This window comes from Perca flavescens, chromosome 8 (assembly GCF_004354835.1).
Source record: "Perca flavescens isolate YP-PL-M2 chromosome 8, PFLA_1.0, whole genome shotgun sequence".
Taxonomy (NCBI): domain Eukaryota; kingdom Metazoa; phylum Chordata; class Actinopteri; order Perciformes; family Percidae; genus Perca; species Perca flavescens.
Genome location: NC_041338.1, coordinates 22,524,476 through 22,808,275, shown reverse-complemented (window position 1 = coordinate 22,808,275; position 283,800 = coordinate 22,524,476). Strand labels below are relative to the sequence as shown.

At 40.3% G+C, this 283,800-nt stretch overlaps 22 protein-coding genes and 2 long non-coding RNA genes across 35 annotated transcripts in view; 12 read left to right on the top strand and 12 right to left on the bottom strand.

The window, feature by feature from the left end:
- otud7a (OTU deubiquitinase 7A) overlaps positions 1-41,747 on the top strand; it is a 42,144-nt gene extending 397 nt beyond the window's left edge. The window contains exons 1-13 of one of the 2 annotated variants that reach the window (XM_028586450.1): positions 1,302-1,366; positions 17,756-17,873; positions 21,527-21,680; positions 26,631-26,816; positions 26,917-27,135; positions 28,541-28,642; positions 29,131-29,258; positions 29,865-29,977; positions 31,138-31,265; positions 31,346-31,495; positions 37,517-37,631; positions 38,252-38,336; positions 38,642-41,747. In XM_028586450.1, coding sequence (XP_028442251.1) covers positions 21,596-21,680; positions 26,631-26,816; positions 26,917-27,135; positions 28,541-28,642; positions 29,131-29,258; positions 29,865-29,977; positions 31,138-31,265; positions 31,346-31,495; positions 37,517-37,631; positions 38,252-38,336; positions 38,642-40,192 — 2,862 coding nt within the window. In that variant the 5' untranslated portion in view covers positions 1,302-1,366; positions 17,756-17,873; positions 21,527-21,595 and the 3' untranslated portion in view covers positions 40,193-41,747. Of the gene's footprint in view, positions 1-1,301; positions 1,367-17,755; positions 17,874-21,526; positions 21,681-26,630; positions 26,817-26,916; positions 27,136-28,540; positions 28,643-29,130; positions 29,259-29,864; positions 29,978-31,137; positions 31,266-31,345; positions 31,496-37,516; positions 37,632-38,251; positions 38,337-38,641 lie in introns of those variants that run through there. The other variant, XM_028586449.1, reaches the window with a different exon arrangement.
- Positions 41,748-47,710: 5,963 nt separating this feature from the next.
- klf13 (Kruppel like factor 13) lies at positions 47,711-66,480 on the bottom strand. Its single transcript, XM_028584733.1, has 2 exons — positions 65,634-66,480; positions 47,711-54,364 (listed from the first exon to the last, which is right to left on the bottom strand). The coding sequence occupies exons 1-2, from the start codon at positions 66,106-66,108 to the stop codon at positions 54,054-54,056; spliced, it is 786 nt and encodes a 261-aa protein (XP_028440534.1). The 5' UTR covers positions 66,109-66,480; the 3' UTR covers positions 47,711-54,053.
- Positions 66,481-93,593: 27,113 nt separating this feature from the next.
- Positions 93,594-95,188, top strand: LOC114559958 (transient receptor potential cation channel subfamily M member 1-like). The gene is given in 5 exon segments (XM_028585024.1): positions 93,594-93,673; positions 93,771-93,984; positions 94,296-94,420; positions 94,510-94,700; positions 94,936-95,188. Coding segments are annotated over 5 exon segments (786 nt in total). The 5' UTR covers positions 93,594-93,670.
- Positions 95,189-98,252: 3,064 nt separating this feature from the next.
- Positions 98,253-104,215, top strand: LOC114560073 (transient receptor potential cation channel subfamily M member 1-like). Its single transcript, XM_028585228.1, has 16 exons — positions 98,253-98,417; positions 98,517-98,651; positions 98,780-98,830; positions 98,939-99,079; positions 99,176-99,205; positions 99,302-99,594; positions 99,730-99,958; positions 100,082-100,213; positions 100,328-100,459; positions 100,559-100,687; positions 100,789-101,040; positions 101,163-101,315; positions 101,956-102,137; positions 102,236-102,441; positions 102,624-102,756; positions 102,859-104,215. The coding sequence occupies exons 1-16, from the start codon at positions 98,253-98,255 to the stop codon at positions 104,213-104,215; spliced, it is 3,720 nt and encodes a 1,239-aa protein (XP_028441029.1).
- A 134-nt stretch (positions 104,216-104,349) lies between these two features.
- On the bottom strand, positions 104,350-110,899 carry LOC114559959 (ras-related protein Rab-8B). Its single transcript, XM_028585025.1, has 9 exons — positions 110,693-110,899; positions 107,629-109,235; positions 106,985-107,045; positions 106,840-106,900; positions 106,689-106,766; positions 106,461-106,550; positions 106,289-106,354; positions 106,144-106,194; positions 104,350-105,535 (listed from the first exon to the last, which is right to left on the bottom strand). The coding sequence occupies exons 2-9, from the start codon at positions 107,750-107,752 to the stop codon at positions 105,443-105,445; spliced, it is 624 nt and encodes a 207-aa protein (XP_028440826.1). The 5' UTR covers positions 107,753-109,235; positions 110,693-110,899; the 3' UTR covers positions 104,350-105,442.
- On the top strand, positions 110,010-113,659 carry rps27l (ribosomal protein S27 like). 2 transcript variants are annotated; one of them, XM_028585026.1, is made up of 4 exons: positions 110,010-110,143; positions 110,829-110,937; positions 111,223-111,333; positions 113,412-113,659. In XM_028585026.1, exons 1-4 carry the CDS (start codon positions 110,138-110,140, stop codon positions 113,438-113,440), a joined length of 255 nt encoding a protein of 84 aa, XP_028440827.1. In that variant the 5' UTR covers positions 110,010-110,137; the 3' UTR covers positions 113,441-113,659. The 2 variants fall into 2 exon arrangements, with proteins under 2 accessions (XP_028440827.1, XP_028440828.1); XM_028585027.1 differs by lacking the exon at positions 110,010-110,143 and adding an exon at positions 110,352-110,441.
- On the bottom strand, positions 113,649-117,415 carry dnaja (DnaJ heat shock protein family (Hsp40) member A). Its single transcript, XM_028585023.1, has 8 exons — positions 117,250-117,415; positions 116,735-116,877; positions 115,644-115,818; positions 115,456-115,560; positions 115,131-115,358; positions 114,587-114,817; positions 114,379-114,479; positions 113,649-114,263 (listed from the first exon to the last, which is right to left on the bottom strand). Exons 2-8 carry the CDS (start codon positions 116,864-116,866, stop codon positions 114,048-114,050), a joined length of 1,188 nt encoding a protein of 395 aa, XP_028440824.1. The 5' UTR covers positions 116,867-116,877; positions 117,250-117,415; the 3' UTR covers positions 113,649-114,047.
- Positions 117,416-120,851: 3,436 nt separating this feature from the next.
- Positions 120,852-124,755, top strand: acsbg1 (acyl-CoA synthetase bubblegum family member 1). The gene is given in 13 exon segments (XM_028585227.1): positions 120,852-120,876; positions 120,958-121,226; positions 121,336-121,424; positions 121,557-121,677; positions 121,758-121,838; positions 121,923-122,072; positions 122,154-122,330; positions 122,618-122,825; positions 122,923-123,154; positions 123,244-123,458; positions 123,625-123,764; positions 123,920-124,166; positions 124,679-124,755. Coding segments are annotated over 13 exon segments (2,031 nt in total).
- Positions 124,756-125,068: 313 nt separating this feature from the next.
- Positions 125,069-130,337, bottom strand: idh3a (isocitrate dehydrogenase (NAD(+)) 3 catalytic subunit alpha). Of its 2 annotated transcripts, XM_028585014.1 has the most exons (12): positions 130,230-130,337; positions 129,776-129,841; positions 129,200-129,262; positions 128,972-129,055; positions 128,693-128,807; positions 127,740-127,927; positions 127,339-127,472; positions 127,136-127,238; positions 126,933-126,997; positions 126,326-126,410; positions 125,978-126,130; positions 125,069-125,885 (listed from the first exon to the last, which is right to left on the bottom strand). In XM_028585014.1, the coding sequence occupies exons 1-12, from the start codon at positions 130,254-130,256 to the stop codon at positions 125,802-125,804; spliced, it is 1,167 nt and encodes a 388-aa protein (XP_028440815.1). In that variant the 5' UTR covers positions 130,257-130,337; the 3' UTR covers positions 125,069-125,801. The 2 variants fall into 2 exon arrangements, with proteins under 2 accessions (XP_028440815.1, XP_028440816.1); XM_028585015.1 differs by lacking the exon at positions 129,776-129,841.
- A 1,018-nt stretch (positions 130,338-131,355) lies between these two features.
- Positions 131,356-143,538, top strand: cib2 (calcium and integrin binding family member 2). 3 transcript variants are annotated; one of them, XM_028585021.1, is made up of 7 exons: positions 134,300-134,554; positions 135,895-136,156; positions 137,647-137,681; positions 140,753-140,864; positions 142,025-142,172; positions 142,271-142,466; positions 142,835-143,538. In XM_028585021.1, the coding sequence occupies exons 2-7, from the start codon at positions 136,106-136,108 to the stop codon at positions 142,854-142,856; spliced, it is 564 nt and encodes a 187-aa protein (XP_028440822.1). In that variant the 5' UTR covers positions 134,300-134,554; positions 135,895-136,105; the 3' UTR covers positions 142,857-143,538. The 3 variants fall into 3 exon arrangements, with proteins under 3 accessions (XP_028440823.1, XP_028440822.1, XP_028440821.1); XM_028585020.1 differs by having other exon boundaries at positions 134,300-134,575; XM_028585022.1 differs by lacking the exons at positions 134,300-134,554; positions 135,895-136,156 and adding an exon at positions 131,356-131,393.
- On the bottom strand, positions 131,479-135,813 carry lrrc61 (leucine rich repeat containing 61). 3 transcript variants are annotated; one of them, XM_028585018.1, is made up of 9 exons: positions 135,741-135,813; positions 133,655-133,750; positions 133,379-133,525; positions 133,215-133,275; positions 132,935-133,020; positions 132,783-132,848; positions 132,624-132,692; positions 132,277-132,402; positions 131,479-132,090 (listed from the first exon to the last, which is right to left on the bottom strand). In XM_028585018.1, exons 3-9 carry the CDS (start codon positions 133,491-133,493, stop codon positions 131,984-131,986), a joined length of 630 nt encoding a protein of 209 aa, XP_028440819.1. In that variant the 5' UTR covers positions 133,494-133,525; positions 133,655-133,750; positions 135,741-135,813; the 3' UTR covers positions 131,479-131,983. The 3 variants fall into 3 exon arrangements, with proteins under 3 accessions (XP_028440819.1, XP_028440817.1, XP_028440818.1); XM_028585016.1 differs by lacking the exon at positions 135,741-135,813 and adding an exon at positions 134,720-135,037; XM_028585017.1 differs by lacking the exon at positions 135,741-135,813 and adding an exon at positions 134,493-134,701.
- Positions 143,539-146,136: 2,598 nt separating the features above from the next.
- On the bottom strand, positions 146,137-152,457 carry LOC114559828 (SH2 domain-containing protein 7). The gene is made up of 9 exons (XM_028584776.1): positions 151,886-152,457; positions 149,869-149,986; positions 149,649-149,770; positions 148,998-149,164; positions 148,245-148,334; positions 147,590-147,755; positions 147,357-147,509; positions 146,544-147,239; positions 146,137-146,442 (listed from the first exon to the last, which is right to left on the bottom strand). The coding sequence occupies exons 2-9, from the start codon at positions 149,903-149,905 to the stop codon at positions 146,395-146,397; spliced, it is 1,479 nt and encodes a 492-aa protein (XP_028440577.1). The 5' UTR covers positions 149,906-149,986; positions 151,886-152,457; the 3' UTR covers positions 146,137-146,394.
- Positions 151,977-166,941, top strand: tbc1d2b (TBC1 domain family, member 2B). The gene is made up of 13 exons (XM_028584773.1): positions 151,977-152,441; positions 153,228-153,378; positions 156,584-156,758; positions 158,086-158,240; positions 158,436-158,677; positions 160,293-160,715; positions 160,794-160,904; positions 161,091-161,287; positions 162,208-162,702; positions 162,790-162,907; positions 163,176-163,361; positions 163,971-164,092; positions 164,477-166,941. The coding sequence occupies exons 1-13, from the start codon at positions 152,100-152,102 to the stop codon at positions 164,670-164,672; spliced, it is 2,913 nt and encodes a 970-aa protein (XP_028440574.1). The 5' UTR covers positions 151,977-152,099; the 3' UTR covers positions 164,673-166,941.
- A 96-nt stretch (positions 166,942-167,037) lies between these two features.
- dapk2b (death-associated protein kinase 2b) lies at positions 167,038-180,653 on the top strand. Of its 2 annotated transcripts, XM_028584775.1 has the most exons (12): positions 167,038-167,263; positions 167,855-168,003; positions 173,311-173,532; positions 174,200-174,338; positions 175,209-175,338; positions 175,445-175,493; positions 175,588-175,614; positions 175,710-175,862; positions 176,352-176,397; positions 179,121-179,210; positions 179,307-179,387; positions 179,808-180,653. In XM_028584775.1, the coding sequence occupies exons 2-12, from the start codon at positions 167,927-167,929 to the stop codon at positions 179,883-179,885; spliced, it is 1,092 nt and encodes a 363-aa protein (XP_028440576.1). In that variant the 5' UTR covers positions 167,038-167,263; positions 167,855-167,926; the 3' UTR covers positions 179,886-180,653. The 2 variants fall into 2 exon arrangements, with proteins under 2 accessions (XP_028440576.1, XP_028440575.1); XM_028584774.1 differs by lacking the exons at positions 179,121-179,210; positions 179,307-179,387; positions 179,808-180,653 and adding an exon at positions 176,982-177,962.
- Positions 180,654-187,743: 7,090 nt separating this feature from the next.
- On the bottom strand, positions 187,744-196,609 carry ciartb (circadian associated repressor of transcription b). The gene is made up of 6 exons (XM_028585537.1): positions 196,384-196,609; positions 193,586-194,045; positions 193,170-193,245; positions 192,443-192,521; positions 190,490-190,616; positions 187,744-189,360 (listed from the first exon to the last, which is right to left on the bottom strand). The coding sequence occupies exons 2-6, from the start codon at positions 194,003-194,005 to the stop codon at positions 188,974-188,976; spliced, it is 1,089 nt and encodes a 362-aa protein (XP_028441338.1). The 5' UTR covers positions 194,006-194,045; positions 196,384-196,609; the 3' UTR covers positions 187,744-188,973.
- Positions 196,610-196,702: 93 nt separating this feature from the next.
- Positions 196,703-198,582, top strand: LOC114560268 (uncharacterized). 2 transcript variants are annotated; one of them, XR_003693167.1, is made up of 4 exons: positions 196,703-196,759; positions 197,592-197,684; positions 198,024-198,182; positions 198,275-198,582. It is a non-coding gene; the product is annotated as an uncharacterized LOC114560268 (long non-coding RNA). The 2 variants fall into 2 exon arrangements; XR_003693166.1 differs by having other exon boundaries at positions 197,592-198,182.
- Positions 198,583-215,933: 17,351 nt separating this feature from the next.
- fbxl22 (F-box and leucine-rich repeat protein 22) lies at positions 215,934-222,308 on the bottom strand. Its single transcript, XM_028584991.1, has 2 exons — positions 221,713-222,308; positions 215,934-217,165 (listed from the first exon to the last, which is right to left on the bottom strand). The coding sequence occupies exons 1-2, from the start codon at positions 222,162-222,164 to the stop codon at positions 216,817-216,819; spliced, it is 801 nt and encodes a 266-aa protein (XP_028440792.1). The 5' UTR covers positions 222,165-222,308; the 3' UTR covers positions 215,934-216,816.
- Positions 220,477-224,535, top strand: LOC114559937 (uncharacterized). The gene is made up of 3 exons (XR_003693147.1): positions 220,477-220,516; positions 221,820-221,964; positions 223,095-224,535. It is a non-coding gene; the product is annotated as an uncharacterized LOC114559937 (long non-coding RNA).
- Positions 223,768-235,957, bottom strand: usp3 (ubiquitin specific peptidase 3). Its single transcript, XM_028584990.1, has 15 exons — positions 235,341-235,957; positions 234,864-234,924; positions 233,677-233,814; positions 232,721-232,804; positions 231,863-231,944; positions 231,615-231,694; positions 230,752-230,865; positions 230,017-230,130; positions 229,578-229,727; positions 228,984-229,090; positions 228,737-228,817; positions 228,499-228,617; positions 228,246-228,359; positions 226,862-226,929; positions 223,768-225,761 (listed from the first exon to the last, which is right to left on the bottom strand). The coding sequence occupies exons 1-15, from the start codon at positions 235,429-235,431 to the stop codon at positions 225,290-225,292; spliced, it is 1,875 nt and encodes a 624-aa protein (XP_028440791.1). The 5' UTR covers positions 235,432-235,957; the 3' UTR covers positions 223,768-225,289.
- Positions 235,958-242,726: 6,769 nt separating this feature from the next.
- si:dkeyp-73b11.8 (kunitz-type serine protease inhibitor bitisilin-3) lies at positions 242,727-247,701 on the bottom strand. The gene is made up of 7 exons (XM_028586268.1): positions 247,669-247,701; positions 246,703-246,865; positions 245,416-245,607; positions 244,625-244,801; positions 244,424-244,468; positions 244,150-244,228; positions 242,727-244,033 (listed from the first exon to the last, which is right to left on the bottom strand). The coding sequence occupies exons 2-7, from the start codon at positions 246,764-246,766 to the stop codon at positions 243,943-243,945; spliced, it is 648 nt and encodes a 215-aa protein (XP_028442069.1). The 5' UTR covers positions 246,767-246,865; positions 247,669-247,701; the 3' UTR covers positions 242,727-243,942.
- A 369-nt stretch (positions 247,702-248,070) lies between these two features.
- Positions 248,071-257,650, top strand: ca12 (carbonic anhydrase XII). Its single transcript, XM_028586265.1, has 9 exons — positions 248,071-248,529; positions 248,843-248,863; positions 251,715-251,894; positions 252,992-253,134; positions 254,926-255,021; positions 255,090-255,153; positions 255,365-255,522; positions 255,651-255,777; positions 256,397-257,650. The coding sequence occupies exons 1-9, from the start codon at positions 248,466-248,468 to the stop codon at positions 257,047-257,049; spliced, it is 1,506 nt and encodes a 501-aa protein (XP_028442066.1). The 5' UTR covers positions 248,071-248,465; the 3' UTR covers positions 257,050-257,650.
- Positions 257,651-264,747: 7,097 nt separating this feature from the next.
- man2c1 (mannosidase, alpha, class 2C, member 1) lies at positions 264,748-272,589 on the top strand. 2 transcript variants are annotated; one of them, XM_028586264.1, is made up of 26 exons: positions 264,748-264,929; positions 265,255-265,380; positions 265,476-265,599; positions 265,688-265,758; positions 265,847-266,024; positions 266,112-266,301; positions 266,664-266,770; positions 266,861-266,971; positions 267,115-267,207; positions 267,322-267,438; positions 267,525-267,620; positions 267,718-267,863; positions 268,209-268,332; positions 268,807-268,928; positions 269,012-269,097; positions 269,185-269,331; positions 269,419-269,498; positions 269,630-269,724; positions 269,825-269,929; positions 270,036-270,192; positions 270,328-270,471; positions 270,791-270,900; positions 271,006-271,085; positions 271,164-271,306; positions 271,393-271,496; positions 271,763-272,589. In XM_028586264.1, the coding sequence occupies exons 1-26, from the start codon at positions 264,829-264,831 to the stop codon at positions 271,875-271,877; spliced, it is 3,072 nt and encodes a 1,023-aa protein (XP_028442065.1). In that variant the 5' UTR covers positions 264,748-264,828; the 3' UTR covers positions 271,878-272,589. The 2 variants fall into 2 exon arrangements, with proteins under 2 accessions (XP_028442065.1, XP_028442064.1); XM_028586263.1 differs by having other exon boundaries at positions 269,185-269,498.
- neil1 (nei-like DNA glycosylase 1) lies at positions 271,995-277,931 on the bottom strand. 2 transcript variants are annotated; one of them, XM_028586266.1, is made up of 10 exons: positions 277,532-277,931; positions 276,359-276,836; positions 276,157-276,276; positions 273,284-273,392; positions 273,089-273,182; positions 272,877-272,998; positions 272,762-272,789; positions 272,602-272,672; positions 272,290-272,503; positions 271,995-272,174 (listed from the first exon to the last, which is right to left on the bottom strand). In XM_028586266.1, exons 2-10 carry the CDS (start codon positions 276,811-276,813, stop codon positions 272,128-272,130), a joined length of 1,260 nt encoding a protein of 419 aa, XP_028442067.1. In that variant the 5' UTR covers positions 276,814-276,836; positions 277,532-277,931; the 3' UTR covers positions 271,995-272,127. The 2 variants fall into 2 exon arrangements, with proteins under 2 accessions (XP_028442067.1, XP_028442068.1); XM_028586267.1 differs by having other exon boundaries at positions 273,284-273,362.
- Positions 277,932-278,237: 306 nt separating this feature from the next.
- commd4 (COMM domain containing 4) lies at positions 278,238-281,066 on the bottom strand. The gene is made up of 8 exons (XM_028586270.1): positions 280,958-281,066; positions 280,576-280,647; positions 280,415-280,480; positions 280,285-280,324; positions 279,622-279,741; positions 278,731-278,811; positions 278,429-278,605; positions 278,238-278,320 (listed from the first exon to the last, which is right to left on the bottom strand). Exons 1-8 carry the CDS (start codon positions 280,958-280,960, stop codon positions 278,280-278,282), a joined length of 600 nt encoding a protein of 199 aa, XP_028442071.1. The 5' UTR covers positions 280,961-281,066; the 3' UTR covers positions 278,238-278,279.
- Positions 281,067-283,800: the final 2,734 nt, after the last annotated feature.

Here is a 283,800-nt window from a genome sequence, read left to right as displayed (position 1 = left end):
CACAGACCTTTTGTGATGTAGGAACATACAGTAGCAATGTAATATATATCTGAGACAGCTGAGTGTATTTTGTGATGGTGGCTTATCCTAAAACAAATAGCATATTAGCCTATTGAGGCTATAAAGCCTTGAAGGCTTTGGTTCCTTTTTACAGATGGAATATTAATCATCACAGTGTATTTTGGGCCAGATGGCTTAACATGTAAATAGTGTTGAAATAGCCTTCAGAACAGATATAGTAAATCACAGCATTTTCACTGTCCATTAAACATAGGAAGCCTTACAATAACTGCAAATACCACTGTCTGGTTTAATTCTGATGCCCATGTACGTTCAATGTATTGTTGGCCTGGTTCAATATCTACCAACTACGCCTGCCTGTAAAAATGGTGAGGACAATTCATTGCTTTGGTATTAAAAGCATATGCATGTCCCCTGACAAAGACCTAGGCTACATAATAAAACCTTTAATCTATCATTAATATCAGATTATATTTGAGCTGCATGGGTACACTAGTGAAATTAACTCTTTCCTCCTGGTCATTTGGCAGACGATGATTTACATCAAACCAACTTGTTGTTTGCTGTCTTACCATTACAACTTATTCTGCCACCTATTAACCCTGTCCGAATGCTTCACTTGGGCATGCGAGACGGGCCTCTGACAGTGGTCTATCTGATTTGGAGACAGCTTGAATAGACGGGGTAGAGATACAAAGCAGGGCCCGTAGCTACCAGGCCAAGCCAAGCCAGGCCATGCCAGCTCCACAGAGGGCTTCGGTGCAGCAGGGCACTGGGGAGAGGGCGCTTGGCACCTGATCAGTTACCACAGTGAATTCTGTTCCTGTCACTGGCATTTAGCTCCAGAACAGCAGAGCAGAGATGACGGTTGTTGTTGAACCTAGTTGGGCTTTCATGTCACTGTGGCAGTGCCGCTTTATCAAAGTGCTTCTCGACTGATACAAAATGACATTCCTTTGCAAACATCTGTGCCAGTTGCCCACTACCTACTTAAAAAACTAAGACAAAAACATTAGCCTACACTCACTAGCTATCAAGGAGAAAAAAACACTGGTTGCATTATAGGAAGTGTTTTTCCGCTGGTATCATTAGGTAGGAATCTAAAAGAACAATCAAAATAAATCATCTTGTGGACCCTGAAAAGCACCTGCAAAGAATTCCATGTCTCCATGCCTGATTCCCCTAAAGGTTAGTCCTTCAGTGGACATGAAATGAGTCAAGTGCCCATGGTAATAATGGCCCAATCACTGCAGGGCTTTGAAGTGGGACCTGTTCTTCAGACATCTCTACAGGTGGGGTAGCAATGTTAAGGCAGAGGGAGGTCAGCTAGAGGCCACGGAGAGAGGTACAGGGGCTCTTCACACACATCAAAATTGGGGGGGGTGTGGGGGTCCAGAGTCACTGCACTGTGGTCATACATGAGTCTTGATATTGGACAGATCCTTTTGGGGAAATTTGTCTCCAAGCCTGTCTCAAAGATTTTTGTGAATATGTGGCAACATGAAATATACCTCCAAATCACAGACACATTAAGTTGTAAGCCTTCTGCCATAAAGCTGTAATAAATCCTTACACCAGTATATCCTGCCATGCTGTGGTAAATGTTTCAACCACAGAAGTGTTGTAATACATTTACTGCAGAAACCGTTCTACCAGGATTTATGAACTTTCTATAATAAATTTAGATTTGGCAATGTTTGCAAGGTCAGAGCTTGTGTTTTACATTTGTTTGTTTTTGATGTCTAAATTGCTGAAGAGGTATCCTACATGTCTTGTAACCATAATCAAAGGGACCTAATAGGATTCTGAAAGGATGTTTGAATGCCTGGACTTTAGGTACTGGAGACAAAAAAATCCTAATTTGAGCCACAATGAGGAAATCTGGATTGGGTATAGTTTTTTTTTTTAAGATTATTGTTTTGGGGCTTTTCCCTTTATTGTGTAGAGACAGTGTATAAACATGAAAGGGGGAGAGAGATGGGGGATGAAACGCAGCAAAGGGCAGCAGGTCGGATTTGAACCCGTGCCGCTGCAGGACTCAGCCGACATGGGGCGAATGCTCTTACTGGGTGAACTAGAGGACGCCCCATGAACACTTATTTTAAACCATGAAAAAAAGTGACATTAGCTATTAAGGCACAATCCTCTTTTGAATACAATATATTTATATATTATAATATAGAATTAGGAGTCTTTCCAGTGAATCATTTAATGAAGTTTTCCTTAATCTAACTAATAGTCATTAGAGGAAGTCTGTTTAAAGGCACTTTTAAGGTACATTGGCATCAGAATTCAATCATAATGGCCACTGTTTGATTTCTAAAATTGGGAATGAACCTTTCAGAGCATAATCTTTTTTTATCTGAAACTTCCAGATTCTGAAACCAAAACCTACCTGTTGAATACACAAGTCACTAAACAAAATGCTGTTTGATACATATAACTTACATTTAATCAATTATTTTGCTGCTTCAAGAAGATTATGCTTCACCATTAGAGCTCCATGAACTCTCACCACCTTTTGAAGTGTGTTCATATGGTGTAACACTTTCAAACATTTTGGTCACTGATCCTTGCCAAGTACTTGGATTATTTTGCATACTGCTTGGTTTTTTAGCTATACACCTATCATATGTTTTTAGGTGCTGGTACAGGTTGGTAGTGTTGCCCCGTGAAGTAGCAACTGTAACAAGGCAGGTTTTGCACAATACCTGACAGTGGGCAACATCTTTTTTAAAGCCAAAATAGTCCCACACGACTGATGTACTGTTCCTCTTTGACACTAACAGTGTACTAACAGTACTACCCCTGAAGACACCATGTAGCATGTGTGATTATGGCTATTATGGTGTAACAGACATAGTGATGGCTGAGGTTTCAGTTAAAAATACAATTAAAAGTTTTGCAATAGATGATGTTTCTGTTGAACATTTTTATGGCAACCACAGTTTGGTGATTTGAGTTGATTTGGCATACACATTTTTTTACAGTTGCACACATTGTCTGAGATTGAACTGTCATCACCGATGACAAGGTGTTGTCATCAAGACTGAGAGAGTGACACCCTCTAACAGAAACACAGGTTGTGTGTTTATGTGTGACAGACAGAGCTTTTTCTCAGTCTTTATCCAAATGTGACACAGGCAGCAACAGGGGTTGAATGTTGTGTTTTGCCAAGAAGATATCCTCTGTGACAGACATAGCTTGTGTATGCGTGTGTCTGCGCCTCGTTCAGCTAATTGCATTTGTGTTGCTTCACTTGTCTGGTGCTGAGTCTGGGAGCAAGCTGGCTGCTGGAGACGTCTGTCATTCTAACATTCTCCCCACAAGGCCCAATGGGCACAGCCATCCCCTGCCCTGCCTTTGAATCAGCAAGGGAGCAGTTTCTAAATCAAACAGAATGCTGTTGCACAGGATACCCTTGGTGACTCAATTTAGATTCATGCAGGCCCACAGCGTAGGTAATTTTCATTCATTCAGAAAAAGAAGTCAGGCCTCTCTGTAAAACCCCGCTGCATTTGTTGGAAACTCAGTGTATCTCCATTTTGTCTCACAGTTTATTTCCGCTGAAGGAGATATTAAAAGTGAAATGCAGGTTACGCGCCACCCTGAGAAGAGCAGTAGTGCACTTGTTCAGCTTGCGTCATTCATTTTCTTAAGTAGATAAAACAAATGCTGTCTGTCACTGCCCTTTCTTTCATCGCCATAAGATGCAGCACATCTCAACACACGTTTAACAAAACTCATTCACAGAATGTTGGGGAGAAAATTTGCCGCTGTAGTAATATTTTGCCCATTATTTGTGAGAGGATGAAGAAGAGATCTGAGATGACTTAAGAGGGTCAGGCTTATGTTTTTGTACAATATAGTTATAATATATCTTAATTATAGTTATAGTTAGTTTTTTAAAAACTTATTTTGATGTCAAATACAAATACTGTACATGCATTCAGAGTTGTATTAATTTCACAAGAATATGTGGCAGAGGTCTGCTCAGATTATTTACCCTGTAACTACTTTCCTCCCACTGCTTTTTGAATGCCTCTGCCACGCACTCTCATAAGCTTATCGGCCATCCCCCCACCCACATACTGTAATTTCTCAACTGTGGGGTCTGGACCCCGTGTTAGGTCACTTGACATGTAGATTGTGTTATTGGAAACTTCCAAGTTTGATTCTGGTTTGGTCTAAAGTGGCCAACGTAAAAGTTTATATAAAAGAGTTTGTGGATTATCCACATTAACTGTTGAACTATGCTCTAATCAAGTATCATCGACAGGCACAGTTTGGTTATCAGATATAATTGACTATTGCAGTAAGTAAGTAGTAGATTAGGTAGAGTAAGAAGTGCATTCAATCCTGTTCCTCTGCTTGGTAAAAGTATGTTAATATTGTAGCACAGTGCTAAAAACATCGTTTGAATTCCAGTCTGTCTGTTTGAGCAAAGTTTTATTTACTGGCTAGATTGTTTGAGTCTTAACAATTTTTTAGCTTCAGAGCATTTTTCTATTACCTCTGATGAGAATACAGTGGCCAGTGGCCATGGTTAGATTTAAATTATGTGTTGTAATTCAGATTCAGAATATTTTTTCTGTCAGCAACAAGGACTATTATATAAGTATATATTATAGTGCTGTCAAACAATTAAAATATTTAATTGCGATTAATTGCATTAATGTCATAGTTAACTCGCAATTAATCACACATTTTTATCTATTCTAAATGTCCCTTGATTTCTTTTTGTCCCATTATTTTTTCTCATTTTAATGCTCTTATCAATATGGAAAAGTGGATCGGCTTGCTTTGTGCTTTTGTCGCCTGGCTTTGACGAGGTGGCGGAGAATTTGCATCAGCTGTGTGCTTGGCCATCAAGTAGTATTTCAGACTGGACATGCTGCGATGATAGCTCAGTTCACAACGACAAAACACACAGACCACGTTGGTCTTGTCAGTGGAACCATTTGGCAACTTTTTAAAAGTAAACTTTCTATTCAGAATCTTATTGGCATCCATTTCGGCGTCTCATGCTCGCCATCCACTCAAAACGTAACGTTAGCCTACTAGCTACCCTTTGGCCAGCTCGCAAGCCCAAACAAGTGTGTGTGGCGTGCCTGTTGTTTTGTTTCCGGTCTAGCTAGATCCGTTGTGGTGTTGTAGTTTTTCTAACGTTACTTGTTGCAACAGCATGTGAAAAAAAACTACAAAGTTTGCTAGGACAGAAAGAACGTTAATCTCACGATAAAAAAAATGTACGCCATTAAAATGGGTTTGCGTTAACGGCATTAATAACGTGTTTAACTGACAGCACTAATTATATTTATAGGTTGTACCAGAAAAGGTTTATGTGGTTTAATTTTCAGAAAACACCATATATTTGTTGTACTGCACACTGCTGCAGCTCATCTTTTGATGTGTGTTGAGCTCTCTGTTTTAGCTTCAGATTGACTCACTTCTGTACTGTCTTTGTTGGGAGTCGCACATGCGCAGTAAGTACTGCTAGCTAGTCAGTTGCAGAGCATGAGGGAGTGCCGTAACTTTTGTTTAAAAGTATTGAAATTAATATCGATATTGCAATATTCATAATCACATTTTGTCAATATCGTGCAACCCTAGCTAGCAGCTAGGCGAGCATTATAACGTGTGTTACAAAGTGACGCACGTTCGTCACGGAAGTAAAGGCTGGACTACAATAGAGCAATTTGAGTTTGGAGCAATTTGTGAACAGTGTTTTCTGTTGGAGATGGTAAGTCCCTTTAGGGTGGACTTTGGGCTTTTTCACTTTGTAAACCTGTACGTGCACAAAAAGATATATAACACAATAAAGAAAAGGGGAAAAGCCAAAAAGCATAATATGAGCACTTTAAAATGCGGAAAAATGTTGATCAGTGTTCCCCAAAGCCCAAGATGACGTCCCAAAGAAAAATACGATAGTATGTAATGATTCATTGACATTGTACATAAAACAAAGAATGGCTGAAAGTGGTCTCTCTCATACACTTTGAGCCCCCCACTAAAGTGACTAATGAAATCACAAATAGTCAAGTTCCAGTTAGGAAAATATATTGCCAAAAGGTGGCTTGACAGGGTGAATACAAGCAATGCCTTTTTGCATGTATTTCTTTGTGTATGTGAGTTGTGTGTGGTTTAATTCAATGGATGCACGCAACAGTCAAAAACAAAGGCAGTAACACCCGTATTAGAACCTAATTGGCCTCAATACTGGAATTCAGAAATTGAATAGCATCTTCATGAAGTACACTGGTGGGACGAAATATCAATATAATTAATAATTTACCTTACCTTAAAGTGACTGCACCCAACTACAAACTGCACCAGAGGTGTTGCCTTCCCCTTTTGCTATGTAGATCTCTAGTGGGCAGTGGTGGAAGAAGTATTTGGATCCTTTACTTAAGTAAAGTAATAATACCACACTGTAAAAATACTCTGTTACAAGTAAAAGTCCTGCATTGAAAATAATCAAAACATCAACTAAGTGTTTAATCGTATATTTAATTCAGCTGTACTTGTAGGCCTATATATTGTTGGGTTGTTTAATTTATGATAAAACATATTTTATAAACTACATGTGTTTTATGTGCAAACATCTTAATTTGTTAAGTAACTAGTAACTAAAGCTGTCAGATTAATGTGTTGGAATAAAAAGTATAATATTTCCCTCTGAATTGTAGTGGAGTAGAAGTAGAAAGTGTCATGAAAAGAAAAGACTCAAGTAAAGTACAAGTACCTCAAATGTGTACTTAAGTACAGTACTTGAGTAAATGTACTTAGTTACATTCCACCACTGCTAGTGGCTTTATGTATCTTGCTGAAAGACAAACCAAAAGCAGTTGCAGACTGAAGGAACAGCTACACAGCTAGTATTTGTTTTACAGTTTTTTTCGATTGATAAACAACAGTGGGCACAACTGGAGTCACATGTTCAAAACTATAACTACAGTCTGCACACCAGCAGTTCATGTGGACCAAACTCTAGTTCGTTTTTCATTGCTTGAACACAGTTTTCAAAACTCTACACACTTATCCCATGACTTTAACCACAACGTGCACAACACTGTAGATTTACAGCACTTTGTTCAAATGCTAACACACTGCTGTCAAAACTGTAAACCACACATTCAAAACAGAATAGATTTCAGTCTGGTGCCTATCAAACACTGCTGATTGCAGTTTTAGCTGAAAGCCTAAGCAAGTGTCTTATTTTAGACTAGTTAGTGAACATATATGGTATTTATACAGAGAAAGCTCAGAAAGTATTTTTTTGTATACAAACACCAAATAAGAATGAAACAATTCTACACTGTACCGTTTGAGAGAAACGGGTAAAAGATCAGAGATACCAATATGTCCAGGTAAGATGTCTGAGGTTATGTACACAGCTATAAAAAAGTGAAAAACACTATATCTTTACAATAGTAAAACTGCGTTCTTACTGTTTTTCAGAAAGTAATGGAGGTGAAAGCAATAGAAACACCACATTCATTTTTATTTAGAGATGATGCAGGCATCCAATGTGATGAAGAAAACCTGCCACATGATGCTGGAGAGAGGCAGGATTAGTCACACTATTCTTTGTTACTGTTACGTATGTACCTTTAGTTTTTTTGCCCAGTAATTCCATAAATTACTAGAGATAAAATACTATATTGAAGAAAACTGCTGATTTTCATTTCTTCTTGTTTACCTTATGTAAAAATTGGTATATTATACAATCTATATTTTTACCTTAAATAAACTGTTGAGTAGTGTCAAGTCACTCAAATTGTTCAAACTGTAAAGATGAAAAAGTTTGTAATTTGTGTATTGGTGTTTGACGCTAGTGTTTTTACCTTCAGTGTGTTCTGAGTTCCAGTGTGTGTTATCTCAGTGAGGCTTGTGCATAGTGTTTGGCTGCACTGAGCCTGTTTTGAGACGTGTGTTAAGAGTTGTGTTGCTTTGAATGAGTTTTGCGGGTGATGTGAACTGTTTAGCTCAGGTGACTGTTGGTAGTGCAGACTGTAGTTTGAGTTTTGCACATGTGACTCCAGTTGTGCTCACTGTCGTTTAGCAATCGGAAAAAACTGTAATTGGTAACTAACTGGTGAAAGATCACCACAGCATTTTTGTGGTAAAGCCAGAAAACTCCTTTTTCTATTCAGGAACCTACGGGTTTATGGGTTTTCATGTCTTTTTCTTCAGATACTAAATTAAGAACAAGGTTATGTGATATTGCCCTCACCGCCTACTAGAGTATACCCACGCACACACTTAATCCAACACTGAACTATACAGGTATTGTGAGACGTAGAGCCGAGATATAACAGGTGTCAAAACAATCTCTTCCAGCGTTTCCTTTCTTATTGGATCTGTGGAGATAATAAAATTCTTATATTTGGGGGTCATTGTAGTGCATCGTAGTCGCCCTATGATTGAAGCAGAGTTTCAGCTGAATACAATTAGTCCCCTGATATTTCTGTTCATCTCAGATGCTTGTTTAAAAAAAGCTACTAAGTGTTCTAGCCATCCTGACATTGTGCTCTGCTTTGCAGTAAATGCTGTTTTACAGTTGTGTTTTTTTTCATGGTACCAAGATGAAATAATCAGGTTGACAAGAGAACATGAGGTACTGTACAGCTGCTTAGCCAAGCTATATGTGGCTGTGTGTGTGTGTGTGTGTGTGTGTGTGTGTGTGTGGATTCCGAAGAGGCATCATTATAACCTCTGTACATATCCTTTGGGCTTGAATGTAAAAACAATATACTGCACACACGCCTAATTATCACTGACCTGACAATTTTGTCAGATAGTGCCTATCAAGCTTGTTCTGCTTTGTTGTCCTTGTTTTTAGCCGTATGTCTTTTTCTGTTTATGTACATTTAGAGCAACAAAAAGCTGGACTCAAATTCCTTGTATGTGTTCAAACTTACTTGGCCATTAAAGCCAAGTGCCATGATTCTGATTGAATCTACTATCTTCAAGCTTCATGTACATAGGTCTTTGAGCTAGCGGGCGAGGACGGTGGAAGGCGAAGTAAGCAAGCAAAAGATTTGTGTGTGTTCAATACTTGAGAGGACACCCTCCCTTAGCACAAACTCAGATAGGAAACACCGGCTGGCTTTAGCCAGTTGGTCGGTTTATTTTAATTTGGAAAGCAAGCAGTTCTTCATGTTTCTTCTGTGTATATGCAACATCCCAGCTTCCATGCTTTTATTCCCCTTTTTATCTTATCATTAATACACCTAACACTGTGTATTGTAATTGTGTAATTTAGCACACACAGACATCATGCTTTTTTACTTTTCTTCTCAAATCAACAGAAAGGCTGAAACCTTTTTCTTTGGTGAGCCTTTGGTCTCTAGTCACAGCTGTCTGCTTGTGGCATTCTGTTGAAAAGGGCCCAGTCTGGAAAAGAGGTATTGGCCGCTGTGGTAGGGAGGCTGGAGGGACTGACATTTTAAGGGGTTACGATCTTGTTCTGTGCCCCTCCGCAACCATCTCTTTGTTTGGGTGCACGCTGCACACACAGCTGTGCTGCAGCTCTGTTAGAACTGAAGGTTTGAGGTCAGACAGAAAAATTATAAGTTGCTCTGTTACATGGATGTATTGCTTGTATTGTAAATACTAAATAATGCTTTTTAGGAAATATGATGTGCATCCTGTTGTTTTTGAACCTGAAATAATCAAACACAGATGAAGCTGTAATATATGTCATTTTGATGGCAAATTAATTCCCTGAGCTGAAACTGAAAGGTTTGTGTCCCTTAGGTAGTTACACAGTGCAGTGCTCATGCTGGCCACTGCAGCATTAATTGAAATTTACCTCAAATATTAATGCGATGATGCATTTAGTGCCAATTGACAACAGCTCTTCCCTCCATGCATATGCTGTGCTGGCAGTGTGCAGCGCAGCAATGAAATGCAAAGTGACATTATTGCTTCCAGCAGCATCTTTCTTGCAGCATGTGAGGGGGGGTGCTGCCCAGACGTCTGGCTTTCTTTAAGTTCAGAGAAGGATTAAGAAAGAAGGTTTCTCTGCAGTTATCACACACACTGTCTAGAGGTCAAGAGTTTAGGGTGGTACATTCTCCTGCTTCGTGTCAAAGGGTGGTTAGTGTTTGACTGACATGCAACTGTGTCTGTTCCACCATCTTTTTGGCTTTCTTGTTGTTTGCTTCTCAATCTTATTGCCACTGGAAGGTGGGGCTCAGCAGTTGATTTCTCAGGGTGTCACGGCAAATAAATGCTGTCTGTGGGTCCTGAAGGCAGGGGAAGTCCCACTAGTAATGGAGCATAATGCATGCATAAGGAGGGACTGGGCACACTCCCAGGTGGTGACTGGAGAGAAAGACAGACACGTAGATGGAGCTCTCAAAAATCAAAATGGCTTAACTTGATGAGCCAGTGCAAGGTGAAGAGCCCTCGCTTGAATACATCGTCCCAAGCACTGATTAAAACACGTCATACATTCCACATGGCTGCCTATAATATCATCTATATGGCGGCTTATAAACATGTACACGCACACATATGCTGCCCTGAGCACTGTAGTGAGGCACATACACAACCACCACAAGTACAAGCTTGCCGTTGTGGCTGCAGGAGGACGAGGAGGGACAGAGATTGAGGTTGACTGACTGATATGAAGGCTGAATAGCAAGTGGTGCTTCCAGTCTGCATTGAAATTCACTGATTGAATCTTGTGCTCTCAAGCAAGGACTGAGAAATAGAGAGGAAGTGCTTCGTTTGTAGTTTGGTGAGACATTGTAATATCCCATTACATGAATTTTCCATGCCACTTACGTGCACGTTGTTATGAAGCACGCTAATGTATTGTGTTGATTAGTCAGTACTGATGCACATTCACACACATTTGTGTACTCACACACTCATGCACTCCAGAGAGGGAGATCATAGGGTGTTTTATCTATCAGTGTTGAGCACAGCAGTTTTAGACTGTTGGTGCTTGGCCCTGCTAACTGCAGCTCAGCTCACACACTGGTGATGAAGCCATAGTTGGCCCGACAGAGCTGTGTGTACGAGCCAGAACGTAAGATTTTGTTCCCTGCCTGCCTTGAAGAATCCAAAATATTCTGTCCAGCAGAGGATGGATCAGACTCACTTGAGGTTTGAGTAACTTAGTTTGTGTTTAACCAACAAGCCAGCATCTTATGTCCGACCCTTGCTGGACAAGTCCCTTGCCACTATTTTGTAAATTGGGCTCAGGTTTCAGGTTTTTCAGAAGCTGGAGTGAGCTAGTCCTCCACAAGGAGAATGCATTGAATCGGTCACTCAGATCAACTGTATCTTTCATAAATGTTTTCTTTTGTTTTGATATTGTTCCTTTTTTCTCAACCACATTCTGTGGTCATTTTTTATTTACAACAAGCTGACAAATGTGCTGTTTCTGTATGAAGCCTTTATTAGAGATCATCATGTGTCATCTGTGGGTTTTCTTTTTTAGGATACATCATACAATCAGCAATCGGCAAATTATTTCATCTGAAGATAAAACGTTTGATGTATTTAATATCAACAAATTGCTTAGATCAGATCATATAGCACAATCAATCCAAGACATAGGGCTAGAAGAATTACTGATTAACATCCAAACCAATTAAAACAAACAAAAATAGGTCAAAAGACTATACATATACAGTATATTACAGTTTTTTCCGATTGCTAAACAACAGTGGGCACAACTGGAGTCACGTGCAAAACTCAAACTACAGTCTGCACTACCAACAGTCACATGAGCTAAACAGTTCACATCACCTGCAAAACAGGCTCAGTGCAGCCAAACACTATGCACAAGCCTCACTGAGATAACACACACTGTCACTCAGAACACATCAGGGTAAAAACACTAGCGTCAAACACCAATAAAGAAATTACAAACTTTTTCATCTTTACAGTTTGAACAATTTGAGTGACTTTTACACTACTCAATAGTTTATTTAAGGACAAAATATAGATTGTATAGCATACCAATTTTTACATAAGGTAAAAAAGAAGGAATGAAAATCAGCAGTTTTCTTCAATATAGTATTTTGTCTCTAGTAATTTATGGAATTACTGGGGAAAAAAAACTAAAAGGTACATACGTAACAGTACCAAAGAATAGTGTGACTAATCCTGCCTCGCTCCAGCATCATGTGGCAGGTTTTCTTCATCACATTGGATGTCTGCATCATCTCTAAATACTAATGAATGTGGTGTTTCTATTGCTTTCACCTCCATTACTTTCTGAAAAACAGTAAGAACGCAGTTTTACTATTGTAAAGATATAGTGTTTTTCACTTTTTTATAGCTGTGTACATAACCTCAGACATCTTACCTGGACATATTGGTATCTTTGATCTTTTACCTGTTTCTCTCAAACGGTACAGTGTATAATTGTTTCATTCTTATTTCGTATTTGTATACAAAAAAAGGCTTTCTGAGCTTTCTCTGTATAAATACCGTATATGTTCACTAACTAGTCTAAAATAAGACACCTACTTAGGCTTTCAGCTAAAACTGCAATCAGCAGTGTTTGATAGGCACCAGACTGAAATCTAGGCTATTCTGTTTTTAATGTGTGGTTTACAGTTTTGACAGCAGTGTGTTAGCATTTGAACAAAGTGCTGTAAATCTACAGTGTTGTGCACGTTGTGGTTAAAGTCATGGGATAAGTGTGTAGAGTTCTGAAAACTGTGTTCAAGCAATGAAAAACAAACTAGAGTTTGGTCCACATGAATTGCTGCTGTGCCGACTGTAGTTAGAGTTTTGCACATGTGACTCCAGTTGTGCCCACTGTCGTTTAGCAATCGAAAAAAACTGTAAAGAATGCCTATTACTAGCTCCCTATGCCCTAGCCTAAGTGATGTCTTCAAAACCCAAACATATCCAATTTTTTTGGATTTGTATTTATTATAAGGATCCCTAGTAGCTGACATCTAGACGACCAGCTAGTCTTCCTGGGGTCCAAAACAACATTTAATCAGACAATATTAAAGCATTTCATGACACATACAGAAAATAAAATAAACATAACAATATCTGCGTGTAAAACTAAATAACAAGTAAGCAACCAAAATTTAAAAAATTTAAAAAATTTTAATTATATAAGAGAAAGAAAGAGAGAAAGCAGAGCATATTTGTTGTAGATCAATTTTCTGTCAATCAACTAATCATTTTTATACACATAGGCCTATTTAAGAATGATACAGTCTGGAGAACCCTCCTGGAGGTGGGTCACAGTCTGACACCAGATGTTCTGCCACTGGCAGGTTCAGCAGCAGCTCGTCAATGTGTGACATCCAGCCTTTATAAAAAGGTACAGTTCATCTTCTATCATCACACTAACAAGTGAAGTCAAGCTGGTCTTGCAGCAGGAGAGGGTGTGATGACAGGATTCACTTTGTGTTCATGCCATTTTGTTTGTTTTTTACGAACTAATAGAAATTTGCAAATATTTTGTTAAGCTAACTTGTTTAAGCAGGTTTATGGAAAGAAAAAAACCCATAAATTATAAGACTTTTGTAATGCAATGAACATCATTTTTCCTTACAGCATCAGTATTTCGTGCTGTGACATACAGTCCACTTGGGGCACTCAGTCTACTCTGACATCTAAATAAACTCACATTTGCAAAATATAATAGCTGTAAAATAGAAGCTGCCATTTAAAAAGCTTGTAACATTGGTGTGCATGTATAGGATTTGCTGCCGGACCATATTCCAGGTACAGAGGATATTGCAGTGCAAAGAGTGGTATCTAAGTGTTTGTACTGTATGTTCACCTCCCACCTGCTGTGTGTATCTGCCTTGCATGTGGGCGATCACAGGTCACTATGGAGACAATTATCTCATCCTATGATCTGATATCTGATCCTATTATTGTAAAATAACTACGTATATACACTCACATCATGGAAAAATAACCTGTTGCGCTTTCGCATGCAATGATGGACGTTATGGAATAGAAAATCTGTATTATGACAAATAAGCTTGTGACGATGGAAAGAAATTGTGCATAATTTTTCCTGTGATCATCTGTTTTTGCACTCTAAAGTATTCACATACACCAAGTTTTCCTTGTTGAGTTCTGTAGATCCACTCACAGTAAGTCTTGTCACACATTCAAATCAGCCAACTGGTTTACTTGTGGTTTCAAGTTGTGAGACTTTAAATAGTGTTAAACCTAAAAAAGGAAGTAGTAGTTGGGGTGCTGTTGTACAGCATCATTCAGCATGCATAGAATATTTTTTTGTTGCATTTAATTATTTTTGAGTCAAAACGGTAAGCTTTTTGTATTGTTTCACAAGAGATTTCTGACAAAAGGTTAATTAAATTTAAACACCCTGCAGCTGAAGAATTCACACAGGTAAGTTTATTGTCTTGTGTTGTAAAGTGTACTTATAAAATTTGATTGACAGTTGCTAATGATTGATTGAGTAAAGTGGTAATAGTTGTTAAATATACACATGGCACGGATACTACATTTTAAATGTCACTTAATAAAAAAGCAGCTTGTCTTTCGATCCTTAAATTAAAAACCTCAGCAGCGTACAGCTCGCAGCAGGGTACATCCAACCAGGGGGGCTCATTTATAAAAGTTGGCTCTGCTTTAGTGCTTGCATCCAAATTATAGCTGTAATTTATGAAAAAACTCATTTGAACTTGCATGTATTAAGTACTTTGTAGGTGTTTCGTTTATGCCATGATGCTAAAGGCTACATCTGATTGTATAGTGTCTGTGGACCAACGCAGTTGTGTAAACTGATGCCGGAGGAGAATTCCGTGGCCCATCCTCTTGTGTTTGACCAGGGAGTTGATTAAGAAACCATCATCTTTTTTTCAATTGTCTACAAACGGGCCCTTGTGAATACGAAGGGCCTGCGAGCAGGTCCATAGGAGGCAAATGATGCAGTGTGTGTAAGTGCTTTTTGTGAATACAATAAGGAGAATACACAACTTGACTCTGCTCTGTTACTAATACGTCTGCTGCTCAGAAGCTGAGGGGAAATGAGGCAGTAGCTGGTTGCAATGCAAGGCCACACGTTTTCCTCCGTGGTCTTAAAGCTTAAGTGTTTGTATTGACAGCACAAGATCAATAGATTTATACTCTTCATATGAAACTCACAAATCTAAATGCCTAATCCTCTGCAGAGATCTAAGAAGATCCATTACTGTAAAGTTTCTAAAAATATGCATTGGCAGTTATGAAACAAAGAACCTTCTCACAAATTGAGCATTGTGTTTTCAATTGTTTTGCTGTGGTGTGTAATGATGTGTATAGTGTTTACATTTTTGAAAGCTTCGAGCTGCTCTTTTGGTGTGAAAGTTTGAGTTTTGAAGTGAGAAGGTGTGGTTGTGTTTATGTAGCTTTAGAAAAGGGTGTTGTGTTTAGACATTGGGGAACATGGAGGAAACGTTTGTAAAATGTGTTTTAGCATTTGAGAAAAACTGTAACAATCAATCCATCAAACTCCATATAATTCATGGTCAAGAGTTTTCAAATTTACACTACAGTTTGCAAGACTTGCTGGCATTTTAAGTGAGTAGTTGCTCTGGTTTCAAAATGAACCCATAGTGCTTTGGTTAAAGTTCAAATAAACAGAGGACACACACAGTATATTAATATTTTTACTGTTCATGTGAATTATGCATGACACTGAAGGATATTTCAGTCCCACTTAGGAGGGCTTGGAGGCACTTGCCAGTGTTCAGCTGAAAGGGTGGAGAGAGGCGTCGGCCGATGTGATCCACCGGGGACAGTTGCAGAATATCCTCTGAGTTTCCGCTGTTGCTCTGTGTGGCTGCTCTCACACTCTTCTCTCACTGTTTCCATGTGTGTTTGTCTCTCTGCCTGCTGTAACACGCAGCATCATCCTAGAACACAACAACTCCAGCAGTGACCTTCTCCGCCTTTACCGGCATCAGCATGTTTGCGTTTGGTTACATAAAAACAAAGATTGTGAGGCTAGCGCTGCACTTTCTTTATCACGTCAGTGTTGGTGTCACATAAACACCTGCATCTTAGTGTGAAAAACTGAAAATGTGATTACGCCTTCAGAAGGTGGGGTCTTTCAAAAAAAATGGTGCTGCTTTTGGTGATTTCTTTTTTTGTTTTTGTTTATTTGTTTGTTTTTGTTTTCTCGAGACCGCAGAGGGTGGGGGGTGGGAGAGGGTTGTTGTTCTTGTTCAGTTGTATTTGTCTGTTCTGTTCTGTATGTTCAAAAAAAATATAAAAATTAAAAAAAGTTGATCTTAAAAAAAACTTTTAAAGGTGCACTATGAGTTCCTGCATGGTTTCAGCGCAATTTAATTTTTGTCTCAAATCTTAGGCATTTCTCCTTGATCCGCCAGCTGCCTCCCCCTGAATACACTGTGAAAAAGCCAGGTCTCTGGGAGACAACACAGGGGTCGTAAACGTCAAACAAATGCTAGGGGCACAGGCTGTGCACCAAAATACAACAAACCACGTTCCAGCCAATCACCAACAAGATGGTTGGGGGAGGGGGTGGGGGTTAGTGACAGTTAAGGTGTAGACACATATAGCCGACGGCCGACCGTTGACAGAAAACCCCGTCGATATGATCAGTCGCGTCCCCGAGGTCCAAAAAACTGCCACAGAACAGACCAAAAAGACGAGAGGAGACGAGACGTAATACATCTCTATAACAGCAGGCGGCGCTAATCTGTAATGTTGCCCAATAAATGAAAACCGACAGCAGATTGGACGAACGCGTCACATGGGTTTGTTTTCTCCGGAAATCCAAAGCCAGACTGTCATGGCGGCCGTTCGGAATACGATCTCATATTGTACTAAAATAGTTCACTGAAACATGTTTCTGAAAACATTTTAAGCGAGAAATAGGCCATGCAGTTGCTGAATCTGTCTTCATTTCAGCTCAACAAAGGTCAGTTTAAAAGATTTTCGTCAGATTTTGAGAGACTCTAATCACCTCATCCCACTCATCATTTCCGGGTGAGTCCCGACGGCCCTGCCGCCGACCAAACATGTCAGGTTGGCAACAATGAACGCCGACAGCCCCCCAGACTGACGACGACACGGGACACACCGAACAGATTCGAGTCACTGACCTCGCCAGACTGTCCTACGGCCGATAATCGGCCTGATGTGTCCCGGCCCTAAGTCAGTTAGTCATGACAGTTACGGAAACATGGGGGAGGGGCAAGCTTGCTCTGTTTTGTTTGGAATTTACTTGGAACGTCAACAGAAGTGACCATGCAGGAACTCATAGTGCACCTTTAAGTGCTGCTGATACCTAAACTTTAGGCTTTTTGAGCTGTTTAGGGAAATGTTTATGAAAAAATGAAGCAGCTTTATACAGTAGCTGACAGTTGTAGTCACACACATTACAAGGCAGATTAAAACCCTGCTCTAAGCATGTCATCAAGTGAGGTAATTTCACATTTTAGTGAAGATTATGTGAAATTAAGAAATGAGTCTTTAATTTTCAATCAGTAATTTAATGTTGGCTGTTCAAGAGCAATACTATCTGTCACTTCTATGAGTAGTCAGTAGACCAAATGGTTTCTAAATGACACATGATGAAAGTAATAGCTTGAAGGGTAATTTATGAATTTGCATATTAACCCTGATGCAGTCCCAGGTGTCTGTCGGTTAGGCGTGTTACAGCAGCTTCAAATTGAACTCAGTCAATCAGAACTGAGGGCCATAACTTTCTGTTTCAGGGTGATAACTTTTAATATGTATGTATGTGTTTCAGGGTTCTCTGCATCCTCTCCTCTACTGCCTCTGAAGCCATGGACTAGAGCTGCATCTGGTCCTGACAGTCCCGTGGTCATCAGATGGCTTCTCAACAACCCTCAGCGAAAATACAGAAAGTATGTGTGATAACTAACAGAAGGAAGTTGAATCACAGCCATCCACATTTTCACTGGCAGCTGCTAAATAACATTAAAAGGATAAGGCTGGAGGTATTCTATATTTTTCTGACAAACAGCAAATCACATAAAAAGGCCAAAACAAAAAATGCATTGATTTGATAATTAAGTGTTGCTTGTGTAGGCAAAGACTTTGTGCCATGGACCTCCATTCTTTTCCAAACGCTATTAAAAATACACAAATGAGCCACACAGCTGCACTGGGTAACATGTCGATTTACAATGATGGAACATGTCCTGAGTCAATCCCACATACATCCTGGTCAGATTATTTGCTGAAGTGAATGTAGCAATACAAAAGTGCAAAAATACTCCATTACTGTCTTACATTCATAATTGTACAGAAGCACTGAAAATCCACTGAAAGTATCAAAAGTATGTGTTATGCAGACAAACGTCTCCTGTGATCGGTATACTATACAGTATCATATTATTGGGTCATTGTTACTGATGCATTAATATGGTATATAGGATCTTACGTATCCTAATAGTTGGTCAAACTAGAGGTAATTTAAAATACATTATCTACGGTTTGGTTGTTTCATTTGTCACAATGTGTCATATTTTATAAGCTGACTGTATATTGTGCATATAAAATCCTAATCAGCAAAGTAACTATAGCTGTAAAATAACTGTATTGCATTTACAGTACAATATTTACCTCTAAAATATAGTGTAGCAAAAGTAAAGAGTAACATAAAATGACACTCAAGTAAAGTACAAGTAGCTCTGTACGTAATTACAGTTCTTGAGTATATGTACTTAGTTACAATCCACCACTGCTTCTGGTGCCATAAATATTCACTGGTACATATGCTGGATATTGTTTAAGCATCCTTATCAAATTTGCGTTTATCCGAATGGGGAAGGCATGACATGCCCTGCTGTGCTTCTGATGGGCTAGTACTCGTTGCCTTCGTTAGTTGGATTGGTTATGTTTAGGCACGAGGAGTGAGATTGGTTAGGGTTCAGTTAAGAATACCAGAATGAGCCAATCAGAGGCAGAGTACTGTTGGGCTGATCATGCCTTCGTCATCCTAGGAAAAGAAATATTGCGCACCTTTAAAGTGATACCAATACCAAAAGAGTACTACATCTGATACCTTTTTTTTCTACTTTGTGTGAAGCGAAGCGTTAAGGTAAGTAAGCTGTGGGCCAATCACATGCTATTGTGATATGCACATTGCAGTGATTGCCTGGGTGATGCCTGCAAGCAAAGCCATACATATAGTCATATTTTTCTAGATCTGGGTACAAAAAAGAAATCAAATGCACCGTATTGTATGACTGGAGAAGTTTCAATACATCTCGGCACTGGGTTATTTTTGTCTATAACTTAAAGATACAGTATTGAGTACCGATACCCTACCCAGCTCTACTAGTACACTGAATGTGTGTTTATCTGAGATTGAGGATAGTCCCTATTTACTCCAGTTTGAGTAACATTTGCGGAAAACTACATTGCCCACTTGTTTTAGGAGATGACTTTGCCATTTGTAAAAAATAAACTATATAGTATTGAGCCATTTTAAAAAGATTTATATTTAGTTGGAACAAATAGACTGGGGACTGAGAGAAGCTGACATCACATGGGAGTCGGAAAGTTTTCATACATAGACTAAGGCATTGTTGGTTCTGGTCTTTTCATGGTATTTGTTAAAAATAAGAAAAAATATAGAAACACGTCAGCCTTGTCTTTTAAAGTAGATCTTTTTTTAGTTCACTGTGCTGCTATAATGGCTTCATATTTTGCCATGTACATGATGCGTTTGACAAATGTGCAAATTTACGTTATGACTAAAGGGAAGCTGTACAGTTCCAAGCTTTATGTCAGATAGAAAAACATGTATTAGGGTGTTTCTGAGTCATAACTACCTCCCACAGGGAAAGCGATCTGAAAAAACGTCTTAAGGGAAAAAGACAAGGTCATGACTTATAATAATCAGCTATTTCTGTTTCTCGCTCTATACCACTTCACGACTCAAGGCTTTTTGCCCTGCAAAGCAATACTGTGATTCTAACTTGATGGGCAGCCTATTATTCTGTATCGAGTTAAGTGTCTACCTCTATATGTTTAATTATGCACACATATGTTGTCTCTTTATACCTCACAGACAAACTTTCAAGCCTTTTAAATTTCCTGTAAGTAGTGTTCTAGAATTGAAATAAGAAAGCTCGCCTTTTGATATATAAATATTTAGTTGATATCTGAAGTGGCAGTAAAGAAAAAAACAATCTTCTCCAGCTATACATTTTGGGTCATCTTTGATCTGAACATAATATGCATCAACCATACTCTCGTGATCTTTGACAAACCTTTGGTTGTTACTGCTCCAGCTGACCACCCTGTTTTCTGTAATTTACGTACATGTGCTTAGATTGTTACAGTACAATAATGCTCATGCAACACAATGCAAATGGCTGACAGTAAGTAGGTCAGCTAAACTACAGCTTAAGTGCAGCTTTGACTCATTAATAATGCATACGATAAAGACTAAATTTGCTGGGTCTTGAACAAAGATATTTTTCTCTCTGATGCCAACAATCAAGCAGTGCTCAGCTGCCTATTTTTTGTTGTGAGCTTTTAGATGATAATACTGACTGGGAGGACATTTCTGAGCTCATTCCATCATGGTCATGAAAAGATATGCCATGATGTCCTATCCACTTATATTCCTCCGCTTTAAAAGCAAGAAACAACAGCATTTGTTTAGCTTTAGCTTTATCTACAGATCAGAGTGTCTGTTAGTTCACAACACAGAGCCAAAACCTGATAGACGCTCATGTCATGTGGCACACACTGAGAGTTGGAGCCTCTGCTTTCTGCTCAGAGGCGTGGGCAGAGTATCTGAATGTCTCCAGCATGTGCTCACTCCTCTTTAGGTCCTCTTTTCGGATCTCCCGTCCGCGCACAGGGGCCCGGTGTTAGAGCTGCATACCTGTGGGTGTTTGTTTCTTCACTGACAATGCTCTGAACTCCGTTCCTCTGTCACCCACACAGCCTCAAGTGGAATGAAGCTATGCATGGGCTCATTCATTCCATGGGCCGAGGGAGGGAACACTTGTGCATCTTAGATCAAGTGTTGTTTATGACCTAACAAGGCAGCCCTTGTTGATCATTAGAGCCCTGATGCTAACATGTTCCGAGCTAGGATCGTACTAAATAACATGACACTGAATCACTCCACAAACAGTTGCATTCTTCCTTGCTGTCCAGCTCAGAGTCCTGGTGTGGTTTAAGATACTGGATCACACTCTGGTTGACATTCAGTGGCAGGAAGAGGGTTAGTATTGTTATGATCATGGGCAGTGGGCCAAAGGCTTTGGAGACAGGCAGGTGTGTCCTGGATACGACCCCATCTGTGCTGCTGGATAATATGTTATGTTATGACTGTTAGCTAGAGCTGGGAGGAGCGCTGGGAGTGGAGTGCTGGTCACAGTACCATGAACTATCAGCTCTATGAAGCATTGCACATCAGTACATGCAGGTTGAGACTGCTGGCTGGGATTAGAATAAGAGAGAGGTCAGTGAGTGATGGGTTTTTAAAAGTGTGTCTGATATGGATTTACTGTAAAATATTGTGTTTTTCCAGATGAGAACGTGAAGGCTGGCGTCCACCAAGGCCACCGCTGCACCTTGGGCAGCGCACACACATGATCACATGACTCTGGACATGGACGCGGTCCTGTCAGACTTTGTTCGGTCCACAGGGGCAGAACCGGGTCTGGCAAGAGACCTGCTGGAAGGTAAGAGACCAACACTGTCCTGGACCTCTGAAATTAGAGGCTATCACCCAAACTGTTATATATATAGAGGACTCAATATGTGGGAAGTTGTGTTTTGATCACCTCCCTGTTGTGCTGCGGTTGCACTCAAGCGAGCAGAGGACAGGAAAGAACAGAAGAAGAGAGGAAATGAGGGGAAAAGAAAAGAAAGGAAACAAAGGAGGGGAGGAGAGAAGTGGGGCCTGCAACAGTGAGCCAGCTTGCTGATTTAGAGGCTAGTGTGACGGTTTTACGAGTGCACTCCCCAGGGAGAGCTTTGTGCCCATTCATCGGAACTCATTGAGGGGCAGAGTGCTACTGGCACTTGTATAGCTTACATACAGGGCCACTTGGGGGGGTGTGCACATGGCAACAGAAAGCTGGTTGATGGTCAGTTTAATTGGCTTTGATATCTAGAGACAGTAAAAGTGTTTGTGTTTTTTTTCTTCTTTTTCACATTGCATTCCAACATCTGCTCAAACTGCAGTAAAGAAATGCTGAACTCTAAATGCAGATTTAGTTTTGTCTACTTTACAGGAATAAAAGCATGCTCCACACAAAAAAGACTTCCATTAACAGATGAACTCCTTGTCAAGTGTGTCCTGGAAATGTTTTTTGTTGCTGCGTGTGTATTATGCAGCCGGTGTCTAGTCTAATAAAATAATTAGTGCTGTCTCCCCCTCAGTCATTTTTTTCTCCTGTGATTCTGCTTTGGCACAAAGCCACAGGGGCATTCTTGTTACACCAAACAAGACACTGCACTCAGACAAGACAGACGTGGGCCTGGATGTCCTATTTCAGTGAAATGCCTGCTGCTTCTTTCTGGTGTTAGCTTAGCTTTCCAGACCTGCATCAATCCGTTCTCCTAATACATCCATGGCATCAATCAGGGGCTCTGTGACCCTCTGGTCTGACTCAGGATGGTGTGAGGAGCAGATATATGACAGTGCCACATGTGGTGCTTCCCCCTAGAGGCCGGTTTATGTACTGAAGAATTTGTTTTGACCTATGTGGTCACATTAATTTGGAACCAGGACAAGTTCTGGGTTTAGGGTTTTACATTTTCACTGAAAAGGAAATGAGGTTAATAACCTAATTTTAGTGATTTTTTTTTTTTTTAATTAAAGGAATCAGTTGGAAAAAAAAAAAAAATCCTGCACACACTTGTCACCTCTGCATTGGTTTATTTGGTTGGTTGACATTTCGGTCACAAGGACCTTTCTCCAGACATGTAGTAGTGAAATCCTCCTATCCACCTGGTTTAATTCAAAGTCCTTTTATTTAAAAAGGTAAAGCTGCTGTGTTTTAATAGATCGGGATAATGCATGTTCATACTGCAGCTGAATTTATGAGTGTTCCTTTTGCTGACGACAACCATTAAAAATGAGGGAGCTGAAACAATGCCTTTCATGCTACAGTATTAATAGGCTGATGTAGAAGCATTTAAAGGCCATGCATTAGGTGCTGAGTGGCTATGTTGCTGGACCTTAAGTTGTGTTCCTGGATTTGTGCAGCTCAATAAAGTAGAATCAGTTTTGCATTGATCGCCGTGAGAGACAGCGATTAGTGGTGCCAGGTTTCATGTTCAGACTGCCGAGAATCATCATGTCTGAAAGTCAGGAAGAGGACAACTTCCTCCAGGTCTCTTAACACAGGGAGTCCATTAATTGACCCTGTCTGAGCAAACCGGTTAGATCTGGTGGGGCTTACCTCTACGCACAATCTCGGTTCTGGAACCATACTCCTGGAAAGGGGTTGGACTCTTTTCTTCTCCGGAGTTGCCCAGGGTGTGAGGCGCCGGGCGGGATACTCACAAGCCCCGGCTGAGCGCCGCTGCGTTGGAGTTTACCCCGGTGGACGAGAGGGTCGCCTCCCTACGCCTGCGGGTTGTGGGGGGGAAAACTCTGACTGTTGTTTGTGCATATGCACCAAACAGGAGTTCGGAGTATTCGGCCTTCTTGGAGACCTTGACTGGAGTCCTGCATGGGGCTCCAGTGGGGGACTCCAGTGGGGGACTCCATTGTTCTGCTGGGGGACTTCAACGCGCACGTGGGCAATGATGGAGACACATGGAGAGGCGTGATTGGGAGGAACATACACCCTGATCTAAACCAGAGTGTATGTTATCCCAGAGGACTCCGGAGGCGGTTGCAGGGTACCGAAGGGCCCGAAGGGCTGCAGCCTCTGCCGTGAAAGAGGCAAAGCAGCGGGTGTGGGAGAAGTTTTGAGAAGACATGGAGAAGGACTTTCGGTCGGCACCAAGGTGCTTCTGGAAAACTGTTCGCCACCTCAGGAGGGGGAAGCGGGGAACCATCCAAGCTGTGTACAGTAAGGATGGGACATTGACCTCAACTGAGGAGGTAATAGGGCGGTGGAAGGAGCACTTTGAGGAACTCCTGAATCCGACTAATACGCCCTCTATGTTAGAGGCAGAGCTGGAGGATGATGGGGGATCATTGTCAATTTCCCAGGTGGAAGTCACTGATGTAGTCAAACAACTCCACAGTGGCAAAGCCCCTGGGATTGATGAGATCCGTCCAGAAATGCTCAAGGCTCTGGGTGTGGAGGGGCTGTCCTGGTTGACACGGCTCTTCAACATTGCGTGGAAGTCTGGGACAGTGCCAAAGGAGTGGCAGACTGGGGTGGTGGTTCCCCTTTTTAAAAAGGGGGACCAGAGGGTGTGTGCCAATTACAGGGGTATCACACTTCTCAGCCTCCCTGGTAAAGTCTATTCCAAGGTGCTGGAAAGGAGGGTTCGGCCGATAGTCGAACCTCAGATTGAAGAGGAACAATGCAGATTCCGTCCTGGTCATGGAACAACGGACCAGCTCTTCACTCTCGCAAGGATCCTGGAGGGAGCCTGGGAGTATGCCCAACCAGTCTACATGTGTTTTGTGGATCTGGAAAAGGCGTATGACCGGGTCCCCCGGGAGATACTGTGGGAGGTGCTGCGGGAGTATGGGGTGAGGGGGTCTCTTCTCAGGGCCATCCAATCTCTGTACGACCAAAGTGAGGGTTGGCCTCCGCCAGGGCTGCGCTTTGTCACCAATCCTGTTTGTAGCATTTATGGACAGGATATCGAGGCGTAGTCGGGGTGGGGAGGGGTTGCGGTTGGGGATCTCATCGCTGCTCTTTGCAGATGATGTGGTCCTGATGGCATCATCGGCCTGCGACCTTCAGCACTCACTGGATTGGTTCGCAGCCGAGTGTGAAGCGGTTGGGATGAGGATAAGCACCTCTAAATCTGAGGCCATGGTTCTCAGCAGGAAACCGATGGAGTGCCTACTCTAGGTAGGGAATGAGTCCTTACCCCAAGTGAAGGAGTTCAAGTACCTTGGGGTTTTGTTCGCGAGTGAGGGGACAATGGAGCGGGAGATTGGTCGGAGAATCGGCGCAGCGGGTGCGGTATTACATTCAATTTATCGCACCGCCAGACGAAAAAGAGAGCTGAGCCAGAAGGCAAAGCTATCGATCTACCGGTCAGTTTTCGTTCCTACCCTCACCTATGGTCATGAAGGCTGGGTCATGACCGAAAGAACGAGATCCAGGGTACAAGCGGCCGAAATGGGTTTCCTCAGGAGGGTGGCTGGCGTCTCCCTTAGAGATAGGGTGAGAAGCTCAGTCATCCGTGAGGAGCTCGGAGTAGAGCCGCTGCTCCTTCGCGTCGAAAGGAGCCAGTTGAGGTGGTTCGGGCATCTGGTAAGGATGCCCTCTGGGCGCCTCCCTAGGGAGGTGTTCCAGGCACGTCCAGCTGGGAGGAGGCCTCGGGGAAGACCCAGGACTAGATGGAGGGATTATATCTCCAACCTGGCCTGGGAACGCCTCGGGATCCCCCAGTCGGAGCTGGTTAATGTTGCTCGGGAAAGGGAAGTTTGGGGTCCCCTGCTGGAGCTGCTCCCCCCGCGACCCGACACCGGATAAGCGGATGGATGGATGGATGGATGAGCAAACATGCTCAGATCACATGCAGGCACTGATGTGAGTTTTATAAAGACTGTTTTGCAGACAGTTCCTGTGGCATCAGGAGAAGGCACTGAGTTATAAGAAGACTGAGGCTTGACTTGTGTCTCTTGTGTTATCAGTGTGTGGGTCCCTCCTGCACATCAGGATATTGCTTTCACTCTGCTAAAGACAAACACACATATGGGCAGTATAAACCATTATTGTTGGGGCTCATTATTTAAAGTTCTTAAAGCTGGGAATTTATCAGTATTTAAAACAAGACAGTAATCCATAAATCTGCATGCAAAGATCTTTTGCATTTTACCCCCATTTTCCTCTTCCCTTTTTCCTATTGGTAGCATATTGTGTGTTATTCACCATGAGAGTCTATATTGACTTTCATTTATGGGATTCTTCCGCTGCCGCCGGAGGTTGCGCCAGATGTCTCTCATTTTCAGCCTGATGTCCGTCACTTTTCGCTTTCTTTGTGTTGATTTATTTTCTGTTGCACGACTAAAACAACTTTTGAACGTACACGTTCCACCAAAACAAGTTCCTTCCTGAGGCTATTTTGCAGCGGCACTGTGGCCCCGTGGGGAGCTTAGCGTCACCCATGACGATTGTGATTGATTTAAAGAAATGCCGATAAACCAGAGCGTGTTTTTTTGTACCAGAATGTTGTGTGGACTAGCCAGACCCTCCTCCGCAGCTCTGTGGAGATAGGTCTGGCAATGCAAGACTAGCCATGAGATAAACCTGTTTACTGTGAACTGCAGTAAACAGTGTCCTGTTGCATCTGAAAAACAACATTTTGATGTGTGGGAGCATATTATTTGGTGAACCACTCTTAATTGTTCAGACATTTTGGAATTTTAATGAAAATCTGAAAAAAATTAAGGCAATTATCGTACACTGTGAGCAACATTTATACTTGTGTTGATAATCAGTGTTGATGTATAATCAACCAGACCCTTTGTTTGTGTCCCGCAGGTAAAAATTGGGACCTCAGTGCTGCTCTAAATGATTACGAGGAGCTCAGGCAGGTCCACACTGCCAACCTGCCGCAGGTCTTCAACGAGGGCCGCTACTACAAGCATCCAGAGACACGTGAGACGCCCAATCATGTCAGCAAGATTGATAAGCCGTGTGCACAGAAGCAGGAGGACAATGCACAAGGTACGAGTACCACCTCAACATCATATTGACCTCACTAGCTGTGTCTTTCTTTACTTTCTTCCCACTCATCCATTCAATTCTCGCTTCTTTTTTCCTCTAGAGAAGCGTCTGTCCCGCGGCATCTCCCACGCCAGCTCTGCTATCGTCTCCCTGGCGCGGCTGCAGGTGGCCAATGACTGTACCAGCGAGCAGTTCCCTCTTGACATGCCCATCTACACATTCCAGCTACCAGACCTCAGCGTGTACAGCGAGGATTTTAGGTGCTTCATAGAGAGAGACCTGATCGAGCAGTCCACCATGATGGCTCTGGAGCAGGCTGGTGAGTACTACAGAATGTAATATAATATGATACATTCTCTTTTAGTGCTTCTGCTACTACAGATATGAGATATGTAAAAGGAATCCTATGCATTTCAGTGTATTCTTTATTTACATTATTCTGAAATGCAGGAGGTCCACAATGTAGCACCAATTTCGTATTGGTGCTGCCAGTAAAAGTCAGTAATGTAGACAGAGACTTGGAGGGTGAGACTGAGGGTGGAGAGACAGAGCAGATCAGAGAAGCAGCATCATCTGGAAGCAAGACGACAACATCTAATTTAAAGCATCCAGGACCCCAAAGGATTCATCTCCCAGCTGAAGCTTTGAATTAACGGAGAGAAACTAGTTAGTGAAGTTTCAAATTCCTTCCTGCAGATTTTCCCACACAGAGATCGTAAAGATATTCTCACCTCATTCTGTTCAACAGTCATCAAAGAACAAACATTTCTAACAGCGACTTAACCAACCAGAAGATGGTATCTGTTCTCAAGTGATAAGTGAAGGATTTATCCTCCACTTTATTGGTGATTAAATCTCCACCAGCATATTAATCATTCTTGGATATAACATTATAATATCATAAATATAAATATATATTATAACACCATTAAACAAACTGAAATGTAGTAGTCCATGGCATGATTCCAGAAAATTACCTTTGATATCTAACGTGTAAAAAAAAAATAATGCAAAAACATCTGCATTTTGAGCCCATCCACACTGAGGGCTAAATCATTCAGAGCCCCCTCTGTGTTTACTGTTGTTTAATAAATGATGCAGTCAGATCACCCCAAGCTCAGAGCAGTGAGGCTGCCTGCAGTAAAGCAGTATGCTATGCTCAGGGCTGTGAAGCAGTCGTCTCTCCCTCAGGGACACTGGCAGGGCGGTGATGGAGCAGAAACTGGAGATACTCTAAAAGTCAGCCTGAGGAGGAAGATATTCAGAGTGGGTTTTTTTTTTCTGAAAGACTGCTGGGTATTTGAGGATGTGTGCAAAGCATATGGCCTGCACTAATCATTGCCTTCAAAGTGTAGCTATTGAGGCAAATTATGCTTGTTGGCTAATTGTTCTCAATGGGCCGTCACTGGTACCTGCTACAGTACTGTGAGACTGAAAGACATTAAGCTATATTTGAATCGAGGTAACAAACACTTCAGACGCACAATTGAAGGCTCCTGTAAATGTCTGTCGTGTGAGTAGTCGTGGCATTTTTTGACACAGATGTGTCTTGATTTAACACCACCAATAATGGAATGTTTGATAAATAAATTGAATGTGTCTCAATTTGAGTAAATTGAGAAAATATTGAATTGAAAATGGATTGAAACTAAATGTGTTTGCTCCAATCTGTTTCTCAGTTTTGCACAGAATTCATGGTCTTATAATATTGTACATGTGTGCAGGTCGTCTGAACTGGTGGTCTACCATGTGCACCAGCTGTAAGAAGCTGCTTCCTCTGGCCACCACAGGGGACGGGAACTGCCTTCTGCATGCTGCCTCTTTAGGTGAGCTACTCATGTACACTACAGTATATCTAACATACGATATGACCATATCATCCATAACAACTGTGCAAGTCGGTGTGTATTAACAGTGTCAGTGCTGCGCCACAGCTGCTGAATCCAGAGGAGGGAGTGAGTGAGAGAGCGAAGGAAGCAAGGAAGGGGAGATAACTGACCTATACATTGCAGTCAGCTGCAGGATTCAGGGACAGCGTATTCAGGTCCGTGCCGAAGGAGATTGTTGACTCCCCAGTGCGAGGACTGCTGGAGCAGGAGCTGTCAGGGTTAGAGGCACCAGAGCTAATGTAATCTACACTGACAGTCAGACAGCTAGGGCCCTTTGATGAGTGATGAAAGACATTCTGAGACAGGAAGTTAAAAAGTTGAGGTTATCTCAGAATGATTATATAGTTTGGTGCAATGGCTTTGTTGCTGTTTTATGTCCTCAATCTTAACATGCAGTAACAGTGTCGTGCGTCTGTGTTGATCAGGGATGTGGGGCTTCCATGACAGAGACCTGATGCTGAGGAAATCCCTGTATACCATGATGAAGAGCGGAGCGGAGAGAGACGCTCTGAAGAGGAGGTGGAGGTGGCAGCAAACCCAACAGAACAAGGAGGTTGGGAGAGTAAATGCATCACATCCTCTTTCACAAATGACACATTAACAAATCCATAAGAGCAAGCGAGGTGCTGATTTTAGCTTCCTTGCTGGATCGCACATTTGGATTTTTGCTGGGATGAAATTAGTCTTTCTATATGATACCAAGTGTGCATAAGTAGCCGTGTTAATACTGTCAAATCCTCTGCACTTCCTCTCCCTTTTCCCTTGATGTTCATGGATTAAAGTATTTGCCAATCTATTAGAAAAATTGTGTCACCAAAGATAGCTCAGGCAAAGAAGTAGTCCAGATGCTCATGTTTTAAAAATGCCTGGGGCGTCCTGGTGGCCCAGTGATCTAAGACACATCCCATGTAAACGCAGCGTCCTGGTTTGTTGCATGTCATCCACCTTTCTCTAATCACCCATAATGCCTGTCTGCCTCTTTTAACCATCCATCCATTAACAGCAGAACATGGGAAAAAAAACTGTAGATGCACAAAGCTTCAGGAGATAACCTTGAAGATTCGGATGAAAATTGTGAAAATGTATAATAATAAGGATTGTGTGGGTGAGCATAAGCACGTGCTTGACAGAATTTCCATTTGTGTGTGTGTTTGTGCAGTCAGGACTGGTGTACACTGAGAAGGAGTGGGAGAGAGAGTGGAACGAACTGCTGAAGTTGGCCTCCAGTGAGCCTCGCACTCACCTCAGCAAAAACGGCAACACCAGTGGAGGGTAAGCTGTTTGACTCACATTTATTCCCTCCTCCCCCCCCTCCCCTCCCTCCACCCCCTATCGTGTGTGAGACTATGCCATCTACTGGTTGCCATTAGTATTAATCATTTCTGAAACAACATCTCTTGACTAAGCTGTGGGTTGCTTTTAGCTGCAGCACCCGCCCCCCCCCTGCCCCCCGTCCAAACCCGCCCTCCCTGTTGCATAAACAAGCGTTGGTGGGTTTATCTCAGGCTACAGAGGCAGTTTGGAAACTAACTCTGGTTTCCTCCTCCTACGCACAAAACCTTGTGGTTTGTCTCTTGTTTCCATTTTGAAAATAAACATACATACTTTCACATGTACAGTCATCTGGTGGAGAAAAAACAACAACTATGATGAACAGAAAAAAAAAACTCATTGAGGCTTCTGCTTGAAATTTCATTTAATTACATAAAATGTGGTTGCCTGCACTCAGCGCTGATTAAAAGATAAATGCAAAAAACTCATAACAAATCATGCAAAGACAGCAGTGTTTGACAGCAGCAACTGAAAACAACCCATGTCTCTGCATCGTTGTTTTACATTAATTTGCCAGCGTTGACTCGTCCAGTACGAAAGCCCTCTATCACTGAAAATATCCCATTAAAGAGCATCATTTACTTATTCACTCTGGTAATTTTAACCCTCTCATTGAGTTTGACTGTAATACAGTAATCAAGTTAGGGATGTTTGATGGTCCTAGTGTGAGATGAGCCCCTAAATAGGATGAGTGGGATTCACATATTAAGAGGCTCTTTATTAGACAGAATTTGGCAGCGTAGCAGCTTGTGTGGCTGACAACTTAATTGTTGCACATCCTCTGGTTCCCTGGTGGTTGCATGCCTGAGAGCTCTGCCTCTGCTTTTTCTCTCCGTCTCACCCTCTCTCCCTCTTTCTCTCTCCTCCCCTCCTCTTTCATTCAAACACATGTACAAACAGATGGATCTTTGTAAATGTCTGTTAAAGGTAGTCAGAGGGCAATATGGATCCAAATGGGTCAGATTAGATTATGTAGGCACATTATTAGCACGACCATTTACTGTTTTGGCAGATGTTTTTGCATCGGTCAATACCAATTCAGGAAATTGTCATAGTATCCCATAATCCCACTGTTTTACATGGTTGTGGTTTTTTTGCAGGGTGGATAACTCTGAGGATCCGGTCTATGAGAGTCTGGAGGAGTTCCATGTGTTTGTGCTGGCCCACGTGTTACGCAGGCCAATTGTAGTGGTGGCTGACACGATGCTCAGAGACTCAGGAGGAGAAGGTAGGCTGACTGCATCTTGCCTTGATCTTCTACAAAAAAGTTGGATAAGCAATGGACTGACACTAGATATGGTGTTCCAGCGTTTGCCCCCATCCCGTTTGGAGGGCTCTATCTGCCTCTGGAGGTGCCCCCGAGCCGCTGTCACTGCTCCCCTCTGGTCTTAGCCTACGATCAGGCTCACTTCTCCGCACTGGTGTCCATGGAGCAGAGAGACCAGCAGCGAGAGCAAGGTAAGCAACCTGTGCATCATCACAAAACCACTTAGATATTCTGGAAAGAAAATCTGGTGGCATCCGCAGATTGAGATGTGGGACATCAACCTTTTCTTGACCTCCTGTTCTTAAAAATCCAAGTGTCGCCTGCTGTAATGTGCATTAATTAAGTTAGGAAATAGTTAGGCAGTCTTTGCTTTAACTTTAAGAGTGTAGATTGCGAGAATGAGGGCGAGTGGTCTGCCTGTCCTGCAAGAGGTGAATAATGTATGAGACAGCAGTCTAATTACCTGTGATCCATTATTAAAACAGGCCAGTTGGCAGCAGGATCCAGGGAGTGGCCAACATGCAGGGAAAGTGGACAGCAGGCCCCTTTAGCTGACTTACTGAGCATTGAAATCATTCAAGCCTATATGTTATTGTGTGTCTACATTTCTCACTCTGAAGTCACTGTTTGAATTTAGTTTGTTACAGTAGGTGTGTCTGTTTATGCGTTTGCCTCTTTCACAGGAATCTGTGATATGGTGCTGTAGGGAGCATATTGATCGTGTTATGTTCTGGCGAGGGAGTGTTGATTTTCTGTTTAGTTTGGGTGTCTCTTGTTTTTGTCTTGTTTTGCCCGTTCAGATGCCAGTTCTCCCACTCCGGATGTGTTGCTTATTTTTGAGGTCAGAGTAATCCTCACATGGAGTTCCTTTAATTGACAAATAGAGTGGATCTCCTTGACAACCAGTCTTAGTAGTCACGGCACTCTTCTGTATTTGACTCAGTGGGTGGAACTCACTTGTCATTTGCGTGGGCTACCGGCCAACTCTATCTCTCTGCCTCGTTTTCTCACTCTCTAACACAGATACACTTACGCAAACTGTTTCTTTCTTCCTCTCTGTCTTCCTCTTCTCTGCCTCTTTTTCTCACACTCAAACACAGATCCACTTACGCAAACTGTTTCATTTTTCCTCTCTCCATCTTCCTCCTACTCTTCTGCTTTTCTGAGCATGTAAGTTTCCTATTCTCGGCATGTAAACACCATCCTAGTTATTAAGTCTGGGTACGACCACTGCAGACTAGCAGACAGACATGATTACTAACCTGCAATCACTGCCCTGAAGTCATTCCCTTTAATGACAGCAGCACATCAAAGCCAGCCTACTCCACAGCACGTAACTATTCAGCACTCCCACTTTTATTTGGGTGTTTTAGTGTGGCAGAGCATGGAGGGGGGTTCTCTTTTTGTCCACCAGATGGTGCATATGCCCAAAGAACGCGCTGTATCACAACACCACTGCATGACTCAACTTTTTCATTCTGGTACACTGTGTCCTGTGATAGGATCAGTCTGCAGTCTCTCTCTCCAGGATGTTATGAAAACACTTGTACACTTAGCTTGGTGCATACAGTATGTATGTCATGCGATGAATCATATAACACAGCAATGATACAAATATGTGCTGCTCCTGTTATGTTTTCTTTATTGTTATGTATGTAAGAGGTATAGTTTTATGTTTTTGTATGATTTTATAAGTAATGGGTGTTTGCATTTTCTTATCTTTTAGTTTAAAGAAATGGTACAGTGCAGCCACACTATATCTCTGAACAGATGCCAGACAGACAGGCAGAGGGGTCAGACAGACAGGTAGACCTAATTTTCTACTGCCAATTAGGGCAGAATAGCCCTAGCCGGCCCCTAAGCCCTCACCACATCACCACATATGGGCTGGGTCCCGGGCTGAGGCCCCAACAAACCAATCCTCTCTCCTGATAGTCAAGCCCCCAGTAACCCGATTCTAACTCACACTGACACATCACGCTACTGACCCTTCTATGGCTGCTGGGGCTCTATTGATGGTGTATAGTGAAAAACAACAAGGGAGGGGTGTCTGACATCAGACGTTACTGCTAAGGATCAAAACTTTCTTTACTAGGTAAGGTAGTCAGGTGCACATAGGTATATTTTCTGTCAGCTCACTGCTGCACACCTTCTGTGTGATAATGATTGGCTCCTCACTAGACGCCGTTGGCCATGTCTTTTATCAGCTTGTTTGTGCTCCTGTGGTTAAACTATGTATGAGTGGAACTAGCCCTTTAAAAAAAACTCTGGAGCTATTTCAAGCTCTGGTCCCAGTACCAAAACACTTCCAGGTTTTCTTTGGCATCCCATCATCAACCCCCTAACACCCATTTGAATAAAGTAAATGGTCGTATTTCACACAAAGACCACCTACATAACGTGCGGTGTAACCATCCAGCTCTGGCCAGGTTTCACTTCTCTATCTATTAAAGACACCCAGTGTATTACTCCCCATGCACTCAGCGTAATTACATCAATATGGCAGTCCAAGTTAAAATGCCATTTGTTGTGGTTTATGTGTTACTTCAAATGTTATGCTCTTGTAATTACCACAATACTAGGTTCTGCTGTTAAAATATGTGGCAAAAAGCTCAGGCTTGTTTATATGCATGACTGCTGTTTACTCTCGTGAAATGAGCCCTTTAAATCTGCAGCTGTGCAGAGTGACCAAAGTCAGGAATTCAAATTTGTGCAGTTTCCAGACAGTACAAATTGTTCTTGAATCGCAAACAGAGGAAACATTGGCTCAGTGTTCCTGCTGTGAATCAAAGCTTGTAATGGGTGACTTTGTCCACTGAAGGGGGTGAAAGAGGAGAGAGGATCCTCTCTTTTTCTGCTCTCATGATATGCTTGACGTGTTCACTTTGCACAAACTAAAAAAAGACAAAGCAAAGATATATAGGTCCAAATAAATCATGTGATTACATGCTTAGAAAGGTTATCTACCTCATTTCCAACAGCTGTTTCCTCACAGGTTACACCCAAGTTTCCTCCTCCTTCTGCCTGTATCCCCCCACTCACAGAATCAAAGATGCAAACTGAGCAAGGCGAGGCAGGCTACCAGCTATGTTGCTGAGTACACAGCTTGCATACCATGGAGGGCTATGATGTCATCCATACATAAGCTATGGGACTCAGTCATTCAAGGACAACAAAACAAGGCTGCCAAAAGGGAGAGTAAATACATTACAGCACACTTTAGTCCCCCAGAGCTCAATTGGCAGTGTTGAATCTCTGAATCTGGACCGGGCCCAAGAGGGAACAACAACACACACAGCACTTTGGAATGGCGAGAAAGGAGGACAGCTGCATGGTGGGAGCCAGGACGCCACCTCACAGACCTCCGCTGCCTGCTGCATGACCCGAGTGGGAACTGAGGGAGCTAGTTTGCTGCCTTCTGTCTATGTGTGTTTGTGATTATGACAGAATATTTCTGGGCAAGAGTGTTCGAGGAAAGACCCTTCTTCTCTTTTTTCCTCCCAGTTTTCAGGGCTGCCAGAACACTTCTCTCATTACTGTTTGTCTCTCTGGCTACAGGCATTAGTCATGCCTCTTCTTTTTTTTAGATAGACATGCATTGCAATTTGCAGGTATGACGCAAAGGCAACCTTGACATTTTAGGACAGTTCTCTGGACAAGCCTAGTTTGTCAGCAGTGCTATTAGTGATGTGTTTGCTTAGCGACTAATGGTGTCAGATACAAATAAGTGATCATGTTCGCAGTGGTAAATGTGCTAGCATGGGTGTAGCCGCACTAATTCTGTTTCAAGAACTTAAGGCATCATCACTATACATGTACCACCACCACTATTTTGACACTTATCATGATTTAATAGTGTACTTTGCACCTACGCATAGGCACTCAGAAAGAGACACAAGGGGGAAAGAGTGAGTATTTGACCTGCAGTTTCATCAGGGACACAGGAGGGGCCGTTGCTGCTGTTGGTGTCTGTGTCTCTATGAAGCCTGCAGAGCAGAGCAGCCCATTGGAAGTGGAAGAATTGATGAGGGAGGGAGGAGACTGTATCTTCCATCTGGGGCTGACAGTGAATGCTGGAATGTCCTCGGCCTGAACAGCCTGTCTCTCTCTGCTGACATGTGGACAACAGCCCCTGCACTAGGTAGCCTGAGGAGAGCTGTCATGTGGGCCAGTGGTCTAGCTAGTCCTCCTCACACTCTTGTTTTGAAATGCAGCCATGCACTCACACACAAACACGAACACGCCCGCACTGTGCACATACTGTAAGCACACCTCCCACGAGAGGAAGCCCAGGTGGGTGTCTGTTTTATGTGCTCCGTCCAGTGATTAGTGTTGAAAACCTCTTCCTGTTTGTAAGTAGCTGATCCTATCAGCGGGATATGAATGAAATTATTTCGGCGCTCCTTCTCTTTTCTGTACTCCTGTGTCTGATTGCACTCTATTACTAAACTAAATTATCTTACACAGCCCTGATCAACTGTGGAGCTACTCAGTTGTAAGATGTAAATCATCATGCCAAGTTCAGGCCACCATTTGCTCTAGTATTAGCTAAGGGATGGTTCCAGTTTGTCACAATCTGGGTCCTATTTTCGTAGTTTTGGCCATCATTCCTACTGGTGGTAATGGTAACACTGTACTCCGTGACAGCAGAGGTCTGTGATAGCTAAAAAAATAAGTCATGGAACAGACACCCAGGTTGGCCAAACTTATCTGGAAGATATTGACCTAACATACTTCCCATAGTTGTGCACACACAGTATTTCTGTTAATTAAAGCTTTAGTGCGTAACTTTTTGATATTAATGAACGTCCGTTACATTCAAGCCATTGCCAAATGAGTTGCTACAAAGCTAATTAAGACTATCAGCTCCACAAAACTCTCTCTGTATTTCTCAGTATGGCTATGTTCAGAAGATTGTGTCGTCCGGTGACTTTCATGCGCAGAAACTCAAGTGAAGGTAATTACCTCTTCTGAAGAGTCCATCATGTTTTTTTAATCCTCCGTGTCCTCCTTGGCTATTAGCAACTGCGTGGAGGAGGTTTGAGGGCAGTGGGCGATCACGTAAGGCTTGTATCATGTGGACGCGCCGACAGTGTTGTTGTCATTACTTAGAATTCCTCATGGGTGCGACAGAAACTACACACTATAGCGCTAAGGGATCATTAGATAATCATATTAATATATAATAATAATAATAATAATAATAATAATAATAATAATAATAATAATAATAATAATAAAAAAGGTTTAGATAATCTGGTTAAACTGTTGGCTTGTTTACAACCTGTCGGATCATTTAAATGATCGTTTTTCTTTCCCCATTGGACTTTGCTGTAGCAATATCCCAGATCTCAGTAATATCTCTGGTGAGTGTAGTATTATTGCTGATAGTAAAGATGGCCATGAGAATAAGACCCAATTTGAGAATTAATCATTGACCTTGGAAACAGTACTTGTCAAAACAGGACTTTAAGGACATCTCATTTATGTTTAAAAGTTAGGATTGAAAGTTCTTTCTAGACCTTGGAAACAAAACAGTCTCATCAAAAGGTCCATTTAGTAGCCATTCTTTAGCTTTCAATTTTATCACACTGTCTTCCTCAGTGGATGGAGTTGTCAAAGAATTGTATGTTCATCCATGTTGGTTCAAAAGTTAGGATTTAAACAAAACAAGCAAAATCTTGGAACATGGTCCATTTATTAGCTGTTTTGGAGCTTTTGCATGTACCATATGATATAAATTAAAAGCTCCAGAACAGCTACAATGCAAGTTATAATAAACCTGATTATTCCTTTAATTTTCGTCCTCATGGAAAAGGTAGATAGCGTGGTTGCACTAGACGAGATAGACTAGTACAGTAACTCAGAGAACCAGAATAGGGACTAGTCTGTGTTATAAGAGGAGCAACCAAGTTAAAGCCGCCAACTGAGGCCCTTCTCTGTCTGGATGAGTCAACGTGAGTGACACTCACTGGTCACGGTCACTTCTCTGTCTAAAAAATGGATGGCAGATAGAATGCACCCACAGTATACTTTACCCCACGCTGATAGGCATCAGGGATAATTAACCAGGCATTATTCTAGTGTGTCATTATGGTGTCACTTAGCTTTGACACCACCGGTGGCCTTGTGAGAAAATGGGTGGGGTGCAACGTTGTCTCCAATGGTAAAGCTAGAAAAAACTAACCACCTGATAATCTCATCTCTTCCAGCTGTTATCCCTCTGACTGACTCGGAGCACAAGCTGCTGGCACTCCATTTTGCTGTGGACCCTGGCAGGGACTGGGAGTGGGGGAGGGACGACAACGATAATACCAAGCTGGCCAAGTAAGTCCTGTATAGTATATCACAGGGTGTTGATGCTTATCAACAGAGCACACAGAGGCGCTGACTACGAAAGCAGTCCCATGAAGGTTGAGAGAGTAAAAACTGCAGGCCAAGGCAGTTCTGGTGGTCTACCTAAGTCTGTATGTGGGGGATTTAACTCTGATTATGGGCTCTGGGTTCAGGTCACTTCAAAGAGTGAGCAGAGAGAGAACAAATTGTGAGTCACGTCAGTCATACACAGGGTTTCCCAGGAATGGCCTCACTAAAGCAGCAACACCCTCTCTGAGTTTAGCGAAGAGTTTATGTAAGGGTTTCTGTTTCACATTCCTGCCGGTCAGGGGGTTAGCTTATCTTTAACAAGCTGCAGTGTGAACAGTGCATATATACAGAAAGAGGATGCTCAAGCCACTGCCTAATACCACCTCTTTATATTACCCTTAATGCATTGCAGGCATTAAAAATAGATATTTTTAAGTCAAAAGGTTCTTATAAATGTCAGACCCATAGATAAGCTATACAGTATATAAGCCATATGTTCTAGTAAAAATATATATGTCAACTGTGTTGTACCACTGCTTTTTGTTCATTGTGAATACATGTAAATACATGTTCTCCCACAGTCTCATCTTGTCTCTGGAGGCCAAACTCAACCTGCTGCACAACTACATGAATGTAACATGGATCCGAATTCCATCTGAAACAAGGGTAACTTCTTCTCACACATGTTTCTGGTTTGTCATGGTTAATTTTGCCTTAGAGAGACTCCACCATTCCAGAGGTTCTTCTAGTTCAATCTGTTTTATTTACTGTCAGAATGCAATAATCCTAGGCATGTGTTTGTACAGATTATGAATCACCAAAATCAGGCAACAGTTCTTTTTTAATATTTTTTAGGAGTAATTTGTCTGGATTACATTGGGAGTCCCTGAGAAATGTCCCTGGGACACAATTGCTTGTGTTATATTATTGTTTCTTCATTGTTGTATGTGTTTGTGTGTATCTCTGTGCAGGCTCCCCTGGCTCAGCCAGAGTCTCCCACTGCCTCTGCAGGTGAGGACGTCCAGTCTCTAGCTGAGTCCATGGACTCTGACCGCGAATCTGTCGGCAGCAACTCTAACGTAAACAACGGCAAGCCCAGCAAGGAGAAGGACAAAGACAAGCAGCGCAAGGACAAAGACAAGAGCCGGGCTGATTCTGTAGCCAACAAACTAGGTAGCTTCAGCAAAACCTTGGGAATCAAGCTGAAAAAGAACATGGGTGGTCTGGGTGGCCTTGTGCACGGCAAAATGAACAAATCTAACTCTGGCTCAGGTCGTAGTGGGGACAACGGAGGGGAAAAGGCAAAGAAGAAGGAGTCTAAAACCAAGGGAAGCAAGGAGGAGTCGGGCCAGTCTGCCAGCTCGACATCTTCTGAGAAGGCCACTAGTCCATCCCCTACAGACAGAGACAGACCCTCCAGCTCTTCCCCCACCGAGAGACAGGACAGTGCAGGAAGAGACAAGACCCTGGAAAACTGGAAATACAGCACCGATGTCAAGCTCAGCCTCAACATCCTGCGGGCTGCCATGCAGGGGGAGCGCAAGTTCATTTTTGCAGGCCTCCTGCTCACCAGCCATCGACACCAGTTCCACGAGGAGATGATCAACTACTACCTGACCAATGCCCAGGAGCGCTTCAGCCAGGAGCAGGAGCAGAAGAGGAAGGAGGCCGAGAAGAAGCCCCCTGCCACTAATGATGTGGCCGCGAAGAAGCCTGAGCATGAGAGTGTCTTCCAGAGGGAGAGATCGGACAGCTCGCCTCCGGAGAGCTGCTCTCCCATCCTGCCCCACCACACCCACACCTACAATCACAACTCACAGCCCCCGCTGGGTGTCAAGATGCAGGGCAGGAACAGTCCCACTCCTGCAGCCCCTCTTGTCCCAGTCCCGCCTCTCACCCCGCCAATTGCCTCCCACCATGTCTCCCACCCAGCCCCAGCCCCTGCGCCTTACTCCTCCCCCAGTATTGGTGCTAAGAGACCTGGGCCTGTTCCTGTGTCTGCCCACTACAGCCATACACCGCCCATCCAGCGGCACAGTGTGATTCACTTACAAGATGTCAACATGCAATCCTCCATCTTCCAAGATGACCCATATAAGCCTGTGGTGGGCACCCTAAAGACATGCGCCACCTACCCCCAGCAGAACCGCACACTCTCATCCCAGAGTTACAGCCCTGCTCGCCTGTCAGGGGTCCGCACTGTTAACACCATAGAGACCCTGTCCTACAACATGCCCGGCGAACACAAGTCCCACACCTACACCAATGGATTCGATGCGGGAGACATTCAGGACTGCCTGGAGTTTGCTGATGAGGACAACTCGTCTCACACCTGGCTCAACCAAGACAAAACCAAAGGGCGGAGCTCTGGAAGCCCTTTGTACTGCTTTCAGCAGCGCCGCTGCAAGAGGGAGAACTGCTCCTTCTACGGCAGGCCAGAGACAGAGAACTACTGCTCCTACTGCTACAGAGAGGAGCTGAAACGCAGGGAGAGGGAGAGCAAAGTGCAGAGGCCTGCATAGCCATCACAGCCACTTCAGCCACTTGTCAGCAAGGCCACAGGAGACTTGAGGGAACAACACCATTCGCACTCTGCATTTAGAATAACATGATGGCAAACATTTTCCTATTTTGTTGAAGAATGCTCTTGTATTCCTGTCACCCTTCCCTTGTTAGTAAAGAGCATTACTTTATGATGGGGGAAGCAGAACTTGAAACAGTGAGCAGCTTTGGCCAGAAATTGTGCTGTTTTGTTTTTTTTCTGTCTCATTGAAGTTAGTCTTTTACTTGTTTTAGAGTAAAAGTCATCTCTCTGTGATGTAACTTTCTGTATGTGAAGGAAAGTTCTTTATTTTTTAAAGTACAAACAATTTGCATCTCATCATGAGGGAACATTTTAGCTCTTTTAATCAGTTTGAATGCAATACCTCTGCTTGGTTCTTCAAAATCTCTGTGGAATATTTGTAGTTGTTTTGCAATCAAAAGAAATTGAATGGGAGACTAATATTAGACTTTAAAGCAATAAATTGGTGATTTTTGCTACACCCTCTCCCAATTTTGTCTATGCACCAATAATATAGTTACTGTAGGTTAACTGTGTCTTGTAAATTGTAAGGATTGTCACGTTGTGCTTTTGTAAACAAATTTGAATTACAGGAATTAAAATGTGTAAGCATTATAGATTGTAATGTCGGATTAGGATGACAATGTAAAACTATCTCATTTGTTAAGTGTACCTTTGTCCTTACCACGGTGCAAGGGTTTCCTGTGTCAGAATTGGACTCAAAATAATGTGTAAGATATCATATCACATTTTTGCCCGTAGTTGACCTTCTAAAGACCACAAGCACTGCCAAACTGGCTTCCTTTAAAAAAATAAAAAATACAATTCAAATTTCCCAAATGTTTGCTTTGGCAAACACCAAACAATGTGCATAGGATGCATTGCTTCTCAAATATGCAGTGTTTATGGTGTGTCGCCTGTTAACTACACTATTCGGTCAATGTGTTAGATGAGAAGAATTGTGGGTAGTGAGAGCAGGCCGATGCATATCTGTTTGAAGTGTGATTACATGTCTCTTCCCCTCTAAACACAAAACACAATGTACAATCATGCTATTAGCACTATGTGGTGACCTGCAGTGTAGATGTGTCACCGGTCCAGTGTGAGATTGTCTGTTCTTCTTCCATATCTAGAGGCCGTTAAAAGAAGCACCTGCTGCTAAGAGCACCTCAAGCCTTTGTGATCATCAGTGCTTTAACCAATCAGTGGGTTTGTAAAACCCCGGGCCTCCAAGTGCTTTCTGCTCATTCGACATGACTACTGTAAAGACGCAGTGTTTGTGTTGCTGTTTGTTCTGGTGATGCTTGGATAATGTACCATGCTGTCCTTAACTAAGTGTGTCCTGGCCAAGGATGTCCACTGCTCCCTGGGTTCGCTTCTGTCTCTCCTGTACACACTGCAGTGTTGCTCCTCTTTGTTTCTATGTGACAGGTTCATGGACTTTCACCATGTTAGGACTGTAAGATATGATTTTGTATTAATTTAAGAGTTTTACACTACTTTAAATTATTAATTTGCACATTAGGTACAGATGTAAATATGAAAAAAATAGTTTATTGTTACAAACATGGTGTGTCTGCGTCATTTTTGTTTTTCTTCAAGGAGGTGATCATGAGAAACGTAGAGATTGTAGATTGAGTTTTTAGGTTGAGGATCTTTTTAATCAATACAATCTTCTGACAGTTTTGAGTTATTTTATAAGAAACGATGGACGATGATCCACATACACTACAATACAATTTGTACTATCCGTTTGCTTTCATCTTCTTTTCTGTTTTCTAGTGAGGCCTAAAAGCAGACGATAACAGGTTGAAATTACTGTATTAGTGTACTTAAACGAATCAATAATGTATATGGTTATGATGTTTCACACAACAAACTGAGGACGGTTATTTGAAGTGCCACTTTTTCCTGCAGTGTAATTGGCGATCAGAAGAGTTTAGTAGCATCCTTAAAGGGGTACTCTTACATTACATCACATCAAGATGACGTCACCAGGGTTAATTTCTCAGACTTGACAAAGCTTCTTCAGAGCCTCAGGAGACATTATATAAGGTGCTTCTCACTTCCCTTATTTAAGAGCTCCTCGGTCCTCGGCTGAACCGGAAGTTGTTCTGTCCCTCCTTTCGTGAAGGCCGTCTCAAAGCTCATATTTCTATAAGCGAGGATACACGAGAGCAGCCTTCCCAGAAGCCTTGCCGCTGAAAGCCGTTGCTAACTCCGCCCATACAGTTGACCAATTCATGTGACGCTTCCGAGGAAAGGACGTCTCATCCCTCTAAAACACCATTCCTCGTTTCCTCTCTCCCATGATTTCCTTGCTCCTCTCCTGTGCTTCCTTGGTGGGACAGACTAAGACGCGAGGAAAGGAGGCAAGTGGAGGAGCCGCGGATGCAATATAAGGGAAGTGAGATGTACCTACTGTACTCCCCATGAACTGCTCGTCATGTGTAAAATCAGTGCAATGCTCCAAGAGGTTGTTTGAGATTTCTAGAATAGGCTCTTTAGATGGTTATTTAAAAGACTCAGCATTAATGGAAAAAGGTAATTAATCTTGTGTCTGCTTTTGGAATGAGTCAAACTAAACAGAATGAGGTGAACATTTCCACCAAAATCATTCTGAGGTTACAGAGTTGAGATTCTTGGGAGTGAACTGCCAAGAAGGGCAGCATTCCAGACTGAGAGCTGTAACTGCCATATTCCTCCAGAGATGCCACGCGGCGAAACAGGCCTTTGAAAAGCAGCAGAAAATCTGCAAGTGCATTCATGCGAGAGTGTCCTCCAACCCTGCCATGGTTAAATCTGGTGAGACAATCATGCTGTAAGCATGTGAGCATAAGTCACATAGCAATACAAATGGTATCAAACACTACGTAAGAATGACTCAGAGGAAATTCAAAGAGATGGTTGATCATTTATGTGTCATTGTAGATATGTAAGAATACATTTAATTAGAGCCTAATTTAATCTTCAAATGAAGAGAAAAGCAGCTTGTGAGAATGACAGTAAAAAGGGTTTCATTCTAGCATGTTAAACAGTGTTACCAAAGACTTCCAGTCAGATTATCATTATTGGATTTACACAAGCCGTAATGATTAAGAAAATATATAATGTCTTTGTTTTTTACATTTTAAACTATGCAGCGTGGCTCTAGTCTCGTCAATGTTAGTCAGCCGATCAGTTGGTCCACCACTTTGGTCCATACTTAAATATCTCAAATTTGTCTTAGAATTTTGGACAGACATTTATGGTTCCCGGAGGATGAATCCTAATAACTGTAGTGATCATTCGACTTTACATCTAGCGCTACTAGCTGGTCAAAGATTTTGTAAGAGAACATTTTGTACAAACATTTGGCAATCCTCTGACTTCTCCTGTAGCCACAAGATACACATTGTGGTTCTGAGTGAAATGTCTCGACAACAATTGGATGGATTGACCTTAGATTTGATAAATCCCCTCAGGATGAGTTGTAATAACTTTGGTGTTTCCTCTAATGTTATAATCAGGTCAAAATATGAATTTGTCCGAAACTTTGGTTTATGACTAAATAACTAAAGCAAAACTAATGACATTCACATCAGCGTCACCTGTACTAGTGTTCAGTGCTAATTAGCCAATATTAGCATGCTAACACGCTAACATTTCGTGAGCTTAGAATTTTAAGGTTCTATCTCTTTTTACATCCCAACTGGCGAAACTGTTATGTAGTATGATCTACTATAAATAACTAACTAACTAAATATTTTTTTTACAAAAATAACCCCACACAGGCATTAATAAACACCGAATGGATCAGATGTCAAAAACTCAATTTCGACCAAAAGTGGAGATAGAACCTTATAATTCTAAGCTCACGATTTAGCTAATGAACATTTTAAATGTTTTAGCATGTTAGCATCATTAAACTCAAAGCAACAATGTGCCAAAGTACTGCCTCACAGAGCTGCCAGCATGGCTGAGGACTCGAAGGTCTTGATAAACTATTATGCACCTATAGATTTTAAAATGTGAGGAGAGCAACAATGCCCTGTACAGTAAACACAAGTGTAAACAGATCAAGCCCCCAAATCCCCTGTCTGTCAGAACTCTAAAAAAATCACAAAACTCATGAGGGTTTAAAAAAAGGTAAAATTAGCCTTTGCTTTTTTTCGAGAAGCCACAGTCTGTCCAGTAGAAGCTGGCTGAGTTGGTGGAGTGAGAGTGAGGACAAGGTTGCTTCGTGGGCAGCAGCCTGTCCTGTGTGGGATGAATTGCATACTTTTGACTGTGAGTATAGTCTCGTGACTAGAGACTACAATGTGGGTTAGACTGACTTCTCCAACTGTTACCCCACACTTCAAGTCACGTCAGTGGACTGCGGCTGCTAATAATATGGAATGACTTGTTAAGTTTTGAAGATGAATTACATCTCCACGTGATGTCTAATGTTTGTCACACAATGGCACAAGAGGGCCCCTTTCTTCCCAGCAATGTATCCAAGCTCTTAAATCCTGCATCCTCCATAATAAGTACTGAATGAGACAGAGTGTATTGTCTTCTTTCTTGGATCCCCGTTTCTCAGAATTTCCTTTGAATTTGCATGAGGGACCTCCCTTTGCTCAGGCATACAGCAGTCTTTGGCAGGCCTCTCATCCTCTCAACACAGGCTCCATGTCGTCACATTCACTCAACTGGTTTTAAACCAAGACTAATGCAAAACAAAACACCAGGCTACAGTATTTTTTTATTTATTTATTATTTTCCTTTCAGATGCATCTGTCTCCTTCCTCACATAATAAGAAACCATTAGAGGCCTTAACACAACACAATAGTTCATAAATATTGATTTTGATGGTAAGCAGTTGTCTCATTAAGATGGTGAAATTAAAATGTTGGACGATTATGCATATTCACGGGTAAATGAATTGAATATTTAGTTCCTCTTACACTATTTTCGTTTGGAAGGCACTCTACCTGACAGTATTTAAAGTGCTGTTGTGTTTTAAGCAGGTTGGTGCCTTTGATGTCTCTGCTGCAGTGATGCCCCCACCTCCCTTAGCTAAGCCTTGTTCTCAGCTGGTGCCAGCCTCCAATATCTGAGCTCATCCCACCCGCTCTGCAGGATCTAGCGCCAGCCCTGCCATGCACTGCACTCAAGAGTGGGTGGCATCACGTGGCCCTTCAGCCTGCCTTCTGGGGCTTGGCATAGAGGAAGAGGGACACACACACACACACACACACACACACACACACACACACACACACACACACACACACAGGCCTCTGTGTGATTAAGACCACTGCTGCTGCTACTGCTGCTGATGCTGACCACATCTCTCCCTCTTTTTCTGTGGATTTATTCCACTGAGTCTCAAAGTCAGTGATGCCCACACACCCCAGTGGAGCATAGACCCTTTCCAGCCCACAAAGCCTCCCACGCTCTCGACTTTGAGTGTGTCTAGGTTGGGTGCACCAATCAGCAGCGGGTATCACCACCCACCTATCCCCTCATCCTCATCTTCAATCTCTCTCACACAAGTTACTGTACTTTCGCTCAGACAATGCATTCTAAATAACTCATGGTTGAGGTTCTCACCACACTGTAAATTTACCTGAGTTTATTCTGCGTGCAATTTCACCTTGCTCAGGAGCTGATAATCCAAAGAAAAGGTGTGACTGAAGAGATGAATCAGTCAAACCAAAACCACCTCCTCCGCCCCCACATCCTGTATGCAGGGTGATACCAGTAAAGATGTGCACTCACTGCTCATGTAACTCTCTGTACTTTGCCCCGCATCTGCAGCAATATAATTCACTACAGAGGAGAAAATGTGTCATCCTGAGTATAAACACGTGATTGAAAGACGTGCAACCCAGAGAGAATATGTGCCTCGCCCACACAACCAGCAAAAACAGATATTTCTTGAAATACGACGAGATATGTGTGAATAAGCTTGGTCAGTGGTCTGCAGAGGGACACTACTGAGACTCTGCTGTTGCATGACCAATCCACTATCCACTATCATGCCGAGGAAAGACACAGGATTTGTATATTTAGGATCCCAATGTTCAGCCCTCTGCCAACATTCAAAGCATAATCAAAAAAAATTGTTAAATATAAACACATGAAAAAGAACTATGCAGAAGTCCCTCATGTTGCCACACAAATATGAAAAAACAAGCTCTGGGAACATGCCGGCTGTGATGGCACACCAAGTTGTGTGGTGGTGCCAGGGGTGGCAGCTTGTCTGTTTGTGTAGCATGGTGTGCTGGTAGCTCCAACCTGCCTGGAGACAGGAGGTGTACAGATTGAGCAGGGAGAACACCATCAAGAATTGTAATTGCTCCGTTCTTTATTTGTCTTCCTTCCTTTCTCACTCCACATTGCATGATTCATTGTGAAGCAGGAGATTGCTGCTGGTGTTGGTGGGCACACTCAGCTTAAGAGAGGAATAAAGGCATGTTGGCGGTGATTTTGCAGAACAGCACATGCAGATGGAGTGAGAAACTCTGCTTTTGTGTGTCACATGGAGTTAAAAGTAAACTTTGCTCAGGGGGTGGCTGCAGTCTGTAGTGAATCATCTGTTCTTCTGAAGTTGCAAGTACACTGGGTATATACAGGAAACTTCACACAATTTATCAGTCTATTCGGCCTGAAATACAATAAGGAAGGAAGGAGTCCCCAGCATTCGGTGCTCCACCCATTGTTGATACCCCAGCAGTTACTGTAAATATTTGCATGGGTGAAATGAGGGAACAAGGTGTACTTCCTGTTACAAGAATAGTACTGAAGCACATGATTGTCAGGAAAGGCTGTCTAACTGAGGAATATCACGTCACCCATTTATACTGTTCTCAGCTGGAATTCTGCATTAATGTTTAAAATACTTTACAATCATAAACGAGGAACTTTCCTATAGAGGACTGATACAAATCAGACATTAAAGAGACTGTGTAACTTTGAAAAACAACAGAAAAACACACTCTTTGTCTTAAAATTAAAATGTTAAATGTATCAATAAAACACTCTACAGCTTAATTTGGTACGACCATTTGCTTATGGTGGCTAATGTTGCAATTGACATTACTGAGTCAGTTTTCTGACATAAAGGAATCGCTTGGCACTTTTGGATTTGTTTTCTTGCCGAAATTTAGATGAGAACATTGATACCACTCTCACGTCTGTACGGTACCTATAACTTTAAGGCTACAGCTGGCAGCTGATTAGCTTAGCTTAGCATAAAGACTGGAAACGGGGAAACAGCTAGCATAGCTCTGTCCAAAGCTGACAACATTTGCCTACCAGTTGTTCACCAGTTCATTTATGCATTATCTTGTTTGTCTACTCCGTACAAAATGCTTTAATGACTCTTCTCTTCTTTTGCTACTAGCATTTATCACAACCACATAATGTGTTCATTGTGGCCACAGTGGCGGCTGTTGAGCAAAAGTCCCAGTGTCACTTAAACAGAAGAGGAAATGAGCACAAAACCAATTGTAGCTGCTATTTTATGAATTTATTTCCAAATGTAAACTTCACTATTTCATGCATACAAGTTATGACAACATACATTATTCAACAATCTGTTATTTTTCATATTTGCATAGGACATGGTCACCATATATTGTCTAACATGTACAAAATAATGCCATAAAAAGGTACAGCAGAGCAGCTAAGACCAGCACATTAAATGTGTGTAGAATCAGAGGAACTGTACAACTGTAATACTTGAATGTAGTGATTTTGGTTTGCTGAGAGAGAAAAAAACAAAATGACACCTGAAGGTTAGAGTGAGGTCATAAGAGAATGTACTGGCCATAGCTGAGTCGAGTTATTTACAGATTAGATTATACTGGTGCTGAAAGGGAAAGCAGCACCATGGAGTCACTACAACAGGCAACTGATGGTGATGGGCAGAGGAGAAACAGAGGAGAGGTATCAAGAGAGCAACAATACACTGAGGACAAACAGGTACAGGAAACAGAACCAAAAGGCTGGTAAGCGGCTCTCTCTTTGTAATTAAAGGGAGGTCATTCACAGCACTTAGTGCTGCATAACCGGGAACACACTAATCCTTTAAGGGCAAACATATCCAAAGCTTGAGCAAAAGACTTTTAGTCAGCGTGCATTTCAACAGTAAAGAGAAAATGCCGCCCAGTGTCAGTTCAGGCAGTCAAGCAAGACCACATGGTCAGTGAAGGGTACAGACAGATGTGGTCTGCTACGCTGCATGTTCCTACTCACTCAGTCTCTTTTGTTTCTCGTCTTTTGACTCAGTCAGAATTAGTTTGCTCGTATAATTAAAAGGGTTTTGTTCATTCAAGTGATTTTCAAAATGAAAATTTCTTATGTGAGATGTAGAAAAAGGTCCATATCAAGCACGACATCCATTGATCAACACTTAAGAGCATATAAAGTTGAACCCAGGGGTCCAAACTGGGTTGGGTTCAAAATTACTGCAACATTCATCTTTCCCTTCAAAGCCTTTGGTAACAACTTGTAACTGTGGAGCATCTGTTGAGCTGCAAGAACTCAAAGCTTACTCACTGCTCAAGAACTGCTCTCTCCTATCTATGGCTCCCTCTTAAAACATTATCCCCCAAGCCTCAGGCTTTTGTCATGAGGGAAGACATGCACAGTATGTCCTGATCTTTTAAATATTATAGATTTATAATACTTTAAATATTGCATGTATGTTGTTTATTCGAATTGGCTTAGCCTACATATAGAGCCCGCAGAGGAGAAAAGAGAGATTAAACCTGGGAAATGTTGACAATGATAAACGTACCTTGTGCACAACTCACAACGTGTAAAATCTCACAGTCAAGACAGACGTCTATTCATAACCTACAAAAATGCATCGGGTCCATGTAAGCAGCACATTTATAGCAAATGCAATTTTCAATCCTTTGGAATGGTTGGGCGTTTATCATTGTTAAGATTGTTTATGTCAAAGAAATACCTGTAATAAGCCATTATACATTGCTTAAGTATTGAACAGCAAAAAAAAAAGAAGTCAAAATTAAATAACAAGAACCAAATGAAAACAAAGCTACACAATCAAAATGTTTACATAAAGCAGAAAAGCAATATTTAACTTGGAGCACTTGCATATCAAATATGCAGAGCTGCTTCATTTAATCCTGTACATTACATTAAAAAAAACATGTCACACTTTATAAAACTGTACAAGTTTGTTAAATGTCTGATAGTAGCCAGGTTCTGTTTTTTACCCTCAACTTTTGTTATCTTTAAGAAGTTACCATTATAGTTTTGGCACACAATTGCATCAATCATGCTTGTACGCTGAGACCATGAAGATGAGACGATATCAGTGATATATTCATGTTATTAATATGATTCTTTTTTAAATAAGGTTAATGTTAGTTCTTTACATACTAAGCAACAACCAATCTACTTTAATATATTTTTACAGTAAGCAGAACAAAATATTAACTGGTACACTGTTAGCATCTTGTTGAAACCTTGTATTTCCATTTTGTCAGTGTTCAAATTCCTTTATTTCTCTGACAGATGTCAAAAACTGTAATCTCTGTGGGATTACAATTGAAAAATTAGATTAAAAAATGCTGAAGTGGAGTTTCATAGTAATTTGCAGCTGACATCATCCCTCACATATAGAAAATGTTTAAATTCAGACAAATATATGGAGCTCAGTAGACAACGGGTTCTTTTTAAATATTTTTGTAACATAAAATAAAAAATAAGGTTTCATTATTTCCTGGAAAGATTACTTTTTGAGGACCCTGAAAACATGGGATGATTATATAAAATGTAGCCCAGTGTTTTTGTTTTGTTTGTTTTTTTACAGAAAAAAAAGTCTCTTTCTTTTCTTCTTCATTCAAGTAGGGACAAATAAAACAACCAATTATTTGTGCTACTCATCAAGCAAACATAAGCTACATGATGGATGTTTTAAAAAGATATGAAAGTAGAACAAAAGTCAAATATTTCAAGAGGTATGATTTCTGAAAAATATACAAACATTTCATATGAGACAAATATAAGTAATAAGCAATAATAAAATGTATGACTACATTGCTAACTCACAATGCTGTGGTCTCTATTCTTATGGAAAACTTTCAAAATAATCTATATAATAAAAGAAAAGAAAAAATGAGTCACTCCATTTGAAATAGCCGGACATAGAGGTCAGGAGGTTTACTTTTTCGGTCACCCCAAACAATCCTTTCATTTTCTGACTTGAATTTTTGGATAACAGGCTAACTGGAATAACCTGCATCCTGACATCAACAGAGTATTAAGTGTTTTTAATTAAAGGGGTAAACCCCATTAACAGGGATAAAACTATGCTTTTTAACAAAATATGGTTCCTTTAAACAGCCCGACAAAAAGAATCAACCTTAATGCTGTGATATATTCGAAAGAGTTGCTGAAATGACCTGAAGAATGACCAGAAAAAACAACAAAATAAATTTAAACAGACTATACACCTTTCTCCAGTAATGTTAATAATTATTTGACAACAAACGCAAGTACAGTAAAAATGGACATGTACAAAACTGTGTTCAATGGCCTTTTGTGTTGAATTATTCAAGTAAATTTGGTACAGTGAGAATAAAAGTTATGCCTGTGGAGGCCTATATATGTCACCGGTACAGTCTGGATGGATGGATAGACTGGGATGTTTACACTGTCACAGTTGGTTTATTTTCAGATGGTATAGAGCTTCCTGTTGCCTACTGTAAGACACTAAGGGTCAAAGGTGTTTAAAGGGGCATTTCACTGAAAAGAGCTCCAGAGTGCCCAGTGCTTACTAAGGCGCATAGGCAGGAGCTGGGCCCCGTACAGCGGCGTTCCTGTTTCCAGTGTGGTCGGACACTGACCAGCAGTGAGCACAAAGCACCCAGGAACACCGGGGGGAGGCTGGCAGACATTTCTGTGCAGCAACTGATGTTACAACAAAATCCACAAACTGTCCCATATCTGCTTTGCGGATGTCGACCCTGAGGTAAATGTGCAGATTATGGATTAAAAAGTGATTCATGAAACCTGCTTGAGGGTGAGCTAATCAGAAATGTTTTTTTTGCAAGAGAAAGTTAAACTACAAACCAAGTCAAAAATTGACTATAACAAACAAAAAAATGGATAGATACCACAAAAAGCTGCGCAACAGCTATTTGAAGAATTTGTTAGTGAAAATCAAAGTTTTTTTGTTCTAGAAATGCTAAAAGTTAAACAAACACTCTCAATGCTTCTTTCATAAAGAGCTGCTGATCAATGGCATTGAAAGTGTCATCTTGCAGTCTGGAAACTATTTTGACATCTTACAGAGGGCTGTTTTCTTAACCGTGGTGTTTTGAGGAAACAACTGCATTCAATCTAAATAAGGGATGTTTTCTTTCTGGAGGATGTGACAGAGCTGATTCTTCACAACTTTAAAGAGAGATGGCTGCTGTGGAGAACGAGGGACAAGGCCGGTCATTCATGAACTTACACCTGCCAGACCGCCTCAAAAAACCCTCTACGCTTCCAAGGCGCAGTTGTTAACATGTATATAGTGTGAAGCATGGGACTGCAGGGCCAGAGTTCCTGGCAGAATGAAGCTAGCACATGCAATTCATGGTGACAACAGTCTGGAGGGGTCTGACAGGACCGAATACATGGATGAAACTATTTTCGGCCTTAGTGCTGAAGCATTCAAAGAAAATGTAGGCATAACACAGACTGGCGGTGCTGCAGCAGTTTTGATAGTGGTGCCTGCTTCCATGGAAGGTTTACTGTGCCTTTTGCCTGACTTATTGAGGCATGTCTGTCTAGAAACACAAGTCAGCTTTCTCACAGGACATCTGAGCTTCACAGGGAGGACGACGTGAGGCTGGTGAGCATTGCACTTTGCTGATATGTTCGGTTTAAAAGCTCCCACCCCCCACATTGTTGCAAGAGAGAAGTTTGAAAGCAGCTGTTTGAGAGCTCTGGTTTATCAGTATGAATTTAGAGCGACATTTTCCTTGGCATTTTGTCATTTGACTCTCCAGCAGTAGAGGATTTCTCCCTGTGCTTAGGATGGAGTTGGGTACATCCCACCCACACTGCTAGCGTTGTCTAGGTAGTACTGTTGTTCATACACTACTCTTTCTACTCTTATCCTACAGGTTGGATCAACCCACTAATTACAGACATGTTTCTGCTCATGGTTTCTACAGTTGAAGGGAGTTGGGGGAAGGAGGAGGAGACGGGGGTGTCTGCGACCGGGTGTCTCCTCCTCTGTGCTGCTCAGCTCATGATAAACCTCTCCTCTTTTATCAGGACCTGCCCTCCCTTGCCTGGCTATTGCAGATAGCTGCTTTGTTCGCTCTGTGCTCCACCATGTTGCAGCCAAGCCCGGTTCTGCCTAACACGCTGGCCTACATTTGACCCCCCCCCGAGCCGCCAAGTTAGGCCACCTTAAGCTATTTGGCAGAGTTGGAGCTTCACCACTCTCTGACAGGACAGGTAGAGCCAGATGGGCGAGGGAGGACTCCCCAGGAATGGCATGTTAGCACTCCTCCTGCGGGCTGTGACTAGCTTCTTGTGGGATGCAGCTGTTTCCTCAAGGGAGGCCACAAAAGGCAAAGCCAGGAGGAGCGAAGTGTGCAGGCTGTCTGGTTCTACCTGTGATACTGCCAACCACCAGGCCCAGGCCTCAATGAAGGGCAGCTTACAAGACTGAATAGAAAGCTTTCATTCACTCTCTTTGGTACTTTTTCCTATGTGCTTCAGAGAGGGATAAACATTGTTTCAACTAAAGTCCCTTTGTGTCCATTTTGTGTGAAATACTGCCTGATGATACAGCACTTTAAAAAAGAAAAAAAAACATGAACAGCTGCTTTGAAACTTAACTGTCTCTATTTAAAGGTTCTAAAGTTTCTTCAACCGAGTATACTTTTAAAAACTGTTAACCCAATGTAACCCTGATCTTCCCACAATGCAGATTTACACAGTATATACTGCACACAGCTGTTTAATGAAGTACATATTTAACCCAGTGTAATGGCAACTGAATATTAACAATGCAGTGGAGGAACTGATGTATTTTGTTTACTGAGGTGGAGGTTTGGGGATCGTTTTGTTAACACACAGCAATTACAATACATATGAACCCCCCGAGAACAAGAGTACATGAGTTCTGTGTACGATTGACCGTATGACCGTCGGGCTAGTTTCCTCAAAACGTGAAAACCAACAAAAAAACAAAGAGTGCAAATTGTGTTGAGTGTAAAGGCTGCTATATATGTACTGTATGTTTCTCTTCACTGTGTTCATTCTTTCAAGCTAACAAGGCCATCCCTGAGCAGGGCGTAAAATTCAACCCCTGTTGAATTTCAGAGTAAAGTGATGAGTATATTGTGCAGTCAATGTGAGTACTCTGAAGTACTGTGGTATTACAGAAATAGCAACTGTCTTCAATCCTGAGGTGTGTGTGTGTGTGTACCCCTTCTCCTCACCCTTTCAAAAAAAACAACAACAAAGAAAGTCCCATTTTTGATAAGACTTGTCAGGGTGTCTGTTTTTCTTCTTCTAAACCTTGTTTAGCTGACTGTGAACATACATTGGACAACTAGCCATGATCAGAGTCAAAAAAAATACAGACATATGGTACAGAATGTAAATATTGCCATCTGGGAAAGGCATTACCTTTTTTTAGGATCACACGAGTAATTGCACTACAATAAGCAGTTATGTACAGTATGGTACACCACAGCAAGCGCAGGAATAGCAAAGGGGGGGGTTGCTGACAACCGTGCAACACGAGTGTTATGACAAAAACACAGGCCTCGCAGGTCAGAGACAGAAAGTGCGACTGGGTTTCAGTTTAAGGCGAGTTGGCTGGGCTGAGGGCGGGGCTGAGGGTGGGGCTGGAGGCATCCGAGCGGCTGTAGTCGCTGAGGGAGCTGGGACGTGTGGAGCTGCTGCTGCCGTGGGGCCTCTTCAGCATACCGGGCTGGAAATCTGAGTGGCGCCGGGCGTGCTTCATGAGGTGATCACTGCGCATGAAGCGCTTGTCACAAAGCGGGCACCCAAACTTCTTCTCCCCCGTGTGAGTGCGATAGTGGCGGGCCAGCTCATCGGAGCGAGCAAACTTCTTACTGCAGTCGGGCCAGGTACATGGGAAAGGTCGTTCTCCTGTAACACAGAGGGAAGTGGGTGTGTTAAATCACACAAGAAGATAGCAACATGGCATTAGGAACAAGCCTTTATTTGAGCAAATTCAGTTTTGATCATTTCCTTATTGCTGACCATATTCCACATTTTTGCACAATTTTCTCCATGTTTTAGCCCATATAGCGTTGACCTTTTTTCACAAAAAAATAATACACCACATCTTTGTTACATTCCAAGTAGCCAGCGATTTCCACTTATTTCAGTCTCATATGAAAATCTACTTTCAAAGATGTGAAACCTGAGGTGAGGTGGCTACTGTGAGGTACACAGTGAACATAATGTCTGCAATTATTTTTGCCAAAGTTAAATGATTGTTTTGTGGTATTGCAGTGCAGACATTTCAAATCCATCCAGGCTTTAACATGCAATAGTAACAATGTTACTTTCAGAGACATACAAATAGACCAGAGTTCACTATAATGAGTTACTTATCTTTAACTTTAACTCTCTGCAAGTTCACTTTAACACTGTACTGAGATGAATGGGAGCCCGTGTTTGAAGAAAGTTTGGAATTTTCACACTAAGTATGTGTGATTTGTAGTAAATGGGCCCCAAAATGCAAAATCGGCCATTATGTGCTTTAGGTTGTAGGACTGTTTACAATGGCAATCACTTATATACAATAAGCATTTTCCAAGTACTGATAGTGTCAGGGAGTGCAACATGAAACAAATAAAACTCCAATGATCCAAATGGCTCACCAGAGTGAGAGTAGTGACTCATTATAAGATGTTTACAGGTTAACAAGTCAAGAACACATTTTTTTCAGGCCTGCTGAACAAGACTGTGTTGTTTCCTGTACATAGTAGGCTCTGAGTCATCAAGGAATAATGATCACAAGGTTACTGCTAGATCTGATAGGTCAGTAAAAGGAAGGATATCAAAACCCCCCAAGAGATCTTGAAAATGTAAACGGGAGACAAAAAAGGCTGTAGTGAGACGTGGGACTTGGGGTAAATCACTTAAAAATTGGCGCTGTGCTAGAGGAGCAGACCGTTTTTTATTTAAGTTACAGATTCAAATCACACTCACAATGGTTACCAAACCCATTTTCCAACATGCAACTATCTGTGACTCGGCACATGTGAAATTACACCCTTCCCCCCTCCATCATGCAATAAAAGTGGGCTTTGAAACAAATCTACCCAAAGCCAGATGGTACTATATATCTTGTGGTTTCCTTCCATACTAATGTGGAAACAGTGTGCTTGGCACCTAAATGCAGCGTTGTGCATCCACTGGCCAATATGTCTAATACTGTATTCCATTTAGTTTTATTTCAGTGAGTTTCTGCCTGACAATTGCTACATGCACTAGTCTGACCATGCAGTACTATAGGAAAGGGCGGCACGTCTTTTAATGTTATGAGTCTTTCTTGACAATACAAATATTTAATCATCATGTGCATGCCTACGCCAGGGATTTGAGGTATGAAAAGGAATGGACGGTGAGATGCGTGAATGTTTATAGATGGCATGACAAATAAGTACATAAGAACAGGCCTGCCAAACGCTTTCTTTGTTCTGTGGTTTCCCTCAGGACCACAATGGAAACAGTGCTGTTGAGCATCAAACACTCATATGCTACCTGATGCCAGAGAGTCTCAAAAACAAGAACTCGGTGCACTACTAGTCTCGGTCCCTCCCCCCCCCCAACTATACTGCATGGTTACAAAACATGCCGACAGACAGAGCAAGTCTAGACAGCCTGGTCTGTTTTCATGCCTCTGACGCCTCACCTCAGCTCCAGACTGAACTCAGTCAGCCCTTCCCACTACAGTCCCAGCAGGCTCAGTGTATGTAAACTCTGTAACTGACATATAGACATTTGCATATGCACACACTGCACAAAGCCTTGTCTCCTTTTTCCCAAAACATCTATAATGCTCTCACTCTGCTGCAACAGTTAACACACAAAGAAACAATCTGCCCTGTATGAGTTATAATTCATAAAAACTAGACTAGGCTGTTTGTCTCTCATTGACGAGACTCATGATAGTCTGATTGCATACCTTATTAGCAAGAGAAGCAGCCTGTGCTGCCACCTGGCACTGCAAAATTAGTAGAAAAGTAGAGCTAAGCTCTGTGGGCTGCTTAAGGCTCAATAACCAGTGTAACGGATCCAGCTGCATTAATATTTAACCAGACACCAGAGAGCTAGGCTGAGATATCCAGTCTAACTGCCCTGATACAGTAATGCAGTCATCGTGGAAGCATCAGGTAGCTAACAGTAACTCACCAAGATACATCAGATTATGTAAAGCTCTGTGACTTCTTAGAAAATGCAGAATTAACAGATACGCTGCCCGTTTTCACCTCCCGCTAAACTGCCTTTGGCATTTGGGTAAACAACATGAATATGCATCAAAAGCCCTGCTGCTTTAATGTCAGCATTGAAAGGTTCACTTACATGAAGGGAAAAAATGCAACGCCCCAATTAATTGTGCTTCCTTTCGTAACATGAGAATTGAGATTTCCATGAGGGCAGTAAAAACCAATTTTCTGGTAACAATGAGGAGGTTTAGGGAACAAACGCTTTGATCCTGAGTGGAAATGATGATAGGGGTTATTACCCTCTGTAGAAATAGGGTGTCACTCTCCATGATACCTCAATAGACTGCAGATATTATTCAGCATCTCGTTTGAAAGAAGAAAGCTGCCAGCTACTCCCCTTATTCTGCTCTAACTCCCATCTAGTTCCAGTGTCGTCACAGCAGGGCACCGCGGCGTACGTGACGTGAGGCCCCACCGGTTGGTTATTCCATCTCTGGCAGCGTTCAGGGCGTGGTTTGTGTTTCTTAGAATGTGTCAGATGCAGAGGGCGAAGCAGGGGGATTGAGGGAAGCTTTTCCCTAGCGAACACAGTGACCCGGTTACCCGTAAAGTGAATTACATCATGCACGCAAACTGTATCTCTACTAAGCACTAGTGTCCCCCCTCCAAGGCGATGAGATTATGTCACAGGTACTCTTGTTATATAACTGTTCTCTCTGGGTCAGTAATAAACAGCATTCATCTCTGTTCCTCTCCCACCATCCTTCTCTCATTCATATCTAAGAATCTTTGGCACCTCGGTTTCTGCAGAAATGGTTATGAGAAATAGAATCTGAGTTCATCTCCTTGGTGTGAGGGATGCTGTCTGCAAAGGGGAGATCAAAACTCTTTTTGACGTGAGCAGCGGCATAGGAACTCATGTCAGTCACCTGCTCCAACAGCTACCAGCATTTCAAACAAGAGTAGATAACATTCCTGGTGTGTCCTCAGGCATGGGCCAAACTCACACAGTGTGCAGCTGAAACCTTCATGTGAGCCTACCATAAGAGAGCTAGAGTAAATATCTCTGCAGGTTTAGGAGGGGAAAAAAAAACAGTTCCTGTGGATACATCAGAGATCACCTTGAGGTTGACTTTGCTCTGCCTACACAGTGAAAACCAGAACAGGAAATATCTGTTACATAGCTCAGAACGAAGGAGCACAATAAACCTGCATGGACTTTTAAAAGCAAACAGTTCGAGCAGGGAAAGTAAAAGACGAGAAGAGGTGGAGCTACCTCACTTCAGTGCTGGCCTGGTGGCACAGTCAGCTTGGCAACATGAAATGAGAGGGACACCACTAGCTCCAGTGGTAGGGCTCAGTACAATCCTGTAATTTGGTTGCATGTTTACAACAGACTATGACCTGTAACCAACCAGGAGCCAGCAGACAACCATCCAATCCATGGGATTTGGGGTAATACTAAAATGACTGCGGCGTCCCTCATCAGCATTAACCACTGGAGCAGACAGGGTTAACCCAACCGTACCCAGCCTCTCCCTCTACGCTCACCATCATGTGCCAAGATGATCTGAACACTAACGTGTGTGCAGAAAATGAATATACATTAAGGCGTTTGCAGCTCCTCTTTTTGTTGTTCACACAGCAGTGCACGCAAGCTTCGCTTGTGGAAAAATAACAACAAAGGCTTACAAAGTTCTGTGGTCTGTAAAAAAAAAAAAAAAAAAAAAAAAAAAAAGACACTGCTTGATTTGAAACATATCTGAGATCAGAGCTGTTTACGTGGCTGCTCGTCTATGAAAAATGTACTCAGTGGGAGAGGAGTCAAATTACAAAGAAAATCACTCAGTCAAAACATGTTTTCTCAGATCCACTCAGAGTTTGTTAGAAACGAGAGTAAGTTGTATATGCAGGAACAATAAAGGAGCCTTGGGTGGGTCAGTTGCTGATGACCGGCTCAAGCTTGTCATGAGAAAGCTCTGAAAACAGGGAGGATTTTATCTATTATCATCTTTTGTCTATACTGAGAGGGACCTTGCTTGCCGTTGAATAGCATGCCTCCCCTTGTGGGCCTATAGCTGTCAAGTTGTGAACAATAACAGCAGCTTCGCTCACAGCAGGAGAGGCACTCCTGTAATGCATTTCAATCAGACCGGCTGTGCATACTAACCGTAACTCACTCCCCTTGGTCTGCACTGCACAGGGCTATTGACATCCACCCAGATACATGCAAGATCGGGATCGAGTGTGACCGTCTGACTCCTGCACACACTTAGCCATACATTACTTCATCCCCTTAACTCTTTAAGGGAAAGGTAGCTCGCCTGTATTGACCAGCTCATCATATTTGCCTCAATTATTTAGAGTGGGCACTCTCTTTCAGCCTTGAGTGCATGCTAAAACAACCTGCCTTGATGTGTCTCTGTATCTTTTAAACCCTGGTTAACTAAGGACATGCAAACAGCTGCAGCCATTAATGGGTATTTACAGTTGGTCTGCAAAAGCAGGTGGGAGCAGGGATGCCCAATCATCCATGACTCTCACTCCTGCAGTACAATGCCAGCTCATTCAAATGATGGAGTCCTGACACTATAACTCTAATGTGATAGACATCCTTACTAACCAGAACAAAACAAAGAACCATAGCCCTGCCAGATCATGAGAAGCCTCACCACACTGCAATAAGAGGAGGTACAGGCTGGAGATAGTGCCAGCTGTCCAATGTTATACCTCATTCTCCGGGAGAGAAATGTTTCCATGTCTCACAGAGAAAAGGAGTATGCCATCCTTCCCCCAAGACTCCACAAAATACTCCTCTTCTTGTGCCGAGGGCCACACCCCTGTGTGACGTGGTCTGCCACAGTATGATTTATCACGCAGACACACCTTACATACCGTAAGGAACATAAACAGCCCAGCCAGAGACAAAACACTCCCTCTGACATTAGCTCCACGGCTATTCCTCTCTTATTCAAGTTGAGCTGAACACAACACAGTGGACACAGTCAGAATCTAACTCTTAGATGGGACGCTGTGAGTGCTGGGCTGACAGGGGTGTTCACTGCTGCAGAGGTCAAACATGCAGCCCTTCAAACGATAATCAGATTAGCTACAGATGCAGCTGAATAAATGACCTACATCAATGGAGGGCATTGACAGTGAATATCCCGGTATCTAACCCCACCCCCACCCTGCCTACTGCACTGTATACTCTGTTTTTGTACTGCAGATCCCTCCCTTGCATGCGAGATGCGGTTGGCGGTTTTTGAACAGGAGATGTGAAAAAATGCACAGTGTTCCACAGGTCTGTATCCCTCTCTTCCTGCCGCTGGTAATCAACACCACGCCACAAGCCATGGCCGGGGCTCGGCCTCGCAACACAACACGCTTCAGCACCTATTTTGCTTTGCAGGCTGAAGAAGTGTGGGAGGGGCTGGTGGGGGGGAATAGACAGAGCAGCTTTTATAAAACTACTCCTGAGCTGAGCTGAGAAGAATACATGAGCCCTGTGGGCCACTGAAAGCAACACAGCCAGGGAACTGCCTGACAGGGGTCTTTCAGTGTCAGGAGTATCCACCATGCATGCTTGGCTGCTTAATCACAGTTAAATCACATTTACATTCCAACATTAGTGAGGAACTATCCCACTGTGAGCTTTACATGGCCATATAGGATAGCATATAGACAGCATGTGCACCAGCACACGCCTCAGAGATGTCTTTCATGGTGCAGGAACACTGCACCAAAGGATTAGAACAGGCAAGATGGTGGCTCCACTTTGTTTTATTTTCAACCCAAGGATCAAGTAGATTTAACTAATACCTTGTTTCCATTGGACACATACTCTACTGCTACACATTGCCTTCACGGCCAACTGGATTTCATTCACAAGGAAAACGTCTTATCTTACAGCAGAAGAAAATACATCAGTAAATTGATTTATAACATAAAGAGTGAGAGATCTGTGAGGATATACTTACGGTCAGTGGTGCTTTGAGCTAATTGCTAATCTCAGTATGCTAACATGCTCACACTGATAATGTTAACATGGCGGTGTTTACCCACCTTACCATCATAGTTTAGCATGTTAGCATGCTAATAGTAGAATCAGTTGTAATGGCCAAGTAAACACATACAGGGAATTTGACACTTTTTAACGTTTGCTTATTACCACTGAACACAAAGTGCAGTTGATGTTGATGGAATTGTCATAAACCAAAGTACTGGACAAATTAATTTTTTGAACTGATGATGGCACTTGATGAAAAGTCAGAGGATTCCCAAAGTTATTACAATTCATTCAGAAGGAAACATGTACTGAATTTCTTTTTTATGGCAATCCATCAATTAGTTGTTGAGACATTTCACTCAAAACAGCAAATATCAACCTCATAGTGGCGCTATATGAAAAGTCAGGGGATCACCAAAGTTGTTAGGATTCATCATCTGGGAACCATGCATGTACAAAATATTAACCGAACAAACATCCCTATCCCATTCCAGTTTTTGTGACGATGCATCTATGATTCACCTGGATTAGTAAAAACTGATCTGCTAGTGGCACTAGAAGAAAAGTGAGTGGCTCACCAAAGTCAGTGAGATTCATCTTCTGTGGATCATAAAAATCTGTAAAAATAAAAATAAAATCATGGCAAAGCAGGGCTAAAACACTGTGTCACCAGAATGGGGAAAAATGGAAACTGTGAGCATCTCCTAACAGAGTCATCGTTTTATTACACATCAGGAAAAATATGGCTCAACTGGGTGGGATGGTGGAAATCCTGCCGTGTGGCAGATAGACAAACTGACCTCTTGTGCCCCAGCAGAATTTACACCCATTGCTGTGCCAAGGTCATGCTCAAGCAAGAGCAGGAAAACCCCCTTCTCCACCCTGCTACCTCATCACTGCCACCAGCCACACAGGAACACTGTGCACTGTGTGTAGCAGTGCAGCCAAATATAAAACCACGGGCAGAGATGCAGTATATGTATATAATCAGAGACTCCTGCTTCTTTTTTCCATGTGGAATTTGGGATAATTTCATGTTAAAAAAAAAGGTGTCATTAACCACAGTTATTTGGCTGAAAATAGAAGGCATGAATAGCTGGGTCTACATGGCAGTGGAACTGTGCTGCCAGGTGGTACCACTTATTTTTTAGGACAGACAGAAGAGGGATTTACAGCCATCTCACAGTATTAGAGGTACCCCCAGCAGAACACAAAAGATGTCCAGACAAAACATCCAACCAACTGTAAAATATGTCATTAGGCTCTTTGTCTTTGTGAAATATTGACCCTGTACGTCCCGGTGACTCAAATAGTTTTCCAATAGGTCCCGGACACGGACAAGATGGCCCTTTGTGAGGCCCAACTGTGGGGGGCACAGAAGGCCCCGGCTGTTCTTTCTGAAGAAGACACGACTTGTAATGAGCTTGTCAGGGGCCATCTCTCCTTTAGAGATCGCAGTCTGCATGACACGACCAATGCAGAGTAATGAGGCTTCACAGAGAACACCATGTACTTCATGACCACAAGACTCTTGGGAAAGTGGGTCTTCATCGTTAGAGTGGGTTATGCTTCTTAGACAAACAGTCGATAAAGAATAAATGAAAAGAAACCAGCTGGTGCTGGCAAAAGTCCTTAGAAAGAATTAAAAGCAGTTTAATTTATATGACCTGGACCATTTAAAACTGAGTTGACTTGCGTTACATGACTGGATTTTCCATACTGTAGGATAAGTATATGTGTCAAAGAGAGAAGCCCCACCTCCCACACCAGGAGGTCAGACAAAGCTGTCTGGTAACCTTAGACCCCTAAACTGTGAAGGATTCTTCGCCATCAAACTCAATGCAGTATAATGAGCAATTTAAATTCAGCGTGGTCCCTCATGTCTGCTACATCGTGGTGTCCCTTTTACACTGTGTCGGAGAAGACAACTGTGAGAAGAAACCTTAAATGAAACCGCTTAAGTCTCCACTAAGGGGACCCTAAACCAGGAAGGTTTTAATACATTTAAAGAGAAAGTTCACAGTTATATTGGATTATCCACAGGCCTTTTCTAATGAAAATTGTTCATTACAGCCAGGTCTGTGAGTTATCCTGCATACATTATTCACCTCCATTATGCTGGAGTAGCAGGACAAATTTCATCACAGGATCCTAGACAAATTAAGCTGAAACTGTCTTCATGGCTAAGGTTATTAAGGAGAACTGACCCTTAAAATGTTTCAGTAGTTTGCAAAAGAAAAACCTCCTTAATAGCTAACGTCACCATCAGCATCATAACATCAACCTAAAAATAATTCTTCTATGGCTTAAAATAAAAATGATGATGCCTCTCATGAGACATTACTAGTGGATGAAGTTCATTTTGAGCTAGTAACAGGATTGATTTTCTTATGTGCAGTATAGACATTGCATAATAAATACAATGTAGCTCAGGTTCCACCTCCTTTTACACTCTGACAAATCACACACACACGGATTGCAAAAGATGGGATAATGAGGCTTTGGGCGTTATAGAAGTCAAGTGAGGACACCTAGTCCCTGGCTCTTTGTTTAGAGTCTATAACAGTGATTCCCCCCCTCAATTAGATAGCGGTGTTTGGCTGGGAATGACTGGGCTGGAATCCATTCTCTCATGACTCTGCTAGTAGGGGCTGAAGGGAAGCACACTGCGTGAGTCTGGCTCTATGAAAGCACTGCAAGGTTGGCTGAGGCAGCCTGGCTGAACTCAGATGACCCACATTCTGGGGCTATCCAATCAAATAAGCAGAAAGAGTCATTATTATCAGAATTTATGGGACACAAACCAATCGTGAAGCCAGACGCCAGAGCATATCCAAACAGAGAGGCAGGCGAAAGGAAACGCTAAATAGGCAAAGAGACAAGGGCAGGGCTTATACGGAGCAATAAATCTGCACTAAAAACACATGGTTGGGGCTGAAGGGAAGCACAGTGAGCGCTGGAGGCAGGCTCTCTGCTGCAAGTTTGGCTAAGACAAGGCAGTGGAACTGTGATGACTCACGTTCGGTTACTATCCAATCAAATAAGCAGAAACTGTCCTCATTATCAGAAATCATAGTACACAAACCAATCACAAAGCCAGACGCGGGAGTGTACTACAAAAGAAAGGAAAAGCTTAATAGGCAAAGAGACAAGGGCAGAGATGATAGACCGTAATAAAACAGCACTAAAAACGCATAGTGTAGGAGACACAGGCATTTTATTCCCTTTTGGAAGCCATTCAAGTAATGATGCTGGAATATTATGGAACCCTATTTTATGTACATACATAAGTCAAACCAGTCTCATTCCTCTTCTTGACAGACACCACTGCACCAAACTGCAGCTGATAAATAAAAGGCAGTGCTTATGTAATGCTCAATAAAAATGAATAAAAATGGAATAAAATACAACAATATCAATACAAGATTATCCACCATCTATAAAGGAAAAGCATCATCGCCATATAGCAGGCCTATTGTGTCTTTTAGGTGTACTTACAGTTTTATAGTAATGCTTTGTTTTTCTTTAATCACTATGGCATTGATACAAAATTATTCTAAAAGGATAATACATTTAGTGATATAAGGACACAAACCAATCACAAACCCAGACGGGTAGTGTGTCCTGATACAAAGGCAGGCGAAGAGAATAGAACAAGACAAGAATGTTCCCCTGTAAAGAAGGGTCATAGATTATTTAATTTATGAAGGGGGGAAAGGGGGCTCAATTTCAAGAGGTATTCTACATATTTTGAATTCTGGGTTTTTCTTGCACATATTTCTGTGGAATTCAATTTCAACATGACTCAAATATGGGTCAAGTTCACACCAGGCGTTTATTTTGTGTGTGTGTGTGTGTGTGTGTGTGTGTGTGTGTGTGTGTGTGTGTGTGTGTGTGTGTGTGTGTGTGTGTGTGTGTGTGTGTGTGTGTGTGCGTGTGTGTGCGTGTGTGTTGTAAAGAATGGAGGATAGCGGTGGGAAGAGGGATTGTGAGCTGCAGTCTACAGAGCAGAGGGAAGGAGAGGCTCCTCAGTCGAGGCTCAGCTAGCCGAGTCTGTTGCTGGCCAGATCAGCTGGCAGTCTGTCTAGCGGGGGTGTGGCACATCACAACAAAGAGCTTTGGGCAGAAAGGCTGCACAGCTCTTATCAACCCCCTCAATTTGAGTCGATCTACATATTTGCCCCCCCTTTCTCTCTCTCTCTCTATCTCTCAATGGCCTACCCTGCGGAATGCAATGAGCAAATATGGAGGTATAGTCCTTCAGGAAAGTCAGACGTAGAATTCTGCTGATCTGGAGCGCATTTCTCTGCAGGGTAAAGGTACACTCACTGGATTGATCTTGTAAACGTTTTGCATGCCAATGTGAGTGCAGAGGCCTACTTGGCTTGATGATCATGATATGATGTGCGCATTATGCCTACATGTTTATCTTTCTCATGTCACCAAAGTTGACTTTAATTAATGCGCGCAGAAGAAAACTGGAAACCTGATCTGTGTCATGTTGTTCTGCATTTTCACTGCAGTTTCGGTTTGTAGGCTACATACTGTCCACTGCGGGGGGGGGGTAACAAGAGGAAAGCAGTGACAAAGCTCGGAGACTTAAGTGGGAGTGGCACTATTTATGACTCCCTCCCTTCCCCGAAATTAAAGGGAAATCTCGCAAGTTTATACAACTTAAGGAACAATGCAATTATTAAACTATGCACAAAGTCTGGCTTTTTCTGTAGACTGTGTGTGACGATTATTCACATTTAGGGTGGATCCGTTAATGTTTTTGACTCGAGGAAACACAGCAGTCAGTGACCCTCCTCTGTACAAATATCGGTTTGAATGTAAGCGAAACCACACTTCTTATCATTAGGCAATTCTCAGTTTTAATGATCCGTTCTCATATAGGCAAGGGAACTCATGTTCACAGCAACACACATTTGCATCCAATGAAACTGACCTGTATGTGTCCTTAGGTGGGCTTTGAGGTGGGATGATTTGCCATAAACTTTTTCACAACCTGAATAGTGGCATTTGTGCTTTTTCTGAGGCGATTCTGGCTCAGTTCGACCTCGCGATCTTTTGCCTCTTTGTTTGAGCGTAGGATCGGAGATGGTGGTAGGTGTGGCAGAGTTTCCATCATCTATGTGGTTCGGCATGCTCTCATCCTTTATTTTTGCCTGCTCGGCAACATTGTTGGGAGTCTGCTGGTTAAAATCCGCCAAAATCCGCGCCACCACAAAAATAGAGGAGTTGTCCTTCACCAAAGGTTCTTTCATTTCCTCTCCGTTCTTGGAGGAGGACGGGGTTTCTGGTTTAATCTCCCTATTCCCTTGAGCGTGAACAATTGCACGACTGGACATTGAAACAAGGCACTCTGCAGCAAAGTGATCCATTTTGTCTTTGAAACAGCCCCCTCTGCTTCTTAATGACATTCAAAAAATAAAAATGATGGCGTGAGAAAAACTTGTTCCGTGGTTCCCTTTGTGTGGTCGTGAGGAGGAGGTCGTTCTCATCAGAGAGAACTGACTTTATGATCTTACCCGGCTTTCCAATGTCATCACCATCCTGTGAGAGAAACGCCTCGGACAAAAATGCAGACAAGCCCCTCAGTGAGAAAAAAATAAGAAACCCAAAGTCTTTGTTTAGTGCAACGACGCTGGTGACAGGACCTCTACAAACTTGGATGTGTTAACTCCCATCGCGACTTCAACCACTCTCCAGCATAGTGAGTGTGTCTCCTGAGCGTCTGTTCCTGCTGGTTCTATCCATGCTGGGGGCGTGTCGACCGGCAGCGCTCAACTGCACCGTCAGAGTAGCTGTTCATTCATTGGGTGCTGCTTGTCCCCAAATACACCGAACAACACGAGTTACTTGGAAGTTTCACCACAGGTTGCCTCCATGCATTCAGATGATGTATCTCACAGGCGACCCAGGTATGCACTGCAGAGACCTTTAGTAAGAATACATGCAATATTTTGGGGTGAGGGGCATTCTGCAGCATCCTGTCAAGCCTGAATACACTGAGATTTTTTGTAATATTTGTTGAAAACATGTATTGGATACTATTGGTTAGGGTTGCAACTAACGATTCATTTCTTAATATTCTGCTTATTAGTTGATTAATCATAACAAACTAGTTTACTTTTTTTTTTTAATTAATGTCTGCAACCAGTCCAAAACTTCAAGTTATTCACTTTACAGTTATTTAAAAAAAGGTAACAAATCCTCTTAATATAAATACTTAATATATAAAACATTTCAATCAATCAAAACGACTGCAGAATAAAACATGTTAGATCCACGACTTGATTCATTGACTAATTGGTTCAGTCATTCTATTGGTTAATGAAAAAAAGCAAGTTTGGCCTTCTAAAATTATTAGTTGATGGAAAGTCAGTGTTAAAGTATTGAGCAATTTCCCCTTTATACACTGAATGTGCAAATTATTTTTCACAAACTTCAATAAAAGCCATAAGTGACTTCCCATTACATATAATCCAATCACTAAAAAGGAAATGATAAAGAAAAGCACACGTCACAAAATAACTTTTCTGAGGTAAGTGAGGTATCTGTTCTGCAAAATGGGCTGCAGTTTATCATCAGAAAGATTTCCCTGATACTTTGAATATTATTGTGTCACCTTGTTGGAGCGATCAGCACACTCTGGGGCCTCAGGCCAATGAGTCCATGCACCAGCAAAGAGCTTGAATGCTCCCAACTGCCAAATTATTGGTTTAGCCTGCTTTTAATTATATTCTAGTCCAAGAAGGGATAGCGGTGAAAACATGACAAGGTAATAATTGATACTTTTGCTCTAACTTGTTAATTAAAGCGTCTACTTTTTACTGTATTGCAGTCTTACCCGAGTGCACTGTTTTGTTTTCTAATGCACTATTATTTTGAATGTATGCAACCATATATGATGAGAGAAATAGAAAGTCTACATATTTGACAACTCAAAAAAGGCATGCAGATATGCTTTGTGATTATGATCCATTTTCAAGGGAATAATTCTGCTCAATGTAACATCAACTTTTTTTAGAAGATGGCGGCTTCCTTTCAGCAAACTAGCAATTTACCTCAAAACCCTCCTCTGAGCAACTCTGTAGTCTCTGCCAGTTGAAATCCACGTCTTCTTCAATTTATCCTCCAGCAAGAGACGAGTGACACCATTGTGGGGAGGAAAGAGTCAAAACTGTGTGATGTGGAGGTTTTTGTCATTATTAGACAATCGTGTATTGTGGTGCTAGTTTTACAGCTGGTCAGTTTAAACATATAATCAGATACCTGGAATTAAACCCATAAAACTTTTCATTCATTTCCAAAGATTTCCAAACACATAAACCATTTTGGGTGTGTAAAATAGCATGTTGCCAGCTACAAAGTCCTGGCATAAAACAAACCAGCTGATGTTATTGATTAGTAGCAAAGAACATGCTTGAATGTCCCTGTTAACCCCATGCACCCAAGTTAACCCCACTGTTTCCAGGAAGAAAACACAAGAAGTTTTCTGGATACATTTGTGTTATATTAGGAACAAGACAAAATGTTTCCTGAGATCAGTGTCTGCTACACTGCAGCTTTTCATCAACTTGAAGCCCAATTAACAAAAATAAGCAAATGTATTTACAATAAGAACAAACATGCACGCTGCCGATACAGGATCAAACCTGCTTTCCTGCTGCAGCTGATGCTCTCCTGTGAGAATGAATGCACACTTTCAGCATTGTGCACAAAAGCGCACACTAGAAAGTTCCCAGTGTTCCGTGTGAGCAAGGCGATGTGACATTCAGAAGGCCATCTGGCTGTATTATTTTACATATTCTTTCACCACAAAAACGTGTTGTTCTTATGTTTCATGTGGTGCTTTGGCCATCTTTTCTAACAAGAGCACAACAAGAGGGCATGGTTCCTCTTTCACAGGGTTATTTCCCAGAGCTGTGTAGAAATTGTAAGTGTTTTTCAACTCCAACTGGGCGTCAAGAACAAGAAGGCCAAAAGAGACAGTGAGGAAATCAGTCGCAGCCTATACAGCTAAACCTCTCCAAAGGTAATAAGCAGCTGTAAAAGTGATCTTTTAAAAAAAAAATCTCACTCTCTGTTGCTGCAGCAGCAATGTGATGATTCAAGAGACCTTTTGTATGTTCCCAAATCCCAGCCCCAACCCCCAGTTTCCAAACAGCACACTGTCTGGCACTGACATAACGTTCTCAGGCAGGAACTGCAGTGTGATTGGCCTCTTCACTTTTGTTTGTAATGGGAGAGATCCTCTTTAAGCACAGGACAGCCTGACCACTATAACAATCTGGCAGGGCTGTTGTGTTAAGGCCAGGCTCTCAAGGCAGAAAAGAGTAAAAAACAAAGACCTAAAAAAGCATGAAACACCACAAGTGGATTTAGATTTTTGGCAGTTTTCTCTTCTCTGCAGCAGGTGGTGATGTTCTTTGGAGGGCACTGACCTCTGGTTTATGACCTGAGTTTGATCCCCACATTTGGCTAAAACATTGAGTCAGACACAGGGCTGTCGTTAACTTGGCTGAGCAGTTTATTGTTTTGTTTTTGTAATGTTACCCACACACTCGCAGGACTAGACTTCCTTTCATATTCAAAACAAAATCCTAGTTTGAGTTTTGCAAAGGTAAAAAAACAAACCCATTTAGTATATATTTTAACAAGACTATAGTCATGCTAGCAGCTCTGTGAGGCTTTACTTTGTTAAAGTGGTGCTTTGAGCTAAATGCTAACATCAGCATGCTAACATGCTCACAGTCAGATGCTAACATGCTGATGTTTAACAGGTGGCGAGGCTATAAAGTTTACCACGTTCATCTTAGTTTAGGTTTTTGTCAACATTTGCTAAATAGCACTAAACAATACAAAGCACAGCTGATTTTGATTTGTCATGAGTTTTGCAGCCATTTGCAAGTGGTGGTAGACTTTTGGACAGATCCAGGCTAACTGTTTCCAATCTTTGAGCTAAGCTTTGCGCCTGCTGGCTGTAGCTTCATATTTACCATATAGACAAGAGACATCACAGTGATATTTATTTTCATTTAATTCTCGGCAAGAAAGTAAAAATTTGTATTTCATAAAAATGTGCAACTATTTTTTTTAAGAAGCTATGACTAAAACATTTCACCTAAGACTAATGTTACAGACAGCAGCTTTGTGAGGCTTTATAGGCAAAATGGTGCTTTTGGCTAGATGCTAATTAGCCACAATGACAACATGCTGATGTTTAACAGGTTTAATGTTTACCATGTTCATCATCTAATGTGTAAGCATGCTAACATTTGCTAATTAGCACTAAACACAAATTACAGCTGAGTTTGAAAAGAGTGTCATTAGTTTTGAAGGTATTTGGTCATTACCTCAATTATTGGACAAATTGAAATTTTGACCTGATGATGGCTCTAGATTGAAAGTTAAGGGATCACTGTTAGCATGACTGAAAACATTAAAATGCAACTTTACTCATAAACCCTTATTATCTTATCTATTAATTTACTAAGAACTTCCTTCTGGGATTCATTTAATCTAGTGCTGACATTGCAAGGACACTCCGACTTGTCAAACTGCCGTGAAACGAAAATGCTTATCAGAACTGAAGAAGTAATAAACCGCATCAGGGTGTTTTACTGTGGAACCAGTATTACTGGAAATGTCATGTGTCTTATCTGTTATTGTCTTATAAAAGAATAATACAGAATCAACTTGTGGTTTCATGTAAATGAGAGACACTTATTCACTGATTAAAATAAACTCAAGTTATTTGAGTGGTAATACAGAATAAATGGTGCTATAGTGTGGTCACTCAGTAGTATGATGTCTCTCTTTGTTTGATCTACAAAGCTTACTCATCCTCAGTGACAAATCAACAGTTGGGCCCAATGACTAATGATGAAAAAACAGGCTGCAATTTCACCTGTATAGAAAAAAAGAGGATTAGTCAGACAGATATTGTACAGGTGTTAAAGAGCTAACATGTTCAAGTAATACAACAGGGACACCTAACACCCACTCTTTTTAACAATGTGGCTCACATGTGCTGGTGTTTCAATAGGCTGCAGGTTAAATATTGTTCCTTGTTTCTTTGCTTTGACTGAAGAGGGCAAAGAACAAGTACAGCATGTATGAATGCAGTAATCACATAAGGTCAAATGAGTCAGTCAGGCGTAGCTGAGATGAGTAAACAAGTCCAAACTGCCTGTTATTGTTACAAAGTGTGACCTGGCTGCTGCTGAGCAGGATATACTTGTTACAGTGTTATTGGGTTCTTATCATCAAGACTCTCATAACATTTCCCTCAGACATAGGCTACAGAGTTCAAACATGAGACAGGAAAAATGATACTGGCTGTTCAGGACAAGAGTGAAAGTCAAATAATTACCTGGGACATGTACAGATAAGATCACATGTCCCTGCTCCTGTTACATAATATTCTCAAAAAATCATCCAGCTTTATTCAGTCAAAAAATGATTTTACTGTAAAAGGTTAATGTTTGATATTTAGTTTTAGCCCAAATAGTACAGGATGTTCTTTTTTAGGTGAATGATAAGATGATGCAATGGACATGAATTCAACACATTTTAGTTTGTTTTCTATCATCAAAAAATGCTGTTTGCTGATTAATTTATTCTTGAGGTTTTCATTTTGTAAAGTCTATCAGTGGTATGTTGAGTGGAGCCTTTTTTTAATTTATTTTTTATATTTTAATAGAAATTGTTAACATTTTGAGAATAACACTTATTGTCTTTCTGAGATTAATACAATTATTATATCTGTATGATAAATATAAAGCTACAGACAGTTAGCTTAGCACAACGACTGGAAATAGGGGGAAACAGCCTGTGTCAGTCCAAAGGTCAAAATCCACCTTAAAACACATCTAGCTCCCAAATTTACATTTTATATATCTTGTTTGTTTCATCAAAAATATCAATTATACTACGTGGGGTTTTGTGTAAGACTAATTCTTAGCGGCGCACTGTGATTTCCGGGATGCTCCGTTGGTTGCCTGGCAACCTTACTGTAATTGCAAGACTCCAAGAAGTCACAGCGCCCGGCCAAGAAATAGTCTGGCACATAACTCCTCATAAAACCATAAACTGTGATGTTTACGCAGACATTAATGAGCTTTAGAGGTGCTGGTGATTTTGTTACTAACTCAAGTTCTTATGCTAAGCTAAGCTAACTGTCCCCTGGCTGTATGCATATTTAACAGACAAATATAAGAGTGGCATGGATATTCTCATCTTACTATCATCAAGAAAATGAATAACCATATTTCCCAAAATGTTAGTGCCTTTAAGTAGTAATGTAGTAGTAGTAACTAAATCTTGTTCTGCCTACGATAGCTTTAAATAAATAAAGAATTAACATTAAGAAGTGCAGATGATTTATGCTCAGTTTACAAATGTCTTTGTGTGAATAGCTTGCATATTCAGATATGTACATACATGTACAAGCTGTTTATGTGGAGGAATCATATACACTGTTGTTCAAAAGTTTGGAATCTCCTGCTACAAAAGCTTGATTAGATACAGTAAGATTGTTGAGAAGACTATTTGTGAATGGTCCTCCATGCATTTTATACTCTTTACAAATAGATGTTATTTTAAAGAATGAAGGATTTGTTTTGTACATAGGGAACAAAATACTGTACAACGGTTTAACCAGATTGACAATTGAAAGGACAGAAAGAGACAAAGGGACCTCTTAGCAGTCATTGGTAAATTAACCTGGAAGCTTAGCATCAAAATGTGTGCAGATTTGAATAGGAACAGGTTCATGTTTCAGTGTCAAGTGCACAGTAATGGAAACAAGCTGGAATTAATAGGCATGCTTTAGCTTTAGCAAAGCTAATCTTAAAACTTCCCAATATAAATAGAAGGTTAGTCTAGGGTTAGCACTTTTGGAACTGAAACAGGGAATATGAGAACATACTATGCACTGTCAAATCACAGTTTGAACCTATTCAATCTAACCACTGAGTAGACTGCAAAGAGGACCCAAAGAAAAATGGCTTCCCAAAATATTTAGATCCCAATTGCACCGCTGTGGTTCAATATTGATCGAGGGTCAGTTACGCTTCTCTGAACTGGAAAACAAATTCAAAATCGAAGTTCCAACAGTAATCTCCCTTGTCACGTAACACTGTGGGGACATTGACTAAATGGAAGTTTTATTTATTTAATTCTTCTTCTTTTTGGGCCCAAACTATTTTAAATATAAATAATAAGATACAGGTTTAACCATGCAGTCCAGGACAATTTGTATAAATGGTGTCATGCAGCTGTCCTCAACAAGTAAGTTTAGACTGGAAGGAAGACTAGCTGTGTTTCCTCCAAACAACACTAGGGGCCCTATTTTAACGATCTAAGCGCACGCCGTGAAGCACATGGCGCAGGTGCGTTTAGGGTGTGTCCAAATCCACTTTTGCTAGTTTGTTGGCGGAAAAAAGGGTCTGTGCGCCAGCCGCGGTTAAAAAGAGTTGTACTTAGTGTCTTCATTAATTGTGTTTAGGGCATAAAATGCAATAAACCAATCAGTGTCATCTCCCATTCCCTTTAAAAGCCAGGTGCGTTTGTACCTAATATTTTTATTTGTAATCTTTTGCATGTTTGTGTGCTGCTGCGCTTCCCTGTGTGTGTGTAACAAGCATAGTGTGCACGCGCTGTGCATAAGCCTAGGCGCATTTTACTAATTTGCTGTTAAAATAACAATGAAAAGCTGCGCTATTGACTTTAGACCAGGTTTTTGTTGGTCAATGGCGCGATCACTTCCCGCTGCCTCAAGATAGCAATACACCAATAATTCACCTGAACACACCTCCCTGTAATACCAGCACGCCCATGGGCGCAAAGATGGGCGCAGGTGCATTTGCTATTTAAACGACGCGGGTGCTGGACGGGAAATTGACAACTGCGTCGGTCTCAACAGGGCCCTTATGTGACAACAAGATGCGTTTTCAACTCAGACATTGTGAAGAAACCATCAAAATTCAAAGTTAGTACTGTCACGAGCCTACCTTGTCTCGATCCTGCTAGCTGCTAGCTGCTAGCTGCCGAACAGGATGAGATTTTTTTTATTGTAAAGTATGTTGGTACAAAAGAGCACTGAAAGGTGCTCTGTGAGGCACCTTGCAGAATGAGGGTGGAAGCTGTGGGGGCGGGGGGTGCTGCATCAGTTCACAGAAGGGTAGGAGGTGTTGTTTAAACTGGAGTTCAATTTAATCGTCATCCTCCCTCTGCCTGTGCCTCCAGGCTGTCCATGTTCAGTCACACAACAGAGGCAGCCTTTTTCACCAGTATGTTAATCCTGCCTGCCTCCCCCGCCTTGGTGCTGCCTCACCAGCACACCACCACGGAACAGAGGGCTGGCCAACACTCATTGATAGAACATGTAGAATTATTGCATAATTTGAAAGCATAAGAGCCTTCTCAAGACAACTACTCTATCCTATGACGTAAAAGTGACGACTGTCATGCATGTACAGTCGAGTACATAATCACAAGTTAAATTCAACGTCACTCAGTTGACCCGAGGCTGACGCTGAGCCATGACTTTGTACTGCCATCATTGTTCCTTCAAATAACAGCGTGGTGGCTTTGTCCACTCCACACAATACAGCTTAAAAGAGCAAAGTGAAGCGAACATAGTTTTTTTTTTGCACCCATTTGCTGGTCAGTAGTGGGCCTACAGAATGCATCGATCAGTGCAGTGGCTGGGGAGGGATGTGCATTGCAGGCAGTGTTTAGGGAACCTGACTCTGAAATACACCATTCAGCTGGGTGGTGAGTCCACAGGCGCTGCATTAACTGTCCATGCTGATGCTGTAGAGATGAGGGTCACTTTTCTAAGGCCATTCAACAGAGGCACTTATATGGCACGTCATACACGAGCAATAAACCCGCACAATGCTCTATGGTCATATCCATGAGTCTATGCAAGAGTGCACCGAGCAACAATATGCTGAAATTATATCTGCATCAACTTGATGTAAAACATTAGGGCTGCAACGGATGATTCTTTTCTAAAATAAATTGTCATTAAAATGTCTGAAAATAGTGAGAAATGCTTATCAAAATAATTTTCCTGTCTTCAAATTGCTTGTTTTATCTGAAAAAAAACAATACAATAAAGATTACATCAATATAAAAAAGAAAAAGTGGAACCTGTAATACTTCAATCTTTTGCTTAAAAAATGACTAAAATGATAAATTGATTATTAGCCAATAATGTTGTGCTGATCGACTCATCGATTAAACTAATTGTTTGGGATCAATAAAACATGCCCTGAGCATATAGCTACAAATCCACTATACAGACAGTATGACCTCCTTTGCTAAAAAGCTGATTGGTCTTCTGGGGAAACGCTTCACTCTGTAGGCCTGTACTACTAGACCACCATTTACACCACTGGGTGACATAAATAAACGGGCATCAAATATGTGCGTCTAATTTGTCCTCACTTCAACTTTGCAACTACATTGTTTTCCAGACTTGTGATTTTCCTGTTTGAGGCAAATCATTTCCGCATCTTTTGTTCTTTAAACTTTAGTAGATTTTTGTATTTTGATTGCATTAACAAACTTGCTTGTGTACGGTTAAGACGCATTTTGGACGGCCTGTAATTTGGATAGAGTATAGGCTACTGCCTATTTAAATTCTATGTGGTGCAGGCCTGCAGGGAGAGTTCAAAAGGAAAATAGCGAGGTTGTATTTCAAAACATACGATTTCCAAAGAGGTAGGCTATTGTTGCATCACATGGCTGTTTTGGCCGCCTCGACCAGAGTGTGCTCCCGTGTCATAGGGTTCACAAGTGGGCGAGGCTCCACACAGACTGAAGCGGTGCACAACCTCGGCTCGGTGCAGGCTTAACCGACCGCAGGGATGAGCCCGGAGCGAGGGGAGGGGGTGCTGGGTAATGAATTGAAATGCGAGAAGTTGCTATGGCTCCCTTCAAACTTCTCGGCGTACGCCGTTTCGTCGCGCTCGCCGTAACAACACCGTTTACAAGGGACGCAAGTTGTTTATCCGCGAATGACCCCGATGCTGAAGTGAGAACATCCCGTTCCTGGGATATTAATAGCTCCCCTTGCGTCACCAAACTGTGGCGGACCGCTTTGCTAGACACGCAATGGAGCCACAAACTGTGCCAGCAACACATTTTCCTCCAAAGCAAACATGGTTATAAAACAGGTAGTCATCATCATTCTCTACCAGCTGTCTGCCGATTTTACAGCCAATGTGATTACCACTTGTAAGTGTTACACACGTTGTCATTAAGGTGGTGAGAGCTGATTCTTCATGACAACAACTCAGCCAGTGCACATTTGTGGAGTTAAGAGTCAAGCTAAAGGGTGATTTATAAACAGAATATGGGTCAGTCTAACACATAGGTAGCTTACTGTATGTCTGTGTAGCCTACTTTGTGTATCTCTACTGCACAAAAGTATGCAGAGCAATTTTACAAACCAGCAATTCAGCACAGTTTTTCACCAGGAGAAGAGGCAGTGTTGTTGATGAGCTGAAAGCATATAGCCCACAATGCACAATAAGCCATATGTTAACTCAGTCCCTTCCCCCAATCCTGGAGCCAAGTGAGGCTGGAGCTACAGAGCCTGGCCTGCATAGCTCCAGAGGGAGGGAGTGTAGAGAGGTGGGAGGAGAGTTTCTGTTGCTATGTTCTCTGGGAGTCTCCTGTCTCGAGGATCTATGGGCTGGCTGATTTTGAGGGCTGACATGGCAATGTTGTATGTAGGTCAGCAACGGTAAAACAACTTAGGCAGCCCCAAAAGCACACAGACTGAAGGAAAAGTGTTCTTGTGAAATGCCTTTACTGTACTGTAAATCTTTACATATTAGTGATATACGGAAACCTGACTGACAGATTGTGTCTCACCCTGTCTGTGCATGTTTTATTTCATCCTCTGCATCAGACTCCACACCTGCATGCACAAGCGCAAGAGTTGAGGCCTTCACCCCTGGATGATGCGTTTTTTTTTGCAGATGCCAAATAAAACATCCCGTGGAATCATTAAAATCACTAAAAAGTGAAGTCCTAGTATTCCAAAAGATGTGTGTAAAGAAAACAAAAGAAAGAAAGTAAAGAAAGCTCAAATAAACAATTGCAACTCAACACCCACTTGCTTTTTCCGGAGCTTTTGACTGTATTCTACAGTCCTCACCAGAGATCTATACACGTTTCATCAATTGCCATTAAAATGCAAATGTTCTAACATTGCATGATCTTTTTCCCTAACCTATAGTTTTAACTTTTAAACAGGGCACTGCTTTATTTTGAGTGACTATCATATCTCTTTTATGATGTGTGTGTGAGGAAACCATTTATATTTAAGGGAAATGATTTGATATGCACAGACAATGAAAACTTAGCAGAAACATACTGAACAAAAGGCTCAGGTTAAACTTATTGGATGAGACACCTGTACATTCTGCTGGGAATTAGCAGAATGAGGCTTTCATTCGAATCCCAGAATAACTTTGGGATCCTGATGAAATTCCTTGGCTATGAATGGAGCCTGGATGCACAACATGTGATTGAATGATGGCTGAGTTTGTGGAGGTTGAAAAGGTTAATAAATACCCAGGACATCACTGTATGTGATTCAGTAGTCACTGGCCTTATTTGATTAACTGCATTTCACATCCTTGAATTTCATTTCAGGTCCATCAGACTACATTCACATCTATAACTGTCACGCAGTTGAAGAGGGTTTCTTACTAGAATTACTAGATTGAATGATTCAAGTGCTTCGCTTCAGTCAGCTCAGGACTTTAAAGATGTGTCTGCTCCCGCAACCCCAAATGATTACCTTACCGGCGTTTGTTTAGTCTCCCACCACCATCTGTGTTTCAGATCATCCGTCGGTTCTAATTACAGTCACAGGCAGGAGCCCATAGATAATGACAATGCTGCTATGATCAGCAGGATTAGACAGGTGCTCGTCGACTTGCTTTGACTTGGGCTTTTATGGTCTCTAACACACCCTGGACAATCAATGAGGGGGACGAGAAGTTCATTGATTCTTTGTCTCCTGTTCAGCTAACAAAGCAATTATATTTTCCGGGTCACAACTGTAGAGCTTTGTCTTGTGACAGACACATAAACACAGTGATTAGGGCAGCAATTTGATTATATTTGGTGATCATAGCTTTGAAATTGCCTGTGATGTATTTACACACAGTTGTTAATTTGTCATTGTAATTATTCGCTTCGTAAATGAGAACAATTTTAACTGTTGAAGTGTGTCTCCGCACGGGACTTTTTACTTTTCCTAGATGCATGTGCGTCTGTGGCCTATGTCTTAAGAAGATGGTGATATACATGTGGCCATTAATTTGACATTGAGATATTGAAGAGGATGAATCCTAATGATTTTGGTGAAAAGTTATGTTAGGATTTCCATGAAATGTCATGTGGATATTCATGCTCCCCAGAGGATTAACCCCTCATTTATATGTATTTGACCATCAACAATTCACTTGTTAATAAGAAATATCAAAATATAAAGGCCAGTTTGCCATGAAATATGTTCTTCAGAGAATAAACTCTTTCCAATGTGGAAACTCTGAACTTATTCCCTTTCGCATCACCCTAAATTGTATGGAAGTATAGAAAACTAATGTTTAGGTAATTATGGTTTGAATTAAAGAATGAATCCTGGGTCCTAATCTTTTTAGTGACCCCCTGACCTTTTCTCTTTTCAGGACGAATCTAAATAATTTCGTACAATCATTAGTAAGGCGCAAAGAAGAACTAAACTCATAGTGGTGTTTGTTTCATCCAGCTCTTTTGGATTATGGGCTTAAATACAAATGGCATGACTAGAGGAGCGTAGTTCGGATGCATCAAAACCGCTTTAATAACTGCAGAAAATGTTTATTTAATTTGTTCAGATGATTTGTGCAGATGATCCCGATCGAAAAGAATTATTGTACTGTATACTTTTACACTGATTCAGCACAATATCCCCCATCCATGTGTTCTGTTGATTCTCTTTATCATATAAATGTCTGCACTGCTTTAGTTTCTGACGTTTCAGTCAGAGCTCATGGCTTTCTCATACCAGATAATACTGTGTTTTATGTATGTATTCATAGAAACATCTCTCTGGATTATACAGAACTAGCATGGCATTAACAGCAGCCTGTGGCTCAGATGAAGCACTGAAATATTGACTGTTTTTGGCTCGTAATGCTCAGTAATCCCGCTCACAGCAGCTCTTTGGCCGCAGAGGTAATCAAACAAGCACAGCAATGGCTATTGATTTTGCTTGCTTACATCCGATTCATTCATTTACATCTCTTAAACTGCGGTCATGGTCCGACACAAAGACAACTCTATCATGTGGCTTTGGTTGCTAGTGCGAAAGTGTTGATCAGCAGTTCTGCACTTTTTGTCTGTCTAGCTGTCTGTTCCCACCTCACATCTCCAGAGTGTTACTGCAGGGCAACCCAGATCTTTCTTTGATCAAATTCATGTCAGTCCCTTAAAATGTCAAGAAAAGTGCAGGGAAATAAGGCTTTTGAGGGTGAATCCCACATCTGGTTGTTTGGATGTTGGACGATGAGTTGATTCTGGAAGTTTACGCAGCTGAGCGCACTCAACACCCCCTCCTCCAGTGAGAAAGACGTGCTCCACTGCTCCCTGGGAAAGGCTTACATGTGCTTCCCCTTCTCTGACAGCACAGACACTGCAATCACAAACATGGAGGTTTATGAAACTCCTCTGATCAAAGGAAGGAGCCACTGTTTCACTTCAGAATGACATATTGTGAAATGGAGTTGGTGGTTGGAGTAACTTCCTGCAAGGTCAAGAGAGCTGCTGTTTTACAGCCCCACTGCAGCAAATGGATTCCCTGTTAACCTTTGTGTGGGCCCCAGGTCAATCTTGGAAATGACTTACACTAGCATGTGATAACTGAGGAGCAAGATAGAGATATGTATATTCTGGCTGGCCATTTAGTTGCACTATGCAGGAGATTCATGGAATGCATTTCTCCCAGGAGGGGACGGGTTTTCCAGGAACAGTTTTGCTCTAGTGGTGTGCAATGAGCCAGTCCCCGAGCAGAAGCAGACAGCTGGGAGTGCACAAGCCTGCAATAGTGTTCACCGGTGAAGTTGTTAGCCACAATTAGACCTATAGTCTGCTGTGCCTACTTCCCAAAAAATCCATTTTGTGCTGACAGCAGAGCACAGAGGGACCACTCCTGTAAACATATAAACAACATCAGGGTTACTCTCATAAGTCGTAACCTTCAGGAAGACCTATTGCTCAACACTATTTACCCGTCACCACATTCTGGCCCCTATTGGGCCCCAGACATGGTAAACATCCTCTTTCTGACATTGCTGGACCCTACTGAGACTCATGCCCTATAGGGGGCTTTCTCCTTTACCTTTGAAAAAACTCTATTTCATTTACACATAACCTGCTCATTACAACAGGTTTGAGGTACAGAATTATTAATTTGACAAGAAGAAACCATTTCGTTTTTTCACTAAGAGGAGCAAAGGGCTCAGCAAAAGTTTCCAGCTCCTGGATATTCCAAGAATCAACTTTTATCTTTACACCTTCAGGATCAAGGTTAGATAGATTAGTTTATCTACATGTCTGATCCATCTGGCAGCAGAAATACAGCAAACCTTCATGTCATATACATTCACTATAGGATTAAAAGATTATATTTTATTGTCATTTCACACAAAATGCAGTTTGGCATCTAATCAGATGAGCAAACAGGAGCAAAAGTGCATATATATACATGTAAAGAATTAATAATAAAACCAATGTGGTAGTGATAGTAAGAACGATTGTAGCTGTGATATTTATAAAATAACCAAAACCAAAATGTACAGTTTGAATGAATGCAGCTATGACCTGTCAGTATAGTTTAACTATGATGTACTGTATGGATATAATTTAATATGTTTTGTAGAATGAGTCTCGGTATGTTATGTACAGTATAAACAGCGAGCAGGTATATAATATGTACTAAAGTATACAATATGTGATGCAAGTATTCCAATATAGTGCAGTGGAAGTTCAAAAATGGAAATAGTCAAGTAAAGCACAATTACCTCAAAATGGCACTTACATATAGTACTTGAATAAATGCATTAAGTCACTTTGCACCACTGACAACATTTACAGTTGAATTTTGGTCAGAAACAATTTAAAGAATCACTTAAAAAAGATGCCAAGGAATAATCTGAGATATTAAATTCAATCAATCTCAATGAATACTGAATGTATCCTTGTAAGACCTTATGGGCAGTGTAGCTAAAAAATAGATATGAGGCCCTTTTTTAAACTAATTTCATATGTGCCCAACAAATATGGTATCATATAGGCCTACCAAATATAAAGTTGTCTTCAAAAGTAACACATACATTTGTATCAGTTTTTCTGGTGACTTAATATCAGTGGCTTATAATATAAAGTTAGTTTTTGATTGGTTTTCATGACTCTTTTTCTTTTGTGTTGGATTTAAGACATACGAATCAAGTTTTTACTGTGTCACGCCTAATGAGTGGTTATTACGTGGTTACAAGGTGCTACCATGAAAATGCAGAGAGAAGAGGGAACGTGTGCTAACATGTCCCACTCATAGCAAACCACTAACAACCATTTCCTGCCCATAAGTCTATGGTGTTTTGTCTGTGAAATGTCAGCACTCACACATCATCCCTGTGTTATGTCATCTCCCCCTACATATATTCGTAGTGTTCTTTAATCTATTTGTCCAACTGTGTTTGAATGTTATTATCAGCTGAATGTGTTTGCCCTCTGCATCGCTGAGGGACTGAACACACCTGAAGCACCAAGGTCTCAGGTGAGGTGAGGGTGTTGTCGGTTTCCTTAGCAACCAGAAAAAACACTGACTGCTCACACGCATCTTTTTTTTAAATTGTTTTGTTACTTTAGGTCACAGGCAGATCATCTTGATTAAACCAGCACACACGCAAACAAAAAGAAGACGTAAATAAATGCCTTTGTTTGGCATTTTTTTCACCCGCAGGTTTCTGCTGTACTTGTGTTCCATGCTTTTAGATGTTTGTGTTTTCTTGCCAGGGGTGGTGCCTGTAAGCACTTCACTGGTTCACTGGAACACAACAAAGAACTTCCACAGCACAGTTAAAGTGCACAAAGTCCTCTTCCTTGAACGGTGTCTCCTTCCAGAGTATCACATGTGGAAGTCGTTTCACCCTAACCTGCTTTCCAGCTGTTGGCTTCATCCAATCATGATTAAGTGATGACATTAGTCACACAAGACATTTACAATTTATCAAGTAAAACAACTAAAGGTATATTGAGCTTGATGCAGCAGGAATCGCAAATAAAATAAAAAGGAACCAGTGTCCCTTTTTTGTTTGTGTTGATCAGGCAGATTTCATGGTTCTGGCTGTAGGTCTACTGGTGGATGTGACATACAGATGAGCTCTGAGACAACTTGATAGTAGCACAAAGTGTTTCTGTGTGACCCCACGGTCAGAGATAATACATAACGTCCATGGCCAAACAAGAGATCAGAGCTCCCTCTTGTGGTTGAATTTAGAAATGATCTGCTCTAAGAACACCTGTGCCCTGAGATTTGCTTCAAATAGTCAGGGTACATTGTCTAGCCTACTGCAAGCTGATATACTGCTACTGTTGATCCTAGCAGAGATTGTATATATTACATTAAGCTGTCACATTCATGTTGACCAATGGATTTAAAAATGCTGATTATTTGAATGAACTGATGTAAAATTAAGTTTATAAGGCTTAATTTTCTAACATTCATTTGTGCAAAAGAGAGATCAGTTTCCTGAGTACTGACTGGAAGGCAATCACCTTCTCTGCCAACAATAGCCTGTTTCAATTAAGTGTTTTTTTTTTGTGCAGGAGCCAATATCTCCTGTTCTGTGTTACAAATTGCCAAAGTGTGTCAACAATAAACTCTGCAACAAATGATAGCAGTATAACCAACATAATAAAAACTAACAACCACATTAGCAGCAATATACTATACTTAAAAAGCAAGTTTGGCTCCTTAAATGAAGGTGAGAGGAGATATGATAAACTCTTTATTGCCTCCTTGGGGAAACTTTTTTTGGGCTCAGCACTGCATTACAGAATGTTCCTCTCCAGACATACTTAGCAGGATAATTACAATTATTTTTATATTCAAATAGATTTCTTTGTCATGTTTTTGGGTCTCACCACACTTTTCAAATTAATATTCCTCTGTGCTTCTGCTCCATTTGGTGCTCTACCTTCTCCTGGAGATAAATAATCTCCTTCACTGACACTTGCAAAGCCCCCAACAGATGATAAAGCTCATTTGTGTCTGCTTACTAGGAGAAATTACGCATTATCCATTCTTAGAGGCAGACAACACTGGGACACATGGATGGAATGGAGTACGGGAAAAAAATCATTCAGGGGCAAGACTCAGGTAAGACTTTAATTTACTCATATTACTATAACAACAGTGCAGCATATACTTGGTGATTACATATTGTGGATTAGGAGAATCTCTTTGCTGCACTCAAATGCTTCTATGCAGTTTAATTGTGTGTCACAATGTGTTTCTGAGAGCTTCCATTTGGAACAGAAGGATTTTGTTTATCCTGATAAACCCCGCTGTCCCAATGGTAGGTCAGTCATTAAACACTCATGCTGCACCGCAGCCAAACTTTGTTCACATCCACAGAACTGTATTCTCAATTCTAGTAGCTATCCAAAAGTTTATAAAGTAATGAAATGTTTAGACTTATGTTTGAATATTTCACCCAGTGTAAATATAATTTACTGTAGCTTTAATGAACGGCTGCAATCAACTTATATACTACTGTATATACAATACTGTATATGCCTTGAAGCTAAGGAGAAATGAAAAGGGAAACTGGATTTTAAAGGGTTTGTCTAATCAGTTTATTTGATTGTAAAGCAAATATCTGTTGAATAGGCTGCTATCGCTATCATGCTTCCTGCTGCTGTCTAGTTTCCACTATGTATTGCCGTAATTTGGACAAGGTCAGTTTGGGGATCAAATTCAAACACATTACTTGTGTTTCTCCCATATGACCATTCCACTTAGTAACCAGTAGGGGGAGGTGCTGCATATCCAATGTGTCTGTGGACTAAAACCTGAATCTTTTCCCATCTGAAGCTCAGATATATTTTGTTTGATTACAAGAAAAAGCCTAATATAGCTAAAAAAAAAACTTATACACTTCACTCCTCTCATGTATGCAATATAATGTAACAGATCTGCTATAAGGTAGTAATATAAGGTAGGATAGTTTATGTTCTTAGATTTAGAAGTCAAGGCACTTAAACATTGCATTTTCTGTCCAGCTAAACATTCATAATGCCATAATGACATTGCATAACAGGTTTGAGTTGGTCTAAAAAGTGATATATTCAGCACTAAAGTAATATAATTCATTACCACTAATACGAGCTCTGTTAATGAATAGCAAACTATTTGCTCTTATTCGTCAGGGTAGGCCTAAATGTCGTTTTAAGCCTTAATAGTTTTGTTTCCCATCAATTTAGTTGCTGTTACATAAGAGGTCAAACTCTTAACAATATTTAACATCAAGCTGCTCTAAATCTGTGTTGTGAGACTACTTTATGTGGAGCAAAACTACATGTAAAATTGCTGCTGTCAAATGGAAACGAGAGAACAAATCTTAAACATGAATTATATTCTGCTATAATCTAATGGTAACAAAACTATAACAGCAATGGCTCAGTAAGGCATTTCGCTCTGATAGTCCAGAGTTTTCTGAAGGTTGGTAGGTAGAAGGTGTGCAGTTTGAAATAACTGGTGAGACTATGGTGTGTTTCTCCTAGAGAACTGCCTTCTAGCACATTCACGTTACTGTGTGTTAAGTCTGGCTTTTGTCTCTGCATCCCACTCTGTATCTGTACATGCCTTTATGTGTGCACCCTGCTGGGACACTCCTGTCTTCCCTGTCAGACACACTGAGCTCATCTGGTGGGACAACCTTTGGCTTTCCGCCGGCTAACTTTAGCCTCACAGCTTGCATGGTCTCTCTAAGCCTGTTTTGGGGTTGTGGTGTTCCAAAGTAGATTTACCTTCAATAATCATTTATTAAATCTCTATCCATTAGACTGTGAGGCTTCGTAAGAGCCGGCTGCATTAAGCCTGATTATGGGATGCCCGGCAGAGGAAAAGGGTCTATGTGTCAAGTGTGTCATCGAGTGATTTATATCCCTGGCTGGGATCTCTGTCTTGTCAGTCGGGAGTAAGCTGCAGAGAGGAGAGAGAGAAGCGCTGAAACCTTTAATGATGTGAAACTTAGATTTAAAAAAAAAAAAAAAAGTATAAATCCAAAGGTTGCTGTCATGCCTTGGTTCTGTAGCGGGTATCTCTGGTTTCTGTCTGTTTCTGATACTGACGTTGCCGCTGAACCCTGACCTGTCGCCAATCTCGAAGGATCCCTTTCCAAGTCGTTTTGACTTAAAGTCTCTTCAACATGGACACCAAGGGCCAGAGTAGCACCTTTAAACGGCCCTCCCTCAAACGCTCCATATCTGGCTCGCAGAAGGTAAGATTAAGCCTGTTCTGTCACATTCAACAAGTACTGAGCTGTTTTTTTTAAATTTGTGTTGAAAAAGATTTTGTTCTGATATTATATTTCTCTTGAAATATACGCTCACCAGCCATTTTATATGGTATTGGGTTGTACCGCCTTTTACCTTCAGAACTGCCCTAATTCTTTGTGACATAAATTCAACAAGGTCCATACTGACATGACAGCATCACACAGTTGCTGCTGATTTGTCGGCTACACATCCATGATCCCAAACATCCCAAGGATGCTCTATTGGATTGTGATCTGAGTACAGTGAACTCATTGTCATGTTTAAGAAACCAGTCTGTGGTCATAAAGGGATGGACATTGTCAATGTCAACAATACTCAATTAAGGAGCCCAAAGTGTGCCAAGAAAATATCATTACACTACCACCACCAGTCGATACAAGGCAGGATTGTTCCATGCTTTCATGTTGTTTACGACAAATTCTGACCCTACCACCTGAATGTTGCAGCAGAAATCGAGACTCATCAGACCAGACAATGCTTTTCCAATCTTCTATAGTCCAGTTTTGGAGAGCCTGCGCCAATTGCTCAGTTTCCTGTTCTTAGCTGACAGGAGTGGCACCCGGTGTGGTCTTCTGCTGCTGTAGCCATCTGCTTCAAGGTTCGACATGTTGTGCGTTTAGAGATGCTCTTCTGCATACATCGGTTGTAAGGAATGTTTATTTTGGCTGATTAGATATTTGCGTTAACGAGCAGTTAAACAGTTATACATAATAAAGTGAGTGTGTTTGTTGCATTTATTTTGACAGTAAATGTTTGGGGTTGTTTTATAAAAGTTATCTATAAATGGATCGCTGCCCTTTATCTTTTTTTTTTTTTTTTTTGCATTTTGTGAAACCATATGACTGTCTGACAGTCTGAGAATGATGTTTTGCACAGCATGTCACATGAAACCATTACTATGAGCTGGCCACATTTATTCCTCACCAATCATTTTAGCGCCCCTATGTCCGGCATAATGACATGCACCATTCAGGACTGTCGACCGCATATATTGGTGTGCATATGGTCTGTCCTCCAAGCCCCTCAAACTTACTGTTAAGTGGTGTTCAAAGCTGAGCAGGCATCAAGAGCCGCTCCCTCCAGTGCTGCAGTTTAATCCTTCATAATGGCCCAGTATGGACGACCACAGCCATGACAGATTATGGACTTCTGTATATTTCTAAAGTCTGCTTTCATGTGATTAACACACTCCTGTTAACATGTCCTTCAAAGCAAAAAAGATGTGATTTTTATATAGATGCATGCCTCTGCTCTCCATTCAACGAGCAGTGCATGCTGGGATTAGAACATGCACACTGCAAACTGTTTGTTGTTGCTTTTGCAGATGCATGTAAGCATAGAACAATGGAGGACAAAAAACAAAAAACACTTTCTTATTTAAATAGTTTAAAAATAAATGAGTAAACCTAAACAAGTTTGAACGCTTCTACTTTTCCAGAAAAAAGATGGAAAATGAATTGTAAAATATACTGTAGAACATTTTAAATTAATCCTCTGTAGATTATATATAGTCCTATATCAACAGTGTATCTGACACTGACATCATCAAAATAATTTAGTGTGATGGGTTTCTATAAATTACAGCAGGCATTATTTACTGAGATTAATATGCTTTGTATAATCCACACCTAGCCTTTTTATATGAGGTTTTATTCTGTAAAGCAATCAGCAATGTCATGGCTCTCAGCTGCACTTTTAATGAGATCCGATATGTTGCTAAATATAAACTCACTGGCTTACAGACCAGACTGCTGAGAGATAACATTGTCCTTTTTTTATCATGCATATTTGTCATGTTTTTACGATAGTCTTTAATTGTGGATTTATCTTCTTTATTTGAATGATAGGCGTATACTTCATCATTTACAGTGGCTCATGGTATGGAGAAGGATTTATTTTTCATCTGTGGTATAGTGCATCAGAAATAGAGTAAAAGCGATATCGCTTTGAATCGGGGTGGATGACACATGATGAAATAAGGGTAAAAGTCTCCAACAGAGAGCACATTCAGTGAAATGTCTTCACATGATATTACCTTGTTGGCACAAATTAACTTCTATCTGTTACACAGATAACATTGTTCTCCAGTAAATGAACTGCCTCTTCTGACCTTTTACCTCTTTTGCTAAAAAATAAACGTTTATATGTTTAAAAACATTTATATTTCATTGATCCATAGGGGGGAAATTGCACGCTGATGGGTTTGAATAATTACTGATGAGTTCTGTGCTTGGACCCTTAAAACTAATTTGCTATATCAATAAGAGGCAACAAAATCAATTTAAATTTGAGTAACAAATCCTACATTTTTAACTTTGGGTTTGCGAAATCATATGACTGTGTGATGTAAGCGTCAGGCTTAGGTCAGGTGAGGGCCAATAATTCTCAAAAAGCTTTAAGGCGCAGGGTCAGGGGCTGGACTACAGCAGACCCCATACGTGTGAAGGTCTGAGTTTGCAAAGTTTCTGAAAGTAAGATCTTCAAATGTTGCAGCATTCTGTAGTAAAGTTGAGTTAAATTGGTTTCTCATTACTTAAGTGCAAACTTAGCTGGGTTGTTGTACCCAAATTAATTTGTATAAAAGATGCGTTCAAAACAAAGAGAATTGCCTTAAAGATTTAAGTGCTATGGAAATTCGTACACCCCATAAATAAGGTGATATGTTTGCTACCTATCGGCCATAAGTTGACATTTTTATTTTGCAGAATTAAACAAACACTCAAGATCATATCTGTTAATTGAGTGTTGCTGTTGTAGTACTAGTAACATTTACATATAACTACTGTCAACACCTTTAGTGGCCTGCTGTTATACCTTATGAAGACTGTTAGATAGGATTCCATCTAAACCTGTTTCCATGGTGTATGCTTCTCTTCTAATACAAAAAATATGTTATATCTGTTAGTTTTTACAAAGGTGCTATCTTTATTCCGATTTCTTGATTTTATGTAAAAAAAAAGAAAAAAAGATCCAGTTAGCCATCACATGAGTCCAACATGTCACTGATTATCCCCAAGAGTTGAGGGAGTCATAAGACATGTTTTAAAGCTGCTGGTTTACATACATACATACATACATACATACATACATACATACATACATACATACATATATATATATATATATATATATATATATATATATATATATATATATATGCTCTCTTTTTCAGTTAGACTTTTCTTTGGGGAAAACTAGCAGCTTTAAAACATGTCTTATGACTCCCTCAACTCTTGGGGATAATCAGTGACATGTTGGACTCATGTGATGGCTAACTGGATTTTCTAACCCTGGAGGAACAATGAGTGCATTTAGAAACAGAGCTGACTGAAAACAGTTAGCATCACAGTTAATGCAAATTTGCCTGTCCAGAGCCTGTAACACGAGTGTGTTGCCTTGTCCAAATATCTTTCCCCTCGAGTGAAAATATGTAAAAGGCAGCTTTTTATTCGGTCCACGTGGGATCGACCATGAGTCTGGAATATTTTTTTTCCAGACAGTGAAGAAGTCTACATGGGCTTCCTTCCTGTCACACTGCATCAAGCTCCAACCACATCGCCATTCAATACCAAAGCTGAGCAATTAGTTGCTTTTATCTTCAACCCTGGTGACATTCCTCAGGACCCCCAAAACCTTTCTGATCCATTTCACTTGTGCTGATGAGGCTTTTGTTGCGTGGAGTCCATCGTTACTACAATATTCAGAATAAATCACACGTATAGATCTTACTCAACCTAATAAAGCCACCAACTGTAAACAATTATGTGTTCAAAATGCACTGAAATTGACCAGGTCAGATGTTCAGCGCACAGAAATAAAGCCATCATTATACCTTTTCTGTATGACTGTCGGGAGCTGAACAGTCCGTGTAATTGTAACAGCACTGAAACAAATTTGCTGTGATGTGCCTCACTAAGCTGTGGGTCAGGAGACCAGGGCCATGTGATTGCAGTGCAAAAAGGCATGATTGTATGGCATACGTCTTGACTGACACAAATACTACTGCTACTACATTGTGAATCTGGTAGAAGTACTTATTCTTGAAAAAATTCGAAAGTCAGGATAGAAACATAAAAAAAACAGAGCAATGTACTGAGTTTGGGGGAAAAGCACCATTGCATCAGTTCAGCTGATAAAATAGAGGTCATACAATATATTGTACACCTTTTATGTGGCCTCCTCAGCAATCCAGCAATTATAATTTCACACAGTTGTCTTTTGTTTTGAGCGACCATTTTCTCAGAAAATTCTGCACGTTGGAATGAAATGATTGTTTATTGTTCTGAGGCTTGTCTTAAGTCTCGTTAATTTGCTTGGTGTGACACAATCTGATCCTGCAGGTTTTTGTTGTTAAGTGCTCAAAGGCAGCTCTTAACGAGGCAGCTGGTTGCTGACTGGATTTTGGTTTTAATTGCTGTGGTTAATGAGTTTAAGTACGCTGAAATAACTGCGACATGCTCACCAAACCCTTCTTGAAATGCGCTTTGTTTTCCTCAGCTATAATTAACAGCGGCCCACGTTCATTTTTTTTTCTTTTTTACCGGAGCAGGACCAAAAGGGGAAAGTTGGGGGAGATGCTGGGCTTCTTTCTCTCTGTCTTTCTGACTCATCAACCACCAACCTCCTTTGTCTTTTTCACTCTGAGTTACAGTCAGGCTCAAACTGCTCACTTCAACCATAAAAGGAGAGCTTATTAAACCATTTCACATGAGGAAGGTTTTAAATGGATGTCTACAACTTTGTGCCTGTTAACTCCATCTCAGCTTCTAGCTCACCTAATGCCTTCCTCTAGCTCCTGAAAGCCCTTAATGACTTTAAATAGTTTAAATTGAATTACTTCATTAAGTCCAGCATGTGCAATAAACAGGATTCACTTTAAACTAATCTAAATAGGTCATATTTGACTTTTCCTTACCCAAACAGAAGCCTATTGATATTCCAATGATCTGTTTTAGCCCACACTTTAAACTGTTGGATACCAGATAGCGGCCAGTAGGCTAAATGTGATTTTTGTTTAAACAGTGGCATATTCATTTTCAGCCCGCTGGGAGGATATTTATTATACAAAATCACAGAAGTTTGTAAAAGGCAAATCCATTTCACATAAGCAAAAATGAAAAAGCAAGATGAAGAGAATATTGAATAGCTGGTCTGCTGAGTTTTCTTTCCCTCCACAAAAACATGGTGGATAGAAATAGAGATTAACTGCAATTAGCATTGACTGACCTTGCCCCCAACTGGAGACCAGTCATGTCTTAACAAGGCGCCTTCCAAAAGAATGCCTGCATCCAATTCTCTCAATTATGCAAATTGGGTTGAAATCAAAGTAGTTGGAGGGGGTGAAAATGTTTCAAATGAAAAGTTGGGGAGTCCTCTGAACGAGACTGCAGTGCTTTTAGGTTAGCCGGTCTGCTCCGTCTTCTCACACAAACTAAGATTTTCCACACTGTGAAGTGAACACAAAGAAAGGCGTTTCAACAAATTGGGAGATTAGGGGCCGGTTATCAAAGTAGATTTATTGTGCCTTGTTCAAGCGAAGGATGAAAATACCCTGTGGGCATGGAGAAGGGGTCATGGGACTCCCAAAAGGATTACCTTGAACTGGAGTCATGAGACTTAGGCGAACAAAGACCCTGCTCACATGCTCACCATATTAACTGGCCCTCATAAAGTGAAGAAGTTTCATGTCTTGTGGGATTCAATGAGAGCACTTGACTGGGAGTGCAGCACCAGGAGAAAGCTCTGCTGGAGGAGCAGCAGACTGTAGACTTCCTCTCTACTCTGGGTTGAACCTCCAGCAGCACTTGAGATAGGACTCTGCATCTCGGACAGAAGATTGTGTGTAAGTGTATCAACATTCTGTATCTGCAACTCTTTTAAAACTTAATTGCATCTCTTTAAGGACAGAATGAGTTAGATATTACAGAGAGGTGGAACAAATTATAGTGATGGAAAGTGAATTCAGATGTGGTGAATCAGAACAGGCAGCACTGTATGAATTCTGGGTGCTTAATGATGCATGATAACACTGAGATGGAAAACTGCTGAAACAAGACAGACAGCAACAATGGCACTATGCCTCTGCCTTTTTGAAAATGCAACAATGTGGCGATATTTTTTGTAAAAAAGTGCTACCTCGGTAAAAGTATTTGTAGATTACATCCGCTATTCAAATTGTCGTCATGCAAGCAATTAGTTTAACTTTCAAAAGGAAACAACAAAAAATTCCAATGCAACTAAATAAATAGGAATCCTGTGTATTTTTCGCTTAGTGATTTTATCTACTCAACCAAGTCATTATCAGATGACTCTTTAATGAGTCTGGTGGGTAAAGTCAGGTCATTGCAGAAGCAAATAATATCGGGGTGCAGAAAAGAACAAGGTGTATTTATATATGTATGAAGGGAAGGATGAAAAGTGTGGATTGAAAAAAAAAAAAATCTTTTTACCGAACTTAACAGGGATAGTATTGGATTTTGCAGCCACCCTGCTGCTCCTCCTCCCGGCTGGCTGAGGCCAATTGTGCAGATAAAGAGAGAACAGTAACTGTATTGTATTATTGGCACTTGTGATTACTGTTCACAAGACAAGACTCACAAGGCTTTCAGTTATTCTTATATGACTTTTGAATCATAGGTGAAGTTAAAATAGAGATTATTTTAGTATGTTTTAAGCTATCAACGCTGTTATCAATAATTTTTTTTTTCTTCCATTTCCAGTGTTTTTATGGAAAGATTTGCTTCCAATGCTTCAGTTTTAATTGGGCCTCCACTGTCAACAATGGCCCTCAGAGAAACTTTGCTTTGAACTCAGGTTATTTTTGCTCAGCACTGGAAAAACATCAGACAGCAATCAGAGCAGGATTTAACTAAGTGCGTGGACATAGTACTTTTGTGCAATGCTTATCAAGCTCGAGCAGACAATGAAAGGTGTTAGTCAACATCAACTGTGCTCTAATAATCTCAGGACTAACAAAAACAAATGCTCAACCTTGCTGTGTACAAGGTTTTTGCCTGTTGACACCAGTCGACACGCGATATAAACTGTATTCACTTCAATTTATATATTCTCCTCTCTCACTGGGTCTCTTTGCAGGATGCGTGTAGTCTTCATCTCTTAGCCCGGATTACTACTGAGAGGATTTTGATAGTGAAATTTAAATTCCGATATCTGCAAAGATGATCTCCCCATGACTTTAGTATGCCACTATGTGAGCTAACAACTTTTCTCTTCTCTCTTACCTTTTCTCTTTACAGGCACAAAAAGCTTGGATTGAGAGAACTTTTTCTAAAAGAGAATGTATTCACAAATTCCCCACCAAGGACCCAAACAGGTAATTTTGCTCTTCAAATTGCTTTTTAAATGGTTATTTATTATTTGTGGTAAACATATGGCCACAGGTTACAACAGCAGCTATGTCATTATCATTTGAACATGACTCCAAACCTTATTAAAACAAGTCATTTATTGAAGTTTCACTAACAATGTTGCTCCTTTTTACTGTTTGAGAGAGCTTGCTACAAACAATTTTCATTTTACTCAAAATAAGTTTAAATGTAAACATTATGTTATTCTATAAAGAAAATGTTTTTAAAACACTAGTAAGCAGACTGGTAAAAAATTCTAAATTGGGCCCTTTTTGATATTATTATTATTATTATTATTATTATTATTAATAATAATAATAATAATAATAATAATAATAATAATAATAATAATAATAATATGTAACTTATAAATTCATATTAATGCTCCATATTCACTTTTTAGAAATAATATCTCTTGGTTTATTCATTAATTTACTAAATCATGACAGATTATCAGACAACCTGATTTTTCAGAGTGTATTCAAGAGCAGCCACGCAGTGCAGGCCTTTGTTTGCCGAGGCACGGATTTCCCAGAAATGGAAACCGTCATGAAAGAGCCTGTGCGATGTGTGTTTCGAGGAAAAGACACAGCCTTCATGAGCACACTAAACAACACTTGAGTGGAAGCTCAATTGCTTCTAGTCATGGTTCAACACTGCTCAGGGATTTCTATGAATAATCAAGACATATTTTTACATTTAGAAATCAGGGCCACACAGCCATACGGGGCCCAGGACTGACATGGTAACTCAGTGATGCTTGTTCTGTGATCCATGTAGATGTGCCTGTGGTCAGCTGACATCGCAGCACGTGGCCATCCCTGCTGGTGCCAACTCACTAGAGGAAGCGAACCAGCTGGTGCAGATTGACACCCCAAAGGATAAATGGAGTGTGATCAAGCACACCAGGACCTACCCAACAGACGCCTTTGGCTTGATCGAGTTCCAGGGTGGAGGATTCGTCAACAAGGCCATGGTGAGTCTCAGCCACTGAAAAATGAATTCAAAGTGACTGTGTGGTTTAATTAGAAATAAGTCACAATACTGTTCTCTTCCATTCTTTTCTTTCCAAGTATATCCGAGTCTCCTATGACACCAAACCTGACAACCTCCTGCATTTGATGGTGAAGGATTGGCAATTGGAGCTGCCCACCTTGCTCATCTCCGTACACGGAGGTCTCCAGAACTTCGACCTCCAACCCAAACTCAAGCAAGTGTTTGGCAAAGGCCTGATCAAAGCTGCCGTCACCACCGGAGCTTGGATCTTCACGAGCGGAATCAACACCGGTAGGACGCTGACAGTTCACAATGCTTTTAATGTTCACTTAACAAAATAACAATTTGTGACATTAGAAGATTACCTTTGCTCTAAATTGTCATTACATAATAACCTATTCTGCAATTTCCTGGGGGAGATTTGACTAACCTATTGTCACAGGTTTAAGCACTGTAATTAGAGCTTTTTTTGGGGGGAAAAAACAAATGACTTTGTGTGGAGTTTGCATGCAGTAACCACAGTGTGAACCATGATGTAGCCCCGCTACGCAGATGAAAGAGCCATTACTCATGTTGCTATCTTTTTGCTCTTTACACCATAGGGGTGATCCGTCATGTGGGAGACGCCTTAAAGGACCATTCCTCCAAGTCACGAGGGAAGGTGTGCGCTATTGGAATTGCTCCATGGGGGATTCTGGAAAACAAAGAGGATCTCATTGGAAAAGATGTGAGAATATTTAGTTTCCAGAAAAAAAATTCCCTTTCTTACTAATATTTCTTCTTAAAACATTTTTTTTTTTTTTTTTTTTCTTTCAGGTAAACAAACCCTATCAGACGATGACAAACCCTCTGAGCAAGCTGGCTGTTCTCAACAACAGCCACTCCCACTTCATCCTGACTGACAACGGCACCTGTGGAAAGTACGGCTCTGAGGTCAAACTCCGCCGGCTGCTGGAGAAGCACATCTCCCTGCAGAAGATCAACACGCGTAAGTCACACAGTGCTCCGTAGATAGTAAAACATCCTCCATGGTGTGTGAGCCTTTTTTTGACATTTTGTGGATGGAGAACTCCTCTGTGGCTTGTGGGCTTCCCTTTGTCATCCTATGCCTGGAGCTCGGATAAGGCAGGGACAGCAAAGGGATGCTCAACTGTCACCAATTACTTCACTCCCTCCCTTCTCTGATTATGTCTGTTCACACATCCCATTGAAGTGTTCTGCTTCAACAGTTCATTCCCAAAGTTCTGTTATCATGCAGTGGCACTTAATGTACTAAATGGATGGAAGGACTCAGTATTTTTGACTGTGTGTTCCAGGTTTGGGTCAGGGGGTTCCTCTAGTGTGTCTGATAGTGGAGGGAGGCCCCAACGTGATCTCCATTGCACTGGAGAGTCTGAGAGACGAGCCTCCCATCCCCGTGGTGGTGTGTGACGGCAGCGGCCGAGCTTCCGATATCATTTCTTTCGCACACAAGTTCTCAGAGGACGGAGGGTGAGAGTTTTAGATGATTTCTTCTTTACTGTACTTGGATATTATTCTTCTGGTTAAAAAAAAAAAAAAGAAGCTGAAATGTAATCCTTAAATCGCCTCTTCCAGCCAGGTTAGTGATGATGTCAGAGAGCAACTCTTGGTAACTATTCAGAAGACTTTCAATTATAGCAAAAGCCAGTCGCAGCAGATCCTGCTCATGGTTATGGAGTGCATGAAGAAAAGGGAACTGGTGAGTAGAATACACCGAAAAATAAGGTGTTATTATCTTCAAGCTATTCCACAATTATCTTTCATTTGAAAATAACATGTCTGCGCCAATCAATAAATTGTGTTGTTGCGAAGCATCTGGTCTCCATCGTCATTTATCCATTCCACTCATCTGTGTATTTCCATTAACATATTGAATAAACTTAATCCCCACAACGTGCTTGTCATTTCTCCTTGTGTGGTATGTTCATGTAATCTGGGGCATTCGCAGCTTCGCTGTAGGACATCATCAACCCTCATGTATAAGCACACAGCTGTAAAGTGGTGTTGGGTGTCTGACTCTGCAGTGATACACTACTTTGATGTATACAATGCAGTTCATGGCTCCATGATGAAGCACACACCCTGGTGAGAGTCTTCACAGATATCAGATTAATCCCTGAGCTGTGTTTCTCCAAAGCGTTTGCTAGAAACCTTGGCACATAAATAGTGGCAGCATTTGTGCATCTCCAGCAGCTTTCCATGAGTGATGTGATTAGTAGTTTGTAATAGCCCAGCACATACTGTATAATCTCCAGACTCTATACATTTGGGTGGGAAAGATCAGTGCACACTACCACCTGCTTAGCAGAGGCTCTTACTTTATCCATTCACAGTAAGCATGCAGCACACAGATGGAGGAGAGGATCCATCTCCCTAATCCTCAGCCAGGTTCCCCTCTCTCTCCATCGCCAGGCTTTTTTTTTTCAGTCAACGGAGTGCTATTACTTCAGCGGCGACTCTGCATCCTCTATCCCCAATGTATTAGACTGCCTAATGTGCCAACACACAGATAAGCAACTTAAACTGCTTTTTTCAAGGGTCATACCGCTGTGGGCATTTAGTTTTCACTGATACCTGACCCAGACAATGTGACCGAGCTGCCAAGTTATTTGAGCGCTTTATACGCAACTAAGAGGCCACACTATTGCCTGCTCTTAATCTAAAGTGCCATGACTAACCAACAGGTGAATCAGTGTCACAGTCTAGTCCCCAAATAATCCTTTCTTCCTAAGTAAATCCCATGTGAACAGCTGGGTTAGACAAATAACACTGATTTAGAGGGCTGACATTTGCTGTGACACCAGAATGCAATATTTAAACAAATCAAGAGTTCGCCATCATTAAAAGAAATCCCTATTTGCAAAAAGCACACAGTGCACCCTGTAAGTGTCTAAAGAGAAACACGAGTTTTCAGTCCTCATACTGCTGCTCATTAACAACGCATCCCAAGACCAGCCCTGAAATCCCTGGCGCCGTCCCACACATTCATGCCAACCCCATAATTCTATTTACCATGGCTGCACTTGTGACAGACCCGTCAGCGTAATTTCATCTGATATAGTTGAGTCTATAACAAGAAAAGCACTAGCACACTGTCTGACAAGTAAAATTGGCTGTTTGTGCTCCGAGGGTCAGCCTACAGTGAGAGGTCCTGCTGAAAGAATCTCCCATCAGTTCATCGCCACATGTTTACAGCTGGAGTGAGAGTGGGAATACAAATCACCTTGTTTATTCATTCATCCATTCATTTATGTGGTTTGGTATCAACTGATTCAACCATTACAGTATACTGTATGGCTTCACGTCTGCCATCGTTTCTTCTCTTTCTGTTTCTTTCTCACATGTAGATCACAGTTTTTCGAATGGGTTCTGAGGGACAACAAGATATTGAAATGGCCATTCTCACTGCCTTGTTAAAAGGTATTATCTGGCTGCATCACACTTAGACATCTCAACAGTATGTGTACTACAAGAATAACATCACAGCAATATTTTCCATGCAATGTACTACATGCTTCCTATTCTCTCTCTCCCGTTTCTTTTGCATCAGGCACGAATGCTTCAGCAGCTGACCAGCTTAGTTTGGCTCTGGCCTGGAACAGAGTGGATATTGCTCGCAATCACATCTTTGTTTATGGACACAATTTACCAGTGAGTGGTGCTCACATCTGAATAATAATAATAATAATAATAACTTATATAGCACCTTTCAACCTACCCAAGGTCGCTTAACAAATAGGGGGGGGGGGGGGCTTAGTGAAAAGAAATGTTTTGAGGTGCTTTTTGAACATAGGCAGTGATTGGGCAGAGCGGACAGAGAGTGGTAGACTGTTCCAGAGTGCGGGAGCATTGGCAGAGAAAGCCCTGTCCCCAATGTCCGCAACCTGGTGTGGGGTGGGAGATGTCCAGCAGAACCTTGTCAGAGGACCACAGGGAACGTGACTGAGAGTAGGGGGTGGAGGAGATCTGTGAGGTATTGTGGTGAAAGTCCATGGAGAGATTTGTAGGTGAGCAGGAGGATCTTGTAGGTGATGCGTGACTTGACTGGCAACCAGTGGAGCTGTTGGAGGACGGGAGTGATATGCTGCCAGGGCTTCGTGTGGGTTATAACCCTGGCAGCCGAGTTCAGCCGAGTAAAGTAAATAAATGAATCATTCCACGCTAGTGCACTACAGTTGCAAAGTTGGCAAGGATGTATTTAGTACAGAAGGAAAGAGTTTTGTTTTGAAATAGAGTTGCTCAAAGTCCACCCCCACTCAAAAATGTGTTTGGCTTATTGTTACTTCCCTTTGTGGAAAACCCCCATCAGATATTAATTATTCCAAAAGCATGTCTGCAGGTGATCTTAAAATAACATAGTATGTCCTCGACAGCAGCACAGAAAGATATTCTTTAAACTGCGTTGTATTTCTCTGATGCACAAAATTCCAATAGTTTGATGTTATCAAAATACTAACAGCAGAAAAGAGACTGATATGTTAATGCTAAAGCTTTATTTTCTTTTACCTTATTTCCTGTTTGGTAAGCCTGCCGGTGCCATGGCCAACAGTGCAACCTCTTTAATCCCGGCCCAAGATAAGCAAAAGAGTCCTGCCAGCGCTTCTCAAAACAAAACCCGGGGTAAGAAGGGAAAGGGGAAGGGAAAGGCAAAGCCTGAACCTCCAGAAGAAACAGACCCGAGGAAGTTGGAGTTGACTCGTTGGGTAAGAATGGAAGTTTATGACAACAACTCTCAGTTTAAAATATGAAAATATTATGAAAGCTGTAATGTGTAAATAATAAGTCATATGTCTTCTTCTTAGGTGAACTCTCTGGAGCAGGCTATGATGGATGCTCTGGTGCTGGACAGAGTTGACTTTGTCAAACTGCTCCTTGAGAATGGGGTCAATATTCACCACTTCCTCACCATTCCCAGACTGGAGGAGTTATACAACACGGTGGGCCTTGATACACTGCAGCAAATGAAAATGAGACTGAGAAGTTTTAATCCCTCAAAATACAGATGTGACAAATATGAAAACGGTTGACACTAATTACAAACCTTCGTCCTGCTCTCTTCTCTCAGAAACTTGGCCCTGCCAATACGCTGAATGCCGTGGTTAGGGATGTCAAAAAGGTAAAATGATCTTTCTCACGTTTTTGCTGCATAATGTCTACCATTTCAGACTATTTAAGGTTATATATCATCTTGAGACACTTCTATACGACTCTGGTGATTTTGCAGGGAAACCTTCCTCCAGATTATCAGATCACTTTGATTGATATTGGTCTGGTGCTGGAGTGCTTCATGGGTGGAGCTTACAGGAGCAATTACACCAGGAAGGCTTTCCGCAACCTCTACAATAATTTGTATGGACTAAAAAGGGTACGAATTGGTAAAAGAAAAACATTGATAATGGCTAGTTCATCATATTAAGTAACATTTTGGTATCGATGATCCTGTTTTGTTCTCTTGTTGCAGCCAAAAGCTCTGAAGCTTCTAGGAATGGAGGTATGGTATCCTTTTTACAACAAAATACTGTCAAGGAGCTGAAACAATATAACCCCCACAGCAGAATAATATATCACCATGTTTTCATTTTGTTAGGATGATGAACCAAGGTCAAAAGGCAAGAAGAAACAAAAGAAGAAGAAAGAAGAAGAGGTGGAAATTGATGTGGACGACCCCGAGGTCTGTCGATTCAAGTTCCCCTTCCATGAGCTGATGCTGTGGGCGGTGCTGATGAAGCGCCAGAAGATGGCACTGTTCCTCTGGCAGCGTGGAGAAGAAGCTATGGCTAAAGCCCTGGTGGCCTGTAAACTGTATAAAGCCATGGCCCATGAGTGCTCTGAGAGTGAACTGGTGGATGACATCTCCCAAGACCTGGAGAACAACTCCAAGTCAGTACATATAAACTCTCTCACATAGGTTTCACTTGTAGTGTTTTTTTCTCTCACCCCTCTGTGATCTCAAACTCTTTTGAGAAGTGCAATATAGAAATGGATATTACTGTTCACGCTCTCTCTCTCTCATAGAGAGTTTGGCCAGCTGGCCTACGAGCTGTTGGACCAGTCCTACAAGCATGACGAACAGGTGGCCATGAAACTCTTAACATATGAGCTGGTCAACTGGAGTAACTCCACCTGTCTGAAGCTGGCGGTGGCTGCTAAGCAACGTGACTTCATTGCTCACACCTGCAGCCAGATGTTGCTCACTGACATGTGGATGGGCTGCTTAAGGATCGGCAAGAATCCCGGCCTCAAGGTTGACATCACAAACTGTTTTCTTTTAGGCATCCATTAAAAAAACATTTCACAATAATATTAACATCACTTGTAGCATTGCCTTCACAGTATTGTGAATACATATACTAATTTTGTCACCTAGGTTATTCTGGGAATCATCTTTCCTCCTTTCATTCTACTGTTGGATTTCCGTCTTGGAGATGATGTGCCCTATCAAGCACCTGGAGGCAAAGAACAGGGAAAAGAAAAGGATGACGATGCAAAATCCAGCAAGGTTCACACTAACCTTATTTGATTAATCCATTGTACACATACTGTTTATATGCCTTTCTTTGTCAAGAGTGAAAAAATTATAAGCTGAAAGAAAGAGTTTGCTGTTATGTTGCAGGATCCTAATAATGATACAACTTCCCGAAAGGGGGATGAAGAGGAGGGCAGCACTAATGTCCGAAAAATCCCCATTGGCAAAAGGTTTTTTGAGTTTTATGATGCGCCATTCACCAAATTCTGGTTCAACACTGTAAGTTTCCCTCTTATAAACAAGAATGATTTATTCAATTTTACTTATAGTGTAGTGACTTAAGTGCACTGGCATTTTGGTATTTTCTCTTTCCAATAGATTTGCTATCTGGGCTATTTGATGTTGTACAACTACATAATCCTGGTGAAAATGGAGCGATGGCCATCTCTACAAGAGTGGACTGTCATTGCATACATCCTCACACTTGGCTCTGAAAAAGTCAGGCAGGTACAAGGCATTAAATATGATCATTTTTATCAGAGTCAAGTCATTACATGTGTTAGAGATATTTCGTGGTATCTGCATGACCTTTAAACCCTGGTGTCTAGATTCTAATGTCAGAGCCAGGGAAGCTGAAACAGAAGATAAGTGTGTGGCTGGAGGAGTACTGGAACATCACAGACCTGGCTGCCATTTGCACCTTCCTTCTTGGGTTAATGCTACGGCTGCAGCATGAACCTTACATGGGCTACGGCAGAGTCATCTACTGCATAGACATCATCTTCTGGTACATTCGCGTATTGGACATCTTTGGAGTCAACAAATACCTGGGACCCTATGTGATGATGATAGGGAAGATGGTAATAGCGTTTAGTGCTTCACAAATCATGTGAAAATCGCATGACAGACATGACATGCACACTAATAGAATGAAAAGGAGTTCACACCTGATGAGTTCAAATGTTTGCTTCTTCTCTTTCAGATGATAGATATGATGTACTTTGTAGTCATCATGCTGGTGGTGCTCATGAGCTTCGGGGTGGCTCGGCAAGCCATCCTTCACCCTGATGAGGAGCCAACATGGCGCCTGGCCAGGAACATTTTCTACATGCCCTACTGGATGATATATGGAGAGGTTTTTGCGGACTCGATAGACCGTAAGACTAGAGTTCATAGTAAGATTCTGTTTCCTGATTCTGGGCAGATGATCAGTGATATATTTATTTGTATGTGTTACATTCTGTAAGGTTTAGTAACAATATATTACACTGTAACCCCTCAAGACTTTGTCTCCCTCTGCTGGCATATTTTTACTAGCCTTCAATATTTGCATTGAGGAAAAGCAAGATAGGTAGCATTATGTAGTCTTGTTAATCATGATCATCTGCCGTCAAGTTTTTTTTTCTGTCAGTGTTTCTTCTGTCAGGGTGAAGGCAATAAGCTGCTATCGAAAATAGCCTAAATTAGCAGGGTTATTAAAAATGAAAACTGTTCTTTTCAGAGGAAGTTACTAATACATCTGTTTCTTTTAATATTCTAAAAAAAGAGGCCAGAGATATAAAGTATACAAATTATCTCTAGTGTTAAAAGATTTTAACACCAGTCCACTCTTTCATGGACATCAGCTTGACCTTGACAGAAGTACGATATAAAAATCCTATGTGTATTGATTTTAACGCTTTCTCCATGTTTCTCCAAGTCTATGCAATGGAAATCAACCGTGAGTAGTCTTCAAGCCAAGAATCCAATTCGAATCAGTTCGCTAAAGATCTCAGAATGAATTCTATAGCTATAACTTCTCTTTCCCTGCAGCTCCATGTGGTGAACATTTATATGATGAGGATGGGAAGAAACTGCCTCCGTGTATTCCTGGTGCCTGGCTCACACCTGCCATTATGGCCTGCTACCTTCTCGTAGCAAACATTCTTCTGGTCAACTTGCTCATTGCAGTGTTCAAGTAAGTATATGCCCCAATGTCTAACTGCTCTATTATTTTTACAAGAAACATCTGCTTTTACAGTGTATACTCACTGGTCTTGGTTTCCGGCCCCACAGCAACACTTTCTTTGAAGTCAAGTCCATTTCCAACCAGGTGTGGAAGTTTCAGAGATATCAGCTGATCATGACGTTCCACGACCGTCCCATCCTGCCGCCACCTCTTATCATCTTCAGCCACCTCTACATCCTCTTCAACAGGCTGTTTCGGCGGTGTGCCAGGAAGAGACAAGAAGGAGAGCTGGATGAGAAGGACCGCGGACTCAGTTAGTCATATCTTATGATATAAAACAAATACACACAATTTAACTAAGTGACTAATTTGGTCTCATCCTGAATCACAGATAGTAAAAATCATGTTGTAGTCCATAGATATACACTTACAGAACAGTATTGGTCCTGACTGAAACACAATGACTGACATCATGTGTCGATTTGTTTCTACCAGAGCTTAGGCTGAATCCAGAGGAGCTAAAAAGCCTGTATGAGTTTGAAGAACAGTGCGTGGAGGAATATTTCCGTGAGAAAGAGGACGAGCAGCAGTCCTCTAGTGATGAACGCATTAAGGTTACCTCAGAAAGGTGAACACCCTTTTTGAGTGTAGCTTAGATATTTCTAGGCGTGTTGATAACAGTTTATACATGTACTTACATAAACTTTTGTTTCTCTGGTGTTCTTGGCAGAGTTGAGAATATGTCCATGCGTCTGGAGGAGGTTAACGAGAGGGAGAACACTATGAAGGCCTCCCTGCAGACGGTGGATCTGCGCCTGGCACAGCTGGAGGAGATCCACGGACGAATGGCAGTAGCCCTGGAAAAGCTTGCTGGGGTGGACAGACTGGAGTTGACCAGAACCTATTCACGAACCTCCTCTGTGTGTGACCCCTCCTCCCTACTTCGCCAGAGCAGTATTAACAGCGCTGATGGTTACAGTCTTTACCGCTTCCACATGGACATGGAGGAGTTTGCAACGAAGCAGAAGGATACAGATGAGACAACTAAAACTGGTGTAGAAGGACAGAGGAGTCTGCGGAAAGCCTCCAGTATTTGTACTCTCAACACAAAGGAAGGTGGTCAGACCTTAGATGTTGGAGGTGTTGAGAGATCACTCCCAAGTTCATGTGTGGACATTCTCATATCTCCATGTGAACAAAAGTCTGCATCTGCATCATCAAGTCAAGAGGCTATATCCAACATGAAACAAGGAAGCACAGTGCTTCTAGATAGACTAAAGCCTTCTTCCCCACCAAAAAGGACTAAATCCTTGAGATACTATCCAGTCGAAGACCAACCCACTTCTCCTTTGACAAAGAAGAGGGCTATGAGCACCATCATTATCAGCCCGCCTGATGAACCAGAAGAATCAGATGCACCCAGAAAGAAGGCCCAATTGCCGCCGGGAACCTCCTCTTCCCCAAAAAGGACTAAATCATTGAGATCTATCCCTTCTGAAATCCAAAGGCAGACTTCCCCTATCACAAAGAAGAGAGCTATGAGCAGCATCATCTACAACCCAGCCGAGGCAGGTGATGATGTGCAAACTGCAGACTACAAGACAGTAGTGGAGCAGGTCACTAAAACACCAGATCAGTGGCCAGCAAACTTGGAGTACCAGGTGCACCCCAGCACTACTGGTCACATACCTCAAGTGTCAACAGTCAGAACTCTCACCCAGCAGTTTCAAGCTAGCACTGCACCTACAGAGCTTAAAAATAAGGAGGATCAGACTTTAAATATGTCTTTAGAAAGTGAGGGAGCTCGGCCAGCAGCAGAACCCGAGGCAGACCAAACAAAGATGAAAGCAAAGAGAAACCTCTCAGACGCTACCGAGTATCTGACTGTAGCCGATAATAAATATTTGCCATCTCAGAGATCACAGAGCTTTAATGCCAGCGAGAGGAAAGCAAAGGTGGTTAGCAAGGAGCCAAGAGCCTCCAGCAGCGAGAGAGACCTTGTTGAAGCCGGCAGCGTGGCAGGGGAAGATGTGGGGAAGAAGATGGATGCAGAGAAGAAAGAAAATGATGCACAGGAAAATAAATGAGCCACAAGAGAGAACTGAATATTACCAGCGAGGCAGAGAACTAGCCTGCCATCGACTGGATATCACTGCTGACTTTATGATTTCACAATAATGATTAAAATAGAATGTCAGTAATATAAAAAAAAACATTACCAATCGCTTTAACATTTCCATGCATGCAGTTACTGTGAGTTGACGAGTGCAGAGTAGTGAACACATTACTCTTTTAAAGATCCAATTTCTTTACTTTCTTTCATTGGTGTAACGTACAGTAGCTTACAATCATTGACATTACAGCTTTCCCCAGTTATTGTGTTTTTATGTTGGATGTCTACATGTTAAGGTGAAAATAAAGTATATACACATCAGTCAATCAAAAACATGAACTTCCTAAATACGGTTGACACTTTCAAATATTGTCTGTAAACCTTTTCTTTTCCGATACTGCAATGTGCTTAATAATGAACCACTCAGAGGTATCCCTATATCTTTCATGCAAATACTGACAATCGCATAACAATATGTAGTTAGGTACAGCTCCCAAGAAACAAACAACCTTTCACAGTTTCATTTTGACACAGAAACCTGTATAAATTAAGGTTTCTTAAAAAAGACAGTAGGTTATATTTAAACATATTTTTCTCTTTTCTATCACAATACTTTGACTCCTTCAAGGCACACATGAACAAATAGAAATGATGCCAGTGCAACAGGAGATTATAGGCATATTAGTATACATGAATTTACAGACAAATACAATCAATGCTGAGACTTGATATGTCCATCTGACAGCATCATCATAGTAAATATGACAATATGTAGTGTGTATAAAACAATGCTACAATTTATGAAAGAATCTGAATGTCCCCACCCCCCCATTTATAAGACAACTATCCAGAACTTTACTATATTTAATAAAGTCTATTTTCATAAGATCCAACAGAGGTATTACAACAGAATCACCTGTGAGCAGACCAGGGCAGGGCCAGCTACAAACCAATGCTGATGATCACGCACAAGTCTTTTGCATGAGCGGATATACAGTATCAGGCCTCATTCCTCATTGATCCCCTTCTGGTCAGCAGATCAGGATGACATCTCAACCACTTTTGAACCCGTGAGCTTCAGCTAGCATTAAGGCCCTCTAAATATTACCACTGCTGCCGCTGCTGCGAGGATGCCTGGGAGGCAGAAGTCCGCCAAAACAGCAAAGTCATGCTAGAGTCGTGAACACTAGAGCTGAGCACCCTAGAGGAGCGAACACTTGAAGAATTTTATCCTCTTTGACTTTTTCTCGGTGATCTTGACTGGTTTGCCTGATCCTCCGGCATTGTTGTCAGTCTAGCAAGGAAAGATATGATAGTGGAGAAATGTTATAAACAAAGTAGGGCTTTACAAGCCCTGTCAAGGGCACAGGTTTAGTTCCTGCATTTATATTCATATTAATCTAGCAAATAAACATTATTATGAAACTGGTTATCAGGCTGTCCAAATTATAGAAATTCTACTGTATGTTCATTGCAGTACTATTGATAAACTAATGTCAATTAAAACATTTGGGGAACAAACACAACAACAAGCACTGTCCAGGTTCAAACATCCACCTCTCAGAGGAGAGGGCAGTGGCCTCTTTGTAGCCTGATAGGCCAAATACAAGCACTCGCTACTGCTTGCAAAGCTTAATTGCTGTGAGTGAAGGAATAATTGAAAACAATCTAGATGAGCATATCAACATTTGTATCAGCTCCTCTTATCTAAAAAAAATAAAAGGCGACTGGACAGTAAGAAGACTTTATAGTAAATCAATTTGAAACTAAAAAAGTGTGTGTGTGTGTGTGGGGGGGGAGGACAACAAAAGTCACTTTTGGAAAAGTGAGAGGGACATCCCCCCCAACCCCAGTGGAAATGACACCCTTGGCATCCATTATAAGAATCTATTAATCACTTACTGTCTTTGAGCTCAGATTGTGTAATATGTCCCTTCCCATGTTATAAAAAGCCTAGAATGACAAAACAAACAAATCATGTTAAATGTACCTATTTATTGGCAATGTGACATCATACTTTCAGGGTTAAAAAAAAAAATCTACTTACCTCTTCTACATTTAGGCTAGACTTTGCACTGGTTTCCAAGAACTTAACTCCATAATCAATAGCCAGCTACAGTAAGTAAGATAAAAATACAATCTTAGTGTCACTCAAAAGTGCACAGCATTTCAATTTGTTTGAGACTGCTTGTTAGTAATGACTGGCTGCAGAGACTCACTTTTTCACCTCTGTCTTTGGACACTTGTCTCCTGTCAGCCATGTCACATTTGTTACCCAGGATCATCTTCTCTACATCAGACGAGGCATGCTGGGAGAAGTTAAAACACTCCTTATGCAAAGTTGTTTGTATGTCTCGATACATAATATCAGACAGCAATTTCTACGAAATATAAATTAATTTATGCAACAAAAAAATATTTAAACTACTAATCAATTCATAGCTCACCTCTTCAATATTTCTAATCCAGTTTTTTATGTTTTCAAAGGACTTCTCATTGCAGATGTCATAGACCAACATAATGCCCTGTAAAGAAAGACAATATCTCAGATCCAGTAGGGGTAGGAATCACCAGAGGCCTCATGAAGTGCAGACTTACCATTGCTCCTCTGTAGTAAGCTGTAGTGATGGTGCGAAACCTCTCCTGCCCTGCAGTATCCCTAAAAGCACCAAATCAATGCACAGATGTGTGTCACACTCACATTTATTTTTAAATAGAAAAAGCCTACTCAAATTTTACTTACCAAATTTGAAGTTTGACTCTCTTTCCATCCAGCTCGATTGTTCTGATTTTGAAGTCTATGCCTGCATTTGAATAAAAAAACGTATAGATAAAAATGTATAGCGGTGTAGGCTGATGCATACTACATTGACTAGTTACAAACATTTAGCTCATGCCTAAGATGCACTATTGCAATAAGCCCTTTGTGAAGGAAAGTAATTTTTTAATGGACTGTTAATCCTATGTCAAGTTGTAGGATGATATAATTCAATGTCACAGCACAACTAGCTGCTGCAGAATATTGTAAAGCTTTATGGAAGATTAAACAATATACAAATTGGAACTGAATGGAACAAAATAGGCTTCACATTTCTATAAGGTTTCCAAAGGTCAAACATCTTTACTATAGTTTGTATCTCAATAGTTAACCTCACTGACGCCTATGAGCCGTCAAGGACAGGAGATCATTATAATGTGTCTCACAGTTCCATTGTCTTGCTCATGCAGCTCCTGTCCCTTTAAACAATGTGAGTCTGTATAATATTAGAAAATAAGTATTATTCCGATTATATTGATCACCTAGAGTGCAATGCAGTCAAACATAGTATTCTGTTGTGGGTATGCATTGTCAGATTTATCTTTAGGGGCGGCTGCAGGGTAACTCACCTATTGTAGATATGAAGGTGGTATTGAAGGAGTCCTCGCTGAATCTGAACAGCAGACATGTCTTGCCGACTCCGCTGTCTCCGATGAGCAACAGTTTAAAAAGATAATCGTACGTTTTCGCCATTTAAACACAGTGTAGACTCCAACGTTTCGATAATAGAAGGCCGTACTGAGCCGGTATCCCCCGTCTGGAAATCCTCAGCTGTCAGACTGGCAGCAGACCGATGTCGAGATGAGTGATGTCACTTTCTACTTTGCATTATGGTCTACGTAGTTTAACACTTGAGTTTAACGGCTACGTTTCCTACGATTTTCTAGGATGACGCATTTACGCAAAGGATGGCGAAGGCAATGGCCCGCCCTATTCTGCCTTACTCTGCCTCTGATTGGCTTACCCTGGTATTCTACCCTAACCAACCTCACTCCTCGTGTCTAAACACAACCAATCCAATCAACGAGAGAAACGAGTACCAGCCAATCAGAGGCAGAGTAGGGCGGGTCATGCCTTCGCCATTATAATAAAACCATGTAGGGAAAGAAAACCATACTGTTTGGGGCCTCTTCGTACAACCCCAGTTCCAGCTTTACTGGTTGAGATGGGGGAGATGCCATTGTCAATTCGACGAGAGAAACTGGCAATGCAGTATGTTGTTAAATTGTGTGGATACAAAGAAGAGCACCCAACAAAATCAGTTCTGAATAATGCTTGGGAGTGGGCAGCAGAGAAAAGGAAGAAAGAGTGTTTTTTTATTTAACATCAGCAAAAAGGTGGAGAAACTGGGACTGGGAGAGGCAGGTGTGGCCCCGCAGGTGTACTGGGCAGTTATACCGCCATGGATGCCTCCCACCCCAGACATAGACTTCAGTATATAGGAAAACTTAAAACATCTTGAAGGTGGTTTATGTCCGGGGTTGGTTAAACAAAGGCTGGGTGAGCATTGGGAGTCTTATCTTCAGATTTACACAGATGGATCTCAAGATCCACAAACTGGGAAGTCTGGCTTTGCTTTTTATATTCCTCAGCTAGGAATTGTACAGCTCAAACGACTGTCTGAGGGGGTATCGGTTTATACAACAGAACTAATAGCTATAATTTGGGCACTACAGTGGGTGGAGGAAGTGCTGCCAAGGAGAGCAGTCATATGTTCAGATTCGGCTTCAGTTTTAAAAACTCTGATAGGAAGCAAATGGGGAGCCAGGCCAGACCTGGTTATGGAAGTGATGGCTCTATTGTATAAGATCGAGAAGGCTGGAGGATTGGTGGGATTTCTGTGGGTGCCTGCTCATGTTGGGGTAGAGGGGAATGAGACAGCAGATAAGGCAGCTAAAATGGCACTGTAAAGAGAAATTGAGTTAAGGGTATGTGTTGGGATATCTGAGTGCTGGTCTGTCATTAAGAAAAATTCTATAGCAGTGTGGCAGAGGAAGTGGGAAAAGGAAAAGAGGGGCCGTCATTATTTTTCAATTCAAGATAAGGTACCGGCAGAGCAAGGTTATTTGGGTATAGGCAGAAGACACTCCGTCATGACAAGGCTTCAACTCGGCCATTGTGGTCTTGCATGGGATCTGGCAAAGATGGGTAAAAATGAAGATGGATTGTGTGGAACCTGCAAACAAAAAGAAACATGTGCAACATGTACTTTTGGACTGTCTTCGGTACAAAGATGAAATAGGACAGTTGTCCACTGCGCTATGTCATATGGGAATACAGCACATGACATTGAGAGACTTATTAAATCCCCCTGAATATAAATGTGAGATAGTGGAAGCCGTCATGGATTACATCTCTACGAAAGGACTACTCCACTGAAGCTGACAATACTTTTGACTGGTGCATAAAATGTCCTGTGGGAGGTAGCAATATGCCACGAGGCATCTAGTCTGCCGGAAAGCCAACAGAAGAAGAAGAAGAAACCATACTGTCTATGAAGAAAACGTGTAGCCAGGAGGACTTGATGTCTTTTCTTTACTTCTTTTTTAAACATTCACTGGCTCTTATAAAAGGACGAAATACAAACATAGCAGTTAGTCAAATACGTCCATTATGTTTTCTGCTTTTTGATATATTTAATTTGTAGTCTGTGAGGTGACTATCTTAACAGATATATCATAAGTCATATATATTTATTATATGATGATTTGAAAAATATTATACATTAACACAAATCAGATGTTTTATGAACTGTAACAAACACAGCTTAACATGGGATGCAGCTGCCAGATTTATTTATTTAAGTAGTTAAGAAAATGAAAAAAAAAATAGATAATTTATAATCAATGTTGCTATTGGTTGCTCACCAAGACTATCTCAATTTCCTTGGCCTAAGACTAACTTATTTTAATTTTATTTTTTTTACTAAATGTCATTGAAGGCCATTCTCACAATATTCGGTGATGGCATGTCCGGCAACCACACTGTACTTGCAACTGCAGTACTGCACAGCTCCTGTTTCTGTTCTGTCCAACCAGCCCCACGTATGCGCAGGAAAGCAAGCCTAGCACGTTGAAAATGCCTGTAAGTAATAGTGTTTTTTGTGGTCATTTCTTTTGTTTGAGTTAATACACAGTGTTGTCAACTGTCAGTGCTTCTTGTCGAGTTACCACATCAGTTGTGTTTGCGGTCTGAAACCTCGAAGTTGTGTTGTTGATATGTAGGCTAGCGATAGCAGCATCAGCACATGGCGTGAAAGTTAGCTTACATAGCGTTAGCGGTCTGACATGGGCGGCGACTACTTGCTGAAACGCAACTGTGTCATGGTATTAAATGTGTGGGTGAAATAGTCTGTTGCAGTGATTTCGGGCCAAGAATAACAGTTTGTACCTTTTTAACGTTACTTTATTTTAAACAAGGCCCGTCTCATCAAAATGGAGAATACTATCACATTTTAACTAGCATTAACGTTACTTTTATAGCGTAAATAAACTACAGCGTAACTTTACTTTTTTATGTTCAGTGTTTTTCCCAACGTCAACGGTATTGCTAAAATGTTAGCTTGCAAACTTAACATCTGGACTAATTAGCAAATCGTGATGTTCGTAGATTTAAAATGAAAACATGACTTACCTTGTTTATCACAGGAGTAGTGTTGTAACGTTATTAAAACATAAATAAGTAATGGTAAGATAAGGCACTTGACCGCATGCTTGATCGCTGTTGCACTAACGTAAATGTCAACTGTGTTTTGTATTTTTCACTTTAGCTGGCCAGAGACCTCCTTCACCCTACTATTGAACATGAGAGAAGACAACATAAAAAGAAAAGACTTGTTCAGAGTCCTAACTCCTACTTTATGGACGTAAAGTGCCCAGGTAACGTTATATCTAACGTTATACAGTATATGAACAGATGCAGTGTTTTTAGGCTATGTGGTTGTTTGTCATACATTGACTGAGTACATAATAAATATATATATATATATATATATATATATATATATATATATATATATATATTATATATATTTTTTTTTTTTTTTTTGCAGTGGTTTAGCCATATTTTGCATCACATTACATACAGACAATGCATTCATGAAAACTTCAGACTGAATTTATAACAATTGGACCTATTATTTGTTTAAATCTGTTTCTTTGCAGGCTGCTACAAGATCACCACAGTGTTCAGCCATGCCCAGACTGTGGTACTCTGTGTGGGATGCTCAACTGTGTTGTGCCAGTCAAAAGGGGGAAAGGCCAGACTGACAGAGGGTAAAACATCCACAAACTTAAATAATGCTAGTAAAGAGTGTGCTAAAGATCACTACCTTTAGCTGTACATGTAATGCTGAACTTACACCAAAAGACTTTTCAAGCAATTCCACTGTCGTAGCCAAATTCCCAATATCTGTTGAAATCATGAGGCTTGGGGGGCGCTCCCGTCTTCTCAATTGTTTGGTGTAAGGTGGTCATAAAACTCAGTCAGATTCAGTCTTTTTCCCAAAATCAAATGTGTTTGATATCATCTAAGGGCCGGGACACATCAGGCCGATTATCGGCCGTGGGACAGTCTGGCGAGGTCAGTGCCTCAAATCTGTTCGGTGTGTCCCGTGCCGTCGTCCATCTGGGGGGCTGTCGGCGTTCATTTTGGCCGACCTGACATGTTCGGTCGGCGGCAGGGCAGTCGGGACTCACCCGGAAATGACGAGCGGGATGAGGTGATTAGAGTCTCTCAAAATCTGACGAAAATCTTTTAAACTGACCTTTGTTGAGCTGAATTGAAGACAGATTCAGCAACTGCATAGCCTATTTCTCGCTTAAAATGTTCTCAGAAACATGTTTCAGTGAACTATTTTAGTATGAGATCGTATTCTGAACGGCCGCCATGACAGTCTGGCTTTGAATTTCCGGAGAAAACAAACCCATGTGACGCGTTCGTCCAATCAGCTGCCGGTTTTCATTTCTTGGGCAACAATACAGATTAGCGACGCCTGCTGTTATAGAGACGTATTACGTCTCGTCTCCTCTCGTCTTTTTGGTCTGTTCTGTGGCAGTTTTTTGGACCTCAGGGATGCGACTGATCATATCGACGGGGTTTTCTGTCAACGGTCGGCCGTGGGCTATATGTGTCTACACCTTAAGTCGAAGTCTTGGTAGTGAAGTTAAATCATGTGAACATTGTCAACAACCAATGGGTGCACTCCCTTTAGCACCAAACAGGAAGCAGCTAAGGTTTATTGTTGCTATGGCACTGCGCTGAGCTAAACGCTAAGAGGTAAAGTTGTAGATTTTCAACCCTTCTGAAGCGTGTCATCCAACGCGGACCTCCGGGTACTGCAGCCATTCATCTGCATGTACGGCAGAACAGAATCGGCAAACTTTCCCTTAAGTTACCAGCTAATGCTGGCTTGGTTACAGTTTTCAAAACAAATCTAGTTGTCTTGCAAGATCCCCAGTCTTTACACAAAGGTTAGATGGTGTCAGAGAAGTAGTGATGGCGAACTGAAGCTTTCTGAACCAGTGAAGCTTATAATCCAATTGAATTGAAAAAGGTTCAATACTCGAAGCTTCAGAACTCTGAGGACATCTAGTGGTGAAGTTAAGGATAGCATTGTGTCACAAACCGTTTCAGTTATTAGCCATGAATGTCTTTGAGTCAAAGATGAATACATTTTGAGGATAAATAAATAATGACATAAATAACTAAGCCTATGTGGGACTTTGCATAAATAAAAATTGAATTGCCTTCTCCACAAAAAAAGAATAAAGTTAGAATTTTGGTTGTGAACTGTCTTGTTTGTAAACAAATACATCAATTTGGGAGGGAAATGAATGAACACATTGCACACACATTTCTGTGATTATATTGAGTACGTAGCCTAAAGCAACATTGTCTCGAGATAGGCAGTGCAGAAGGCGCTATAAAACTACTCACTATAAATTTACGCTATATGTAATAAACTCGCTATGAACTAGGCTACTCGCTATGAACTTTCCACTTGCTATAATATTCACTATAATAATCACTCTATTCAGTAACTCTCCTGACTGTTGACTCGCCTACTGCAACAACCCGCTAAGGTGCGCCGTGTCGCACAGCTCTTGAATTCAACTTCGAAGCGGTCACGTGGGTGTGAAACGAAGCTTCGGACGTCACTGGTCACGTGATTATCCTAAAACGAATCAAGCGCTGATCCAAAGCTTCATTCCAAATTGGTTCATGTTTTCGATACATGCTCGAAGCAGGGGGGTTCATGGGTAACATCACTACAGAGAAGGCGTTTCAAAGTCTTCTAGTGTATGGTAAGCATAAGTTGTTCTAACCCATTTTCATGTTTGTTTTTTTACAGGTTGCTCTTTCCGGAGGAAGCAGCACTAAAGGGACTGCACGCTAGTAATCATGTCTGTAATTAAGCAATGCTGTTGTAAAATCCCTTATTTTTTCCATTGATTAATATAGCTGTGCATTCACTAATGGCAGGTTCTGTCACTGTACAGATGTCCAACTTTTATGATAAATTTATAAACAAGCACATTTTAATATGCAAGATAAAAGTAAAATCTCTAAGTCAATAAAGAAACTGTTATAAAAGTTGAAGCATTCTGGGACTTTTATTGAGAAATAACCAAAAGTTTGTCATGACTGAAATTACCTTCACAGAAAGCATAGAAGTAGTCCTTTCAGCTTTAGGAGAAAAAAATAAAAACATAATAGAAGAGATAAAAGACAGTGACACCAAAATACAGTTTTGATAACTTGTGGAGCACAAATGAAACATGAAATGAGTACTCCACTTGCATATTTGTGTCACAGGAGAGTCGCACAAAAAAATGGCTTTGGCAACTGTTTTAAACCTAATGTAACTTATTTGTATAACATTACTTTATGAAAAAACAGTTAAAGGCATCTTCACACACAACCTTTTTTTTTAAACGACAAAAACCACATGCTCTACAATGTTTTTTTTTTAAATCATAGACTACGATCACTGTGTCTGACATTGCACTCCGCTTCTGGGACCCTCTTCATCTTCCTCATAAGCTTCCCTACTGGTGCTTCTCTGTTGTGTCTGCACATCCACCTCACAGAGTTGCACCTCCTCCATGTCATCAGTAATCATCACATCCTCCCTGGGAGGAAGCAGTCTTTCCAGCTGGAACATGAGATGCTCTGGAAGCCAGTGTTTCTCTGGAAATTCCACCTGTGGGATGAATTACAGTTACCTTCAATTAATGTTTTCTCTACAACATGAGCATCTGATTCCAGTCCAAAGTCCTGTCACACTAGTGAAATGTTTTATGTTCAGGGTGCCTTACCTGGAAACTAATGATAAGCTGTCCTTTTTCATAAGGATCCCTGTAAATTGGCATGCCCTCATTTTGAACACATCTGATGTCACTGTGCTTGATTACTTGACCTGTTGATTAAAAAAAAAAAAAAAAAAAAAAAAACATGAAATCAGAATTACAAATACAGTCTACCAGACAAGACAGCACTAGGGACCAGCTGATCTCAGTCAGTTACCTGGCTGCGAGGTGATAATGAGCATTCTATCGTCTAGTGTTTGAATGGTCTTCTTAAAACCGCACAGAGCCTCAGCAAGTTTGATGTTCATCTTCATTGTCAAATCATCGTCTTTTCTTTGGAACACTGGGTGCTCCTTCTGATCCAGAACAATGATTACATCCCCAGGCTCCAGTCCAGGTTCCTGGTCGCCTTCTCCATTGAATGTAATTTTCTGACCATCTCTCATACCTACAAAACACATGTATCTTCAGTTTAGTTAGCAAAAAACACATTTACACACACGTGTGTGTGTGTGTCATATATATATATATATATATATATATATATATATATATATATATATATATATATATATATATATATATATATATATATATATATATATATATATATATATATACATACATACACATATATATATACATACATACATACATACATACATACATATATATATATATATACATACATACATACACACACATCTCCCTCCCCCCCTTTTTTTTTTTAAAGGAGTATCTGAGATGGCAAAATAACATACCTTTGTCAATGTGAACTTCAAGAATTTTCTTCTTGCGTTCTACTTTGCGTCCATTGCAGTTCTTGCAGCGGTCCTTAGCGTTAAATTTCTCACCCTGTCCCTGGCAGTCAGCACACATGCTTTGGATCTGCTGAATCATGCCTGGCCCAATCTGTTGCACCTTGACTTGTACACCTCTTCCTTTGCAAGTCGAACATTTCTCCAAGGCACCTTTCTTACCACCATAGCCTGTATCAAAAACAGGATAATGTAATTTACTGAACTTTGTTAACAATTATATATGGGATAAAAAAAAAAAAAAAAAAAAAGATACAACACTACGTACCTTCACATTTTTCACAAATTACACTCTTTTGAAGACCAAGCTTCCTGGTGCTGCCTTTGTACATCTCCTCCAGTGTAACACTAAGCTGGTGGACGACATTCTTCCCTACAGGAAAAGCACATGTATGTAAATTGTGGGTATTTGAATATAGAAACAGCCTGCAGCTAGATTACTTATTTAAATCTTACCTCTTCTCTCTCTCTGCATCCTTCCTCCACCTCCAAAGAACATGTTGAACATGTCCATTGGGGAAGTTCCTCCACTCATGCCTCCCTCTTTGATCGCTTGTTCTCCTCCTTGGTCATACAAGTCTCTCTTCTCTGGGTTTGACAGCACCTCATATGCTTGAGATATAAGCTTGAACTGTGGCAATAAAAACAGTAGGTTTTTGAGAACACTTTGAAAGCTTTGAGAAGCTTTCACATAATTAATCACCCCACTGTTCTTTTGTAGTAAGTGCCAATAGCTGATATTAGTTTCAGGTTTCCTGAACTAAAGGTTATATAAAGAATACTTGGTGTACATGTTCAGCATATTCTATGATAATGACACTGAATTTGCAGGTGGCTAGCCCTTGTAATGCATCAGACCAAGTTCTTCCCAAACTCATCAACCTAATGAACTCTGGACTGTTAAGATATATAGTCTACAAGTACAGTGAAGGACCTCTTCATTAATTATGTTTTAAACATTAATTTCACAACCTTTGGCATTCTAACATGAGCAATTCAACTCAGTGTCAGGAGGGTCAATACTTTATTTTATTATTCTCTTTTTAATTTAGCTTTATTTATCTTGCATTATCGGTCTATGTATATATGCATTTTAGCCCATTTTACTTCTTGGTGTATGTAGGTATATACCAAATTGGAGTTTTTAAATTTGTTTCCTCGCTGTAAATTGCTGAAATTCATTTTTTCTTTTTTTTTTAGAAAATGCTGTTATTATTGGGTGTTTTATAAATTACAAAGCCATTTATCGCTTTGGGTGGATTCTGTGGAGCACTTTGTGTTATATTTTATATGAATGAAATGTTTTATACAAATAAAGTCTGATTGGTTGAGGGCTGATATTCCTGTACTAGCTACCCTAATCCTAAACGTTGACATATAATGATCCTAAACAGAGGAGCTGCGAGATCATTCCAGAAACTTCCGGGGTCAATCCAACAAGGCGTGCAGTTTATAATTAGAAAGGGCACAACAGTCCATAAACGGCTGCAGGGACACCCTAAATGTCTCTAGCTAGCTATAACGTTATGTAACTAACGCTAACTTACCTTCTCTCCTTCATTCGGGTTTTTGTCGGGGTGATATTTCAATGCGAGTTTTCTGTAGGCTTTTTTGAGTTCCTCCTGTGAGGCTTTGGGGCTGACACCCAACAGATCGTAATAGCCGGTTTCGTGAACCATGGTGACAAAACCTAAAACAAAATAAAGCAGAAACACATTAGCATAGATCCAATGCTATCGTCAGCGTAGTAACAATAACGTTAAGCCACATGTCAAAGAATTAACGTTAGCTAACAACGGTATTACCCAATAACAAAGTTCACATCGGCCAGAGCGCAAGCTTGTGCAAATACCTTAAAGAATAAAGGTAACGGACGGCGAGAATACATGTTAAACGGACAACGTGAGGAAACGTTATCATGGGCAGCACGTGAAGTTAAATGTCAATTCCTTGCAATCATATAGCTAACGTTAGTAGCTTATATTAGGTTAAGATTGAATGAAACCGTTAGCATTAATTAGCCGTATAGCTAAATGACGTTAGTATTTCAAAATGTACTTACTTGTCAGATAATATTACTGTACTAGCTTTCGCTCGAATTACACTGAGGCTGGTAAAGGAAGATGGCTGGTTCTTATAGCCGCTCGGCTCCACAGTGCAGAACTTTCTGGAGAGCTTTGAGAAGAGTGGCCGGATGTGTCGTTAGACTGCAGAGTCTAGAAAAGACTTGGGAGAGGAAGGGAGGGGGAGAGAGAGAGGGGGAGGGGGAGAGAGAGAGGGGGAGGGGGAGAGAGAGAGGGGGGGAGAGAGAGAGAGAGGAACTGGGGGAGAGGGAGAGAGAGGGATACAGTCATGGTTAGGCTGATCTTGAAAGTCTATATTATCTTGGTTTGGTGTAACATTAGTGTTGATAAAAGCACCAAGCTATGGTGGTAACGTTAGGCTACTCAGATATGTTACTTAACAGTGCAGAAATACTCTGTTACAAGTAAAAGTGCTTCATTCAAAATTTAACTCAACAAGGATCATACAAAAGTATGTATACTAGCAGCAAACTGATGCAACTCAACGAGATTGTCGCAAATTATAAATATGAGAAATTATATTTGTGTGCACACCCTACTCTAATGCATACACTAATATACCCTTGAATTGGAAAACAAAACAAATGAGGGGTTATTTGTGGACTGTGTTTAGAGTATTCAAGTGTAAAAAGTAGCCTACAAAATACTATGGCTACTATGCAGAAAATATGGGGTTCCATTTGTGCCAAAATTATGTCACGCTAACGCTAACTTACTGTCTATGTTTAGGAAATCTAAAACTGATTTTAACAAAAACATTAAAGTTGCTGCTAGCTAACGTTAGCCTACTTTCCTAAGGCAGTTTACAATTGTGAATTAACAATAACGTTAGCAAGTTACAAACCATTGCATATATGTAAACATTATTACTCTTAAAGGTGCTCTAAGTGATGTGACGAGTTTTTTAGGCTACAAAATTTTTCTCTGAAGACAGCTCAGGCTCCACAAATGGCAACAAAAACAAACTGTGCCAACCTGCCCCACGAACCATAACAAACAGCCAATAACCGACAAAAAGGAGCTGGTTGACCATCACTGCAGCAGCGTTAGCACGTATGCTACGCCCACAATGCATATTCATGACTCAACCAACTCCTTCTTGTCGGTTATTGGCTGGAACACTGTTTGTTATGGTTCGTTGTGCAGAGGCCTGTTCCAGAAAGCAGGTTTAGTGAAAACTCTGAGTTGGTTAACCCTGAGATGAGGGAAACTGGGTTTTCCGTTTCAGAAAGAGAGGTAACTTAACCTCAAAGTCAGTTACTATGGTAACTGAGCCTGTGAACCTAACCACGTTTTTTTACAGTGTGTTCAGGGAACAGGCAGCTAGCGGATAGTGAGGAAACGTTTGCTGTATGTGACAAAAAATGTTGTAGCCTAAAAAACACGTCACCTCACTTAGAGCACCTTTAACTTTACTAATTTAACTTAAATGTACATTGGAATTTCTTCAAGTAGCTAGCTAGCTAGTTAGTGATCAACAGTTGTATTTCGGTGAGAAGTCTCAGGTTACGGGGGTAAAACGGAAGTGAAGTTAAACTGCTACGCGGAAAGGCGGAAGTTAGATGATGATGTTAGATGACATGTCATCGTGAAAAGGGTCTATTGGGAGAAGGACACATCAGGATGACATGCAAATCAAAACAAGTCAAGTGACAGGAAGTACAACACGACAGACGTACAGTTTAAAGTTGAAATGACACAGACAAATGTTTTGTCAGGTGAGCAATCAACCTAGACAATCAGATTGTCAAAATAGTTTTGTCATAACTGAAGTACAGTTCAAAATTGAATAGACATAGACAAATGTTTTGTCACATGTTCATTTGAAAATAGACAGTGACATAATTTTTTGGCACAAATTGTAAGTAGCCTAACTATAAACTAAAGCGATTGAATAAGAAAAATAAGAGTGAAAAAGTACAATATTTCCCTCTAAAGTGTAGTGAAGTGGATGTATAAAGTAGCATAAAATTGAAATACTAAGTAAAGTACAAGTACCACAATTACTTGACTAAATGTACTTAGTTTTATATACCACCATGGAGTCAAGGGCTCGCGAAGCATTTTACATGAAACAGTTAGTGATTTAACAACAAAAATAAAATTGTCACCTTGTCTACAGAGTTTATTGGGGCTTATTAAAAATCTGTCATGGAAGTACATTTGAATGAACTTTAAGAAGTTCAAAAATTCTTTATATCTAAGGTCTTTCTGTCAGGTAGGGACTATATATCAGAACAGGACATAAAGCTGTGCAGTTTATTTTTGCCGTCGTTATGTCCTAATTATCTTTCAGCATATCGCAATTAAAGTGGTTTTAGAGAAGACTAGACTTCTGCACCTCCTCTTGGCTCTGCATTCAGGCTTTAGAAAATCTATAGCCTGTGATGGGAGACTTTGGTCAATCACAGGTCATTTAAAAGAGAGAGAACGTTCCTGTTAGCTGTTCTGTGCATGTATTGCCCGTACAACAGAGAGGGGAGATGAAGAGCTGCAAGAAAAGGTCTTACTCTACTTCAAATTCTGCGGTGTTTTTGCTTTCCACTCACTGCAACTTAGACAGCTCATATAAAGCCACATATAAACCCAATTGATCAACCTTTGGAATACTGAACTCAAACGCTGGGCTATTATAATTTCCATCAGATGTATACTGTAACTCATAGCTTGGTCAAAGTTTAAAGTGTAGTATTGTTATGTGTGCAATTTAAAATTATAATCACACTGTTTTACATATGAAAAGACTACGCTAATTTAAATTCTGGACATGTTCTTGAGCGAGCGGACCAATGGAGTGCACACATGGACTTTCTGATTTGTTTCGCAACCATTACCGACTTCATGAGGCATGTCTTTTTACTTTACCAGTTCCTCATGGTACTATCTAAGGGTGTGCTTGTTCAACAAGAAAAGATTTTCTGTTTCACACCAGTCAGATTTTGAAAAGTTTCTCCTTTGAGCAAATCAAGCCTGTATTCACACTACCAGGAGATCTACAACAGTATGGAATTTCCTGATGAGAAGAAGGGAGATGATCAACTTGAGAACAGGTATGCAACCTAAAATTAACTTTTTTGTTTCTTTTAAAGAGGACGAGGAGATGTTTAACTTTTCAGTTAAGGCTCATTGAACCAGATTCACCAGTTAGAATGCAAATTCACTACAGTACAATGCAGAATTAGAAGTGCGATGACAGTTGGACCAGATTTTGCCACTATACTAGCATACTTTGTTTGTATTCTTTAGAATCCAAATCCAAATTCTTTGGTTAAATTTGACATTTATAGTTTTAATGAGTAAGAGTGAACTGTCTTTCAGGTTTCATTGAACATATTCAGTCAAACAAAGCAAGTGGGCTTTAGCTCTGCCAAAAGCCTGACATTGTGTTGGTTAAACAGCGCAGCTGAAAATGAGACCCATGTGATGAAATAAAGCCAGCAGCACAATTGCGACAAAGTGATGTGGATGTATGAGCTGTTTGGAGCGCATGTTTCCTCTATGTTTTTCAGTGTTCAGGAGTTGATGGCAAACGTGCAGACAGATAGCGAAAGACATGCCTCTGTAGGTGAGTTATGAGCACATGGATCTGCTGAATGAGAGGACTGGTCAGACAACAGACGTGGCTTTTATTCGTCTGTGGGAAGGACTAGATTTGTTTTTCAGATTTGCTTTCTTTCGCTTCTCAGGAAAGCAAAACAAAGAAGAGGAGTTAGCTGGCACACCTCTTGCTCAAGCTCATTCTCTTTGGACCACAGATGCTAAGGGCTCAGTAATACTGAGAATAGAAGAAGGATGTCCAGAGGAACCTGTTACAGTTCACCAAATGTTCAAAGCCTCAGTTGAAAAATATGGAAACATGTACGCACTTGCCAGCAAGAAAAATGACAAATGGGAAAAGATCACTTTCTTAGAATATTATCAACTCTGCCGCAGAGCAGCCAAGAGCTTTATAAAGGTATGTTGTACAAAAAGAGAATGTATGGTCTGTAAAACATACTAAATTCCAACTATTAAGTACTATCAATGGCCAGACACATTGACAAAAAGTTTGTCAATGTGTGCAGCTTGGTTTAAAGCGATTCCATGGAGTGGCAATACTAGGATTCAATTCAGCAGAATGGTTCTTCTCTGCAGTCGGAGCCATCATGGCAGGGTGAGAAAGATGTATCCTACAGCAACAAGAGCACAAATATACAGTGTATTTGTTATTGTGCTGTTATCAATATTTCATCTGCTCCTGTTGCAATGGCACTGACTTTTTCATGTGTCTGTATTCGTCCTACAGGGGAACAATGACAGGAATTTATGCCACAAACTCACCTGAAGCTTGCCAATATGTGGCTAGTGACTCCAAAGCCAACATTATTGTGGTGGAAAACCAAAAGCAATTGGATAAAATCCTGCAGGTACTGTCACTTAAATATATAATGGTCTTTACGCACATGCAAAACATACTGTTGTAAATTTCTCTCTCTTGGTACCTTAGATACGTGATAGTCTGCCCCACTTGAAAGCCATAGTACAGTACAGTGGATACCCCATGGAGAAGATCTCCAATCTTTACTCTGTAAGTCCTCCTGACACCACATGAAATGATCAAAGTGACATTTGAGCTCAGGCTGTGATGCTGTATGTTGCTGTTGTGGGGTAGTGGGAGGAGTTCATGGAGCTGGGTCTGGAAGTTTCTGAGAAAGAGCTGGATGACATCATCGCCAGCCAGAGGGCCAACCAATGCTGCGTCCTGATCTACACCTCTGGCACCACCGGCAAGCCGAAGGGAGTCATGCTCAGTCAAGACAATGTAAGCTTTCGAGTGACTATTCTTAATCTGTATTTATTCAGAGTCAGATGTTATTATTATTAATCTATGATGACTATTCAGATCACATGGACCGCCAATCATGCCAGCAGGGCCGGAGACTTGCAGCCAGCCGACACTAAACAGGAGTCACTAGTGAGCTACCTGCCTCTCAGCCACATCGCCGCTCAGATCTATGATCTCTGGGCAGGCATCCAGTGGGGTGAGCTGGTATACTTTGCACAGCCAGATGCCTTAAAGGTAAATAAAAATGCCTCGATTACACACACATGTTGGTTTTAACATTTCTTTCAGTTATCATATAATATCATTTATTTAGGAATAAGCAGTCATCAATCAAACTTTTACTCTAAAAGCAATGAGGTCCAACTAGTTTTCTTCAGATCTCCCTGTGTTGTTCTCTTAGATAATACTAACATGCACAATTACACAATTTTTGCTGTGCAAGAGATAAGTGGTGATGTAATCAATAAAAAATTACAGTAGTATATGTGTTCTTAAGCTCTTTGTGTACTAATTTGTTGTAGGGAAGCCTGATAACAACTCTGCGAGAAGTTTGTCCTACATCCCACATGGGTGTCCCACGGGTATGGGAGAAAATGATGGAGAAAATAAAACAGGCAATTAGTGAGTGTGGATATGTGAAAAAGAAGCTGGTGACATGGGCAATGTCAGTCAGTCTGGAAGCCAATCAAACATGTACACAAAAGTAAGTGGTGATGAAACTTAACTTTTGTTAATAATTCAGGGATTTAAATGACCCACCAAACAGCATACATAAATGCATTTTCAGAGACAGATGGTTTAATTATATTGATTTTTTCCCTCAGAGATGATGAGAAACCATTCCTCTTTACCATTGCTGACAGCCTTGTGCTGCAGAGGCTTCGGGCTGAGCTGGGCCTGTCTTGCTGTCAGAAGTTTTTCTCTGGAGCAGCACCGATCGGTAGTGAAACAGTGGAGTTTTTCCTTGGCCTGAATATCTGGTTGTATGAGGCATATGGCATGAGTGAGAGCACAGGACCTCACTTTATGTCAGGTCCCAAAGCTTACAAACTACCAAGGTAAAAATTGGACGTACAGTTTGTCATGCTGAAGTGCTTTTTAAATGTTATGAATATAAAATAACAAAGATTTTTCTTCTCTGACAAAGCTGTGGTAAAGTGGTGCCTGGCTGTCGATACAAAATGGCCAACATAGACTCTGAGAAAGGCGAAATTTGCTTTTGGGGACGTAACATATTCATGGGTTACCTCAACATGGAAGACAAAACAAGAGAAGCTTTGGATGAAGATGGGTGGCTGCATTCTGGAGACCTAGGCAAGATAGACGAAGAGGGTTTCTTGTACATCACAGGGCGAATAAAAGGTAGAACAATCTGAGCAAATAAGGCTATTGTTAGAAAATTGCTTGCTCACCTTCTGTACATTACCCACACCTAAGTGCAGGTTGTTCTCGACAGAACATACGGCTCCATTATCCTTGTTACAAATCATGTAATGTCAGAGTGCCCTCTCTCCCTCTCTCCATTCAGAGCTAATCATCACAGCTGGAGGGGAGAATGTTCCCCCTCTTCCCATAGAGGAAGCAGTGAAGAAGGAGCTACCTATCATCAGCAATGCCATGCTCATTGGGGACAAGAGGAAATTCTTGTCAATGCTTTTAACACTGAAGGTGATCCGCCATTAGTTATTTATATATATATATATATATATATATATATATATATATATATATATATAATATTTTCTGGATAATGGAAAATGGTATGCTGTACTGTATTCTTGACATTAACCATATCTCATGTAAAATCACATTATGTGTTCCAGTGTTGTAGCAATATAGAAACCATGGAGCCAACAGAGGAGCTGAGTATGGAGGCTGTGGAGCTTTGCCAACAGCTAGGAAGCCAAGCAACCAAGGTGTCTGACATCATTGGGGGAAAAGACAAAGACGTGTACCGGACCATTCAAGAAGGAATCAACAGGGTCAACGCTGCAGCCACCTCTAATGCCCAGCGCATACAAAAGTGGACTATTCTAAGAAAGGACTTCTCTGTTTCTGGAGGAGAGCTGGGTAAATCAGTAGACAATGTTAAATACAAAATAGATTGTGCTTTATGTATTTAAAGCAGAGATCTTCAACAGGGGGTCCTCAGAATTAGTGCTGGAGGGCTGCCAAATTATTTTAAAAAAGTTTATTTTTTCAAAAATTAAAATGTCTGAAAATATACATTAATATGAATCTAACATATTAATAGCAAAGATAAATTGGCCTATTTGTGTAAAAAATATATACATATATTTACATATTGAAGATAAGCTTACTATAGATAAGGTAGCCACTATGATAGCCTCACAGTTAAGCCTAAAGATTCACTGTGCCTTCCACATGTATGTTTAACGTTAAAACATGATGTTTAATATTCAACTCAACTGTATACAATATATGCAGTAGGGGGACCCTACTCAGTCTCTCTTTCAGCTAAGGGATCCCTGGCCTAAAAAAATGTTGAAGACCCCCTATTTAAAGCCATGCAATTTTGAGACTGCAGCAAACTATTATATTATATTGTTGTCTCGTTCCAGGTCCCACAATGAAGCTCCGTCGCCCTGTTGTGTTGGAGATGTACCACGAGGTCATTGAGAGCCTCTATCAGGAGTAGTGTCATGTTCCTAGACAGATACCTGTGTAACTGTTAGTATGAAAATCACTTGCGTATCTCATCATTCTTGGAGACATGCATGAAATTTAATTATGTGTCGTGTTCAGAATGCATACAGTGAATAGTAAAGGAACCATATTTAATTTTTTATAATATTTAAGTTTTAAGTAGTGAATAATACTGAGCATTTTACAAAGTCACACCATTTTGATGCATCTTCTCATAGGCTGAAATATTTGTTTTTAATTCATGTGTCTCTGGTCAACAATTTATTAGTACTTCTTTAAAAATCATACTCATATAAACATGGACATAACTTTCACCAGGTATTTAATTACATGGGTCATTATCATAGCAGCTGACAAGGGCTTGTGACACCCACAAGTCATTTGCATAACACTGAATAATAATATTATTTGTATTGCACGTTTTAAGAGCGGACGTCACAAAGTGCTTCACAACAGAAAACAATAGCAAGTAGAAAAAAAAGTCTGACATTTCTGATATTGTTATATTCGTTTTTCTTTATATATACCTATTTGCAGAAAGAAAAACAGTATGACATGAAAGACTTAGTGCAACACATCTGCCACTTTCATATTACAGAAGCCTGATTATGTTTAAATCATCTTTTTTTCATGACTTGAATGTGAAATATATCCACAAACCTAATGGAAGAGTTTGACTTGTTGACAAATGTTTTGAGTGTTTCTCAAATGATCATGGAGGTTACGGATTGCATCGTTTATGTCAAAATACTGTAACAGTGTCAATTACATTAGACAAGAGGCCGATTTCAGCCAATAAATAGGCAATATCCACCACAGATTAAATAGTTCAGAAATTAAATACATTTACAGTAATTGTTTCAAGAGTTTAAGACAGTGCTTTGGAGTGTGCAGAGGGAATAATAAAACATTCAGGATCTCTAACGCCTGAGTCTTTTTTTTTTTTTAAATACATATGGTTTGAAATGTACAGATACAATGTGACATGATGAAGTAAAGAGACCCTAAAAGTTAACTTGTGGTCTTATTAGCATAATTTTAGTCCAGATCCCGCACTCGTTGACATATTGCTTTTGTGAATTCTGAGCACTTTGAGTTTCCTCCCAGGTCTTTTGTTAGAACCTTGAGGATGGATAATAAAATCATTACAAATCAGAGCGGGAACATACAGTACAACCACAACTGAATGTTTTCATTTCTTGAAAAGTAATTACCTTTTTGTCTCGAATGATGTCAAAGCAGGCAGTTTCAATCTTCTTGGCGTGGCCATGCAGGCCCATGTGCCGCAACATCATGACTGCACTGAGCAGCAAGGCAGTGGGGTTGGCCATGTCTTTTCCTGCTATATCTGGGGCAGTTCCATGAACCTGACAGGATAAATCAATCACAACCTTTCAGAATGGTTGACATTTCTATAAACATCTTATTTCTAAAAGATAAGAAACATGAAGAGGCCACACTTTGATGTGCCTTCACTAACTCATTGCACACCATAAACATCTGCAACATGTACTTTGATCATGGAAGTGAAAACTGTGAAGATGGGAATGAAAAGAACATACCGACTCAAATATGGCAACACCATTGGCTCCAATGTTTCCACTAGGAGTCACTCCAAGACCTCCAATTAGTCCTGCACAAAGATCACTGTAATGGTAAACACATACAGTTACCTTTACATTTATTTTTGTTCATACACATTGACCTTGCTAATTAGATTTCATATGCATACTAGCCACATCATTTTCAACTGATGAAAACGATTTCAGTGCAATTTGCTAATGCACGTCATCACCACACATTTGCCATCACTTTTACAGTATTTAGTTAGGATTTCAGTTGATTTTTCCTTGATTGATGTTAAATCATTATAGGTTAGGTTAGCCTAAAATTACTCTGCCTAAGTTTAAGTTTTTGTAATTGTTAGAATATTTCTTGTTGAATCCACACAGTACACACTACTTTCTTGGTACATGGTAATGTACATTAAAACCAAATTACATAATTTACAATAGTGAGTAAATGTGTTTACTGCATGTGCTGTCTGAACATTTATTTTTATTTTTTTTAAATATGTGCTTTTTGCTTTTTTAATAAGGCGCAAAAATAATGGAGAAGATATCATATCTTATAAATATAACATGCTCACTATGTAAGAGGTTTACTTACCTTAAGATGTCTCCATACAAATTTGGCATCACTAATACATCAAACTGAGTGGGATCCTGTACCATCTATAAGAAGATGTATAAACAATGCCACTATTAATAAGGAATCTTAAATATGCAAAACCTCTTACAAAACATTGCTTCATAGCCATCTAAAACATGATACACAATAAACTAATTCATAACAAAAGCTATGCGACTTACATTAAGGCACACAGTATCCAAGTACATCTCAGTGAATTTCACATCTTTGTGCTTTTCAGCAGCCTCTCTGCATTTTCGTAGGAAAAGCCCATCAGACATGCGCCTATGAAAAAATGTCAACAGAGGACAGACAGCAAATAACTTTAAAATTACAAATTCAAATGACAAATTACTTCAAGTAATGTGTACTAAATACAACTTACATAATATTGGCCTTATGAACAGCAGTAACACTGGCCCTCTGATTATTTCTGGCATATTCAAAAGCATACTCTGCAATGCGTTGGCTGGCTTGCTCTGTAATGAGCTTAATACTCTGTACAACTCCATCAACAATCTGAAAATATACAAATCCAAGAGAGAAGCAGGTAAAACCTGTAAAGTATAAATTGTGTTTGAGTGATTTATAAACTAAAATGCTAATGATTCTATTCCTAAACATCAAAAAGTGTCTAAGCTGGAGAAATAAAAAAAAGACAATGTTTTGATCTAGAAAAATGAAATGCATGTTGAGTTAGTGAGGAAATAATCAAATTGTCAAAAGAACAACACCGTAAACAACAAAATGTAACTAGACAAGTAGTGTGTTATTAAAGGACCTTACCAAATGTTCAATCCCACTGTATTCTCCCTCAGTGTTCTCCCTGATGGTGACCAGGTTCACATCAGTGTAGGGGGTCTTGTAGCCCTCAATGGACACACAGGGGCGCACATTGGCATAGAGGTCAAAGGTTTTCCTCAGCAGCAGGTTCATAGAGGGATGGCCGGCTGCTATTGGTGTCTTCAAAGGACCTGTAGGTTGTTAAGTAATTCAAAACGATTTACTAGTTCACCTGCCAAAACAAAAAGAAAATCCCTTTCATTTTCCAACACAAAGTATACACTTAGTGAATTGGTCTTGTAGTTTCATTTGGCACGTGTGATTCAGATCTCTAAAACAATTTCACTTCCCAGTTTTTGCCATGGGGATGAATGAGGGGGTAAACCAATTGGTTTTATTTTTTTGTTTTTAAGTTATTCAGTCCTTCCAGAAAAAATCCTTGATTATGCGGCACATTTTCTTAAAAAATGCAATGGAATATTCGGGATATTTATACAATTTTATGGGATGAAATTGCGGGAACTTGCAAAAACTACGGTTTGATGAAAAAGAGAAAAAAAAGTGATTCCCCCCCAACCATAGACAGTATATAAGAAGCCCCCAACACCCTGCTTTTGTGATGATGTTCACGTCGCGTAATTACGTCACTTTATAACGTTCCCATAGCAATAGGGGAAAACGTCTGTTCTTGTGTGAAGTAAACGCAACATTTTTCAACTTTCTGCTAAGATATATGTGACTTTTTTGCAACGAAAATGTGGGGATTATGAAATCATGCAAGCCCCGCATATTTTGCGCGGAAATCGGCAATTTATGCGACGAAAGTGCGGCGTATTTGAAAAATGCGGCCCCCACATAAATATGCGGACTTTGTCTGATTATGCATTGAATTATGCTATCGCATAATCACGTTTTTCTGGAGGGACTGGTTATTATAAGTGTATTAAGCAGGTTACCTTTTAAGCCAATTTTGTTCCTGTCCATCGATTCTTTGGCATCAGGAGGGATCATCCACTTGCCACCAGGTCCTTGTATAGCTGTAACATTTCTCTCCTCCCACTGAATAGGTGCCTAGATAAAAAAGTGTGTGTAAAGGAAATTAATTGGATTTTTTTTTTTTTACAATATGCAGCTTTTTAAAGACTTTAATTGTATTTCTGATTTCTCTTTTAAGTATCACTGAGTTAATGTTCATGGTGAACAATTATGTTTTTTTCTGCTCCTCCAGTACTAACTTTAGCTGCATCAAATATCTCCATTACAGCAGTGGAGATCTCTGGACCAATTCCATCACCAGGGATTAAAGTAACAGTTTGAATCTGTGAGGCAGAATAAAGAAACATAACATTCAATGATAAAATAATAATAATAACACACTTCAGAGTCACAGTTTAATACAAGCAAAAAATCCCATTAAAATCTTCGAGACTTTCTTTGTGTAGCTCCAGAGGAAATATACATACCCCACGCGTGAACGTCCTGGGTTGTGGAGTCTCTTTCTTCAAAGCTCCAACCACCCGTGACACCTGACAATCAAAATGGACTAGATTAAAAAGATAATTACTGTTGTGCCAATCCTTGGTCACTCTAGTAAACCTATCTGAACATGAAAAGCAGTGCAATTACATGAAACACACAAGCGATTAATGTCTGGATGGACATAGATAGATAGATGGATAGATGGCTAGATGGCTAGATAGATAGATAGATATGATTTGGGAGCAAAGGACATTCTGGAAGAGGAGACTCGACCCAGTTCACTGCAGGAGTTGTCAGTCCTTGTTAAATAGCATGTTAGCTGTGTTGAAAAGGCAATTTTCTGTCAATCAACAAATGAATTAGCCTTGGCTGATGGTAAACGTCATCACCCAAAAGAGGGCAGTGTAGATGAAGGCGCTGTTACTTAGGAAAGATGGCAAAACAATGCCCATTTCAGATTTTAATAGCATTACTACTGCGGGAGATTGCTTGCTAGCATTAACTTTTTTTTCCAAACGCAGCAAGGATAGTGAACGTTTTAATACGTATGCTTAACTTACTTCCTGAGCCTTGATTTTATCCTTGCCATTGAGCGACAAACCCCACTGTCTTAGTAGATTAAGAATCTGTAGATAAGGGACATTTCATTGACATCTGTTCAACTTGAGCAATCAGCTAAAAACTAAAGTTTACAACAATGTATGATTAAAGAAAACATGTAGATAGCTAACTAGGTTAACCTTTTCGTTCAATGCAAGCAACCTGTCTTGACTTATATTTACTTATTTAGCTATCGCTAGCTAATAGAAGTCAAGTCAGGTTGCTATAGTAACTACAAGCAAGTAGCGCTAGCGCCTAGCTAGCTAGCTAGCTAGTGAAATAGGTAACGTTCTCTGGTATGCCTGCAACGACAGTCAAATAAGCTAACGTTAGTTGATTAATTTAAAGAAACTGCCATGCATTTGGTGTAATACTTAAAGGCTAAACGATTTACACATTTCCCCCTGTACATACCGATGACCTCCACGCCTTCCCTGCCATCTTCAACTAGCCAAGGTCGGTGCAGGTGCAGCACAGCAGCAGCACAGTAGCAGCAGCACGTGTCAAGCTGAACACAATACAAAGCAGATATCCGTTCTAAACGATTTAGATTTTTCAAAATAAACCCTTATTTCATTTTCCAATTTAATTCAATTTTATTTATAGTATCAAATCATAACAAGAGTTATCTCAAGACACTTTACAGATAGAGTAGGTCTATTCTATACCACACTATAATTTACAAAGACACAACAATTCCAGTAAGAGCATTTAGTGCGACAGTGGCGAGGAAAAACTCCCTTGAAGAAACCTCGGACAGACCCAGTCACCCAGGCTCTTGGTAGGCGGTGTTCTGACGGTGCCGGTTGTGGGTGTGATGAACAATGGCAATAATAGTCACAATAAAGATAATGGAACAGTGACTAGAAATGGTAGTCGTAGTAGTTCACGGCACATCAGGGCATTGCAGGGCGTTACAGGATGTAGCATGGCACAGCAGAGCATAGCAGAACGTAGCCTGCCTCCCTCTATTTTTTATTATATTATTGATTATATGGTAAATGAATCTGACGACTATGGAGAGAGCAGGTGGGCCTAGGCTGACGCTGCAAATCCTCCCTAACTATAAGCTTTATCGAAGAGGAGAGTTTTAAGTTGACTCTTAAATGTGGTGACGGTGTAAATAAATTCCCACATTAGATAACCTCATGATGATTCATTACATTTTAAATTATTTCGTAGTATCAACGTTCAGTTATGCGACGTCTTTCAATTTCTTCTAGGACACTCTTATACCTGAAAATCTTCCGGGATTAACGTTAGCGCTGAGATTTGGGGAAGTGATTTATTATGTGTAGTCTCGAGCATGGATGTATTTTCGAATAATACCACACAATGAAAAAACTAAACTAAATGCAATTGCCAAAGGAAAAAGAAGGATATCTGTAATCATAAATGGGCTAACGATACATTGTTGGTCCGAAGTATGAATGGACCCGTATGGGATGGATTACAAGACTTAGTGCCGCAGTTGTGTAGGGACACCAGCAAGAGGCGCCAGTGGACTGCGTCTGAGAGTCCATATCACATCATTAATAGGCCTACGCATGTTCTGGCTCTGGATGGGCAGTGTATAATGTACGTACAGTATCATGGTTGTCCCAAAGTACACATTATAGATATGACTAAAAAAGTACACCTTTATCATTGTATTTTCCACAAGTTGGTCTTACACATAATAAACTTTATGGTATAAAACAAGTAGAAACAGCTGAAACAATCATTCAATCACTTTTTGCAAAAGTTCAGCTTACAAAGAAAGCATACAGCATTGGACACATTAACTCCCCAAATTATCCAGCAATGCAAAATGGAAAAACACTCTTAAAACCTATAGAAATTCTTAAGCAGCATATAGCTCTCAGCATAAATGCAGGCTACAACATGGTACAAAATGCACACTGTGCAAGTAAAGACGTCTTTGAACCAAACTGAAGGGGTGTCAGTATGGATAAAGGTTATCAAATCACTTCTATGTATCGTCTGATACCCAATGCATAGGATGAAATATAGTTTCAACAAATGCCTCACACTGCAACACAAAGCATGTGCGTCTGGCAATGATACTGATCAAGCATTTGGATACAGCTTAGTATAACCTACAGTACATTAGCCATGGTATATCATACAACAAAAACTTGCAGACAATGTGTCCAAAATAGCCCAACTCAGATAGCATACTGCTTTGGCTGCTTCTTCAGGCTCATAGATCTTTCAGTTTGCGAAATTACATGAGTAGCCCTGTTGTTGAGGAGTCTGCATTCATGCAGTACATCTGTAAAAAAAGGCAATGATTATATAGGATACCACACTGTAAACTTAATGTAGTTGAGTTAACTGGTTTCTGTAGAGTAAATTATCACTTTTCTTAAAAAAAAAAAATAAAATAAAATAAAAAAATAAAAATATATATATATATATATATATATAAAATAAAAAAGCCTTGCAAAGAACCTCTTACCGTTAAACTGTTTATAGGCTTCTTCAATAATGGCATTGTTTGATCTTTTTATCTCCCAGTAATTATCCTCCACCCATGGTTTGCAATCAGGATGTTCAACAAGCTGCCCATTCTTGTATAAACCAGCTAGACATTTATAGAAAGAAAAACACTTTAGAAATATTTACTTGAACAGGAAAACTTTTAGTCAAGCAAGGACAAAGACAACAACTGCACCACAGACATGTCAGTGATGCCACTGGATGATTGTGTGGTAGGTAAATACTTTGTTCAACAATTGATCTTAATCTGATAAATGGAATAACAAGTTACTATTCATGCAATAACACACTAATTAACAAAGGTACCTTTGATGGTATCATCAATGTCTTTGCATAATTGGTACAAGTCACTTCCACGTCCGACAACTCTTTCCCCTACAATTTAAAAACAGAATAAATTATTTAACATAGTCTGAGAGTTAAAGTTATGAAAAAGACTAAATGAAAATAATATATATATCTTACCATCCAGCACCTTGATGTTGGGGAACATCTCAAGAACTATGTTTCTATATGCTGCATTCCTGCACACTGTGCAGGAAGAAAGCCATCGTGAGTTCATTTATCGAGACTTCCCAGCCACCAGATTGTGTTCAAATAAAGTCACTAAAACTTACCTGGATTAGTGTAATTGTAAGTGTTGTCTTTAAGACGTATATTTTCTAGCTTTCTCAAAGGCTGAAGGCAGTGTAGGTTCTCAATGCTGTTGAAAAACAAAAGATGAGAGATGGTTTTACATAACCAATTCAGAATATTGTTATTAAAAATATAATCGTAGCAAAAACAATTATGTTTAACATCAACAATAGATTAAATTCTTTGTATAATATGTAATTAACATTGTAGTTGGTGACATATTCACATTCATTTAGGGTAAGCATTTGGTCATAGTGATACCTGGATATGATATTACCAGCCAGGTTTAAGTTCTGTAAACTGTCACAACTGCGCAGGGGCTCTGAAAAGTACAGAAACAATAACATTGCATTAAAACAATCTAACTATATTCATGTTGGAGTGAACATATAGCATGGAAATAAAAGTGCTCCTGAAATCCTTACCTAAATTGGAAATCCTGTTGGCAGACAAACAGAGTACAGAAAGAAGCCGAAGAGATGCTAGAGGTGCTAAATTTGTGATGTTATTTCCAGATAGGTCCAGTTTCTCTAAATTCATACACTCCCCAATGCATCCAAGATCATGTATTCCTGTATGACATACAATTGACCATTACGAACAATAATGCGGATTTTGAAGGCTTAAATATTATATATACTGTGTGTATATATATATATATATATATATATATATATATATATATATATATTAAATCTTACCAAGACCTCTCAATTTGAGAAACAGTATCGACTCCAAATCAAATTCCCCGGTACGTGACTTGAGCAGCACAGCAGTTATCTTCTCACAGTCTGCATCTGAAAGAATCAAGAGAAATAAGACTGCAGATTAACAAACCATGTTCACTTTTCTATTCTTATATATGCAATACAATCACAGTGCTTTTTTGTGAGTCAGCGCTGCAAAAGCAGAATGCTTGAAGCATTGTGTCCGATCTGTTTAGGGTGGAACAATCAAACAACCTATGCAATAATTATCTAAATAGCAAATACAATTCAAGCTGACCATGATTTTCATATCTGGCAGCACACTGAGCTTTTCCTCTGCCAGCTTCAGAGGAAATGGTCCCAAACAGGCAGATGTGCTGTTCTTTGTGTTGTTTGTGATGGTATTAGCTTGCCAGTCGCATGCATGAATAACACGAGGAAGCTATATTTGGTTTAATTTCCTCAGGCAGAATGAGTCTCTAACTCTAACTACACTTGAATAGCCTGTACAAATAAAACACTGATACCCTGACGAGAAACAAAAGACTTATCAAGTTAACCAGAAATAATGATGCTGGGGTCTATTTTCTTTTTTTATTGTTCTCTTATATTTTCAGATTGACATCAACGCAGCATTTTTTTTTATTGACTTTATGATATAAGGACTGGCAGACAGAGTTCTATAACACCACTACAAAATGGGGGAAACAGTCGTGGGTGGGATAAGTAAGGCCAACAAAAACATATCTTGCTTATAAATGTCAACACCCGTAAAGATGATGGTGTTTAGCTTAGCTTGACACCATTAAATGTTGTTAGCGTATGTTAGTACCTGTTAGCTGTGAGGCAGCGGGTGCGTGATTCCATGAGGATGATTCAGCCGGATGAAAGTGGGTGTGTTATTCAATAAAACTGGTAATTGTTCGTTTCTTCCACTGATGATGACACACGTAAAATGTTGTGCAACGAACGATACGTTGTGAGCTACATCTTAGCCGCAGCTAGCTAGCTAGCACAAGCCGCTAGCAACGTAGCAACAAGCTATCCATCACAACTTACCTTGGTCTTTTTCTCGCTTAGAGTCCATCGTGGGCAACTTTGCTACATAGAAAGCTACCTATCGCAATAAAAAGCGATGGTTTTAATCAATGCAGTGGAGAGACAAGGCAGTGGTTGTTTGGGAGAAATGTGAAATTGGCATCTGTCCTGGGGTGCAGTCAGGACACGCTCACTGTACTGCTGTGCTGCAATATAGCACGCAGGTGGATGAGACGGACTTCACTCTCTGCAGTCCAGCATAGCACGAACAGAGACAGAGACGCAGCACTGTGTTAGAGAGGGAAGATGACGACGCGGTTTGAAAATTGTTGCAATATTTGTTTAATGTTGTTTCCGTGCAACAGGTTGAATTTAAAATGGTGTTCTTGTTACGGAATTATTTGTCATCCATGGGTTTTGTGCTGGAACTGTGGCGTCAGTCAATTCTGAATAAATGTGTAATTAAGTAATTAGTAACGTTAGCCTAATTAAATCAAAAGGATAAAAAAAAAAATCTACATGCTAAATCTAATCCAATCGGGGTGAAATAACCCACACAATTTTTATTATGAAGTTAATTTGTTTTGAAAAAAAGAGAGAAGGCAAAATTGTCTGGGTGCCAGAATCCGACTTTTTGTCGGTTCCTATAAACATGATGTAGCCTAAGTACTAAGTGTATTTACTCAAGTAGCCTGTATATCAGTAAAACAAATACAGGTAATGTAGCCTACTTGCACTTTGAGTATTTCCATTTGATTTATGTTTCCACTCCACTACATTCCAGGTGGAAAAAGTATAAGCTACTAGAGTTTATACGAAACAAAAATGTTTAAACAAAATGCAATGCATTTTAGATTAAATGACCCCAAACTGGCCTACATTTTAATAGTTGTTCGCATGCAACTGGCATGCTCAAAAAAGCTGGAGCATGAAATTACATATTATGTCATGGTATCCGTTTTATCAACATTGGACAGCTCCACAAGACAGCCTCTTCATTACCAGCGGGTTCTAGATCGCAGTTATTTATTTATTTATTTACCCGAGGTCCTATTGGTTTGCCTTGACTCCGGTAGACAGCAGCTGGGTGCTTAAGCAGCTCTTGGACTCTGCAGACAACCACTGGCTCCGACACAACTGGACACTGCTCTCCTTTTATTCTTTTTTTTTTCTCATGTTTTTCATGCATCCTCTAGGCCTACGTTTTACAGTCATGGCGGACATCTCCTGTAAGGACAACAACAACAACAACAACAACAACATGTTTTGAGAGTTTAAGCAGCGTCGTCGGCCCATCCTGTGCGGAGACTTTGTCTTTGCCGTGGACCCCTAAATGCCTTTCATTGAGAAAAGGCTTCGGACATTCAGTGTTGTGAATGTGTACAAGCAACACATTACTTGATTAAGATGGGAAATAAGCAAACGATATTTACCGATGAGCAACTTGATGCCTACCAGGTAAGCTTGCATGCCCGTGCAGCATGTTGGAGGAGCTACTGTAGCCTATGTCCAACTCCAGACCCAGAAAATCATGTTAAAGCATAAAACAAGAAATAGAACTGTGCATATAGACCTATAGTCATTGTAATGTTTGTACTGATACTGTCAGTGTTTAAAGACTTATTTTCTAGTTACTTTATTATTATTATTATTATTATTATTATTAGGCTGTTATTAATATTAGTGATATTATATATAACTATATGTATCTTTATTTCCTAATAATGACTAAGTTACTTCTCCTGACAGTGGAACCCCATGTGTCTTGGATTTAATAGGTAAAGCTAAAAAAAGGCTACTAAACATTTTATAAAAATAGAAAGAAAAGCAAATAGATATGTTTAACATTGATCAATAATACCAGGTGGTCCTGGTCCCCATCAATTAATGAAAGGCAATAATTATTTTCCTCCTAAAGTGTGGTCAGTTATGACTTTAAATATGTACATAGTCTTGATAGGTGAGAATAGCAGAAGGTTTTTATTCCATTGCAAACTGGAGGATCTTGTGTTTGTTCTGCCACCAATTGAGTCTGGCCTGTTGGTCCCTGTAACAATAATCCAGGTTTTCTTGGGAAGAAACACATCTTCATGTACACAGGTTTATCATGTGATTAGGTGTGGACTTAATAATTGATGCCAAGCCGGTGTGACATGCTGTGAAACTCTACTCTCAGGAGATGTTTTTTTTTTGTTTCTCAAGAGCCTCTCTGGTTACTCCTGCTGCTCTCTCAAAAAAAAAAGCATGATAGCATACTGTTGATTTCTTGTTGCCTTATAGTTTCAGTCTTGGGTATCAATACATTGTTATCTTATTTTGCTAGGATCAAATATGTAAGATGTAGCACCCAATTCGACATCAACTGACTGAATTTGTGTGTTTTGTTTGTTCACCAACACTTCTTTATTATTTTTTTCTCTGTATTGGCTTTACTCTTAGTGTCATCTAACATGATGGAGACTAGTAGGTTATGATGAATAGTCAGATATTGCTTTACACAATCATCATTAACCCAAATAGGTAGGCCTGTTTTGACTTGAGTGGATAGATTTGTCTGTTTAGCTCGCTGCGATCTGTTCTCGCATTCAGGAGCTCAGACAGAGTGGATACAAGGGAAAATGTAAAGTGAGGTGCCTCCTGTAGGGCTGTTGGATAATGCGTGTTGCCAACACGTGCATGTCAGACAAGAGCAGATCATGTTCCCATTGCCACATCATTCCTATTGCAAATGGCAGTTGACAACACTCCCACACGTCATTATTAAAGAGACACCAGACACTTCAAAGGAACTGTAATGTTATTTTATGTGACTCACAGATGTGTCATTGAAAGTGTTTAATAGAAGATGTAAATATTTATAACATAAACAATATGTTATACAGTCCTTTATTAAAACTTCAGTATTTCTCATATTTGTGATTTGACATGCTGTTTTTCTCTCATTGCAGGACTGTACGTTTTTCACCCGCAAAGAAATTCTGCGGTAAGAATTTTATCAAGTGTACTGTAGCCTACCTCTAGATTCTGATGCATTGCTCACGGATGTACTGTAGCTCAGTTGTAAACCACTTGCTCTAATCATAATATTATACACATAATGATATTACAATTTCTCCATGTTCCCTCCTGGCAGTGGTGTAGTCTAATGTATTGTAGTGGGTATACTGTACTCTCTCTCTCTCTCTCTCTCTCTCTCTCTCTATCTATCTATCTATATATATATATATATATATATATATATATATATATATATATATATATATATATATAGGCCTATATATTTGGGCCAGAATCTGCCTTTGGGGAAGTAGGGGGTCTGTATGTTCGTCCCCAGGGAAGTTATGAGCATCAACAACTTCATTTTCTGCATTTGGAAACACTTTAATGCACCAATTTACAGTGGAAGAACCTTTATTTAGCCTATGCTAAGAAAAAGAACACAGAAGACAATTCAAAATATATCAAAAATATAAAGGGAAGTATGTTGTTGCGTTGTTATTGGGCATTTTTAAGTGGGTATATGGAAATCCTGGAGCTTTTTTAGTGGGTATACTGCGTACCTGCGTATCATGTAGACTACACCACTGCCTCCTGGATCTGTTGTTAAGATGGGCTTTAAGTGGACACTGGGCTTGGCATGTACTACATATAAAATATTAAAATATAAAATCACGAACCATACTTTCATTACAAGGGACTGTACTACCACTTCAGATTGCATTTGGCTCCTGTTGGAGGAATTCAAAGTGTCTCACACATGTGAGTCATGCAAAGTCCTCAGAGCAGACTGCGTCCATTTTGGGAAACTCAATGCTGAAATTGATTTTATTGGCAGCTGTGATGTGTTGTTGGGCACTGTTTAAAAAGAGGAAAATAAAAAAAAAACTTGTTTTACATTGTAACTCTGATAATATCAGCTGATTTGCAGCCGTAACAGTAGAATTTTAAAAGCAATAAACTCAGTTTGTCATAATTGGAATGAATTATAACACAATTACATGTGTGTTATTTAAATAATAGCTCAGGATTAGAATGATTTACTAGCCTGGATGCCAGCCGAACTTAGCCCCGCCCACAACATTCAAGGTCGGGTAGAATCTGAGTATGACCACGTCAGGCTAATGATTTACAGCAGTGAATTTGAAATGGGAATATAGGCACAATGTAATTGATATTAGGGATTATTTTTATTCTAATCCTTGCACATGCAATTTTTCACATTAAAGTTATAGGTTATAAGTGTAAAGTGTAAATATTGTGTCAATAACTTCAAAAATGTCAGCCAGAAAGCAAATGTAAATAAATAAATCATGCAAATTTTGCAAAGCAAAATTAAGGAATACGGTTTTTTACATAGAATTTGTATGTTTCCATTTATAGTTTAAGGGCTACTACATTTGCTTGTACAGACTGACATCCAAAATGATCTTATTCAAGCCATTACTTATCTTTTTATATCTCCCCATCAACGAAACACTCCATCTAATCTAAACAGACTGCAGCATAACGGCCAACCCCCAGACACATATAATTACATCTATGAATGGCACAGTAGATGTGCATTTATTGTTCATGGAGATTGCTGGTACGAAGATCTAGAAAGCTCTGTCCTCTAACAGCATCATTATGTTACCTAAACCTTTGAAAGTCATGTTAACCTTTTGACTGCAGTGTTGTTTTCAGTGTCACATTTCTACCTCTTTTGATATGTACATCCTCCACACAAAAATGAAATAAATATGAATCTACTCTTTGTGATTGCACAGGTATCATGACTCATCAGGCAGGATAATAACTCACTCCCTTGATTAAACAAATAGTTTGCTTTTCTTTTTATTGGAATCGACATGATGCTCATGTTTCACTATATTTTATCAGTGGCTCTAGATGTTGAAAGATAAATAGCTACTTAAAAAAATTAAATGCTGATACTCAAGAATGCTGCAGTGTAACATTAGAAAAGGATGAAAGTTGTATGCAGGAATTTTGTCTCCTAAAATTACACAAGCCATCAAGAATTAATGAAGGATTACAGTTCAACAGATACAACATGCTTGTTTGATCCTACATTTGTTTTTAATTGTAAAGCAGAGGTGATACAATTTAAAAAATATATATTTTTTACCATTAAAACCACAGCAATACCAATCTTTTTTCAGCAATGAGACTTCTGATTTTATATTTTTTTCCTCATAAGATTTGACTGCATTTATGCTGCTTTTTTTCTTTTCAAAAAGACAATGCGTAGGTGTTCCCCATAAGTGATATTTGCTTGACTTTGATTCCAAAGCCATCAGTGAACTGGAAACAAAATTGGCAATCAACAGAGGGCGTAATTGGGTTTTACACTTTATGACCTTCAACGCTCCTTGTTTTTGTCTCCGGCCCAGTTATGTAACATCAAAGAAACAGGTTATCACTGATGGTCATGATGTCATAAGGATGTGAACCCTTCAGCCACACTAGATCATACCATTTTAGTGTTTGTGTATCTTGTTTTGAAATAAAACCTAATGTTAATGGGCCAAATTCGCAGGAGCTGTACAATCCAAGCGTTTTCCAGGCTCATGGTACATTACAACTGCAGGTTTACCTGCTCATTTGACAGGTTTATCTAAGTTAATTGAAATAAGTGTTCCTGATGATAAATGGCCCTGCTCTGGCAATGCAGGTACACCATGACAGGATAAGTCAAAGGACAGAGTGAACGGGAGTGTGAAGATAAGCGTCCACTTTCCTGACACCATTATTTATTATTATTCTTAATAATGAATTACATCAAATTCAAGGTTTTCACAGAAAAGAGAAGGACAGAAGAGAGAACAAGAGGCTTATTACATCACTTTACTACGTGATTTGTGCTACACATTTCTTGAAAAAAACAACAATTTCTCTCAGGATATATGAAGCTTTATCTTATCTTATATATTTAATACTGTTAAACACATCATTTAAACATGTAAACATCTGTCAATATACACTGTTTACTGTCATATCCACCTACCTCATACAGTATAAGCAACCTGTTATATTATTAATTCTTTTTTATTCTAGGTTGCATGGCAGATATCATGAGTTGGCTCCACATCTTGTACCGATGGACTACACCAATGAACCTGATTGTAAAGTGCCTTTAGCTTTAATAGTCAACATGCCAGAGTTAAAGGTAAAAAAAAAAAAATCTTCTTTGCAGTACCTCAGTAAGTCCTGTGTTGTAATTCTTTCCTAATGGATCAGCCGTACTTTGCTTTTCCACCAGCAGTGTGTACCTGTGTTGTGCACACTCTCTTTCAGAGGACAGAATTGATTTTTAACTTTCGTCATCACTGATCAGATTGCATGACACCACATTCTGTGAGCTCATAAAAGATTATGTGCCAAGAAACGCTCAGCCTCTCCATCCCCCCTATTTTGAAGCACCTGCCATTTGAAAAGAACATCCAGGAATTTTAGAAATGGCATGTTGCATAACACTGCAGCCACATTTACCTCCACCTTTCTCCTGCGCACCAGACACAAGTACCACACTATGTTATATGGATTCCTTTTCCACCAAGGGTTTAGCACAGAGACTCATAATGTGTCCTTCCTCTGAGCATAATTGGCCCTTGCCTGTAAAACTGTCACATGATGGCAGTGCCTGATGGAGAGGAAGAAGATGGAGACCACTCAAGGCAGGATTGATGAGACCCAGCCAAGTGCTCTACAGCTTCATAACCATAAATACATTCATATCTTGTTGAGTTTTAATGAGTTGTGTTGAGTCGACTGGACTGAGTCAAGCAAAATGTCTGATGCAGATGGCATTGCTTTAAATGGCTGATGGCTGTTTACACAAATGCCTTCTTTTGCTGAGTTTGAACATGCACCTCTGGACAACAACTGTATGTATATTGCAAGTCTCTTCTGATGGCCGCCCCTTCAGTGTGTATTTATTGCAAGTCAAATCAGCTAGTTACATGGGATGTAAAATCTTCAGAAGCAACTTATGGTTGAGCAATGGAGAAGAAAATAATGTCTTTGCCATACCAGCAAAGAGAGGAAGTCAGCCTTTTTACTTCTGATCAGCAGAAAACCCCAGTCTACCTCTGTAGATTATGTGAAACTGTTTGACAACAGCATGTAAAAACAAATGGCCATGAAACCTATACTATTATTTAGGGTATTTTTAAGATATTTGTTTTTCTTATCCAATGTTGGAGTGAATCTTCAATTTACATTTTGCTTATCCAAACCATGTTGCAGTAAGTCTTTCATTTACATTAATGTGTACTAACATTTGCAATGATTTATGTAAATGTTGTCACCCCCTTTGTCTTTTTGTAGGAAAACCCGTTCCGCAACAGGATCGTAGAGTCTTTTTCAGAGGATGGGATGGGGAATCTCAGCTTCAATGAATTTGTGGACATGTTCTCAGTCCTCAGTGAAATGGCTCCTAGAGAACTGAAGGCCATATATGCCTTCAAAATATATGGTAATGACGAAATTCTAAAACATTCCATTATAATTTATCAAATTTCCTAGAACTCGATAAATTGTGTTTTTTTTTTCTATAAATCTTTTTGCCCACAGATTTCAATGTGGATAATTACCTGTGCAAAGAGGACCTGGAAAAGACTCTAAATAGGCTGACGAAGGAGGAGTTGACTCCTGAAGAGGTGCAGCTGGTGTGTGAGAAAGCCATCGAGGAGGCGGATTTAGACGGAGACAGCAAACTCTCCTTTGCAGACTTTGAAAATATGATTACTAGGGCTCCTGACTTTTTAAGGTGATTAAATGTACCTCACTGAAGACAAATAATACATTCAGTCAATGCATTGTATCCACCTCGTTCTATATGGCAAGCAGTGTCCCTCATTTACCCTCATGCTGCAGTGGTGTCACTAGTCACATCAATCCCCAGATGGCTGGTTATCATTTTTATCATTTAACTGCCAGCTTCACAACATTACTTTAATCCTGAGCCACATTCATTTATATGCAAATGCCCAGGCTCAACACCGTCTGTCCCCACTAAAATGCTGATCTGATCTATTCCTGATTGCTGTGTGTTTATAGTCACATTTACAGTGAGTCTGTATGTTTATATGCACAATGACTCATACTGGTTCCTCATATTGTCTTTTGTCACTCCAGTACCTTCCATATACGAATCTGAGAGGGCACCGTGGAAGGTTTCCAAGGACGGCAGAGTGGTGAACCTCAGGACTCTACCTGCACCAGGTCCTCGCCACAGCACAGTGCCTGTCTCCCACTCCCATCGTCAAAAAAAATCAAACCTCTCCAGCCTCACTGAAGTCTGCTTCGGAAGAAAGCAAAATGCTAGATTAAAAGGAATTCTAAGGATCGTGAATTTCTTTACTGCAGATGAAAATGTATTTTACTTTTACCACCTATAAAAGGGCTTGACCTGGATTGGTCTTTGGTTTGAAGAAAAGGCATTTTGAGGGTGAAAAATGGTCAACAAAATCCGTCCAAAATGAGCCAGACTCTGGATTGCTGCATAAAATGCTCATCTACCTATATTGCACATAAATACCCCCGGTGAAGTCTTCCTACAGTGACACACTAGATGTTGAGTGTTTATAAGGTTAAGGACGCTTGAAGTAAATGAAAGCACAGCATTGGCATTAAGGCCATACAGATCTTTTATATGAGCTATGCAATATTTGTACAGGCAGTGTGTATTGCTTTTAATCATTTTGGGTTGTGTTTCGCTTGTGGAACTGATGATGACAATCATATCTTACTGTTCTCCAGTTACATGAAGGGCTCTGCCATCTGGACAGATGTTGGTAGCTTTCTTCTGCCTCAGCCATTATCATGAGACATTAAATACAGCCATCTTTTGGATATACATGTTACAGTATTTTATGTGACTTCAGGTATTTGTCTTACTTTGAATAAATGTTTAATTCTGTGTCTTGGTTTTCGTGTGAATGAATTTGTGAGGATTATTTTCACTGAAAAAAACATGAAATAATCCTTGAATACTCACTGTTTGTTGAATCATTTCAATGAATGGCCTGACCTGCAACTTTAATGACTTCAGTAATATCTCCTCCTTATAATCAGTTCACTTCAACCCAACCACCCATGATGATCAAGGAGCGTGCACAGTAAAGATCAGGACTGCGCCTCTGCATAGCCCATCATATGAGCTGTAATAACTTGCAGGATGTGATCATCAGGAGGTGGCTGCCTCAGCAGTCACAAGCATGATTACATCCTGCGCACACAGTTAATCTCAACGGGAAAGCTACAGGAAATGGTCATGTTGGTTGATTAATGTTGGTTTCTGAGGTATGTACTGTAGCAGGGTACAGATTGCTTCAGGTACATATTGAGTACAGCGTATGTTATTTTTGTACAGCATGTTTTCAGCTCAGGTACTAGTGAGTTATGCTGTGCAAGTGGATGTTGAGCAACTATACATGCTTAGTTCATCTGCTAAGAGTCACATCTGAATCATCTTTATGTCTTTGTGCAATGGCTGCAAAATAAGTATGACCTGGTTATTTGCTGCTGCTGCTGAGTCTGACAAATACAGAACAGTTACAAAGTAGAAATTGTGACACTGGTTGCAGGCTAAAGCAACATAACATAACAAGCAACCCAGCACTAGATCATTTCATCTCAAGCGTGTTGTGAGGCAATAGTCTTTCCTGTTAGCTATTGCTAATAACAACTGCAACCGTTTTACTGTGTTACTGGAACTGTGCTTGTCGAGTGTACAGGCTGGATCTTGTGTGTGACAGAAGACAAAAAAATAGACATGCATGCAGATCAACACCAAAATATACATGTTGCATGTCATTTTAGCTGACGCTTTTATCTTCATATTGAGTGTCTTAATCCACCTAAAAAGAGGAGGATGTTGAAGTCAATTTAACACTGTGCAGTCATCAGAGCAGCCAGTTAATTCTTCCATTATCTCCAGTCCCTTTATGAGGGCAGCATCAAATATTCAGGGCAATTACAGTGCTGATTGTGTGGCTTCAATAATTACAGGTCTCACGGAGAACATCTGTTTAATTATGATTCCAACAGAGAAGCTTCTGGTGCAATGTGATACTGGGGCTGTAAAGCAGCCATTACTGTAAGCAACTGTTTCTGTGGTTGAGAGGGGCCAAACTGTGTAAAACGCACACTGATTTCACTCCATGGGAGCTTTTCTGTTTTAATTTGATGTGATTTAAGATGGTGCCTCAGGCTTTCAATGCATGAGGTCTGACAAACTGCTTGATCACAGATTATTCTCTGTGTACTGTATTATATTTCCTGCATTCCTACATGCAAATATACATGCATTTTAGCAATGATTTATTTATTTATTTCTAAATACTTCTTAGTTCACCTTCATGTCAAATGAGAAAACTCAATCTGCTGATGAGTGCCATGAGATACGGCAGAATGCTCCAGGAGAAATAAGTGGACCTTTCTTTTCTTTCTTCCTTTTTTTCTTGCAAACTAAAGAGAATAATAAACCTTTAACTAACTCATGACTTTTGAACACAATTATTAACAGTTAAAACCCCACTCATGAGTGATTTATTCATGCGTATGAAAAATTCATGTTTTATAACACAATTTATTTTATGTGTTTATACAAGTATTATCAATCATCCATTATGGCTAATTCGTAATTGTTGACAAATACATTAATAAATACAAATAATACATCATAGCATGTTATAAACAAAATTATTAAGTGTTTATATACTGCTTATAAAGGCTAAAATGGGGTTAAAATTAAAGTGTTTCCAACAATTTCTTTTTGATTTATACTGAGTTTGAAATTATTTTAGTTATTGTAATTCTCTCTTAGCAATCCACGTCACAGCACCACAAAATTGTGTTATGATAATGAAACAAAGATGTGTTTTCTCTTATTATCCTGAACCTATAGTGCATAGTGTTTTGTCAGAGTGTTATTCACGGGTATAGAAACCCACTGATACACCGTCAGGCACTTTATCATCTTTATCTAAGTTGTGAAAGAAACTATGTCAGAAATGTCAAAATATTGTTGATCTTCTGAGCTGAATGATAAGATATTTAATTGGGTTAATATATCCTGGTTTGTATTGCATCACTTTCAGGGAAAACCAGCCATGTTCCACATTAAAAACAGTACTGTATCTTTTCCTATATGTAATCACTTATAGAGATAACTATGACCACGGAAAGCATTCAAGTACAAAGAAAGGTTATACTGTCGTTTTAGTGGCTACAACTATAAATAGACAGATAAAAAGGGCAGCAGATGATAGAAGATAATAAATGACATTTCAACATCTTTGACACTCTTTCTCGTTTCTATACAGACGTTTGAAATCTGTATGCAAATGACGTTTCCTGTGAATGAAGTGCAGCATTGATGGTAGCAGTCTGTAGTCAAAATATTTTTTAAGAGCAGTAGTAAACACAGTACACCCTTTTTCTCTGGAGAAAAGAATTATGACTTTTCCTTCTTGAATCTCTCATTTATTTAAATGTAAATGCATAATCATTTTTAAATAAATACATTAAAAAGCAAAAATACAGAAGATGTCATTTGAATAGCTATGAACATGTAAAGTAATGTTGAATATGTAAAAGAAGCTTTCACAGAGTGTTCTGTATATTAGGCAGCCACTGTAGTGTCAGAGTACAATTAGTGAACATTTTCATCAGCAGCTGGTAAGGTAACCTTTTCACCATTTCCTCTTGGCCTCAGGAAACAGCCATTTCCATTTATCGTTCTGCAGGAGGTAAAAAAAAGTTAATCAATAAATAAATAGGATGAACAATAAATACAACTTTTCAAGTATTTAAATGAAAGCATTTTGACGACATTACTAACCTTCAACCCCCAGGAAGAGTGGTTATGTTTGGGCCTGATGTTCTCCAGAGGCTCATAAGTGCTGCTGTTGGGTTGAGGTGTGTTCTCGTGGCCAGGAATCAGCTCATATGTATTGTTATGAAGAAAGCGGCCAACGGTGGCTTCAATGGGGACCTCATCATACACTGAACCACTGTGCTGCTCTGCTGCCGATGATCTGGCCCCAGAGGGTGTAGTGTGTGGGCTACCAGGCCTGCCAGCCAGGTGATAGACAGCGCTGTCACTCATGTTTTCCAGGCTGTTGCAGCTGCTGGCTCTGCTGCACGAGTCTGTCCTCTCTGGCGCCGGGCCAAAGTAATTGGCTTGTCTGACCGGCCTGGGGGAAAGTCTTGGTGGTGTGTGGGGGGGTGCACTCAGCCTGCAAGACTGCTCTCCATCAGAGTTGTTGTCCAGAAGCGTTAGAGATCTGCTCTTGGTGTCCAACAGGCCGAGCTCACAATATACAGACTCTGGTCCAGCTGGAGGACTACACCTGCTCTGATCCTGGGTTGGGGATCTCCCAGCTCTCCCTGGATTATTGCCAGGGAAATTGTCCTGACAGATGTGTCGGGATCTCGGTATCTCCCTAGGTATTTGCTTCCTGAGCTGAGCATACAAAATGTCATTTACGGGGCCACTATCAAGGTGCCTGCTCCTCCGAGGCAAAGGTGGTACTTCCTGTTTTACAAAACAAGTGTGGTTCTTAAAGTTAGCTTGGAGGTATTAATACAGCAACAATTTCAGTGACACATTTTAGTTAGAATGATCTCCCTGTAATTTATGGACTGTACTCGCCTCTAGTGTCCTGTTGCTCTTTGGTGGTCGTGCAGGCGGCTGCACTGAGGCCGATTTCATCTGTGGTTTTCGTATGTTCTTCACAGCTTCACAGGCCACAGGCTTTTCTTTAGGGCTAACCTGGATGGTATCGTACAGCTCTTTATCCAGTGCCTACAAGAACAAAACAGCAGTAAGACCCTAACTCTCGATCAATGTTACTTAAAGAAAGTGACTCAGGAGTTTTGTCTCACCTCAAAACACGAAGATGTCAGGTACTCTCCAAACGGCTGAATGGAGCTAGTCTTGTAGTATTCTATGAGATCAGAGACAGAGTCGTGCCCTTTAGTGTCTCCACAAACGAAAAACTGCCCTGATTCACTTTGGTTTATCACGAAATGTCGACACCGATCCCTGCCTCTGCAACAGGAAATTAAAATGTATTAGATTAAAAAAACACAAAACAACATAGGTTCCTTTGGTTAAAATGACTGAAATAAGATCTGTAGTTAAGACAACAAAAACGGTATGATGTTGCATGCAGTGTTAGATTAATGCACAACTGAAACATCCCATGTGTGACTTTTGGAGCTTGGATGTCCACTGATAAAGTAATCTGCTAAAATAAATAACTTAAAGCAATTCCAGAAATATAACTTCAGCGGATTTGGCACATAATCCTCATATCATGAGCCCTTTGCAACACTGTTTACATCTGTACTGTACTTTAACTTGTAGAAGCATTATTGATTTGTTAAGATATACATGTAATAACACTTATGAGCATTTAAAACAGAGGCAGAAATTGCATTCAAAAACACGCCAAGTTTTTATAGTGAGGTAAATTTCCAAATGACCTTGCTATAAAACACAATCAGTAGGTAACAGGTTGTTCAACCCAATACTCACTTATAAGACAGTATGTATCCGATGGCCTTATCACTGAGACGGATTAGGAAACAGCCCAGCTCCTTTTCTCTGAGTATTTCTTCACCCTCCCTGTAGATAGACCATGAAGAACTTTAAAACCCAAACTTAGAAAAGTGTTTCCCAAAAGCCCAATTTGGCCTGAGTTTACAGGAACAATAAGGCTGATCACGTATTCACCTTGGAAATTACATTGCATCAAAGGAAAATCCATTTTGTCTCCGGGTTTTTCCATAAACCTGTCATTTACCAATACACAGGTTCTGACGAAACTGTCCCTTGTGATCTTTATGTAGGTGTCTACTGTATGTCAGCCAGGATGGATAGGTCCTAAATGTCTGCTTTAAATGTCACCGCAGCTGATCTACACTCTGACCTATACATAAATAAATTCACTTAAAATAATAGAGCTTAAGTAATAACCCATAAACATTTATTTGCTTTACCAATAAAAAAAAAAAAAAAAACACCTTCTACATTAAAAATGCAGCATTTGTTACTAATCTGTGTAGTATAGAGTTATATAGTAGTTATATAGTAGTAGTTTGTAGTAATTAATACATAGTTCTATATATAAATAGGATGTATAGGCACTTTTATGGAGAATGCAATACCTTTGTTGTCACAAACATATGATTATAACATTGAGCTTTAAAGTTGATTCTCAACCGGCAGATAGTTTGACAGAAATAACAATCTTGGCTCATAGCCCACTTAAGATGTATTTATACTTACTTTCTTGTGATGAAGCCCAGGAACCAAGTGGGGAAGAAGCCGTTGTGGACAATGAGTGGAACTTGAGTCTCTATGAACCACTTTGAAGCCAATTCCCTGAGTCTTCCTTCAGTCCCCTCAACATGAGAATCCACTGGTGACTCCCTTTGCTCCATCCTTGCCTGGTCCTAATCAAAGCCACACAGACAGCCGATGAAGACAACCAAGCATTCATTTCCCTAACGTACGCAGTGAGGGTGCATTTAAACAGTCTAATTTGCTTATTTTCCAGGAGGCGTCAACCAACGATTAAAAGTGGCTCAATATTCTCATTGTTGCAAGAAATACCGGATCGTTCATGAGCTTAAATTTTAACATAAACTGTAATATTTCTTTCCTGTTAAATCGAAATATTTATTAAAATTGGGCCACTTAAACTATTCAGAATCCACAATGTCCAAAGTCCATTCACACTGTACAAAGAAGGCCATTTTCCCTTTTCATACAACAAGGCTTTTATTTACATTGACATCCTCTGCTGTAATGTCACACTGATGTTAAGCAAACTGTTTGTCATACTTTGCATGGAGATATATAGTTAATAAGTTAGTCATTAAAGCAGTAAGGGACTAGTTCTGGTGAACATGGAAGTGATCTATTAACAGTTCTTACCTTAAAGCAAAATGTCAGACAGGTCCTGAGGCAGGGGGATTTTCTAGGTCTGGGATCCTTTGTCACTGACCCTGATCTGGGTTTCTGTTGTTTGTACCGTACACAGCAATTTCTTTCAATCCCTAGAAAAATTATTAAAAAAAATGGACAATGAGACTTTATTCTCAGTTGAATGTAAAGCCCAGAAACTGTTATCATAAGGTGAGAGATGTGTACATACCTGTCCTTAAGCGTGTGCAGTTTGAACCTGGTGTCATTTCAGCAAACTTTCAAATGCTTCTCTCAACTTCTGAACAGTCTGTAACATCCAACCGAAGGTGTTCTGAGGGAGTATGACACTACACGGGAGATATAGACAGATGACATTTACAGTTACACACACATTTTTCCACCGGCTTGGAAAGCAGTGCTGCTCCGCAATGGCACAGCAGAGTTCATACAGCTCATTTGCATAATAAAGACATCTAATGGCTGCTGAACAAAGCAGGAGCTTCCTGAAGAGAAACGGAAAGTAAGCTGTATAGAAACTGTGGTTTGTATGCACATGAGTGCGTTGGTTGCAAGAGGAGGTGTTTTTACCCACAGGCTGTGTGATTACTGTAGCAATGGGAGATAAGTTGCGTCAGCAGTTGATCTTCTGTGTTTTCTGACCTGGGTTTGCAATGAATTCAGATCAAGGCAGGAGCAAAATGTGTGAAAGAATGGAAATGTTTGGGAAGATTCACAGAGATCTGGAGGGCATAAACAAAACTCTAATAAGATGAGAAATTTCCAAGCCCTGTTTTTAAGGTTGTCATAGGCTGAATAATGGCTAACTCATTCCCCCCATGGCTGAGACAGTCACAATGAATCATCTCTCTGTTGGTTTCTTCTCAGCAGTAGGAAGTCCCAGTGGGGGAGAGACAAAAACCAGAAGCAGTCTGTGTCGTATTGAGCGGGATGAGATCTCAGCATTCCCCAATGATAACATTGCTTCAACTTTGATCCCAGAAGCTACACTGCTACTTTTTCCTGTGTGAACAGTCTGGTTCTGAATGTCTACAAAGTTTATTTTACCTCTAATTTGCATATAATAGAAATGATAGGCCTAGTATCCATGTACCCAGCCAGCGTTTACCCAACACATGCACTGTTATGTTCCATGTATGACAAAGTAATGCTACAGTGTCATGACCTAGAATTTCAACATCATCTCAACAGTGCTGTCTGTCAGTTTTAAACGTGTTTGTGAGTCATTATGTGCTCCTCTGTGGGGTTGAGAGGTTTGGGGTCAAATGTTATCACTGTTTCCGCGTTTGTAAAGATTCAATAGTATCATAGGCCTATACTATAATAACCTGTGCGTGAACAGCATATAAATGTATTCTATCTACAGCAGCCAAGGATAAACAAAAAGGAAGCATCGTTTTCAGACAGTTACCAGACAAAAGGGTCTTTAAGATCTTTTTTCAGTCTTCTGGCGACATACGTATGAGGAGGATGTGGGTGTTTAAAAGGTCACAGTCAGTTGACGTCTACAAAATGTCCTTACAACAAAACTACATCACATCACCTTTAAATCTAATGGTGAAACAAGCATCCTCACACACATCTTAGCTCTTCCAGAAGTAAAGCCAAAGTTCATTCTGGCCGAAATAATCATTAAACAAAAAGTTATACAGCTATCACATGTGGTTTTCGGGGACCCACATGCATCATGCCATAGCATGTTCACACAGCTACAACCATCAATCAACCTAAAGCATGTGGAAGAGCTTGTTCATTTGTGCAGCTCCAGAATGAAATCTGAGTTTGGCAGGAAATATTCCAACAGGCTATATAGGTTATAGTACTCAGTTTTACTGTATGAGTCACTCTGTGAATACATATAGTTAAGTGCATGTCAACATCACATATTATACACTGGTGAAAAAACAGCTGTAGACTAGAATGATTTATTGGTCAATGTACTGTAGCTCCTTTTTAAGAGTACGCCACTATATTTTAGAGTCAAATGCTCAACATTTCTTTCACAGTAACAGTACTAGTTACCTATCAGATTATTTACATACAAAACCTGCGATTTGGGGAGATTTTCAGTATTTTAAATCTCCAGTTAGGATGGTTTTAATTAGGCTTTGTCGATAAATTGAATACGTCTTTAATTCAACATCAAAACAGGAACTATTATTCTATTTTACTTGTAACAGGTAAAACCATAGACAGTATATAAAACATGGGTAAAACATGTTTTTTACCATTAGCAGCTGGAGTGTCTCAGGTTGCACATCTGGTCAAACACCACCACCCAGCGGTAATGCATCCTCAAACATACACAAGTAACACCACGTCACCGTTGAAATACACTACATCTCCCATGCTCCCCCTCTCCAAGAGGCAGGCTGTCATGCGGATGGAAACAGGAGTGGGCATCCGCTGCGCTGCACGAAGAAGAAACTTCGAGGAAAGAAGATGCACGAAGAGGAGGATGGCTGCGACGCAAACTCCTGCACAGCTTCCCGGATTGTGGCCTGCAGGTCTGTGGATGTGGCCGAGGTCGAGGGAGCGAAGGAGCAGGCCTCCAAGCTGTGCGGCTACTTGAACAAACTGTCCGGTAAGGGGCCTCTTAGGGGTTACAAGCCGAGGTGGTTCGTGTACGATCCGAGGAAATGTTATTTGTATCACTTCAAGACTCCCCAAGATGCCTTGCCGCTCGGGCACATCGAGATAGGCGATGCGTGCTTCAGCTACGATGTGGAGAGCGAAGAGGGTCAGTTTGAGATCCGCACTGCGGGGAAGGAGTTCCTTATGAAGGTAGAAACTTTTCCGCATGTGTTGCACTGCTTTGCTGTCATTTGTCGCTTCCTTTCTTGTTGTGGAAAGGCACACGCACCCATTCCAACCTGATTTATTCTCATCTTAGATTTTTTTCGGACATGAAAATATTTCTGCTGACCGCTTAAAAAGTTGTCAAATCACAAGATTTGACAACTTTTAAGCTGGCTAAAGAAAAAGAAAAAATCTATTATACACGTGGATGTTTGTTAGAAAAGATCTTAATCAGCACAGCTGATTGTCCCAAACACACACTGTCAGTCCACTGTTTAGTGTTTACCTAGAGGTCATTTAGGCTCTGATTGACATGCACATGAGCTCATCCGCCCTCATGACACCTTTGTTTTGCAAAGGGTCATCTCATGTGATGGTGTCTTTTTTGCTGTCATTTGACTGTGACGGGTTTCGGTTCCCAGACAGGTGCTTCTGGTCTCTGGTCTCACTCAGCCTGGCTGCCTACTAAAGGCTGGAGCATTTTCAGCAGATGGTGTGAATGGTTAATACCAAACAGCTTGCACTGCCCAAGGCTGGAACTGAGACTGAAACCAGCATCTGTGCTCATTCACATGACAGATCCTAATAGTAACCTGCTATTTAAAGTGCACTTGGGCTGTTTCATATGCTTTATTTGATTTCACAGCTGTCGCTTTTTTTCTAGCCAAGGTGCCATTCCATTGATATTGATGTTTGAGTTGCCTTTTAACCTTTGATCTCTATGATAGGACTGACTTGTGTGAGTAACTGTGTTTTTGTGTGTGTTTGTAGGCCCCCAGCAGGCAGGTAATGCATTACTGGCTCCAGCAGTTACAGCAGAAACGTTGGGAGTACAGCAACACACGAGGCTCCGGTCAGAGAAACAGCTGGGGCTCACCGACCCCGGCCCACCCTTCCACCGGCCTCGTAGGCAAAGACAATGGTAGGCAGGTACACACATACACACACATATGTATGGTTTGTATGGACACTCATTTTCACGGCTCTGCTTCATCACGTCCAGGCACCAGGTGAAAGTAAACACCTGTATCTGATGGATTCATATTTTCACAAATGCTACACAAGTTGAGTTATTTTGTTGCCAGGTTCCCGAGTTCCTACGATAGAGCATGTAGGAATGGTTATATCAAGCTCTGATTAAATGAGTAATCAACAAAGGGCAAAAGAAAGGAGTTCAACTCTGTCTGGGGTGTGTTTTATTTGAATACACTCGGAGAAACAAAGATCTCATTGTGTGAACTGCTTATTGTTTTCAAGTGTTCTCACAAGCATCTGCTACTGTAACATGGCTAAATGAATAGAAACAATATAAACATGAGGATATATATCTCAGTCCCAGCATAGTCTATATTTGTTTCGGGATTGTTCAGGTGCTGCTGGGAATTCTGCCGGATGTCCCTAATATTTGGCCGGATGTAAGTCACCTTCCGCCTCTTTGTGTTGGCATTCTAAACTTCGGTCAATTTATTCGGACTATGGTTAACTGCACCTCGAATCTCTGCAGGGTAAATCAAGACATATAGCTAGACTATCTGTCCAATCTGAGTTTTCTGTTGCAAGACTAAAACAACTTTTGAACGTACACATGTTCCTCCAAAACAAGTTCCTTCCTGATGCTATTTTGCAGAGGAATCGTCATTTTGTCTGGGGCTTAGCGCCGCCCAAGACGATTGTGATCGGTTTAAAGAAATGCCAATAAGACATAGCACATTTTTCTCCCATTCTGGAATGCTTTGTGGACTAGCCTGGCCCTTATCCGCAGCGCTGTGGAGGAAGGTCAGGCAGTGTGTGACTAGTTCCAGCATAATGTGTTATGCCAATCCAAGCACTGTGTGAGCACCGAAGTTTAGTTTGTCTCAGTTGTAAACTATGCACATTCTAGGTGTTGACCCTTGACTCATTAGTCAACATCGACAAGTTAGTCACAAGGTTTGACTGGAAGAAAAGTTAAGTACAAGTTATTTTAAGTTAATGTTTCTTGCTACACCTTTTCAGTTTTGGCTGGTTTTATTGATTGTATTTGAATCTGTTCTGAGCCCATCATTCATCTCACAGATTTCACTTATTATTTGTTATTATAAACTATTGTTTTATAATGAGCTGTCATCAGAATTAGCCTAGGATTTATTGCCAAGTAAGTAACACTTACAAGGAATTTGCCAACTGTTAAACCAGTGTTTCCTTTAGGATTTCTTTTTTTACCAGTGGGGGCAGGTCCGCCGAGTGATGCGCGTGCCCGCTTGCGGTGTGAAGCGTATGTCCGCCAAATTCTCCGACATGCGCTACAATGCAGCCCTATTTGCGACTATTATCGCCATCACACCCCCAACCGGCCCCGTCAGACACCGCCTACCAAGAGTCTGGGTCTGCCGAGGTTTCTTCCTAAAAGGGAGTTTTTCCTCGCCACTGTCGCAATAGCCACTGCCGCAATAGCCACTGCTAATGCTTGCTCTTGAGGGAATTACTGTAATTGTTGGGGCTTTGTAAATCATAGAGTGTGGTCTAGACTTACTCTATCTGTTGATTGTCTCGAGATAACTCTGTTATGATTTGTTACTATAAATAAAATTGAATTGAATTGAAATTGAATTATTTCTGATACCGTGGGGGGGAGAAATGTTGTCGTGGGGTGCCGCCACAGTCAAATCAACATAGAGGAAACACTGGTTTAACAATAGGAATAGAATTCTAATAAAATGCATTTTGTAACACACTTTTTGCAGGTGAACCTAAAATGTACATGTATATAATGCATCCTAAATCTTGAATGCAACTATTTACGTATATCAAACATTTCATTATTTCAAAATAGTCTTGGCTATTCTGAAAAAGAAGAGGTGCAATACATCCACGTTTGAAGCTAAGAGAAGATTCAGATAGTAGCATGAAAAACAATGTTTTGACCTCGGACCAAAAGGGTTATTGTTAGAATATAAGATAAGATAAGATATTGTTTTTGAGAGCTTTAGTTGTTTTTAAGTGACTCAACTTGTTTTGACCGTTCTAGCTGAGTTGAATGAACAGCGAAAGCCTCTTCCTGTTCCTGTTATCACATACACATGACTGTTTTTCTTTTTAAAAAGGTTTGAAAAATTCACAAATACCCATGTTAACCGTCTTGTCAATACGAATATAGAGGTATTTAGTCAGACAAATTGTAATACCTGATTTTGTAAACATTTCTCAACCCCGTAGAGACAAATCATTTTAAATCATCAGTCCTACAAAAAGTAGCTGTTCCTGAATGTAAATATATAGAATACATACATTTTTAACACCCCTTCTGTCTCAGAATTCCTTGACCTTTTGTCAACGAGCTGTGTGGGAGCAGGATGTGAAATCACATTAATGTCTCCTTAACTGGAATTATCCCTCTGGCTGTGCTGAGGACATTAAATGTTTGATGTTGCCCTTTTTGCACAGCTAGTCAAATATTAACATGCCTAAGCTTTTCTTTACAGTATAACCAAGATGCAAGACTGTTGGTAATAGAGTATAAAGGTTTAGATACAGAACAGCCAAACAAACCATGCTGTAACACATGAAACTAATTAGCTGTATTAATTAAAGCTGGCACAGGTTTAGAGAGGATGGCAGGATTTGTTTTCCTTGTCCTTGAACATGTCAGTTCAAAAGTTTTATCAGAGCTAAGGGAGTTTGATCATTGTCCTACTTGAATTGCAGCGTTACAACAACTATGTGGTTGCAACTAGCTTCCGTCTTGGGTGTGACGGCATAACTGTGGAGCTGTTTGGCCATTTAGAAAATGTCCCCACGCTTCCCCAGCTAATTTCATACAAAGAGGAAATTTTATATATAGCCTTCATGGCTAGGAAAAGCTGCATATGTTATTTTCTGTAGGTAAGAGAGCTGCTCATGAAACCACAGACATCCACCCTGCTATAAATGGCATTCTGTGTAACTCGAAATATAGCTCCACTTAACTCTGGTGAAACAATTCAGGGTCAAAGACGATCTCAATTCCTCAACAAACACATTGATACAGCTCCTGCAAAACCGCAGTGGTGATATGAGTAATGTGATATTATTATTATTATTATTATTATTATTATTATTATTATTATTATTAGTATGTTGTTGTTCAAATGTACTCTGTTTTATTTCAGATGCGCCTGTCTTTGAGAAGCTAAGTGACAGCATGGAGAATGTCCGCAGCGACTTTGCAATGGAGACAGAAACAGATGGCGGGGGAATGGTGGGGATCCAGTCAGCCAGAGGGCCTTCTGCCGCGTCCACAAACTCCCTCAACTTCTCCCTCAAAAACTTTGGTACAGAACTCAGGTAAGGCTGAACGAAAGCTTTCTGCAGCCTAGCAGGATAATATCGTACCCACAGTTTTTAAAAGGATGTGTGTTTGTTTTGAGTCCCTGTCAAACAGGCACAACTAGTTTGTCTACTATGTGCCCCGATAGAGCTGTATTAAGAAAAGAAGATACCTCTTCAGTTTTTCCTGAGGTTGATGGCAGTAGAGGAAATGGTTGCATACATAGTTCACTAGTTGCTCTAGTGTGCAGTCATCAACAGTTCCCCTTTTTGGCCATACAACACATCTATTCAAATGATGCAAAACACTGAAATGCTAAAAATGTGACATGATGGGGGATTTTGCTTTGTATGCGTGAACATTAGAGCTGCGATGCTCCCTTCTCCTCGTAGCATGTCTCCTTACCAGTTTGTTCTACTTTTTAATTACGATTTAGCTTCTCCGATTTTGAAATGCATAGAGTTTTATAATGATTTCTTAGTTATAATGCACCATCAGTGAAGAAGCAGCTGAAGCTCAAGAATGTTAACACCAGAAATGTGATCTTATAAGATGCTTTGCGTCACTGTTATGCTCATAAAGCATGAGTGAATTCATTACAGGGCTGCTGTAGACCGATAATTTATTAAAATTGATATGTGTCTTTTCCATTACATGGTCTTGAGGTGAAAGACAGAAAAATGTGGCTGAAATCCAGTTTAGTTTATTAGTTTATAATGTTGTGGACAGTCCCCCTTAATTAACTGTACAGTAAAAGGAGCAGCTTTAGCCTCTACGGCTAATTTCCACCTGTAGTCCCTGGCCAGCTGACAATAGGCATCCTAAAATACAATGGTTAACAAATTAAAATAAATTGCATTACATCTATAATGTAATTTGTTGGGTATACGAGGTGCGAGGAAGGCAAGAGTTGCATTCTGCTGCACACAAATAGTCATGTGGTTCGGTTATCTCACATTTAGAAGTGTGAAAAACACAAGTCTCTATGGGCTTATGGTATACATGACAATGTTAATTTTACATTTAGGAATGCCTTCTATTTGTGTTGAGACACTTTATTTCTACGTTATGCTCCCCAAGCTGTGTTGTGCGTTGATAGTTTAGTTAGTTATACAGCTGCAGTTTTGTTGCCCAGTGCCTGTTAGGAAAACTGTAAAGACCTCAACAAAGGCTGTTTGTGCTCATGTTACCATTTACTAAGTAGCAGAGCATCAGGCTTTCCTGCAGTTTGCCCTTGATCCCCGTGGATTTGAAAAGCATTCACATTATAGCAGTCGCTTAATGTCCAGCATAACACTGTAGCTCCACAGTCTTCACCATCTTGTCTGGTTTCTGTTCTGTCAGGAACTCCATGTCATATCTGCGACCGGGCAGAGGAGGTGAGAGCAGACGCAGTGTGTTTTATACCAACAGACAGAACAGTGCAGAGGACTGGGAGCTGGTGGATGCTCCACCCAAGGACTTCCCTGAACAGAAACCTCATCCAGACACACACAGACGTACGTCCACTCGCTGCTGCATAATTCTCCCTCTGACCGGGGTTTGATACTCATACTCGGCTTAAATTCTCCAAAGGAGAATTGTTTTTGCTCAATGCTATGACAAATGGACAAACAATGCATTTTTCCAGAACGTTCCTGCCTGCTCCAGCCCCCTGAGTCACTTTTATTACGTATTTATCTCTGCTCTCTCAGATTCCTTTGGATCAGCGTTTACTTTCGACTTTGTGCGTAACTCATCGCGGCCTAGGAAGCCGCTTTTGGGCTCTGGGAGGGTCAGTCGCAACGCTGAGACGCGCACTGCTGAGAACTCCCCAGTGGAGTGTAATGACCGCAAACCTTTGGAGATGCAGCTTCGCCTTCAGAGCCAACAGGAAGAACTAAGTTGCATGCAGCAGGAACAGGCCAAACTCCGAGAGGAGCTGGCCAGTCAGAAGGTACAGTTATCTCCTTATTTCACATATACGGATCACATGACATGAAAACATGACATTAGAATTTGGAGAAATGGTTACAATTATTTGGATTTTGTACAAAATGTTATCACTAAAGATAGTATTTAGTAGTATTTACTCAATTTTTCTGTTCTCAAAGTCCTGTTGGGTACCTAAAAAGCACCAGGATTGATTTTATGTCTGAATTATCCATATTATGGGAAATACCATGCTGTCTGGAGTGCTTTTACTTTCATTTTAGTTAATTCACAACAAGCCTGAGGTTGTGGTGTTTGACTAAGCGGTTTGGTGTTATCCTGATGCTCTCATTAATACAGGAAGACAGCTAATGATAAGTCATGCTTAAGCGAAAAACGAGGAAACAGCAGTTCTCTTAACAACAATCACAGCTGTGTCGATTCTTCCCATTTCTCTCTGTTCTTGTTTTAGTGTTTTGAGACGAGCCGATTGGTCACAATGGCTGCAACGTGAAGTGGTTTAAGAATGAACTGAGTAACTCTAATTAACTGGCTGGATCTTTGTAACTGACGGAGCTGACATTGCATTGTTAATACTATTGTTTTATGGCCTCCAGGTAATGTTGGGCCTTGACTGAATTTGTTAGTAACATTGCTAAGAAAGATATTTTCCCACATACTCTCTCTTGTTTATGGTGGTCATGGTGTTTGAATACAGAGGCAATGTTTCTTGAAAGACACTATGTTGGCGTTACTAAGTTTAATCCTCACTGTGGGCAATTTTTTCTACTTTGTTAGAAATTAGTTGCCAATAAAAACTGTAATTGCATGTCACAGAAACTGTATCTGCATCAGTGCAAATGTGTGAGCCAGGTATTTGCACATTGTTCACATTACTATATGCATAGTTATGGTAAACATTTGTTGTTGAATTTCATGCTCTGATCTTAACATATTGCTGGCTTTGTTACATTTTGCTGCTTAGGTCAGTATGACTGTGGCGTCTGTCAAACAATATGAACTAGTAGAATTTCTCTTGGGAAATGAAATAGCCGAGGTGTTAAGCCACCCAGATCCTGATGCATCCCGATGCATGCAATTTAGTTAGTTCATAGCGGCTAAAAAATAGCCACGCTAAATGTAATGGTCTCTGCAGTGTGACATGGTGCCTATGTTTATTTTCCATGAAGTATAAAGTGAAAATGTGATTTTCATTTTTATGATATTAGGTGGTCTCCGTTTTAGCCAAAGGTGGCCAACCTCTGCTTTAAAACATGCAGGCAAAAATAACAGAATTGTTAGAATTTTTTCTAGATTCATGCCCTTATGTAAATAGGTTTGTAGATGGATATGAGGTCCACATAGTAAACTAGTCAATTGTTAAAATAATCAAATACAATCATATTATATGATACAATGTACATGTTAGTAAAGAAATGAATGACTTGTTATTTAACTTACTCTAAGCTTGTTATGCCTGTGCACCCAGCAGTGTGAACTGAATTCAAATTCAGTTCATAGTAAAAATGGTGAAATCTCAGCAAACAGAATATGCAGCTGTCCCTAAAGAGTGCAGTTGATTCATGTTTTACATATTTGTGAATTTGCACCACAAAACAAAATCCTCCTTTCTCAACCAGGAGCTGGTGAGACTCCTACAGCAGACTCTGAGAACCTCCCAGTGCGATAGGCAGCCAGTTCGCCGTCCAGCCCCTGCTCCAGATTCATCTGCAGCCTCAGACCAGACTCAAGATTCGGCAGTAACCCAGGAAGAGATCGCCCAGTCGGAGGCCCTGCTTCAGGAAAGAGATGGACAGATCCAGTCCCTGTGTGGCCACATGGAGCGTCTCGCCTTGGAGAAGGAGAGTCTGCAACAAGAGCTGAAGGGCCTGAAGATAAAAGTGGGAGAGATAAACGACCAGCTGGGGATGCTGATGGAGACCATTCAGGCCAAGGATGAAGTCATCATCAAGCTGTCGCACCAGAGCTCCGAGCAGAGCGGCAATCCAAACGACTGTTCACCACCTCCCTACAAAGAACAGCAGGAGGTGGACGTCCTCAGGGTACAGTTTAAAATACGTTTTCATGGTTTGTAGTCAAGTTTGTACTCTGATTAACTGAACATGTTTCTCACATTTCAGGACAGTCTTCAAGGCTACAAATCCCAGAACAAGTTCCTGAACAAAGAGATCCTGGAGCTGACAGTATTACGCAGAAACGCTGAGAGCAGAGAAAAGACTTTAGAAGCAAAGGTATTCTATTGTGTTTGTCGGTAATGGTGCATTATTCTGTTAATAGAAACAGGAAGTCTGACTAGTATGTAGGGGAAGTTAGCTGGTGCCCTCCAAACCTAAAAGTAGGAACAATAAATAACAAACCATAATGTTGTCAGTTATGATAACGATACTCATAAGATTTCTCTGTTATCTTTGCTGCAGTGTACGGCCCTGGAGGCCAAGCTGTGTCAGGTGGAGAGTAAGTATCTGGTGCTGCTTCAAGAAGTGAGGACCCCGGTGTGTTCGTCTTCAGAGCAGAGCCCAGCCCGAGAAGTCATCTCCAGATTATTAGAAGATGCGCTGCAGGCAGAGAGCTCCAACCAGCAAGATCACCCCATCTTTAAACCAAGTACTGTCAGGTATGGACTATGCCAAAAGAAACGATGTAAATTATGTTTTTAATTTGGAACAGATTTATTTAAATATGTTGTTGTTGTAAAAGCAACTTTAAACAATTATAAAGCATTTCTAACATGTATGCCAAAGCCAGACCGATATATCAGCGGGCCAATATTAGGCATTTTCCAAACTATCCATAAATTAATATTTAAAAAATAAAATAAAAATGGACAAAACACCCTTCAACCATGTTATGAGTGTTGGCGTTGCATAGTTTGTCCGCCAGAGGGAACTCTACAGTGTCTCTGTTGGCACCACTCTTAGATTTTTGTTGTTGTTATTTATCAGAACTTTAATATATTTTGATGTTCCTCTGTTCTGTTGTGACAATCAAAACAAACAAGTTTATCTTTAAACTGCATTATCATATTATTTTAGTGAGGACTCATAAATAACTACAAATAACTAATGTTAGGGAAATCTGTTTATTTTTTTCTGGATTTTTAAATAATATATATATATACATATCGGCCAATATATCGGATTTTTAAATCACTGAATATTTGTATCAATATCGGCCTTAAAATCCTTTATCGGTCGGGCTCTAGTACGCACGCTTTGCATAAATCAATAGCCTTAATAGAAACAAATGCAATGCAGTCACTACATCTGTTTTCATTTTTCTTAACTGGAAAAGCTACTTCAGCTTATTGGTATTTTGTTTGCTATTGATGTTGCTCTGACTTCTGTGCAAGCTCAGGCATGTCTTTTGGGGCTCGTCGAAATGTATTGTTACAAATTTTGGAAATCCTGAAGTGACGTAGCAGGTTAAGCAAATGTGGGTCATTTTAAAAGTGTGAATAACTTTTGGAATGAATTGAACATCACTGATTGCTAAATATTATTTTTGCATTTTCTCTCTTCCTTGATTTGACATCAGTGAGTATGACATGTTTGGCTTCAAGACGGTCCCCGAGGAGGAGGAAGAGGAGGAGAAGCTGGTTGCGAGGGTGAGAGCTCTGGAGCTGAAGTCCCTGTCCATGACAGATCAGGAGGTGTCCGTCGGGGTGAAGTGGGAGAACTATCTGGCCAGCACCATGAACAGGAACCTAGTGCGCTCCCCTGAGCTCAAGGCCCTGTTTCGCTCTGGTGTGCCCCATGAGCACCGGTCCCAGGTGTGGCGCTGGTGTGTCTCCTTCCATGTCAAGAAGTTTCGGGACCACCTGGCGCCCGATTACTATGAAACCTTACTTAATGTGGCCCAGGACAAGCCCAACCCGGCCTCGAAGCAGATTGAGCTAGACTTGCTGCGTACTTTGCCCAACAACAAGCACTATTCCTCCCCGAGTGCAGGCGGCATCCAGAAACTCAGGAACATCCTGATGGCTTTCTCCTGGAGGAATCCAGATATCGGCTACTGTCAGGGGCTAAACAGGTACAGGAGGGGTTCTGTTTCTCTCATTCTCCTTCTCGCCTTTTATGCCTTGTAACCAGTCTTTTTTTATGCATGTGATTTCTTCAGGCTGGCAGCTATTGCCTTGCTCTATCTGGACCAAGAGGACGCCTTCTGGTGCCTTATAGCCATTGTGGAGGTGTTCATGCCAAGAGACTATTACACCAAGACTCTGCTTGGCTCACAGGTAAACAAGCTCATAGGTTATAGTCTAGCACTGGGACAAGTTGCCGCCTTCTTACCATAGTTTACAGGTTTCTCTGATGTCAGTGTGTCATATTTATGTGACTGTGTGGCTCATGACTGATCATAGAAAGAATGCAGCACAGTAATCAGCACTCTTTGCTTTCTTTGACTCCACTGGATTTGACCCCATGTTTTCTCCTGCTGTAATAAATAAAGAAATCTCTCTTAGCGATAAAGAATGTAAATATATGTTGGTTGTGTCTTTGCAGGTTGACCAGCGGGTGTTCAAGGACCTGATGAGTGAGAAGCTCCCCCGGCTTCATGCCCACTTTGAGCAGTACAAGGTAGACTTCTCTCTCATCACCTTCAACTGGTTCCTGGTGGTGTTTGTGGACAGTCTGGTGAGCGACATCCTCTTCAAGATCTGGGATGCCTTTCTATATGAAGGTCCAAAGGTGAGGCGGACGAGAAAGTGAAACTATGATCCTCTAACCTCACACAGACAGATTTCTAAGGAGACCTTTGAAAATAGTTGTAGCCATTCAGTTGGCTGACTTAATGTTTGCCACAGATGGTATGTGGATTAGTTTTCTGTTTGGGTGTAAACAAGTTTCCACATGTGCCACTTTTCTACTGTGTCTTATCTTGGGTTCTTGGGTTCCAGATGTCTTTTAAGATGTGAAAATATGCTGGCTGTTTAACCCCGCTGTCTCTCCCTGCTGAGCAGCTGCCCACAGAGCAGCGGCTCTCACCAGTTCTTCGGAGGCTGACCATTAAATTAGGAAAACAAATTAATATACCCCTCCCCCCAAAAAAAATAAAAAAATACAACCGCCGATATATTCGTCAAATCACCCAAGCCTAGCGGGAAACACAATTTTATTCAGCTGTTATCTCTGTAACGCTGTACTGTGCTGTGTGCTCAGACATTACAAATAAATTCCGCCTCTAGTCGTCTGAAGTGGCTTTGCATGTCAGAGGGATGATGCGTTATGCTATACGATCACTAATGGAAAGTCATGAGGCAGATTTTACGGCTTTGATCATTTTTTTTTTCTCCACAGATCATATTTCGCTTCGCCCTCGCTCTCTTCAAGTACAAAGAGGAAGAGTTTTTGAAGCTGCAGGATTCCACAGCCATCTTCAAATATCTTAGATACTTTACACGAACAATCCTGGATTCAAGGTACATCAACTGCAATTTGTTTTGGTTTTTCTGAGGGCAGTGTGTCTGCAGTAATAAGGAGCAAGATGGCTGCGTGGCTGCTTATCTATGGTCTATGAGTTTTGCATAGTATTGTATAGAAATTGCAATAAGCATTAAAGCTGATCAATAATGATCAAATCAGAACAGTAGGTCTGGATCAGTTCATTCACTGATCATAATACATAAAACTTATTTTTTCAGATATTGGTAAGGACTAGACACAGTCACCTTAAACAAATCTATAAAACAGGGACAACAGGATGTCATATCTGCAAAGCACAAAGCATGCAGAACAATAGAGAACTATCCCAGACTGATAGGATTGTGTCTTTTTTTTTCCTTTTTTTTTTTTTTTCCCTCCAGGAAGCTGATGAACATCGCTTTTGTGGACATGAACCCGTTTCCCATGCGGCTAATCCAGAACCGTCGCTCCTTCCACCTAGAGAAAGTCCGTCTTGAGCTGACGGAGCTGGAGGCGATCAGGCAGACTTTCCTCAGGGAGCGAGAGACGAGTCAAGACAGACGGAGCTTCGTCAGCGACGATGAGGAGGATAACTGACCTTGAGCTTGTTGAGATTCCAGGCCTTGTTGCTGAAGTATGAAGACAAAGAGATGGTCTCCACATACAAGTGATGTGTCACAGTTACAAATGGATTTTTTTCCTAAAGGATTGTTGGAGTTGGTCTCCGAATCAGAGTGGGACCAATCAACCTTCTATACATTTTGAGTGAAATCAAAAGACCTAAACATTTCAGGCCGAATGAGCCTTCTATCAGTATTCCTGCCTTTTTTTTGTAAACGCTTTATTTGTATGCTTGTGTGTTTATGTTACAGCCAAAACAATATGCTTTATCAACGGTTCTTCAACCTTCAATGCCAGGCTACACTCTTGCAGTCCGAATCATCAGTATTTGTTTTAAAACATGGCTGTGATCTTTTAGTAGTTGGAGATTTTATGCCTGTTGAAGGAATGATTGTATTTTTATTTTTTACTCTTGTTTTTATTTTTGCTTCCTCTGCCCCCAATTCCTTTTCATACATGTCTTAAAATTGTTTACCTAAATCTTTTTTTGTATACATATTTTCCACATTGCCACTCAACAACACATTTTGTGTTTGATCCCTGTGTCTCTCAATGCACTTGAATCACTTATGCTGCAATTGCAATTTTGCTGAAACTTAAAATGTAAGTCTTGGAGCCTTCTGATCACTTGGTCAGTCCAAAATTGTACATATCATTCCAGCCTCTAGGGGTGTTTGTGGTTCAAAGAATTACACACAAAGATAATTTCAAGTCATGTATTATCACTGACATGAACAGCATGTGGAACATTTGGGGGATCTGTTTTATATAAATGTATCTCAGGATTCAGATCAAATAACTACAGACACACCAACTAAGCCATCATACTAATGGTGTCAGCCAGTGTTGTGTCTTTTCCCAAAGACATGTCTGAAAAAACATTTTGCACCTTCATTTGTGCTTAAACTAACAGCCACTGGATTTGGTAAGGAGAATATTTGAAATTGGCATTGACTTCAAAACACCATCAGTGGATCCCTACAAATTACCTGATTATCTGACTATTTTATTATAACTATTCTAAAATCTATGTATTAAGATGAAGCCTTGTTTTAGTAATGTTCTTGATTTTTCCAAACATTAGTTAAGGCTGTTGAGTGTTTAAGGGATTCGATTTCCCCTGACTAAAACCTATTTTGCAAGAGATACAGCATGTGCTTAGTGCTGGGGTTACTTTTCTGATGTATTTGCATCCATTGTCCACAGTGTGGCAGTATGACATTTCTCTACCCAGTGTTTACACTAGTTCACCGGTACCCTCCACACAGTATGATTTTAGAGTTTATTATACTGTATTGATAAAATGGCTGTGAAGTCAGTCTGTTTAACATGATTGTGCAAAAAATGGAAATATGATTTATAATCTATGAGGGAAATGTTTTAGGAGACTTTTAGACCTGTGTAGCAACATCTTTCCATCTTGCACATGCAGGTACTTACAGATGACAGTTTACTCATTAACACTGACCATATTCTCTATTACACCTGTTTTTTCACAATTTCTACTGTCTAACAGACCAGGATGAAAAGGTTTGGTATACCTGCTTATAAAGAAACCATGTTTATATTTTGTTTGATTGGAAATCTACAATAGAGGAAGACGTTCTTTTTCTCAATTATCCCCTTCTCTTTTATGCTGATACATTGTTTACAGTTTGTTATAACTTTTAATTTCCTTTATTTTTTTTGTTGTTGGACCACCTGAATTTATCAACAGATGGCAGAATTGGGGTTGTTTTTATGATGGAAATGTGAATGAAAAAAATTCCTGTAGAAGTAGAGATTTAATTTGTTTTTCTTCATGAGAGCAGGTCTCTCTAGAGATTCAACTTTGATTGGTTTAAGAAGAAAAAAAATTCTAGGTCCACTCATTTTGTCAAAGGGCTCATACAGTGGGTTTGCTCATATACGCATCTGTTCTAGAAACTAACTAGTTTGAATGCATTTTTTGTTTCATTTTCACATGGAATAAGCTACATTTAATGCCATCACCTTTTCTTTTTTTTCTGTCTTTCTTTCCCAGCAATGTATTGCACAAGTGTAACGTCAAAATGACATCAAGCTATTATAGGGCACTTCAGTTTTTTTGTATGTAAATCTCTATGGTATCTTGGTTATGGTTAATCTGTATCATTCGATGACGAAAAGTGCAAAGCTTTATGTTATAGAATTACTTTTACGCCACTTTGTTTTTGTAATATCAGTTAAAAGACGAATTCAATAAACAATGGCTGGTTGAGTGTGATCCGTCTCATCTGCAGGTGTTCATAAGGAGTAAAAAAACAGCTTTCTGTAGTAATCCTCAGTTCTTTAAATGCTTGTTAACAAGAAACACCAGACATGTCATCTCCTGCCTCTCTCATGCATGCAGTTTCATAATGGAGCCATCAGGGGGAGGGACTTCTGCAATCACAAAAGCCTGATGGCGATGCCATAAGTGACAGAAAACAACAGAGACTCTAAAAGAGCAGTTTTGTGCCTGAGCTGCAGCCATGAGGAGAGCAGAGCGGCTGTAGGAGACGTGGGAACAGATGCAATTTTGTGGTCAGCTCGGCATCTGACAGAAGGTAGGACATAAGTTCAGTTTGTGGAGCCACTTTAAGTGTGATATGAAACTTTTCAGATAGGAAGTCTGTGGTATTTCAGTTTTTCTCTCTTCACATTGTTGTATGTACATTGTTATATGTATATAAGTGCTCACTGTTCTGTTTTTAAATCCTAATAATCCTAAATAGCGGTTAAAAAAAATGGTATTCCTAATTGTTACAAAGCATATGTTGCCAATGTCAGCCTGTTTGCCAGACAAAATGTTTCATAACAGGAGCAAATTCCACATATCCTACCCTAATTACCCAAAATGCTCTTTTCTTTTAATTTGTAATCATGTTATAATCTCAAGAACTAACCACTGTTGCAATGGCTAGCTTGGCAAAGTTGCTTTGCTTGGCAAATTGTTAAAGCCAATAATCAGTATTTAGACAAGTGAAAGACTAAATGTTATTTCCTTTGCTGGTCAACTTGGAGTGTTTAGGCTTTCTCAACAGGCAGGTAAAAGTATGTACAACTCAGAGATGGAATGCTATACAGCAAGCTGGAACATGTAAACATTTTCATCACTCCAGTCAGAAACCAAGAGGAACACCTCTTTGTGTTAGCAGGGTTGGACTTGTGGAGAAGACGGCTGGATAGACACTCTTTAGTGGTGCACATCAAGGAGATAAACTTCATCAATGAAGACACCTGGCATGGCTGTATTCAAGCAACATAATGTGGATGATTTCTATGAAATTGGAGAAGGACTAGGAAGGTGAGTACTGTTCACAGCTGTACAATAGATGTTTATTTCACCCCATAGAACATGATCCTCCCCACTTTGTGTGATTCAGCTCTCCCTTGAATGCCTTTGATGCAGTGGTCCTCATGTGTGTACGTAGGTATGCAAACAGCTGGCCTGTTTAAGCTTGAAATGGGGAGTGTCGATGTGTTGAAGTAGGTTAAGGTTTACAATAAGAGATAAAGTTTCATAAGTAAACACTCAAAGTAAACAGGCTCTGTTTTGGCACAATATGTCTGATCCAGGGAAGAGAATGCAATTTGCTTTTCCAAGAGCTGATTCTGGGTGGTGGATCAATGTGTTCAAATTGAATGTTGAGGAGGAGTGTTAATCGAGCCAGACATCGAGGAAACTGTGCCCCATGGGGAAATAGATTAAAGGAAGTTGGCAGGGTGCAGTGTGGATTGAGGAAGCTACAAATCCACTCTGCATGGAAGGACGGCTTAGGCATGTACACAACTCGCTAACAGAGGGTATGAAAGGAAAGTGTCTGACCTCTAACCTTTCACTTCTAGTCAACACTATGTCCCGGACGGTGTTTGCTGCTCATTTACTGCAAAGCTTCTTTGACAAGGACAGGACAAACCAAGACCTGCTACAGCTGCATTTAAACGCCTGTAGAGGAAGAGTTTTTTTTGTCTAGCATTCACACTTTAATTGTATTTTACATTGATATTCCTCATAAATCTGCCTCATGAGATATTTAAATGCATCTGCAAATGAAAAGATTGAATATTATTAGAATAAACAGGCAGTTTGCTGGACTTTATTAATAAATTATCACAATTTATAATTGCAGATTATATTCCAACATTGTAGGTGACCTCCTGATTAATTAAAGAGCTAAAGTGACAAAGAAAGTGTCCTACTGGCCACAACCTGGCAAAAGGAAAGATTTGAACTAATCTCTAAAGGATCCTGAATTATTTCTTAACATTACAATGTATAAACCCTAATAAAAAGTGTATTAAAAGTCTTTTCTAAAGCGTTTGTAAAGGGTTGATAAAAAGTGCCTTATAGAAGAGTAATACTGGTAAATGTAAGACGTGGAAATGTGTTGTTTAAAGACTGACAGTATCTCTGAGTTGTGGTTGAGCTGGAAACATGTTGCTTGATAAGACGACTCTCCAGTGAGCGGAGCTTCGTATGTGTTCACCACTGTTGTCATGGGAAATAAAAAGCTGATGTGGTTAAAAGTCGCGGTTGCCTGCAACTGAAAACAAGAAAGGCTTTTTAAGTCACATAACTGAGAATTTTCTCACTAATTCAGCAGCAAGATTTTTTTACTCGTAGTTCTTCTGTCTTGTTGTGACAACTTTGTAGTAAGTTTTGGAGGATGCAGCCCACCCCGCCCACAGTTTGAGAGAGCCTCATGGGTTCAGACCTCACCATTATACGCCACAGTGGAACTGTTACTCAATCCTCCTCTCAAGAGGGTGGGGAAATTTGATGAGGGGGGCCAAAAACTGATCCATGTGGAGTATTTAAGATGTTCTGTGCTCTATGGAACTTTTGAACCTTTCGCTACAGGAAAGACGATTCATCATACTGCCCCCCTACTGACAGATTTTAATGTCACTGGGCCCCACGCACTTGTAGTCAATGTTTCTTTCCACTACTGACATGAGTTTTTGGTAAACCAATCTGTAAAACAATCCTTTGCTTGAGACGGGAGGCATGTACTGACCTGTCTTACCATCTGAGTGATGACACTGATGATGACACACAGTAGGAAGTGTCACAGTGTGAGACCACAGCTGCCACCCTCCCACTAGACTGGTGAGGCTGTGATGAGATGGTATACAAGGCAGATGGTGACGTGAACTCTACCTGTCAACAACAATTTCATTCTTGTCCATGTTTGGTCATAACCTTTATACCTTTACTACCATCTTTGCTAGATGCTGCTACTGTGGTGATTATAAATTAAAAAAACATAATCTTTCTTAGTCATCATCAAGCAATGGCAGGAATTCACAGGATGCACCACTGGATAGGATGTGCCATTGTCTTTGCATGCCTGAACAAAGCTTTGTAAACTTCCTCCTAATTTTTTTAATCTGTAAATACTGCAGTCGGTCCTCCACTAGATCCAGACTGAAATATATTGAAATCTTTTGGATTCATGGTCCCCAGAGGATGACGTGGCACCCTAAGCAATTTTTCAAAAGGGGGGCTAAGTACAGCCTCCCAGAGCTGCTAGCAAGTCCCTTGTTATGGTAATACTCTAATGACTAGTTCCAACTGAATGCAGGAACACTGAAAATGTCACATCACACTTTGTTTGTCACAATTTGTTTCCCAATTTGTCTGTGGGTACTGCAGTATTTGTAATTTCTAGAATTACTCACCACATTTGTGTAGATGTAAATGAATTGTAGAAATGTTTTCAGTTTACAGAAGTTTTTTTTGTCTTTTGAGAGGATGCAGGGAGTGCAGCGTTGCACATTTAAAGCCGCAGCTTTCACAGACTCAATGTGTTGAAGAGCAGACAGTCACAAGGCAGACAGCCAGCTGCTGCTGATGAACGCAGTAAAGTGATAGAATTTCTCCAAAGGGATTTACTGTACATGATTTATCTATGGCACGGAGAGAGGCATGCATGTACTAGAGCAGGGCAAGAATGCATGTAGTCAGCTCTAAGGAACAGACACTCCTGCTGTAGAGTGGGTGAAAAATATGTTTATTCAGTGCAACCTAACGGAGGGAACTCCACGTTGACATCTTCGACATTCCCGGGGTTCCTGTTTTGACAGAGGTCACCCTGTTACTGTCAGCAGACACTCACACAGCCCCACTACTCCACAGATGCATTGTTTACTTTGGACCACTTAAAAACAAGTGGGAATCTAGGGCATCCTGAACACTTCACAGGCATAAAATATAGAGATTTTTCATGATAATAGCAGATAAGGGGTTTTCAAGCATTAGTTACACTAGATTAGAAGGTTGAGCTGCTTCTCTTTTTACATCTGAGATCATAGATGGAAGGATGGGGTTAGGGACAGGGCTTGGTCAATTACGAATCTGGCTGTCTTTGTCACGCTGCCCCAAAGGTTCAGTTGAGAAATGTGTTTAAATATTGGGCCGGCGCCACTTGTCCAAAGCATTCTTCCAACCTTGGCTGTGGATAATGACGTTCAGCTGTTGGAAGTGGAAACTCTGCAGGGAGATGGTACTTTCAGCCCCACTGGCCGGCTTAGAGCTAAGGCAGCAGGCACGCCTGGCCCGTTGTGGAATACCACTCCCAGCATCACCACTCTCACAGCTGTTACTCTGCACCTCGTAACAATACCAAAGTAAAGCCCTTGCCCTGACAGTTGTGTTGTAAACTTTCTTGCATTTGGGCTACAACAAACACCATGAGGGGTCATTCTGTTCAGTCTTGTTTAACAGGCATTTGACCACTGTTGCTGCTCCTGCCATGTGACACCCTTTCCCTCGGGGTGCTTGATTTTTTGTTTTTGCAAGTGGAATTCATTGAGCGAGTTACCCTCCTCCTCAGTTCACACATTAACGTAGTCATCTCGAGCAGGGTCGGCCTTTCAGGGATGTCTCAGGGGTGGACATTTCTTGTGAATAGAACTGATAGAGGGAGCGTTTCAGATTCCACACTGCTGCTCTGCCTATTTTTCCTTTGTAGCATGTGTGTGACTCTTTTAAGACCATTGTTACCACCTCCTCCCCCCCCACACACACACCCGCCACACCCACTAATTTTGATCTCAACTAAATACCTGTACGTTTTGTGACTGCATACACAGACAGACTCCCAAGGTAAAATGAACAATACCAGCGTCATAGTTTGCAGTGTTGCTGTACTTGATTACATAATATTGGATGTTCTACCAAACATTTTGTCCCTCCAGTTTAACAGTCATCAAAGATCAGGTCTTGCATAAGTACACCTCAGTAACTGTTGTTTTTGAGCAAGGCAACTTTAATAAAAAGTCTTCAGTGGAGCAGCTCCCAGATGTGATTGTAGAACTGCACAGGACAGGGTGTGCCCACAGTCTATGGGTGTGCCTCAAAAAGAGCAAACTTTTACTTTTGTATCTATTCCATTTATTTGTTTAGTGATGAGTTTGAGTTATCTCTGTTTGTGAACTGCTGGGTGAAATGAGTGTGGCTGGAGCACAGTGTGTGTCCACTTGTTTTTGGAAAGCCTTTTTCCTTCTTCCCAGCAGCAGAGATGTGGCAGGTGGAGAATGAGCCGTGGGCCGGGCTATTCTTAGCCCACTAGACACCATGATGATAGTGGACACAGACTGGGTAGCCTCTCACAGCCACCCTGGAATCTCTGTGTGGACAGTTATGTCCAAAACATATGCCTGCCAGTCATTATCTGCGTCCTCTCTCTGTGTCTTCTTCAACACTGTCTAATAATGCAACTTGACTATGTTGCAGTGAATAATTTGCAAAGGTATACAGTGAATTCTTAATGTTTTATGTTTTAATGTTTTTTTATTTGCATGCATGCTTGACTGAATCTTCCTGTTCTGTCTTGTGAAAGATAACGTTTATCTTCCCCACTCAGAAACTTCTTTGCCAGCTCTGCCACCACACTCGCCCTCATGTCCTTCTGTGGCCTGAGGGATCAGTGACTAAGAGGCTTGTTTTCAGAGTCTGAATGTATAGAGTGGGCAGGTCAGCCCACAGCAGCAGGAGTGGCAGCAGGCTGAGATTACAAGTGCTGTTCTGATAATAAAGCTATGGAGACTTACCACATATATTTAACTGGGCAACAGTGCTGGAAGATGTTTTCACACTTATTCTGTCAGTGAGTCAGTTATGAGTGAAATGACTGTGTAGTTATGTCAGGGGAGAGTGACAATAAAGTTGACCAAATGTACTGGTCACCCTGGTCTTAGCATGTAATACAAGAGCACAGTGAAAAGTGAAACAATAATCCACTGAGAGATGGTTTCTAAGGCACACCTCTGTTGTGAAATAGTCCAAGTTTTTGGGATTTCTTTCTCTCGAGGATGGCTAGAAATTTGGCAGGAAGATTGCTGGAGTGGGAGGACAGCAGATCTGTCCACACTGCCGGCCTCTCTGATTGTTCACCGTCTGGCCAGGAAACAGGAAGTGATGGACTATACATTACACTAATATTTCAGCAGGTTTTTGACACACAGCTTCCTCCCTGGCGTCTGTCTTCACCCGTAGCTATATCCTGTTGTTAATATATTAGGAATATATAGGAATTTAATTTCATTAGCTTTCTTTCTTGAGAATTGTACACTAAGTAATGTCAGTCTTTTTATTTTGTGTCTGCAGTGGGCAGTTTGCTATTGTCAAACGCTGTATAGAGAAGAGTACAGGCATTGAATATGCAGCCAAGTTCATCAAGAAGCGCCAGAGTCGGGCCAGCAGACGTGGTGTAAGAAGAGAGGAGATTGAGAGGGAAGTGGACATCCTTCAGCAGCTGCAGCACAACAACATTGTAGAGCTGCATGATGTGTATGAGAACCGCACAGACGTGGTGCTCATCCTCGAACTGTGAGTCAACAATTAATCACATATCCGTACAGTTGAAAGAATGGTTTGCTCATGCCTGTCAAACTAAACTTGCATTACACATTGAAACATCTGACCATGTCCACAGAATCTTTTTTGTCCATGTTCTCATCTGTGAGTTTAGTTCTGTGTACATAGATTGTTTACTTGCCAGGATCATGTGTGCCCAAAAGAACCGAATGCCTTCACAGAGTCAATAAGGCTTGTGTTGAAAAGTGGGCCCCGTTTGGGTCCAGCGAGTGCCTGGCAACACGGACGGCACAATTAGTACTAAAAGAAAGCTCAGTCCAATCAAAGCAGGGGTGAACTGACTGATCCAGGATGAGACACTGTGTCATTCAGTCCATTAGGTTTCCTTTGTGTGAATATGAAAGAACGTCATGTTTATTGGCTGCCAGCTGGTCGAAGTCTTTATACCACTTTTCAGCAGCTATTCAAGTATTTTATCATGAAAAGGTTGAGAACCTCAGTAATTCATAAGTAGGGCAAATTGTTACCACAAACAAACATATCTAAGGCATGCTGAACCAGTGCATCCAAATCCTGAGAACTCACTTTAGATAACGTTCAAGAGAGCCCTTGCTCCATTATCTAAGCCCACAGGATGCATCTCTGAGTGTGTGAGTGTGTGTGTGTGTGTGTTTTACAGGGTGTCTGGAGGAGAGCTGTTTGATTTCTTGGCTCAGAAGGAGTCTCTCAGTGAAGAGGAGGCCACTCGGTTTATCAAACAGATCCTAGATGGAGTCCAGTACCTCCACTCCAAAAGGATTGCACATTTTGATCTGAAGGTACAACAAGCTCCATCTATGTAAATAGATTAAATATATACTTGTCTTATGATGAAGATGATATTCTTTACCTCCACAACTTTCGAACTGTACGTACACGCCAGGTCGAGCAGGACCTAATGCCAAATATATAAAGCAGGTGTCTGATATAGGCTATGTGCCGGTAGAGTCTCACTATTTTGAATCACACTTCCTTCCTGTTTTCTGTAGCTGAAGTCCAGACTCTCAGATTCAGACACCACAAGGTTATCTGCTCACTTTCAGAGAGCAGTGTCGCCCACGCTGCTGATAGTCACTGTCCTGTTTTTCTGCAGCTGCAGCTCCTTCTCTCACTCTCAGTGCTTTTCATTTGGCAATTAAGGAAAAAGAACACTCAGTGAAAGGCTCAATTCAAACCTGCCTGATGCCGTGACTTTCATTTCACAATGACAGATCTGTTCACTCATTTGTGCTTCGCATTTTCTGTGAAATCAGATCAGTTGAGGAAAAAGGTTGAAACTGTCTATCCAGTCAGCACGGATGTTACAGAGCTTGTGACCTTTATGTTGATTCATGGTATACACGCTATGCTAACCACATCAATTAATGAGTTAAAAAAAAAAGTGTAAAAGTGACAAATTGCTGTTTTACAAGGAGTTATGTGCTGAACTTTTTTCCTGCAGTGGCCACATAACATTTATAAACGTTGATTTGACTTGTTTTACACTTTAATATTACTGTAACCGTTGCAATGTTTTTCTTTAATGCTTACTCAAAAGGCGGCTTTAACCAGGTAACTTGTTTTGCTTAGTGTTGTTTATGAATCGCCCAATGTTGGTATTAGTAGAAATCTGCTGAGAAGTGTTCCTGTTTTGTTCTTTTTCACTGCAGCCTGAAAACATAATGCTGCTGGACAGGAATGTTCCTCTACCCCGCATCAAACTCATAGACTTTGGACTTGCACACAAAATAGAAGCTGGGGCAGATTTCAAAAACATTTTTGGAACCCCTGAATTTGTTGGTAAGTGTTTTTATATGAGATGAGTTTGCAATGTAGGACATTTTAAGAGGAGGCTTGATGTTTGTCCTGGCGCTGTGATGCAGGAGTGTTTGCTCTCTATTTTCAGCTCCAGAGATAGTCAACTATGAGCAACTGGGATTGGAGGCGGACATGTGGTAAGAGCTTTTAATTACCTCTGACTCTGCTGCCTTCCATACAACAGGCTGCAGTGCATAACTCTGTATTAATCTTGTGCTGTTTTTTTCACAGGAGCATTGGAGTCATCACATATATACTGTAAGTTGGGATGATTCGTGATTATGAATGAATATCTAAATGTGCCTAAAGAGATTATCAAGGATGGTGTAGTGAGTGTGTGAATGTTGTTTCAGTTTGAGCGGTGCGTCACCTTTCCTCGGGGACACGAAGCAGGAAACGCTGGGAAACATCTCGGGGGTGAACTACGAGTTTGACGAAGAACTCTTTAGCAATACAAGCGAGCTGGCCAAGAGCTTCATTAGTCAGCTCCTGGAGAAGGACACAAGGTAAAAGAACTGACAGCTGAAGGCCAAAGATCAAATCTGACAATTCCAATATAAAGCCCATTATTACAGGTTTCACTGCAGTAAATCCTAAGCGCACATTATGTGCAGACTTGATCCAAATGAGAACGAGAGGCCAGCCAGTCCACAGGAATCTGGAGAGAGGACTTACACTATACATATTTCTTTTTGGTACACAATGTGAAACACTGAATAAAATAAGCTAATAATAAGTTAAATCAACATTTAAACTGCAAACTAATCAGAAGCAAAGCACTGTCTTTCTTTGTACTATGTGATCTTGTTGTTGTTGATTGGCATGTGTTTCCATTTAATTGCACCTCCAGGAAACCAAATATTCCTGTGAAACTTATCGCAGTCTGAACGCATTCCTGAGAGATTCACAAAGCGTGCTGCTCACCATGCTCCGTGTGTCATGGAGTTGTGCAGGTATATTTACTCAGCTGCATTTTCTTTATCTCATCATTTTAGAAAACGGATGACCATACAAGACGCCCTCAACCATCACTGGATTACGGTATGGATTTAAGTGTAATATAGCATGTTTTTGTTCCGTCATTTTCTGCTACATGTGAAAAAAAACATTTAACAGCTGATGGCAAAGGTAACATATACGGATAACTGGTTTGATTGTTATTAGTGAGGAAAATCCATCTCAAATATGCCTGAGAATATTTATTTCACCCTTCACCTATCAACACACTTAGCTCTACACATATTGTATAGCTGTCTTTTGCAGTCTGAAATGTAGTGTTCGAACTGAAGCAAGACGTCACTAATTGTGATTTTAACGGCATGGACGTTTAACAACCAGTAATGTTGAAGAAGTCTACTCCAACATTAGCTGCTGAGATGCATGTGAATGGTGTTTCGCTGTGGAGTCTTCGTCCTGTTTGGATACAAGCATGAAGCCAGGAAACACAGCTGAGCAGGAATGTCTGTTGTTTTTGTGGCGCTCTTACCTGCCATGGCTTTCGCTGTAGGTTCACACACTAATCCTACAGTGCCATGTCTGCTGGGATATTCACCACTGTGTGTGTTTTCAAGATGCAACAATGAGACAGCCTCTCACTCAGTGTCCCCTCCCCCCTCTGTCTGAAGTCCTGTGGCCACATGGAAGAGGATAGCGCTGCCCGTGAGGCTGAGAAGAAAGCAGAGCAGCTGAAGACGAAGCGCCTAAAGGAGTACACCATCCAGTCCCACTCCAGCCTGCCCCAGAACAACACCTATGCCAACTTTGAGCGTTTTGCCCATGTGGTGGAGGATGTCAGTCTGATGGAGACGGGTCTGTCAGAGGTGGCAGAGGCCCGACACACTCTGCAGGTTGATATAGAAGCACTGCTCTCCATCTACAACGACAAGGAGGCCTGGTACAAAGAGGAGAGTGAGACTGCGAGGAAGCAGCTGTCCCAGGTCCGGTACGAGTTCCGCAAAGTGGAGGCCACGAGGAGGCTGCTGCAGGAGGACATTAAGTCTATAGATGCCAGTCTGGAGAGCATCAGTGGGAAGTACAGCCAGAGGCAGAGTCAGCTGGACACTCTGAGGCAGGAGCTGAACTCTGAGCTGCAGTGGCTGCAGGACGTGACGAACTCTCTGCATCCAGAAGGAGCCAACGGCAGCATGCACAGCAGCAGTCTGAATACAGACGTAAGACAGGCTCTGAAGGAGCTGCTGCTGCATCCGGCCGTCAGGATGGAACTGTGCCCCGAGGCCAAACAGCCACTCACAGAGTCTGGCTAACATATTTTAACTGAGCTTAAAATTGCAACATGTTTTCGAAAATGAGGCTGTTTGAATTCTACACATTGTTTGTTTTCAGCAGCACAGACCTTTGAATGTGTATCTGTGTAGTTTTTACATTTTCTTTACTTAAAATGTTCTTGTGTGAATTAAAGTAAATGGTAAGAATGGGAATTTGAGGAAAAATTTGAGGAAATCTATTACTGAGAGTTAGATGAGAAGATGGATACCCCTCTCATATCTGTACGGTAAATATAAAGCTACAGGTAGGAGACAGTTAGCTTTGCTTAGCATGAAGACTGGGGGAAACAGCTAGCCTGGCCCTATCCAAAGGTAACAAAATATCTGCCTACCAGCACCTCTAAAGCTCACTGTTACATTTTGTTTAAAACCGATCTATAAAAAGGGCAATTGAGGTTTTACGGAACACGTCTGTCCCCCCCATAAATATCAACTTGTCATTTTTACACTTCCTTTTTTGTTCTGATTAAATATATGAGTCATAACATGTAAATTAGTGAGCTGTAGAAGTACTGTGAAAGCGACAGGGTTCATTCTCTTGCTTTTAGACTGATTTTGTGACCTTTGGACAGAGGCATGCTAGCTTTTTTCCCCAGCTTCCAGTGTTAAGCTAACCACCTTTTGGCTGCAGTTTCATATTCAACAGACAGATATGACGGTGTCCTCTAACGCTCAGCAAGAAAGCAAATACGCATATTTACCAAAATGTCGAACTATTCCTTTTAAGTAGCATGATTATGGCACAATAGCAAGAATTCTTCTAATATTTAAGTGATATTAATTTTTGAGCCGGTTTCGTAGTTAAAATACTAGTATTTTTGGCAAGTATTAATAGGGAAGATAAATATCAGTTATGAATGTTTTGACTGTGTTTTGGCTAGAAGACAGGATCCAACAGCAGTTCTTTTAAATGGAATGTATCAGAAGTCCACTTTTTTTTTTATTGATTTATTTTTTTCATTCCATTCTATTTCTAAGATTGTATATTGATTCAAATGTGCACTTTTACTAAACTATTTATTTATTTTAAAAACCTTTTTTTTTTTATTTCTTTCTTGGAGATGTTTATGAGCTGACAGGAAAACAACATTGATGATAAGACCACCTGTGTTTTAAAATGTGTCACTTCCTTATCTGTGTTTTTAGCATTTTAACAGATATTCCTTTACACGCCTCTCACTTTTGGGCCTTTGTTGTGAACACTGACATTTTTCACTGTTTTCTAAACACTGAAATAAATGTTCATCATTTAGTATATATTTTGTTTACAAATTCTTGTGATTTGCAATCAGAGATTTCAATATATTTCCTATATACTTATAGACTCCTCATATTCCTATATACTTCCTATTTTGTACCTCGGATTATACTGTCAAAATTAGACCAGTAACTTAGCATAATGTTTTCCTCTTGCTTGAACATTTGACATTAACATGAAAGATTTCCATTGTTATTTCATCCCTCATTGTGTCTCTTCAGCCTCTGAATCCCAGACAGGCCATGGTGAAGAGGTTGTCAGTGGTCAACTTGGAGAACTTTAAGAGACAATATGCCAGACGCAGGTGGAAGGTGAAGTACACAGTTAGATCATTTCTTTACAGCCGTCAAAAATGTTGCTCTTGATTGCTTTCAGGGTTCATTCTCTTGCTTTTATCTGTTCAACAGATGTCATTCAGAATTGTGGCTCTTTGCAACCATTTAACTCGAATCATGAAGAAGAGCAACAAGCTGCCTGAGGAGGACGGGGTAAGAAACAACTGTTGTAAAGCTAACAGCATTGGCTCAGACTGGACATTTTGGGAATTTTGCATATTTGCTTTTTCACCGAGAGTTAATGACAAGATTGATACCACTTGTATGAAAGTGCTATCAGTCTTCTCAACTAACGCTATGCAAGATAGCAAATAACAACATTGTCTAAAATCTCCAACTATTTCTTTAAGAGTAACCATTTACAGTAATATTGCAGTAGCTGCTATTTGAACTGCACTGCATTAGACTAGAGAGAGTATTTGCAGCTAGTAGTTCATAGACCCTGCTTTTTTCTGCTTGTTTTATACAATAAAATAATACTTGCATTTTGTGGGCTACTAGAACTGTAATCACCTGTCACCACACAAACAAATTCACAGCTGTTTTTCAACTCAAACATTTTGATTACTTCAGAGAGACTGTGAAAGCGACAAAGAAGAAGAAATCCTGAATAGGAGGCAGAGGAGCAGAAAGAGAAGTAACACTTCCTGAGAGCAACAAGTGTGTCTTTCGACGATGTTCTGGTTGCAAAACAGTGACTCTGCACCTTTGTGACGCAGCTGTTACTTGTCATCTTACATTATCTGTTTAAGTGACTGCTGTAAATGCAGTATTTTCATTGGTCAAGGCAACTTCGCTTGTCTTGGTGACCCACAAAACCAGCAGATTCTCTGCTCTGTGTTCAATACCATTAAAACTATTGTTTTCTGGCATAAAAAGGTATATAACTGCATTATTGTTTGACAGAAACTCAGGAGCCATGTTGGCAGCTTCCTCTTATAACTGTCTTAAATGTCCCTCAGCTGTTTAACTTCCGAGTATTGTCCAAAGCACTGACAGATACACAAGATGGTGGCAGATATTCATAACCAAATGTTTACATGTTTTTCTTCTTAACATACAGCAATGACTGTGTAAACACACTGTCCATTAACCTCTTCTTTTGCCCCATCAGAATAAATTGCCTGTAAACTATACAGTGATGACTGTTTACTGTATTTAACATAGGATATTTTAATTACTGTCAATTACTTGTGTCCAATGGGTCAATAATTGCATTTCATTTTATGCATGTTGTACATAAAGACATTAGGACTATATAGATACTTTATACATAAACATAAAATACATTTCACAGTTGAATTTCTTAAAGCATATGTTTGGTTCTGATGTATTTATGGTGTAAATATACATAAATATCAGTCAAATGTATTAGTCTGTTACTTGTATCTCAGCTCATTAAAATGATCGTTCACCGTTTTAAACACACAAGTCTTTTTCTGTTCAATTGTCTGTATTGTAAATTGAAATTTTTGATAATTAATGATTGTTTTCTTTGTGAGTTTCTATAAATTCAAAAAACAAACATTAGAACATCCCATGCTTCTTAGATTCATGAGCAGAACAAATAGGCTTTTTACATCATGAATTTATGCCCCGAGCCAATGTTCCTGTCAAACCACACGCCATTTTTTTTTCCAGTGGCCCTTGACAATATACTGTACATTATTTATTCTTAGAACATCAATGAGCACTAATTGTGATTCCTACAGATTTTGAAAAGAGGTTGGAGGGATAATTCAACCTGAACTAAATACATTTTGGCAGCGACACTAGGCCGGTTTGGAGACATAATCAACAAGTGGGTCAGTCGGAAATCTGTAAGCCTGTTTGTGCTTCAGTATCCCACTTCAGTACTGCATATTACAGTATGATGGTTTTAAAGAGACATTACGCACTTCGAAAAAGTTGGGTGACTCACAACAGTCACATAACAAAGAGAATCAAAATAAAGCATCAGAGGCTTTCGTATGGGTAAAGCTCCAAAACCTCTGGGTCTTACATTTCCCATAATGCAACCAGTTACATCTATTCATTTGACCCTCCCTGCCTGTTAAACACCCACGTCTTTTCAACTCCATGACCCCAGTTTGTGACTAAGGCTCTCTGTGTTTTTGTAAATTGTAGTCTCCGAGTCCAAGCAGAGGAAACCCTGTCGACATCATCAGGTTCATTTTCCAGAGTTTTCTTTTTAACTTTACTGACAAAACAGAATAGAGAAAACATGCTATACACTATCCAATGCAGACATCAAAATAAGACTTTCTCAGAGCTGAACTCCTCCTTATGGGTGGTGATGGCGCAGTGGATATGACACGTCCCTTTGGTGTGCGAGATCTGGGTTCCCACTGCGATACATCAACCAATGTGTTCCTGAGCAAGACACTTAACCCCTAGTTGCTCCAGGGGCGTACGACCTCTGACATATATAGCAATTGTATGTCGCTTTGGATAAAAGCGTCAGTTAAATGACATGTAATGTAATGTAATGATGAGTAAACTGACCTTTGTGTGTAGAATTGGTGGATTGCTCATTTAATATTTTGTTTTGATGTGAGCCTGTATTACTGAAGTAAAAAAATGAGAGCAAAACACTTAATGCAGTAGCTGTCAACAGTCACACTGTTGACTTATCTCAAGTCCTTATTAGAGCATAAACAAACAGTGACTCTCCAATTCCAATGTACAATAGTATGTTTCTGTCCAATGACAACCTGTAAGTTACTGGCATAAGATGAGATAATAGAAAACATTATAGCACGCTCAGGTCACTTGTCCTTAGAGTCTCTCTCTAGGCTGGAATAAATAAATAAATATTTCAGCCATGTCTCACTGAAATACAACCTGAGTCCTTTGTAGCTTTGTCATTGATAGAGTGAAATTACTTGGCTTCCAGTCAGTCATTACAGTTAGGTCTGAAGCATCTCATGTAACAGAGTCCCAGCTGGTATGTTGGGATCAATTCTGTGGTCGACCAGCGACAGGGTTCTGGGATCATGGGATTCCAGCAGACTTACGGTGGGATGATCTGAGGGATGGGTTGACAAATAACGAGTGTTGTCAATAATCGTATGCTATGTGTAACACTAAACCATGTCCTACAGAGAAATACACATGTATTTAAGGCGGTTCTTGACTCAATGATGTGTCAGGAGGCCAGACTAATATGTAATGTGGTTAAGCAGGCATGATCCAATGACTGTCCTCGGTACTGTTAATTACCTGTCATGGGCATTTGACACTAAAAGACACTGATACAGGCACACTCATAACCAATATGTTTTAGAAATGTACACGTTATAGCTTTTATGGCGTGTTGGACCTTTGCTGAAAGTAAATATATGTATAATAACACCCTGTTGAAACTTTGAGATCATTGCATTGGCTAGCGATACGTAACCTTATTGTTCAAGAATTAAACTTTGGTCAGAGAAGTAGCTTTCCAGTGATATTTTGTTTGTGTTTCTTTCACAGCGGTGCCACCTAGTGGGCATAACAAGACATCTGGAGTAAGGTAGATGTAAAAGTAATCATTTGTTACCCGAAAATAATGCAGATACAAAAACATAATGTGAAAATAAAGCTGTGCAAAAAACACATATGATCATTAAACATCCATGGACCAAGAATGGTTAGTGTTATTGTGTGCGACCATGGCTTACAAGATAAGAATAAAGTCTCATTAATAAAGCATGCAGACAAATTAAACTTATGTGAGCATATAACGTGATATATTTTAAACCTGCAATGTGCATTTGCAGTATAAATATAGGCCATGTCTTATTTAAAATATAGATTAAAGCTGTAGCTATAAAGCCAAAAAGCACTCTAATAGTATATTTTGTTCTTAATGGACTGGTTATATATTTGCAATCAACCATAGGTCACCTGAATATTGTGCGGATTGTGTAGTTATTGTATTCAGAAGTATATGTCTGATATTACAGCTAGCTGGGTAAACGGTGACAAATGTCAACAACAATGTCAATCTTCTGACTCCATGTCTTTTTCCCTGTGAGCATCTGATGCTGCATGCTGAGCGAAAAAACCCATCAGAAGATCAGACAGCGGAGGCTGTGTAACTCTGGAAACAGACCTGAGAGCATTAATCATGAATACCGGCCTCTCACTTTATCTGTGTGATCATTAGGCCCTACTTTAGCATGACGATTACTCTCTGGAAATGAGCTCCAGGGGGCTGCTTCCATTATTCATACCTACAAGAGCACAGTCTGCCCCCTATTCTTAGAAATGGGACTTAATGAAGGGCGGCCATATTTAGGCTCTGTGCTCTTGATATGTCACTGAGTGGCATGTCTTTGTTAGTGGTCTCAACCCCCCATTCTTCATCCTTAGCAATCTGCTACCCCAGTGATTAGACCCAAGAGAGGTGACAGGTGTTGCTCATTAGAATGCAGAGGTTCACTTGTATCCCGCTTTAAAGGAAAAGCCTTACATTTGATTGGTTGACCTTTCCATCAAAGTTGTGTTTTGCTGCCATAGAGCAACTGCAGATCCGACAGACCTTCAAAGGAGGCCACTGATTCATGTGGCAGACAGCTATTGCCTCAGGCCTATATATTTTTGAAGGGATAATATTCTTCTTAATTAATATGGATAGAATTTACGGCATGGTCTGTTTTACATAGCCTATTTCATAATTATTGTTTTACATGTCTTATCTGATTGTTTAAAGTAGTTGTTGAAGGTGTTGTGGTTCTTACATCCAAATATTCCCACTGGTATAATGCTGTAATGTTTTTCTCTTCTGTCATATATAGGTGCATGTTTGGGCAGACATCCAGGTCCATATGAAGTACCCTGCCTGCACCTGCCTGCAGCCTGGGAGTACATATAGGCCTACACCCAATGTGAGAATTCCCAAATGTACTGGGCTTGAATGCTTCTTGGTTGTTCTTTTTAAAGCGTAAGTTTGCATTTTCCAGGAAGATCAAAAGCCCACAAGAGTTCAGTACTGCTACCGTGCTACAAGAGTGATTTCAGGTAGGCTAATTAGCATGCAATATGTGGATGGTTGGGGTGTGAGGGTTTGATAATGCCTCGCTCACATAATTGGTCTCTGAGGCATGGTCCACATGTTGAAAAACGGCATACAAATTAACCTGTGAAAAACGCAGCTAGTGTGAGATAGTCTTCTGTGATGTTAAATCAGCTGACCACATTGTGGGACCACACTGAGCAAGTGTTCTGAATGTAATCATTTATTTTAAAAGTCCATGTCAACGTATTGTTGAATGGCTATTATTGGTTTTGGTGATTTCTTGGATTAAATGTTTTAATGATTTTATTAATGGCTCTCATCATTTCTGCTCTGAGCGTGCTCTGCGAAGCATTTCTCACCCCTTTAATAGTCTCCTCAGATTATGTATGATTTAGCTTTTACATCATGTTCACACCATTCACATGCCATTCTTTTCATTTTCCTGTGCACGTGCCGTTCACCATTTGCTAGTTGAAACGTCAAAAAATCAGGCATCTGAACAAAGAATGGTGCTCTTTGAATATTGTTCTTCGACCTAAAAGAGCTGAGGATAACCTATTGGAGACGGCAAAATCAATTGCACTATGCTGAATTTGCAGAAGCCACTGCCGTCTGTATCAGTAATCAATGTGATTGGTGGACATTTGGCTCCAGGGACCAGAATATTTCCAATGCAATATCAGGAAGATAACAGCAGCCACCCTTATACAGCATTGATCTATCCACAACAAAATACTATGGAATTAAAGTAAACTAAAATAATAGTACTAAAATAATAAACTACAACAATACATTTGTTTTGTCCCATTAAAAATGTCTTGTTTCTGTAAAGAATCAAAGCTGAGACGATGACTGACCAGACCTCCCCAGTTTATGCAAGCTCCTCAGACTTTTGATGAATCTCCCCAGTGATATTGCTGTGGCTGTTTCATGATTTGTGTAACCCGCTCTTCTAATGATTGAGCAGAGGATATTTTGGGTTCACAGGTCTCTTAATTAAAGGTGTTCCGTCCTCTGACAGATGAGACCATTATCTCTGTAGGGTGTGAATGAATCCGCTGTACAGTTCATAATAACATAATGAGTCCATTCCTTGCTTTGCGTGGATCCAATCAAAATGTGCGACAGTCTCTTGCAGAATGTTCTGAAACATGCTGTTATTCCTTTTCTGGGTCTGAGATGCTACAGGTTACAATTTGCTGAAATGATCAGTTTTGGTCACATCATATAATTATGTGATATTTGCGATGACTCTGGTTGTGACTGCCTTTTAAAATTGCAGGATTAAAGAATACAGCAATGAGTATTATTAACACAAACTGTATCTAACTGTTGCATTACAGAAGGATGTATTTGGTCATTTGAATTTCACAGCTTAAAGAGGAAGTTTTCAGCGGTAATACAGTAATTATTTGGCCTTCATTCACAAGCTTTACTGATGTAATTAGATCTTTTGTTAACATGAATAGTTTTTTTCTCACTTCATGCTATTTGCTGCAGTATTTCTTTGTCAAATGTATTAACTGATTTGGGAGGTGACTTCACATGTGCCTCTAGAGTTAGAAACGGTACATGTAAATAACTGCAGCAGAGTGAAGCACCGCCATCTTGGCTCTGATTCAACACAATGCTGCTTTGTCATTTCACACTCAGCTGGAGCTCAAATCAAGGCCAATTTATAATGAAAGGGTGGCGGGAAAGGATGAAGCTGTATTTATTATTTCTTCCAGCTTTTTGCAACTGGAACCGTGGACATCTCCCTTTTGTTTTTCTCTCCCGCTCACCTTTGAATACTTTCAACAAAAGGCTTCCATCTCTGCTCCTCCGGTAATGATTAGTCTATGTAATTTTGCACACACATCATGGACAAAAAACTTCATTATCACAATATCGGTCTATAATGTTACTAGGTAATTCTGGTATCACTTATATAGTTGAACACAAAATCGAGCAAATCTATCTAGTTCATTGTCACTTATTCTGGCACTTGCTGGTTTTTCTGTGCACTTGTGAATTTCCTTTTAAGGTTTACAAGTCGCCAGAACTTTCCTTATTAGGATACCTTTCACAATTAGTTTTAAAAAACAAATACAACATATGAGAAGTATCCTCCAAAAAAAACCACATTATGATTAGAGCATGTCCTTGTAGCCCTTCACGGCCTATCATTTTTGTTTTCTAATCACCCAAATAGCATATCTTTATCTCCATTTTTGATTACATTTATAACTTGCTTTTTGTTTTTGCAATTTCCCAGCACATCACATGTTCACCATTGGCAGCCTGATCACTGCACAGTGTGATTTAGTCCAACTCGCTTAGAGAGCTCTATGAGAAAAGTGCCTTTTTGTTGCTGCAGCTCTTCCTTACATTCATAACAACTTCCCTTTTCTGGGCGAGTGCGAGGCAGATCTGTGCCAGCTGTCATTGGATATGGATGCTGTCAGGTCGTCTGTGCACGTGAGTCCACGATTAGCCTTGGCCTGGGAGATGGAATGTGGGGTGACAACGGTGAAACAATGCAGTCTGGGTAATCGACCCCGACCTACTGCCAATCATTCCTTTTAATCTGGAAAAAGAGGCACGTGACTATACTGTGTAATTCAGAGAAAGACAAATCCAAAAAGAAATGGTACACCACCATTTTGTATCTGCTTAACTTTCTGACAGATTGTTTTCCAGGCCACAAACTTGTGTTTTCACCCTCTGTGAATACATCATGTTCTTACTGAAGAGAATAAAATGGGTTTGGCATAAACTAACTGAAACTGAATCAGTGGTTTTAATAAAATGTTCAAATTCACCAAGGCTGGCTTCAGAAGCGACTCCAAAGCATCAGTATATTGCATTTTTTAAGAAAGTGTATTTTCCAAATGAGAGTAAGGAAAAGAAAATTTGTATTCATGATGTGCTGTGTTAACCACAGTGCTAATGCATAATGAAGGATAAATCAGTTTGCAGAGCAACAAAGGGTGAACTTGTGATGTTTACCTTTTCATCTATAGATGGCAGTATTCCGTTATAGATTTGGTAACGCCGTTTTCTTTTTGAATTCTAGTTGGAAGAAATTGCCAGTGTAGAAGAAAAGCTCTGAGTACAGCTCCAGGCAGTTGAAGCAGAAGATTGTGTCTTGGATCACACAGAACTTAGAAAAGTGCATTTAACTGCCACTTAAAAGGAAATACAGCACGGTCATGATCTTCTCAGTTTCTGCAGCAGCCATCTAATTGCCTTTTCCTGACATATGCAAAGGCTTTCCTGTGTTTTTTACTGAAAATGGTGCTCGTATATCTATAATTATCAATTAGTTATTATTATCAGCTCGCATAGTTACTCTGCTGTCTGGTTCGTCAACAGGCATGTTAAAGTGTACATACGGTGTTAAAGCTCAAACTAATGTTAATGCTCTAATGTTAAAGCTAAAACCTATGAGCAATTGCTGATTCTCTGCATTTAAGGTAACTTCTACCAATCTGTTTTAAGAAAATTCACACAAAAAACAATTGGTAGCCATTTTGCATCAAACAAATATTACCACATTTATTTTGAAAGTATAAAATTTCACACTATAAAGGCCACTTTTCAGGGTAAATCGACAACCTTCCTGTAAGATTTACACAGAGAAATACCTTGTCCCTCTCTGCTGGTCTAACACACTGTCCAGTTCTGTGGCAAAATAAAAAAAATTGTTCTACTCCACCACAGAAAGTAGTTGGCAAGATCTGAATAATTTACTCGATACAGGAAAATGGCAAGAGAGTGAGAATTCCTGATTTGTACATCCCACAAAGGAGCAGGTATTCTGAACGGTTCTCTTTCTTTATCAAACCGGCTTACAGGCACAGCTTGATGTTACAGGCACTGTTTGCCTTCTACTGGGAGACTTGAAAAAGAAATCTGCAGTTGACATTCTTTACAATGGCACCAGTCAGGACACGAGAGCATCCCCATGGAGAAAGCATCCTCCTGTTTGTATAAGCGGAACAACTCGTACTACAGACCTCGCTGTCAGAGGCCGTTTGGCTCACTGCAGATCTGGTGAGGTGTCTAGACTTTGAGCTTAGCGTTCACATTTCCTACTCACTAACTGTGACGTGGTGCCCACTGAGGTAGAACAGTTGTACCAAAAGACTTATTTATAAAGTATACAAATGAGTAACAGTCACATCAATAAACTTAAGAGTGGAGTCATGGGGTGGTGGGGGGGAGAAAATAACATTACATTTTACCCATATTTTCAGCACAAGAATATGTAGACCACTGACATGTCTGGATATCTGAAAAATAATCCCTTCCAGCACAAACTGCTCCTGTAATGCTTTCCCTTTCAGGCATAATGGCGGTTTCACAGATACTCAAATTGTATTATTGCATCTACAAGCCAGTAGGAACAGTTCAGTTGTGAAATCACTAGCTCAGGTGATCTTGGCATGTGAAATCTATCCTTCCCACTCTCACACACGCTATTCAAGAGTGCAGACAAAAACAAAGATAGGTCAACAAAAGGGAACTAAAGCAGACACTTGTCATGTTAGAGAGGGCACATTCCCATACAGAGAGTACAACATGTTCGTCAACACGCCTTCCACATTAAAGTGGAATCTGTGATGTCCCTTTTGAAGGCTGCCGTCTCCCCTGAAGGCTGGAATGGGCTAAGCGAGCTAACTGGCTCCCGGCAGGGTAGGAAAGGCTGGGCTGTGAGGTGCTTACAGCTGGACGCCCAGCCGTCTGTGTGGACTAGGACCAGCTGCTGTCCGTCAAACCCCCAATCCCCTTGCGGGTGATGATGCTTTCTGTGGACTTAAGGAGCCTCTCTAGACAGGGTGCGTTGATTTTGCCTGGCGGAGGGCCTCTGGGCAACGAGTCTGTCTTAGTGCGGCTGTCTGTGCTGGAGGACACAGCGTTGTCCTGCGTTAGGTCTCTGGGGGACAGCAGGTGCCTGGAGCCAGTCTGGGCCTGCTCTGCTATGGGGGAGCAGATGGGTGACGTGTGGAGCCACTTCAGGTTACTGGCGGAGTAGGCTCCAGGAGGAGTGAGGTCGGTGACTCTCAGGGTTTTGACGCCAGCTGGAGGATCTCTGACAGTGACGGGGCTCATGACTGCAGTGTTGGTCACTGGAGATAGCTGTTGGGAAAGAAGGAAACGCAGTTTAATTTAAATTGTTTAGTAGCTTATTAATCAGGGACAAAACACATGAATATGCATATAAAAAAATATTCTTATATATATATCTTCTATAAGAAGGGTTTGAAAATTCCCAACTTTAGCGGACCCAGTGGTAGTATCTAACCCAGGACCACTAAGATAAATTGGATGAAAGCAACACATAACATGCACCAATTTACACTGGGATTTTCTTATTTTTCTACAAACAAATTGTGACATCAGACAAAATATGAAAGATGTTATAATCACATAACGATTCTTCACATTGTGGCTTTAAAACCTGCAATAATAGATTTTTTTGGGAGCACAACAAAAACACAACATATATCATCACCTAATAAAATAGCTAATCTGTCAGCAAATACTTGCCAATTTGTGCATTCAGTAGACGCAGAGCAACATGAGCATTCATTTGCGGTTAACTGTTCCACTATACACTGTATGTTCTCTAGCTACTTGCTAAATTAATCTGTTGGCTGTTAAGTGCTGGGCAGGTAGTGTACACTGGGTTTATCAGAGCTTTATCACTGAAAACAGATGCATGTAGAGCACAAGCAGTAGCAGAAGCAGAATGGGGTGATAATTATTTGTCATTCACACAATTTGTAACATTATAAATAGTCATTGTTAATATAAAAATATTGATAATAGCAGTTTTAAAGTTACAGTGTTGCCTTAGCAAACAATATGACCATTTACAAAGTGAAAAACAGCTTTGTTGTGGTTTGAAATAAAAATTGTACATGTACAAATTCATTTGAGGGTGTGTCAGGATTAGCCACAGATATAAATCCTGACCAATTAAATGCAAAGGAATGTTCCAGAGTATTCTGACCGTTCTTATCCCCTTAGGAACACTCTAAAATTACCTTTTCTCCTCTGTCATTGTTTTTAGCGAACCTGAGACTGCGCTAATACCTCAGGAAAAATAGCTTTTAATCCCCCCCTCCCCTGTCCCAGACCTGTGATTAAATAATAATAGATATTTTCCTCCCTCTTTTACTGCGTGTCACCATATGTTCTTGGCAGCAGGCCTTCTCTAACCAAAGAGCTCTTACACAACATTTCTGCTTTTGTACAACTTTACCTTCGGTTTCTTGGAAGGAACAGCTTCCTCTGTCTGGGTGACAGTGAGCTGGTCTCTGAGTTTTACATTAGGGAACCAGCTCTTCAGCATTTCCTCCATTTTAAGAATGATATTGATGTATTTCTCCCTGAAAAAAGGAAGGAAGGAGAGAAAGAAACAGAAGAAATATTTACTATTTAATCATGCATGAAGCTGAGTAATCTAGCAATAACCTTGCCAACTTCTTCTCTGAAATCTTATCTCTCCATCAAGCTCACACAGGAAATAGGCAATCTTGAACAGCGGATGAACACTTCACTCACTTAGCAAAGCCTGTACTCCGTGTGTGTGTGTGTGTGTGTGTGCGTGTGTGTGAGGGCGGGGATTGTCTTAAGTACATTTCTCACGTGTTCTGAGCTCACATGTGGCCTGATGTATAATGGCTCCACTTGCCTCTAAATATAAAACACCAAAGCCACAACACTCTCCAACAGCGTCATTGTGAAAATAAACTAATCGTGGTGACGCAGTTTGCGTTGGAGGTGGGCAGCAGAGCGCAGCGCCCCATTATTAACTCCCACCCGTCAAAACCAGATGGTGGGTTGGGATTAGTCCGTGTCATATGATCAGGACCTTCCTGCTATACTCCATTCAGGGCATGTTAAATTTATGTGAAAGATTATTCGCAACAGTGACTGCTAAAAAAGTCACTTTGATCCTATCTACCATTGTGTTGCTGCAAGGGCTGCCAGCTGGCAACACAGAGCAGGCCCGGGAAGGAGGGAGGGGTTTAGTCCACCATCCAGCCTCGGTCCCGGCTGTCTGCAGGGAGGCTGCCACACCCACTCTTTGTCTCCCATATGAGGGCAGCAGCTGGTGGGTGAGCGCTCCAATTAGTCCGTGCCAAACTCAGCAGCACAATATTCTTATATCAGTACACCTTGATGCTTTACAGGTACCAGTAGAGCTGCTTTAAATTGAAAGAGGAAGGTGGTACATGGAGCTGCTATTTCATTTATATAATTCCAGTGTAATCATATCGTGTTGAAATTATCATAATGTGCAATTATTCCAAAGCATTTTGTTGTCTAATTAAAATGCTTGTTTTATTGTTTGGTTACTCAATCAACCGAAATTTCTCAAATGTAATCTGTTTTTTTATGATTGTAAATGAAATCCTGTTCGTTGGTGGAACAAAGCAAGCAATTAAGACATCACATTGGACTTTTCACTACTTTCTGACATTTTCTAGACTAAATTAATAAATTCCGAGAAATTAAACAACAGATTAATATAATTAGGCTATATATTGCAGCCCTAGTCAAAATTATTTATTTAAAAGGAAACTAAAATCATAAAATATCTAAATGTGTTATGGAAGCTTGTGCATTGTCTGTAAAGCAATGTCAGAATATATGAATATATCCTAAATGATGTTGTGATATTGATTTTAATATTACCTTGTGCTTAAGTATACAACATCAGATGCTAAAGAGCGTGAGAATGGCCATCATTTTCTATTTTACATTATGATGAAATGTAAAACATCAAAACATTTAAAATGATCGTATTGAGGGACAAAGACTCCTCTCTGTTAAAGAGGTGATAACATACTCCATTATAACGTCTGGCCAGTGGAGAGCTAATCAAGCAGACACAAGTGTACTGCTCCCACAGTGGAGCCTGATACATTTTTAACAAGATGCCCAGCTACAGCGAGACCCAGCCATCTCTGCAGTAAATGTATCCTGAATGTGTGGGGGTAGCAGCTCCTCGCAGGGCAACCTGCTGTGAACCATGTGTCACAGACATGTTGTGGACCATTTTGACCACACACTTGCACAGATGAAGCACACATGTCTCAAAATGTGTTTGTAGCTACAAAAACATACAGGAGATATACTGAATATTATAAGATGATAGGGCTCATTGTTTCATGCATAACAGTATGTGGGTCACGCTGAGGACACTTACCCCATGCAGGGGTTCTGCAGGACACCCATGATCCTCTGAATCCTGTCCATGGCCACACTCTCCTGGAAACTGCTGAGTCCTGGAAAAGAATAAGTTGTACCATGAGCCACATGAACCGTGTTGACAGCAGGACTGAGTCTGTGGAGCAGATGGATTGTGTGAAATGTGTGTGTGGGGGAACAGACTCCCTGCCTATGTGGCCTGGAAGTGTTGGGTCACACAAAGATCCCAAATGAAGCCGTTTTTAGAGCCTGTCTGAAAATTGCGCTATCTTCCAGAGACCTTTATAATGCCTATCAGACAACTCACAAACAGTATGTTCTCACTCCCCTCTGCCAAGCAGCTAATTTACAAGAGGTCTGAAGCGTGACAATGTTCTCAACTGGCAAAAAATAACATTTAAATGTGTTTAAAGGGGACATTTTAAAACAGTGTAGTTGCTAAGAAGCTTGATCCAAAATGAGCTCCATTATATAAGATAGACACACACGGGCACACAGGAAATAGTTGTGGTTACTTGATAGCCCTACAACAATGCATGTTTCAGACATCTCACTCTCAAATCTCAGGGACACATATTCCGAAAAAGAGTGGTGTGTTGTCTATCCAGTCTATTGTTATGTTTTTCTCTGAGAAACAAGGACAGGAGCAGAGATGGACAGACAAAGACATGTTGTAAAAGATAAAAGACAAAAGACAAAAACAAGATATTAAATGAGCGACTTACGTTCTCTGTATCTGCCTGAACGGAGGCCATTCAAGATAGATGACAGTGGATGAATGTAGCATTGTAGCTCCATGCACTGAAAACAAAAATAAATTAATTTGTAAGGGATATCAACTGGCTTCCACAAACTGCTGTTCATTTTAATATAAAAGTTGCTGAACATGATTAAGATCATCCCTGAACTCTCCCTACTGTTCTGCTGATTGACTGAATTTGAATTATGACTCTAGTTCTTCAGAAAAGCAAGACTTATTCTGCTTACAGTTACAGGGTCATCTTTACAGGGAAAATATGATAAATGAGACCTTAAGACCAGCAGGGGAGGGGAGTCAATCTAGGTGATAGTGCATGCTCTAGTTTTGCTGACGCTGTCAGCACCTCTTGTGGGAAACAGACATAAAGTCAGAGGTGCTCACCTTTCTGCTGAAAATTCGGTTTTTCTCTGACGCATTGGAAATGAGCTGCCGTTCCTTGCACTTCTCCTCAGTGGAGCTGTGAGGTCTCTTCAGTGCTTGCTGAGTGTTTTTGCCATTTGCTTTGTCTCCTTGCTGTGTTTTACACAGTCCAATGGCACTGACCCATGTCTCAGTGCAGCCGTGGGGAAATCCCCGGCTGGAGGCCTCCCTGACCTCGCTCCAGTTACCGTCACCCCATTTCACCTCGCTGCTCTGGCGGCAGCTGCTGTCAGACGTGCCCAGGTGTGGTGGGGTGATGGGGGAAGAAGGAGCCTCTGTCTGGCTATGCTTTCCGGTACAGTCAAACTCTTGTTCGCACTCATCGTCCTCATTGTCACTAGCCAGCCAGTCAATGGAGTTGTCCGAATCCGTAGCAGACATCCTCGGCTGCAGGCTCTAACTAGCACTGACCATCACTGACCTGACAGACAGAAAGTCATGGTTACTATGAGTTTGACAATACAGAAAAGCATAAAAAAGGAGCAGGCAGCACAGTGATGAAGATGAGAAACTTGTGCTAAAAAGTGACAAATTCAAGCCATATAACAGCTTAAATATATGCAGCGTCCTTGGGCAAACACTGCAGGTTAGTCTGAATAATAAATTAAAAAAAAAACTGCACCTCCAACCAAGCAGACATGAATAAAGGCGTGTCTGTGCCTTTATTCATGTCTGCTTGAGGACTCTGAGCAGATGGTGGCAGTGAGACCTCAGTTGTTGAGACCACAATGACCTGTTTGTTTTACAGATGCAACACCTGAGCTAGTAAACACGGACTAGCCACCATCAAAAGCAAACACCAAACATTCTAGTGTCAACAATGATTCTGTGAAGCCTTCAGGCACTTAAATCTTATTTTTTTTATAAATTCCACATCAAGACAAGAACAAATACATACAATATACATTTAACAATTGCCAACTTGAGTATTTTTCCCCATTCAGGCCCTATTGGCTACCAGCACAATCATTCATAAACATTGTTTGCCTGTTTATTCAAAGGGGGCAAGGGTCTGCCAACATGACGACCAGTGTCTCAGACTGCAGACCTCCCATCAACACAAGTGACACTTGGCTAGGGGGGGGTGTTACAAAATGAGATACTGGCAATGTTTGTTTGTGTTGAAGAGGGCCTCGTGAAGAAAAACTCCTCTGATCAAATGCTATTCTCACATGTTAAATGGATTTAGATCTCTCTAACATGTTTCCTCAGTGATTATATAAATGGAAGTGAGAACAGCATTTTCAGCACAGGGATTATTTTTGGTGTTTTGAGTGGTTAACGCCTGGCATGTCTCTCTCCGGTAAAATTTGAGGGTAGGAGAGTTAATTGCTCCCTAGGTCTTTGTCACAGGACGACTACCTTCTGATCTTATTGTTACAGAGGAGGGTGGAGCAGAGATTTACTAGCTATTCAGATGTTTCCGATTGCAGGTTATAATATTGCTCCTTTGAGGCCACAGTTGCAACCACACAACATGGGGAACCGCTGTAATAAAATGTTATGTGTATTTCATATCCAAGAGAGCGGAGATCTTAGAATTACACAGTATCAAGATGTCCAGCATCAATGATTTGATTAAACTAATATGTGTTTTAATATTCAATTCCAGATGGTTCTTTATAAATTGTAACACTACACAACACACAGAGGTAAAATATGTATAACTAAATTCATAACTCCCTATGCTAGGCCTATATATGTATAATTACTGTACTGCATATTAAATGAAATCTAATTTTAATATATTTAACCTAATCTTGATCAAGAAATAACATTTTTATCTAATTAAAACACATCTGTGCAAGTGCAAAACGTCCATGATTAAACTGTTGTGGAATATGACGTTGTATTGCCTATCCCATGCTGTATATCTTATTATATCATTGAATACATCCTATAATACAATCATCTTCTCAGTCACATGTTGTGCTTTTCTATAAAAAGACTCCATACCAACATAATACCAGGGAAAGATCAACCACTAGTCAGTTCCTTAGAAAATAAATATTACAGTACACATCCATAGGATTCCTTATTAGCTTGATTGAATTGTGTCATTAAACAGCATGCAGATACCACACTTGTTCAAATAGTCACCACATACACCACACAGTCCTGCAGTCCAACAGACACAAATTCTAATTGCTTACTGATAAAAGCTTCTACTTCAATTTGCTTTTATGGAACGGACATTCCTTTGATAAAATACACCGATAGCAGATATCCTTTATGATATCCATCTCTCTATCTACCTGTGTAGGTCGGGCACATGAAAAGATATGCCCACCACTTCACACATTTACACTCTGGTCTAAAAAAAACGGCGATAAATCTTAATTATATGAGAATAATTCCCATCCAGAGATCAAACATCGCCATCTTTCCATAAGAGAAAATAAATGATAAAATGAATGATCCGATGTGTCCGCCTTAATGCAGGTTTCAAATTAGTTGGGTAACAGACACAATAGACTTCCTCATCAGGCATAGTACATTTGGCAGCAGGCACTGTTAGTTTGTAAAAAAAACCCAACAAGAAACAACAGAACTAATGATCATTGTCACACCTTTATCTCTCACGTTATAGTATGTAATCCTTCGCAACAAAAACATGTTTGCATGTATGGGCCAAATTCCTGTAGGCTATATTATTATTATTTTTTTTTTATTAAATGTTTAACATCCACACACAAGGATAATTAGTGATGTTTGTCCGGACGACTGAGACGTGGATCAGAGAGGGTAGGCCTACGTACCTTCCCAGGATGGAGCGGCTGGTTGTTGAGCGTTAAATCCAGCAGGACTGCCGGGTCGAGAGTAGAGCAGCTGATGTGTTGGACGTGCGCTGTGTGAGTGTGGAGCATAGACTATGGTGCGGAGACAGTAACGTTACATCCAGCAATCGGCCCGTGTTGCTTCTCCCAAGGCAACGTGTCTGAGAGGGCGGGATTACCGGGGACCTGCCCTCCCATTTGCTCCTCAAAAGCCCCCGACTGACAAATCGGCTTCTTCTTTCGGTGCAGCTGCGGAGCGATAGGCGAGGCCGGTTTACATATGCAAATGACATGGAAATGACACAAACACGTGGACACGCGGATCGGTTTCAAGTCAGCAGCTGGGCGAAAAGTCAACGTAGGGCTAGTTTTGGTCATTCTACAGGCATTCTTCCTCATTATATCATCTGGATGATGATGCCTGACTTGTGGCATGTTAGTAAACTGATAAGCCTGGTAAAGGCGCAGTCAGCAGTTTCAGGAACAACTGTTATAGTTCACGATGAGAGCTTTTGCTCAAGGACGCTTCAGCAGACTATATTTGAACATGGATTGTGGTCTAGACAGCCATTTTCCTATGTTTAGAATACATTTATTAATGGTGGAGGTAGGCCTAGTATTTAGACCATTTAATAGAGTTATCATTTAAAGTAGCAATACCACACTAAAAATGATACTCAACAAAATGTAGCCTTCTCTAAGTATTAGGCAGAATGGTCCCTTATATGTTACATATTCAAGTTTTAACTGCTTTATATTATTTAGTAATCTGTATCAATGCATCATAATGTATAAACTAATATGTTTAGTATGTACAATATTAATCTGAATAGCTTTGGGGTAAAAAGGAGAGTAAAAAGAAAAAAATGTATCAATGCAAAGTACTGAGTAAGCATACTCAAGTATAAGTATCTCAAACTTGTTCTTAAATACAGTTAATGTACTTAGGCTGAGTTACTTTCCACCACTCAAATACAGTCATGAGGTTTCTAAATGGTGACTGAATAAGTGATAAATTACCATGAACTATGATCACATTAAATAGTCATTATTTCATTTTATTCATCTGTAAAAGCTCCAGCCTTTAAACACTAATAAGTAAATCATTTTATACAGGCACAACTGGCTGTAATTAAAGACGCAATTGACATGAGTGTGATCAATCTGCATCTTTTGTTCTTTTTTTTGAGGTAAAGACGTGACTCACAGGACCTCTGTTTGACTGCCTTAGCTGGTGATTAGGAGCACACAGAGGCCAGACGAGGATCCTGAGCCTGGAGCCAGTGAGTCACAAAGCCTTGAGCAGTAAACGTGATCACGTGCGTTTAGGAGACACCCACCCACAAAAAGCATAACCGGCCTCCTCTCTTCGTCACCCTCATTTGGCAACGAGGACAAGCTGAATTTAAACAACACATTGTGAGATGTTAACGGAGCCAAACACGGTTTTAACAACTGGGTGCAAAACTGTCTGACATAAAATGGAAAAGGACGTCTTAGACTGTCTTCTGTACTTTCTATAATGTGCCTACACCATGGTAATTATGTTCTAAGAGCATTTTGTGCAGATGATCATGGGAGAGCGTATGTGGCTACTTTTGTTTTCTGTGCTGCTGTCAAAGGGAGGAGCAGGCAGGCCAAGGGCACCGGCAGCCCAATGTCCTAACAGTGGGTTTACTCGTTGCTGCTGTGCCTTAAATCACATCCTGCTGGGAAGAATGCACCACCACAGACATCAGAGCACCCATAAAGCCGATTGAGGCGACACGCCTGCTGGCACAGTGAGCCACTCATGTTGAATTTTAATTGTCCTGTGAGCTGCTGCAATCTATTAAACATCCCATAAACAGTATCCTGTCGTTCTGCTCCCCAGGCCCAGATCCTCCGGCGACCCCAGACTTTGTGACGACCGAGAGCTTCCTAAAGATTCCCAGCAAACTCATTTCCCTTTTTTGTCTTCAAGGCTCCCATGTCACTATCGAGTATGCCGCATCCACTTCAAAGCCCAAGAAAACAGACATCTATATTTTTTTGGGATCAAAGACATATTTAATGCACTTTAAACTGCACAGATTGTACAATGTAGAGAAAACAGTGTCTTTATTTAAGTTAACAGATTAGCACAGCTTCTCAATTGTCTTTTGTTAAAAGTGGTTTTCAGTGTTAAAACTGTAGATTGTTCTAAATGTTTCATTAAATCTTCTGTGTGATCTCTGGGAACGTTTATGTTTTTCCAATAATCCGGCTCCATTCAGTTGTGCTGCAATTAGTCATCCACATAAAGAACAACAGCAGCAGCAATTTGCAATCTCCTCACAAAGGGAACTCTTTTATCTGTGCATGCTCCTGTTAGGATCCAGGTTGAGTCACACAACACAAACTGGCACTGTGATTTTCAATTTGTCAGAGAAGCTGGCTGATCCTGTATCCCACAGAGACTGGATGTCTCTCGTGTTCATTCATAAAAAATAAAAGCCAAATCAGAATCCAACGCCCACTTTATTATAGGGCATACACTGAACATCTGTCCTAACCCACCCTTTTAGAAGCATGGGTGCATGGGTGAACATCGGTGCCACACCTCACCCTATGAACCGAGCTGAAGTTTGGAAGCCCTGTGGCCTGTTTCATGCATGTGTGTACAATTTCCAGTATTGCAAAATCAGTTTCTTTTTTTCAAACAGGGTGACGTGTTTAATGCTAGCCACTGAAAACATTCACTGAGTGTGGAGCACTTGCTGATAGCCTCAGTTGACCCAGCATGCTGTATAGTGAGAGAACGTGTCCTCACCTGCAAGTATGCTGCAAGTGGATACGGGTGTATTATACAGTATGTGAGAGTGTTTGGGTGCTGCTGGCAGGGATCATGTTTGTGTGTGTCTTGTCTTACTAACAGCTGTCCCATGCAATGAGCTGTGCATATGACTCAGCTGGGTGGACGCAGGCTTTGGGCCGTAAGCTGTTCTGTACCCAAATCTGGAGCTATAGTGACGTGTGTGTCTGCCGGAGTGTGTGTCCAGGCTATTCACCGTGCAGTATGTCTCTACATTGGGACACCAATCAGCGGGCTTTTCCACAGCATTGTTCACATTACAACTGCGCTGCAGGGCACAGAAACGTGAGCCATGACAGTGTGGATCAGACCTTAAAGACACATGCACTGCCTGGACACAATTGCTGTTGGGACAGAGTATTCAGTCCTTGCAGCGATTCATAGCTTTGATAAGATGACATCATTTTTCCTGTAAAGTTTAAGGCCTTGGAGCAGCTGTTCGAGTCACCTCTAGTCTTGAAATAAATTGAGCATGTCTGCTTCTACAAAAGATTAAAACCTTATTGCACACATCAATCTAGTGGAATCTCAGACTCAAAGTTTTCAGCACACTCCAAATGCCCTTATTTTGTAATGATCTCCACATTTTGTTCCACATTACAGTAACAGAAAAGCTGAAATCGTCATGGACTGATTCTTACAGTCTAAACAAGTGTGCTTCTTGCATAATTTGGGCAAAGCTTCCCTGAGTCTGGACTCTGTAACTCTTGTTAATCTTGGTTAGAAAACGTGTCTTCTACTTCTCTCTAGTGTAGCTCACTCCTCCAGATATTTCATCCTGTTACAGTAAATGCTCCTTCAGTCGAGTTAACCCCACCAACACACCAGAAATGTGACTGCACGTAGTGTGGGCATGCTGCAGCAGTGTGAGGGGGGGGGGGGCACAGTTGTGTGTGTCAAGGCGCAGCCAATAGCATTTAGAGTTAGTGTTAGAGGTTATGTAGTCAGAGGAGAAGTGATACTGGGTGCATTTTTTTGACTTTAAAGGGCTGGACTTCCGGCACCCCCGTCATTTACCCTCCCTCTCTTCCTTTGTGGCTTCTTCCCGGTCCAGCTCTACTCAGTCACATGCGCTTAACTCAGAGAGAAAGCTCCCTGACTATTTTCCACACAGTTCACATGTGTGTGTGTGTGTGTGTGTGTGTGTGTGTGTGTGTGTGTGTGTGTGTTTATACGACGCTCTCTAATGTCTGAACGGCTGCCAAACAGCTCGAGCGACGGTGGGATATCTATCTGCAGGACTGAACGTTACATGTGACTGGGGTATATTTTAACTGGGTTATGTAAGTGCTCCAGCCTGCGCTCTCCACGCACAGATGAGGAGAGCTACACATGATGCAGAGGACTGTGAGCTCACCACGAGCATTACCTTCGCACATTGAATAATTCCTTTACTCGGCTGGAACTTGGGGCCAGTGTGCATATTACAGAAACCAGCTTTTCAGTATTGGTTTCCACTTCTTTCTTTTTTTTTTAAAAGGCCTTTTAAGAAAGACTGCCGTCAACAAATGTGTTCATATTGATTTCAGATGATGTAACATTTTGAGCTAGTAGCAGTATAATATAATCTTAATGTCAAGGTTAGGGTTACATAAGGGGATTTCTGAGATAAAAAAAAGTGAACCTCACACATGCGCTCCACTCACTCTATTCTGCCATTGTATCTATTCATCTAAGGGTTGTGATCACGTGGCGTGACATAAGCACAAAATTGGGTAGTCATTACATGCAGACATGAGACAGACACTTCTTGATAGGTTGACCAAGTCTTTACTTGAAGCTCCCTGTGGAGAGCTGCTGACAACAGGCTAGCCGCCAAATCTATGTCTAATGTAGAACTACCCACGCTCCCTCTGCTAGCACTTTTATGGGATCATTATGTGGGTGTTTTAGTGTGAGATCCTATCTAGAAGTGATGCGATATTGGCTGATAATTTCTTAGTAGGCAGCCATCCAACCTCACTTAGAGAGGAGCTGATGATCATAGCGCTTTCATAGCAGAGTTCTGACCTGAAACTTCATCACAGGCATGCTCAGACAGACAGCATCACATGTGTACTTTTAAAGGTTTGAAGAGATGTTTGAATGATAAATGCCATTATATTAAGACTATTGTAACCTCAAATGCCTAAGATACCTTTTGTTCTATATTTTTATTCTGTCTACGTTACTTCACTTGATCAGTGTCACAAACAAGTCACATTTGGGTTTAATGAACCTGTATGCCTCGTAAATTACAATACCACCAAATCATCAATGCCAGCTTGTGCTCTGTGAACTTTGTGTAATTTTAGGCCAGATTTTTCACCTTATCATCGAGTTTTAGCCACTAACTGAACTTTTTTTTTTTAAGAACATTAAAGACAGGTCTGTATAAGAGAGACTCTTCTATAGTTTATAGCAATAAGCATGACAAACTCTCACGCTGAAAAAATTTCATCTGTACATTATATTCTTAATCACCAGTGAAGCCAAGAATGTTTAGAAGTTATGTCGACTGTCACGTTTATCCAGGAGAAAAATGTCAGAGTGCAGTTCCACGTTAAGATGCCACATAGGCTCACCTCACTGCTGTAGCAGAACAGCAGACATGCATTAGTCACCCATTTAGAGTTAGTTTACAGTTCGGTTAAGAGTCCAACCTCAGAAATTTCCATCTACTGTAGAACAGATCTTTAATAGCGGGGGTTGTTTGTGGCTAACACGTGTCCTTGGCCCTGCCCCAGGTGTGGCTTTCTGCTTTCCTCACCAATTGGAACAGAAAAGCTTCAACATGGGCTTTATGCATTTGTTTTTTATTATTATGCTCCTGCAGTCATACACTTGCATAACATTGTGAGGCCCACATTAGGACTATAGCTCTTTTGTTTGGATGTCATCCCAACCTTTTCAAGTGAAAAGAGTACCTGGCATCTCTCCAGCCTTTTTTAGAAGAGCAGTGCTGAGATTCAACAAGGCCACAGAGAGAAGTTGCTTCTGCTCCATCATATCCTTTTGAACACCAAGATGGCACTTTAAGTGATGACTGTACCCTATACTGGCCCATAAGACACCTACTCCTGCTTGTATGCATGGGCAGAAATGAGGCAGCACATGTATAATGGCTTTCAACAACACACATTTACAGTAAAGCCATCCTACGTAAGAGCATGCAAGAGTAAAGCATGGGGGGTTAGGTTAGATAAGCTGAGGGGGAGGACAGGTGTCAAAGAGTTGTTGCTACAGAAAGTACATGTGGAAGGAGCATGAAGGACCTGAGGGACTGAGGTCTGATTTGCTGCTGCTGCTGCTGCTGCTGTGTCCAGAGATAGCCCCTGTGCATCTCTGTGCTTGTTCTGGCATACACGTGACACACTCTCAATCAACTTTAACTGATAAACACCATTATATCAGGACTATTGTTAACCTCAAATGCACAGGGTAACCTAAGATATTTTTTGTTCTATCTTTTTATTCTGTCTACGTTACTTCACTTGATCAGTGTCACAAACAAGTCAAATTTGACTGCTCCTGACTTGCTGCTGCTGCTGCTGCTGTGTCCAGAGATCGCCCCTGTGCAGCTCTGTGCTTATTCTGGCATACACGTGACACACTCTTACTCCCCTGCCCCCAACTTTGTCTCACACACACACACACACACACACACACACACACACACCTTCTATCACTCTACATTCAGAACTAATCCTGTTCCGGCCCCCTCACTACCCATTCTCACGTACACTCCCTTTCCTAATTCCTTCAGTGAACTCTCCCCCCCCATCATCTAATTCTCTTGTCATCCTGTCATGCCCACAAGTGAACACATGTGCAAACATCCGCATCCTTCCTCCATGGGATCTTTAGCATGATGACTTCATAGGATCTGCTCTCAGTGCTTCATACATTGAAAATTCTGCATGCACAGGAATGCATGATTCACAGCATTTCTTGCTATAGGCATATTTGGTTACATTTTATACAGCTTAGCTTTAAAAAAAAAAATTGAAAAATGTGAATCTTCTGTTGTTACCTAAATAAAGACACCATGAGGCTGAAGAAGAGAACGACTATGACGTGAGCAGCAGTGTGCCACAGGGCTTTTTTCTCACAGTCAAGAACAAGAAAGGGCTGGATGATTCATCGTAGTTAATATGATAATAAGACCTTTTTCTGCTATTAGACTACATTTCCAGGCCTGTGACCCCATATTTAGGCGATAAAAGTCTGGTGGCCTGAGAAAATAGGTGTTTTAAGAGACCAGACTAGCCATGTGTCCACCCACAACACCTCAGTAGGGCTATGCAATGGTTAAAAATGATCAATAACATTGCAATACAAGAAGTACACGCACACTGCAATCACAGCTCCCTTTATAAGTGACATTTTGTAAAACTACATGTCTTCATTCAGACACAGCTTAGACCTTTCTCACACAGACTCTCACAGCAGGTAAATCAAGGGTGTAATTGATAACATTAAGGTTGGCTTTGTTCCATTCAAGTGTCCCTGAAAGCGATGACAGTAAGCACAACGCCAGGACGTTGTCTGAAATGACACCCTATTCATTATATAGTGCATTATTTTCCATTATAGTAGATTACAAGTCAAACATGTTCCCCTTATCCTCCTTTTTATGGACACTGACCTGGTCTGTGAACTTTGTGTGTAAAGTATGGAAAATTCCAGGTTTTCTGGATAGGAGCAATTGCGTATGTTTACCTCCATCTCTCCAGAGACATTAACTAGGTCAATCACAAATGAATCTGCCAACAGCCTAAAGAGTAGTGGCAACAGGGGGGAGGGTGGTGGTGGTGAAGGGGTATTCTGTGGACTTTGGGCACAAATCTCGTAGTCAGGATGAAACTCAGTTACCCTAATTTTAGCTCAAGCCTCCCACGTGGCCCATCAACTTTCCAAGAAGGTCTGAATTCACGCAACATTGGTTGGAGCTCAGCTTAGCGGGATCCTGGTTAAACAATTTGATCGTCACTCAGCTAATTATGTGTAACCACAAACTAAGCCAGTCAAGGACACTCAACATTACAACCATTTATCCTGCACTAAATCTTTCTTTGCTGTAAGCCCCAAGGCTTTTCAAAGACACGTTTTCTGTCCCAATAAAGCACTACATTGCCATTATATACATATTTGTGCATGTGACTCTACTTCTGCTCATTTCATACTGTGTTGGTTGGAGAATACCCAAGTTAAGTCAATCCTTTCTGCAGTATTACAATTGTGAATATGTAGCGGGACTGTGTGTTATTTTTCCAGATACAGCTTCTCTACTTACTCTGAGATAAAAAAATAAATAAATAAGAGCTTGTGTGTAACTTTTTGCAAAGGACAACAGCAGCATGTTGCAAATCAAAATAATGCTCTAACATTTGAGAAGCAGTTAGAGGAAGTCATATATTTATGTAAGGATATACGATTTAATGGAAACTAACATAAATTGAGGTTTTTACGGAATGGAATGTACCTCTCTGACACATACTTATGACGGCAAAGAGGTGTGAACGAAGTAGAAATAGCTTCAAAGCATAGCCCAGCACATTGAGTCCGACATCTGATCCTCAGGAGGACAGGTTTCAGCCAAAGGTTTAAGCCTAATTTGCGGGTTTGCTGTTCCACAAGGTCAGCAGGTTCAGAGTGTCACAGATGGCTGAGCCCAAGGAGCTGGTATTTCTCAGCTAAGAGAAACAGAGAGTGGGTGTGGGGGGGGCTGTCAGCAAGTCAATGAGTTTGTGTACAATTATGTGTATGTGCAAAATGTATGTGTGGAGCGAACATGCATTAGTGTGTTTGTATTAGCCTCTTCTTTTTTTGAAAGAGCAACCAATTGGATTTGTGTGTATTTCTGAATGGAATTTTGTGCTTCCATTTAACAAAACGAATGACTGGACCGGAAATGACGTCATCTCATTTTAAAGGCATCTCGTTAACAGATTTATCTGATAGTGGAGGTGTACAGTAACGAATTTAGGAGTAATATGCAAAGAGGAATGCAAGAAGCACAGCCAGTAATCCCCAGTTGTATAACAACTGATGCTGTGTATCTTAACTTGTCTCTTGCACCTGATACGGAAACACTTGAGATATAAAGTGATTGTGTACTTGCTGGTGCTTAACACACAGCGACCTCTCATTGTCCTTGGCCTCAGTGGAGCTTTTCTGTTCTTCTGTTGTGTTATGAAAACATGAGCTCTGGCCCGAGCTGCCTATGGATTGACTAATATTTCCTCCCCCTGCTGTGACTTAACTCTCACTCCACATATGTAGAGGACTCGCGCTGATTCAGTGTATATTGCTGTTTGTCATGTTTAAATGTACTATTCATTTAAGAGTAAATAAACGTAACGGTATTAAGATTATGAGATGAATGAAGTTTTTCTTAAGCATCTACTAGAAATATCATATTGAATTTTACAGTTTCCAGGTTGGCTATATATATTGTATTTAGAGGAATTATTCAACTTTTTATGGAAACCGCGAGTTAGAAGATTGATACCACTCTCATGTCCGCATGTTAAATATGTGTAGCTACCGCCAGCAGCCGGTTAGTTTAGCTTAGCATAAAGACTGGAAACATGGAAACAGCTAGCCTGTCTCAGTCCAAAGGCAACTAAATCTGCTTTAAAATTATGCATCAGACTATTTATTGGCCTGGAGCAGTTGCCAGGCAACCAGCGGTGACTCAATGGAGTTACTGCTCCCAGCCATAGTCCAGCACATAACGGTCCCTTAAATGACAAATTGACATTTTTACACTTCAGTTTTTGTAAGGTTTAAATAAACAAGATATAACGTATTTATTGGTGAGCTTTAGAGCTGCTGGTAGGCGGACTTTGTTACATTTGGACAGAGCCAGGCAGAAGAAACAGACAGAGCTTAGATTTTGTGCAAATCTAAGCTAAATAGCTGGGGCTGTACCCTGTTAACAAACAAACGGGAAAATGGTATCGATCTTCTCATCTAATTGCTGCATGTCATCCCCACTCTCTCTTTTTCTCCCAACATTTCTTGTCCATCTCTTTACACTTTTAGGAATCAAGGCAAAATGCCCCCAAAAATAATCTAAGAAAAGGAGGTCTGCCTTTTGCATTTCAAGTACACGTAGATGGACTAAGCTACTTACTCTGTACCGGTAAAGACTGCAAAGCTTCCATTAGCGAAAGAGTAAATACTCAGTGGCACGTCAGAAATTAATCTGTGGACTCAAACTATGAACACAAACTGTCAGCACGACCACACATATGTCTATTGAACTTGGTGTCTTAAATTTACTCAGTGAGTAATACTATCGCAGAAAAAAACTCTTGGATGTTGACACCAAATGTCTCTACAATTTCAGTCAAACCACAAGGAACATTTAAGTGCCTTAAATGTAGGCCTAGTCATTTCATTCATTCAAGCATGTTACTTCTTCTTCCAACAATTATTGAAATACAAAAGGGAGCTACTGAATTTGTGGCCTACATAAGTCCCTTTCCATTCCATTGAGCTTCTACAGGAAGGTATTGACCAGAAAGACCTCCTAGCTATTCCTACAACACCTAACCTGACCTTTGGCTTCGCCTTTTACATAGAATGTAACAAGACACAATGTGAAATGTGAGGTCGAAGCCTGACCTGCCAGAGAACATTCACGGAGAGTCAGCTAAAACGTAACAGCTGAACACATATCATGGAGGAACTCATGTGAATCAGTTCGGAGGTCCCAGGGTTCACCATGAGATGTGTCAGGTTGCTTTGTTGTACAGTGAAGATGACCAGTAGTGGAAAGTAACTACATTCACTCAAGTACTGTGCTTACAGTTCTGAGGTACATGTGCTTTACTTGAGTATTTCCATGTAATGCTACTTTTTACTTCTACTCCACTACATTTCAGAGGGAAATATTGTACTATTTACTCCACAACTTTTTTTTTTGCATATTATTATCAAACCAAACATGTGATCAGCTTCTTAAACATTATGCATTGTTCATTGACAAATGTCCCTCTTATCCAGTCATTTTAGTGTGAGTCAATAAAGTTTTATTGCCTGTTTTCAATGCCGATCAACTTGCTTCTTAAATTTTCTTAAATCAACTTTTCTATAATTAGAATTAACTGGTGCTGCAACTTGTTTTATTCTTTACTGTTTAAGATAGAGACACTCATTTCTAGAAAAGGTATTTAAATTGAAAACAGAAATATTCTTACTGCTCTGCAAAATAATGGCTTAAGTTTTTACAGGTTAAACTGCACCATGTATATACTGCACACGTTATAAGTAGTTCATATGAGCTCAACCTTGACTAAAGACAACAAAAATGCCGCTCACCTATAATATATAATGTATCCCTGTGATAATAATCCTATAATATATAACACCACAAAAGTGGCCATTCAGCTTTAGTATTTTTATATAGTATACCTTAAGTACATTTGACTGATAATAATAAGCAAGATGTTACATGCAGTACATCTGATTTTTGCATTGTTATATTAGTACTTTCACTAAGTAAAGGATCTGGATACTTCTTCCACTCCTCAAGACAACTAGAACGATAATGATAGTGTCTGATGATCTGTTTGAGCAGGGCTAAACCAAAGCTTGTTGGACCAATAGAGATTTGATCAGTTCACATCCAGGTTCAGAGGTCTGGACAGTAATCATGTCAGAGAGACAGGTTAATGACACATTGAGGCTTCATTCACATAGTTTTGATTATGTCAGTTTCACATTCTACTTTAGAAACAACTTTTTTAATAGAGTCAGAAAGTATGTTTCCATTTGGATGGTTGTTTCTACAGTCTGCCTTGTAATAAAGAAAGTGGGGGTAATTGACCTTTGCAACATACCAGAGCGCACGCATGTTCAACGCTGACCTCTAATAGAACATATTAGAGACAGTAAAGTGAAAGATTAGCCTGATGCTGCTGCATTCACTGAGGTTAGAATACTGCACTCTGTGTTTCTAATCCTTTCCATCCATGTTCCCTCTGCAATTTGAGCGCTGACAACAAAAGAGTAAACGCATTATGAACTCAAGTTGAAAGCCTATCATTATAAGTAGCATGTGCCCATGTGCCCATGCTGCGACTCACAAGCGTGCTTCATTCAGCCTCCCACTCCTATCTGCACATGTCATCTGCTGCTCTGTCCTCCATCCATGCTAATGTCAGAGGAGGCTGGCTCGTCCTCCTACATCCCCTGCAGAGTGTGACCAGTTGGATAGGAAGCCTGGTCCAAGTATGCAACCTCTCTGTAGAGGCTATGATCGACAGCAGAAACACAGGGCCCTCATACTGCCTGTCTAATTAACAGTCCACATGGGGGACAAGCAAAACAGCACACGGTGTACGATATCAGCTCAGTGTGCTCCTTCGCATCCTGCACTGCATTGATTCTGTCCTTGCCTGAAGCCCAGCCAAAAAGCATCATCAGTGTCTTCACTGTCTTCCCCTTTATTGCTCCTGTTACTCCCTCACATGCACTCTGGCCAGCACTCAGCAGCCTTTGTGGATGCTCTGACAGACGGAAACAGAAATAGCTCCACAAATAGACCCATCCTCTGGCTCACAGGGGAGCAGTAGCCCCACTTCTGTGTGCTCTTGCCTCCTTTTTCGCGTGTGCCTCGGGCCAAAACAAGTTAGCTAAGAACCACAGGGAAATCAATTTTGGAATGATTAGCTCAAACCAAAAGTATCGAGGGAGAAAGAGAAATGCGTGCATAAATACATATTGTTATGAAAATAGGTTGATTTCTGGAGCTTTCTGTGGTCTGTCAATAACCCAATCTGGAACAGTTTAATTTGAAATGACAACATAACAGCAAATGTAGGTGGCCGTATTTACCTCGCATTACATTTTGTAAGAGATTTCCAATAACCTGTGGTCTGTTTTAATCTGCAACATAATAAATTGAGAGACATACTAGCTCTGAATATAATCCATGAGAAAATGAAAGCCAGCATTTATCTCTAGATGCCATTAGTGTGGTGATCAGATTACTTAAGACCTCCCTTTTTAGTCAGACTGGTTTGCTTTCTGGGAGATAGGGAGGAAGCCGCACTACAATAATATGTGGAAAATGAGTCTGCACAATGCCAGCACATTGCATCTTCATTTGAATTTCCATTCTCAGTTCACTCATTCACTAGCAAACGTTTCAAATTTAACTTTAGGACAAAGTGTACATTCAGTCAAGCTCACAATCTCAATGTGGTTTCACAGCATGGGGAAGTGGGAGGTGAGAGACTGTCAACAATTGAGTCAAACCTCTGTGATGCAGCTCCTGTGGCTTTTGTTTTTTTGTTGTTGCTGTCATATTGTGACCGAAACAAACTTCCAGTTCGTTTAGATGCACAGCTGTAACCGGGGTATCGTTATTTTTAACTGCATGTAAACGCACTGACTGTTGCTTCCCTGGACTCCATGGGTCCTTGAGCCAATTGCCTTCTGCTTTCCCCTGCAAGGATGCTGCTCTGCATCATCCCTCTTTACTGTATCTCCTTTTCTGCTACGTGACTCATCTCATTTCAACACCTTACACAATATCAGTATGTGTGTGCAGAGAAGGAGACAAATCTTAGCTCTCGGGTTTATGTAAAGAAACCAGCATTGAAGAATTAAAATAAAAATGTAATCCTCTGTGCAGCCTGGATTTGAATAATCATACCTAGGATTATATATATAATTTAGAAAGACTACAGCTCTCTCAATAATTTACAACTGAGACCTTAAGCAAAAAGCATTTGAGTTACTTCAGCAGGAACTATGGAGAATAAAGTATCCTAGGAAAGAGAGGGGCTTCAAAGCTCTTCTACATGATTAAAATAGTCTCTCCATCTGCAGACTGGCCCCGAGGACAGACAAGATAGCACACATACAGGCGTTAAAGTACATGGATGCAACAAGCACAGCACTGAAATGTCATTTAAAACTAGACTCAATGGGGAAGTATTTCTACACAAACTCTAGGAGTGACTAAAGAGATGTATCTGCTTGAGCGTAGGTAAAGCTATGGTGATCAGTGACCTTAGGTACAGCGGGGCTTTGCCTAGCGAGGACTTGTAAATTAGTTGGTACCAGTGAGACAATCGCTGGATACGTAACGAGGGCCAGCCCACTAATGCTTAGAGGTTGCAATGGTGGGTATCGTATGAGGCTCTGGTGACAAAAAGTATGGCACTGTGATACACCACATCCAATTTTTTCAGGAGGAAGTTTGGGGCATTTTTATAAATGACATCACTGAAATCTAGAATTGGTACGATAGTCATTTTCACCATGACAAGTTTGGCGGAATGAGTGAATGAGGCCCTGTTACGGAATAAAAAAACGATTCTAGACCTATTTTTAGATTGGAGGTGGTTTATGTGGGTCTGAAAGGAGAGGGAACTGTCTAACTAGACACCTAAGTATTTATAAGTTGCCACATATTCTAATTCCGACCTGTCTAGCGTAGTGATGCTGGCCAGAGAAGCAGGTGTGGGCGGCGATCGATTGAAAAGCATGCACTTAGTTTTTCCAGAGTTTAAAAGTAGCTGACGGTTTTGGAAAGAGTGCTGAATGGCATTAAAGCTCTCCTGGAGGTTAGATAGAGTACAATATCCAGTGATCAGCAATCATGACCCAGAATCTGGCCCTGGACATGGACTCAGTCACAGACTCACAAACAAAGTACTCCAAAAACCAAAAACCACAAACCCTCCCTCTTTTCCTTGTCCTTTCTCCCTTCTGCTGAAGCTTCTTTTTTAATTATTAGTTATTGTGGTCTGATGTACAATTTTAATTTTAATTAATTAGGGGGAACTACGTTTTAATAAAGGAGAAGTCCATCACAGCCTACAAGTTAAAGGTCCAATATGTAATATATTTACTGTAATAAATAAAAAAAATGACCCCAATACATCATCAGATATTAAGGAAACATGCTAAGTTGAAATACCAGCTTTTCTGACAACAATGCTAATGCCAGTATTTCCTCTTTCTGAAATTTCTGCTCCGTGTTGGAATTTCTGTTTGTGTTTTGGCCTGTGTGTTGATGTCCACTGCCCAGTTTGTCAGCCAGGCCGGGTTGCCAGATATACCTGTAAAAACGGTTCCTACTGTAATTCTAAGCCAGAAAAGTGTTTTTGTCAGTTGGGTACAGAGCTCCACGTGAGCACGAGCTTCTATGACTGTCAATATAGCCAGCATCTAACATTAGCTACTCCGCTGTGCTGTGGAGTAATGTCTGGCTATGTGAGAAAATTGTCTAGCAACATTGTTGTGGATGCTCCTACAGCGTGCTTTGGAGGAGAGTCTGGCAAAGCGAGACTGTAGATGCTGTGGTCTCAGCCTGGCAACCAACGTGAACTTTGAGTCTGGGGAGGTGGGGGCGGGGGAGACGACTCTCTCCAGTATTTTGAATTTGTACTGCAGTAACTATTTTAAACACTATCTGTCAGTGTTACGTATTGCACCTTTAACAGGTCTTGGGAAGTAACGTTACTGCATATGTGGAAAAAGTTCTATAAAGTATTTTGGTTGGGGCTGAAGACTACAAGTTTGAAAATGAAAATGAACTTGGGGTGTGGAGTTAAGAGAGAAATTAGCTTACCAGACCTCTTTATCCTGCTCCTCATCTCATCGCTTGGGGCTACCAGCTCGAGGCTAACTACGTTAGGCGCTACTAGCATAACCATCCATGAGCATAATCAGAGATGGTTTTGTTTGGCATAACCAAAGAAAGACCAGCTTTGGCATAACACACCAGATTCTCCAAAAGAGCTGTCAGCGGCTGAGTGGCATTGTGGGTAATGTTACTTTGTAAATGGCTTCAAAGAAATACAAACAAATATGATAAGCTACTGTCACATGCTATGAACCTGGTTTAGCATACAGAAATACTTTCTTAAAATAAAAATTATACTAATAAATAAATTATTAAAATATAGACTTACTCTCCATTAAAATTTTGCTAATAAGCATGGGTATATGAAGGTAAATATGGTGCAATATATGAGAGCCTGTAGACTTGATGTGAGCACTTGTAGAATACGATGTGAGAACTTGCAGAACAAAAATGTGAACTTTTGTTCACACACCTGTGTTCTGAATGTGAAGTCACAGGAAAAAATATTCACATGTGTAGAATGATTTACATAAACACAATGACAGCTGCAAACTTGTAATGCAACATTTACTCATTATATATATATATATATATACAGTATATTTGTATTACTTGAGTCCCTGGATGGAGCCTGCTCTCTCTGCTCTGTTCCCTCAGAGCTCCACAGCCTAAGTCCACATGTACAAATTAATTTTGCACCAAAAGTGCAAAAGCATATGACAGATTCGAGAGGTTTGTAATCACTGAGTTGAGGTTGTGATGGAAAAGGGACTCAAGAAAAAAAACATTATGATTAAATGTTATGAGTAAAATGCATTACAAGTTTGCAGCTGACATTGTGTTCAGAACACAAGTTTGTGAACATTTTCTACAAGTGCAAATTCCAAATTTTACATATTCAGATTTTTTCAACAAGCTTGCATATTTTTTTGTGCAAATTTTAACATACAAGTTCAGATTTCTGTTCTGCAAGTTCTCACATCATATTCTACATGTACTTACATCAAGTCTACAAGCTCTCACGTATTGTATCATATTTACCTTCATATTTGGTCCTCCAATCTAAATGCAAAAAAGCCAATAAGACTCTCATCTCTCCACATGAAGCCACTTGTCGAGAGCAGGGCAGCTAATTAAAATGATTAGAAAAGTTAGAGAGTTTCCCTCGGCTGAAATTTTGTAATGAAATTTGTTATTCTAATGAGCAAGGGTAACACATTTACACCAATCCCTTCACCCAATTCTATGGAGAACAGAATTTAAACTTTGCTGTTCATTTAGTTCAAATGTTTCCAGCCACGTGCCAGCATAGGCCCATTCTTGAAGATGTGCATTTGGTCAGAAGGTAATCTGAAGCTGAGCATTTATTTAGTTATGAGATTTTGCCCATGAAGTACAATGGCATTTACTCAAGTAGTGTACTAACGTGCAATTTAGATACAAGGTACGAGGCTACTTTACATGAGCTCTTCCATTTTATTTTACTTTATACTCCTACTTCACTACATTTCACAGACAAGTGTACTTTTTACTCCACTATATTTATTTGACATCCACAGTTATTTTGCAAATTAATATCAAATACGATACATTTTTACAGATTATACTTCCCAAACATACAAAACAACCTCAATCAGCTGCAACATTAAAATACTGCTTATAAATTATTGCAACAGTGATAATAATCCAATAATATAATTATATAATATTTATATTGTAATACAATCATTCTGAGTAACCAACTCTAAATTTTGATCCTTTTTTTGCGTGCTTTTTTTTTTATCTGAATACTCCAGAACTGATGATGTACCTCTTTCAAATACTTGAACCTGTTGGGTGTATTATTTGGCTGAAGTGGTGGAGTTACATAATAGAAAACGAAAAGGCGATATCACATTCAACAGTGTTGCAACTGAAACACCCCTCAGGCAAATCAAACAAGTCTGTCTTTTTATCCTAACATGTCTTCTGAAGCCGATCATAAAGATAAAATGTTTCATCTGCTTCAACCAGAAATCTGTTCATCTGTTGAACTGTTCTCATAAAAGAAGGATATAATTGCAAAGTGTGGTCTGTTTGAAGACATAATTACCCCCCCCCCACCCCCACCCGCACCCCCCCCCACCACCACCACCACCACCCTCCAACCCAGTATGTTTCACCTCAGGCTTAAACTAGTTCAAGCCCCTTTGCAGTCCATGGTGGAGACAGACACATGTGGACGACAGACACATGTGATCTTAGAGGATTTATATTACACCAGCTCTTTCATGAACTATCCTTTGTACGGCAAAATCATACCAACCGTGGCCGAGGATAGTAAAATAAAACCGACCAACACAAGATGCAATCTATCTGAATGTGCCAGTGGAGATGAAAAAGAAAACATTTGCATTTCATGAAATGTTTGACATCTGAATAGCAGTGAATTAAGTTTGCTGCACAATAATTTAAATATCAAATCACACACACACACACACACACACACACACACACACACACACACAGAAAGAGGTGTATGACTTTCTCTTACAGTATAAAAGGATGATATTCAACAAAGTAGCCACTCTTTTCAGACACAAACTGCCCTGGATTCCATTAGAGTGAAGACTGGACTTGAATACTTTCAATTTAGATAAACTGAAGGAGCTGCATAAATGAGGAGTCATACAATGTTACTCGCATATTGGTGAAGTAACAAAAAGGCCTCAAACTGAATAGCTTGTACAGTAAAAGGCACTGTTTTTAAGGACATCTGGGCAACAGGTCTTTCAAGATTGTCACCATTTTATTTTAAACTTGCCCCTAGTGTAAAGAAGCAGAGGAGTTACGCTTTGATACAGTAGTGTTGTTACACGTCTGGAGCTGAGTCCCATATTCAGCCGGATGCACCTCAGCAGTCTCCCCACCTGGAACTCATAAATCTATTCTGGCATGCACTTTGCTATTAAGGCATATTTATAGTAAATTATACAGCATTTGTTGTCCTCTAAGCAGCGAGCCTGTGTGTCTGTCTGTAAACCAGCAGAGTTATATTTATCTAGCTGGTTTGGGGCTTTCTCTGAAGGTTATATTAAAAAAGCACATGCTATAGTATCCTAACCCAACCATGGGGGCTTTCTTTTGTCACCATTGTGTGTTGCATTAAAGGAATACCGTGTACCTACAGAGCTATCATGAGGTGAAAATTGCGTACATATTGTGATTCTATCTAATTCAAATGTGTTCTGACTGTTATCAACTCAATATGCAAATTTTCTGTTTCACTGGATAGATACAATTACTCTTGAATGTATTCTCCGTGCTTGTCTAATGACTTAAAAGCTAAATGGAATTTTTGAAATTAATCCTGTAGCCAAAACTGCTCTAACCACATTTCTCAGCTCATTCTGTTTAATGTAACCAAGCACCCAACCTGTCACAGGGCTGGGAGGGCCAACAAATAGACTTCAAACACAACAATGTTCATTTTGTTTCATTACATACTGTATGACAAATCAGATCAACTAGCAATGGGACGCTGTTTACCCAGATATATTATATTGTCACTGAATGCAATTTAGCCAAAACATTTTGCATGATGATGATCATTATAGAGATTAGAAAAACTTTATTGTCCATCACAAAGAAATTGACAAAATGTAACAAATTTAATAGATAAGTAAAAAAAAAAAAAACACACTCACTAAGTAAAAAAAAAAAAAAAAAAACAGTTAATAGAAAAACAGTATTGTGATGTTTCAAATGGAAAATTGGATCTGATGGGATGGAAATGAGCTTGTTCTTCAATAAGTTAGTCTCACTTTGCCAGACCCTCCTCCAAGGCGGGCTAGAGCAGAGTCTGGCTACTCCACATAGCATTCGGGGATGGGAGGAAAATGTGCTCTAGTTTATTAGCATTTCTTTAAACCGATCACAATGGCACAATCCCGGAACGTCAAAGATATAGATAGCATTTCACCTTGAGTGGTTAAGGTTAGGATAGCCGATTGGTCAGGGGATAGGACCTGAACAAATGGGGTTACGTTACCTTGCGTTCTCATGGACGCCTGGCCAATAAATGCTATTGAAGGGCGGGTCTTGGCGTGGCCATAGTGGGATTCGTAATATCGCAACCCGGAAAGCTGTGTGGACTAGCCAGACCCTCCTCCGCTGGAGAGTCTGGCAAAGCGAAACTAAGTTGACCCAAACTATGGTCATTCTTCTGAGATGCACATATAGGACGGGGAGCGCCCTGCTACAGAAGCAGCAAGCAATCAATTTGTCACATGGCATTTAAAGACAGACACACTCACCTACTTTCATGTCTCACAATCTTATATAACAGGATTCGAATCACAGTCACAGGGCCATTTTGCCCTCGGAGAACCTTTCCTTCCAGCTCTTACACGTCTTGTCATAACAGAGACAGAGCACAGTGCAGCCACTGTTCTTTTTTACTGTGTAGGTGTGCATAACTACTCTAGGGTACAGTGTGTGATATTTCTAATCAAATTATCAAATGCTGTTAAATGAATAGTTTGACATTCTGGGAAATATGCTTATCCATACCATTTATAGCCACCTACCAGTCTGAACGGTCAATATGTAGCTGGAGCCAGCAGCCAGTTAGCACAGCTTAGCATAAAGACTGAAAACGGGGAAACAGCAAGCCTGCTGTAGTTTCATATTTACCGTGTAGATGTGATAGTGGTATTGATCATCTAATCTAACTCTTAGCAAGAAACTGAATAAGCATAAGTGACAAACTCTAAATTTAAGAAAGGAATCATATAATTGTACCATTTCAATGTTTATTGATTAGGAGTTACTAATAAGGCAACATGTATATACTGTACTACACTATAGAGACAGCTTAAAAAGCGTCTTTGTAAGGAAGACTCATATTCAACAGGTGTTGTATAAAAAAAGGCCTACAAATACACTTCTATTAAATATAGATACAAATCTGAAAAAGACATCATAGTCAAGTCTTGATTAAGTATTACCTTCAGGAGAACTGCAGGACTTTCTGCAGTGTCCTCCTGAGTGGCACCCTCTTCTCAGGCTTGCTGTCTGGGATCATATCAGCGCTCCTCTCTGCACTCAGCTGAATGCCCGGCCTCTTCTCTCCGACAGCCTGCAGCCCTGACTGAGTGATGTTCCTGCAAAAGTCCACCTTCACCTCCTCCAGACTGTGTCCCTGAGCCGCCACACCCTCCAGGCTGCAGTCAGTGATGCGTACGCAGTTCTCCAGGTGGAGGCGGCGCAGCTTCCTGCAGCTCTGCAGCATGGAGATCACATCCTGGTCAGTGATGTGTCCACAGCCAGACAGGGTTAGCCAGAGCAGGTTGGGACACCTGTAACACAGACAGCAGTCAGTTACATCATTAACCAATGAAAGGTTTCCATAAACGTGATAAAGTACAACTAGTGCAGGTCAAGTCAACCTATTCTGTGTCTTCTTTACTCATCATGCCTTAGGACATTTGTGTATTTGGGGGTGGGGGGGGAGGAGGGGTTATTAGTTTGTTTGGAGATGGACTAGTCCAAAGAATTTCTAATAAGACCGTAGACCAGCTTTGGACTAGCTTATTTTCAGGTCTTCTCTTGGATAGAATCAGATAACAGAGGAGAAAATAGAGATCGGAGACCTGATCTGAGCCATGTGTGAATGAGATGTAAACAACACCACTGTAGGGCAGCAACATGATCTATTTAACGATAGAGCAGTTTAATATCTAGACCAAGCTATCTTTTCTTTACATGCTGTCCCACTGGGCATGTGTTTCCGTCCTCTACAAAGCTTTTGTGAATAAATGAAATATGGAGAACAATTACAGGATGTTTGATGAATTGTAGCATGACAAAAATTCTTTTTCCACTGCCTACTTTTACAGGAATTACTTCTAAAAAAATTAATGTGAATAGTTGCTGTGAAATGCATGTTTACATTATGTTTGGGTATCAGGAGTGCACTGCAACCTACTGTCAGGCCGGCAGTACAGAGCTGACAGACAAACGCTCTGATGGCAAAGGATCGAGGATGTCATTCACATTCACTGATGCAGATTACATAAAGACTTACATAATCTTACCATTTACCACATGTGAGCCAAACATATCCCAGTTGCCTGCAAGTGTTGAGGGTGGTGCCCCAGTAACCTCTGAACATGGGCTAGCACAGACAATCCACGTGCCCTGTTACATTGCTACATGGGCCAATGTGGGGCTATATGAGCTGATGTGACTGCATGGTATTGACATTAACCAATAAAAAACTAAAGGAGGAGGTGGAAGGGAAGGGTGGTACACATGTCAGGAATAAAAACTCTCATGGCACCTCCCCTCACTCTGTGCAGGTTTTTTGATGTTTTTGTTTGTGTGTTTGATTGTTAAACTCTAAATAAATATAATAACCTAGGATATTTTTTTCCAAGCTTTGAGTTTTGCATATTCACACATGCAACAGTTAATGTTTCAGAAATATAACTTTTCTGGGTCTTTAAACTTCACATTGTAGTTTGACAACATGAAAGTAAAAATGCCTGGACTAACATATTAAAAAAGAAATGTTGCGTTCAATAAACTGTTGCCAAAGCTTCTTGTGTCACCCACACACACACACACACACACACACACACACACACACACACAGCATTATTTCATGTTGTATAATTCCAATACTGTGACCTCAAGATAATCAAAGTCTATTTACTGACTTCTTGATCATTGCTTTAATGTAGTCATCTGGCGTAAGAGGAGCATCACACTGTAAACTACACTATAAAGAGGCTCAAAGACTTGCATGTTTCATAGTTTTTCCCCATGAAGATAAAAAAGAAAAGAAAAAAAAAGACAGGCATGAGCTTTGCGTCAGAGTTTGCGTGGAGTCTTATTTATTCAGGAAGAGGCAGGCAGAGAAAGACGCACATGTTCATTCCTCTGACAGCAACAAAGAGCCAATTGTAGGCTCCACCTGCCTGCGCAACCTCCAGTCTGCAGCTGACTGGGAGGGTCTGCGGCTAAATCATTCTTTATCACCCCCACAGCTTCTCTGCGTCCCCTCCCACTTTGTCACGTGCACTTGCTCTCTACTCCCTTAGACAATTTGGGAGGGTTTATCAGTATGCTATGAGTGTGCCATAAGGGTGTTGAGATACAGCACCCAGACAAAGTAGGTGGTTCTAGTTTTGACTGGTCTCACAGCTCTCGTGTCTCGTGCCTCAAATTTCACAATACAGGAAATCCTCAAATGGGTCATACACTGAGCCAATGAGCCCGCCGCTCTTCCCTCTTCTCGTCCCGGCCAGCTGCGGTGGCCAAGCTCCCTCACATCAACGGTTATTACTGGCTGCCTTGAAGAAATGATCCAGAGACCTCATTACTCCTCTCCAGGCTGAGTCCTGCATGCAGCCAGCCACACACACAAGGCCAATAAGCTCCATTTCAGTGACCTATCGAATCCAACTGTCACATCAATTAATAATTAAAATGTGATATTTGACCACAGTTATGTTAGTTAATAGAATCAGTCTGATATCCCACAGATGTGTCAGTTTTCTGTCTCTATAGCCAGCTCCGGATACACCATCTGTCAATGATTTTCTTCCCTGCTGCCTACAGCTAAACATGGCAGGTTCAGAAAGCCATGTGCCTCTAAATGAAAACTATTTTGTTCCCTGTGGTGGGTGTGAATGACCCTGAGAAACCCAGAAATTATGGGCTCATCCTCAAGAAACATCTGACCAAAACTAAAAAACTATTTAAAGGAAGAGTTTGAATGTTCATGTGTAACAAAAATGTGTGAAACCTCAGGTTCTTGTGAAAAGCAACTACAGGGGTGGACAAAATGACAGGAACACCTTAAAATACAGTGCATTCAAAAACAACTATACACATGTTCAGTTTTAATTGAAGATGTATTGTTAATTCAGCACTATGGTCAAATTTAAGGTGTGGGTTGTACTGTTGTCCAGATCCTTTACTTAATTAAAAGTAAAAATACCACACTGAAAATACTCTACTACAAGTAAAAGTCCTGCATTCAAGTAAAAAAAAAAAAAAAAAAAAAATAAAGTAAAATGGCCCCTGCTGTCCAGTGAGAACCACAGATCTGTAAAAAGTAAACGTTTTATGAGCTCAAAAAACAGCCCCATTTCCAGCAAATCCAAGTTTTATTTAATTTAAGAAGTAGGAGCATTTTCTCAAACTATGAAGGAACACTTAAAGGTCCAATATGTAATATTTGTACTGTAATAAATCCAAAAATGACACCAATGCCTCATCAGATATTAAGGAAACATGTTAAACTGAAATACTATCTTTTCTGGAATCAATGCTAATGTCAGTTTTTTTCTTTTTTAAATTTACATTCCGTGACGGAATTTATGTTTATGTTTTGATCTGTGTGTTGTTATCAACGGCCCAGTTTGACAGGCAGGCCGGGTTGCCAGATATACCTGTAAAAACGTAAACCCAGCGCGCTACAGCTGTAACGTTAGTACAGCCATGAAAGCAGCAAACAAACGAACAGGATCAACGGAGATAGATTCTACATGACATAAAAATAAGAAAACTACTTTCTGTTTCTAACAGTTGCGTGACCAGAGACGTAACAACCCCCTGGTAAATATTGGAAATGTATTTGAAAGATGGAGACAGCTTAGAGCCCAAAAGGACGCAGAGTTGGCTTATTTTCTCCTGAACAGGTAAGCATTAGCTTCAGGCTAATTTATCACAGCTACTAGGGATGGGCATTTGTGTACTCACATTGATTTGTATAGCTAGAGTACCCGAGTTGGTTACTCGCAATAACAATTGAGACACAGCCAGTAAAGTGATCCCGACTGGTCCTGGCTAACGCCGCCATGCTAACCCTGCTAACTGCTAACGTTACCGGGAGGACCAGGCAAGCGGGCCATGGCTGTTTACAACGTGTAGTTAAGCGACAACGGTGAGTTATTTTAAACCACGAGAGGGGGCTGTAAATCGGAAAGAGAAGACTGTGAGTTTGCAGTGCGTTTAGCGATTGTTGCCGTAGTTCTATGCCAATGAAGTGTATAACATCGGGAAGGTAGTGGTATTAGCGTTTCGTATTGTAATTCTAAGCCGAGGAAGTGTGCCTGACTGGCGTGTGGAGAGGACAGTGAGGTTGTTGTGTTTTTAGCGGTTCATACTGTAATTTTAAGCCGAAAAAGTGTGTCTGTCAGTTGGTTACAGAGCTCCGTGTGAGCAAGGGCTTTTATGACTGTCAATATAGCCAGCATCTACCGTTAGCTACTCCGCTGTGCTGTGGAGTAATGTCTGGCTATGTGAGAAAAGCGTCTAGCAACATTGTTGTGGATTCTGCGGTCTCAGCCTGGCAACTTCCGTGAACTTTGAGTCTGGGCAGTATTTTGAATTGGTAGTGCAGTAACTATTTTAACCGCTAGCTTCCAGTATTACATATAATATTACATATTGCACCTTTAATCTTTCAGTTTTATAAAAACAATTAAAATCAAATGTGGAGATATTTTTCACTGCAGGAAGGGTATGTAACATTGTAATTTAAAAAGTAACTAGTAACTTAAGCTCTCAGACAAATGTAGTGGAGTTAAATGTACTATATTTAATATATAAAAATATAAAGTTGCACACAATGGTAATACTCAAGTGCTAATGTTTACAGACTTTTTTCTTTCCAAACTGTTGTTGTTGAATTACAGGATAATTTTAACTCTTAATGACTCTGGTCTCAAGTAGACATTGTTTTGTTTAAGGTCGCAAGCCAAAAAGCCACTGGTTTAGATTAAATTACAGTTTGCTGTTAAGTACTAGTGTTGTTTAGTACACCCTCTGTTGGTCTATTTCATCACAAAATATACAGCAAAGCAGGAGGGGAGAATGACACACAAACACTCACATGTGGCAGACATGGGCCAGGAAAGTGCTGACCAGGCTCTCATGTTTACTGCAGATGTCCTTCTGAAACGAGCTTTTTAACCAGTCCTCAATGTTGCACACTTGCAGGACCCTGCTGGAGTACCAGCAAACTGTCAAGAAACGTAATGAGGGTCCCAGCACAAAGTTGTCCTTCGTCAGCTGACACGGGGAGCTGAAGTGAAGTAGAGTCCAGAGGCAAGGGTCCAGGAAGACTTCGCGCAGCTGATGACAGGTAAGAGACAAACTCCTCCGGCTGTCCTTGTCAAGGAAGGAGAAAAGGTGGAGGAGACATTCACGGTTGAGCTGGGTGAGATGCATGGTGAGCCGTCCCAAGACAGAAAGAAAAAGAGGCCTTGTCCCTGTGGTGGCGATAGGCCTGCTGGTAAGCAGCAACAATGCGCCTGCAGCCTGTATTGTGTGGCCCAGATACATGATGCCTCCTCAGGCACACGCTGGAGGCCTGCACATATAAGGTCGGGGAGTGTTGGCTATTTTGGGAAGACAACTGGCGTACACGGTCAAAGATGGAGGTGCCTGAGCCATACGCTCCCTCTCCATCTGTCATGGCTCTCAACAGGCGGCAAGCGCTGGACTGAGCCAGATGTTTACACTGGCCTGGCCTAGTTCTCAGATACATACACACTGAGTGGCAGCACACAAAAAACTGTGCAGAATGATGTGCAGTTTGACACTAAAAGGCTGTTTCCCATTTGTATAATTGTTCAGTGCAGGAGAAAGAGTAGATGCCATTTTAAGAATCTTTAAATAGGTAATTTAACTTTTTGTGGGGAAACCATATCGAACGCAAATTATTATTTTAAGCGGAGTATTTTTAAATGTCTTAAAACATGTCTGGGGGATCTTTAAGTTGTTTTTTGTGTGCCAATGCAATTCTGAAATAACATTTTAAAGATAGAGTTGGTGCAACAAATGAAACATACTAATATTTTGTCTGCTCCATATAGGAAGGAGAAAATAATATGAAGATCAAATTAAAATATAATGCAATCCACTACAAGACCATCACAAAGTGATGGTCTTGTAAATGAGTTGAGTTAGCCTCTGTGCACAGCATCAACAGCAATTAACATTAACATATGTTTTACATTTATAGTATTGAACCTGTTGTACAGGATTAAATGAAGGCCTATTAATAACAATACAACTTTAATAACCCACTTTTATGACCTTCCTGTATCACATACCAGGTAATTACATTACACAGCCTTATCATACCCTAACCTAAACCTGGCAAACCTTTCATGTGAGTGAAAGTCACAAGCACTAACAGATTACGTAGGTCTGCCTGAAGGAACATGGTAAACTATGACTCACTGTGTGTGTTTGAAATTGCTCCATTAGAGTGCAGAGGACATACTGAGATGGCAACCCCCCCCCCTCGCAAAATACCATTACATCCATGGCATCACTGAACACTACATTACCAGGTATGTCCTGTTCCCATTGCTATCATCAATCTCTAAACAAAAATACAGGATGTCAGCAAATGCCACTGTTGGGGAGGCTGATTACAGTCTGCACTCTATGACTCACTGTGTCACGATGTTCTTAACCAAACCACTGATAAAAAACAAGAAAAAAAAAGTAATGTGAGCTTATTATTAGCAGCTGTGATCTAGCCTCTCCATGAGGAAAATAAAATGGGGGGTGGGGGGCACATGGGTGTCATTAATGGGGACAGACTAGCGAGCCCAGAGCCACCTGTGAGCAGGCGAGGAAGAGCAGCTGTTCATCATCATACAGGAGTGCTTGTTCCTGCCTGAACGAGGAGGCTGACTGGCTGGCACGTGTCCCAAGGGGAGCTTTTATGTGTGTGTGTGGGCGGAAATGTTCGCTAAAGGGAAGAGGAAAACAGCACAAAAAGGCTTAACTAAAAATGTTGCTCTCTCTGCTTTAAGGTTGTACTTGGACATATCAAATGCTGTGTATATCAAACAATGTACTTTCTGGTGTGCATGTATCCAGCTTGACATGTGAAAGAACGGTTACTAACATGTACATCAAATTGTGCAAATATGGTAAAATAGTTTTTATTTCAAATTGGCTTTCAAAGTTTAAAGCAACAGCATATGCTGAGAGAATTATAGGCATAGAAGTGCATTTTAGAGTTTTGTTTGTCTTTAATTTAGAGCTGCAACTTATGATTATTTTCATCATTAATGAATCTGCCAATTATTTTCCTGACTAATTGATTAAATGTTTGGTAACAAAAAGTAGTGAAAAATACACCATCACAATTTCCTAGAGCCCAAGATAGTCTTCAAATAGTTATTTTTTTGTCTGAAGAGCTGTCTAAAACCCAGGCATAATAAGAAAGACAAGTAAACAGTAAATGCTCACATTTAAGAAGCAAGAACCATTAAATGTTTGGCATTTTTGCTTCAATAAGGACTTCAATGCCTAGTAGATTATCAAAATAGTTGCAATTTTTGTTAACCTACTTATTGTTTCAGCTCTACAATAACTCATCTTGTACTGCAGTTTAATCCATCAAGCCGCAAACTAAAAACAGTGAACACTAGTCAATTGTATAAACGTTTCAATATATTTCTAGTTATTAATTTGATAGTTCACAAATTTGAAGCCTACAGCAGAATTCAAAGGTGAATCACAAATAAACTCCACTTGGACTTGAAGGGAGATTCTTCCTTATGAGACAATGTGGTGGCATTATTGTCTTATTATTCTGACTTTAGGAATTTAAATAATGGGAGCTTCTGCCACTTAAAAGATTACTAAAAGCAGACATTAGCACCTAGTGGATCAGACAAGGCAAGTTTTGTTTTTTTTCCACGGATAAAAAAATAAAATATTTGAAAAAGATTATCCATTGTATTTTGTCATGTTAACTTTGTCTGATACATGTTTTTAAAAAGAGAAATTTCCTCAGGGCCTGTTTCTAAACCCATTTCAGATCAACGTAAAATTACAAATTAAACTCCAGCATCAATACAGACATACAAAACTATTTAAAAACGATCATTTCTTTCACATTGGTTCTGGTCAAGAAGTTAAAACAACTTTCTAAAGCCCTAATTAGCACTTGTCAGTCAATAAATGCATTGCATTCTATATCCTAAAATCTTCCCAAATAACTGGAAAACAAAACTACGAGGTTCTCAAGAGGTGGAAATTACAAAATTAGAAACTTTAAAAACAAAAGAAACTCTGAATATTGTTACAATGACAGTGTCTTGACACAATCTCTTCAGTCTAGGCTAAACATTGGACCAACTGAGGTTTCCCCAAGGCTACAGCTTTAGATCATTATCTTAAACCTTTGGAATCTATCACATACAGAAAAGTCTACCTCAACTGGAGGGATACAACATCAAGGAAATAAACACAAAGTCCTATTAACAAAACTCAAGCAGCAAATTATACATGATGCTGTCAAGCAGGTCATAAACAACTAAACAGTTGCACTTGCATACATTAAACATGAAATTAACTATTTAAAATCAAGCACTGTGAGAAATGTGATTGAGGTGAAGACAAAATGGAGTGAGGAGCTGGTCTGAGGCAGTCTGACAGAATCATTGTGCAATGGCTTGTATAGCTTGGCTGGCTTCCTCTCTCACAGCCTTGTCTGAGGTATCCCGATCTGTCGCAGCCTCCACTGAAGCTGTGTCGGCTTTATGCATTTCAGCCATGTCTTCACCCACATTTTCCAATGCAGCATTATCTGGGGCTGCCACGTCCTGGGTATTCATGTGTGAGGCTGGCACATCCATCAAAACCATGTCTGTGGCAACTGTGTCTGCTGCTGCAGCCTTGTCCTGAGCAACTGCTTCTGAGGGACCACTGTCCATGGCTGCGGTGTCCACAGCAGGCTTGTTCCTGGCCGTCTTGTCTGAAGCCCCCTGTTCGGTCCTCTCCACGTAGAAGAGGATGTAGGCCTTGGCCTTCCTCACTGTGTCCTCATTGGTCAGAGTCACTGTGCTGTCGTTGAAGTGGTACCATCGACCCTCGTGGCTGCCATATGCTGTATAATGTCCTGATCCAACCCTGTGAACACAGACACACATAATGCCTTCTGCTGTCTGGCTTCTTACAAGACTACATTTATTGCTGCGGAAATGAGAGGGACACATTCAGCTCTGCAGTGCAACGTTGCCACCTAGAGGGCAAAAGGTAAAACAGCAGCAGTTTGATGAACAGTTATTGGCATATCTTAACGCATTTTTCAAGGACTCTCAGTTTTAATGTCTTTCAGAGTTTAGTGGCTACATGAATTGTTAAACCGCAGCTGTCCACAAGGCTTTTCTACAAAATTGCATCTGAATGGTTTATACAGCAATTAGGTGACTGACAGGCAGCTTTGGTAAGGCAAGGCTGGTCGGCAGATGACAATGTTTAGATTCCTAGTTGAATGTTGATTTTTTTTTTCTTCTCCAGCTGGTAATTGTGCTACCATGGAGACAAAAGCACATCTTGCATGCATCTGAACACATGATCATCTGTCAGCTGGAGGGGGGGAAAACACCTATCAACCCCTAATAAGTCTGATATATGCATTCAGGAATACACACATACAGTATAGGCCAAAAGTTTGGACACATCTTCTCATTCAATGTGTTTCTTTATTTTCATGACTATTTACATCGTAGATTCTCACTGAAGGCATCAAAACTATGAATGAACATATATGGAATTATATACTTAACAAAAAAAGTGTGAAATAACTGAAAACATGTCTTATATTTTAGATTCTTCAAAGTAGCCACCCTTTGCTTTTTTGGTAACTCTGCAAACCCTTGGTGTTCTCTCAATGAGCTTCATGAGGTAGTCACCTGAAATGGTTTTCACTTCACAGGTGTGCTTTGTCGGGGTTAATTAGTGGAATTTTGTACCTTATTAATAAAAAAGCAAAGGGTGGCTACTTTGAAGAATCTAAAATATAAGACATGTTTTCTGTTATTTCACTTTTTTTGTTAAGTACATAATTCCATATATGTTCATTCATAGTTTTGATGCCTTCAGTGTGTGTGTGTGTGTGTGTGTGTGTGTGTGTGTGTGTGTGTGTGTGTGTGTGTGTGTGTGTGCGCATATATATATATAAAAAATATTAATTTCAACTTCTAAATAGGAGAATAGAATCTACTCACCCAGATCCATGATGCACTACGACAGCAACAAGGTCATACAGGCAGCTTTCCGGTAATGAATTATCTGGCTGCAAATATAAAAAAAGACAAGATACTTCTTTTCTGGGATCTCAATTCCATCCAAAACATCATTCCTCAAAGATTTACAACTTAAAGGAGACACTTAGCAGCTAGACATGTATGCAAGCCAGAGGTCTCAAACATAAGTCAGAAAGGTTTCACATGAAAATGATGGTATTCTTAAAATTCCCAAAAACCTTGGGGGTTACAGAGTTAGCACGACAGGAGGTTCACACCTGTTTTATACAAGGACGAGAAGCTCCACCAACTCCAAAACGATAAAATTTAAAGAATGACAACAAACAGGAATCATTTCAAGGGAAACTCAAGTTTACACTACAACCTCCGCTCAGAGTTTAACAGATAACAGAATTGCTGTCGAACAGTGCTCCCTGGAGGCATCAGTTTAGACACTTCAGAGGGTAAACACTCTGACCTTTGATCATAGACTGTAAAAATGACAGACAAAGCTTCCAGGCCTGAAAAGTGAAGCTAATGCGGAAGTGCCTTAAACCTGCATTCTTAACTCTTCTTCTAATTTACAGCGGGGGGCGACTCCACTGGTTGCAAAAAGGAGTCTGTTACTATAGAAGTCCATGGGAAAATAACCCTTTTCCTCACTTGATTTATTACCTCAAACATTTTCTGGTTATCAACCAATCCATTTTTTTTTTTTCTATGGATATAAATCCATCATCAGCTGACTAAGAGGACAATTCAGTTTAACTAAATCACCAGTTTGGCAAAGGAGCAATTGTAATTTATGTATATAAAAAGACTGTCTATATTCTTCATGCTGTCTGCGGCTCCTCTGTTTGTGCCCAACAATGCAGCCATTTTAGTTCATATTTCACATGCATTACCAAGTCAGTTGTCTTGATTCATTTTTCAGTTACCAAACCTCTTCATTACGAAGGTTTGAATTTAGCACAAGCACTCTAAGTTCTTGTGGTATTGTGGTGTTGCCTATAAGTATAACTGAGGTAATGTAAACTATGAACATTATGCCAAACTTGTATTTCTCCTGGAATTTTAATAACAGACACAGAAAAGCGGGGATGGCTTATTAATACAAGTTTTTGTGAGGATGTTTATTTTGCAAAACTGCAGCTAATTTTGAAAGAGCACAGCTGGCCTCCGACTTGTTACGGTTCTTACTGTGGCAGTAATGTGGCCTATGAGCCAGGATTGTTTCCTGACTAAACTGCAGCACTTCCACTTTCATATATGCATTATTCCTTATTATTCATTTTTAGACTGATTTCAAATGTACAATTTAAAAACTATATTGTGAAATTCTGTGATTTTTCTGTTTTGAGCTCACCTCAAGTAAGTAGCCTCTCATGTCCATGCCTTTCAGTGGAAATTCCACATAGGTATCCACCTTGTTTCTCAAAAAGGCCGTCCAGTGAAACCTTTTAAGGTGCAGACACAAAACCTAATAATAAAGGAAATAAAACCAATCCAATTATACCCAAACAACATTTTCCCAACTACTTTACTTGCATGCAATAAACTTTTTCAAATAGTAAAAAAGTAAATTGTTAATAAAAAGGATTGAGAATTGCTGTCTCTACCTTTGGCAGCTTCTGGATCCAGAACTTCTTTGTGGATTTCTGTCGCTTTTTACACTTATGGCAATAGTACAGCTCTGTTTCATCAAGTTCTTCCAGGTCAGTGAAGCTACGTACGCAGTCTAAAACAAAAACAAAATAATAGAAAATGGGGCCATTAATCTCAGGAGTACAGAATTAGAAACTAAAACTGCCACCAAAAAGTCTAATGAGTCATTACCTCTGACAGTGGAAAACTTACCACGTAAAGTGCAGGTCGGCCCTGGCTCCTGGTCCTTACTTCTCTTTTGTCTGAACTGGCTGGGAATGTCCAAAGACAGATCTGAGTGAACAAGAGTGGAAATAAATTATCTCATACCTCTTAGTGCTTTAATGAAATGTCCTGTTTGCATTCTTTCTTTTTCATTAAAAAAGGAGAAAAAAATACTGAGTCTTTTTTTCCCCACTTGCTGTATCTGGCTGTTCACTAACAAAGGCTGTTGTCTTACCAAGAAAAGGATCAAACTTCCGTGATTCTGTTCCACATATCAGGCAGTTGACTTCATTCTGAAGTATGCCACCAAAATTGGATGTGACAACACTGGCAGTCCCATTTCTGTTCAACATAAAGCAACATCGCATGAATGTCCATAGTTAACTTACGATTGATCACAAATCAATCACATTTTTATCTGTTCTAAATGTACTTTAAAAAGGGGATATTTTTTCACGTTTTTAATGCTCTTATCAAAATCGGGAGCGAACAAATATGCACCTCACATGTGGGAAAATAAAGGCTCACAAAAACATCCCTTTCTACTAAGTAGGATCAAAGCAGGGTGATACAAAAAAAAAAAATAATAAAAAAAAAATAAAAAAAACGTGTGAGAGAAACTGTGACTTGGTGGAGGCATATGCTGGAACGGGAGTTGCCTGGCTGCTGCAATCATCAGTGGTAAGTGTGCCGACTATGTTCAATGTCCCACTGCAGAAAGTGCTCGGTGCACGTGTCTGCGAAATGCCTCTCCTCTATCTTCAAATAAAATCTACTGGGAAACGGCAGAAACACATTCTACAAAAATTGTAAGTTTGCATGGGCTTACATGCAGCATTTGCCTTCTGCAGTGGAGAGTTTGACCCCATCCTGAGGTGAGAGTGAATGAGATGCCCCGTTGCGACTGTACTGGAGCTCCCTGTGGAGGTGGTCCAGCAGGTAACGCATGAACTCATGTGCATCCTGCTGCTGATAGCCCCTGGACACAAAAACACAGATTTAAATGGCAGCATGAAAAATCACAATAGTTTCAGTCTGTGATGCATAATGCATCTTTGATAATATCTTAACTATAATATGCTACACTTAAAGAAATATTTCGATTCAAATCCAGCTCTGTGCCATCTTAGTGTGGGCATTGTATGCTGGTTTAAAAATCGGCGAGTATCCCTTTAAGCAAATTGACAGAAAACAGAACTAAGAAGTAAACAGTTTATTGCTCAGCATAATGAGCTTAATTCTAGCAAATACTCTGTATGTTGGCATACCTGAAACTTGGCATGATTTTCCATATAGCATAAAATAAGGAGTCTGGACTGAAGGCCGTCTGGCTTCCTTGCCACAGGGAACAAAGGGTTTTCCTGAACTCCTCCACCAAAGACCTGTTCAACATAAAGCAACCCTGTTACACCGCTGCACAACCGGGGGCAATCAACATCTTATGCCTGTCTAATACTCTATGAGTAAAACTAAGTTTACATAAGACACCAATACTTATAAATACTTGACACACAAACAACCTTGTGTTTTTTTCTGGTCATTCATTGTAGTAGTGCAGTGCCCGTTCAAAACAGGCCTGTTTAGAATGGGATGATTGCTTGGCCTCCTGTATTTCTCCAGAACCACTGTACTCCCAAAATTACTTACAGAAGGCCCCCAAAGCACATAATATGCAACCGTAGGCCTATACTACTGACTTACTGTGTACTTGTTCTTCAGTAGAAAACATTTACCTGACAGAGAACATTGCAGATTCAGGTTCTACTCACAAAATGCCACAATTAAAATGTGATGCATTTACCATCCAGCATTATATAAGAGTTGAAAATCTCCACCTTGAAGTACATTGTGCTGATAATGCCTCTCTAAGAAAATATTTCTGAAACAGTCATCTTCCATGATCACTGACAAATAACAATTTTGTTTGTTATATCTGCTGAAAGTAATTGTTAGATCAATGCACTCAGCCCTTAAATCCTCCCTCCTACAGAAGAGGACCTTACACACTGTTGTCCCCTTGGCTTCGGGTGTGGTACATCCTTCTTCCTGCCGTCTTACCACTGCGTAGAGCCACTGCAGGCAACTCCTTGAAATAACAGCTGAACTGCTCGATGTTGCTGTCAAAGAAACATTATTTTGTGATAACAGTTTTGACACCTGAAATTAGCAAAAAATATAACAGGCAAGAACATCCGTAAATAACCGTGAGTGGCCTAAGTACACTGTGTTAGAAAGGAACGGAGTACATTACTAAAAAGCCCTTTAGATATGTTTTTGCTTTTTATTGCAGATAAATAAAGTCTATATTACATTATTGCTGTCTCTTATCCAAATCATGAAATTTTTTTTTAGATTTACTGACTCACTGAATTACTTATTGACTTTTTTTTTAATGGGGAAACCAGTGTTGCCATGCAAGGATAATATAAATACAAATATTATACAACTAGAAATTCACAGCCACAAATTAGCTTTATAATAAAGGTAAATTTTAAGTTCATACTAATTGATTTTATGACTACTAATGGCTTACTGGAAATTAGGAAAACTGATTGTTTATTTTAAAAATCTATGGCATGCTTTGGTAAATGGCCAGCAGTACTATGGAAATGTATTTGCTATAAAAAGGTTAATGTGAAAACACACCAGTCCTTTGGGAAACAGAAACAATGTGTGTTGGCTGGGAAATCTATTCTTTGACTGTGTCTTGTTTCCAAGCACCCTGTGTGATTCCCCTGACTGCGCCCAAGACTATTAATAAAGGATGACTGGTCGTGGGGCCCTGGGTCTACAGGGGCAGAGCTACTGATCATGCCACAAACCCAGTTTACCAACAACATTCTTCATTTTCAGTGCAGAGCCTTACCTGAGGGATTGCAGAATTGCATTCATGAAGCAAGTGTTGCCTAAATTCCGCAGGCCTGTAGCACCTAAAGCCGTCCCATCCTGACAGAAAGAAGAAATGCAAAAGATATACATTCAATTTACCTTTTTATTTAAAAAAAACAAAACAAAAAAACATGACTAAACAATGTGGAGTGGCGCAACGTACAGCAGCTTTCTTAAAAAAATTTAATTAAAATTAAATAAATCATATTATTTTCAGCCACTCACATTGTCTTTCAACAACTTTCCGTCTGGAGCTGGGCTTTCCTGGAGTTTTCTTTTCCTCTGTCTGTCACCCATCAGTGCTGAGCTTTAAGAGGGAAAAACATTTTACTTCGGACACTAATCACATATTGAGCATTAGGGATGTAAGAAAAAAATCAATACACTTGAGTATTGCAATATTTTATTTTGCAATACCGTAGTGATTTTCAAAAACGCAATATCGAATAAAAAAAAAAAATAAATTCATGTAAGACAGTGGTTCACGTTTATGTTGTGTTTAAACCCCCTACCGCTAGATAGCTATGCTGAGACGCACCACTAGTGTCCTTGCCTAACAGTGCCTGACGTTTTTTGATAGAAGATAATGTAGCTATGACTGAACTTTGGCCTACTTTAGCATATAAAAATCTGCTCACTAAGAACCTGTGAACCACAATCCCAAACTGGCAGTTTGATTTTCTGTGTACTAAATTGTTTACCATCATGTTTTTTTTAAATATTAGTTTTTCTAAAATTATACTTTAAAAAAATCCCGATATATATCGCCTTACGCACAGTATCGAAATATATTGCAATATATTGAATCGTGACCGATGTATCGTGATACGTATCATATCGCCAGTATGCCAATACACAGCCCTATTGAGCATGTTGTGAAACATTTTTTGCATGCACCTTTCTGATTTATTTTTTGGCAGATACATCTTAAATTGGCCTTTTTAGTCAAACACTGTCAAACTACCAAGGCTAATGTTACATTTGAAATAATTATATACATACTTTGACATGTGTAATGAGGATAGAGTTAAACAATGAAACAAAAACATATTTAAAGACTTTATTCTTGTGATTTGTACTTACTTTTCTAAACTCTGCAGATGTTCCCTCACTTTCTGCACCTGCCCAAGTTTGGTGTCATTGACAACAAAGTCATCACATCTGTAACTATAAAATCCACATTAGTCAAGACACATACATATAAAAAAAGTAGAGATGTTCCGATACCGATAGCAGTATCGGTATCGGCTCCGATACTGCCTAAAACGCTGGTATCAGTATAGGGAAGTACTGGAGTTTATGCACCGATCTGATACCACGTAATAAAGCCCTAAAGAAAATCTACATTAAAGTAGTTTATTTATGTTCTTTTTCCGTTATAACTGACTGTCAAACTGGAGAATAAAAGAAAGTTCTACGGCATTCATTGTTTGTTCATGTTTCACAAAGAGTTTAACCTGAGCCAGACCGACAACAGAGATAGAAATAATATTACATTCATACAGGGATAGTAGTATACAGCTGTTAAAACATAATAAAATATATGACACACTGGTATCGGATCGGTACTCGGTATCGGCCGATACGCAAGTTCAGGTATCGGAATCGGTAAGCAAAAAAGTGGTATCGGGCCATCTCTAAAAAAAAAAGTAATGCACTTATTGAGATTTGGACCCATTAAACTTTGCATAAGAATTGCTGTATTGTTTCACCGTAGTAGCATGCAACATTTAACCACGTGTAAATGTGGCAGGAGGGATTTTCATCAATACTTATACTAATATACTTCTCAATATAGTTCATAATATTTGGATCACCGTTTTTTGCTTGTAATTAGCACGTAATCATTTTGTGGTAGAAGAATGTTGGATATTTTACAAAGTAACGGATTAGCTTCATGATGATGATGATGATATAAAGAAACATTTGGTTCCCATTACCACACCATAACAATCCTTTAACTGTTTTTATGACTGTACTTTTGCAGGTCCCAAAGTGAGTCACAGATTGTAGAAATAGATAGGCTGAATGACACTTACCAAAATATGCTGTAGTTGCTGCAGTCCATGCAGACAGAATGATGGGATTTCTCTTTTTCCTGTTTCTCACCCTTCTTTTGACTACTGCCAACGACTTGGCTGTCTTCAAAGTGTTTCTTTGCGTGTCCATTGACGTATCTATGTAGTAAGAGATTACTTTATAACACACAACATCTGGAACTACCAGAAAATAATTAATTTAAACTGTTACGGGTATTAACGGCCTAAATTATGCTCACAAATTTTATCCAAAAATCTGCCCCAAAAAATAGATATTGCGGTTTTGATCTCAAGAACAACTATGGTGCTCCTCATCGACCAGAGCATCTGTTATTCTGAAGAGAAAACTCCCTGATGATCTTTGAAAACCCCAGAGTTGTTAAACACCACAAGCATATGTGTTGACAGTATGTCAATCTTGGCCTACATTCCTTTGTCGAATCAAAGATGGTAACTGGAAATTACATTTTTCCTTGATTAGATAAGATTAGAAGAGTCTTTGATGATTCTGTAAATACTTACAAAACAGTGTTAAGTCTTGGTAAATATCATGTTTTTTAAATACTGACAAAGAATAAAACCGATGCTTAGCTCTGTGACTTAAATGAAAGTATAGTTTACAAGAAGCAGAAACTGGGGTTAGCCTGTACTATGCTAATACAATCGCAGCGCTGTGAGAATGCTTTAGCCAAATACTTAATGTGTATGTTGTTAACCTCAGGTTTTAAGGGCCATTTTTATACACAGACAGGTAACACTGACCAACTTATGTAGACTAAAAACATTTGTGTGTATTGCAGCCATTACATGGTTGTATGCAGTGGTGCCCAAACATGTGAAGGACCCCTAAACAGATTAAAATTAGACCACTGACCCCTATTTAATACAATTTTGTAGATGTCTTATTACAGAAAGTATATGAAACCCATGACCAAAATAGTCATACATTCTGTCATTGTGTTACTTATGGATGGAATTACAGTAAAAAAAAAAAAAAAAAAAAAAAGAATGTAGTGAAAAAATAATTTTTTGCTGTGGACCCCTAGAACCCCCTTAAGGACCCCTGTGTGGGAATCAATGGTATACTTGATTTAAAAGGACTGAGACACACCAGAGCATTAGTTAAGTTCGTAGTTTGGTATGTTTGCTACTCTGAGCACAGCTTTAGTTGCCAACAAACAACTTACCTTCCACAATGGACAATCAGACAGGTAAGGCAAATCCATGGACTTTTATTAGACCTGCAAACTGGAGAGATTAAAGATTAAGTCTCAATTAAGAAGTGTAACTTTTAGAAGACAATGTTTTGGTGTGTTTTGCTTTTGCAGGGGTTAAAACAAGAAACCATTTGTGAGCCTGAAATGCTGCCCTGGAGGAAATGCGTACTTTGTATTGAATAAAGTATTATATGTAAAACTGCACCATGCCCTGCTTTAATGGACCTTTCCTTTGTGTGTTGACTGTTAATTGTAACCTTCCCTTGTGATATCTGTTGTGCTGCGGACATGTAGCTACATTATCTATCTAGCTTGGCACGCATGTGGCAGTATCGACGCCAGCTGAGGCTTGGATGAAAATGATTGCGCGCACACACTGTAAAGTATGTGTCCACTTATGTCGATTTTAGTAAAGTTAAATGAAAGGATGTCAAACACTTCTCTTACCGTTGCAACACCAGGAAGACGGAGTACCGTTAGGAAACCTAGAGGTATCGATAGGACAGCTCACGTTTGAGTTCAGATGAGGGCACTCCATCAGTTCACACAATTCTGAGTAAGTCAGCTAGCTAATGCTTCGGGTTCTAGCCAACACTACCACACCAACGGTAAGAGGGAAAAGGCAGCTAACAATAGGTAGCCAATTAACCTATACTAGCTAGCTAACGTTACTTCTCCTCGCAAACGCACGTTTTCCTGTCTTTGCTGACGCTAACACGTTTGGTAGCTGCTATATTTCTTGCATAATTTCAGGGTACAACAGTTTACAGAAAAAACGGTAATGCCGTTTCCACCCTGATATATTGTAAGTTAAAATAGTAACGTTATCTTTGGTGCAAGGTACTAGCTAGATAGCTGCTGGCGTTTGCCTCAGACAAATGAAAATAACTTGAGGAAGTGACGTTGTGTCTGCCGGCTCGGTCAGAAATTTTGGCCAACTATAAAACAAAGATGAAACAGCTTCTGGGAGTTACGTTTGACTACTTCCTACTTCGCTTACACTCCTATGACCGCTTAGAGATACTGTAGGTGCCTCATATTTCGGTTGGCAGTCTTTTCTATTGCATTTATACGTATACCTATTGGGAAGCTCTACTATTTAACATAATTAAGCCATGTTGTGTGACTTGTGAGACATAACTTTTAGAAGTGTCATCGTGTCACGCATGCGTAGTAGCTAGTCACTGCCTCGCTTCGGATAACAGGTTTTTTTCTTCTTTTTTCCGCCAAAACATTATTTAATTACAAATACAGTAGCACGAGGAACACAGTAAATGACAATAATGTAGCTATACATCCATGGTTTCCACAGACAGTGAAATAAATGAACACAGCGACGCCATAGACTTCGACGGTGACCAAGTCAATTAGACATAGACATTGAAAGAAATGGACACGCCGACGCCTTTTCGTCGGTGTCCTACGGGGCCCGACTATGAAAGTATGGTGCAAAACGTGAGAGCTTGTAGAATACAATGTGAGAACTTGCATAACAAAAGATTTGAACTTGTATGTTAAAATTTGCACTTGTAAAATTAAAATTTGCACTTGTAAAATTAAAATTTGCACTTGTAAAACTAAAATTTGCACTTGTAAAATTAAAATTTGCACTTGTAAAACTAAAATTTGCACTTGTAAAACTAAAATTTGCACTTGTAAAAAATATTCACACATGTGATCTGAATTTGAAGTCACAAAAACAAAAAAACATGAGAGCTTGTAAAAAAAAATCTGAACTTGTAAATTGAAATTTGCACTTGTAGAAAAAATATTCACAAATGTGTAGATTGTTATTTGCATGAACATAATGACAGCTGCAAACTTGTAATGCAACATTTACTCGTGTACTTTTTTTTTTTACTCAGGTTCATTTTCCATCACAACCACAATTCAGTGATTACAACCTCTCAAATCTGTCACTGTAATCTCTCACATTACAAAGTGGCGAATCTGCGCCTCGACTTTTGCAACATTTCTTGCGATACATTTGGTGCAAAACTAATTTGTACCTGTGGACTTAGGCTGTGGAGCTCTGAGCCAACAGAACGGGGAAAGCAGGGTTTCTATCGCCAGATGAGGGACAACTCTGTCCAGCTTATTTAGCTATGTAGCATGGAAGCCTGGTGGAATAGCAAGCTAGCGTTAGCTAACTAACCAGCTTCTAAATAAATACCTTTTAGTTATCTAAACACTTTAACAGTCAAACTGAAACACTGGCGGTGAGCTCCAGGTCCTGCAGCCGCAGATGGACCGTCATCAGCGGGTAACACGTGCCACATTCTGCATCCCTGCCAAGACTTCCATCCACAAGGGGAAATAATGATTTTATAAGGCAAAGTAGCTACTGTTTAATTAAAATTTAGGCTATATACATTTCTTTGTCATGTTCATCAATGATGATTATAATTTTAGAACGTTTAGAGACATCAATGTTTTATCAGACTCTATCATTTCCTTGCTACTTGGGTACAATTCTCGGCAGCAACGAGGGTTAAGAGATGACGCATTATTCGGCAGAAATGATTGCTGCTGCACGCGAGGTGGATGTAATTCTGCAGAAGCTATTGTTGCTGCCCAAGCAGGTGCAATGATTGGCAGTGATGCAAAATGTGGGCACGACATCAGCAAAGCAAGCTGTGGTCATGGCCGGGGGATGTGCCGCTGCTACTGGGTGCGGGGCTCTCCGTGTCCCGCTGGAGCTCCGACTGCAGGTCGAGGTCGGCAGCGAAGCTTTCTGGCAATAAGCGATGTTGCTACGCTGGCCGATCCCCACTGATGACGGTCCGTCTGCGGCTGCAGGACCTGGAGCTCACCGCCAGAGTTTCAGTTTGACTGTTAAAAAGTGTTAAGATAATTAAAGGTATTTATTTAGAAGCAGGCTGGTTGGTTAGTTAGCTAACGTTAGCTTGCTATTCCACCAGGCTTCCATGCTACATAGCTAAATAAGCCGGACAGAGTTGTCCCTCATCTGGCGATAGAAACCCTGCTTTCCCCGTTCTGTTGTCTCAGAGCTCCACAGCCTAAGTCCACAGGTACAAATTAGTTTTGCACCAAATGTATCGCAAGAAGTGTTGCAAAAGTCGAGGCGCAGATTCGCCACTTTGTGATGCAAGAGAGCGCATACAGTGACAGATTCGAGAGGTTGTAATCACTGAATTGTGGTTGTGATGGAAAATGAACCTGAGTAAAAAAAAAAAAAGTACACAAGTAAATGTTGCATTACAAGTTTGCAGCTGTCATTGTGTTTTGCAAGTGCAAAAGTTCAGATTTTTTTTACAAGCTCTCGTGTTTTTTTTCTTTTTGTGACTTCAAATTCAGATCACATGTGTGAATATTTTTTACAAGTGCAAATTTTACAAGTGCAAATTTTAATTTTACAAGTGCAAATTTTAACATACAAGTTCAAATTTTTTGTTCTGCAAGTTCTCACATTGTATTCTACAAGCTCTCACGTTTTGCACCATATTTACCTTCATACCCGAGAATAGCCGTTTTTTTTTATTTACAGATCCGGCTCGGGTCGGACTTGGGCTTATTTTAGCTTCTCTCCTCATTGTGCCTATAGCTACGTGCAGCAGAGAACACGTCACAAAGTGTGTATGAATCCATCCATCCATCCATCTTCGTCCGCTTATCCGGTGTCGGGTTGCGGGGGGAGCAGCTCCAGCAGGGGACCCCAAACTTCCTTTTCCCCAGCAACATTAACCAACTCCGACTGGGGGATCCCGAGGCTTTCCCAGGCCAGGTTGGAGATATAATCCCTCCACCTAGTCCTGGGTCTTCCCCGAGGCCTCCTCCCAGCTGGACGTGCCTGGAACACCTCCCTAGGGAGGCGCCCAGGGGGCATCCTTACCAGATGCCCGAACCACCTCAACTGGCTCCTTTCGACGCAAGCGAGCAGCGGCTCTCTCCGAGCTCCTCACGGATGACTGAGCTTCTCACCCTATCTCTAAGGGAGACGCCAGCCACCCTCCTGAGGAAACCCATTTCGGCTGCTTGTACCCTGGATCTCGTTCTTTCGGTCATGACCCAGCCTTCATGACCATAGGTGAGGGTAGGAACGAAAACTGACCGGTAGATCGAGAGCTTTGCCTTCTGGCTCAGCTCTCTTTTCGTCACAACGGTGCGATAGATTGAATGTAATACCGCACCCGCTCCATTGTCCCCTCACTCGCGAACAAAACCCCAAGGTACTTGAACTCCTTCACTTGGGGTAAGGACTCATTCCCTACCTGGAGAAGGCATTCCATCGGTTTCCTGCTGAGAACCATGGCCTCAGATTTAGAGGTGCTGATCCTCATCCCAACCGCTTCACACTCGGCTGCGAACCGACCCAGTGAGTGCTGAAGGTCACAGGCCGATGATGCCATCAGGACCACATCATCTGCAAAGAGCAGCGATGAGATCCCCAGCCCACCGAACTGCAACCCCTCCCCACCCCGACTACGCCTCAATATCCTGTCCATAAATATTACAAACAGGATTGGTGACAAAGCGCAGCCCTGGCGGAGGCCAACCCTCACCTGAAACGAGTCCGACTTACTGCCGAGAACCCGGACACAGCTCTCGCTTTGGTCGTACAGAGATTGGATGGCCCTGAGTAGAGACCCCCTCACCCCATACTCCCGCAGCACCTCCCACAGTATCTCCCGGGGGACCCGGTCATACGCCTTCTCCAAATCCACAAAACACATGTAGACTGGTTGGGCATACTCCCATGCTCCCTCCAGGATCCTTGCGAGAGTGAAGAGCTGGTCCGTTGTTCCACGACCAGGACGGAATCCGCATTGTTCCTCCTCAACCCGAGGTTCGACTATTGGCCGAACCCTCCTTTCCAGCACCTTGGAGTAGACTTTACCAGGGAGGCTGAGAAGTGTGATACCCCTGTAATTGGCACACACCCTCTGGTCCCCCTTTTTAAAAAGGGGAACCACCACCCCAGTCTGCCACTCCTTTGGCACTGTTCCAGACTTCCACGCAATGTTGAAGAGTCGTGTCAACCAAGACAGCCCCTCCACACCCAGAGCCTTGAGCATTTCTGGACGGATCTCATCAATCCCAGGGGCTTTGCCACTGTGGAGTTGTTTGACTACATCAGTGACTTCCGCCTGGGAAATCGACGACAATCCCCCGTCATCCTCCAGCTCTGCCTCTAACATAGAGGGCGTATTAGTCGGATTCAGGAGTTCCTCAAAGTGCTCCTTTCACCGCCCTATTACCTCCTCAGTTGAGGTCAACAGCGTCCCATCCTTACTGTACACAGCTTGGATGGTTCCCCGCTTCCCCCTCCTGAGGTGGCGAACAGTTTTCCAGAAGCACTTTGGTGCCGACCGAAAGTCCTTCTCCATGTCTTCTCCAAACTTCTCCCACACCCGCTGCTTTGCCTCTTTCACGGCCAAAGTGTGTATGAAATATTGTTATATTAATTAAATATTATACATCGCCTAAGAAAGCAAACGCAAATGGACAGGTATTTGTTTGTGTTATCTGCAGGACAACCAACGGGAAAGGACATGGATAAAGTGTTGTTTTTTTATATACATGGGCCTATTTATGAATAATTTGAAACATGTTATGTCTGTGTATGTTTCTTGGCAGTGGCGTTTGTCCACAATAAACAGTTTATTGTCATTGAAATATGTTGAGTGAACCAAAGTCGCCTACATCAAACATCAGTTGTCAACAACGAGTCACCAACTGGGAAACTCGGTTAGCAAAATCTAGCCCGAGTTTCCCACTGTACCCACCTCTGATTCCCACAGGAAGTCACGGAATTTTTTTTTCCGATGTCCATGAAAGCACGGCAATGGTGCGTTCTTTTTGTCTTGTAATCGCGACTAGTAGCTTGAGTGTGACGTCACATCCGTGTCGAAAAACGAATAACCGTGGGTTGCTGTGTTCTTTTTGTCACACAATACTACGAGTCAGAGAAAAGATGGATTTTTGTAAAATCTTTTGTAACATTTAGGATTCTATTCACCCAGTTATTGACATATTACACAAATAGCCTATATTTCACAGTTTGATACATGAAAATTACATTTTGATTAACGTTAACGTTAGCCTACTGCTCTGCTTTCTGCTCAAGACTCGGCTTAAAGCCATTGTTGTCATATAGCAACCGGGCGTCTCTAGCCAATTTCAGCTGCACAAGCTACAAAATAATTAATTAGGCGGTATTTAACTCATAATAAGACTGTAGCACTGTAGACATGCCTATAGGTAGCAGTATACAGTGCTATGTGTACGACTTCTTCATTTGGTTACAACAAAGACAAAAGTGCTTAAAATTGTAGAAAACCACAATGTTTACTACGTGTGATGCACGACATAGCCATCTTTGAAAGTGAACTCGGGGTCCCTCTGAGTTCAGACGACTTGACGAGTCGTATATACGACCTCGGGGGCGTTCTTTTTGCAACTTCCGGTTCGTAACTCTGCAAAACGACTCGTAAATCGACTTAAAATATACTTTTTGATTGGAATCGTGAGTAGCCTATTCAGCAGTTCTTAACGTTAAACATTTCACCATATAACATTCCGACATATAATTGTGGGTTGAATTGTGAGCTAGGTGTTAAATCGTGTAAGTTAGACTAATAAATCATGGTCAAAAACACTTGAACGTTTTTCTTTATTTCATATTAATATTATTATTATTAATATTAGGTTATGTAGGCTAGAACATGTTGTAGATGGCTTCCTATTATGATGAAAGGGATCACATTCATCTTCAAGCGTAGATCTGTAAATTCCTTTCCGGATGCTCGCTTACTCCCCTTGATGGTTTCTGAGGGTGGCTAAGGCATGACCCGCCCATGGATGTATTAAGAGAACACGTTTATGTAGAAGTTTATGGAAGATACGTTTAGCCCCGACAAAATGTAACAAAAGGTTTATTTAAACTGAAACGGTTTGCGTTGAACACCCTGTTGTGTGTGCAAGCCTCTACCTTTTTTTTTTAACCACGACTTTCCATACATGTCTCTGCTGATTGGGTATCACCTGTGACATGGGCACTTAACGAAAGACACGCCCACCAAATGAGAGAAAACATTATTGCCGTATTAAAGGACAATTCCGGCGCAAAATGAACCTAGGGGTTAATAACATATGTGTACCGAGTCAAATGTTCTCTGGGATCTGTTTTCATGCTAATCAAAAGCGTATATAGCTTTTAACAAGCTACCGCAAAACCGGTGGTTACCAGTCCTGCTAATGCTAGCTTTCGGGGCACTTGGTAAATCACTATTTTATATCCCGCTAACAAGGCTCAAAATACCACCACATTTAAACGGTAGCATAATGAGGGTCCCTACATGCAAACCGAAGCATTGAGAACTTTGTAAGTGTACAGACAGTTTATTAAAAAGATAGATTATAAAGACTGTAGCGTTAAATTGTCCTTTAAGTGCTTTACACTTTCTGGAACACTGGACCCCTCACCAGCTGTGACGGTAACACTATGTCACGTGCAATGCCATGATTTGCTTGTAATGTTGTAATTGGACAAGTGATTGGTTGCACAAATAAGAAAGTTACTTTTTAAATCTTAAGAATCGCATGTTATCAATTCTTTTGGCATCATGACAGCAGCAGACAACTGACATTAATTATTATTTATGTATGAGTTATGATGGTTGGCTTGAATATTTTGCATGTATGGACTTCAACAATGAGCATTTTAAAGTGAGTCTGAGAGCAATATGACTTATTTAAAAAGCATTGTTATTCATTTTGATTATAAAAACCTTTATTTTACTCACATATGATTACTTTTTACAAGGATTAAGTGGACATAAACAGATGCCATGAACATTATACAGAGTGCCTGGACATTCTTTTAATCATCAAATCAATGATATTAATCAAATATTTTATAAATTTGTACACCACCTACAGCGAAAAACAAAAAAATGAAACTCCGCCACATTTCCTATAAAATAAGACATTCCAGTGATTATTCAAAACTGCTTTTATTTTCCAAATACAAAGCACGAGCATTTGATAATACAGCAACACATTTTAGGATAAATGTGAGAAAATGTACAAGGTTGTTTTTGACACTTTTTTGTTTATAGCCTAAAACAAAATATTCACAAATGCTGAGCAGGAGAATAACAGTGTGCAGTAAGCATCACTTCACAAACAGCTCTAAATATATGTGTTTTGAATTGGCATGTGCCTTCAAAAGACTTCAGACAGTTTTCACCAAATCTTTGAGCCAGGTGATGTTGAGTTATATTTTGGAAACGTTGCAATATTTACGAACGAGACCTCATCGTTAAAAGCATTTCAGGTAATTGTGCACAAGCAGATGAGTACCTGAACTTGTAATGATGCAGTTCTGCTCCTGGTTGAGTGTTTGTCACTCAACCATTGCTTCTAATGTAAATATGTAATGTAAATATTTCCCTAAAGTTTTGATTTGTTTTTTTTAGGGCAGCCCTTAACGATGAATTTCATTCATAATTGATCTGCTGACTGAATTCATCATATCAAATTTGTGAGAATCACAATTTACTGAGTCCCAAAAGTTTTTGTCCAACCAATAGTCCAAAACCCAATATATATTCAGTTTACTATCACATTAGGCAAATAAAAGCAGAAAATCCTCACAACTGAAAAGCTGGAACAAAGGAAACATTTACCATTTTTCCTGGAAAAATGACTTCAACAATTAATTAATTAATTATCAAAATGGTTGCGGATGAATCAACTAATCAATGAATTGACTATAGTCCTTTTAGTTCTGGTTTCTTTTGATTACACTTTGACTCATCAGATTTGATTGGGGTTGCGGAATGAAAATACACGATAAAGCTGCAAGGAAAAAATACAACAAACATTTCTTTGCAAATGTTTTAAGTGAAACAAAATAGAAAATTGAACAAAATTGTAGTTATAACATGTAAGTAAAAAAATCTGAATTGAACATGAATGTTGTAATCATGTTGTAATGTTTGGTATCAAGACTAGTATAGTTAATAATAATACTAAACCAAGCTGATAAAAACTCCACATGTTGCTGTTGAGGTGACATAGCTTTCTATGCCATTTCAATCCCCTTCTCCTGAAGAGGTGTGCCAGACTGGGGGTCTTTACTTTTCCCTGCTGCCTTCTTCTTGGGGCTCTTTTTCCTAAAGAAGTATATTAAGATGAATTACAGGAGAGTCATTAACTGTAAGTAATGTTATTGCATTTTAGTTTAATTCTTAATGTAAAACAAAAGACAACGAAAAATAGTCTTACTTACTTTGACTGAATGGTCAAGACAATCACAGTTATTAAGACGGCGGCAATAATGACAGCAAGCAGAACTCCACAGATGATTGCTGTTAAGAGGACAGATTAGTAGGTTTCATGTCAGCAGATACTAACATTCAAACAAAGTGTATAACAACATTTTTATGCAGATAGTTGCAACCAGTTAGAGCCTGGTGTATAATGTGTAAAAACCAGCTTGGACTAAAACAAACCCAACTATAACAGGGAACTGTTGCGCTCGAGTTCATTGTGTGTCTACTGACCAATAGGAGTGTCTGGCTCCTCTTCCTCGTCTTCCTCGCCATCATCTTAGAACCAAAACAATTTACATCAGCATGTTAAAAAACATATTATTGTATCATATTTTAATACTGACTCATTTGTTTCAAAACATGCATTGACATATTGATGTATTAACATGTACGGTTATCCGCAACTGTGTAAGACAACACATTAGTGCTCACCATGGATGCCAGCACAGGTGGAGTTGCAGCTGAACTGGTCAAAAAATCTGTTTCCGTTTCCACCGCATCCAGACCAAAGGAATTTTTTGCATTTGTCATGAACAGAATCGTAGTAGTATCTCAAAAACTGACCACTGCATCTACCTACAGCCTTTTTTAAGTGGCAAGCTTTGGACGCTGTGAAGAGAAAACATCATCCTCATTAGAACCATTGATACAGCAGGGTATCATCAGGCAGTTTATTAAAGTCTCAGGTGTATTCATTCACATTTTCATCTGTCATGAGTAGTCCTGCTCTTTCACCACTTGGTGGCGTATTGCTAACACTCATGCTGACAGTCTTTCCTGCAGCCTCTGAACAAATAAAGTCATCAAACAGGTGGACAAAGTAAACCTCAACAGTATGTGGGTCTATTAAATTGACACGCAAAATAGCATTGGTATTGATATCATGTATTTGCATCATATAATAAACCTGCCCCTTTTCAGACATAATAATAATCTGGTTAAGGCAGATCTCAAGAAGCCACCCCTCCCTCTCTCTTTCAGTTGTAACCATGAGGCTTGATGATTATGTAGTGTTTCCTTTTATGGTCCTTTATGCCATAAAACTTTACCTCATTAGCCAGTTTATGTTCCAAAGTCCTTAGACAACAGCTAGGAACAACATTTTTTTTTTTTTTTGACTGGGTTCATCTTTGAAGTTACAGTAGACATTTTGCATATTTAAAACAGAGTTAGTGGTGAATGCAGACAAATTGTTACATTACTAGTCTTTAAAACCATCTTACCAGCCATGGGGTAGATATTCTCTGCATTGTCGGAACAGTTTCTTATGCACTCTCTTTCATTTTGAAAACGGTTGGCATTTCCTCCTGTGCCTTTGAATAGGAAAGGATTGCACTCATCCTTGATTTCGTCATAATAAAAAGCAAAGTTAAAGCTTGGGCCTTCACCTTCATCAGACGGCAAACGACAGAACTCTGTTGGATGATTAAAAAAAAGATATACTGTTGGTTAGATAACTTTCATTTGCAAAACTTGATGCTTTGGTTTTCAGCACTGGGGTCGGAAATACTATTGGCTACAGAGAAAGCTGGTAAGGTGACTATTGCCATAGGTGTTTCAGTAGAAATCATCAGCACATAACTAATGTTTAACTAACCTCATCACCAGATACCCACTCCCTCTTTTTATGACGGCAATAAAAAGTGTCATTCATTTATGGCGCATTGTCAGTCCCACGCTTCGTAGATTTCACAGAAGGGAAGTGGTTTCAAATGGTTCTTTTAAGATCAGGCTTTGTAACCCAATATACACTTGATTTTGGAGGGAGACTAACTAACTGGCTATTCCTGGATGCTCAAAATTTGTGCTTCTCCAAACTCACAGCTGTGACAGGAGTTGAAGCTGCAGGTTGACAGTTCCGCTCATCATGCTCAGGCTCAGACAGAAATGATCTCAGTGTTTAAAAGTGTAGAATTATAGAGAAAGGAATTATCCAGTCAGCTTAACACAATCGTTAGCAGTGTGTAATTAACATTTCCAGGAGAGTAAATGCCCGGTAATACCAACTGTTCTTCTTCTTTGGTCAAAGCTAAGGACAATCATTGTTGGCTTGTAGCATTGTTGGCAAAAAAAGGTACAATACAATTATATTCTGCTGAGAGATGCAGGCTAGACTTATATAATGTAGTGAAACATTTTTACAACACTTTTTTGTTCATTAAGTTGATCGATTTTTATTTTTACAGACATCACTTTTATGATTCCGCCTACTTTTTTTAGTCTTCCGCCAATGTAACCGCCATGATACTATTAAAGGACTGACGGTGAAACTTCTCCTTTATTCAGTTTCAGTTGAAACTAAATAATTACATTTAAGTGAAAAACACTGACAATCATACAAGATACGTAAAAACCCAATATTTTTGCAGTAATGCAAACAAAAAAACAGCAATACAAATAGCTAACACTTCTCTTCTTTTCACTAAAGAAGAGCCTGTGTATTCAATAATAAACCTCTGTCCTATAAACCATTGGTTACGGTTTTAAAATAAGAAGAAAACAGTTTGTACCTGGAATTGTATGGCTGACGCAGAATGCAGCAAATGCAATCCCCAAAAACAACAGGTGCTTCATCTTGCTGCTTGTCTTTGTGCTGTCTTTGCTGGAATGAGTGAGGGTTGTAAACCACAATGGGAGTAGGTTGTGATCATTGACCTTTGGACCGACACTTTCCTAATGGTGACAGTTGAAATCAAAGCAAAAGTTAATGGCAGGGATAGACATCTTCCTCTTTTTTTAGTAGTTTATGAGGTAAGTGTTTCGTATATGCTATATTAGGGCGTAACCAAGTATAACTAGTTACATATAGGCTACAGATCAATATGCAATAGCGTGTGATAATATTGCTATTATTCAGTGTTTTGTTCAAAACACCTCACGCCTCATTCAGGGAACATTCAGACTGCAGTTAAACATGATACCTGCACAGCAGCAACATAGACAAATTAGCATAAATTGGCATATTAACCAACAGTTACATTGTAGATAGCTTATAGGTTATTTTTTGTCATTTTATGGAGCATGTTGAGACCTTATGCATCAAAACTGAGATTACCTGAAGCAATTTAAATGACTCCAAATACAACCAAGAGAGCATTTTTAGAAACTTAAAATCCTCTTGCCATAGAGTTAGCTCAGGAAGTTATTCTATCCTCTTATTTTGGCTGAAATAAGTCAGCTTTCCATTCTCCCATTGTAAGGCTTTCATCTTTAATGTGTGATAATCCTCATCATGAGCCAAGTTAAAAGAAAAAAACTAATTGTAATTATTTTGTCTTCTATGTCTTCAAAGAGTATGAAGTAAGAAAGATAGATAGATAGATAGATAGATAGATACATAGATAGATAATTTGTGGCATATCTGAGTTAAAAATGTGTCCTTCAGTTGAAAATTCCAAATCTGTGAATAGTTTTTGCTTCTAATTTTGATTTAAGTTAAACACATTGCAGTGTAAGTTGCATAATATATAGCCTACCTTGATTGGCTGTAATGTAATATCATGCTTGTATCTTAAATTCAGATTTAAGGTGAGCACAGAAACTTTCCCCCCTTAGCTGATGAATGTGAAAACAAATTCGCCACATGCATCATTCGGCACAGTGAAGCTCAAAGTTAAGTGGGCTATCAAAACCACATTGTTGAGTGGACGGTGGCTAAAATAAATTCTACATAGAACTAGGCTACATGTATCAGTGTCTATAATTTAACGTTGACTCTGGCACCATAACAATTAAACAACCCAACCTTTTTAACTTTGAGAAAAATGTAAACATGCATTTTACAGTGTTTGAGTGGGGGAACTTGAATGTCATATTTTGACAGTTAGGCTATTTTGCTCAAGGGTGACATATTTTGATAGTTTAGCTACTTAGTAGTGTGCAGGTCTTATAGTGACCACCTCACCTGTCAACATTTGGTCAACCCATCTGTCTTTTTTTGGTCACAGAATACGAAGGCTCGCATATTTTTGTGTAACACCGTCGCACGTGCTTGCCGCACAGTTTCCCCGCATCTTTCGTCCGTCGGCAGCTCGAGCCCTAAATGAGTGACTTGGTTTGGATGCGGTCGCCGCCGTTGAGCTGTCACTCTCCGGTGACCCAACGTCTCCGGAGGCTGGTTATGTTGTTGCTCTGACGTCAGCGCGAGCTACAATGGAGCTGACAACATGGGTATAAAAGCCGGTTTGAAGGCTGGCGTTCTGGTGCTCCAAGCTTCTGCTTTGCACCGGGTTAACGTCAGACTACTGCATGAGCGAGGGCTGAGGGGATCAACATGCACTTTCTGAGCTTCACACCCATCGTCTTACTCCAGCTGACTTTCCTCTCTGTACTGCATGGTAAGTGTAAAATATAGCCTAGGAGAAAATGTTTTGGCCATTTAACACTTTGCAAGCTCTTGAGCAGAAAAGATGCTTCGTCCTGGCAGGTGTCTCCATCCACCTGCTGCACCGTACTCTTTGGAGGAATGAGGGAGACGCTTGTTTCTGAGATGAAATGTCTGTTCCAAATAAATGTTTTTTTCATTATTATTATTATTTTTTTGTAAAATTACTATTATGCTGCATCCTGTAACATGTGTGGAAGTGTAGTTATTCTAATATATTTGAATGTACCTAGTGGGACCAAATACATTTTTCCTGTCTTTTTCAGGTGACAAATGGACATACAGTGGTAAGTCATATAATATTTTTCAATAGTAGATCATAAAATCGATATAGCTATATATCTTTTATGGTATTTAGATCCAATTTTCACATTAGGTGCAATCCCAGTCCATGTGCACTTATTATCATTGATCACTCACAGTAGTATTCTACCTTTGAACCAGCATTAACCAAGTGAGTGTTAGAATTCAATTTGATGCAACTCTCTGATTGGCAATAACTCTGAGTCAGAGAAGATGCCAATGTCGTTTTGCCCCACGGCAGTGCTTAGAGCTGACAATGCCACATAAGACAAAAGTGATGACAGTGTTTCTGATTAAGAGGAAAAAGCCCTCTGTGACCTTCTTTGACTTCCATAGACAACCAGCACTGACATCCCCCCATCCCCTCATGTAACTGTAGAGTTCATTACAGACTCTGTAATTACATTTTATAAGTGGCTGACTGCCTTTGTCTCATGCCTTAAGGTCTATGGGCAACCATGACTATCTCTGCTCAGAGCATGACCTCTTGTCATTGTGTCACTGCTTCTCGAAAGTCTGTCACATTCAGGGACCAAATGTTAAAACCAACAAGTAGGCAGGTGAAGCAAGTCAGTGCAATTGTATTATTGTCTTATACTATTTATTTAGACAAATATTAAAACACACTTTTGACTACTAGAATCATTGGTAAAACCTACTGTCCTCTTTTCAAGATACATTTGTAGTGTGCATATTCTTTCAAAGACACATCAGGGATAAATAAGAAAAGAGCTACTTCCCTACACAGTAATTTATGGTCGAATAATTATAGTTGGAGGAAATTATACTTCAATTCAGACCTCTAAGAGAGGCTGATCCACTCCGTATTTAATTGCAGCATTGGCTTGGCATTAATGGGAAAATGGCCCTTTGTGGATTCTACTTACACACCTGGTAATCTCCTCTCTGTGGAAATTTGGAAAATTGAAACAACACCTTATCAAACAATGGGAAATTAGATTAGGAAAATGTATAATGTATGTGTCAGTACAGGGGGATACCTTAATGATGTGGCAAAATAAATGATTCACCCTTTGCTGTACTTTGCCAAAGTTGTGTAAATGTAAATACTTGGATCCTTCCAAAAATGCATACAGTGCATGATACTTAATAAAATACAATAACCAAACAATCAGAAACCTGTGCTATTTTAATGATAACAAATGAACTCGGAGTAAAAGTGGGAAGGTTTGTGATGACTACTGAGGGAAGAAATGTAATATATATATATATATATATATATATATATATATATATATATATATATATATATATATAAATTTAAACCCTCTAGCCTCCTTCAAAGTGCAGCGTGGTGGATTTCATCCTCACTTAAAGTCAAACCCTCAAGATGCCTTTTCATAATAGTCAGTAGTCTTGGGGGCTGGTAGTACTTTCTGTTGACGGGGCACGGCTGAGTCATACGATTTATCTCCACCTCAACACTCCATCCTCTGGCAGAGGACAAAACAGTAAACCTTAACATGGGAGTACAATAATGATGTTGATGATGATGATTACTAATAGTTTTCTCACCCTGCTCTACTATTGTTTTTTTTAATATAACAATTGATGTTGTGTTGAACCGTTTACTTAGGCTATACAAATGTTCTTATTTAACATTATTTTTACATAAGAAATCCTGTAAGTTCTACCAAGGACTGCAAAGGGGCCACTGAAGGCCATTATTAACGGGCAGAGTGAGTTTAATTAAAACAGCAAATGAAGTGGACACTGAATAATTATAGGCATGAGAGTAACTTTCTTCCTTATTATAGTGAGGGTTTGCCAAGATTGAATTTTGCTCCAAACAAGTATTCAGTGATTTCACAGCTTCACTTCATGCCTTTTGGCATGTCTTGTACAATCAATCCACATTTGTATGGGAACTGACAGTCAGGGTTGGGGCAGGCCTCATGCTGCATCATTCATATTTAACCACAGTCAGCTGGCATATTGTGAATGGTGGATTTTTGTTAGATGAATTCTGGATAGATAATAAATCAGTGGCAAATATGCAGAAGTGATGAGAGCTCTGGTACGTTCAGAGCCTTTTGTGCCATTTTCTATTTAGCTACAATGATGGTATTTGAGATTTGATAGGGTTCATATATCGCAAACTATAAGCCTCACTTTAGACTGAGCACCATGTTTGAAAAGCTCTGCATGGATCCTCACACTTCAGTCAATATACTGAATAAAAATATCAGAAATCAAGAGCTTCCCGAATTTATTTTCTTCTGCATCATTTCTCATTAATATTTATTTTTCTCTCTTGTATTATTTCCAAGGAAATTGCCTCTGCAGACATACCATTGAGAGACACCCTCATGCTGCTGAAGTCACTTTGTAAACTGCATGACTTTAACTGCAAATGTGGCAGTTTTTGGTGTCCTGTGATTTATAGAAACCTCTCATTTGGAGAGAGACAGCGTTCTCACTGACTCTCCCCGCAAACAACAGCCTGGTTCTGCTTTAGAAAGGGCCAAGAGCGGAGCCACAGGCCTCTCCCATGCCGCCTTGTGCATAGATAATAATACTACACTTTGATTACAGATAAAATGCTCTATAGGCCAAGGACAAGCCCTGGCCCTCTTTGGATCATCCTCTATTCAACCTTACACTGGGGCACACTTTGCTCATTTGCCCTTTAAAATGGAACCGTTTAACATTTTAAAAGTCATGCATTGTATCCCTGCCAGTGCTCTGAGGTGAAATACACTTTGAATGAAGGATTAGAATATATTTAGTAACACCATCTACTATTAAAATAGTGAAAATCAAACATTTTTCGAAGTGTTTCATTGGTAATCATTTACATTGATGCTGTTGCAGGGCCAGACGGAGAGCACCACTGGCCCAACCATTATCCATATTGTGGTACAGCTTTCCAGTCTCCAATAGACATCAAGTCTGAGCTGCTGAGGTTCGACCCAACTTTACGTCCAATTGAGATTCAAAACTACAACCTGTCAGTCAATGAGCAGCTTACACTTGGAAATAATGGACATTCTGGTGAGTATAACTCATCAGTGTTATCAACAAAATACATTAAAGTACAGTACGTCAAAATAAATGTTTATTTTAAAGACATTTCATCACAGGTAACAAAACTATCTAATTATTAACTAAGCAACTATTTTTCAAATCAAAGTGATGCACTGGTCAATGTATTCATTGGATATGGTCCCACATAAATGTGGTGGAGTCTGTTCTTGCTGTAAAGACCTAATTTCTGGGTCAACCTAAAATAAATGATAGGAAGATCTTCTGCCACAGCAATTTTCCAAAATCACTCTCTTATTATCTTAGCTGCCCTTCCAGCCAAAGAGCTCCATATTTTGTCTGGGGAAATATGAACAGAGATTAGTCATCAGTTCTGCTTCTGCTGGGTCTGATGCACCTTAACAAAAGAAACAAGCTTAGCTTTAATGTCTGATATCTATACATAACACAGTCTTAAATTGATTTGCCAAATATAGCAATCAGAACATTAACAACCATGCCCATGTGCCAACAGAAAAAAATGTTTGGATGACTTTAGACAGATGAATATGATTATTCCACCAAATTATAGTTTGTTGAATGATTTGGTTTTGTTTGAAGAGTTTGAGGAAGTTTCAGTCAGAGAAAAGTGAGGTTGTTTGAACTGTGGCACTAAACCACAGAGCTGGCGTCATTTGTTTCTTACATACATTCAGTGGCAATTCCTAATAATGCATGTAATGTCTGCCTAGTGTTATTAAACTGTTGTTTAAATTAAATGTGCAAAGACCACCAGCGAAATGCTTATGTGTGCATGCCCAATGTTGTATCTCAAGGCAAGCTGAGCGGCATCATCAGCATGACGTATGTCTGAAATAAGCTGACAGAGGTCTTTCACTTGTAATCATTGGTCACACACTGACGAACACACGGAAAGCGCCCTGCGTCACTTCAGCATAAACTAAACATAGCTACACAGCTTTTGTAAAAGGACAGCACAGAGCGGACTATGCTGGCTTTCTCGGTTTATATAAAGTTCATGTTTCTTGATACCCTGATGTTAACTGAAGTAACCCCCTACCCTGCTGTGTTATGTGTGGTGGCGTGTCATGTCTTTTGAAATGCAGTGCAAATATCACTGCCCTCTAAGATGCACATCTCCAGCCTGCCTCATCGTTACACTGCAGCTCAACTTCATTTCCACTGGGGCTCCTCCAGCAGACCTGCAGGCTCTGAACACATGGTGAACAGTAAGCAGTGTGCAGCAGAGGTAAACAAAGCAAACAGCTCTTCTTGCTACCCACTATTAATGGAAAAGATGCTGGTGGAAAGTAACTAAGTACATTTACTTGAGTACAATTTCAAGATACTTGAACTTTACTTGAGTATTTCCATTTTTGCTACACTCTAAATTACTAGTGGAGTGTACTTTTTACTCCAATACATTTATCAAACAGTTGTAGTCAATAGTTATTTTGCAGATTAAGATTTTACATGTAAAAGTTACAGTTTATACACAGTTATATACAGTTGATTCATTGTTATAGAATATACCACTTCATAATAAAAATGATAATATATCACTTAATATAACACTCTGAATGGTGCCATTTTGCGTGAGTACTTTAAGTACATTTTGCAAATACTACTTGATTTAATGTATTTTTAATTGTAACATTTTAAATAAGATTTTGTTAGTTATCAGCGATTAAGCAGATCTTTCACTTATCTGCAGCGTCAGGTGACAGCCTCTCTGACACAAGACAAATGACGTAATACTTTATGGCTTAAACATTTGACATTTGACTGGCAGAGGAATCAGAGACACTGATTCTCTTCAAGGCTTACAGACGCTGCTTAAGCTCAAATGCTCTGCATCTGCATATCACTGTTCCAGTTCCTTGACACTGTGGCAGGCATTCAGTTGGCCTCCAGTCAGACAGTTTCAGACAATGTTTGTTATGCCTCTTCATCTTCCACTATTGTGTGGTTGACTGTAAAGTACAATTGACTGGTTGTATATAACACACTCTAATTAAAGTGACTTAGATCATACATATAAATAAGCATATTTTATCACTTAGTTGCACAAACACTAAAAGGCAAAGACATAATTCTAGTCAGCCTCAGGATGTACAGTATGACAGTGTGTCTTATTTCTGCAGGGTTTAAGGGCATTAGAGTACCAGACTATTATATGCTTTGGTTTTCACCCACCTCAGGAAAAGAGTGTCTGTCTGTGCTATTAAATGTGTCAAGCCCTGTAAGCAGTTTTCACACACTAGTTTGCTCTATTTACTTTGGTACTTAACGTAAAGCAGACAGTAAAGTTTAAAAGTAAGAGTCTCTTTTATGATATAAACCAAAATAGGATACTTTTTTAATATAATTTGGTGTTGAGTTACAGTGGGTAGAAGCTGAAATGTTTACAACCTGTGTGCTTTTATGTGACCATGCCCAAGTTGCAGCACAGCCACATGTAAGTTGCTGCGGTTTGACCTGAAGTTCTGAGTGGACACGTCGAGATCATGCATCTTTTCAAGTCCCTCCAGACTCCAGAACCACAGTTCCTTGATGACATGTTGTTTTGGAGGGATGGAATGATGGGAAATGGAACATTTCCCCAGAAATAGTTCAAATGTCTACCTTAATTCCCAAGCTTGAACAAAGGCTGAAAATACAATTTTGTCACATCTCCAGTGTTTCTCATGTGCTTTTGTCATAGACTTCCTGCCAATATTACATCCCCTGAATACCACCCACTATTTACAATCCAATTAACATCTGCGGTACACGGAACAGGTGTTATAACGGTGAATCCTAGTGCCTGTTATAGCACTTTACAAAGCAAAATTGGAGTGATCTACATCAAATAATCCTGACTCTTTTCAACATATCTGACGTATATGTTACCTTTTACTTTTCCCCTTGGATGTAATAAAGAAACAAATCTGATTTTTCAACCAATCATCTCAAGGTTTTGACTTTTACAACTACATACTATTTTTGTATTTTTTGTTTCTTCCACAGGGTCTTTTCTTATTTCTCTTTTCTTTCACAGATGCATGTAGTGCACTTCAATTCAGACAAGTATCCCAATATATCCTCAGCTGTAGACAAATCTGATGGCCTGGCTGTGTTGGGTGTCCTGATTGAGGTAAGACGTTGAGGGTGGTGGGGCGAATTTGTGTGGAGCAGAACCATCTAACTATGTTTTTCATACAGATTGGAGAGTTCAATCCGGCCTTTGAACATTTTCTGAAGTTCATCAATGGTATCAAATACAGGGGTAAGTCTAAAGTGATGATTTTATTTTGTAGTTTTGCCACAACTGAAAACAAGTAATGAGTATGAGTAGTGAACAATATCAGCTCTAATTCTTTCTGGGTTTTGAGGTCAGAATCTTCAAAGTCTGTATCAGTTCTTTCATTTGGCCATTCTGGATTTTACTTTGACCTAAATAGTTGTTAAACGGTTACAAATGACTTCTGTTCTGGCAGATCAGAAAGTGCAGTTGCCCGGTTTCAACATCAGAGCACTGCTGCCTGCACGTTTGGATGAGTATTACCGCTACGACGGGTCACTGACGACTCCTCCATGCTATCCCAGTGTCCTGTGGACAGTGTTCAGGAATCATGTCACAATATCTCGCAAACAGGTGCTTCTAAATTGATTTTTTATATTTTAATATGGTCTGCCCCTTTAAATTTAACTTAAATTTGTGTGTTGGTGAGGAAAAATGCAAATCTGTGCATAACATGCTTTTGTTTTGTTGTGTCTTCTTAGTTTATGACCCTGGCAACATCCATCTACTCCACCCATGCCCAGGAGTCAGCCCCTGTGTCTCTGAATGGCAACTACAGGAAACCGCAGCTCGCAGACAGCCGAGTTGTGCTGGTATCTTTTAAGGAGGGTAAGTATGGTCTTCAAAGTGGGCTTGCTTTAATGTTTGAGAATGATTGCAAAGGTTGCATAAATGACATAGCCACTGCGCTGCTTTAACATTGCAAAAGGACACGTTTGAATGATGTATGGACATTTTTTCAGGGCTGTCACACTTTTTTTGCTTTCACGTTGTCTTCCTTAATGATCTTTAAAGTTGATTGACTTTGATGAGCTTTTGGGAAAGTAGGCCATCTTTTAAACAGCAAATTAACTGTACCCTCTGACATATTGAGAAAGTCTGTATTTAGTCCTCCTTTAAAGGCTTACTTTGATGTGGTTGACTGGTTTACCACTCTGTATGGTATTTAGCTCCATATTGTTAAGTATGAATGTGCATGTTTTCCTCATTTTCAAAGTTTCCTTCTCAGAGCTTTGCTTTTCTAATGGCACGTGTTTTGACACGTTGTGTGGAATCCTCTGCTTTTAGCTTTGACGAGCTGCATTTAGCAGGCGATGGCTTGTGCTTTTAGTTTATTGCTACAGGCAGTGCTGTTGCATGCTGGCCGTGAAGGCCCAAGGTCGTTCCAAGAAATATCCCACAGGCTGGGATGTTTAACAAGCTGCGATTGGCTGTGTGTCTGATGCAGGCAGAGGACTGCAAGGTACTCTTACAGTCACATCTCCACTCACTAGGAAGAAAATCGTTCAGCAGCTACTGGTTGGTGACCTAGCTGACCTGGCTGATGAAGGGCTCTATCAGCTCCTACCAAGTGGTGCAGAGATGCTTCATGCTGGCAAGAAGAAAGACCTCAAGAACCAACAGAGTAAGACTTTGGCCAAATCCAAACAACAAACGCTGAATCCATCCCTGTGGAAGAAGAGCCAGACCAACCCCTCTGTGGGAGAGTTTGGGCTGGCTGAAGATGCACTGTGTTACGTCTCACTGGAGCAGAATGTTCTCCATCAGCTCAAACCGTCTCATGCTCAGAACGAGCTGGTTGAGGCTTTCAGAGATGCAGTTTTCCCTAAGCTCAACCTCAAGAGCTACCTGGACTGTAAGTCAGACTTAGCACTCCCCACTATCAGACACATTCTCCGTGGACGGCCAACTGATGAGGCTTTAGAGTTAGAACGCTCTCTGACAAAAGCCTTGATGAATAAAAGAAAGACTTCCACATCAATCAAGCAAAGTGTGCCAGTGACAAAGTATGGCAGTTTCTCCCCTGCTACTGTTCCCAGGAAACCACACAACCCGGGTTATCCACATCCTTGGCTTTTGCCAATGGAGTGGGAAGACTAGAGAGATTCCTGAAATAGTTGCGACTCACATTATGTCACTTTCTGTAGCCGACATTAGTTGTGTGTCCCACAATGAAAGACTAGTTTTCAGGCCGCGTCCCACATTTATTTCTCACAAATGTATTAAATATTTTAAATTATGTTTTTCCCAGTATGTGCTCATAATTATGATACAATTTCTAACAAAAAAGTAGTATGAGTTAATTTACTGTAGTTATTGTTTTTTTGAAAACATACGCCAATGCATAACCAGTCATTAAAAATGACTGTGATCAGTGCTTTAAGCAGATTCTGAAACGTTAAGCCAACATCAATATGTAGATTTTTGGATTGAAGATCAGCAAAAATGAGAAACATTTACTGTTTCACAATGGGCTTGATGCCTGCTTATATATTTTACATTATACATATAGTACAAAAACTGTCTGGCAAAAATATCAATGTGTACGCCAAGTTATGTTCTATAGTATGGTAGTTTTGGAGCTATACTAGTAATTACTGTCTTCTACAATATAGAGATGCAGCTAAACCAAAAGAATTTGCAAGAGCTTAAAAGCTTTACATAACATCCTGCCGTCTGTTAGTTTTGTTCTTCTGTTCAAAAATGCCATTTACAACAAGTTAACATAAGAAACAGCTACTGTACAAAGGGAACTATTTTCAATAAAAGCATTTTACACAAAGTAATGAATGGCAAATTTCTTCCCTGCTGCATGTCCAACTTTCACTGAACTAATCTTTTTCAGTAGCACACGGGGCTGAAATCTGAATTGTGCCAAACTGTCTGAAATAGACTTACTGTCTCATTTAAACATTATCATAGTATAGTCTTTATACATGTTAAGTCATATATGTAGGTCAAGACAATAGTTTAAAAGTTTTAAACAACGGATGTACACAGTTAACATTATGTCCTGGAGGAAATGGGGAAAACCACACTGTTATTTCTTGAAGCTGTGCATGTCAAGGACCCTGGTGGAGATTAGAAGAAAATATTAACCTCTAGCAATTTGAAAACGCGAGGAACACAGTTGGCATAATGAAAAGCAGACTATGAATTAGGACATACCAAATATTTTCTGGCATACTAAATAGTATTGGTAGTATGGGTATTGGAACGCAGGGATCAATAGAAAAAAAAAACATAAAAAAAGTTAAAAGAACATGAAAATAAAAGAATGAATGCATTTGATCAGTTAACAAAAAGCATCTGAGAACAGTCGGGTTCAAAGCAACACTAGAGAACTTTTACCACTTCTGTCCCCCTAAAGCTTGCAAGCGGAAATGTCCATTACATTACAGTATGCAAGTTTGCCAGATCGGGTAGCGGATCTGTAGTTCGAATGAACTGGACAATGTAATGTAATGGACAATTCCGCTTCCAACCTGTAGGGGGACCAAAGCGGGAAAAGTTCTCTAGTGTTGCTTTAAAGCTAACAGCTGCTTCACCGTGATTAGTTCTGTCAGTAACCAACATATTTCTCTCCAATTATCTGAGAGGTCAAGCCGGTGCAAACTGCTATAATTAAATCTGAGAGATACTTTTGTCCCCCCATATTTAGTGATTTATAAATAACAAGCAGTGCTTTAAAGTCAATTGTGTGGCTTACCAGAAGATCAAGTTAGTATTGGATTAATGTGGTCAGTTGTTGTAGTTTTTGTAAGAACTCTAGCAGCTGCATTTTGTACAAGCTGAAGCTGTTTAATGGTCTTTTTTTATGAAGGCCTGTAAGACCATTGCAGTGGTCAACCCTGCTGGAATTAAAAGCATGAATGAGTTATCTCAGTCATGTTTTCTCAATCATAAGGCCTCTAAGTTTGTGTTGTGTCCTTCTTTAGGTCCTTTTGTCTCAAGATGAGTGGCAATCTTAACTCTACCCTCCTTTTTCCCTAATACAATTCTTTCGGTTTTGTCATTTTTCAGCCAAAGAAATTTTTGAGACATTCAGTTGTTTATTTCATCAACCGGTATTGCTGCCTACAGCGTTGTCAGCGAATGGCCGTTGGGAATGTGTGCCATTTGGAGCGGTCCAATTGCTAGCCCCCTGGAAGTACTACTTGCAGCATTCTTGAGAACCCGCTCATCCAATTGACTTCACACTCAATGCTGCACTCCCTTGGGTTCTTAGTAATACACCTGCCAAGCATGAAGTCAATGGATGAAAGGTTCTTTTATGCAAAGGACAGTCATATATGCACACAGACAGAGATTCCTTCCTTTATAGTTAGTTGATGCTGCTACAGTGCCATCTATTGCCAAATGGCACCAGGTTTTGCCACTTAGACATCTTATCTTCACAGGTCCACCAAATGTGGAGGGAGATATGGCATGTTTTGTAACATAAGCCCTGTCCACAGCATTTGAGCAAAATTTGAGGTCCAGCTATAGCAAAACTGTATGGAATATCAAAAATTTGAAAAAAAATACACAGTTTGATCTAGAGATGTTCTGTTCTAAAGTGAAAAAACAGATTTGGGTGCATTTCAAAATGTCGTTAAATCGGGACGCAAATGGGCGTTTCTGAGACTAATAGTTCTAAGGTTAAAGTAAAGAAGTGGAGTTCATTGTCATAGCACCACCTTCTGGCCAAACTACACCACATTCAACACTGCACTCCCCTGGGTCACCAGCAATACAACCCCCAAGTGTGAAGTATATTGGATGAACGGTTCTCAAGATATGTGAGCCAGATAGACATTACAGACAGAGATTTCTTGCTTTATATGTAGATGCATTGACTAGGGGACCAAAGTCATTAGGTGAGAGGGCTAAGTAAATTAGGGTATCATCAGCATAGCTATGGTAAGAAATCATATTCATCATCATTAAAGGTTTGTCCAAGCGGGTGCATATAAAGGTTGAAAAATAAATGCCCTAAAATCAACCCCTGGGGGACACCACAGGTCAAGGACGTTGGTGTTTAGGGCTAAGACCAGCTGGGATTGGGAGTGTGTGAATGTGTACTAGACCATATTACCAATTCAAGAATGTCTTAGGACTGGCTACATAGCTGAGATGATTTTACAGACATCATGTTGAAGCAGACAAATAGAATTCCAAGAACAGAAGTGAGGTTAAAACCATTCTGCAACACCAAGTGCATCATGTCTGAATTTGAATTTCTTTGTGTTATCTTTAACACTTTTAACTTTTTTTTCCTCTGGATGTACTATATCTGAGGTGTCTATTCTTCTGTGAATTTCATTTTCATCTTCTTTTCTCTTTTTTTCTCTGTTACTTAGCTGACCTTTCTTGGATAAACACCGGTATGATGCTTTTGTATATTTTGTGCTTCTTTCCTTCTTGTATGTCATCTTTAATCTTTAATCCTCCCTTTTGTAGGCCAACAAAAAATAAGACAACATAAGAGTTCAAGTTACCTTCTCACTGCCTGAATTTGTCAACTAACTAATAAAAGAAAAGGATATCAGAAGTCATGCCTTAAACTAATAGATAACCAAACTAAACCATTAATGGAATAAATGTATATACTATGGCATAGAGTAACCTATGATAACAAGTGAAGCTTTTAATTGTTTGGGTTAAAGTTTTGTTGATTTTTTAAAATTTAAAATAATTTTTTCCACTATCAAATCGTTAAACTACACACATACTGTATGTGCACATACCAAATGAAAAAAAATGGAGAAAAAGAGTGTGAGACCCTGATTATAACATCATCTTTTCTGCTTCTGTTGCTCCATGGTATGCAGGTTTACTGGTTCCCATACTGGTGGGCTCTACACTGGGACTTGTTCTCATTGTCTCTTTAATGTGCTGTCTATTAAGGCAAAAAAGGTAAGCAAAAGGCAAAAACAACAAAACAAGACCACAATTATGCTGGTTGAAATCGTGCTCTGCACTTAATACTGCATTAAAATGCTGTTTGTTGAACTACACAGCTTGTCAACTTCATCATCATTATTAGCACCATCAAGACTTGAGATAAACGCTTGTGATTTGTTTGGGGGGGATCAAACCTTGTGGACATCCCAATGTTTGAAGACATTTATATGCCTGAATCCAAGTGAACAAATTTAGAGCTTTCCATGATTTATTTTAGGTGGTGACGCCTGCATATTTATATATATTTATAAATTGGACAATTGCAAAGGATAGTTAACCTTAATCGACCTGTAAATATAGGGTTTTTAAAAAGCATCAAAGACTATACTGTAGGGGTGGTGTCCTCATTAGTTGAGATTTTTGGGAATGTTCAGTCTATTGTGGCGCTCTTAGTCATCCTCGAGTGTGACGTCACATAAATCATGAGCCCATTTTGCATTGTGGTTTGCTATAAAAGACTATGCCCTGGAGAATATTTTCTTGGGTTTGCATTACTGTGTGACTTGCAGAGATTTTGTGTGGTATAAATTTGATGAATGCATTTGAGAATTAACTTTAGAAGAAAGCGAGATGAATGACAAGGTTTGCTTTTTGCAGGACTGTTAAACAATTGGACAAACAAGATGATAAACCTGCCAATCTTTTCAGGTTTTACTATGCAGGGACCTGAATCCACAAGAGGAACCGTTGGTGTTAGTGCTATAATAACCATTAAAGGTCCCATGGCATGAAACTTTCACTTTATGAGGTTTTTTAACATTAATATGCGTTCCCCCAGCCTGCCTATGGTCACCCAGTGGCTAGAAATGGCAATAGGTGTAAACAGAGCCCTGGGTATCCTGCTCTGCCTTTAAGAAAATGAAAGCTCAGATGGGCAGATCTGGAATCTTGCTCCTTATGAGGTCATAAGGAGCAAGGTTACCTCCCCTTTCTCTGCTTTGCCCGCCCAGAGAATTTGGCCCACCCATGAGAGAGAGACATCATGGCTTTCAAACGAGCAAAGTGGCAGTTGGTCAAGGCCACACCTCCACCTTGCTCCCCCCTCTCTCCTCCTCAATAGCTACAGACACAGAAATGGCACATCCTGGAAAGCTCATTGTGGGACTGGCTCTAGTGGCTGTAATTCTGCACCAAGGCTGAATTTCGGGAAAGAGACTTCAGATACAGTATTAGGGGACCACTAAGGCCTATATAAAAGCATCCAAAGAGCACCATGTCATGGGACCTTATACCTTATACCACCTAATAACTTCTACATTCAGGAGGAAACAAATGTGAAGAGGATGAAAATATAAATATGTCATGTAAAACTTTAGTGGCTTAACTGCTGATTTGAAAATAGAATTAAAGAAAGTTTACAAAAATGTAAGATTAATGAAAGACATGACTGACTATCTTCTACTAGAAAAAAACATAATAGTATAGTGTTTTAAAGAGATTTTGCTAATTGAAAATCAAACTGGGGGCTTTCTTTTTCATCATCATCATCAGACAGGATTCATAATTGTTGGGATTTTAATCGTGAAATGGCCAAATATTTTACAAATTATGTTCAATACATCTTTAGACAATATGAAGACATCGTGCATTTCAACAACTCCTGCTTTCACAAATACATCTGGGGAAAAGAAAAATGTCTTTGAGATAAAATATGTAAATTAGAGGCACTCCAGAGGTAAAATGTGCCTTGAAGCTGTCTCCTCATCAGTGGATATCACTTCTCCTCTTTCATTTCTTTATGCTAATGATGCAACATCCGCTTTTGGAGGCTTAGTGATTTTCTTCACTGATGGGTCGGTGGCAGGCTTTCTCCATTAAACAGTGTCAAATGTTCCTTCAAATCCGTCTCTTTCTTCCAGCTTCCAAATTATTTACTGCATAGGTTCTTCACACCAACAGAAGCATCAGCAGCCATTCTCTGTTTATACATGGCTTACCTCTTGCTCACATATAGCAAGGAAATAAATAAGAAACATCTTAACAGCAAAAGAAAACTCAGATAAAAGAAATGTACAGCTTAAAAGAGAATACTTCATATAAGAAGTCAAATTGCATGTATTTCGAGATATAATCAAATTCTGAATGCATTTTGGTTCTTTTATTCATTAGAGCTAGTGCTGAACAGGACAAATGCAAAGGTGCTGGATACAACTTTGGAGAGAGAGACGAGTACGGCTCAACAGTATAGCCCATCGTTGTGGACTTCGCTTCAACAGGACCATGAGACCATTGTCCCTTTGCATCACTCATTCTGTATTCATGTACCATGGGTCAGTTGTGGAAGCATGAATGCTTTAAGTAGATCACATGATAAAGTTTGCATGCATCTCTGGGGTTTTGGAAGCACTGCTTTTTCCTCAAGCCACAGTCTGTACTTCCTTTGCTGTGTTGTGGCGGCCAGAACATGGTAGGTAGGCCTCCCTTGCTGTTTTATGCTGTATGACTATTTCCTTAGAGCAAGAGAAACCACTGTCCTCTCTAATCCCCCTATTATTTATCTGACATGATGTGGTGAGTTTCTTAGGGAGAGCTCCACGCACATGCTTCCAGGCAAACACAGTAAGGCCAGAGTTGAACTGGTGAGAATCTCAGGTCAAGTCTGACCGTGGCACCCATTCCCTTGGCCTGTCCCGGCGTGGTGGAAAGCCCAACCACAGTCCAAACAATAGGGGGATAGGAGTCAACAGACATCCCTGATGGTAGGGTGGCCTAAGTGGGATGGGCTATACCAAATTTCTTCCACCAACCCTGTACTTAGAGCTGCTCTATGGATTTTATAATAAAAGGGCGCTTGGCTCCGTACAAACACACAAACAAACAGCTCCTTCCCCGAGAATAATGCTGAGAAAAAAAAGAAAGGCTTTTGTGTTTTCAGGCTGCACGTGGGCTGACCCCTAACCCCTGTCCGCCTGTCTGATCACAAGACTCCTGAGAGCCTCTCAGTTAGATTGCAGCCTGTACAGTTAATCACAGGACGGCTAGGGAGTTATTGCATCATCATTTCATTCTCACAGGGTTCCCTTGCCCATTGTATCATCTCTTGTGAGTTTATTAAATTAATGCATTTCTTAGGGATCATTCTTGATGCTAGAGTTTATGTTCAGTGTACAGTATCTGCATGCGTATGACGTAGAAAGTGACTCATTTACTGTAAGACCAGACCTTAGATACTTTGGACTAATTAAACAAGCTATGTAGTAAAAATGAGGAAAGGGTAAAGTGAAGTACAGGGTGACTGTTTCTCTACAATAAAGTGTTAGGGTAGTGCACACCATCATAATGACATGTATCAGTCTTCCAGCAGAAGATTTACACTGTTGATATCCTGTTGCCATATCTCAGAAACAATGTGCTACTCCATGTGTTAAACTGTAGTTATTAAGTACATTTTGTTTGTGCCATAATGTTCTTCAGTTGTTACTTTGTGTATCATAAATAAATAACTAATGTCTCAGAATAAAAAATAAAAATATTTATTAAGTAAAATTTTCGTTGCATTTTATCATTCTCAATGGCAAGTCTCAAATCCAGCAGGTTTACTTGAAGCAGCACCATCTGTGAACTACAGTCATATTTAACCTATTGATGTTTTTCGACATTGAATGCCTAGCGGTTCACAAAACCCAAAAATAAATAGGTCTGTTTTACACGATTTGACCAATCTTACCTGTTAAAAGTAAAAATATGCTCACTGGTGACAGTTCATGTGCCCTTCCTGACCCCTGAGAGTCAAAAAATTTCACCTTATTGCCAGCATATTATTGCAGTCTATGGTTGCCAGTTGTTGAACATGACCGCCATCTAGTGGCTGCTTGCATTAGGTACAATAACAATAAGTTTTACTTCCGGGTTTTCTGGCAGATTTCTGTCTTCCGTGCTTCCGTGTGCCCGAGTGCTCGCCATTCTGCAGGTGTTTTTCATGTTGTTTTTGTGATGTATCACCAGCCTGTGCTGAAGAACAGGCGCACTCTGCTCGAGAGAGCAGAGAAATTCATCTCTGATATTTATTTTACAGACTGCAACCTGAGAGGACGGTAGGCTTCTTTCACACAGCTGTATTGACTTTGACTACAGTGAACTCAAGTACAGCAGACCAAACATGTTTTTGTGATTTCTACAGAGGATTGTTTAATATCACATATCCTATTCTTAAATGCACATTATGCTGTTCACAGTGTTTCTTGTAGATCAGTTTCAACAGTCTGCAACAGGCTATGAGAATACAACTGTTCATCACTGTAATATTTACAGGGAGTAGTTAAGTTGTCTTAAATAGTACTGAGCTCATCATACTTAATGCACTTTGTGATTTTTGGCTATATAAATAAGTTTGACTTTTTGAATGATTTTTCTTTGCAGACTCTATGGAGACTCTTGCCCATTGGAGTCCCTGGCCTCCTTCTTGTCCTCTAAACGGATCACTTTTACAGAAGCCTCCAAGCAGACCTTTGCACCTTATGAAGTGGCTGATACCTTTGGACCCACGTAAGTAATATTAAATAAAAATCGTTATCACCCTCAGTCAGATCTTTTTATTCCCTCTAAACTTGGCAATGACCCAAGCTTTGTGCTTGTTGAAGGTGGTGGACTTGCTGGTTTAAAGTGAACCTGAAAATCCCCGACTCCTGGAGAGGGAAAGAGGTTCATCTTCTGTGGGAAAGCGATGGAGAATCGATGGTTTGGAGAGATGAACAGCCAGTTCAGGTAATGTCGCAGGAGTTTGATTTAAGTCAGGCTACATTCAAGTGCCAAAACATAAGACTAGATTTCATAGTGACATGTGGATTTGTAGGGCCTGACTAAAGAGGGTGAAAAGACGAGTTACATCCTGTCTGACTGTCTGAAAGATGAGGAGCCACACAGGTCAGTTTACCAAACCGTACATAGTTTGTTGCAGCTTCTGTAACCAACCTGGCTCACTGAAATGTTCATATTTTCTCTTGTTCTTTAGTGTCACCCTTTATGTAGAGGTGGCCTGTAATGGACTTTTTGGAGCTGGTCAAGGGTCCATGATTGCAGCCCCAGATTCAAACAGGAAGTTTTCTGTACAGAAGGCTGAGCTGGTGGTATTTAATAGTGATGTTCGGGAGCTGCTGACTGATTTTGAGATGCTGATTGACATCGTAAAGGTCAAGTCACACAAGTCAGTACATGTTTGTTCATTACTTTACTTTAGTTGAAGTTTAATGACAGTAAACTTTTCTCTACCATCACAGGAACTCGGAGAGGGAGAGCAACGAGGCTACCAGGCACTCTTCACTGTCAATGAGATGGTGAACCTCTGCGACCCCTCTGATCCCAGCTCTTTCTCCAAAGCTCACAGTCTGGCTCACACTTTCTTCAGCCAGCGGAACGGAGACAGCCAGCACACTGCTCATGCGATGGGTCACTGCCACATAGACTCTGGTCTCAGTTTGATGTCTAACATGTGTCCCTCTGAGTATGGAAAACTGAGCAGAAAAGTTGGCGTTGAATGTCTAGTCAGATTTGTAACTAACTAGTGATCAGATAGTTAGTGATTTAAATCATAATTTTAACAATGTTTGACTATTTTATGTAGGCTATTATCTCTGGCTGCTTGAGTTTAGCTTCTTTTGTTAAAAGCAACAAGGGGTTTTGTAGAAGTATCTGTAGGAAAACAATATTAAAAAACATAGTAAAAAATGATACTCTGCCCTATTTTTGAAGTAAGAACTAATAACAAATGTGCATGATCTTCCAATATTTTTGTCAAATGAGTTAATATTTCTGAATTTCTGTATCTGCAGCCTGGCTGTGGCCATACGAAGAGACCATTCGCAAATGTGGCCGAAGCTGGGTGACAGTGATCCGTTTAATGGAGAAGAACCCAGAGTTTGTTTTTACTTGCTCTCAGGTGATTCCCCACTAACAGTTTTGTATAAGCCTTAAAGGTTCTACAAATCTGAGCGGCCTCAATTTTGAGCTTGATTTGCTTCTTGTCCAGGCCCAGCAGTTCCAGTGGGTAAAGAGCTGGTACCCTGGACTCTTCTCCCAGATTCAGCATTACGTTAAGAAAGGCCAGTTCATTCCAGTTGGAGGAACATGGGTGGAAATGGTAAACCTGATCTTGCAAATCAATCATATTTAATGTATGTTGTGAATTAAAATTTTGTTACTGAAGCTGCTGCCTCTCAGCACTTTTTTTATGAACATGATATTACTAAGTTAAGATGAACTAATTACATGTTTGCCTGTCAGGATGGTAATCTGCCTTCAGGTGAGTCCATGGTCCGGCAGTTCCTGGAAGGCCAGCGCTTCTTTAACCGCGAGTTTGGAATCCATTGCAAAGAGGTAGGGATTCATTAAAAATGTTTACATAAACTGAGTTTACCTCCGTATGTAATGTCTGCTACATTTATGGCCTCTTTTTCATCACATATGCGTAATATAAGGATCTCTTTCTAGTTCTGGCTTCCAGATACGTTTGGCTACTCTGCCCAACTTCCTCAAATAATGCAGGGCTCTGGCATTTCCAATTTCTTGACACAAAAGCTCAGTTGGAACTTGGTCAACACCTTTCCTGTAAGTAGGTCCTGGGCACAGATTTAACAACAAAAACAAAATGTTTGGATTGTTAAGTTTTGATTTGCTTTATTGTCTTTCTTAAGCACAACACATTTTTCTGGGAAGGCCTGGATGGCTCGAAGGTTTTAACCCACTTCCCACCAGGAAATTCCTATGAAATGAAGGGCAAGGTTGAAGACGTGAGTTTGGTTTATTGTACACATAACATGTTGAGTCTGTGCAGAGAATTTTTACAATCCTCACGAAGCTTGAATCCTGGTTTTTCTCTGCCCACAGCTGATGAACTCAGTGAAGAATAACAAAGATAAAGGCAGATCTAACCACAGTGCGGTGTTGTTTGGTTTTGGTGATGGTGGCGGTGGACCCACACAACTGATGCTAGACCGACTGAATCGGGTCCAGGACACAGATGGACTTCCCAAGTCAGTTTCCTGTCCCACACACTCATCAGTTACAAAAACCAAGCCCTTCAATACATCCCACGAGTAAATTAGTCATGAGTTATATATTTACTTTTCATGCACTAGATTGTCGTAATAGGGTGGGCCGGCACAAAGGCAGTAGACTCCTCCAAGCTTGTGAAATGCAGAATATATGAGTGGATATGAGTGTTGTCTTCTGATGTCATTAGGATGTGGTTCTACAAGACTACATTGTTATTCATTCTGACTAAAACATGATTATTATGTTTTAGTCAGAATGAATAACAAAAGCGTAACCAGAGTTGCATTGGTCACCCCCACGTCCAATTTGTATATGTTTCTCAGGGTCCAGATGTCCAGTCCTGACGAGCTTTTCTCTCAGCTTCAGGCTGGCTCAGATCTGCTCTGTACTTGGACCGGAGAGCTCTTCCTTGAGCTGCACAACGGCACCTACACCACACAGGCTCAGGTAGAATAAAAATCTGTACACTCTAAGAAGAAATTCAACTTTGTCAATAAAAAAAGTAATTTCACTTAAAAAAAAATCCAAGCACACAACTAGTCCAGAAAAAAACAACAAGAACATTAGCATTATAAAACTTTAGTCTATATAAACAAATGTGCTGCAGCTTTAACACTCTGATAGACTGTAGGGGAAATAGTAAAGATTATTTACATGCAGGATTTACTTGGATTGTTTCATTTTACCAATCGTACTAATAGTCTTGATTGCAAAATATAAATATGAATGAATAAATATATAAGAAAAGGCAGATACACATGCATATATACAGGGGGGCGGCATAATTACCTGTAACACCTTACAACAAAATACAGACCCACAAAAAAAGCACAAATAAGAGGAACTGCGTAAAACAATAAGACAATGTTTGTACTGTATAATAAAGTGCAGTTATGATCAGGTTTGCTTCATTGTTTCCAGATTAAACGAGGGAACCGGCAGTGTGAGACGCTGCTTCATGACGTTGAGATAGCCAGCAGCTTGGCGCTGTGTCAGGACAGGACTTTTCAGTATCCTGTGGAAAAACTGCAGGAGCTCTGGAGGTCCGGATACATCTTTTAAAAGTTTGTTGATGAATAAAGATGTGGTCTCTGTTGTTACAGTATGAAAATGGTTTCCCTTGCAGGCTGCTTCTTCTGAACCAATTCCATGATGTGATTCCTGGCAGCTGTATAGAGATGGTTGTGGAGGATGCACTTAGGTATTATGAAGGTACGGTTCTTGGTAGCTGTCCATTAAAACCACAGCCATGTCGATCTGTTGTTTTCCAAATAAAAAGAACATTGAACTGTGTTTTAGATATCCGCAGTGATGGTGCTGCACTGCTGCATGGTGCCTGTGGTGCCCTGGGGTCAAAAGGCAGCTCCACTGGGGTGTTCAACTCTCTGCCATGGGAGCGGCATGAAGTCGTCCAGATTCAAGATGGCGCTGGTAAACCTGATCTGGGTATGTTGGATATTTACAATACTTATGTTGTTGCCTTCCGAACTACAACTGCACATCTGATGCTCTGTGGTATTTGTTGTTCTGCAGCTTTGGTAAGAGTTCCCAGCATCGGGTTTTCCCCTGTCAGAGACACACAGCCTGTGGCTCCAGTCTCGGTCACTCTACAAGTATGTTGTGTGTGTGTGTGTGTGTGTGTGTGTATATATATATATATATAGATATAGATATATATATATATATATATATATATATATATATATATATATTTAATTTGGCTAACCCAGATGTGTAATTACAGGCCGACGGCACTGTCCTCATGGACAACGGGATGTTACAGACTGTCATAAACAAAGATGGCACTTTGGCGTCGCTGTGTTTGATCAATGCCAACAGGTACCGTAGGACCACAGGTGGCCATATTTTCTTCTACTGAATATACACTGAATTCATTTTCTTTACTGAAACATCTGTCTCACCACTTGGTTGCTATCAGAGAAGCCATTCCAGACAGCGGTCATGGGAACCAGTTCCTTATGTTTGATGATGTTCCTCTGTACTGGGATGCTTGGGATGTAATGGACTACCATCTGCAGACAAGGTGCCAGTCATTACTGTTTCATCTATCTTTTGCCACCTTATGACAGTATTTTCAGGTATTTTAGATATGAATAACAAGAACCTAACTGTAGGATTGCCCATTATAGGAAGCCGGTTCTGGAGGTGGTGCAGCCTCTTCGTGTGTTGTCCTCAGGTGGGCTCCGAGGCAGTGTCAGCTTCACCCTCAGGATCAGTGATAAGAGCACTATCACACAGGAGATTGTCATGGACGCCATGTCTCCTTACATCAAATTCAACACAGAGGTACTTTATAACTATATATAATAACAATAATAATTAACAATAGCATATATCTGGAGGGATCTTGAAAACCACTGATGTAATAGACAAATTCTTCAAAACCCAAGAAATGCCAAATGTTTCATCCTCCAATTTCAGGTGAAGTGGGCAGAGTCACACAAGTTTCTTAAGGTGGAATTCCCTGTGCGAGTACACAGCCCCAATGCTACGTATGAGATCCAGTTTGGCCATCTGCAGAGACCCACACACAGGAACACTTCATGGGACTGGGCCAGATTTGAGGTACAACGCTATACAAGTAGATTCATATTCAGCTTAACATACACTGATCTTAATGGGTATTTTGACAGCAACGCCTAGTGTCCTGTTTTGGCCTAAACTGTAGGACAACGGTTAGTCTTCCAGCATAAGTTGCCATAGTAACTGAACTTGGAACTATATTTAATTTGAACCGAATTCACTTATATGTCAGACTAATCAAATCAAGCCTGGCTTATTTGGTAAACTCGCTTTATGGGTGTCAGTGATGCTGTCATAAAAATAATGCTGTTGAAATGCTTTGTATCGTCTTTGCTGTTTTTCATCATGGCTTCTTTCTCAGGTTTGGGGTCACAAATGGGCCGATTTGTCGGAGCACAACTTTGGGGTTGCACTGCTGAATGACTGCAAATACGGCTATTCAGTCCACAAGAATACTATGACGCTGTCCCTGTGAGGTTTCCCACAGTTCGCAAACAACAATTCTATAAACAGTACAATTCAGCTTCACCGGATTTAAACAATACTCGCATCTAAAAATAGATGTCTTTGTCTTAGACTGAGAGCACCTAAGGCACCAGATGTCAATGCTGACATGGGGACTCATCATTTCACCTATGCAATCATGCCACATACCGGTAGGATTGAATCGTTCTCATCGAACCTTAAAATTCTGACTATGGAACTTGTAACATGTTTTCTGTTTTGTAATATAGGATCCTTCCAAGATGCCTCAGTCATCCAGTGTGCATACAACCTTAACTTCCCTTTGAGGTCATTCCAGTGCACTCCCGACACTGAGCCCTGGAGTGCCTTCTCCATCAGCACCGCAGCAGTCATCCTGGAGACCATTAAACAGGTATCCCGTCAAATGCTAAACTTGACCTAGCTTGACTTTATCCAGTCAGCCTACTAATGGCTGTTTACTCTATTTACCATTAACAGGCTGAGGAAAGGAAGGGGGCACTTGTAGTCAGACTCTACGAGGCCCATGGGAGCAGCGTGACTGCAACTCTCTGCACCACCCTTCCGGTCAGGGAAGCCTGGCAGTGAGTATTTCTATTTTTATAGTGTTTCCTGCTGTCTGGCATCTTTTATGTTGGATTGTCTATTAAGAATAAAACTCTTTTGGGGCAGCCTCTAGCTCACCCAGTAAGAGCATTCGCCCCATGTTGGCTGAGTCCTGCAGCGGTGCAGGGTTCGAATCCGCCCTAATGCGTGTCATCCCCCATGTCTCTCCCCCTTTCATATCTATCCACTTTCTAATAAAGGGAAAAGCCCCCAAAAAATAATCTTTTTTTTTTTTCCTTTTCAGTTGTGATCTCCTGGAAAGACATGACGCCGCCCGGCCAGCCCACATTACATCAGAAGGAATCACTTTGAACTTCAGCCCCTTTCAAATTACGTCACTTCTCCTCATCTTGTCATAGATGCAGCAATTACCAAACCTCAGGGTCGTCCCAACACTTTGGTCCAAGGGTAGAAACTATCAAATGTATCATCTGGTGCTGCAGTTTATTAAGAGACTTCAAAGTAGACTTTGCTACTTAATTAGCTAATTTTTTTGAGCTAGTCAAAAACAATGTGCATTACTGTGCGTCAATTTTGTAGAAACATATGTTTTATTAAAACATGAAATAGTATAAAAACAGTACCAAACAGTCTGCCTCCCTTTTCTTTTTATTTACTGTTCTGTCTGGTCACTCTCCCGCTCCGCCTCTGTGGACCTGCAACAAGGACGATTATGAGATTAAAATTCTGTTTCATTTTCTTTCCAATACTCACCCAGTAGAAAAAACAAACAAAAAGATTTTTCATTTTGAAAGATTATCATGAGCACACCTGCAGCTGGCTCTGCACTGCTGCTCTTCCTCCTACGTGCAGTTGATCCCTTTTCATGTTGAGGTGCAGTTACTTCTCGGGACTTTTCAGCCTCTCTTCTCTTGGTTCCGGCTTCCTTCGGACGTGCTTTCTTTTCTTTCTTTGGGGTTTTAGTCACAGTCTCCTGTTTGACCACCTTCTTCTTTGATGTACTTTCTGAGCGTTTCCTGACCACCTAATGAAATCAAACTTGTGTTAAGAGTTGTATCTGTAGAGTTCAGCTTTTATCAAGCAAAAAAATAAAAATAAAATAAAAAGTCACTGATTTCTGACCTTTTTCTTGTTAGTGTAATCATGGCCATCTTCTTTCTTTGCTCTCTTTTTTGCCTTGGATGACTTTGAATCTATTGAGTGAAAAAAGACAGCTCCGTTTACACAGACTATTCTCAGATACATTTCAGCTAAAGTTCTCAGTTTCATGTATTCAAAGTACCTTTAGGAGCCATGGGGCCGGGATCTCCCTGAAATTGGAACAGTAGGCATAAGAATCAATGATCTATAATATGCTGTGCCAGAGATTAAAATATAGGATTTTCCTATTAACTCACTTTAAACCACATAGTTCTGCCATTATGGTCCCCGATAGATTTCATTCCATCCACGTAGTAACACTGCAGCCATGCCTTAAAGTCAGAGTAGTCTGTTTTCTGAGGGTTGTAGCCCTTTCCACCTAAGACACAAAACGTGTCAGAAACAGTAGGCATTTCACAGGAAAATCTATTTCACTCATAAAGCTCACGGCAAACACATGATAACCAACCTAAGTTCACCACCTCTAGAGGAACTGTATGACACAGTCTGAGCAGGTCACCCGTCTCCCCTTTCACCCATTTCTGTTTAGCACAGTCTGAGGTCTTGTGCACAGAAAAAAGAAAGGCACTGTTAGAAAATGTAAAAGGGTAATTGTTGAGCGTCTGATGATCTGACAAATGTGAGTCTCTCTGGGTTCTTTCACCTTTGTGTCTGTGGTGTCATTTTTCAAAGGCTTCTTGTTTTCACATAAATCTTCTGACTCAAGGCCTTCCAGTACGGTCCTGGCGGAAACAAAGGGTGGGATGTTCAACCTAAAAAAGATACATTACTTTAGACCCATTCTTTTGTATAAACAGAAAGGCTCCTTTGTTTTCAAAGTGTCTCTGAATCACTTTCTCACCCCGCAGGACGCAAGTAACCAAGAAGTGAAAGAAAGCCATGATTTTCATATCTGGCGGGAAACAGACCTTGAGACTTGTACCAGAACCTCACAGGAAAAACACTTTACGGAGAAAACAGACGTTTATAGTCTGACCTTGATTTGTATTGAACAAGCACTAAGGCAAAGCAACTACCTGTTGCCTTCTTGCCAATTGTTTTGTTTATTTTTAAACCGTATAGTCCTACTGTTAGTCAAGGTCTGTCAGTACCAGGCTTTCTGCCTCATGCATGTGCCGGCTTTCTCTTACTTTTTGTTCTTTGTATCCACTAGTTCCATCTAGCAAGGTACTACAGATCAATCAGATGCAAAATAGGGCGGGTCTTTGCCAAAATGTGAGAGTGCGGTGCTATATGTCAATGGTGGTAATGCGGCTAAAAAAATGGAGGCAAAGTTCATCAAACTTGGAGCATGTAGATACAGGCAGCTTTAGTTGAGAAAGTAGTTAAAACAAATGGCGCTGGGCATGAATAAAGGACAAGAGGAAAAGGGTGGAGACAGGAAGCTGTTTAGCACTTGGTGTCTCAAATTGAGGGAGCCGGGTGCTTGCTTCCGCAGCGCATGTTCAAGGAAGACACTGGACGGCAGCAGCGGTAAGAAAGTGCTTGCTAGTCACAAAGCTTCAGTCCGTGCACTCTGTAATACGAGTATGTTACCAGCAACGACTGCTACTGCTGCGACTGTGCCTTCGCTGACCGACCGTGATACAAACAATACGTGTGCACACGTTCATAGCGGAACATGATTTGTCATTATGGCCGTGTGGCCACTGTGTAAAAGCTATCTGAAGCCAAAACTGCCTTGACAAAGCTGTCCGTTTGGAATTAGCATGGCAGGTATTTAAACATAACGGCCTTGTCCCAGAGTCTAGACGTAGCTATATGAAAAGATAAACAATGCGATGCTTTTAATAAGCAGCTAATATCAACATGGACAAAATCATGAATGTACTAATTTGCTTTTTTGATGAGGACCTGGCCAAAGTAGTAAAGTTTAGTTTTCACAATCACTACGTTTACGGCCATGTAAACACCGGCAAAAACCCAAATATGCTCATATTCCTGAAAATGATCCCTGGGTTAATCCTTTTCTAACCCGATATTTTGGTCATGTAAACGCGTATCGGCATATCCCCATCAAAAGGAACATTGATTTGTGTTCTGCGCATTTTCTATTCGGAAGGAATCTTGGTCTTCTAAATAGATAAACTTCTTGTATGCACCAGAAAACCTGCGCGCAGTATACCGGAAGTAAACAAGAAGTAGAGGTAAACATGGCGAGACGCAGCACAGCACCACACTTTTGGAGCGAGGAGGAAACCGATTTATTTATCAGTGTGGTGAAAACCATGAATATAATGTCTTTTGTTGACGGCAGAAAGTACCGAGATAGTGAGATTTATAAGAAGGTGACCGAAAAGTTACGCTAACCGTGCGTCGCCGTTTACATCGGGATATTGCCAATTGATTACAAATTCCATGTATAGAGGAGTAACTCTCTCTGCTCACGCATGTAAACGGGTTATTCCGAATGTTTCAGAAACCCGAATAGTGACCTTAACCGACCATAACCCGAAAATTGACAGCTTGTAAACGTAGTCACAGATTCATTGTAGGATTATATTATTGCAATATGTAAATCCACATTGACTCTTTATTTAACATATGATTGGAAGAAGTAAAAATGTATCCAAAATTTTAGTTTTTAAAAATTATGACTTATTATTGTGTAATGTCAGAAGGACTTTTAACTGTTTTGCCAGTCAAATTAACTTTAATGAGTGCATATTGAAATATTATAGTGTTGGTTGGCAAAAAATGCATCTCAAAATGCATCAGATTGATGCTTTAAAATATGGAATATTTAAAATTTTCTTCTGGGGGAGCATGCCCCCGGACCCCCCTAGAGGGGTTATATCCTTCTCACCTTTTTCACCCCTGACCCGTTTTCATGCCTGCATATGAGAACATTTCCAGAAATATTGGTTGTCTCCCTGTAAATAAGTAAATGCTAATAATAATAATAATAATAATAATAATAATAATAATAATAATAATAATTAGGGATGCACTGATCAACCTTTTTCTTTCCAAATACTGATTCTGATACCTCAACTCAGGTTATCGGTCAATAACATTGATGTAGCAGCTAGAGGAAACACTGAATTTTATAATGACTGATGAAGAAATTGTATTTATTTAGAGCTGAAATGATTAGTTGTTTGGCTGAACATTAATCTGCAACCTTTTGATAATTTATAGTAGTCTTTTTTTCTACAACAAAAAACAAACAAATATTCACTGGTTCCAGCTTTTCAAATGTTAAGATTTGCTCCTTTTCTTTGTCATATTTTATTGTAAACTGAATATTTTGGGGGCTGTTTGTTGGACAAAACAAGTAATTTGAGGATGACATTTTCATCCATGGGGAATTAAAGTTTCCTCTCTCAGTTTTTATAGACAAAACAATTCATTCAAAAGAAATCCTTCATATTCCAGAATTGAAACAATTGTTAGTCACAGGCCTATATTTAAAGTGGATTGTCGTGTCTTAAATCGGATCCACGTAAGTTCAGTATCAGTGCATCCCTACACATAACTGTATAGTGTGTCATCTGAATGGTTCAAGTTTATCACCTGAATAGGATTTCAGCCCTCAGGTAGTTCCCGATACCGTTGAAGTACTTCTGATTGAGCAGAACTTCACAGATAGGCTTGTCAAAGGCACGGTCAGACAGGTGTGACACAACCTTCTCCCTGCAAAGTTATTAACTGGTCAGTGTGATGGTGATCATTTGGTTGAGCAGGTGACTCAAGTGACACTCTCAGCATTACAAACCTGAAGCTTTCGTACTCAAACATTACGCAGGGCCCTCGGTCAGACTGCCACGTCCCATTGGGCTGCCAGCTGCCAAACCTACGTGCATCCACAAAGCTCAGCACTCTGCAGGGCGTCTCTTTGGAATAGAAACGCAGATGGGCATGTTTGGGCAGCTCATCCTCTGTGGTGAAACGGAAATAGCCAGACATCCCAAAGCGAATGACTACGTCCATGGGCTGGTCTGCTTGTCCCACCTTCATTCTCTCTTTTGGATCATCACTCTTCATGGGCGTCAGCGTGAGCTTCACTTCCTTCCCTCTAGAAGCAGCAGTGATGCAGTAGGCCTCACAGGTGAAGGGCACATCAGGATTCTTGCTGACTTCAGATTTTCTGACCGGTCCAGTAAACACCACTCCTGCGCACATTTTGTTGACGTAAAGGCTGGCCAGGTGGAGCTCTGGTCCCTCGGGCATTTTGTTGGAACAAAAGAAGAGTTCTACAGAGAACAAAAGTGGCCAAGGAAAGATTACATGACAAAATAAACATCAAGAGCCGTTGCTATATTTAATGGGACACTTAGGACGTGTGTGTGTGTGTGTGTGTGTGTGTGTGTGTGTGTGTGTGTGTGTGTGTGTGTGTGTGTGTCAACCTGGGAAAAGTCTACATTCTACAATTAAACACTTTTGAGAAGTTTATTCTAGTATTTGAACACGTTTACATTCGACTACTTTTATAACTTTTCTCCCTCAGAATTTTATTCCTGAGTGTGGAGACCGGTTTGAAACTGCATATAGGCCTTGTGAGGAAAATAAAATTTACCGAAAGTGCAATTGAAGAGTTTATGAATATCTAAAAAAATTCTAAATAAAAAAAATATATAAAAACATTGGTTTATGTTAACCAGAGTGGTGGGGTGTGTGTTGTGGGGAATTGTGAACTCAGTATTTCTAAAATCCTGGCATCTATGCCACAGACACAACAAAGCATGCACATCAAAACTCAAAAACACATCCGGCCTCAGACCTAAAACATTATTCACATTGACATATCAATCCCTTAGAATTGCACACAGACCACACAACTATTTCACGTCGCCTACACATGCCTGTCCAGAGTGTATTTTGTTAAATTGGACGCTCTGAGAAGTTAAAAGTCGGCGTTTTCATTAGATTGGGGCTTCTATCAACTTACCCAAACCAGGAAATAGACCACGCCGTTGATAAACTTGTCTATACTTTAAACAGACTCGAACTGCAGTCACATAACCTGCGGAGTTTGTCGAGATCGTCTACTCTCACCAAAAGGCTTTCACAACATGCTTGTTACCAAACATGTTGTCACGTCACGGTGGGCCATTACTTAATCCGAAAAAGTCGCAAGACCTCGATGCTTTCCGCGCTCGTAATTTATCATCAGGCATTTCTCATGTTTCTCATCTAAGTGGATGCTTCGGTCATGTTTTCTAACTAGTTATTGTAAACAATTAACAATTTTAACTGAGCTTTTCTAGGAAACGCAATGTACAAGCACAACAGGAGCAAACAGCCCAGCCCCGATGCATGTTGGGATATGTAGGCGTGGTGAAAACTAGCAAGGATACAAATATATCCGTGTTTCACATTTTATTGTAATTTAATATGAACTTTATTAAGAAAAAAACACAAATTATGAACATAATTCAAATAAAAATGTTAATCAATATATAATATTTTACAAAAATGTTCCATTCAGTATTCTTGTTCAGTCTGGAAATATTTCTACCAATTATTACTAATGTGGTAGAAAAATACTACTAAATATCAGTCATAACAAATAAGGACTAAGTCATTCACATGACCTTTGAGATGACTAAATATTAAAAAATTGTACTGTACAAGATGTAAGTCTGGCTCTTTTGGTAGCCTTATCGGCATAATTTCTTTTCGGCTTGTGATCATCCTCATTGTAGTGCATTCATCCTAGTCTGGGCTTGTTTGAGCTCTGTAGAAACACACAGAGGAAACAATCATCACAACATAATCACGGCTAATAAAGATGCTTGAAATGAGAAAAGAAAAGAACTGCAATTTGACAGGATCTAGAACTAACCTGCAAGCAAGACTCTGAACTTGTCAGCAGAAACAGAAACAACAGTCGTCTCTGTGGAACCCGACTCTGCTCCTTGTGTCTGCAGTTTAAGCTGAATTATTGGTTCATTCACTTCCCTCAGCTCACTGGAGCTCAGAGTGTAGTCAATGCGCCATGACGCAGCCTCCAGTCGGCCCACTGCAATTCATTACAGGGCAGAATTGATGGAACCTCTGAGTCAGCAACCTCACAGAGGACAGCTCTCATCATCAGTTATTTTTGTCTTCCTCTTTGAAAATGACAAGATAGACAGAAATACTTACATCTCAGGCTTGTCTCTCTTAGTTTGCCTTGCAGTGCCGAGTGCTTGTCTTCATATGATTTGCAGAGCCCCATTGTGTGTTCTAAAGCAATGGATGCGTTTATGTGTAATTAATAGTAAAGTCAAGATTTATTTTAAGTACATACTCATATAAAAGTGTTTTAACACACAATTAGCAGAAACACTTTGACGGCAAATTAATACAGAAGTAACAGATCAATAAGAGAAAAGAAGTAATAGCCAGAAAGTACTTGAAAAATAGTCAACCTCTATCAAATAAAGTTGGTTTAAAAAAGCGGAATCTTAAACTGGCAGAGTCGACATTGATGGTTTTATACCGTCAATGCACCAAAGTCACAATGCATTACCCCAACCACCCCACTACGCATTGTTCATACTGTACATTGTGCATTGACGGTGCCTTCAAGTGCCTTCTGATTGTTTTTTTTCATAATTTAGTTACACAATAGACAATTATGCAATGCAGTGAGCTCCAATAATAACACAATAGACTGTGATTTGGGACATGCATGTTTCTAGGAGAAGGACAGTTGTCTGTGCACTATGAATTTTTAAATTTAGATTTTTCCAAACTTGGACTCATACTCATATTCTAATAATATTTAAGTGTGCATATCTTACTAATATATAAGTATAAGTCTGTATTCAGAGGCCCTTGATTGTCAAGGAGCCCTAAGGTATGTGTCCCTGGTAGTTAAGAACTAAGACATTTGTCAGATGTTTCTCCACCTTTGCTCTGCTTAAACAACCAACCTGTCCTTACTCTTGGCAAAAATGTAAGCATGGAAAGATGTCTGTGCATGTGTTACTACAGTGTATACAACATCATTATCATTTTTATACCAAACATAGGGAAGCCCAGTGGACAAACCTTTAGGCAGACCAAGCTGCTGCAGCTCACTGGACAGAGATTCGCTGTCAACATCATGCTTCGCTGCACTGGAGAAAATGAAGCTGAGCACTGCCACACTAGCTTTGATGTCTCCGCTCTCTGCAAGATGGATTGATGTCACGAATGCATGTCATAACATTAAATGCAATGCAAGTAGGACTGTGTTATAGGCTTGTATGTAAAGTGTATAAGTGAGATTTAAGTACAGGACCAGCGGTAGCGAAATATAATTAAGTAGCCTACATTTACTCAAGTACTCTACTTGTGATATTTTTTGCAGTACTGGTACTTTACTTGAGTTTTTAATGCTGCCTTATACTACTATGTCACTATATTTCAGAGGCAAATAATCAAAATTACTTTCTACTCCACTACATTTATTTGACAGCTTCAGTTACTAGTTAGATTAGAGACTAGAGAAGATTTTACACACACACACAACATATGATGAGCTTAAAACATGATGCACTTTTACTACCCAAGCAGTGTTTATGGTCAGTTTACACATATTCTACTAATACTTCTGTAATTTTTAATTACGACACGTTTTTTATTGCAGACTCTTTATTTGTAATATATTTCTAAACTGTGGTGTTGCTACTTTAACATTTGTAAAATATCTGCAGTATGTGGGAGACTTACCAAACTTTGCATCTGCAGTTAGCTTTGTAACCTTGTCATACTAAGATAAAAGAGAAGAAAGCTCTGATTAGTGTGAGTGAATTGTGACTATACCGTATGGTGATTATGTGGAAAGGGTTAGAACTCTTACATCAATACCATCCCCGAGCAAATCCTTCAGCACTTGAGCACAGAGGAGTTTCATTTTGACACTTGACTGTTACATTAGTGGGGCCGAAAAACACAAGTATTAGTATAAAAATACTATAAACGGACACTGAAAACACTTTATTGACCTATATAATTACTCACAAGCTTCGCTAATGTGCTGATTTCGGCAAGTACCCAGTCTGGGCAGTCCAAATCTCCACAGAAACGGAATCGCTACAACAGACAAGACATCACATACTGTTTACTTCACTGTTACAAAAGGCAGTCCTTCAACAAACTGTAACGCTAGCATTTGCTTTAGCTAACGTTATCCATCATTAAACCATGGATGTATTACAAACGCTACCAGCTAGCTTAGCCTGCTAGCTATCTAAAAGCCGGACTAAAGCCCGATAGTGTTAAGGTAAATAATTATCTAAGACATGTATAAATCATGCAACTAAAATGTCCTTTAAACAAACTGGCTTCTAACAGTTAAATAAGCAAACTAGTGTGAAATAATACGATAATTAAACGTGTTTACCATGGCTGTCAGTCAGCTGACCAGCTACACACGGAAGAAGAACTGAACAGGAACTACCGTACTTTCTGCTTCCTCACATCTGATTGGACGAAGGAAAATGAAACGCCCTTTTCAGTTTATGGTCCTGATGTTGGATGGCATCATTGACTCTTATTTATATCATGTCTCTGGCCCTATAGTTTACAGCTCAAAAACATACTTTGGATGTGGTATCATTTTGATACTTCATAATGTTGGGAGAATTGCCTATACACATGATTTATTCTATGTTTCAGAAGTCCACGACAGAAATTTGATCCCTAATAAAACTGTAAAACATGACAAGGTAACCAACAGTGGAAGGTTGAATAAAGAATATCTTGGCCTTTGTGCTGATGTTAAATGTATTGCGTGTGTGTGTGTGTGTGTGTGTGTGTGTGTGTGTGTGTGTGTGTGTGTGTGTGTGTGTGTGTGTGTCTGTGTGTCTGTGTGTGTCTGTATGTGTGTGTCTGTGTGTGTGTCTGTGTGTGTGTGTGTGTGGGGGGATATTGTGGGAAAGGAAATATCAGTCAATGTGGAACTGTTTTATATATATATATCAGATGAGTCAGTAGATCCAGTAAAAATACTGGTTTCCGGTGTCTGGTATTGGTAATCTGTATTAGGCTACTAAGGGCGTTTTCACACATGAAAGTCCGAAAAGTCCGAACCAAGGTTCATGTTTTTGTTACATTGTATACATTTGATCCGGTAAGGGCGTTTTCACACATACCTCGTTTGGTCCGGACTTTCGGACTTTTTAGTTTGATCCGAACCAAAATTACAGGTGTGAAACCTCCCCCGGACCGCGGTCCGGATCAAAAGACCAAATTTTGGTCCGATAAAAAGAGGTGGTCTCGGTCCGGACCAAACTGAACCATGGTCCGGTTCGTTTATAGTGTGAAAGCATTTTTTGGATGGTTCGAACTTTTGGACCAAATACAAGAAGCTCTGGCAGGCTCTCCTTGTGTTACAAGACCGGGGAAGCTCCTTTAAGGTGCTTAGTGAGAGAGAGTGACGGTGAATGCGTTCAGAGAAGACAGCTGTCGGCTATCAGAGCAGAGAATACATCAGCAGTTTATTTGTTAAGTGGTAAATGTACAGCGTAGGTTTCAGTTTGTCTCTGAATAAATGCTCCAGAAAGAAAGTTCCCGTGTCTTGCTTCCTAACATCTCAATAAAACAAAAAGGGCCGCGGCAGTAGGGGGAGAGCAGCAGTCAGTTGGAAAAACTCCGGGGAGCATATGAGAGGAGGAAGCCCTTCAACAAACCAATTGGAAAAACTCCGACACAGGACGAGTTTGTCACGCATACTTACCGGATCAAATGTATACAATGTAACAAAAACATGAACCTTGGTCCGGACCTTGGTTCGGACTTTCATGTGTGAAAACGCCCTAAGTTGTGGTTTCACATTGCAGTTTTGCAAGCGCACTAAAGATCTATACGTGACAAACCTACGTCCTGCCGTCATCACATACGTGAGCTACGTCTCCAGATACTGGATACAGAAACTGATTGGTTTGTTGAAGGGCTTCCTCGTCCTCTCATATGCTCTCTTTGTGTCGGAGTTTTTCCAACTGACTGCTGCTCTCCCCCTACTGCCGCGGCCCTTTTTGTTTTATTGTGATGTTAGGAAGCAAGACACGGAAACTTTCTTTCTGGAGCATTTATTCAGAGACAAACTGAAACCTACGCTGTACATTTACCACTTAACAAATAAACTGCTGATGTATTCTCTGCTCTGATAGCCGACAGCTGTCTTCTCTGAACGCATTCACCGTCACTCTCTCTCACTAAGCACCTTAAAGGAGCTTCCCCGGTCTTGTAACACAAGGAGAGCCTGCCAGAGCTTCTTGTATTTGTTCCAAAAGTTCGAACCATCCAAAAAATGCTTTCACACTATAAACGAACCGGACCATGGTTCAGTTTGGTCCGGACCGAGACCACCTCTTTTTATCGGACCAAAATTTGGTCTTTTGATCCGGACCGCGGTCTGGGGGAGGTTTCACACCTGTAATTTTGGTTCGGATCAAACTAAAAAGTCCGAAAGTCCGGACCAAACGAGGTATGTGTGAAAACGCCCTTAGACTATTTCCCAGCAAACATTTGGACGTTTAATGACCGTTGAAAAGACGTCCGTACGAGACGTCCCGTCATGGTTGAAAAATAGTTCCAAAATGAAAGTTGAACCGACGTCTTTGACGTCACTTGGCCGTGAATTCCACGTCTTTTCTGGCCGTGAATTCCACGTCTTTTCTGCGCGTCCCTGGACGCCAGAATTAGTCTTCTTCTGGATGTTTATAAGGTGTGTTTCTGCATAAGTGTAGGCTATAAGCCTGCATATTAAACAATCATACACCCATTGTGTTAAATCGTGAACGGCGATCTTGACGTTTACACATCTAAACTTGACAAAGGTTCTAAAAAGGTCCAAAATCGGTCCAGTCATACCTGAACGTCTATAACACGTTATAATCACGTGTAGATCAAACAACACTTTACTTATACATTTAAGTTCTTAATATAATTAATTGCATCTGAATATAGGGTTAAGGTGTGTTACATGTAATTATGCATAATTTATAGTTCTTACAGTAACTACATGTAACAAGGACACTGTAAAATAAACTGTTCTTATTTTCATTTTAGTAGTTCATTACAAATGATCATAAAGATAACAAGATGAACTAAAAAGCCACAAAATTCCAAATCACATTTATTTATTTTACGGTTTATACAATACAGATTCACCCGGGAAACAGGAAAAACGTGTCACAAATATCTCCCTTTGTGTAGCATCTTTTTGCAACATCATTTACACCA

Excerpts from the sequence above, each read along its gene's own strand:
- dnaja (XM_028585023.1), bottom strand. The coding sequence starts at position 116,866 with ATGGTTCACGAAACCGGCTATTACGATCTGTTGGGTGTCAGCCCCAAA. Across the intron at positions 115,819-116,734 it reads ACCCGAATGAAGGAGAGAAG|TTCAAGCTTATATCTCAAGC; the intron begins GTAAGTTAGCGT and ends TTATTGCCACAG. Across the intron at positions 114,264-114,378 it reads AGCTTATCATTAGTTTCCAG|GTGGAATTTCCAGAGAAACA; the intron begins GTAAGGCACCCT and ends TTCATCCCACAG.
- klf13 (XM_028584733.1), bottom strand. The coding sequence starts at position 66,108 with ATGTCATTAAGAAGCAGAGGGGGCTGTTTCAAAGACAAAATGGATCAC. Across the intron at positions 54,365-65,633 it reads CCACCTAAGGACACATACAG|GAGAACGACCTTTCCCATGT; the intron begins GTCAGTTTCATT and ends TCTGTGTTACAG.
- cib2 (XM_028585021.1), top strand. The coding sequence starts at position 136,106 with ATGGGAAATAAGCAAACGATATTTACCGATGAGCAACTTGATGCCTAC. Across the intron at positions 140,865-142,024 it reads TCAACATGCCAGAGTTAAAG|GAAAACCCGTTCCGCAACAG; the intron begins GTAAAAAAAAAA and ends GTCTTTTTGTAG. Across the intron at positions 142,173-142,270 it reads ATATGCCTTCAAAATATATG|ATTTCAATGTGGATAATTAC; the intron begins GTAATGACGAAA and ends TTTTGCCCACAG.
- dapk2b (XM_028584774.1), top strand. The coding sequence starts at position 167,927 with ATGAAGACACCTGGCATGGCTGTATTCAAGCAACATAATGTGGATGAT. Across the intron at positions 175,494-175,587 it reads GGATTGGAGGCGGACATGTG|GAGCATTGGAGTCATCACAT; the intron begins GTAAGAGCTTTT and ends TTTTTTTCACAG. Across the intron at positions 176,398-176,981 it reads TCAACCATCACTGGATTACG|TCCTGTGGCCACATGGAAGA; the intron begins GTATGGATTTAA and ends CTCTGTCTGAAG.
- LOC114559959 (XM_028585025.1), bottom strand. The coding sequence starts at position 107,752 with ATGGCGAAAACGTACGATTATCTTTTTAAACTGTTGCTCATCGGAGAC. Across the intron at positions 106,767-106,839 it reads CTTACTACAGAGGAGCAATG|GGCATTATGTTGGTCTATGA; the intron begins GTAAGTCTGCAC and ends CTTTCTTTACAG. Across the intron at positions 106,355-106,460 it reads CCAAAGACAGAGGTGAAAAA|CTGGCTATTGATTATGGAGT; the intron begins GTGAGTCTCTGC and ends TACTTACTGTAG.
- LOC114559828 (XM_028584776.1), bottom strand. The coding sequence starts at position 149,905 with ATGACACCAGGTTCAAACTGCACACGCTTAAGGACAG. Across the intron at positions 149,165-149,648 it reads GTCTGACATTTTGCTTTAAG|GACCAGGCAAGGATGGAGCA; the intron begins GTAAGAACTGTT and ends GGCTTTGATTAG. Across the intron at positions 147,510-147,589 it reads TGACATCTTCGTGTTTTGAG|GCACTGGATAAAGAGCTGTA; the intron begins GTGAGACAAAAC and ends TTGTTCTTGTAG.
- neil1 (XM_028586266.1), bottom strand. The coding sequence starts at position 276,813 with ATGCCCGAGGGACCAGAGCTCCACCTGGCCAGCCTTTACGTCAACAAA. Across the intron at positions 276,277-276,358 it reads TTTGAGTACGAAAGCTTCAG|GGAGAAGGTTGTGTCACACC; the intron begins GTTTGTAATGCT and ends ATAACTTTGCAG. Across the intron at positions 272,504-272,601 it reads ATTACACTAACAAGAAAAAG|GTGGTCAGGAAACGCTCAGA; the intron begins GTCAGAAATCAG and ends TGATTTCATTAG.
- rps27l (XM_028585026.1), top strand. Across the intron at positions 110,938-111,222 it reads TATGGACGTAAAGTGCCCAG|GCTGCTACAAGATCACCACA; the intron begins GTAACGTTATAT and ends GTTTCTTTGCAG. Across the intron at positions 111,334-113,411 it reads AAAGGCCAGACTGACAGAGG|GTTGCTCTTTCCGGAGGAAG; the intron begins GTAAAACATCCA and ends GTTTTTTTACAG.
- si:dkeyp-73b11.8 (XM_028586268.1), bottom strand. The coding sequence starts at position 246,766 with ATGAAGCACCTGTTGTTTTTGGGGATTGCATTTGCTGCATTCTGCGTC. Across the intron at positions 244,229-244,423 it reads GGAGCCAGACACTCCTATTG|CAATCATCTGTGGAGTTCTG; the intron begins GTCAGTAGACAC and ends TCCTCTTAACAG. Across the intron at positions 244,034-244,149 it reads GTCTTGACCATTCAGTCAAA|GAAAAAGAGCCCCAAGAAGA; the intron begins GTAAGTAAGACT and ends ATACTTCTTTAG.
- usp3 (XM_028584990.1), bottom strand. The coding sequence starts at position 235,431 with ATGGAGTGCCCTCATCTGAACTCAAACGTGAGCTGTCCTATCGATACC. Across the intron at positions 234,925-235,340 it reads GTCTTCCTGGTGTTGCAACG|TTTGCAGGTCTAATAAAAGT; the intron begins GTAAGAGAAGTG and ends TAATCTCTCCAG. Across the intron at positions 232,805-233,676 it reads AGCAACTACAGCATATTTTG|TTACAGATGTGATGACTTTG; the intron begins GTAAGTGTCATT and ends TGGATTTTATAG.
- LOC114560073 (XM_028585228.1), top strand. The coding sequence starts at position 98,253 with ATGGCCAACAGTGCAACCTCTTTAATCCCGGCCCAAGATAAGCAAAAG. Across the intron at positions 99,959-100,081 it reads GCAAGAATCCCGGCCTCAAG|GTTATTCTGGGAATCATCTT; the intron begins GTTGACATCACA and ends TTTGTCACCTAG. Across the intron at positions 102,138-102,235 it reads TTGCTCATTGCAGTGTTCAA|CAACACTTTCTTTGAAGTCA; the intron begins GTAAGTATATGC and ends CCGGCCCCACAG.
- lrrc61 (XM_028585016.1), bottom strand. The coding sequence starts at position 134,747 with ATGGACTCTAAGCGAGAAAAAGACCAAG. Across the intron at positions 133,751-134,719 it reads TAAGCGAGAAAAAGACCAAG|ATGCAGACTGTGAGAAGATA; the intron begins GTAAGTTGTGAT and ends TGATTCTTTCAG. Across the intron at positions 132,091-132,276 it reads AGCCTATAAACAGTTTAACG|ATGTACTGCATGAATGCAGA; the intron begins GTAAGAGGTTCT and ends CTTTTTTTACAG.
- idh3a (XM_028585014.1), bottom strand. The coding sequence starts at position 130,256 with ATGGCAGGGAAGGCGTGGAGGTCATCG. Across the intron at positions 129,056-129,199 it reads CCAGGACGTTCACGCGTGGG|ATTCAAACTGTTACTTTAAT; the intron begins GTATGTATATTT and ends TCTGCCTCACAG. Across the intron at positions 125,886-125,977 it reads ACATCATTCGAGACAAAAAG|GTTCTAACAAAAGACCTGGG; the intron begins GTAATTACTTTT and ends TCCATCCTCAAG.
- commd4 (XM_028586270.1), bottom strand. Across the intron at positions 280,325-280,414 it reads TGCTCGGGGATGGTATTGAT|TATGACAAGGTTACAAAGCT; the intron begins GTAAGAGTTCTA and ends CTTTTATCTTAG. Across the intron at positions 278,321-278,428 it reads GTTCAGAGTCTTGCTTGCAG|AGCTCAAACAAGCCCAGACT; the intron begins GTTAGTTCTAGA and ends GTGTTTCTACAG.
- man2c1 (XM_028586263.1), top strand. The coding sequence starts at position 264,829 with ATGTATCACCAGCCTGTGCTGAAGAACAGGCGCACTCTGCTCGAGAGA. Across the intron at positions 265,381-265,475 it reads GCTGATACCTTTGGACCCAC|GTGGTGGACTTGCTGGTTTA; the intron begins GTAAGTAATATT and ends TGCTTGTTGAAG. Across the intron at positions 267,621-267,717 it reads TGAAGGGCAAGGTTGAAGAC|CTGATGAACTCAGTGAAGAA; the intron begins GTGAGTTTGGTT and ends CTCTGCCCACAG.
- fbxl22 (XM_028584991.1), bottom strand. The coding sequence starts at position 222,164 with ATGTATCTGGGCCACACAATACAGGCTGCAGGCGCATTGTTGCTGCTT. Across the intron at positions 217,166-221,712 it reads CTGGCCCATGTCTGCCACAT|GTGTCCCAACCTGCTCTGGC; the intron begins GTGAGTGTTTGT and ends TCTGTGTTACAG.
- tbc1d2b (XM_028584773.1), top strand. The coding sequence starts at position 152,100 with ATGCACGAAGAGGAGGATGGCTGCGACGCAAACTCCTGCACAGCTTCC. Across the intron at positions 158,241-158,435 it reads TCATCCAGACACACACAGAC|ATTCCTTTGGATCAGCGTTT; the intron begins GTACGTCCACTC and ends CTGCTCTCTCAG. Across the intron at positions 162,703-162,789 it reads TACTGTCAGGGGCTAAACAG|GCTGGCAGCTATTGCCTTGC; the intron begins GTACAGGAGGGG and ends TGATTTCTTCAG.
- ca12 (XM_028586265.1), top strand. The coding sequence starts at position 248,466 with ATGCACTTTCTGAGCTTCACACCCATCGTCTTACTCCAGCTGACTTTC. Across the intron at positions 253,135-254,925 it reads GTAAGCAGTGTGCAGCAGAG|ATGCATGTAGTGCACTTCAA; the intron begins GTAAACAAAGCA and ends TTTCTTTCACAG. Across the intron at positions 255,778-256,396 it reads GCTGGTATCTTTTAAGGAGG|GCAGAGGACTGCAAGGTACT; the intron begins GTAAGTATGGTC and ends TGTCTGATGCAG.
- ciartb (XM_028585537.1), bottom strand. The coding sequence starts at position 194,005 with ATGTCTGCTACGGATTCGGACAACTCCATTGACTGGCTGGCTAGTGAC. Across the intron at positions 193,246-193,585 it reads ACCGAATTTTCAGCAGAAAG|TGCATGGAGCTACAATGCTA; the intron begins GTGAGCACCTCT and ends TTTTGTTTTCAG. Across the intron at positions 189,361-190,489 it reads TTCCTTCCAAGAAACCGAAG|CTATCTCCAGTGACCAACAC; the intron begins GTAAAGTTGTAC and ends CTTTCCCAACAG.